The sequence below is a fragment of the Elephas maximus genome, chromosome 11 (assembly GCF_024166365.1).
Source record: "Elephas maximus indicus isolate mEleMax1 chromosome 11, mEleMax1 primary haplotype, whole genome shotgun sequence".
Lineage (NCBI taxonomy): Eukaryota > Metazoa > Chordata > Mammalia > Proboscidea > Elephantidae > Elephas > Elephas maximus.
The window spans coordinates 86,838,554-87,126,911 of record NC_064829.1 but is presented as its reverse complement, the minus strand read 5'-3'; the positions used below and the strand labels follow the sequence as shown (position 1 = coordinate 87,126,911).

At 43.6% G+C, this 288,358-nt stretch overlaps 6 protein-coding genes, 2 long non-coding RNA genes and 1 pseudogene across 12 annotated transcripts; 2 read left to right on the top strand and 7 right to left on the bottom strand.

Annotated features, from left to right (window-relative positions):
* Window positions 1-65,874: 65,874 nt before the first annotated feature.
* Window positions 65,875-141,065, top strand: PARD6G (par-6 family cell polarity regulator gamma). Its single transcript, XM_049902137.1, has 3 exons — window positions 65,875-66,041; window positions 92,437-92,659; window positions 138,045-141,065. Exons 1-3 carry the CDS (start codon window positions 65,970-65,972, stop codon window positions 138,899-138,901), a joined length of 1,152 nt encoding a protein of 383 aa, XP_049758094.1. The 5' UTR covers window positions 65,875-65,969; the 3' UTR covers window positions 138,902-141,065.
* Window positions 112,304-136,484, bottom strand: LOC126086078 (uncharacterized). The gene is made up of 3 exons (XR_007519410.1): window positions 136,274-136,484; window positions 136,007-136,056; window positions 112,304-113,303 (listed from the first exon to the last, which is right to left on the bottom strand). It is a non-coding gene; the product is annotated as an uncharacterized LOC126086078 (long non-coding RNA).
* Window positions 141,066-144,141: 3,076 nt separating the features above from the next.
* ADNP2 (ADNP homeobox 2) lies at window positions 144,142-182,766 on the bottom strand. Its single transcript, XM_049902127.1, has 4 exons — window positions 182,658-182,766; window positions 165,623-165,744; window positions 154,048-154,137; window positions 144,142-149,333 (listed from the first exon to the last, which is right to left on the bottom strand). Exons 2-4 carry the CDS (start codon window positions 165,728-165,730, stop codon window positions 146,058-146,060), a joined length of 3,474 nt encoding a protein of 1,157 aa, XP_049758084.1. The 5' UTR covers window positions 165,731-165,744; window positions 182,658-182,766; the 3' UTR covers window positions 144,142-146,057.
* Window positions 182,767-199,883: 17,117 nt separating this feature from the next.
* Window positions 199,884-204,626, bottom strand: LOC126085505 (uncharacterized). Its single transcript, XR_007519290.1, has 3 exons — window positions 204,380-204,626; window positions 200,388-200,592; window positions 199,884-199,947 (listed from the first exon to the last, which is right to left on the bottom strand). It is a non-coding gene; the product is annotated as an uncharacterized LOC126085505 (long non-coding RNA).
* LOC126086382 (uncharacterized) lies at window positions 200,118-200,236 on the bottom strand (annotated as a pseudogene).
* Window positions 204,627-218,272: 13,646 nt separating the features above from the next.
* On the bottom strand, window positions 218,273-229,175 carry RBFA (ribosome binding factor A). Of its 3 annotated transcripts, none has more exons than XM_049901290.1 (7): window positions 228,946-229,175; window positions 225,985-226,027; window positions 225,167-225,346; window positions 224,277-224,323; window positions 223,542-223,626; window positions 220,416-220,489; window positions 218,273-218,920 (listed from the first exon to the last, which is right to left on the bottom strand). In XM_049901290.1, exons 1-7 carry the CDS (start codon window positions 229,113-229,115, stop codon window positions 218,539-218,541), a joined length of 981 nt encoding a protein of 326 aa, XP_049757247.1. In that variant the 5' UTR covers window positions 229,116-229,175; the 3' UTR covers window positions 218,273-218,538. The 3 variants fall into 3 exon arrangements, with proteins under 3 accessions (XP_049757247.1, XP_049757246.1, XP_049757245.1); XM_049901289.1 differs by having other exon boundaries at window positions 224,277-224,389; window positions 225,167-225,343; XM_049901288.1 differs by having other exon boundaries at window positions 224,277-224,389; window positions 228,946-229,174.
* Window positions 229,176-230,924: 1,749 nt separating this feature from the next.
* Window positions 230,925-252,074, bottom strand: LOC126085896 (probable 2-ketogluconate reductase). Its single transcript, XM_049901687.1, has 7 exons — window positions 252,040-252,074; window positions 249,475-249,815; window positions 247,085-247,469; window positions 245,860-246,031; window positions 242,133-242,311; window positions 241,151-241,247; window positions 230,925-232,352 (listed from the first exon to the last, which is right to left on the bottom strand). Exons 3-7 carry the CDS (start codon window positions 247,464-247,466, stop codon window positions 232,196-232,198), a joined length of 987 nt encoding a protein of 328 aa, XP_049757644.1. The 5' UTR covers window positions 247,467-247,469; window positions 249,475-249,815; window positions 252,040-252,074; the 3' UTR covers window positions 230,925-232,195.
* Window positions 252,075-252,146: 72 nt separating this feature from the next.
* Window positions 252,147-272,826, top strand: TXNL4A (thioredoxin like 4A). 3 transcript variants are annotated; one of them, XM_049901144.1, is made up of 5 exons: window positions 252,696-252,783; window positions 255,222-255,369; window positions 255,789-255,858; window positions 266,235-266,338; window positions 267,956-272,826. In XM_049901144.1, the coding sequence occupies exons 4-5, from the start codon at window positions 266,295-266,297 to the stop codon at window positions 268,125-268,127; spliced, it is 216 nt and encodes a 71-aa protein (XP_049757101.1). In that variant the 5' UTR covers window positions 252,696-252,783; window positions 255,222-255,369; window positions 255,789-255,858; window positions 266,235-266,294; the 3' UTR covers window positions 268,128-272,826. The 3 variants fall into 3 exon arrangements, with proteins under 3 accessions (XP_049757099.1, XP_049757100.1, XP_049757101.1); XM_049901142.1 differs by lacking the exons at window positions 255,222-255,369; window positions 255,789-255,858 and adding an exon at window positions 252,147-252,235 and having other exon boundaries at window positions 252,572-252,783; XM_049901143.1 differs by lacking the exons at window positions 255,222-255,369; window positions 255,789-255,858 and adding an exon at window positions 252,151-252,235 and having other exon boundaries at window positions 252,608-252,783.
* HSBP1L1 (heat shock factor binding protein 1 like 1) lies at window positions 272,474-277,178 on the bottom strand. Its single transcript, XM_049902337.1, has 3 exons — window positions 277,083-277,178; window positions 275,418-275,484; window positions 272,474-272,586 (listed from the first exon to the last, which is right to left on the bottom strand). The coding sequence occupies exons 1-3, from the start codon at window positions 277,128-277,130 to the stop codon at window positions 272,474-272,476; spliced, it is 228 nt and encodes a 75-aa protein (XP_049758294.1). The 5' UTR covers window positions 277,131-277,178.
* Window positions 277,179-288,358: the final 11,180 nt, after the last annotated feature.

Below are 288,358 nucleotides of genomic sequence, written 5' to 3'. Positions count from 1 at the left end.
CAAGAAAGGTGACCTAAATGAATGTGGAAATTATGGAACTATATCATTAATATCACATGCAAGGGGGGCCAAGATGGCTGACTAGGTAGACACTACCTCGGATCCCTCTTGCAACAAAGACTTGGAAAAACAAGTGAATCGATCACATACATGTCAGTCTACGAACCCTGAACAACAAACACAGATTTAAAGAGTTGATCTGAGTGACAGAGACGGAGAACGAACAACTACGGGGAAGCAGAGACCATTTTCGAAGCCTGGAGCCAACGTCCCAGTCAGGTAACCTTGGCGCTGGGCTTAGGACTGGGCGCAGGGGAGCTGAACACAACATCCTGTGACGGCACAAACACGGGGCGCAGCCCTAACCCCCTGAACTGACCTCAGGAGGGGGCCCAGCTGGTCAGCGCGGGCGGTGTGGCGACGTGGCTGGCAGGAGGAGAAGTTGCCGGGAGGCAGCGACTGGTTTTGGAGCCGGGAGTGCGGCGTCCCAGCCTGGGAACCTTGGCGCAGGGCTTTGGACTGGGCGCGGGGGAGCTGAGCAGGACGTCCTGTGAAGCTGCAAACACGGGGTGCGGCCCTACCCCCCTGAACTGATCCCGGGAGGGGGCCTAGCCGGTCCGCGCTGGTGGCGTGGCGATGAGGCTGGCGGGAGGAGAAGTCCCCGGGAGGCAGCGACTGGTTTTGGAGCCGGGAGTGCAGTGTTCCAGCCGGGGAGCCTTGACACTGGGCTTTGGACTGGCAGCGGAGGAACTGACTGCAGCTTCTGCGGGCCTGACCCTTGGGGGCAATCTCTGCCCAGCCAGCACACATGGGCAACACGCCCCTCAGGAATCTCAGATAAAATAATCATCCCAAGCAAGATAAGTAACTTTGTCTATATTTCGGGGTGCTACTCTCTCCTGTTTTTCTGAACCCTCCCCTCCCCTTCCCAGGCAGCTTCATTAACATTGGAATTTCCTGAGCCGGAGGGAGAACTGCTCCGTGGCTTTTCTTTTCCCTTTTTTTTTGGTCTTCTCCTAACCCATTCTTCCGGCCTGAGAGTAGCAACCACAAAAAAACCCAGGGACCAAAAATCCTTCCCTAATTGGACTAAAAACACAGAACCAGCTCCAGCCAAGCGTATGTGGTCCATATCTTGGGCTTTCATCCCTACAGGGAACGAGGTGGCTATTATAATGCAAAAGCATTTCTGATAGGGATCTGACTGCATTTTTTTTAGCGGGTTTACTGGAAAAACAAGTTTCCCAGGTCTGATATCTCTGCGTATTCAACAGAGCCCTCACTGACTCACAACAGGGAACTGAGGGCTGAAGCTCCCCCAAGACCACCTAGCCTCCTGCCTTAGGGGTCTAAGGAGGGTGACACCTACCAATCTGTAGAGGTACTTGCATTGGGGGCCTAAGGTACAGCTGCAGAGCCCTCCCACCAATGTGCTTTAGGAACAGAGACACACCTACCTCGCTGACACTTGGGGGAAGCCTGTCAGCATCCTGCCCCCCCCAGAATGTGAACACCAGCTGCTAATAGAATCTGGTGCACACAACTATCACCACTACTTCTCAAGGTGGATAGGTGATAGGGTGCATCACACACTTGATGACCCAAAATCAGATTCTACTCAAGAATAGTGAATGGACTCAGGCATATACATCTGGTAACAGCCCAAACCAGCTGGTAATAGGTCATAAGTAAGTCAAGGGCTACAACAATCAAGACAGCACAATCTAGTAGCCCATCCACGTATATTGAAAGAAAACAAAACAAGATAAGACTCAGTGAGCAAATATAAAATAAATCACTACAATATCTTAGTGATGGCTCGGAGACAGCAGTTGATATCAAACCACATAAAGAAGCAGACCATGACAGCTTCTACAACCCCCCAAACAAAAGAATCAAAATCTTTCCCAAATGAAGATACAATTCTGGAATTATCAGATAAATAAAAAACTAATTTACAGAATGCTTCAAGACATCAGGGATGACCTCAGAAACGAAATAAGGCAAACTGCAGAAAAAGCCAAGGAACACACTGATAAAACAGTTGAAGAACTCAAAAAGATTATTCAAGAACATAGTGGAAAAATTAATAAGTTGCAAGAATCCATAGAGAGACAGCATTCAGAAATCCAAAAGATTAACAATAAAATTACAGAATTAGACAACGCAATAGGAAGTCAGAGGAGCAGACTCGAGCAATCAGAATGCAGAGTGGGAAATCTGGAGGACCAGGCAATTAACACCAACATAGCTGAAAAAAAATCAGATAAAAGAATTAAAAAAAATGAAGAAACCCTAAGAATCATGTGGGACTCTACCAAGAAGGATAACTTGCGTGTGATTGGAGTCCCAGAACGGGGAGGGAGGACAGAAAACACAGAGAGAATAGTTGAAGATCTGCTGACAGAAAACTTCCCTGACATCATGAAAGACGAAAGGATATCTATCCAAGATGCTCATTGAACCCCATTTAAGATTGATCCAAAAAGAAAAACACCAAGACATATTATCATCAAACCTGCCAAAACCAAAGATAAAGAGAAAATTTTAAAAGCAGCCAGGGATAAAAGAAAGGTCTCCTTCAAGGGAGAATCAATAAGAATAAGTTCAGACTTTACTCAGCAGAAACCATGCAGGCAAGAAGGCAATGGGATGACATATACAGAGCACTGAAGGAGAAAAACTGCCAGCCAAGGATCATATATCCAGCAAAACTCTCTCTGTCTGAAATATGAAGGTGAAATTAAGATATTTACAGATAAACACAAGCTTAGAGAATTTGCAAAAACCAAACCAAAGCTACAAGAAATACTAAAGGAAATTGTTTGGTCAGAAAACCAATAATATCAGATACCAGCACAACACAAGGTCACAGAACAGAACATCCTGATATCAACTCAAATAGGGAAATTACAAAAACAAATTAAGATTAATTAAAAAAAAAATACTCAAAACAGGGAATCATTGAAGTCAATATGTAAAACATCACAATAATCAAAAAGAGGGACTAAATACAGGTGGCATAGAACTGCCATATGGAGAGGGATACAAGGCGATACAGGACAATACAAGTTAGGTTTTTACTTAGAAAAATAGGGGTAAATATTAAGGTAACCACAAAGAGGTATAACAACTCCATAACTCAAAATAAAAACCAAGAAAAACGTAATGACTCAGCAAACATAAAGTCAAATACTATGAAAATGAGGATCACACAGTTTACAAAGAAAAACGTCTCAGCACAAAAAAGTAAGTGGAAAAATGAAATTGTCAACAACACACATAAAAAGGCATCAAAATGACAACACTAAACACTTATCTATAATTACGCTGAATGTAAATGGACTAAACGCACCAATAAAGAGACAGAGTCTCAGACTGGATAAAGAAACACGATCCGTCTATATGCTGCCTACAAGAGACACACCTTAGACTTAGAGACACAAACACTGAAACTCAAAGGATGGGAAAAAATATATCAAGCAAACAATAAGCAAAAAAGAAGAGAAGTAGCAATATTAATTTCTGACAAAATAGACTTCAAAGTTAAATCCACCACAAAGGATAAAGAAAGACACTACATAATGATAAAAGGGACAATTGATCAGGAAGATATAACCATATTAAATATTTATGCACCCAATGACAGGGCTGCAAGATACATAAATCAAATTTTAACAACTGAAAAGTGAGATAGACACCTCCACAATTATAGTAGGAGACTTCAACACATCACTTTCAGAGAAGGACAGGACATCCAGTAAGAAGCTCAATAGAGACACGGAAGACCTAATTACAACAATCAACCAACTTGATCTCATTGACTTATACAGAACTCTCCACCCAACTGCTGCAAAGTATACTTTTTTTTCTAGCGCTCATGGAACATTCTCTAGAATAGACCACATATTAGGTCATAAAACAAACCTTTGCAGAATCCAGAACATCGAAACATTACAAAGCATCTTCTCAGACCACAAGGCCATAAAAGTGGAAATCAATAACAGAAAAATTAGGGAAAAGAAATCAAATATTTGGAAACTGAACAATACCCTGCTCAAAAAAGACTGGGTTATAGAAGACATTAAGGAGGGAATAAGGAAATTCATAGAATGCAACGAGAATGAAAATACTTCCTATCAAAACCTCTGGGACACAGCAAAAGCAGTGCTCAGAGGCCAATTTATATCGATAAATGCACACATACAAAAAGAAGAAAGAACCAAAATCAGAGAACTGTCCCTACAACTTGAACAAATAGAAAGTGAGCAACAAAAGAATCCATCAGGCACCAGAAGAAAACAAATAATAAAAATTAGAGCTGAACTAAATGAATTAGAGAACAGAAAAACAATTGAAAGAATTAACAAAGCCAAAAGCTGGTTCTTCGAAAAAATTAACAAAATTGATAAACCATTGGCCAGACTAACTAAAGAAATACAGGAAAGGAAACAAATAACCCGAATAAGAAACGAGAAGGGCCACATCACAACAGACCCAACTGAAATTAAAAACATCATATCAGATTGTTATGAAAAATTGTACTCTAACGAATTTGCAAACCTAGAAGAAATGGATGAATTCCTAGAAAAACACTACCTACCTAAACTAACACATTCAGAAGTAGAACAACTAAATAGACCCATAACAAAAAAAGAGACTGAAACGGTAATCAAAAAACTCCCAACAAAAAAAGCCCTGGCCCGGATGGCTTTACTGCAGAGTTCTACCAAACTTTCAGAGAAGAGTTAACACCACTACTACTAAAGGTATTTCAAAGCATAGAAAATGATGGAATACTACCTATCTCATTCTATGAAGCCACCATCTCCCTGATACCAAAACCAGGTAAAGACATCACAAAAAAAGAAAATTACACACCTATATCCCTCATGAACATAGATGCAAAAATCCTCAACAAAATTCTAGCCAATAGAATTCAACAACATATCAAAAAAGTAATCCACCATGACCAAGTGGGATTTATACCAGGCATGCAGGGCTGGTTTAATATTAGAAACACCATTAATGTAATCCACCATATAAATAAAACAAAAGACAAAACCCACATGATCTTATCAATTGATGCAGAAAAGGCATTTGACAAAGTCCAACACCCGTTTATGATAAAAACTCTCACCAAAATAGGAATTGAAGGAAAATTCCTCAACATAATAAAGGGCATCTATACAAAACCAACAGCCAACATCACTCTAAATGGAGAGAGCCTGAAAGCATTTCCCTTGAGAATGGGAACCAGACATGGATGCCCTTTATCACCGCTCTTATTCAACATTGTTCTAGAGGTCCTAGCCAGAGCAATTAGGCTAGACAAAGAAATAAAGGGCATCCGGATTGGCAAGGAGGAAGTAAAATTATCTCTATTTGCAGATGACATGATCTTATACACAGAAAACCCTAAGGAATCCTTCAGAAAACTACTGCAAGTAATAGAAGAGTTTGGCAGAGTCTCAGGTTATAAGATAAACATACAAAAATCACTTGGTTTCCTCTACATCAACAAAAAGAACACCGAAGAGGAAATAACCAAATCAATACCATTCACAGTAGCCCCCAAGAAGATAAGATACTTAGGAATAAATCTTACCAAGGATGTAAAAGACCTATACAAAGAAAACTACAAAGCTCTACTACAAGAAATTCAAAAGGACATGCTTAAGTGGAAAAACATACCCTGCTCATGGATAGGAAGACTTAACATAGTAAAAATGTCTATTCTACCAAAAGCCATCTATACATACAATGCACTTCCGATCCAAATTCCAATGTCATTTTTTAATGTGATAGAGAAACAAATCACCAACTTCATATGGAAGGGAAAGAAGCCTCGGATAAGCAAAGCATTACTGAAAGAGAAGAAGAAAGTGGGAGGCCTCACTCTACCTGATTTCAGAACCTATTATACAGCCACAGTAGTCAAAACAGCCTGGTACTGGTACAACAACAGACACATAGACCAATGTAACAAAATTGAGAACCCAGATACAAATCCATCCACGTATGAGCAGCTGATATTTGACAAAGGCCCAGTGTCAGTTAATTGGGGAAAACATAGTCTTTTTAACAAATGATGCTGGCATAACTGGATATCCATTTGCAAAAAAATGAAACAGGACCCATACCTCACACCATGCACAAAAACTAACTCCAACTGGATCAAAGACCTAAACATAAAGACTAAAATGATAAAGATCATGGAAGAAAAAATAGGGACAACCTTAGGAGCCCTAATAGAAGGCATAAACAGAATACAAAACATTACCAAAAATGACGAAGAGAAACCCGATAACTGGGAGCTCCTAAAAATCAAACACCTATGCTCATCTAAAGACTTCACCAAAAGAGTAAAAAGACCACCTACAGACTGGGAAAGAATTTTCAGCTATGACATCTCCAACCAGCTCCTGATCTCTAAAATCTATATGATTCTGTCAAAACTCAACCACAAAAAGACAAACAACCCAATCAAGAAGTGGGCAAAGGATATGAACACACACTTCACTAAAGAAGATATTCAGGCAGCTAACAGATACATGAGAAAATGCTCTTGATCATTAGCCATTAGAGAAATGCAAATTAAAACTACGATGAGATTCCATCTCACTCCAGCAAGGCTGGCATTAATCCAAAAAACACAAAATAATAAATGTTGGAGAGGCTGCGGAGAGATTGGAACTCTTATACACTGCTGGTGGGAATGTAAAATGGTACAACCACTTTGGAAATCTGTCTGGCGTTATCTTAAACAGTTAGAAATAGAACTACCATACAACCCAGAAATCCCACTCCTCGGAATATACCCTAGAGAAATAAGAGCCTTCACACAAACAGATATATGCACACCCATGTTTATTGCAGCTCTGTTTAAAAAAAAAAACCCAGAAATCCCACTCCTCGGAATATACCCTAGAGAAATAAGAGCCTTCGCACAAACAGATATATGCACACCCATGTTTATTGCAGCTCTGTTTACAATAGCAAAAATCTGGAAGCAACCAAGGTGTCCATCAACGGATGAATGGATAAATAAATTGTGGTATATTCACACAATGGAATACTACGCATCGATAAAGAACAGTGATGAATCTGTGAAACATTTCATAACATGGAGGAACCTGGAAGGCATTATGCTGAGCGAAATTAGAGGCAAAAGGACAAATATTGTATAAGACCACTATTATAAGATCTTGAGAAATAGTATAAACTGAGAAGAACACATACTTTTGTGTTTACGAGGTGGGGAGGGAGGGAGGGTGGGAGAGGGTTTTTTACTGATTAGTTAGTAGATAAGAACTGCTTTAGGTGAAGGGAAGGACAATACTCAATACATGGAAGGTCAGCTCAACTGGACTGGACCAAAAGCAAAGAAGTTTCCGGGATAAACTGAATGCTTCAAAGGTCAGCGGAGCAAGGGCAGGGGTTTGGGGACCATGGTTTAAGGGGACTTCTAAGTCAATTGGCAAAATAATTCTATTATGAAAACATTCTGCATCCCACTGTGAAATGTGGCGTCTGGGGTCTTAAATGCTAAGAAGCGGCCATCTAAGATGCATCAATTGGTCTCAACCCACCTGGATCAAAGGAGAATGAAGAACACCAAGGTCACATGATAACTAAGAGCCCAAGAGACAGAAAGAGCCACATGAACCAGAGACCTACATCATCCTGAGACCAGAAGAACTAGTTGGTGCCCGGCCACAACTGATGACTGCCCTGACAGGGAGCACAACAGAGAACCCCTGAGGGAGCAGGAGATCAGTGGGATGCAGACCCCCAATTCTCACAAAAAGACCATACTTAATGGTCTGACTGTGAATAGAGGAATCCCGGCGGTCATGGTCCCCAAACCTTCTGTTGGCCCAGGACAGGAACCATTCCTGAAGACAACTCATCAGACATGAAAGGGACTGGACAGTGGGTAGGAGAGAGATGCTGATGAAGAGTGAGCTATTTGTATCAGGTGGACACTTGAGACTGTGTTGGCATCTCCTGTCTGGAGGGGGGATGGGAGGGTAGAGAGAGTTGGAGGCTGCCAAAGTTTTCACGAAAGGAGAGACTGGAAGGGCTGACTCATTAGGGGGAGAGCAAGTGGGAGTACGCAGTAAGGTGTATATAAACTTATATGTGACAGTATGACTTGATTTGTAAACGTTCACTTGAAGCTCAATAAAAGTTAATAAAAAAAAATCACATGCAAGTAAAATTTTGCTGAAGATCATTCAAAAGCAGCTGCAGCAGTATATCAAAAGGGAATTGCCAGAAATTCAAGCCAGATTCAGAAGAGGACGTGAAACCGGGGATATCATTGCTGATGTCAGATGGATCCTGGCTGAAAGCAGAGAATACCAGAAAGATGTTTACCAGTGTCTTATTGACTATGCAAAGGCAGTCGACTGTGTGGTTCATAACTAATTATGGATAACATTGCAAAGAATGGGAATTCCAGAACACTTAATTGTGCTCATGAGAACCTGTACATTGACCAAGAAGCAGTTGTTCGGACAGAGCAAAGAGATACTGCATGGCTTAAAGTCAGGAAAGGTGTGCGTCAGGGTTGTATCCTTTCACTATACCTATTCAATCTGTATGCTGAGCAAATAATCTGAGAAGCTGGACTATATGAAGAAGAACGGGACATCAGGATTGGAGGTAGTCTAATTAACAACCTGCATTATGCAGATGACATAACCTTGCTTGCTGAAGGTGAAGAGGACTTAAAGCACTTTAATGAAGATCAAAGACCATACCCTTCAGGATGGATTACACCTTAATATAAAGAAAACAAAAATCCTCGCAACTGGACCAATAAGCAACATCATGATAAACAGGGAAAAGATTGAAGTTTTCAAGAATTTCACTTTACTTGGATCCACAATCAACACCCATGGAAGCAGCATGAAGAAATCAAAAGATGCGTTGCACTGGACAAATCTGTGGAAAAAGGTCTCTTTAAAGTGTTAAAAAGAAAAGACCTCATCTTGAAGGCTAAGGTGAACCTGACCCAAGCCATGGTATTTTCAGTCGCATCATATGCATGCAAAAGCTGGACAATGAATAAGGAAGACCGAAGAGAATTGACACCTTTGAATTGTGGTGCTGGTGACGAATATTGGACTGCCAAAAGGACGAACAAATCTGTCTTGGAAGATGTATAACCAGAATGCTCCTTAGAAGCAAGGATGGTGAAACTGTGTCTTACATACTTTGGACATGTTTTGCGGAACGATCAGTCCCTGGAGAAGGACGTCATGCTTGGTAAAGTAGAGGGTCAGTGAAAAAAAGGAAGACCCTCAAAGAGATGAATTGACACAGTGGGTGCAACAATGGGCTGAAGCATAATAAAGATTGTGAGCATGGCACAGGACAGGGTAGTGTTTTGTTCTGTTTACACAGGGTCGCTTTGAGTCAGAACCTAACAACAACAGTGGCTAATGACCTGTTGCCAAGGAGTAGATTCCAACTCATAGTGACCGTATAGCCCTGGTGATGAAGTGGTTAAGGGCTTGGCTGCTAACCAAAAGGTCAGCAGTTTGAGTCTCCAGCTGCTCCTTGAAACCCCTATGGGGCAGTTCTACTCTGTCCTGTACGGTCACTATGAGTAGGAATGGTCTCGACGGCAATGGGTTTGATTTTTTTTTTTAATGATAGGGAACATTTTCTCATGTGTCTGTTAGCTGCCTGAAATGACTTCTTTGGTGAAATGTCTGTTCATATTCTTTGTCCATTTTTAAATTGGATTATTTGTCTTTTTGTTGTTGAGGTGTGAAGTATTTTATAGATTTTAGAGATTAGATCCTTGTTGGATATGTCATAGTCAAAATTTTTTTCACTGGTCTGTAGTTTCTCTTTTTACTCCTTTGGTGAAGTTTTTTGATGAGCATAAGTGTTTAATTTTTAGGAGCTCCCAGTTATCTAGTTTATCTTCTGGTGTTTGTACATTGCTAGTTATTTTTTGTATTCTATTTATGCCATGTATTAGGGCCCCTAGTGTTGATCTTGGAAACCCTGGTGGCATAGTGGTTAAGAGCTATGGCTGCTAACTAAAAGATCGGCAGTTCAAACCCACCAAGCGCTCCTTGGAAACCCTATGGGGGCAGTTCTACTCTGTCCTATAGGGTCGCTATGAGTCGGAATTGACTTGAAGGCAACAGTTTTTTTTTTAGTGTTGATCTTTTTTTTCTCTCATGATCTTTATCATTTTTCGGTTTTATATTTAGGTCTTTGATCCATTTTGTATTAGTTTTTGTGTATGATGTGAGGTATGGGTCCTGTTTCATTTTTTTTTTAACAGATGGACATCCAGTTTTGCCAGCAGCATTTGTTAAAAAGACTGCTTTTTCTCCATTTAATGAATTTTGGTCCTTTGTCAAAGATCAGCTGATGGGTAGATTTATGTCTGGCTTCTGGATACTGTTCCATTGGTCAAAGTGTCTGTTGTGGTACCAGTACCAGGCTGTTTTGACTACTGTGGCTGCATAGTAGGTTCTGAGATCAGGTAGTGTGAGGCCTCCTACTTTGTTCTTTTTCTTCAATAATATTTTGCTTAGCTGGGGCCTCTTTCCTTTTCATATAAAGTCGGTGATTAGTGTTTCCATCTTGTTAAAGAATGCTGTTAGTGTTTGGATAGGAATTGCATTATATTTGTAGATCACTTTGGGTAGAATTGACATTTTCACAATGTTGAGTTTTCCTACCTGTGAGCATCGTATGTTTGTCCATTTATGTAGATCTCTCGGTTTTTTGTAGTTTTCTTTTCATAGGTTTTTTTGTGTCTCTGGTTAGGTTTATTCCTAAATTTTATCTTTTTAGGGGCTATTATAAATGGTATTGTTTTCCTGATTTCCTTGTCAAGTTCTCTTTGTTGATGTGTAGGAATACAACTGATTTTTCTGTGTTGACCTTGTGTCCTGCTACTATGCTGAACCATTCTATTAGTCCCAGTAGTTTTCCTGTGGAATGTTTTTGGGTTCTCTATCTCTATGTATAAGATCTTATAATCTGCAAATGGGGATAGTTTTACTTCTTCCTTTACAATTTGGATGCCCTTTATTTCTTTTTCTTGCCTTATCGCTCTAGCTAGGACTTCCAGAAAAACATTAAATAGGAATGATGATAAAGGGCATCCTTGTCTTGTTCCCATTCTCAGGGGAAACGCTTTCAGCCTCTCTCCATTGAGAATGATGTTGGCTCTTGTTTTTGTATAGATACCCTTTATTATGTTGAAGAATTTCCCTTCTATTCCTATTTTAACGAGAGTTTTTATCCAGAGTGGGTGTTGGACTTTATCAAGTACCTTTTCGGCATCAATTAAGATGATTATGGTGATTCATTTCTTTTTCTATTTATGTAGTGAATTATGTTAATTGACTTTCTACTGTTGGACCATCCTTGCATACCTGGTATGAATCCCCTTGGTCATGGTGTATTATTTTTTTGATATGATGCTGAATTCTATTGGCTAGAATTTTGTTGACAATTTTTCATGTATATTCAAGAGGAATATTGGACTGTTATTTTCCTTTTTTGTGATGTCTTTGCCTGGCTTTGTTATCAGGGTTATGTTGGCTTCATGAAATGAATTTGGGAGTATTCCTTCCTTTTCTATGCCCTGAAATAGTTTGAGTAGTACTGGTGTGAGCTGTCCTCTGAAAGCTTGGTAGAATTCTCCAGTGAAGCTGGCAAGACCAGGGCTTTTTTTGTTGTCGTTGGGAGGTTTTCTTTCTTTTTTTTTTTTTTTAACCTGTTTGATCTCTTCTCTTGTTATGGATCAGTTCACATTTTCTATCACAGTTTGTGTTATTTTAAGTAGGTAATGTGTTTCTAGATTTGTGTGTTTCCTCTAGGTTCTTAAATTTGTTGGGAGTACAATTTTTCATCGAATTACGTTATGATCCTTTTCACTTCGATTTGTTCTGTTGTAATATCCCCCATCTCATTTCTTATTTGGGTTATTTGCTTCCACTCCGGTTTTTCTTTTGTCAGTTTGGCCAATGGTTTGTCGATTTTGTTGATCTTTTCAAAAACCAGCTTTTGGTCTTGTTGATGCTTTCTATTGTTTTTTTTTTTTTTTCTGTATTTCATTTATTTCTGCTCTAATCTTTATTATTTCCTTTGGCTTCTTTTACTGTTCTCTTTTTATTTGTTTGAATTGTAGGACTAACGTTTTGATTTTAGCCTGTTCTTTTTTGATGTGTGTGTATTACTATAAATTGACCACTGAGCACTGCCTTTCTGTGTCCCAAAGGTTTTGGTATGATGCATTTTTGTTCTCATCTGATTCTAGAAATTTTTTTGATTCTCTTTTTTATTTCTTCTATTTCTCAGTTGTTTTTAAGCAAGGTGTTATTCAGTTTCCATGTATTTGATTTTTTTCCCTTGCTCTTCCTGTTATTGATTTCTACTTTTATGGTATTGTGATCAGAGAGAATGCCTTGTATTATTTTGATGTTTTGGATTTTATTGACGGTTGCTTTGTGGACCAAAATGTGGTCTATTCTGGAGAATGTTCATGTGCATTGGAAAAGAATGTATACTTTGCTACTGTTGGAGGGAGTGTTCTGTATATATCTATGAGGTCAAGTTGGTTGATTGTGGCCTTTAGATCTTCTGTATCTTTGTTGAGATTCTTTCTAGATGATCTGTGCTTTACCAAGAGTGGTATGTTGAAGTCTCCTGCTATTTCTCTGGGACTGTCTATTTCTCTTTTCAGTGCCGTTAGAATTTGTTTTATGTATTTTGGAGCCCTGTCATTGGGTGGGGAAACCCTGGTGGCCTAGTGGTTAAGAGTTACAGCTGCTAATCAAAAGGTCAGCAGTTCAAATCCACCAGGTGCTTCTTTGAAGCCCTATGGGGCAGTTCTACTCTGTCCTTTAGAGTTGCTATAAGTCAGAATTGACTGGACAGTAACAGGCTTTTTTTATCGTTGGGTGGGTAGATATTTATTAAGGTTATGTCTCCCGGTGGATTGTCCCTTTAATCATTATATAATACCTTCCTTATCGTTTATGGTGGATTGTGTCTTAAAGTCTGTTTTATCTGGGATTAGTATCACTACTGCTGGTCTTTTTTGTTACTGTTTGCTTGATATACTTTTTCCATCCTTTGGTTTTTTGATATATTTATGTCTGTGTCTAAGGTGTGTCTTTTGTAGACAATATATTGATGGGTTATTTATTTTTTTTAATCCATTCTGCTACTCTTAGTTTCTTTACGGGTGCATTTAAGCCATTTATATTCAGTGTGATTATCAATAGGTATGAGTTTATTACTGTCATATTGTTGTGCTTTTTTTGTGGTGCTGATGTTTTCTTTGTTTCTCTTATTTTCCTGTGCTGAGTTCCTTTTCTTTGTGGATTTTCTTTTCATTTCTTTCATTATTATAGATTTTGTGTTTACTGAGTCTTTATGATTTTCTTCTTTTTTATTTTGATGAGTAGGTTTGTTAACTTTCTTTGTGGTTACCTTGAAATTTACCCTTATCTTCCTACGTTCGAACCGGCCTTTATTACTAGATATTATCTAGACTTCCTCTCCATTTGAAAGCTCTATACCTACACCATTTATTCCCCCTTTTATCATTTTGACGTTTTCATCATTCACAGATTGACATCTCTGGTTCCCTGTTTTAAGTCTTTTAGTTTTTTTTTTTTTTTTACTACTGGGACTTCTTTCCCTAAGTTGGTATCAGGCTGATGCTGTCCTGTGTCCTAGATCTGGGTTGTTGTCTGATATTGTTGGTTCTCTAACAGAAGGACTCCCTTTAATGTTTCTTCTAAGTTTGGCTTAGTTGTACGATTTCCCTTAATTTCTGTTTATTGGAAATGTGCTAATTTTGCCATTGCATTTGAGAGAGAGTTTTGCAGGATATGTTTGTCTTGGTTGGCAGTTTTTCTCTTTCAAGGTTTTATGTATGTCATCCCATTGCCTTCTTTTCTGCATAGTTTCTGCTGAATAATCAGAGCTTACTCTTATTGTTTCTCTTTTTTAAGTGACTTTTTGCTTTTCTCAAGCTTCTTTCAGGGTTCTTACTTTGTCTTTGGTCTTGGCAAGTGTGATTATGATATGGCTTGATGACTTCCTTTTGGACTCTATCCTATATGGCGTTCAGTGAGCTTCTTGGATGGTTAGCTTTTCGTCTTTCATGATATTTGGGAAGTTTTCTGCCAGCAAATCTTCAACAATCTTCTCTGTGTTTTCCATTTTCTCCCATCATTCTGGAGCTCTGATCACACACAAATTTTTGCTCTTAGGTTTCTTCATTTTTCTTCTTTTCATTGATTTTTCTTTAAACAAAGTGGCGTCCATGGATTTGTCTTCAATGTTGATAATTCTGTCTTCTATTGTTTCGAATTTGGTCCTAACATCTTCTATTGAGTTGTCCGTTTCTGAAAGTTTGTTGTTTATCTTTTGGATTTCTAGTTGTTGTTATTGTATGATCTGTAATTGTTCATTTATTTTGACATTTTTCATTGTATTATTTTCCTAAATTCTTCTGCTGCTTTTTCTGTTTTCCTTGATTTTAGCTATTTTTTCCTTGTTTTTGTCAGTGTTTTCCTTCATCTCTTTCCTAATTTCTTGGAGAGCCCTAAATATTAGTCTTTTGAATTTCATATCAGCTTGTTCCATTGCCTTTTCTTCTACCAGAAGGTTACCTGATTATTTTGGTCACTTGCTGAAGTCATTTTGTTCTGCTTTTTTTTTTTTTTTTTCGTTGTTAGGTGTTGCCGAGTCGATTCCAACTCATAGCAACCCCATGTGACAGAGTAGAACTGCCTCATAGGGTTTTAAAAAAATATATTTTATTGCATTTTAGGTGAAAGTTTACAGAGCAAATTAGTTTCCCATTGAACAAATTGTACACCAAGTGTTCCATGACATTGGTTGAAATCCAATCTCCCTATTTCAGGCCTGAGTTCCCCATTTCCTTTCATCTAGTTTTCCTACGCCTTCCTGCCTTCTCATGTATCCGTTTGGGCAAATGTTGCCCTTTTGGTCTTGTATAATTGTTTGTTCTATGCAGCACGTTCTTTTGGGTGTTGTTGTTTATTTTATAGGCCTGTGTATTGCTAGATGATCTCCAGGAATGGCTGCAGTTCCAAGTCAGAGGGATGTCATAGGGACATAGTCTCGGGGGTTCCTTCAGTCTCTATCAGGCCAGTAAGCCTGGTCTTTTGTTATGAATTTGAGTTTTTGTTTTACATTTTTCTCCCACTCTATCTGGAATCCTCTATTGTGATCCTGGTCAGAGTGGTTGGGGTAGCTGGGTACCATCAGTTCTTCTGATCTCGGGGGCATGTAGGCTGTGGTGCATGTGGTCTTTTGGACTGATTGCACCCTTGAGTCTTTGGTTTTCTTCACTCGAATGGGAAAACACTATTAGTTGTATCTTAGATGGTTGCTTGCAAGCTGTTTTTTTTTTTTTTTTTGCATAAATGTTTTTAATCCTTTTATTTAAAAAAAATTTTTATTGTTCTTTAAGTGAAAGTTTACAAATCAAGTCAGTTTCTCATACAAAAACTTATACACACCTTCCTATACACTCCTAGTTGCCCTCCCCCTAATGGGACAGCACACTCCTTCCCTCCACTCTCTATTTTTGTGTCCATTCGGCCAGCTTCTGACCCCCTCTGCCCTCTCATCTCTTCTCCAGACAGGAGCTGCCCACATAGTCTCATGTGTCTATGTGATCCAAGAAGCTTACTCTTCACCAGTATCATTTTCTATCCCATAGAGTCCAGTGCAATCCCTGTCTGAAGAGCTGGCTTTGGGAATGGTTCCTGTCTTGGGCTAACAGGAGGTCTGGGGACCATGACCTCCAGGGTCCTTCTAGTCTCAGTCAGACCATTAGGTCTGGTCTTTTTATGAGAATTTGAGATCTGCATCCCACTGCTCTCCTGCTTCCTCAGGGGTTCTCTGTTGTGTTCCCTGTCAGGGCAGTCATCGGTTTTAGCCGGGCACCATCTAATTCTTCTGGTCTCAGGCTGATGTAGTCTCTGGTTTACGTGGCCCTTTTTGTTGTCCCGCTTTTTTATATTTGACATTGTCTGCTGTCTCTGTGACATTAAAGTATTATTTTCTTTATTTATTGATTGTATGCTCTTTTGTTTCATCCTGGTTTTTTCTTTCGTTTTGATATGTCAGGGTGGGCAGGCAGGCTGGGCATGCTTTGCTGCTTGCTCGTCTGTGGGCATGCTAGCTCTTGTCACATTAGCCAGGTGGGCAGGGCAGCAGCAGGCGGGGCAATCCCACTTCACTGTCCACTGGTTTGGTGAGATGGTTGGGGGTGGACTGGACAGGCACGATCTGCCTCCTGGTGTTGGTCCAGTGATGTGAGAGCATTCACAGCTCCTCATTAGATGTGTGGGATGCTGGATGGGTAGTGATTTGGGCTAGCTTCACACCATTCAGCAGTTAATCATTCTGGTGGTGGGGGCTGCCAGACTGTGGGGGGTCCTGCTGTTACTCACCAAAATGGTGCAGGGTAGGAGAGTGTTTTTCTCTGGTTACCAGGTGCTCTGTCTCCTGTTGGGAGCTCTGTGAAGTTTCCTTCCTGCACTCCCTGTCCAGGGTCTTTGCTGGCTGTGATTCAAGACGGCCTCACCTTGCTATTTGGTGGGGGACCTCTCTTCCCTATCTCTGCTCAGTCCCTGTTTTCTGTCAGTTTCTTTTTCCCTTCCATGTTTGATCTATTTCTTTATTCCTTCATTTGTTGCTCAGACCTCCAGGATTGACACCTGTTTTACTTAGTTTTTCAGGCCTTCCCTGCAGAGGGACAGTGTGGTGTGTTTGTCTAGGGCACCGTGTTGGCTCTGCCTCCTCTGTGAACTTTTTTAACCTGGGAGACACCCATTAGATTGTGTGTCCCCGACACCAGGCAGCAGCAGTGGACTGGGAGAAATTGGGCAGCAGGTTGAGCATCCTGACTCCAGGCCTTCATAATCACTCTTTATAAATAATTTATGGATGTTTTAAAAGAATTTCATTCTATTTTTGTTGGGAACAAACTCATTATATAGCTATTTCATCAAAATTTTTGTTGTATCATCCAAATTTTCTCTACTATTATTTTTTTGTTTATTTGTAGAATTCTGAGTTGAGTGTGCATTAAAATAAGGAAATGAACTGGGTATTCATCACTTGTAATATGACTTTTTCAGATTTATAATTTTTGTATTGATTTTTTTCCTCTTTTTGTGTGTGTGTGTTTTTGGTGAAAGTTTACCTAGTAAATTAGGTGCCCATTTGACAATTTCTGCACAAATTGTTCAGTGACATTAATTACATTTTTCACAGTGTGTCAACATTCTCTTTAATTGTGTTCTGGTTGTTCACTTTCCAGTACTCTACTTTCCCTGTCCCCTTACCTTCTGATTTGTGCTTGAGAGTAAATGTTGACTTTTTGGTCTCATGTAGATGGTTTTTTAGTAGAGCACCATACGTACAGACTTTATGTTTTATTGTGTGTGACACTGTTATTTTGCTAAAAGATGATCTCAGAAGATAGTTTCAGTTCAAGTTTAAAGAATGTCTCAGGGCGATAGTCTCACAAAGTCCTCTGGTCTCAACTGGTCCAGTTAGTCTGGAATTTTTTTAAGAATTTGAGTTTTGTTCTACATTTTTCCCCCCATTTTATCTGGGACCATCTAACATGACCCTGGTCAGAAAGGTCGATAGTAGTAACTGGACAGCATTTAGTTTTTCCGGTCTCACAGTAGATGAGGTCTTGGCTAGTGAAGGCTATTAGCCCTGTATACTTGTTTCTTTTCTGAGATTTTGGTTTTCTTCCTACACTTTTGCTCCCGACAAGTAGAGACCAATAGTTGTATTTTAGATGGCCATTTCATTTTTCTGCAGGTGGATATGCAGTGTTGCCAGCAGCATTTATTAAAGAGACCGTTTCTCCCTCATTGAATGAACTTTGACCCCCTGGGCTCTGATCTTCCGACTTCATACAACCCCCTCCTCACCACAGCTAGGTGAGTCATTGACTGAGCCTCCAGAAAATTTTCTAACTCCCCTTCAGGCTGCACAGACCAGCTGCAGCCTTCAAGTGCTGCCCTAGGGGGTAGGTTGTTGTTATAATTATTATTATTCGTTGTTGTGGTGGTGGTAGTGGTGATCATGACACTGAGTTTTGTGAGTCACAGAGATTTATTGTACATGATGACAGGTGTCCCCTACACACATACACACACCTGGGGCCCAGGTTCCTGCATTCCCACTAGGTGCCTGCTCCTTGGACAAGGCTCTCAAAATTTTTCCAAATTTCCACCTGGAGGTGGGGACAGGTCTGTGCCGACCTCAGTGTCTTGGGGAGGGTGTCCACAGTCTGCCTGAGCCACAGAGAACTTCTCTAAGTCTACTTGGGGGCCTGGCAACCACCTGAGCCTCTTGGAAACTTAGTGCACTGAGGTGCCTGGAGACCACTTGCGCTGGTAGGGCAGTGAGTCAGGAAATGAGACAGAAATGATGGTCTCATAACATGTTTACCAAATTGTTCCAGCCTCTATAAGTCTAGGTATTCACAGAGAAAATAAAGGGGCGGTTATTTTTTTCTTCAAGTACAATTCAAGAAGGGAAGATAATTTGTGCCTCAACCAAGTAAGTGGCTGCAATGAAGTGATATGTAGTGAACCTAGGGTACAGAGATGAGTAAGAGATCAGAAGCTCTGATTCTGGCTTTGCTCACTTAAGAATATATCTTGTAAATCATAGTATTCGTAAATATGGTTAAACTGTTTCCTAATTCTCTTTATACAGCTGGAATTTTTCCTATAGTGAACATAACATTCCATCCCTAGGAGATCGTAGCGAGCTTATTATAGTGGCTTTCAAATTCATTGGCTGATGATCTCCAAATTCTTGGTTAGAACCCAGAAAACTACTTCAGAGCTGCATCCTCAGCTGGGCACTGTCCTACACACTCGGATGTTGCCAAACATCCAAATCTAATGTGCCCAGAAGAAAACTTTTGGTCATTTTCCCAAGCTTGTTCTTCCGTGGTTTTCCACATGGTAGAGAATGGCTCTTGTGACCATGCTCTCACTATAGCATGAATTCTAGAAGTCACCTTTGATTCTCCATTCCCCTTCATCCCATTCATCTGATCTACCAGCAATTCTTGGGAGCTGAGACTCTAAAGCACTTAAGCCTGCCCACTTTTCCCACCTGCACTACCACCATCATTCCTCACTCTGACCACAGCAGAAGCGTCCTGACCAGTCCTCTGTATGTGGTGTGCTCAAGTTTTTCAGGCCTGTAGTCAATTCCTGGAATATATTCTTTCTTTTTCAAGACCACTGAACAATAAAAGGAGAAGGGCATTTACTTATATAGCTGCCTCCTTCCCTTGAGCTGCATGCCCCTCAGAAACCACTGCTTCTTTTCACTCTCCACTCTCTCAGGTCTCACTTCTGATTTGCTATCTTTGGCTGCACTGCTTTGATAGCGTGCATATGTGTGTGCTTCTGGGGTCATGCAGATAGATGCCTGGAGGAATTTTTCTTAGTACAATCATAGTTGTTGTGTGCTGTCAGGTCAATTCTGACTCAGCGACTGTATATGACAACTTAGAACTGCCCCATAAGCTTTCCTAGGTTGTAATCTTTATGGGAGCAGATCACCAGGTCTTTTCTATTCCCGTCCTCCCCAGTGGCTGGTGAGTTTGAACAGCCCACCTTTCGGTTATCAGCTGAACAGTTTAACCATTGCACCACCAATCCTTAACTCTGTGCACAAGAGGGCCTTCTCCTGACTCATTCCACCTCCTCACTCCAAACACCTGGGCGTTGTCCTTGCTCCTGGATTCCTCCCTCCTCTCTTGCCACCCCTTCAGTCCCCTCACCTGGGGCACTAGGTGAGGCTGGCAGCCAGATTCCTCCATGCAGGGCCAGTTAGCCAGGGAAGGGGGGAGGGAGGGTAGGGGGCAAGGACCAGATGGTGAGGCACAGAGAGAGGTTGGTGGGCCGAGAGCACATGCAGCAGAAAGCACAGGGGGTCAGTGGGATTTGCACCCCACGGACGGGGGAGTCCAGTCAGGGGGCCCAGCTGCCATTTCCTCTCATGTTTGGGGACTTGAAGTGCTTGGGGAGAAAGGACAAGCCCAGGGCTACATGTAAGACAGAGGTCCTCAGGCTGCAGAAAATTCCACTGCCTCAAGAAGCTTGCTTGGCTTCCAGGTAGCTTTACATTAACATCCTGGTTCCCCTTTCCTTAACTGCTGCCCAGAACTAGAGAAAATCCCTGGGAACCAATTTAGGTACCATGTTGACATTCTGGAGAATCTTTTAGCTCACTATTACCTCATACTTAGGAATTTCCCCGTCTGCAGGTGGAGTTTAACGGCTATTTTCTGAACATGCGCTGCATGAAATTATATGTAAACCCCATTGGTCCTGGGTAGTATGATTAAGAATGTTGCAGATGTAACTTGTATGAACTTCCTGCTTGTAAACCCCATAAAAGTAACCTCCCGTCTGGCCCTTGCTGAGCAGTCTTGGAGCAGCAGCCCCAACTGTTCCTTTCCTTGCCCAAGGCCGTAAATTACCTAATCACCCACCTTTGCCTTTTGTTTATTGGCTGTAGTGAGACTTGCTGAGCAAAACCTAGGGTTTCCACCCAGCAACATGCGCAAGGGGGGGTCTCCTGGAAGTCACAGCCTCTGCATGCTGGGTGGGTTTGTGGTCCAGGCTGAGGAAGGGGCGCCTGAGATCTGCCCATCCCCTCTTTGCTGAGGTCGGAACAAAGGCTGAGAGTTTGCCAGGGGGCGGTGGGATTCAGACCGTGGGGGAGGGGCCTCGCCCTCATTCGCCGTCACACCCCCACCGTAATCGGTAGGGTACCGACAGGGGAGGAAGGGGCACCCAGCCCGAGGCTCCGTGCCCCCTTATCGTTTGCGGCATTCTGCCTGGGAAGCCAGGGCACCCCACGCTCGCACCCTGCGGGTCTGCTCTCAGCGCTAGGAGGTCGGGGCGGCCCCGGCCCGGTCCGGAAAGGAGGTGGCCCAGGGAGTTGTCCAAGCAGCGCGCTATCCCAGACCTTGTAGAAGGAGAGATTCAGTGTTAACAGTGCGGACGTCTGGCCCCCACTCCTCCTGTGTGTGTGGGGGGGGGGGGGGGCAACAGGGAGGGGTCCTGAGCAGCCATGTTGTTTATTTAAACATCTGTGCGGCATTGTGTGCTGGCCACCGTGGACCGCGGTCTCTCGGGTTGAGGGGATTTGGGGGCCCCTCAAGCTGGGGAGATTTTGAGCCTTTGGGTTAAAGGAGATGTGGGATCTCCCAGGCTGACATTTGAAGATCTTGAGCTGACAGTTATAAAGGTTTTGAAGACTTAGGCGGCGGGCGCGGACCCGATCTTCCGCCCCTGTTGACGGTCACAAATGTGAGCGACGCGCTGCGGGCTCCAGTCGGCGGGCAGCTTTGCTGACGATGGTCTCAATATGGGCTGTCGGAGTCGTGCATGGGGGTGGTTTCCGAACGTTCCGTCGCATCCCCCTGTGCGGGGCGAGGACTGTCCCGGAGGCGGGGGCAGAGTGACCGTCTGCAGGACCTCGGGGCGCGGAGGGGCGGGCCCTACAGGTACCTGTAGGTGCCCAAGGCAGAGTTGGGGGAGGCAGTTCATGAAGGCTCGGCCCGGGGAGGGGGGGTGCCCACTCACTCTTGCAGAAGGACTGGGTTAGGATAATTAATAGTATTAAGAGAGCGCCCTAGGGCTGTGGGTCTCGCGGCAAGGAAAGCTCTTCGGCTCTGGAGCGGCACCTAGGTCCCTCGGGGCAGAGCAACAGGCAGTTCCCACGCTGCAGGGGCGGGTTGGCAGAACCGGCGGTTCTCGCGCCCTCTCGCGGCCATCCGTTAAATTGCTGAAATTCAGCGTCAGTTGATTCTAAGCCGTGGATCGGATCGGGAAATGGAAACTGAAGTGGGGCGCACCATCCCGTGTCTTGAAGGGAACGGAGGAGATAAAATATAAAGCACAGCTCAATATTAAAAAGTCTCCTGAGTGTTAGAACAATCTGGAGGGAGGAAACAGGCGAAGAGTCGAGGAGGCCAGAGATGGAGAAGGCTGGGTCTCCTCTGGCCTGGACTCTGATCTGTGGGTTCTATACACCTGCCTCCCGACCAGGTTGGGGTGGATGAGGAAATATTTAAGGAGTGCCAAGAAACTAAGTGATCAGAATTAATTAACCTGTAATCTAGTTTTTTTTTTTTTTTTTTTAAGTTTTGAAAAAAATCCACGTTGAACAAAATATTTAAGATCATCACCTGGTCAAGAAAAATTTTCGAACTTGGCATGTCTCTCAATTGGAAACACGTAAAGGAAAAATACATTAAAGCATATATAAAGGTGCACATTTTTCTTTGTAAATATTCTGATTGTGTTTGATTTTTAACTCAGCTGTCACCCTGAGCAGGAGAAGACAGCGATCTTCCACAGTCCAGATTATGTATATCATCCTGGATAGAAAGTCACACTTCAACCACAAGACAAAAATGGGAATAACTTCATTACTCACAGGTCCTGCGGGTACATGCCGCACCTGTAGGCCATGGCACAGGCAGGGAGGATGTGAATAGAGAGAGCACTAACCTGGGCTCACCCTTTGTTAGAGTCCGAGGATGGGTGAGATTTTCACAGGGTGAGTGACCACTGGTCCTTTTGAAACTAAAGAGTGGGGACTAAGGCAGAACAGCTGTGGAAACTATCTAAGCAGGGCAGCTGTAGGGAACTGAGATGTGGAAAACCTGGGTGTTTTTGGTAGCGTGGTTATCTGGGGTGACTAGCTGTAGCGGGGTGTGGTGCACCAGCTAACAGGGTGAGGAAGGCACCATCTAAGATGAAGGCTGGGCTAATATCATTACAGTGCATCAGGCTCCAAAGTGGCTCAGAAAGACACTGTTAGGATCCTGTCTTTGTTTTTTTTTTTTTTTTTTTCATGTTCCTTTCATCACTGATTTTTTTGCATTACTTTTCATTTTTAGAGCTATTCAAGTATTATTTCTCTCGATTGCTGATTTTTTGGTCTCTCCTGAAAGTTTGTGCTCCAGCCCCTTTCCCACTCCCAGATATTTTCAGGTTTCTTACTGCCTTAGGAGGCCTGTCCACAAAATTCCATTTCATTAGAAGATGGAAACTCGCCCACCCACTCCCCAGAAGGGAACTGCAACTACTTGGTTGCAGATGGGTATGGGAGGAGGAAAAGGGACAGGGTAAGGAACAGGCGGATCCAGATTAAGAGGCTTAAACTCCTTGTTCTGTTAGGAGGTGAAATTGTACCCAGAGAGGGGAGTGACTGATCTAAGGACACATTGCAAAGACTTTTCAGACCACAGGCTTCCTGTAGCCCATATCTAAGAGGCTGTTGCTTCCATGGCACCCAGGAATGTCATGCTGCTCCTGTCCCTCCATTTGTCCTAACCATAGTCTTCTATATTCCCCACTTAAACCAACCGTTACTCCAAGGAGGCCCGGTTCCTATTAGTGGGGAATGGATTTAACTTTAAAGTCTGTTTTGTCAGAAATTAATACTGCCATTCCTGCTCTTTTTTGATTGTTTGCTTGATATATTTTTTTCCATCCTTTGAGTTTTTGTTTGTGTCTGTAAGTCTGAGGTGTGTCTCTTGTAGGCAGCATATAGACAGATTCTGTTTTTTAATCCATTCTGCCACTCTTTATTGATGCATTTAGTCCATTTATATTCACCGTAATTATAGATAGGTATGAGTTTAGTGCTGTCATTTTGATGTCTTTTTTTGTGTGTTGTTGACAGTTTCTTTTTCCCACTTAATTTTTTGTGCTAAGTAGTTTATATATTGTCTTTTCCTCTCATTCGTTGTTGTTGATTTTGTTTCTGCTGAGTCTCTATTTTTTTCTTGTATTTTATTTTGATGAGTAGGATAGTTAGCCTCCTTTGTGGTTACCTTAATATTTACCCCTATTTTTCTAAGTTTAAACCCAAATTTTATTTCTTTGTATCATCTTATCTTCCTCTCCATATGAAAGATCTATGACTACATTTCTTAGTTCCTCTTTGTTGTTTTAATGTCGTCTTCTTTTACATAGTAACATAGCTGTTTCCCTGTTTTGGGTGTTTTTTTTTAATCTTGGTTTATTTTTGTGATTTCCTGTCTGGGTTGACATCTGATTGCTCTGTCCAGTGTTCTAATCTTGGGTTGATACCTGATATCATTGATCTTCTAACCAAAGAACTCCCTTTAGTATTTCTTGTAGTTTTGATTTGGTTTTTACAAACTCCCTAAACTTCTGTTTATCTGGAAGTGTCCTAATTTCACCTTCATATTTGAGAGACAGTTTGCTGGATATATGATTCTTGGCTGGCAATTTTTTTCCATCCATGCTTTATATAAGTCATCCCATTGCCTTCTTGGCTGCATGGTTTCTGCCGAGTAGTCTGAGTTTATTCTTACTGATTCTCCTTTGTAGGTGACTTTTCATTTATCCCTAGCTGCTCTTAAAATTTCTTATCTTTGGTTTTGGCAAGTTTAATTATAATATGTCTTGGTGACTTTCTTTTAAAATCTACCTTATGTGGAGTTCGATGAGCATCTTGGATAGATATCTTCTCATCTTTCATGATATCAGGGAAGTTTTCTGCCAACAAATCTTCAACAATTCTCTCTGAATTTTCTGTTATCCCTCCCTGTTCTGGTACTCCAATCACTTGTAGGTTATTTCTCTTGATAGAGTCCCACATGATTCTTAAGATTTCTTCATTTTTTTAAATTCTTTTATCTGATTTTCCTTCAAATATATTGGTGCCAAGTGCCTTATCTTCAAGCTCACCAATTCTGCCTTCCACTTGCTCATTCTGCTCCTCTGACTTTCTATTGAGTTGTCTAATTGTGTAATTTTATTGTTAGTCTTCTGAATTTCTGATTGCTGTCTCTCTATAGATTCTTGCAGCTCATTAAATTTTTCATTATCTTCTTGAATAACCATTTTAATTTCTTCAACTACTTTATCTGTGTGTTCCTTTCCTTGGCTTGTTCTGCGTATTGCTTGATCTCCTTCCTAATTTTGTTCCTGATGTCTTGAAGAGTTTTGTATATTAATCTTTTGAATTCTGCATCTGGTAATTCCAGGAAGACACCTGCATCTAGAAGATCCGTTGATTCTTTGTTTTGAGAGCTCGTTGAGGAAATCATGGTCTGTTTCTTTATGTGACGTGATATTGACTGTTGTCTCCAAGCCATCTATAAGTTATCGTATTAGTTTATTTTATGTTTGCTTACTGTATCCTAGCTTCTTGCTTTGTTTTGTTTTGATATGCCAAAATGGGTTGCTTGAGTGAGCTGGCTTGATTATTTTTGCCTTTGAAGCTCTGATGTCCTGTCACCAGATGGCTAGAGCTGTTATCAGGTATATCAGTCTAGGAGTCCACCCACTTTTCTTATATGAATTCAGCTCAGGTGTCCAGATAGCTGATCATCAAATGTGTGGTACAGGCTCTGTCCTGCAGTCTTAGAGGGGCAGGGGTGATTGGTGTAGGTACTGGTATCTGGTTGCAGTAGGGGGTCACACTCTGAACAAGGGCTGAGAACCATCCCCCAAGTGTCTGTGAGGAAAGCGCATCCCTGTTCTCTAGAGCGTACAGGTGGGTGGGTTCTGCAAATGGACCATGGGCACCCAAAGCTTTTGGTTGTAAGGACTGGGAGGTACCAGTTATCCTTGGACCCCTGTCGTGGGTGGCTGGGTGACTTGAGTGGAGCCACCAGTCCTTTTGCCCTGGTGTGGGTAGGTGAAGACCCTGTTTAATAGGCAAAGCGGTGTCAAATATCAAACACCCACCTCTCCACTGCACAGCTGAAATTGTTGCAGTCTGCCAACGAGGGCCTATTCTCCTGAAATAGGCCCACACAGGTCCATGCAGGGGGGAAAGGTATTCAAAGTTCACGGACCATTTATGCCTGGACAGGAGCCACTCCTGTCCCGAGCTCCCCAGGTTAGTGGAGCTGGCAAGTTATCTTTTCCCCCAACTGTGAATTTATTCCTACTCCAAGGCTGGGAAGATGGCTCAGGGCGCTCAGCAGGGCCTATCTCAGGCCCAGGGAAATCAACAGCCACTGAAGCCGGGGCCTGGTAAAATATACACAAGTACTTAGCTTTTGCCGAGAGCACTGTACTTCTCTGGTTCCGGATGTGTGAGTAGGCTGTGCAGCTGGCTGTTTCTCCCTGAGGAAACCGCAGCCGAACCCTACTACCAGCCTGCCACTGCCAATTCTGGGAATGGTGCCTGAGGGATCCCAGTGATTCAGGTCTGGTAACTACTCTGCTTCTGAACTGTCTCCTCCTTCCCTGCTGCTCGGTCTGTTTTCTTTGATGTTCAAGGCTCCTGGCTTGTCATAAATATAATTGTTTCACTTGTTTTTTCGGGTCTTTGGTGTAAGAGGGATTTGCAGGAAGTGTCTGGCTATTCCGCCATCTTGGCCCTGCATCCAGGAATGGAATTAAAAAATCACAATGTGGATGCTAGGTGATCTCACTGCTACTGACATGTTATTGCTTCTTGGCCATTTTAGTGGACAGAGCTAGAAAATAGACACACAGCACAAGACTATATGTTGTTGTTGATAGTTCCCATTGAGTAGTCTCTGACTCACAGCAACCTTATGTATAAGAGAATGAAATGTTGCCCAGTCTTGTGCCATCCTCTCAATTTTGGATATGTTTGAGCCTACTGTTGCATTCACTGTGTTAATCCATCTCATTGAGAGTCTCCCTTTTTTTTTGCTGATCCTTTTCTCTAGCAAGCATTATGTCCTTCTCCAGCAATTGGTCTCTCTTGATGACGTGTCCAAAGTAAGCAAGGTGAATTCCCCCATCCTCACTTCTGAAGAGCATTCAGGCAGTACTTCCTCCAAGACTGATTTGTTTATTCTTTTGTCAGTCCATGGTATATTCAATGTTCAACACCACAATTGGAGTGTGTCATTTTTTCTGTCTTCCTTTTTCATTGTCCAGCTTTTGCATGCATATGAGGTGATTGAAAATACCATGATTAGGTTCAGGTACACCATAGTCATTAAAGTGACATCTTGGCTTTTTAAAGAGTCTAAAGAGGTCTTTTGTAGCAGATTGCAGATTTTCCTCAATACAATACGTCATTTGATTTCTTGACTACTGCTTCCATGACGGATTGTTGATTCAGGTAGGATGAAATCCTCGATAATTTTCACCATTTATCATGATGGTGTATATGGCCTCAGGTATGAGAATTTTTGTTTCCTTCACATAAGTATATATGCTCATTATGAACTGATGCTAATCACTCTAATTCTAATCTAACATCGTGGGAACTGTCCTCTCTTCCCCAGTTCAGTATCTGTAGCTCCTTTCTCCAGTAGAAACTCTAGGTTTCGATAACATAAATAGATTTAATCACGTGCTCAGTTACATAATACATACAAAAATAATTTCAGAATTGCTCCACCCATACTACTGCAAAAAAAAAAAAAAAAAAAAACCAAAGTAACCTTAAGAATCTTTGCAGTTATTTTAATATGTAGTATATAATCAAGGTATCATACCTTAAATTACTTGGATTGGTTCTTTTTCGTTCATTCTCCTTTGTGATTATAAGACTCATTTGAAATACAGTTAAGTCCATGTCTTTATTTTTGTATTGAATGTTAAATTTTTTTATGAACCTTGTTTATTTTTATTATTAAATATTTTAAAAGCTCCTGAATCAAAATTCCCCAAAATGTGTACTCTGAAGTCAGTCTCTTACCATTCCACTGGATAGATTACATTTCACTGTATTCAGATTGTTGTTTCTGTTGTTAGGTTCAATCAAGTTGTTTCCTGGAGACCCGATCCTTAATTCTGCACACCTGGGCCTTCTCCCGACCCCTCCCATATCCTCACTTCTCACACAGGGCCCTCCCTAGTCCCTCCCACCTCCTCACTTCTCACCCTGGTCCTTCTCTTGCTTGGCTCATTAACCCTTCCTGCTTCCTACCAGCCCCCTCACCTGTGTTGATGGGCAGGGCAGTGGCCAGGTGACCCTGCCATTGGGCCCAGATGGTCACTGGAGCTGGTGGCCTGCACCAACCAGGCAGTGCTTCCTGAATTGGAGGTGGGTCTTCATGCTGCTCTACATTCTGTGCTTCCTGGAATACCTTCCAGAGACATAGGCAAGCTGGCTGGGTAACTCACTCCCAGGATCGACATGCCTGGCCCTCAAGAAGGTGTGTTGGGCAGGTGCAGGAAGGTGGCAGTGCCATCACCCCTGCAAGCTTGTGTGTTAGGGGTACTGGGAGGACTGTTCTGCACTCCCATCTGCTGCTCCAACCCCACCTGATGGCACCTTAGTCCCTGAGTGAGCCCTACAGGGCCTCAGTGTCCCAGTGTGTGTTCCAGGTACCCCAGAGGGGTAGTAAGTGATCTGGAGCATTGGGCCAGTATCCCTCACCCACGACAGCAGCATACTCTTCTCACGCCTCCCCCTCCTGCCCAGCTCTGCCCATGTGTGGGGGCGCTGCCGTATCCTGGGGTGTAGGTGGGGATCTGTTGCAAGGATACCCCCCCAGGAATTGGCATCCCTAATGGGCTCCAAGGGGGAACCCCTGGCCCTGGACACACAGTAGGTTGGTGGGATTCACAGGTAGGGGGAGGTCCGGCCGCTGACTCCTCTGGGTCCTGGGGGCTTAAATGGCTTGGGGAGAAAGGCCCAGCCTAGGACTTCCAGCATAGGGGGGTCTTGGGTAGCTGTGGTCCCAAATCTGTCAGGCTGGTTTGAGGGCCAGACTGGGGGAGGGGACAGCCTGAGGCCCCTCTCTGCCCCTCTGCCAGGATGAGGAATAAAGGCTGAGAGTTTGCCATGGGCATCATGAACCATGGCCCTGATTCTATTGCTTTGGGAGGGGCCCTAATCCCTAATTCACTGCCCCCATCCCCACCTGGATCTAGAGAGTCCGTTGGGACAAGGGGAGGTAGGGTCAGCCGTCCAATGGCAGAGGAGGCCCCTTGTTGGATGTGCCGTGTGGTAGCAGGATGATTTATCAGGGGACACCTGACAGCCTTGGGCACTGATGTTGTTTGTGTTATTTATTTAAAAATTTATGTGGTGCTTACTGTGTACCTGGCACCACAGATGAGATATAAACATTTAATAAGTTTCTCAAAGCAGCCTGAGTGTGTTGCCTTGTTGTATTTTGCATGCCAGGCCTGTGGCCATTCAGGTGACTCTGGGAGATGAGATAGTGCCAGATGCATACATAGCACCAGGAGGGTCTAAGTTAGGCTTAGGGTTAAGGGACACAGTTAGGGTTGGGGTTCAGTTTATGGGCTTAGGGGTGTAGTGTTTTAGGATTAGTGCCAGGGTCAGAGCCTAGGCTCACAGTCTAGGGTCTAGTATCAGTATTCAAGGTTTAAGGATTGGGGTTGAACACCAAGGTTAGGGGCTAAGGGTCAGGGGTTAGGAGTCAGGATCCAGGGCTTTATGTTATGTGGTTAGGGGTTAAGAGGTTAGTTTTGAGGTTGGTTTGGGGTTTAAGGGTTATAGTTTAATGACTAAAGGATACGGTTTAGGTTTTAAGAGTTTTGGCTTATTGAGTTTTTGAGTTTGGTTAGTGTTTAGGTATAAGAGTTTAGGGTATTTAAGGTTTAGGGTTATGGTTAAAGGACATGGTCAGACTTAGTGGTGAAGGACACTGTTAGGGTTTAGGGTTAAGGGTTTGGGGGATATGGGTTTACGTTTAGGTCTTTGAGGTTTTAGGGTTTAGGGCTTGGGGTTAGGGACTAGGGCTGGGCTTAGGAGTTAAGGGGTTAGGGCTTTAGGGCTAGGGCTTTAGGGTATTAAGGTGTTTGTTACAGGTTAGAGGATTACAGTTTGTTGGGGAAATGATCTGCCTATATGCCTCCCATTCAGCCATAAAGACCTTGGTCTCAGACCATTCTCTGATAGGGAGACTGGAAATTGGGTCATTTCCCTCTCAGTTCCTTTTCCTTATCAGAGAAGGATTCCTGCTATTCTGGGTGCACAGTAACTTTCTATGTCTCTTGCACCTGCACAGGCACCATACTGCACCTGGCCACTCCACTTCTATATTTGTTCCCAGCAGCTTAGAAGGTTAGAGTGCTAGGGTTAGGGTTAGAGGGCTGGGATTAGAGGGCTAGGGTTTGGGGTTACAGGTAACCCCTTAGCCTCTGGCCCTAACTCTAACAATAACCCTAACAACCCTAACTTTAACCTTAACCCTAACACACCTAACCCCTAGTCATAAGATCTTTCACTTAACCCTAAACTCCAGCTAACTCTAACCCTAACCCTCAACACCCTTGCCCCTAACCTCTAAACCCTCACCATCACCCCAACACCCTCACCCTCTGCTCACCCCTAACCCAAACCCCAACCCTTAATCTTTAGCTCTAACTCTTAAATCATAAACACCAAACCAACCACAATCATAACACCTTAGCCCCTTATGATCCAATGAGTTCCTTCATGTGGCCTTTTGTCTTGGTTCTTTGGAAAAGCAGCTTGGAGATAATTTTATTTTCTCTAGGCCCTGAGGAGTTTTTACCTTTACCCTAGTTCTTTGGAGGAGCAACTTGGGAGGGGGGCTCCCAGATTGTTTTCTACCCCCAGAAGGTTTGTGTCTTTCCCCAGGTGATTTCCAAGGTTGATTGACATTTCCTGGGTAAGCTGTAAAAAATTTGGTTTGATACTTTTGTCTGGTAACAAGACTTGAGTTGATTGATTCTTACGGGTTATAGAGGAGTGGTTGAACTCTGGTGTGGGGAGAGAGGCCCCACCTTACAACTGAGGAGGATCAGATATGTAAATGGCTATAATACAAAGGTTTTAGAGACCTCCTGATTGAGAGATGCTGACTAAGATCTGGGCTGGCAGAGAAGCAAAGCCACATAGGAGCTGAGTGGTCCTGAAGCTGTTACACTGGCTATATGCTGGTCCCGTTAGCATCTGGGAGACCAATGATGAAGATGCCTGATGGAAGAGAAGCCTGGCAACAGAGAGCAGCTAAGGAAGCCGAGCAAGCTTCTACACTGGCTGTGAACTGGGCCAATTAGCAGTGGAGAGGCCTGATGTCAGAGAGCAGCTAAGAGAGCTGAGCAAGCTGCTACATTGGCTGTGAGCTGCACCAGTTTGCAGTAGAGAGGCTGACAGCGGAGAGGCCCAGACAGCTGAAAACTGTCTGAGGTCCTGATGGAGAACTGCACCGACAAAAAGCATTTTTGATCCCAAAGTTATCCTTTGAGAAAGCTGTCCTGAGTGACCAGTTGCATCCTGAGTTGTATCCTGTTACTTCCAAATTGTGTCCTATTCTGAGTTTTCTCCTGAATTGTATCTCAATAAACCACTTAAAAAGTACAGTTCATGAGTTCTGTGAGATGTTGCAGCAAATTACTGAACCCAATGTAGGAAAGAGTGCTAAGGGAAGGAGGAGAGGGAATGGCTGGTGTCAGAAATGATGGACTGGCAAATCCCCAAACCTAAAACCCTGGATCCTGACCCCTAACCCTTGACCCTCAGCCCCTGCTCTGGCCTTTGACCTTGGTCCTTGAGCCCTCAACCTAGATTCTGACCCTGATTCTAACCCGAAATCCTACACTCCTAAACCAAACCCCAGCCCTAACCCATCTAGAACCTCCTGGTGCTGAGTGTGTGTGTGGAGCTTGTGTTTGTGGAGCTGTTTCCTCTCCCAGAACTTACCTGGATGCCACAGGCCTGGCCCATGGGAGACAAGGCAACACGCACACAGGCTGTTTTGAGTAAACTTTTAAATTACTTACATCTGGTCCATGGTACACAGTAAGCACCGCATGTTTAAATAACACAAACAACACAACGTCAGTGCCCAAAGCACAGTGCCTAGGGCTGTCAGGCATCACCTGGGGTCTCCTCCCTGCTGCCACCCAGTCCACCACACAAGGGACCTCCTCTACCATCGGACAGGCTGACACCTCCTCCCTCCCCTCATCACTGGTGGACCTTCCGGACCCTGGTTGGGGTGGGGGCCACAAATTAAGTGAAAGGTCTCCTCCCCAAGGGGCTGGAGTCAGTGCCGTTGTCCAAACTGCCCTAGGGCAAACTCTTAGCCTTTGTTACCAGCCCTGGCCCAGGGGTGTGGAGGGGACCTCCGGCTGCCCTCTCCCCCAGTCTGGCTCTCAAACCTGACAGGTGTGAGGCTGCAGCTCCCCAAGACCCTGTGCCCCTACAGCCCTGGGCCAGGCCTTTCTCCCCAAGCTCTTCAAGCTCCCAAGACTAAGCAGAGTCAGCTACTGGATCCCTTTACCTGCAGGGGTGTGAATCCCACCAAACTGCTGGGTGTCTTGGGCCAAGGGCTCCCTCTTGGAGCCCAGTGAGAATGCCAGTTCCTGGAGGGAGTCCTCACAGCAGGTTCCCCTGTACCCAGGCCATGGATGCTCTCCCACGGGGATTACCTGAGGCTAGGCAGGGCAGGAGTGGGAGATGCAAGCAGGGGATTTTGCTGCCACAGGCACAGGATGCTGACCTGGTGCCCCGAGTTCTTTACTACCCTCTTGGGTACTGGAACACATGAGGACACTGAGGCCTAGGGGCACACTCAGGGACCATGGCACCAGCAGGCAGGGTTGGAGCTGTGGATGGGTCCTTTCAGTGCTCCCACCCCACAGGCTTGCAGGGGCAGAGGTGTACCTCCCTGCCCCTGCCCAACATACCTTTGTGGGGCCAGGCGCTTCCTGCCTAGGAGCGGGTCTCCCCGTGTCCCTTACCTCCCAAGAAGCACAGCATATAGAGAAGTATGAATACCCACCCCTGCTCCACCCAGCACAGCCTGGTTGGTGCAGGCAGCTGGCACCAATGACCCTCGTTGCCTTCAGTGGTGTCAGGGCCCCACCATTGGCACAGGTGAAGGGGCAGGGCAGGGCATCATGAGGGGAGGGGAGGGAAAGAAGGGGCTAAGGAGCCAGGAGAAAGACCCAGTGTGGTGCGTGAGGAGGTAGGAAGGATCAGGAGGATGCCCAGGTGTAGGCAGTGAGGAGGCAGAAAGGACCAATGAGGGCCCCGTGTGGGGAGTGAGGAGGTGGAAGGAGCCAGAAGAAGGTGCAGGTGTATGGCATTAGGGATCTGGTTGCTATTGACTGAAAGCACCTAACAACAACAATCAGAATACAATGAAATGGAATCTCTACAGTGGAATAGTAAGAGAAAGGGCGAACACCAAAATAAAGCCGTGGACTTAATTTCAAATGAATCCCATAATCACAAAGGAGAATGAACAAACAAAAAGAACAATCCAAGTAAGTTAAAATACAATATCTCGATTATATATTCTGAGGCTACAGATTAAAACAGCTGCAAAGAATTCCTCAGGCTACTTAGGCATGGATGTAGCGGTTATGAAATTATTTTTGTGTTTTATATAACTGTACACATGATTAAGTCTATTGATATTATTGAGACCTAGGGTTTTCCCTATTGAAGAAAGGAGATAAAAATACTGAAGAAGGGAGGACAGTTGCCAGGGTGTTAGATTAGAATTAGAGTTATTAACATCGACTCCTAATGTGCATATATACTTATGTGAAGAAAACAAAAATCCTCGCAACTGAGCCCATAAACAGCATCATGATAAACAGTGAAGAAATTGAAGTTGTCATACTAGCATAATGGTGAACTTTTTGTTAAGACATTAATTAAAACAGTAATTAGCTTAAATAAGAGAGTATTTTCTACAGCAGGGTTTTGTGCACCCTGTTTACGCCACTGTGCCATAGCATATACTTTGCAAACATCTATATAAATGAACAAACCTGTTCTGGAAGAAGTACAGCCAGAATGCTCCTTAGAAGTGAGGTTGGTGAGACTTCATCTCACATACTTTGGACATGTTATCAGGAGGGAACAGTCCCTGGAGAAGGACATCATACTTGGTAGAGTAGAGAGTCATTGAAAAAGAGGAAGACCCTCAACGACATGGATTGACACAGTGGCTGCAACAATGGGCTGAAGCATAACAATGATTTGAGGATGGAACAGGACCGGGCAGTGTTTCATTCTGTTATATATTCAGTTGCAGTGAGTTGGAACCAACTTGATGGCACCTAACAACAATATAAACTTATGCTAACTACTTGATATTTACTAGCTTTGATGATATTTTATTCAAATTAATTTTTTGACACAAATATAATTTGGCATTCCATGAAGCCTCATACACCAGGCAGCCATCTGTATAAAAAAAAAAAAAATTTTTTTTTTCATCTGTATAGCCCACCCTTAATCCAGCGTTATGGACACTGGTTTTCCTCTCAGCCCTCAAGGGAGAAGACCCCACAAACACAGCAATGTCAGAGCACTGCCAACACACACAAAGAGAATTAGGCAGAGAAGTTTTACCTTGTACCTTCATACTGACCCTACAACCCTGACCCTCACTCTGATATGGCCTGACCCTAACCCTGATTCTAACTCAAACTTAACCCTCTGGATATCCTCTACCCTTCTGCTCTCAGAAGATCATGCTCTGCTGTGTCCAGCTTTAAACACTGCACTTTCCCTTTCTGGACCCTGCATCCTTTGCTGGCTTCATTCAACTGCAACTGGTAGTGTAAAGTTAGGTCTGAAATGAAATGAGCTTCTTCCAGTCCTGACACAGTTTTTACTAGGAACACAACTGACACCACACTTCCCACTAAAAGGCTTCAAGGAGATTCTGTGCTCTGAACCCATTAGTCACTTTCATCCTTGCCCGTGACCTTCCCACACACGTACAGAAACCACTGGTGTCCGGGTAGATATCCCCTGTGTAGTGAAATGAGTTCCTTTATGTGGCTTTTTGCCCTGGTTCTTTGGAAAAACAACTTTAGAGATTTTTCACCTAAACTTTGAGGAGTTACCTTTGCCCTAGTTTTCTATCCCAGATGGTTTGTTACTTTTACCCAGGTTGGTTGACATTTTCTGGGTAAGCTATAAACAACTTGATGGTCTTATACTCTTTGTCTGGCCCTGGGCTGCAGTCTACCCTGTGATTTGTCTATTTTACACACCTTGCAGGGATTGGTCAGTTTGCTTATATAAGCAGCCAACCACATAGAGGTTAGAGAGAGTCAAGAGGAGAGAAGCAGAGAGAGTCAAGAGGAGAGAAGCAGAGAGAGAGAAGGTATGGAACCTCCTAAAAGAGCTATAACACAGTTCAAGGGCTGTAACACTGAAGACAACAAGAGGCCTGGATGTGGCCCTGTCGCAGTCAGCAGCAACAAGGCTGGAAGGGGCCCTGTGGTAGAGTCAGTGGTGATAGCAGAAAAATGCTACTAGGAAAGCAGGTAAGAGACTAAGCAAGCTGCTACACTGACAATGAGCTGGGCCAGTGAGCCGTGGGGAGACTAAAGGCAGAGAGGCCTGCATGGCTGAGAGTGGGCACATGGCCAAGAGGTGACCTGTACAGCCAAGAGAGGTATATATGACGGAGAGTATGGCCTGCCTGCTTGCACAGCTGAGAGCTGTCCCACACTCCATGTTGAGAGAGACTTCCAGGCTTTGTCCACATGCTTCCTGATCCTGAGTTGTGACATGTTGTTCCTGATACTGAGTTGTTCCTTAATAAACCAGTTAACTGTGAGTATGGTCTATGAGTTCCGTGTGGCCATTGCAATAAATTACCTGACCCAGCAGAGAAGTAGAGAGTGCTGTGGGGAGGATGGCTGGTGTCAGAAATGGTCAAGAAATTAGAGAGTGGAGGTATGTCTGACCTCTGCCTCATAGGAACCAGCTTTGTGCTGGTCCTGATTCTAATCGTCCCTGGGAAATCTAGGTGATTTTTGATGTTACTACGACACACCCTCCAATGGGCTCCCTTGCCTCTAAACCAGTTGCTGTGAAGTCTACCATCTCATTGTGACCCCATGTATGTCAGAGTAGAACTGTGCTCCATAGGATTTTCATTGGGTGACTTTTCAAAAGTAGATCACCAGGTCTTTCTTCCAAGGTGCCTCTCAGTGGATTTTGGTTAGCAACTGTTTGCAACACCCAGGGACTCCCTACTTCCCTCCAGGAAGGTCCACACAAAGCTCTGTGCAGACTGTGTCTGTTTCTGTCCCTTCAGTTGAAACTGAATGTGTAAATCTTCCCCATTGGCTTTATTGATCCAGGCCGAAATCACTAGAATAAATTAGTGCAGTGGTGATGAGACATTGAAGAGGGGTAGGAGGTGGGCAACATTAATAATGCAGCAATGAGGGGTGATTGGGACTGATCAGAGGAAATGGGCTCTTGGGCTCTGGTGTCCCCAGAAATCTCCTGTCTACTCCCCCGCCCGCTGCCCTGCCAGGCCCTGCCTCACTCCTGCTCTTGTTCCTGCAAGAAGTACATATGCAGGCCCTGAATCTTTTTTTTTTAATGGAAATTAATGTCCGTACCTTAAAGGATAAAACTGTCTCTCTTCACATTTCCCCCCTTCACCTCTGTTGAAGCCAGCATCTCCACACAGGTGGTTATACTAGAGTTCAAGACTGAAATCTGGCGTAGGAAGAAAAGGAAAAAGAAAGCCTGAAAGTTCTCGGTGTCTGTTAGAGCAGGGATATCACCTTGCTGTATAATGTTGTAGGCTGCAGAGCTGACTGCTTAAGGTCCCACGCTGGGAGAGAGGCAGGGCAGGGAGGCAGCGCAGGCTGAGCAAGGTGTGGGGCTTCAGGGAAGCTTGTTCGTGCAGATGTTAAGCAAAGGGGCAAACAGGAGGACAGAGCAGGGGAGGAGCTGCCAGACGCAGAACCAGTGTACAGACTGAGGGGCTGGGCTGGGCTGCAACGGTGGGTGACGTTTTGGGGACACCCGGGGCAGGGCAGGTGTGGCAAGTGATCTCACGTTGCCCCTCAAAGGCACCAATGCACCAGTGGACGGGGAGGAACAGAGCAGGGCTGGACAAGAGACGCTGGCCGGATGCCGCAGGTGCCAACGCCTCCATCTCTCTGTCCTGAGCCCTTCCAGCAATGGGTGCTGACTCCCTAGGGACCACCCACTCACCTGGATGGGCAGCCTCCCCTCACCCCCCAGTCCCCCTCCACCCGTCCCATCTGCCTCCACCTGTGCGCCGCACCCAGCTAGAGTGATGGCCCAGGAGTCAGGTTCTCACTTCGTCGGGGGTGGAGAATTGCATTCACGTCCTGACACTTCGAAGTCTACCGCCAGCGGTGCGCACATTCGTGACACCTCAGTCCCTTCTGGCTCCTGTGCGAGGGGAGGGAGGTGGCCCGAGGGGCAGCCACGCGGGGTCTCCTGGGCCTGGCTTGGCATCGAGGGCTGGTGACACTAGGCGGCGTCCACTCGCCTGGGCACAATGGTGGTGGGGACCGGCTGTTCCAGCAGAGGTTCTAGCTGGCGCCTTGTTGCCCAGGTTCTCACTGAGCTGATGCGAACGGGGCCGCCCCTGCCCCTGTGGCACACTGCGGCACCAAGCGCGGCCTCAGAGAACTGCCTCCCGCAGCAGCTCCCCGGAGGAGGGCGGACATTCGCCCTCCCGCCCCGCGCCCAGGGGTCGAGCTTTGTCAGGCTGTTACCTGGGCGGCTCCGCAGCTCCGCATGCGTCTGCACAGGGAACCGGCGCAGCGGGGAGGGCGAGGACGGATCCTCTGGCCTATGTGGCTGGAGGTCGTGTGTCGGGGCGGGGTCCGCGGGGTCAGGGATCGTGCTAGGCACGGCGAGGGGGACGGGCGAGGTTGGAGGTCGTGCGTTGGTGCAGGGTTCCCAGGGCATCACGCATAGTAGCCAGAACTGGAAGCAATGATACACCGCCCACCAGGTGTGAGGATAAATGAATTGGGTACATTCATTCAACAAATGCCTCTCAGCCACAGAAAGAAGACACTACTGACACATGCTAGACACCGTCAATGAGAGTCACGTTGTATGATTCCATTTGTATTGAAAGTCCAGAAAAGTACAGTGTATATGTAGAAAGCACTCCGGTTGTCCCTTTTGGCAGCAGCAGGGGCAGGTACTAACAGCAAAGGGGCACAAGGGGCCTTCTGGGCAGATGAAAATGTTCCAAAACGAGGCTGTGGTAATAGTTGTACAATTCTATAAATGTACTAAAAATCATTAATTTGTATACTTACAATTGGTTAATTTTAAATTATATCTCAATGAAGGTTTAAAAAATATTAATGGAAGATGCTCAGTGTCATTAGCCATCAGAGAGATGCAAATCAAAATCATAATGAGATACCATTTCACTCCCACTAGGATGGTTAAGATAAAAAAAATAGAAAATGGCAAATGCTGGCAAGGATGTGAGGAAATTGGAACACTTATTTGTTGCTAATGGGAATGCAAAATGGTACAGCCATTGTGGAAAACCCGGTGGTGGTTACGCAAAAATCTAAAAATAGAATTACCATATGACTTCAGCAATTCCACTCCTAGGCATATACTCAAAAGACTTGAAAGCAGAGACTCAAAAAGAAACTTGTACACCAACGTTTATTGCAGCACCATTCACAATAGCCAAAAGGTAGAAACAACATAAATGCTCATCAACAGATGAATGGATAAACAAAATGTGGTACATACATACAATAGAATACTATTCAGCTACTAGGAGAAATGAACTCTTGATACATGCTACAGTATGAATGGAACTGGAAGACATACGCTGAGTGAAATAAGCCAATCACAAAAGGGCAAATACTGTATGACCTCACTTATATAAAAAGGCAAGAAAAGACAAATGTACAGAGACCAAATTTTTATTAGTGATTACCAATGGCAGAAGGAAGGGAAAAGGGAGGTTAACAGTGGCAGAAAAATCTTGTTGATTAAAGATAGGTTTGCATAGCCAATTATTGTAATTGCTATTAATAAGCTGTACACCTGTAAAAAGTTGAATTGACAAAAGTCATGTAGTAGATATATTCACGACAAAAACAGAAGAAAAAAAAAAAGAGTAGCTGCTGAGGTTGCTTATATACAATCAAACACCTCATGGGATTTGATTCCTTGGTTTGGAGGTTTAGGGTCATTGTTCATGGGACATCCCAGTTAATTGGCCTGACAACGTGTATAATGCTTCTTTTCTATCTCCTAGTTTGCTGGTGGAAACCCTGGTGGGGTAGTGAGTAAATGCTATGGCTGCTAACCAAAACGTTGGCAGTTCAAGTCCACCAGGTGCTCCTTGGAAACTCTATGGGGCAGTTCTGCTCTGTCCTGTAGGGTCACTATGAGTTGGAATTGACTCCATGGCAACAGGTTTGGTTTGGTTTTAGTTTATTGGTAGTGCCTGGGGTCTTAAAAGCCTCCAAGCACAACAATTGGTCTCTATTCACCTGGAGCAGCAGAGAAGAGTCTGGAATAGGAGGAAGATATGGAATGTGTGGCTTATTGCCTCCATGAACAACGGCTCCTTTGCCAGGAGACCAGAAGAACTAGATGGTGCCCGGCTACCATTACTGAACATTTTGATCAAAGATTCCATAGAAGAATCCTGATCGAAAGGGGGAAAATGGAGACCAGAATTTCAAATTCTCATGGAATCCAGACTTTCTGGAGCAATGGAAGGTGAATGAGCCCCTGAAACCATTGCCCTGAGTTAATCTTTAAACCTTTGTCTTTGTTATCTAGAGCTGCTGTAACAGAAATAACACAAGCGGATGGCTTTAACAAAGAGAAATTTATTCTCTCACAGTCTAGTAGTCTAGAAGTTCAAATTCAGGACACCAGCTCCAGAAGAAGGCTTTCTCTCTGTTGGCTCTGGAAGAATGTCCTTGTCATCAATCTTCCCCTGGTCTAGGAGCTTTTTGGTGTAGAGACCCTGGTCCAAAGGATGCACTCTTCTCCTGGCACTGTTTTCTTGGTGGTATGAGGTCCCCCTGTCTCTCTGCTTACTTCTTTTATATCTCAAAAGAGCTTGACTGAAGATACAATCTAATCTTGTAAATTGAGTCTTGCCTCCTTAACACAACTGCCTCTAATCCTGCCTCATTAACATCGTAGAGGTAGAATTTACAACACATCACATCAGATGACAAAATGGTGGACAATCACACAATACTGGGATTCATGGCCTAGCCAAGTTGACACACATTTTGGGGGGACACAATTCAATCCATAACAACCTTAAATCAGAAACATTCCCTGGAGTCTCCTTAAAACAGAACAAGTGTTAACTAGCAAAAAAAATCTGCCTTGACCATTATGCTCTTTTAAGAACTATATGGGATGAAATTGATAAGAACAACTCGAAAGAGTAGATAGGAATCTTAGGGGGCAGTGAGTTAATGTTAATGGGGGAGGAACAACTCAGAAAAAGAGGTAAGAATGGTTGCACAACTCAAAGAAGGTAATCAGTGTCACTAAATTGCACATGCAGAAACTGTTGCATTGGTGTTTGTTTTGCTGTGTATTCTCAACAACAGCAAAGTAAATAAAATTAAAAAAAAAATTAATGGAAGAGACACAGAGACAGAGCTCCCTTGAGTTACACACACCTCTGATTACAAGGTGCCATCGGCCCAAACTGCTCAGAGATTACACCTCACACCAAGGCCTAGTCATTTTAAAACTCCGTTCCATAGTTGGAGTACAGCAGCATGTCACAAAAGCGTACCAGAACCATTCTGCCTGGAACAGGAGCTGTCATCCTGGAAGGACAAGCCCCTGGAAGTTTAGAAGTGGTGGTCAGCACAGCCCCTGTTCGGAGGGGGTCTGGCAGGTAGGGCTCATAGCTCAGGCCACTCAGGATGAAGTGAGTTGGGAGTTGGGCAGAATGGTGGCTGGTGCCATCTGGTGGCAACCCAGGAGGTTTTGGGTAGTGAGTCTGCACTGGGGTTTGTATTTTGAGGCCATTCAGCTCCCAGCAGGTTGGGGTGCCTCCCTCTGTGGCTCTGGTTTGTTGTTTTGACTCCTAGTTTCCTTCACCTGAGCCCCTGTGTGCCCTGGTTTACCAGCAGTGCACACACAGGATGTACAAATGCTCTTCTGTGTGCATAGAGGCCAGCCCTTGCACACGTACAGCCCTGTGCATACACACACACTCACACACAAACTGGGGTGTACACACACTGCAACATGACATAGACGTGCATACCTGCACACACACGTACAGGTTTGCACACAGTGTCAAATGACACAGACATGCACATACTCACATGTACAGGCATATATACATACCGTGATATAATACAGACATACACACCTGTACCCACACGTACAGGTATGTACACACATTGGGACCATATCATGGCTACCTCGATGAGACCCCACTCTGGATGTCTAGATGAAAGCTCATTCTGCCTCTGCTCCTTGGAGAAATCCCAAGAAAAGCTACAATGAAAATACAAGTAGAATAGCTGTAGCATTGCTCCCTGGTTCAAGGGAATGTGGGTTACTTTGTACTCATTAAGTCATTGAATCAAATGTAATCAAGACTGAATTCAATATATATGAAATTTCTGTAAACACCCTTGTGTTTAAAAAGCCATACAGGAAAAATGATGCAAAGTTGTTATACTTTTCAACAGAACTTACAGAGCCCAGCCCAGTGCTTACAGAAGTGGTATAAAACTGCTGGTTTGCTTTGAGCTCATGGGAGGAGGGGGACCAGCCTGCTCCCTGGAGCCCTCTGAGGATCTCGCGTCCCATCTCATCTCCAACCAAGGCCCTGCCTCTGTGCTTACTTTGGGGTCTTGGGAAGAAGGACCTTCATGGGGAGGCTGCTCTGTGCTGCTGGGTGGGAGGGGGACCCCCGGAGGCATTGGTGAGAGGAGGGACCAGGCACTGACCACATGGCGTACACAGTTTTTGAACATCCTTCGACCCTTTCCTACAAGCACATTAAGCTTCAGTGAAACGTCTAGAGAGATTACATTTAGCAGAGACCAAACTTTGTCTCCACTAGGTTTTCACATTCATTGAAAGATCACCATGTCTTTCTCCCTACGAGCAGCTGGGTGGGTTCGAACCCCCAAACTTTTGGTTAGCAGCCAAATGCCTAACCATTGGGCCACCAGGGCTCCTTTGGCAAGGGGATAGGCCTTCTAATAAGTATGCAGCTTTATTTATTTTCAGGATTTTTCCTTGGATCACTTCATTAACTACTCCCACTTAGTTTAAAATAGCTTGCCTTGATTGCATTTAATCTGTCAGAGGAGAACAAAAGGGGAACTCCCTGCATATTATAACCACCAAGCACTTCTCCACCTGGTAATTCCCTGATCCTGTTCATGGCGCTGACCCTGATCCTAGCCCTAGACATGGCCTAGCCCTGGAACTCTACCTTACCCTGGCCCTGATTCTGGTCCTCATTGTGGTCCTGACCCTGTCTCTGGCCTTGGCCCTGGCCCAGACCCTGTTTGTGGTACAGGTCCCAGCCATGGCTTTTACCCTGACCCTGGATTGGCCCTGAGGTGATCCTGAACCTGACCTTCACCATGGCCCTGGACCTGACTGTAACTCTGGCCTTGATACTGACTCTGGCCCTGATTTTTGCCCTGATCCTGACTCCTACCCCAGATCTCCAAGCCCTAAACCTAGTCCTAACAACCCTAAAACCCATAAACCTGAAACCCTAAAGCCTAACCCTTAACCTTTAACTCTAAACCCTAAACCCTTAGCCATTCTTCCATCCAGCCTCCATCCATATTCCACCTATCCGTCATCCTCCATCCAGCCATCATATATTGAGCAATTGCCCTGCAGGAGGCTCAGATCTGGTGGAAAGTACGGAGAGATAAACAGGAAATGACAGCTCAGTGTAACAAGTCTGTAACTGGGGAAGTTCAGTATGCCATGGAAACACATAGAGGAACATCTAAGCCAAACAGGTGGATCAGGGAAGGCTTCCAAAAGTATCTGAAGGGTTAGCCAGATTGGGGGTAGGAGGCAGGAAATGTTCCAGGCAGAGTGAACTGCTCAGGAAGAGAGACACAAGTTGTTTCCTTGAGAGTTACAGGTTGCCAGTGTAGTCAGGAAGAGACACTGGGTGGGATGAGGTGGCATAAGGAAGATACAGCTGCCAGCTGAACTGGAACTCATTCGGGCCTGCTTCTGGCCCTACATACATCCCCTGTAACATAGCCCTCCAGGGCAAAACCAAGGGGACAAACTTTGTCTTCACCAACCTTTCATCTCCTTGATCAGTGTCCACATCCACTTCCTGCCTTGCCCAGTACCCAGAACACGAGGGATGCTATTGTCCTTCACCCAGTCCAGAGCCCTGAGGCTGCACAAGCTCCTCAAGTTGGCAAACATCCTGTAGGTCCTCTCCAGCCCACTGACTGCAGCGTGGAAACCAGTCACCTTGCCCTTGAGTAATAGAAGAAAGGAGCACTTTGTGTTTGTTCTTAGCCAGTTTTTTTCCTTTAATAAGTGTATTTTCTTAGGGACATTTACACCAAAGTGTCTTGGTGTAACAAAAGTTCAATAATGATATTTATTTCACTACAAATTCATTTTAGGTACATAAATGTGTGTTTACAGTGTGTTCTGTATAAAAAGGAGGTGCAGAGTTTGCCACTTCTTCGATGTGTGGAGGAAGCTGAGGAAAGAGCTAGCCTGGTATTTGTTGTTGCTTGGTATCATAAAAATTCCTATCCTTTGTCTCCAGACTCAGGAATCTACAAGATCAGGTTCTTTCAGGAGCTAAAGGTTAAGGACCTGGTAACTAAAATGTGTGTGCCTGATGGGGAGAGCAGCAAGTGTCTTAGTTACCTAGTGCTGTTACAGCAGAAATACCACAAGTGGATGGCTTTAACAAACAAATTTAGGAGACTAGAAGTTTGAATTCAGGATGCCATCTCTAGGGAAAGGCTTTCTCTCTCTATCCTCTCTGGGGAAAGATTCTTGTTTCTTTTCAGCTTCTCTTCCTTGGCTCCTTGGTGATCTTCATGTGTCATGACATCTATCTTCCCCTATCTCTGCTTGCTTACTTGCTTAATCTGTTCTTTTATATCTCAAAAGAGAATGACTTAAAACACACCCTACACTAATAATGCCTCATTAACACGAAAAAGAAAACCCATTCCCAAATGGGATTATAACCACAAGTATAGGAGTTAGAATTTATAACACATATTTTGAGGGGACACAATTCAATCCATAACTTTCCACCTTTTGGCCCCCCAAGATACATGTCCTTCCAACATGCAAAACACATTCACCCCATCACATTGTCTTAGGTATCTAGTGCTGCTGTAACAGAAATACCGCAAGTGGATGTCTTTAGCAAACAGAAGTTCATTCTCTCACAGCCTAGTAGGCTGGAAGTCCAAATTCAGGACGTCAGCTCCAGGGGAAGGCTTTCCCTGTTGGCTCTGGAGGAACGTCCTTGTCATCAATCTTCCCCTGGACTAGGAGCTTCTGTCAGGAATCCTGGGTCCAAAGGACGAACTCCGCTCCCAGCACTGCTTTCTTGGTGGTTTGAGGTCCCCTGTCTCTCTGCTCGCTTCTCTCTTTTATATCTCAAAAGAAATTGGCTCAAGACACAATCCAGGCTTGTAGATTGAGTCCTGCCTCATTAACATAACTGCCACTTATCCCACCTCATTAACATCGTAGAGGTAGGATTTACAACACATGGGAAAGTCACATCAGATGACAAAATGGTAGACAATCACACAATACTGGGAATCATGGCCTGGCCAAGTTCATACACATATTTTGGGGGGATACAATTCAATCCATGACACACATCATCACAAAAGTCTTTAATCAACTCCAAGTTCAAAATATCATCTTCTGAATTATCTAAAACACATACGGGTGACACTTTAGGTGTATTCTACCCTGGAGCAAAATTCCTCTTCATCTGTGATCCTGTGAAACCTACAATACAAGTTATCTGCTTCCAAGGTACAATGGTGGAACAGGCACAAGGCAGACATGTCCATTACAAATGTGAGAAATTGGAGGAAAAGAAGGACTACCAGGTAAAAAGCAAGTCCAAGGAGCCCTGGTAGTGCAGTGGTTAAGTGTTCAGTTGCTAACTGAAAAGTTGGTGGTTCAAACCACCAGCAGCTCTGCGTTCGAAAGGTGTGGCAATCTGCTTCCATAAAGACTTACAGCCTTGGAAACTGTATGGGAGCAGTTCTACTCTGTGCTATAGGGTCGCTATGTGTAAGGATCAACTCAACTACAACAGGTTTGGTTTTTTGGATTTGAAGCAAGTCAAAACCCAGCAGAACAAATTACATTAGCTCTCAAAACTTGAAAATAATCCTCTGCTCTTCAGGACCACCTGGGCGAGGGCCCTGCCCTCCAGGCTCTGGGTGTTGGCCACACTCTCTGGATTTGGGGTGGAGGTCCCTTGGCCCTGGGCTTCAGCCCCACCTTTTAGAACAACTGGGATGGCAACTCTGCTCTGTCATCTGAGTGGCGACCCCACACCCTCAACCTTGGCAGGCTCTATTTTCCTGCCACTCAGGCATGGCAGCCTCACCCCTTCACATTTGGGGGAAGAACCCACACCCTCAGTTTTGGACAGTGGCTCCATCCTCTTGGCTCACTTGAACAGCAGCCCCACACTCCAGAACCGAGTTGGTGGAGGTTCGACTCTTTGAAACCTACAAGGCTGTGGCTCCGCCTTTTGAAACCAAGGTAGCCCTGCTTCCTGTGCTTCCTTCAACAGTTCTGCTGATCTACGAGCTCCTCCAGGGATGATCTATTTCTTTATTTGGAAGACAATAGATGTAGCTCCTTTTGTCTGTTTCCTGCCTGTAGAATTCCCAGATGTAGACAGCTTTTCTTCGTTTTGTCCTGTTTCTGTCCCTTCAGTCTAAGCTGATGGGTTTTCTGCTATGGTAGTTGGTTAGACCCATCAGTCACAGGCTTAATATCTTTAACAAAAGATTGTGTAGCCACATCCTTGGTGAAAATTCTAGAATATGTGTCCTGAGTTTGTACAACAGAATTTTCCAAATTTTAAAGTTCTGTTTTCATTTTGCACAGTTTATTTCTTTCCTCTTGCATTTTACTGTAAGTGGCAAGTAGAAACCACACAACTCCTTTGTGGTTTTTCTTAGAAATCTCCTCAGCCAAATACCCAACTTTATCACTTACAAGTTCTACCTTCCAAGAAACAATTGAACATAATTCAGACAAGTTCTCTGCTACTGCGTTAAAAACATCGCCTTTCCTCCACTGTCCAATCATATGTTCAACATTTCCCTTTAAAGCCTCACCAGAAGCATATTTAACATCCACATGTTTAACATTCTAGCAACATTCTGTTGATGATGCCATATGTACTTTCTAATAGAGACTTTCTCCATGGTTCTCCTCTCTTCCTTCTGAGCCCTCACAAGAATTGCCCTTGACATCTATAATTCTACCAACAGTTTCTTCAAGGCAATCTAGACTTTTACTATTGTTGTTAGGTGCCATCGAGTCGGTTCTGACTCATAGTGACCCTATGTACAACAGAATGAAACACTGCCCGGTCCTGCGCCATCCTTACAATCATTGCTATGTTTGAGCCTATTGTTGCAGCCACCGTGTCAATCCATCTTCTTGAGAACCTTCCTCTTTTTTGCTGACCCTTTCCTTTACCAAGCATGGTGTCCATCTCCAGGGATCAGTCCCTCCTGATAACATGTCCAAAGTACATGAGATGAAGTCTTGCCATCCTTGCTTCTAAGGAGCATTCTGGCTCTACTTCTTCCAAGAAACTCTTCCAGGCTCCACAAATTACCCAATTCCAAAACCACTTTCACGTTTTTGTTATTTGTTAGAGCACCACTCCACTCTCTGTCTTAGTTATCTAGCGCTGCTATAACAGAAATACTCTGTCTTAGCTCTCTAGTGCTGTTATAACAGAAATACAAGTGGGTGGCCTTAATGAACAGAAATTTATTTTCTCACAGTTTAGGAGGCTAGAAGTCTGAACTCAGGGCACTGGCTCTAGGGGAAGGCTTTCTCTGTTGAGTCTGGGGGAAGGTTCTTGTCTCTTTTTTCAGTTTCTATCCCTTGGCTCCTTGGTGATCTTCATGTGACATGGCATCTATCTTCCCCCATCTCCGCTAGCTTGCTTGCTTAATCTGTCCTTTTATATCTCAAAAGAGAATTATTTAAAACACACTTTATACTAATACAGTCTCATTGACATAAGAAAGAAAATTCATTCCCAAATGGGATTATAACCACAGGTACAGGGGTCAGGATTTACAACCATATTTTGGGGGAACACAATTCAATGCATAACAGTGTGAAAGCTAAAAATAAAATATGGAAACTGAGAACAACATGGAGACTCTTATGCCAAGCCCAGGGAACATGACTGAAGCCTGGTCTCACAGGGCAAAATTTAAGATAATACATAACCTAAACTTTAGAGGTAAGGGAGCCCTGGTGGCATAGTGGCTAAGAGCTTGTATGCTAACAAAAGGTCGGCAGCTCGAATCCACCAGATGCTCCTTGGAAACCCTAGTGAGCAGTTCTACTCTGTTCTATAGGGTCGCTATGAGTTGGAATTGATGGCAACAGGTACAGGTAACACTCTTAGAATAGACCCTAAATTCTAGACAAACAGGAGTCTAGCATCTGGGAACCTGCTTTGGTAGGCACCGACCCCTAGAGACCTGCGTTGTTTTCTTCGTAGAAAAACACATTTCTGAGGTAGAAACCCGGTGCCATAGAGCCAATTCTGACTTATAGCGACCCTATAGGACAGAGTAGAACTGCCCCATAGAGTTTCCAAGGAGCGCCTGGTGGATTCGAACTGCCTACCCTTTGGTTAGCAGCCATAGCACTTAACCACTATGCCACCAGGGTTTCTGAGGTAGAAAAGGCTTAAAGGGACATTTTAATGAATATCTAAAAGGCTGATTGAAACCGCCTAGAATTCCCTGACTGTCTTTATTTCTCGGACTATAAAAACCCTGAAACTGCTCCATCTCTTTGGAACACTCAGTTTCATGCTGTGCGTTGCCCAATTCACAAATTGTATGATCAACTAATAAATCTCTAGCATTGTTTTAATTTTGTTTCCACTCTTAGAAATTATTGAACATTTCTGGTGTCAAAGAAGTGGGATCCCTAGAGTGCTGCCTTTGTAATCCCTGGGATTTCGCTGGACACGAGATTTGGCACCAGCTGAGCTAATTAGGCTCTTCATCTCCATACTGTCTGAGGGGTCACTCAGGTAAGTCCCTCTTGGATTCCGAGCTCTACACTTTGCAGAGTAGCTCTTCAAGATTTATTTTTCAATTTGTGTTTGAGTTGTCAACTTTGGAACTTCTGTCCTGATGGCCACGATGGATTACTCAATAAGTAAGTTAAGCATGTGCTTAAGACATCAACAAAACAGGGGCACCAGTTGTCCAAAGCAAAGACCCATAGATGCCAAGCAGACAGGACACAAGGAATAGTGAATGCCGAAGTGGAAGGGAACTGGCAGGGCATTAAGCAAAATTGATACCATTTTATAATTGTATATGACAACAATTATATTTTCCCTTTCATTTTGTACTAATCAGGTATAACCTCACTTTCAGTTCTCTCTCTCTGTGTCTGACTACATAAGAACACATTGGTGGCACTATAATCATGTGACTTGTGACATATCTGATCCTGTGCAAAGTGAACCAAAATTCATCTTCAGATTGGGCATATTATTTTATTTGTATCATGATTTTTGCAGTCGCTCTTGTCCCCATTGGGTATCAGCCGTAGTCCAATGAACTATGAAGATACAAGCATCAAAGGAAGGAATGTGAGTGTGCAAGTTTTTTAAGTATTATTTCAAGATGAAAAATACTCATGGAGATCTGTGAAGGGCCACCAACAAACACTGAAATTATTTCTATTTTTAATGATAACATGTTAGAGATGAAAGATCTACCTAAAAATAAAATATAGCAATTTGTTGTAATATTTTGTTTTCTGATCACTAAATTTTCTTTCATGACACCTTTTCATTTGTTCGTTTATAATTATAGCATTTACTATGAAACAAGCATAAAAACTGAAGTATGAGCCATTTAAAGCAAAATTGTTCAAAGTCAATTTTTCGTTGTGGAAGGTCAACAGAATTTTACATTGACTATTGAAACTAAGTTCACTGACTCATTCTCTTTCTTGTAGAATATGTGGAACATTATTTTTGTAGAATACATATATAGCAAAAATCTTAATACCCCACATCCACTAACATTTTATAATCCAGTTCATCTCATTCCACTAAAATGGCATACACCAATTTTACATTCAATCACTAATATTATAGTCACATTTAAAAGAAAAGTTACATCATGGATAGCTAAGACAAACACACACACACATATATACATATATATATATATATATATATATATATATATATACATATATATATATATATATATATATATATATATATATATATATATATATAACTCACGTATTCCATTTGAATGTAAGAGTAAGCAGAGGAGGGAGCACCACAGATTACCAGTGTTTAGGGCTCTCATGTGCTTTAATCCATCCTCTCTGATGGGTAGTGCAAACTCTAAGGGAGCTTCAGATGTGCCTTCAGGGCAGAACAGCTCACTGAATGATTAAGGCCTATGGGCCTAGATCATGCTTGTACACACTAACCAAAGATAGTTTAGAAAATCAATGGCAATTATGGGATCTTCTTTGTTTTGGGTTTCTCCTTGGACAAGTTTGTTTTCCAGCACAGTAAATTAGAATCTCAGGGATGTAAAATCAGACAAGCTCAATGGGATGCCTATTTTAAGTGGTACTTAGAAGTTTCTAAGAGACCACAAGAGTCTAAATTCCTCTCTAAAAGATTAAAAAAAAAAAAAAAAGATATGATATCCAAATTCACAATAGCTAATAAGAAGTTAAAGAAGACACATAAAGCCTTAGAGTGCTCTCTATCCTGAACTGAGACCAATGATTTTGCTGTTTCCCCTGCTGTTTCTTCTATGGCCCCTCTTCTCCCACCTCTGCCTTTGTATCCTGATCTTCCCTTTTCTGTTGCCAGTATTGTTCCTGAACCCCCTAATCCTTCTGCTCTCGTTTCTAACCCAGTAGAAATAACTTCAGTTAAACCCAAATATCAGATGTCTTTCAAAAATCAAACTACTGGAGGAAGCTAACCACCCCTCCACAGTTAACTTTCTCTCTTTGATCTAAAATGGAACTTTGTGCGATTGCAAAAGCGTTTCCCAAACCCTGTGAAGATCCCCAGAAATTCACAGAATTTAGAGTTCTCACTGAGATCTATGAGCTAGGTTTATCTGATTTATATCAATAAACATGTTAGTTGGGCCAGGAGAGGCTCAGTTATGGATGAAAGAGGCTGATTGGATTGACTCAGAAAAAATATTTAACTATAAAATTCACTGCATCTGCCTCTGAATTGTTAGATGAGGCAAGAGCCAAAGCTAAGCAGTTTCTGGATGCCATTCTGAAGGCATTTCCTTGGAAAACCAATTGAATGAAATTTCCAAAGTTGTAAACAGGGAAAGGATAAATGTTTATAATTGTAGGGACCATTTAGCCAAAGTTTTTGCAGAGCACTTGGGTCTTATGATTACCAAGGCAGGAGCTGGGATTGCTTTTAATTCAGTGTTTCTAAACGACCTGCACCCAGAACTGTCTGCATTAGTCAAATGCCACAGATTAGAGTGGGAAACATCCATTACTGTGTTGGCCAATCTAGAACAAGGGAAGAAAACTAAGCAAAACAAATTAATGGCATTACAATTACAGCAATTAGAAACTCCAGCCAAGCCTTGGCCCAATTCAAAACAAACTAAACTTGGTATTTGCCACTATTCTAAAAAGCCCAGTCATTGGAAAACTGAAAGTTTCAAATTAAAGGACAAGTGGCTGACTGCTGCTGATAATGAAAGTATCACTAAACATCTGCCTCATTGCAATCTGCAATGATGGAGCTCTGAGGAATCTCTGAGGCTGTTACTGGCTATTTCCCTTGATCAGCAGGCTGAAACAACTCTCTCAATTAATGGGGTACTTTTAAATTTTTAATAGATACCAGAACAGCTATTTTGGCTATAAACCGGAATTCATTATCTCAGCCTCTGCCCTGGAGTAATCAAACTGTGAATATTGTTGGGCTAACTAACCAAGATCAACTTTAATGAAAACTAAACCTGTTTAAATTAATTGCAGACCTATCAAGGATCTCCATTCTTTCTTACTCTTCTCTGATACTCCCACTGGCCTTTTAGGACAGGATTTTCTAATGAAATTGAATTGTTCCATCACCTTTGATGAAAAGGGGAAAACTCTTTTAAACTTTCCTGATGTTTTCTCCAAGGACACTTCTGAGGAATCCCTTTTGTGGTTGTGCTTGTTTCAAGATTTAGATCGTATTGATTCAAAGTCCAAAGAGATACTGCAAGCACTTTCCAGTCTATTAGCCTAAGTGCCCCCTCCCTATGGGACACTAATTCAACAGACATCAGCAGGATTAAATCTGCTGAGCTCATTTGAGTGCAAATGTGCCTGGATTCAGAATTGACTAACATTTCTCAATATCCCTTTAAACCTGAGGCAATTAAAGAGTTACAGCCCATTATTAAGGTTTTCTTACAGAAGGGATTGATAATTCCCTGCATCAGTCCATGTAACATTTCTGTGTTCTCAGTGCAAAAACCTAACAATCGAAGTTGGAGATTTGTCCAAGACTTAAGAGCAATAAACCAAATAGTGATACCCAGATTCCCAGTAGTCCCTAGCCTCCATTTATTATTAGCTAACATGCGTGTCGAGGCCATGTACTTTACAGTAGTGAGTCTCTGCAGTGCAATCTTCACCATCCCAGTGCATCAGGATAGTCAATATTTGTTTTCACCTGGAGCAATCAACAATATACCTGGACTGTCATGCCCCAAGGTTTCACCGAGTCCCCAGCTATTTTTCTCAAGCACTTCATGCAGGCTTACAATATCTACAATTCCCTAATAAACTAGTCCTTATACAATATATTGACAATCTTTTACTTTGCTCTACAACTCAAGCCAACTGTATCTCTGATAGCCTTTATTTACTTACCCAGTTAGTTCATAAGGGACATAAAGATTCCAAAGAAAAACTCTGACTGGCCTCTATTCAAGTTAAATATTTGGGTCACCTTCTTTCTGCCAAAGATGTCACATTAGACCCCAGTTGGAAAACAGTAATCCTTAACTTCCCACCTCCTTATACCAAGAGGCAATTGAGAGGATTTTTAGGGTTGAGTGGCTATTGTCTGACATGGATTTCAAACTTTTCATTAATGGCTCAACCCTTATACAAACTGTTAAAGGGAAATGCACCTGATTCTGAGTTCAGATGAAAATAAAGCTATTGACAATTTGAATTGTGCCCTGCACTCTGTCCTGGATTTAGGACATCACAATTATAATTTAGATTTCTCTCCATTAACTCATGAGGAAGAAAGGAATGCCCTCGGGGTGCTAACACAGAAACAAAATGGTCAGCAAAGACCTATAGAATATTATATTTGCAACTAGATCTGGTGGCTTGTGCCTACCCTCCTTGCTTGCAAGCTACCACAGCAATTACAAAATTAATAGAAAATATTGCTGATATAGTAATGGGGAATAATCTTTACTTTTTGTTACTCATGCAATTAATCTTTGTTAAATTCTGAGGCAACCCAGCACATATCTACCAGTTGAATGGCTACATATGAAGCTATCCTATTTTCCTCTCCTCACATTCGCATTCAGCATGTCAAAGCCCTAAATACAGCCACCTTATTGGCTGTCATGGACTCATCTGAGCCAATGCATGAATGCTTAAATCTTACTGAACAGTTACTAACTCCCAGGCCTGATTTATAAGGACCTCTTATAGAAAACCCTGACCTTGTTCTGTTTGTAGATGGGTCATATTTTAAACCTTTCCCAAACTCCTCCAGACTTCAGGCTGACTGTGCCGTAGTCTCCCCTACTGAAGTAATAGGAATAGAAACTCTCCCTGAAGCCACCTCAGCCCAGCAAGTAGAGATATATGCTTTGACCCAAGCTGGTTTATTAGCTACAGGCCTAGTAGCCAATATTTTTTTGGACGGTCGATATGCAATTGGAGTTGTACATGATTTTGGACTGTTCTGGAAACAAAGGGGATTTTTAACATCAGCTGGCACTCAAATGAAAAATAGTCAGCTCATTAAGGAACTATTGAATGGAGTCTTCTTACCGAAAGGCCTGGCCATTATTAAAGTAACAAGCCCGCCCCCCCCCAACCAAAAGAGCTTACTTCTCTAGAAATTAAAGGAAATCATTTCGGAGATCATGTAGCAAAAACGTCAGCTACTCAAGTTTGTGCAAATAAAGCCATGTTGTCAGAAATAACTGAGCCACAATTTAGTGAAATTTCTCTGTTTTCAAAGGATAATTTAATAACCAAACAAAAAATTGCAGAACCTTGTGAAAAAGCTTTATTGACTAAAGAAGAACTCACAATAGAACCATAATCTAGGTTATGGGTTGGATCAAATAAGAGAACTGTCCTTCTCTCATCTTTACACTACCCAATGCTTCATCTATTACATGAAGCTAGTCATTGTGCTGTAGATAAAATGAAACAAATTATGCAAGATTATTGGTGGGGTAAATTTCAGAATGCTGCTACAAATATTTATAAGGCTTGTCCCACATGTCCCTTGTTTAACCCTGGAAAATGCTTAAATCCTCCCCCTGGTAATTTTCCACAGCCATCAGGGCCTATGTCAGCATGACAAATGGATTTCATCCATAAAAGATTATCATTTTGTTTTAATAATGATCTGCATGTTCTCTCACTGGGTAGAAGCTTTTCATGGCAGAAAAGCAACTGCCACTTCTGTGGCAAAAAAGCTCTTAGAGAACATAATTCCATGTTGGAGTATTCCTTCAGAATTACATAGTGATGGAAGTACACATTTCAACGGGAAAATAATTCAAGAAAAATGCTGAATCTTTCTTGTTCATCAACAATTACATTGCCCTTACCATTCTCAATCTTCTGGGTTGGTAGAGAGAACAAACAAAATCATTAAGAATCAGGTAGCTAAACTTTGTAGTTCTTTAGAACTGCCTTGAAGTAAAGTCCTTCCTTTAATTTTACTGAACCTAAGCTTGACAGCAACGGGTTTGGTTTTTGTTTTTTTAAGTTCAACTCTCTTTGGAAAACAAACTCACCTCCTGTGAAATTTTTATTGGAAGACCCACGATTTTACCTTATGTTAAATTTATAGATCCAAATATAGCTCAGTTAGACATTCTTAAATATTGTACATCATTAATTCACTATGTTCAGGTTTATTCCTCACATGAGGCAACTTTGATAGACAAGAAGCCTGCCTTAGGCCCCCTAGAACCGTAAGGGCCTGCTGCCTGGAGATGAGTCTATCAGAAAAGACATCAACTGGAAAACAGCCTAGAACCTCACTGGAAGGAACCCTATCTTGTTCTTCTTACTAACCCTTGTGCAGCCATGCTAGAAGGGATAAAACCTTAGATTCATTTAACTCAGTTAAAAACAGCCTCACCTCCCTCTTGGGAAAGTAATCACACTGGGGTTTTAAAACTGACTATTCACTGAGTTAAAAATGACTAAGATGTATTCTTTCTATATGCCTATTCTCCTAATGCTACCACTAGGTTTCTTCATCTCAATTTTCTCCTTTACAAATGCCTTTTTAACCTGTACTGATACTTGTGCTCATCATTTTCAATGAACTGATTGTTGGATCTGTGCAGCTTGCCTATTTCTAGCCAGTTGTGACTTGCTTGGTGGATATCCCTCCAGCAAGGGGCAGATTGAATGACTCTTGATTTATCAATTCAGGAACTTAAGAAGGAACAAAGTTACCTGAATGACCTTACCATAACAAAATTTTCTATTGCTCAGTGGCCTAGTCCATGGTCACCATTGAACGCAGGACACAATTTGACCTTTTGTCTAAGTAGCACTCATGCTTTAGCCTTTAAGGTTGCTCAAGAAGGATTTAGTACATCCTCTCAAGAACAACTAAATATCACCTCCTGAACTAGAGGCCCCTACCAACTTCTCTCTGCTGGGAGCAAGCCAACCATAGCAAACAGCATGACACAAAGGCTACCACAGACATGGGATAGCTTCAAAGCTCTGATTATACAGCCACTATTTCTCTCCAAGCTATTGGTTATGACACCCAGTTATTGGATAGCCCCGAAGAGTGCACACTGGTTATGTGGCTCTAACCTTTGGCCTTGGCTATCACTTGGGTGGATTGGCAGATGTATTACAGGATTGAACTGGATCCAAGGTTGAGTATTAACTCACTTGCCTGTTCCATCTAATTTCCCCTTTGAAAGAGCTTGATAGTCCAGATCTATATTTCATTGGTATGATCATTTGGCTGTTATTTTTGTATACAAATTAGGTTTATGGGAAGTTATGAAACGTGTTGGAGTTCTGACTAAATATATTCATATTGCCTTAAATGATTCCACCAATGCGCTCCAAGAAATGAACACTGAAATGACTATGAGAGAGGTAGTTCTTCAAAACCAAACGGGTTGATATCCTCACAATTGCTCAAGGAGGCACTTGCGCCATTATTAAAAACTAATTGTTGTGTTTATAATCATGACAATGGTCCTAACATCACTCATTATGTTTCCCATTTGCAACACAGAGTGTCAAATCTCAATGATCCTGTTCCCTCTTTAGCTGAGATTTTAAGTAACTGGTTTGTTTCCTGGGGTGGATGGTGGAAAAATATATTTATTTACCTTGGTTTGTTTCTATTCATCTTTCTATCTTTATAGTTATAAAATGCTGTTTTTCACTAATCAACTCTTGTATTTCTATGGAATGTTGTATACCCAAATCTACTCATCTTACAGATAAACTAATGTTAATCACTCATGCTTTTCAACCAGAAACTAATGTGTAACTTTTGGTCTTTTGATATCCAGGTATTGGTTAATGTCCTTTGGGTTGGCAGAGCAGTTCCTCAAATTAGGCCTAAAACCTCCACTAATAAAATTCCGAAATAACTTATCTTAAAGGTGAGACCTAATAGCATGGCAAGGTGAAAAAAATATAAATGACACTGAAATAAGGTAAATGACAGAACTATCCACAACGAAAGTTAAAAATCCTTGTGGAAGAAAGGTTACCTCTTTATGGGTGATCACCAGTGCCTAGTGGAGGCTTGACCAAAAGAGGGAAGTGTGGAAGCTAAAAACAAAATGTGGGAAACTGAGAACAACATGGAGACTTTTACGCCAAGCCTGGAGAACATGGCTGAAGCCTGGTCTCACAGGGCAAAAGTTTAAGATAATAACAGAGCTAAACTTTAGAGCCAATAGCTAGCTTGTTTCTTTGGATTTATGTGTAACTAACACTCTTAGACCCCCACGCGTCTCAGTTTGTCATACTGTGGGGGCTCACGTGTAGCTGTGATGCTGGAAGCTATGCCACCGATATTCAAATACCAGCAGGGCCACCCATGGTGGACAGGTTTCAGCTGACCTTCCAGACTAAGGTAGACTAGGAAGAAGGACTTGGTGGTCTACTTCTGAAAAGAATTAGCCAGTGAAAACCTTATGAATAGCAGCAGAACATTGTCTGGTATAGTGCCAGAAGACAAGCCCCTCAGGTTGGAAGGCACTTAAAAGACGACTACAGAAGGGCTGCCTCCTTAAAGTAGAGTCAACCTTAATGATGTGGATGGAGTAAAACTTTCAAGACCTTCATTTGCTGATGTGGTACAACTCAAAATTGAGAAAAAACAGCTGCAAATATCCATTAGTAATTAGAATGTGGGGAACGAATGAAGTATGAATCTAGAAAAATTGGAAATCACCAAAAATGAAATGGAATGCATAAACATCGATATCCTAGGCATTAGTGAGCTGAAATGGACTGGTATTGGCCATTTTGAATCAGACAATCATAAAGTTTACTATGCTGGGAATGACAAATTGAAGAGGAATGACCTTGAATTCCTTGTCAAAAAGAACATTTCAAGATCTATCCTGAAGTGCAACACTGTCAGTGATAGGACAATATCCATACTCCTACAAGGAAGAGCAGTTATTACGACTATTATTCAAATTTACACACCAACCACGAACGCCACAGATGAAGAAATTGAAGATTTTTATCAACTTCTACAGCCTGAAATTGACCGAATATGCAATCAGGAATCATTGATAATTACTGGTGATTGGAATGCGAAAGTTGGAAACAAAGAAGACTCGGTAGTGGAAAATACAGCCGTGGTGATAGAAATGATGCTGGAGATCACATGATAGACTTTTGCAAGACCAACGACTTCTTCATTGCAAATACCTTTTTTCACCAACATAAACAGCGACTGTACACATGAACCTCACTAGATGGAATACACAGGAATCAAATCGACTACATCTGTGGAAAGAGACGATGGAAAAGCTCAATATCACCAGTCAGAACAAGGCCAGAGGCCAACTGTGGAACAGACCATCAATTGCTCATATGCAAATTGAAGTTGAAACTGAAGAAAATTAGAATAAGTCCACAAGAGCCAGAGTACGACCTTGAGTATATCCCACCTGAATTTACAAACCATCTCAAGAATAGATTTGATGCATTGAACACTGATGACCAAAGACCAGACGAGTTGTGCAATGACATCAAGTACATCATACATGAAGAAAACAAGAGGTCATTAAAAAGACAGGAAAGAAAGAAAATACCAAAATGGATGTCAGAAGAGACTCTGAAACTTGCTCTCGAACATCGAGCACTAAAGCAAAAGGAAGAAATGATGAAGTAAAAGAAGCAAACAGAAGATTTCAAAGGGCAGCTTGAGAAGACAAAGTATTATAATGACATGTGCAAAGAGCTGCAGATAGAAAACCAAAAGGGAAGAATGTGCTCTGCATTTCTCAAGCTGAAATAAATGAAGGGAGAATTTCAAGCTGTGAGTTGCAATATTGAAGCATTCTATAGGGAAAATATTAAATGATGAAGAAAGCATCAAAAGAAGATGGAAGGAATACAGAGTCACTATATCAAAAAGAATTGGTCGATGTTCAACCATTTCAGGAGGTAGCATATGATCAGGAATTGATGGTAATGAAGGAATAAGTCCAACCTGCACTGAAGGCATTGGCGAAAAACTAGGCTCCAGGAATTGACGGAATACCAATTGAGATGTTTCAACAAATGGATGCAGCACTGGAAGTGCTCACTCATCTATGCCAAGAAATTTGGAAGACAGAAGAGATCCATATTTATGCCTATTCCCAAGAAAGGTGATCCAACTGAATGTGGAAATTATCGAATGATCTCATTAGTATCACACTCAAGTAAAATTTTGGTGAAGATCATTCAAAAGTGGCTGTAGCAGTATATCGACAGGGAACTGCCAGAAATTCAAGCTGGATTCAGAAGAGGATGTGGAACCAGGGATATTATTGCTGATGTCAGATGGACACTGACTGAAATCAGAGAATACCAGAAAGATGTTTTTCTGTGGTTTATTGACTATGCAAAGACATTTGACGGTGTGGATCATAATAAATTATGGATAACATTGCGAAGAATGGGAATTCCAGAACACTTAATTGTGCTCATGAGAAACTTCTACATAGATCAAGACGCAGCTGTTTGAACAGAACAAGGGAATACTGTGTGGTTTAGTCAGGAAAGGTGTGTGTCAGGGTTGTATCCTTTCACTGTACCTATTCAATCTGTATGCTGAGCAAATAATCCGAGAAGCTGGACTATATGAAGGAGAACGGGGCATCAGGATTGGAGGAAGACTCATTAACAACCTGCATTATGCAGATGACACAACTTTGTTTTTGGAAACTGAAGAGGACCTGAAGCACTCACTGATGAAGATCAATGACCACAGCCTTCAGTATGGATTACTCTTCAAAATAAAGAAAACAAAAATCCTCATAACTAAACCAATAAGCAACATCATGATAAATGGAGAAAAGATTGAAGTTATAAGGATTTCATTTTATTTGGGTCCACAATCAACACACATAGAAGCAATAGTCAAGAAATAAAACGATGCATTGCATTGGGCAAATCTACTGCAAAAGACCTCTTTAAAGTGTTGAAGAGCAAGGATGTCGCCTTGAAGACTAAGGTGCGCCTGGCCGAAGACATGGTGTTGTCAGTCACCTCACATGCACGTGAAAGCTGGACGATGAATAAGGAAAAACGAAGAATTGACAGCTTTAAATTGTGGTGTTGACGAAGAATAGTGAATACACCGCGGACTGCCAAAAGAACAAACAAATTTGTGTTGGAAGAAGTACGACCAGAATGCTCTTTTGAAGCAAGGATGATGAGAGTACGTTTCACATACTTTGGACATGTTATCAGGAGGGATCAGTCCCTGGAGGAGGATATCGTGTTTGGTAAAGTAGAGGGCCAGCAAAAAAGAAGACCCTCGTCAAGATGGATTGACACAGTGGTAAAACAATGAGCTCAAGCATAACAACAATTGTGAGGATGGCACAGGACCGGCCATTGTTTTGTTCTGTTGTACATAGGGTCACTATGAGTCGGAACAAACTCCACGGCACCTAACAACAACACTCTTAGAATAGACCCTACATTCCAGACAAACAGGGGCCTAGCCATCTGGGAACCTGTGTCAGCAAGCGCTGACCCCTGAAGACCTGTGTCATTTGTCTTCTTAGCAAAACACACTTCTGAGGTAGAAAGGACTTCAAGGACCATTTTGACGAATATCTGGAAGACTGATCAAAAACACCTCCTGGGCTTCCCTGACTTTCTTTTTTCTGCGGACCTATAAAAACCCTGATACTGCCTCATCTCTTTGAACACTCAATCTCATGCTGTGTGTTGCCCAATTCACAAATTGTATGATTGATTAATAAATCTCTAACATTGTTTTAACTTTGCTTCCATTCTAAGAAATTATTCATCAACAGCAAATAACCAAAAAAGGTGCATGTTTACTTCCACGGGAAGGTACAAAAGCAGCTCAGGTCATCAAAGTACCTGTGAGCTGCACATACCTGGTCCTGCTCCTTGACTTGACCCAAGCAGTTGCCTCTGAGATGGTCAGGCAAAGAGAAGAAACACTTTTTTCTGCCCAAGAACTTACTATTCTTTGAGAGTTAAATATCTTACCTAACAGAAGCAGAGCCAAGCTGGAAGCAGAGGGCCATGGATACCCAAGTGCCAGAAACCTATAGGGCCAACTCCTGGTCCCAAGGCTCCAAGTGAAACATCATAAGCATCTATATTATTTTTACTGTGTGTTAGGCAATGTGACGAGTGCAATGTGACAAGTGCTCTTTGTAACCACATTTCTCTCCTAGAGTCCTCACAAAAAGCCTATTTTAGGGAGGAAGACATTGAGGGTGTAAATATTATCTAGATCGCAGCTGGGTAGGAGTAGAGCATTGATATCTTCCTGCGCTGTCCAGATCCACATGTTTTTAGCTGTCATACCACACTGCCTCCTAATTCTATCTGGTTCTGGCTGGGTCCTTTATTCATGCACCCCTGATATAAACCCTACATCACAGCCTCTCTGTTTGCTCCTAGTTGTGCACATGGATGGTGCCCACCAGGGTGCTAGAAGCCCCGCCCCATGTGTCTGGTGACGCTGGGGTTCTTTCTACTTTCTTTGCTCTAAGTTTCTTTGTTCCTTCCTCAAACAACCATCCTTTGCTCCCCACCGAAGGAGGAGCTGGTGGAGGGAAGGTGAAGCTCAAATATTATAATAGCAGCAAACACAGAGGTGCTTCCTGGTGTCAGGGGCTATTCTAAGCGCTCATACACTTGCACTCATTTAACCCTCATAACAGTCTTGTGAGGCTATTATTATTCTTATTACCTCCATTTTACAGATGAGGAAACCAAGGCAGAGAGGACGAGTAATGTGTCCAAACTCACACTCGAGTGATCAGAACCAGAGGGTCTGGTGCTCCTGACCAGCAAACTCCGACCATACCTGGCCCATTCCACCAAGACGTTTTGGTTCCAGCAGTCTCTGACATTTGGCTGTGTCCCTGGCCCAGGTTCTGTCGTTGTTGTTGTTAGGTGCTGTCAAGTCGATTCTGACTCATAGCGACCCTATGTACAAAAGAATGAAACACTGTCTGGTCCTGAGCCACCCTCACAATCGTTGCTATGTTTGAGTCCATTGTTGCAGCCACTGGGTCAATCCATCTCATTGAGGGTCTTCCTCTTTTTTGCTGACTCTATCCTTTACCAAGGATGATGTAGCAGAAAGTCTCACCATCCTCATTTCTAAGGAGGATTCTGGCTGTACTTCTTCCAAGATAGATTTGTTTATTCTTTTGGCAGTCCATGGTATATTCAGTATTCTTTGCCAACACCACAATTCAAAGGCATTGATTCTTCTTCTGTCTTCCTTACTCATTATCCAACTTTCCCATGCATATAAGGCAACTGAAAATACCATGGCTTCGGTCAGGTGCACTTTAGTCCTCAAGGTGACATCTTTGCTTTTTAAGACTTTAAAGAGGTCTTTTGCAGGAGATTTGCCCAATGCAATACATTCTAGGATCAGGTTCTAGGATTCCCATAATAAATCCCCTTACAACCCAAATGGCTCTAACTAACCTACTTGGGCAAGTGCAAAGTTAGAAAACAGTCCATGAGACAATCCTCACCTCTGACACCACCTGTACATTGAAGGTCCCCAAGCCCACAGCCATCTGTGGTCTCTGTCTCCCTTGCTGGGAGAAAGGACAGTACTTGTTGACATTTTGCGCCTCGGAGGGAGCAAAATGAACATGTTAACTTTATCTGAAAAATTATTTCTAAAGCCTCTTCTAATGTAACCGGCTATGAGCCTATGACAAACTGAAGATAAAATGGGAGCATGTCGGGGAGAGGAAGCAGTAGCGGCCAAGCTGGAGAATGGGGAGAGGGTACAACTTGAAAAAGGAGATGACAGCAAGTAGGCTGGAAAAAGGAAGAACATGTAGACCTCCCCTAAGCCCCCTCCTTCACTTCAAGCACAGACTTTGACCTAGCTCTGTTGATGACCAAGCTCAAAGAGATATCAGTACTCTGCTTTTAAAACATAAAAAGTCTTGTGCACCCTGGGCAAAGCCCAAGTGCCAACTAATATCTATAGAAGGGAAGAAAAAGGATAGATTATTTCTTCTATTTATCCTTTTACTCTGAATGTGCATCTGTTCATTTTTGTGTGTTGCTAGGTGTTAGCATTTGAAAATGTTGGCTAAGCTTGCTCTCTGATTTGAAAGTCAAGAAAGTGTCATTTATTTTTGACCCAAACTAGATTGTTTATTTGACGTTTAAACAGAAGACCATTCCTGTGATGGTTAAGATTCTGTGTCAACTTGGCTGGGCCATGATTCTCAGTGTTTTTATGTGATCACTTCCATGATGGGATGTGCTGTGAGTAGCCAATCAGTTGAAAGGGAGTTTCCTTGGGTGTGTGGTCTGCATTCAAATATAAGCAGATGTTCTGGCTCTTTTGCTTGCTCTGGATCCTACAGCTGGCTCCTGTTCATCAGACCTCCTGTTCTTGGGACTTGAGCTAGCAGCTTACCTGCTGAACTTGGGATTTCTCAATCTTCACAGCCTGTGAGCAAGAGCCCTGCTTTCTGACCTGCTGATCTTGGGTTCGCCATCCCCTGCAGCTGCGTGAATCAGGAGAAGCCTCTATCCTGATCCACAGGCTTGGGACATTCCAGCCTCTACAACCACAAGCAGTTTCTTTGATATAAATCTCTCTCTCTCTCCATATATATATTTATACACTTTACTGGTTTTGTTTCTCTAGAGAACCCAGCCTAAGACAATTCCCAACTGTACTTCTTCCCCATTGCTCAATATTAAAACTTGTTCATGTTTACAAATGAACATGTCTAGTACACAGTAAGAAGTAGTGGTCAAAAACAGGGGGTTCAGGATATAGAAAAGGCTATGTTTAAATCCTGGTTCTGTAGCTTGTTAGCTGTGTGACCTTAAGTGAATTATTTACTATCTCGAAGCTTCAAATTTTCCTTTGGTAAAATGGGGATGATAATTGTAGTATAATTGTAGTATTGTTGCAAAATATGTAGAACACTCATATGGATTAAGTTGTGTCACCCAAAAAGATGATATTAAAGTCCTAACCCCTGATACTTGCGAATGTGATTTTGTTTAGGAATAGGGTCTTTGAAGATGTTACCAGTTAAGTTAGCATGAGGTCATACTGAAATAGGGTGGACTCTAATGCAACCCGAATGGTGTCCTAGGAAAGAGAAGAGACACAGAGGCAGGATGGCCATGTGAACACACAGGCAGAGATGGAGTTATGCAGCAGCTGCAAGCCAAGGAATGCCTGGAGCTACTAGGAAGAAAGGATCTTTCCCTAGAGCCTTGAGAAAGAACATGGCCCTGTCGACACCCTGAATTTACCTTCTATTTTCTCTGCTTTGAGCTGCTGAGATTCAACTGTGTGTGGAAGACACTTGGCATCAGCCCCTTCCCAGCACATGCCCATGTGCAAAGGTGGATTGCTTAAAGGTCATTTTGGACATTTGGAGAATGTATTGACCCTATTGCTTGGCGATGTGGAATCTGTTGCTGACTGGGCTCTTTCTCCAAAGGTTTTCTCCCATTCCTAAACCCTTGAGCTTGCTGGTCCACCCCTCCCCAACCTAGAATGCTGCTCATCCCTCCTCTCAATCCCTTGTCCCTCTCTCTTTAAAATATCTGACTCCTGACCATCTCCTCCTACTCATGACAAAACAATGTTGTTCACACTAACTGGTAGCTGGCAGCCAGCAATAAATCTATGATTTTCTTTAAGACCAAAGACCCACATTCAGTTTAGGAAATTTCCCTTTGAAAGACAAGTCAGTTTGTTCTGTTTCAGCTGCTAAGTGTGTATCTCTTGGCACTTGTTGTGTGCTTACTTACTTCTTCATGTGGGCCTTATTTCAGAACTCTGTCTGGTCCCCTGGCCAGTCTCTTATTTTCTTTTAAGGGCAGGGATTGTAACTCTGTGACTTTGTAATCATAGTCCCTGGCATGTAATAGGGTAATTATTAGTGAAATGAAACGAAAATTAAATTTTGGAGACTGCATTTTGGCAATCTGCATTAAAAGCTTTAGAACTGTGTGTACTCTATGGCCTAGAAATTCCATTTTTTGCAATCAAGTCTAAAGATACAATCACAAATAAGTGTATTCAAGAAAAAAAGTACTATATAAGAGAAAAACATTGGAAACATCTTAAATATCCCATAATAAGTCATAATTAAAAATTATGCTTATATTTATCTGTGTAACTTTTAAAAAATAATGTTTTCTAAGAATTTTTAATGAAATTTTCCTTAACATTAGGTGAAAAAAGCAAGTTGTAAAACTGGATAAACACAATGATCACAATTTTGTAAATTATATAAATATGCATGTAGGAAAATCAACTGAAATAAAATGTATCAAAAGGTTAGGTGTGTTACAGAGAACCCGTGAGGGAGCAGGAGAGCAGTGGGATGCAGACCTCAAATTTTCGTAAGAAGACCAGACTTAATGGTCTGACTGAGATTAGAAGCACCCCGGCGGTCATGGTCCCCAGACCTTCTGTTAACCCAAGACAGGAACCACTCCCAAAGCCAACTCTTCAGAAAGGGATTAGACTGGACAATGGGATAGCAAATGATACTGGTGAAGAATGAGCTTCTTGGACCAAGTAGACACATGAGACTATGTTGGTATCTCCTGTCTGGAGCAGAGATGAGAGGGCGGGGGGGGGGGGTGGTCAGAAGCTGGCCAAATGGACAGGAAAATAGAGAGTGGAGGGAAGGAGTGTGCTGTCTCATTAGGGAGAGAGCAGTTAGGAGTATTTAGCAAGGCGTATATAAATTTTTGTATGAGAGACTGACTTAATTTGTAAACTTTCACTTAAAGCACAATAAAAATAAGGTTAGGTGCATTGATTGTTGAATGGTGTGATTCTGAGTGATTTTAACAGTTTTCTTTCATTTCTTTATATTCTCCAGATTTCTTTTACAATGAACTTATACTAAATGTATAACTTATAATAGTATATATAACTTTAAAATTATAATTTATTTTATACATTATAATTAATAATAAAAAAAACTGTTACGTCTTCTTAGTTCATCATAAAGTCCTGAAGGACAGGGACTGTATCTTTGGTTTTGTAGACAGCCCCTTTTCCAGGGGCTTCTGATTAATAAGCACCCCAGCGAAGTTGCTAACAACCGGTGCCATCTTTCTCCTAAAATGTTCTTTTCTTCTAAGGGCTGCCTTTGGAAAAAAAAAAAAAAAAAAAAAACTTCTCATCAGGCCTAGAGTGCTCTGACTCTTCCTTATCTCGTTTAATTTGACCTGTGCTTGGCTGTTCCTTAGGAGTTTGCCTCCCTGCAGACCCCCCTCGAAGACTACCTACAATTGGGCAACTGGTATATACAGGTGAATACCAGTGTAATCAAGCCTCCTGTGGTTTTCATTAGCATTACTCTCTTAAATAATTACCGGAGACAATGCCAGAAACCAGTCCCCTTCCCAGGCTGTCTGTGGAGGCCAAACAGAACCTTGGCTGGGCGAGCCGGGGCACGAAGGAAGCGAGGCGGCCCGGGCGGGTCGGTGAGAGCACGGTTGGAGGATGACTAGGTTTCCTTTCCCGCCCGCGGAGAGCCCCTGACGAGGGCCGCCAAGCGGCATCTTCGGGGCGGGGCCGCGGAGGACGGGGCGTGGGGCGTGGCCTCTGGTGGGCGGGACAAGGGCGGGGCCTCGGGCGCGGGGAGGTGGGGCAGTGCGCGCCGGCGTCCCCGTTCCTCCCGCGCGCGTTCTCCGGTGTCCCGGAGGCGCGCGGCCAGCCCCGCTCGGCCCCGCCACACAGGGAGTCCGCGGGGCGCGAGGCAGTCGGACCCGGACAGCGGCCGGGGCGCACGGCAAGGAAGCGGAGTCGTGGGGTACAGGCGTGGCGGGTAGGGTCGCGGCTCCCAGAGCCCTTCTGCAGACCCTGCGGAGCGAGGGCGACGACGAGGCAGCCCGGGGCCGAAACCATGAACCGGAGTTTCCACAAGTCTCAGACCCTGCGCTTCTACGACTGCAGCGCCGTGGAAGTCAAAAGCAAGGTTAGCGCGGAGGGGTCTGCCCGGCCGGGGGCTTTGCACCCCCTTCAAATGAATGGGGAGGACGCGGAGGGGCCTGACAAAGTGGGAGGGAGAGGCGCCGGCAACAACTTTCCGAGCTCGTGCACTGCCCGCCCCTCGGCGCGGGGCCGCGCGGGGCCGCGGGATGCACAGGGGTCTGGCTGTTTGCGGGCCCCGCAGACAAAGCCGGCGCCCAGGATGGTCAGCTCGGAGCCGGCGCGGCCGGAGGGCCGAGGGCCAGCGGGAGCAGCTTGCGCGGGGCCGGAGCGCTCTGCCAAAACTGCTCTTTTGTTCAGCCAGCTGAGGGGCGACCCGGGCGCTCTGCACGTTCGTAGGGAGGGCGGCGTTTCCTGGGCGAACCGGGGCCGTGGGCTGCTCGGGGTCGGGCTTCTTAGAAAGGGCCCTGGCCGCGCCGCCTCCTTCGCGTTGCGGAGGAGACTCCTTACCAGCGATGAGGCCGGCCGCGAGCGTCCTGAGTGGGACCGCCGGACTAGACTCCAGTTCCAGCACCCAGTCCGGACTGAATACCCCCGCCCCACCCTCCAGTTCCCTGGTGTCCTGGACCCTCTGATTCCCAAGTCTCCCGGGCCCTCTGGTCCCCCTGGCGCGCCCCCTGGCTCCCGAGTTCGGCCCCTAACTCACCACCTGGCTCCCAAACCCTGGGTCTGGCTCCAGGCACCCCCTGGACTGGACCCCTCAGGCCCCCAGCCCAGCCCTCCAGTCCCGCGTTTACCCCGGCCGGTCCCCAGGCCCTGCACCTCCAGACGCCCGCGCCCGGCCCGAGCGTGCCCGAACCTGCGGGTGATCGGGTGTGTGTGGGGACGATTGTCTGATAGGATCAGGCGAATGTGCCCTTTGCGGGGGCGGCTCCCCTACCGCGCCTTCGCCGCAGAAGAAGGTCTCAGTCGTGGACCCGCAGGCCAAGGAGCAGCCTCAGCCTTTAGGGTCCGGAGGAGGGGGTGCTCGGCCTTGGAATGATTGCTGCCCAAGAGGAGCTCTCTTGCACCCTTTTCTGCACCACCTTCCTTCTCTGTAAAGGGGTGGGCCGCGGAAGGTGGGCTCGAGACCTCGCTCCGCGCCCACCTGGGGCCCAGCCTCTGGGGAGATGTCTGTGGAACCCGGGAGGCGAGTCCAGCGGTACCCCTCCCCTGGCTGCCCAGACCCACCGAGGGGTCTCTAGGGGCAGAACAGGCGGGGCTGTTTTTCGACCCCTTACTTTCTCATTAGGAGACCCTGCCCTTCCCCCACGCTAACTCTAACTCTGGCCACATTCCCTCTTCTGCCCAGGAGTGCCCACCGAAATCAAATGTCCTCTTTGGGTTATGTAAGGGGGAGGAAACTGCGAGCATGAGTGGGAGGCAAAAATAACCGTCCAGTTTCCTTAATTTGGTCAAATGTAACTTTCTAGAGATGCACCGTCCAGCACAATAGCCACGCGTGGTATCTACTTTTTTAAAAGTTTTTATTTTGATATAATTGTAGATTGACAAGAAGTTTTAAGAAATAATAAGGATCCCCTTTTTAATGGTAACACCGCGCACAGCTACCGCGCAGCATCGGACCCAAGAAGTTGGTGTGGATGCACTCCCCTGACCTCATTCTTCTCACCAGCTGGATGCACACATATGTGTGAGAGTGAATGTGTATGGTGTGTGTGACTGCGTGATAGTGTATATGTGTGAATGTGTGTGTGAGTATAAGCATGTGAGTGTGTATATGAGTATGTGTGACAGTGTGAGTGTGTGGTGTGTGTGAGTGTGTGCTTGTGTGTGTGCAAAGTGTGAATGCATGGAAATTGTGTGATTAAGTGCCTGTGGTATATGTGAGTATGTATATATGTAAGAATGTGTGTGAGAGCATGTGAGCGTATGTTCCACAGTGTGTGAGCGTGTGGTATGTGAGAGTGTGTATATGTGTAAGCATGGGTGAGTGTGTCGTGTGAGGGTATGTGTGTGAGAGCATGTGTGTGTATGAGTGGAACAGTGTGAGGGAGCATTGTGATTGTGTGTATAAGTGTATGTATGTGAGAGAATATGTATGTGGGAGTGTGTGTCCGTGTGTGTGGTGTGAGAGTGTGTGTGACTGTGGGGCTCTGAGTGTGTGTGTATTTAGTCCTATGCAGTTTTTTTTTATCATATGTGTAGTCTTGTGTGACTACCAGTGCGGTCTTTTTACAGTGGCTTCTTAATTTCATTAAAATTAAAAACTCAGTCCCTGTGTAGCACTGGCCACAGACAGCATGGCTGAAGAGGACCAGAGGCACAAATCAGGCCTGGATCCCCTGGGGGAAGTCCGCCTGGGAGAGGGTTAGGGCTGCTGCCTTTGCTCCAGGCAGCGAGGAGCCTGCCTCAGGCCACTGTGTCTCAGGGAGCAGCTGCCTGACTCCCTCTGCTCTGCCCAGGTGAGGGCACTCTGCAAGGCCCACATGGCCTGGGCCTGTGGCCAGCTGGCTCGCTGGACACTGCCCCCCGCCCCCCCAGCAGGCTTTCAGATGATGGCCGGAACTTATTGTTTGTTCAGAGAGGCCCAGGCTCTTCCCTCTGGACACCCTCCCACAGACCGACTTTGTAGTTGGTAGTCGTTAGCACAAGAGATGTTTGAACCTATTTTGAAGAATAATAAGAAAAATTGTTTGCACCAGGCTTGGGCATTGGCGCAGCTCGGCAGGAGCCTGTTTCTACTCCATGCATTTGTGTCAAAATAGAGCAAAACTTGATGGAAAACCTGTCTTTACTCAGCCTCCTGCAGCACCATACAACTTGGGCTTTTACATGGGGAGAATGGTGGTGAGGAGCTGGGCCCAGGCAAGGCCCGCCCTGCTCTCTTCTCGAACTTCCAGGCTCTTCCGAGTCTCAGTTGTTTAGTCTGTAAAACAGCGCTATACCTGTTCTGCGTGCCTCCCAGAGCCAAACAAGCTGATGAATGTGAAGACATTCCCCACGTTGTAAGAGAGTTAAGAGCTGTGGGTCAGGATCCTGTGGTGTTTCGGGGTGTTGGGTCTGCAGACCTCCTCCAACCCTCTCAGAATTCTTGACATTGGCCATACCCTACAACTGGTCAGCTCCCAATGGCCTGGGGACAGGGTCCAGGTGTGCAGCAGGGGTGGGGCATGAACTTGACTTGGTGACTCCCTCCCCTTCCCCAGAGACCTCAGCTTTTGCACCAGTAGTTCTCTGTGCCCCAGGCCAGCTGTTTGTACTTTTGGTTGTGGTAATTAGGCCGAATTTTGCCACTTACCTTTGGCTTGTGCCTCTCCTCACAGAAGACCTGAAGGTGGGGAGGGAGGCAGATACAAAGACATCTGGGTGGGGCGGGGGGGAGGGAGACACATTTCAGACCAGGGAGATAGAGAGCGACACGATGCCCTTAGGAATTGAGTAGTGCCTTTAACTGCATCTGTATTTGTCAGCCCCACTGGCATCTGCGCATCCTGCAAGACTGAAGGGAAGCATTCATCTCATCTGCGTGCGATGCTCTGTGCGAGGGTTGCTGTGTCTCCACCCCACCCACTCACCCTGGCTGGAGGCCCCTGTATTACCTGTCTGAGTTATATATTCCCAGGCTCCTTCCAACTCAGACATTGATTACCAGCTACTCATGTTCTCCATCCCTGAGCTAATGGCTGAAGCCCATGTTTTTTCTGACCTGCGTGCCTCTGGTTTTGTTGCTTCCCCGTCTGCTTTGTCTAAAAATCTACCCTACTTTGATGACCTCTTAAAGTGCTTTCTCTTCTACAGAGATTCCTGATTCCACCACCAGTGCCCCCCCTACTTCATCTGACCCTTTCTCATATTTCTGTATCTCTTGTGGCACGGGATAGAACTCTGGCTTAGACGTTATTTTTCCTAAGCAACTATTATATAACTATACACTGTAAGCCCTTTTTAAGGAAGGGATGGTGTTTACACCTCATAAGTCTACAGTAGCCACTGTATTTGGGAGAGAACAACTCCATTGAAGTTTTTAATCCAGTTTTTGCTTCTTTGTTTAAATAACATTGGGGGCTTTTTTGGATTATATAAAGCGCATTGTTGCTGTAGAAAATTTAGAACCTATAGCCAAGCACAGAGAGGAGTAAAAGCCATTGGTTAATGGTCCCATCCAAGGTGAACCACTGTTAGCATGTTGCTCAATGTCCTTCTGGTATTTTTTGTACCCATGTGTACATACATACATTTTCGTCTTCTAGCATTAACATTTCTAGCATTTCGTCTTCTACTCTGTCCTATAGGGTCGCTATGAGTCGGAATGGACTTGACGGGAGTGGGGTTTCTTTTTAGCATTAGGATAATATTTTATAGGCACAGTATTTTGTAGACTGCCTCCCCTCCAGTTTAAGAATGTTTTGCACATGTTTCTCATGTCATTAATATTTTTAGAAATGTTTTTTAAATGACTACATCTTACATCTACACCATAATTTAACTGATATCCTGTTTGAGTTATTTCCATTTTTTGCTGTAATAAACAATGCTGCGAATAACATCTTTATAGTTAAATCTTTATGTAAAAATGATATATACAACATATGTAATATAGACTACATGTATAAAGTATATGAAGTTTAAATCAGTACAGAACTCTGATTATTTCTTCAGAATATAATCCTTGAAGTGAAATTACTGGGTAAAAGGGTACGCACTTTTTTTTTTAAATAATTTTTGTTGTGCTTTAAGTGAAAGTTTACAAATCAAGTCAGTCTCTCACACAAAAACCCATATACACCTTGCTACACACTCCAGTTACTCTCCCCCTAATGAGACAGCCTGCTCTCTCCCTCCACTCTTTCTTTTCATGTCCATTTCGCCAGCTTCTAACCCCCTCCACCCTCTCATCTCCCCTCCAGGCAGGAGATGCCAACATAGTCTCAAGTGTCCACCTGATCCAAGAAGCTCACTCCTCACCAGAATCCCTCTCCAACCCACTGTCCAGTCCAATCCATGTCTGAAGTGTTGGCTTTGGGAATGGTTCCTGTCCTGGGCCAACAGAAGGTCTGGGGGCCATGACCACTGGAGTCCTTCTAGTCTCAGTCAGACCATTAAGTCTGGTCTTTTTACAAGAATTTGGGGTCTGCATCCCACTGCTCTCCTGCTCCCTCAGGGGTTCTCTGTTGTGTTCCCCGTCAGGGCAGTCATCGGTTGTAGCCGGGCACCATCTAGTTCTTCTAGTCTCAGGATGATGTAGTCTCTGGTTCACATGGCCCTTTCTGTCTCTTGGGCTCGTAATTGCCTTGTGTCCTCTGTGTTCTTCATTCTCCTTTGATCCAGGTGGGTTGAGACCAATTGATGCATCTTAGATGGCTGCTTGCTAGCGTTTAAGACCCCAGACACCACTCTTCAGAGAGGGAAGCAGAATGTTTTCTTAATAGATTTTATTATGCCAGTTGACTTAGATGTCCCCTGAAACCATGGTCCCCAGCACCCAGCCCCTGCTACGCTGGCCTTTGAAGCATTCAGTTTATTCAGGAAACTTCGTTGCTTTTGGTTTAGTCCAGTTGTGCTGACCTCCCCTGTATTGTGGGTATGCACATTTTTAAGGCTTCGAATACACATTGGTAAATTTTCTCAAGAAAGACTCTTGTACTATTTTACCTTCTCAGTTTCACATCTACCCATCCATCCATTGCTGTCTCTGTCCCCACCTTCCAGCCCGAGCACTGGGTATTCTCTCATTCCTTGCCAATTTAATAAGTGAATTGGTATCGCAGTCTTATAATTTGCATTTCTTGAATTGCTATTGAATGGAAAATTTTCATATTTGTTGGCTATTTATATATCTTTTTTAATTGTCTGTTTGTGTCTTGTATCCCCTTTCTGTATTAGCTAGTGTGTTCTTTATTGATTTATGGGAGCTGCTTGTCCACAAAGGTTTTGCCACTCAATCCAGATGGTGTCGAGGGGAGCTCTGGGCTCGGGAGTGGCCTTGTGTCCCAGGGAGCGGCCTGGCCCCCAGGCATTAAGCCAGGGCTCCCAGAGGTGGGTGTAGGAGGAGCCGTGCCACCAGCTGGGCTCTGTGCCTGCATGTAGCATCTATGTCAGCATGTTTCTTCTGGTCCCCGAGATCTTATCTTTGGCTGAGATGATTGGTGGCCAGACCTGGCACTGTAGATGCATACCCTTCCACCTGGGGTGACGTGAGATAGCTGGGGAAATGGAGCCTGAGCCGGGCAGGCTTCTCCTGTTGGGTGCTTGCCTCCCGTGGCCCGTTGGGAGCTGCCTAGACAGGTGTGACTCACCTGCGTGTGTCAGCTCCACCCTTTTCAGATCCGGTTTTGTTGTATCTGTGGATGGCTGTGTTTAAACAGGTCCGACGACTTGATTCAGGAGACTCTTATCAGGGACCCAAGTGGGGAGCATCAGTTTGGTGGGTGCTGATGGCATTGATGCCTCCCTAGACCACTGCCCAACTACTGGCTGGGCCTCAGCCTTTCCAGGAGGCACGCTGGCTAGGACCCCTGCATTCAGCTGGAGGGTCATCGTTCTCCCAAGTTCAGCTGAAGGGAAGGAGTGTCTGGGATTGGAGGATGCAGTCGTTCATGAAGTGCCAACATTTACAACTCCCGTCTTTTCCGGTAGAAGGGCCTGCTAGCCTTTGAGAGTTAAGTAGGGTGGAGCAACTGGAGAGGCAGAGCAGGAGCCTCCCAAGCAGCCACCTCATGGGCTCAAAGGCTGCTGACGTGTTACATCCACATGCTCACCAGTTCCCCACTTCCTCTCATGAACCTGGGGAGTGGCAGGTGTTACGTTTCCTTGAGCACGCTGGGGATGTGACCGCGGTTGGGGCCTGCTCTGGGCTATTAAGGTTTATTTAGCCACCCCCTGGGCCAGACACTGCTCTCAGTGCATCACAGCTGCAAATGGCAGCTCATGACTCTCTGTCAACCCTGAAGATGGGTTCTGCTGTCACCCCATTCTACAGAGGGAAAACTGAGTCACAGGGGCTAACTAGCCTGCCCAAGGTCATAAAGCTCACACGAGTCTCCAAAGTCAGAGGCTGCTGGAGGAGAAGGCTCCTGGCTCATCGTAGTAGCCTACAAACTTCAGACTCGAGGTTGGATGCAGATGAAGGCATGCCCACCTCACCTTCCGTAGAGTAACAGGTCTCCATGGTCTGTCTGGATCCAGACCTTGTATGAAACAGCTGGAATGGTGAGGTCATATGCTTTCTGAGGAAGAAATTCTATCTTCTTGTAGCACTATAGGATATTCTGGCTGCATGGCCTGAAGGGAAGTCCTCTATTCAGTGACTGTTGTTAAAAGTCTGGTTGCATCTATCCAGTTATTCATTTACTGAGCAACTACTTTATTCCAGGTGGTGCTTATGCTGGGCACACCAGGGTGACCAAGACAGGGAGCATCCTGGCCTTAGAATCTGTTGAAGGTTCAGTTGAATAAACAGCAATTTTGGGGGAAGTTTTTTGTGTGAAGGAGGGGGTTCTTCATCCTGAGATCAAAGGTGTCACAAAATCAACAACTTCACATCCCCTTGGGGCCAGAGGTTTACAAGTGTTAGCCTGCCCTGCCTTGGCCAGACCAGCTATCACACTCAGGCTCCCATAATTGCTCCTGTCTGCTCTCTGGCATCAGCGGCCTGCTTGGGCTGGTTGAAAACAAGTCAGAGGATCTTCCGTTCCAGCTGGGTCTCCACTGCTTTCAGAAGAGCTGGCCTCCTGTCTCCATCCTCCACGTGTGCTCAGAGGGCGTAGCCACTGGAAGACCAACTTAGAAAGCTGCTCGAAGGGAAAACTTAGCATCTGGGATGTGAAGGCCAGTGCTTTGCACGTAGGAGATGCCCAATAGATGTTGGCTTAGTTGAGCTCAGATGAGGATCAACTAGAATTCCCAGGCAATTGCTAGTTTAGAAATGGTCCGTTGGGTACTTTAGAAGGGGAACAGCTTTTCGAAGGTGACAGTTGGCTTGCTCCCCATGCAACTCTGAGAGAGGTCAGCAGTCTTGCCACTTCCCTGCCTGTGAAGGTCACCAAACACATTGATGTTAGTGCCTGCGGGGGGGAAGGGTGGGGAGGGAGAAATAAGCTAAACCAAACAGAGAAACTCTGAACATTAAAAGGAAATTGGTTTGACTCAGCAACAAAAAGACAAACAACCCAATTAAAAAATAGACAAAAGGACTTGAATAGACATTTCTCCAAAGAACATATACAAATGACCATTAAGCACATGAAAAGGTGCTCAGCATCATTAGTCAACAGATAGATAAATGCCGTCAAGTCGACCCCATCTCATGGTGACCTTTTGTACAACAGAATTAAACATTGTCCAGTCCTGCGTCATCCTCATAATCACCGGCATATTCAAGTCCATTGTTGCAGCTATTGTGCCGGTCCATCTCACTGAGGGTCTCCCTCGCCCTCAGTGGCTCTCTACTTCACCAAATATGATGTCCTCTTCTAGCAATTGATCCATCCTGATGATGGGTCCAAAGCAAGTGAGTTGGACAGTATCCTGTTATGATCCATAAGGTTTTCATTGGCTAACTTTTGGAAGTACATCACCAGGCCTTTCGTCCTAGTCTGTTTTAGTCTGGAAGTTCTGCTGAAAGCTGTTCACCATGAGTGAACCTGCTAGTATTTGAAATACTGGTGGCATAGCTTCCAGCATCACATCAATCCCATGGACAAACTTCCAGCATCACATAAAGCCACCACAGTATGACAAACTGATAGGTGGATCATGGCCCATGGCATTAGTCATTAAAAAAAAAAAAAAATTTTTTTTTTTTTTTTTGTCATTAGGAAGGTACAAATCAAAACCACTTTTTAAAAAGAATTTTTGTTGTACTTTAAGTGAAAGTTTACAAATCAAGTCAGTCTCTCACACAAAAACTCATATACACCTTGGCACATACTCCCAATTGCTCTCCTCCTAATGAGACAGCCTGCTCTCTCCCTCCATTCTCTCTTTTCATGTCCATTTCGCCAGCTTCTAGCCCCTCTACCCTCTCATCTCCCCTCCAGGCAGGAGATGCCAACATAGTCTCAAGTGTCCACCTGATCCAAGAAGCTCACTCCTCACCAGCATCCCTCTCCAACCCATTGTCCAGTCCAAGCCCTGCCTGAAGAGTTGACTATGGCAATGGTTCCTGTCCTGGGCCAACAGAGGGTCTGGGGGCCATGACCACCGGGGTCCTTCTGGTCTCAGTCAGACCATTAAGTCTGGTCTTTTTACAAGAATTTGGGGTCTGCATCCCACTGCTCTCCTGCTCCCTCAGGGGTTCTCTGTTGTGTTCCCTGTCAGGGCAGTCATCAGTTGTAGCCAGGCACCATCTAGTTCTTCTGGTCTCAGGCTGATCTAGTCTCTGGTTTATGTGGCCCTTTCTGTCTCTTGCGCTCGTAATCGCCTTGTGTCCTTTGTGTTCTTCATTCTCCTTTGATCCAGGTGGGTTGAGACCAATTGATGCATCTTAGGTGGCCACTTGATAGCATTCAAAACCACTTTGAACCATGTCTTACCCACTAGGATGACTGTTATCAGAAAACAGAAAATAACAAGTGCTGGTGAAGATGTGGAGAAATTGAAAGCCTTTTGCATTGCTGGTGAGAACATAAAATGGTGCAGCCTCTGTGGGAAACAGCATGGTAGTCCCTTAAAAACTTGAATATAGAATTACCATATGACCTGGCAATTCCACTTCTAGATGTACATCCAAAAGAATTGAAAGCAGATACTTGTGCACTAGTGTTCATTGCAGCACTGTTCACAGTAGACAGAAGATGGAAACAACCCAAGTGTCGGTCAACAGATGGATGGGTAAACAAAATGTGGTATATCCACACAATGGAATGTTACTCAACCATAAAGAGAAATGAAGTCCTGATACATGCTATGGCATGGATGAACCTTGAAAACATGCTGAGAAAAAGAAACCTGTTATGGATTGAATTGTGTCCCCCCAAAATATGTGTTGTAAATCCTAACATCTATGCCTGTGGTTATAATCCCATTTGGGAATGGGTTATCTTTGTTATGTTAATGAGGTAGGATTAGTATAGGGCGTATCTTGCATCAGTCTCTTTTGAGATATAAAAGGGATTAAATGCAAGCTAGAAGCAGAGATGGGGTAAGATAGGTGCCTAGACACATGGAGATCTCCAAGGAACCAGGGAACAGAAGTTAAAGGCATGAGGAACTTCCCCCAGAGCCAACAGAGAGAGCGAGCCTTCCCCTAGAGCTGGTGCCCTGAATTTTGAGCTCTAGCCTCCTAAATTGTGAGAAAATAAATTTCTGTTAAAGCCATCCACTCGTGGCATTTCTGTTATAGTAACACTAGAGAACTAAGACAAAGCCAGACACAAAAGGACAAATATTGTATGATCCCACTTATATGAGACATCTAGAGCAGACAAATGCTTAGAGACAAAGGTTCAGTAGTAGTTACCAGGGGCTGGGGGAGGGTGAAGGGAAGTTATTGCTTAAGGGGTACTGAGTTTCTATTTGGGGTGATGAAAAACATTTGGAAATGGATAGTGGTGATGGTTGTACAACTTGGTGAATTGCCAGACTGTTTTCTAAACTGGCTACGCTATTTAACATCTAGTATTTATACAGTTCATTCACTCAGTATTTTTTCAAGTGCCCACTATGCGTCAAGCTCAGTGAGGGATAAAATGGGGACCGTGTTTTATCTTTTACAACTGTGAAGCTCAGCACAGGAAAATAACTGGTTCAATGAATAAATTCCTAATTGATGGTTTGGTGGAGGGAGGTCCAATAAAGAGAATTATGTGGGTCATTGGACACATGCCACCCAAAATAACACATCTGTAAAAGCGTCGTAGTACTTTCTTAAAACGGTGGTGACTCGGTGGTTCTTGGGTTGCTCTGCTGTGACAGTGATGCGCTCCTCTTTTGGGAGTCAGTTTGGTGAAGGAAAGCGTGTGGGGTGGGGAACTAGTGGGTCGTGGCTTCCCAGGCCCTCAGGACTGCCCGCCTACCTGACATGTGGGATTGGCTGTGTGGTTATTGGTGGAGATCCCCATGTGCTTCCCCCATCAGTAAGAGTGGCTTATTGTGCCCCCTCTGGGGTGAGTAATTGTTTTTCTAGAGCTGGGACTGAATGTGTAATGGTGTGAACCGGGGCAGGCAAGGGTAGCTGCGGACACTGAGCATGCCGCAGATAGGAGCCTACTACAAGTGCTGAATGGGTGTTCGTCGTCTGTTCGTGCGTGATGTTTGAGTGCTGGCTGTATGTTGGGTTGGTTCTGTGTTCCCTAAGGCAATCCAGTTCCTGCTCGTGTGGGGCTTGTAGCCAGGTGAGCTGTGGGGTTGGGAGGTATCTTAGACATGATTTGCTGCTAAGCAGATTTGGACACATGAGGACTCTTTGCTAACACTTGAGTGGCCAGTGGGTCAATAGTGGGTAGGCTCCCGTGGCCTGTCCTGAGCCCTTATGCCCCAGGGGCAGCTTGGAAGCCCGGGTACCAAGAGTCAGAGCCTTCGACCCCACAGGAACTTCACACACTGTGAGCCACGGTTAGGGGTGTCTATGAGTCAGAGATGCCCTCCTAGAACTGTGAGCACCCAGCAAAATATAGCAATTGAGTGAAGAAAGTATGGGCACACCGGTGGGGGCAGAGGGAACATACATGCAGTTTCCACACAGTACCTTCGTGTGTGTAAAATGTCTTCTGAGGGTACGTAAGACTGGAGGTCACGGATTGTTGGTGCGGGGTCACTGGGATCTGGGAGGCAGGGATGAAAGAAGTCTTTTCACTGAACACTGTTTGAACTTTGAGCTCTGTGGTCACAATCCTGTTCAAACTATGAAGAAAAACACACCAAACAGTGATAGTGTGATCCAGTTTTTAAGAAAATCACATGTGTTAGAAAAACCTGGAGACAATGATTTTCCTCTGTATGTGTGATATGCAGAGTGATCCCTGGAGCTGGCTCCACATAGAGTCACACTGGTTGCCCTTGGAGCTGGCCTGCTTGCATACGACTCAGCCACACACAGGTCACAGCAGACACCCTTGGGGTCACACCAGACTCCAGGTCTCTGTTTTCCTTCTGATTTCTTTTCTGTTTTCTGTCCAGAGTGAGATTTGATGGTCTCTGCTGTTTTCCCTAAGGTGGACATGTCCCCAGCATATGTGGTCAGCTTCCCAGCACCCCATGCCCCATGTGCAGGAGTGGTAAGAACACCTTTTAAAGACAGCAGAGTGTTTTGAGGAAATGACGAAGGACTGTGGAGACTCAGAGTTAGAAAGCTTTACCCTTGGAGTTTGATTCCCCTTTTTGTGAGCAACTGGGACAGGGGTGGTCCTGAGTCAGACATGTTATGACAGAGACCATGCTCAAGTGATCTTCCCTCTCTGAGGGTTAACTTCCTTCTTCTATTGCTGTTGTTAGTTGCTGTCTTGTCAATTCCAACTCATGGTGACCCCATGTGTGTCAGAGTAGAGCTGTATAGGGTTTTCAAGGCTGTGACTTTTCAGAAGCAGATCTCCACGCCTTCTTCTGACGTGGCTCTGAGTGGGTTTGAACCACCAACCTTTTGGCTAGTAGTCAAGTGCCTAACCGTTTGTGCCACTCAGGGACTCCCTTTTTTTCCTCTATAAAGATTAAAAACAATGTGTTAAAAGTCAACGCCATGTGAGCCCTCAGTTCCCACCGCTTTTCTCTGGGTGGTGAGACAGTGAGGGCTGCCCCTTCCTTTCGGGTCAAAAGATGGCATTGTGGAGGCCCAAGGGGTGAAGAAAACACTTCCATTTTCATCCCGTCCCTCTGAGCCTTTATGAAAGGCGCAGACCGTGACTCTCATACCACAGAAGTCTGGTGGCTGTTTTCCCACATAGATGGTCCCTTTGTGGGGCACTAAGGTTGCACTTCCGTCAGCAGACGCAAGCTGTTTCAAGTTCTTAGGTAACTAGTAGCTGAGCGAGTTTAAGGTGAAACCTTGGGACCATCTTTTGAGTTGTAAGAAGAATGAACTTTCTAGGGACTTGGAGTGGCAGCCGCTCAGTGTAGTGGATGGAGGGCTTGACCAGCGTCAGGGAGGGGGTTTATTCCAGACTGGTGCAAAGTAGCTATGGTCGAGGCAAAGCCCTGAGCCTTTCTGTGCCTCATCAGACATGAGGTCCCAGAAAGGCATCCCTGAAATCAACGTGCGCTGAGGTGGTTGACCCAGACTAGAGGTGCCCATCAAACGTGGGCCCAATGTGTGGGTGAGGAGAGAGCCTCACGCATTGAGAGGTTTGGCCTGACCTTACTGAGTCAGGACTCGGATGTCTTAGGCAACTAGAAGGACTTCGGATTTCTTCTTTTACACAGACTCAGGGATGTAGACCTGCAGACCCATTCACGCCCTGAATTAAGTGTGTTTCTACATAGAATGGGTTTGTTTACATGTACAGGTAAGCTTAGATAAAACTCGTTGCCATCAAGTCGATTCCGACTCACAGTGACCCCATAGGACAGAGTAGAACAGCCGGGTAGTGTTTCCGAGGAGCAGCTGGTGGATTCGAACTGCTGACCTTTTGGTTAGCAGCCGAGCTCTTAACCACAGCACCACCAGGGCCCTGAGCTTAGATAGGCTTCCTTATGTATTGAGAAAATTAAAGTTTTACATTTCTATGATTTTTTTAACCTGGAAAATAAGAAATAATCATGGTAATGGTAAAGGTGAAGAATTGTCCTTGGGGCATGTTTTGGGGAGCGATGCTGAATGATGAAAATAGATTTATATTGCCAGAGCCCTGTTGACTCCTAAACTGCCATTCATACTTTTATTTTCTGGATTGGAGAAAAGGAACTGGGTGCTGCAGGTGTTGGATTTCTCCAGTGTGGGGCCAGGGTGGCGTAGGAGTGCAAGGGAATACATGTTCCACCCTGCTCAGAGGGCCTGCCCTCTGTCCACCTCATCAGTCAGCTCGCCAGACCCCTCGGAACTGGAAAAGCTTGCCCTGCCAGCTGGGCTGGTCCAAATCTCACATCCTGCGTTCTCGGCAAGGCCTAGCAATAATGGGACGCCAACCTCCCTGAGTCCTTAACTCTCATCTTCTAAATCGATTGTGGCTGATAGCAGGGGACTGGAGCCCTTTGGTCCCTTTGGATTTCCTGTTTGCAGCAAAAGCAGACCCTACACAGGTCTACCCAAGGCCAGCCTCCAGGACTTTCCACAGTTCCAAACTCAGCTTCTAATCAGCCTTCAGTTGACAGTTTAAACAAATTTCCTCTTTGAGGTTAGCTCTTTTTAAAATAACATCACTATTAAGCTAAAATTCACTCTTTTAAGGCACAAAAATTGACGGTTTTTAGTATATTAAAGAGTTGGGCAACCATCACCACTATCTAATTTTAGAACATCTTCTTCACCCTCAAAAGAAACCTTGTGCTTATTAGCTATCATTCTCGATTTCTTTCTCTCCTTAGTCCATGGCACCCACTAATTCACTTTCTGTCTCTATAGATTTGCCTATTCTGGACATTTTATGTAAATAGAATCAGAGAATATTTGGTCTTTTGTGTCTTCTTTTACGTAACGTTTTCAAGATTCATCCATGTTTTGGCATGTATCAGTACTTAATTCCTTTTTTGACCCAATAGTATTTCATTGAATGGTAGACCACAGTTTGTTTATCCGTTCGTCAGTTGATGAACATCTGGCTATTGTGAAAAATGCTGCTATGAACATTTGTATACAAGTTTTTTGTGGACAGATGTTTTCATTTCTCTTGGATATATACCTAGGAGTAAAATTGTCGGATCTTATGATATTTGAGGGTCGGCAGTTCGAATCCTCCAGGTGCTCCTTGGAAACTCTATGGGGCAGTTCCACTCTGTCCTATAGGGTCTCCATGAGTCGGAATCAACTCGACAGCACTGAGTTTGGTTTTTTGGGTTTATGATATATGATATTTGAAGGAACGGCCAAACTGTTTTCCAAAGTGGCTGTACCATTTTAAAATCCCACCAAAAATGTATGATGGTTCTGATTTCTCCATATTCTCACCGATACTTGTTAGTGTCTACCTTTTTCTTATAGTCATCCTAGTGGGTTTGAAGTGGTAACTCATTGTGGTTTTGATTTGCATTTCTCTAATGACTAATGAGGAAACGCTGGTAGTGTAGTTGTTAAGTGCTATGGCTGCTAACCAAAAGGTCAGCAGTTCGAATCCACCAGGCACTCCTTGGAAGCTCAATGGGGCAGGCCTACTGTGTCCTATAGGGTCGCTGTGAGTTGGAATTGACTCGATGGCACCAGGTTTGGTTTGGTTTTGGTAATGACTAATGATGTTGAGTATCTTTCCATGTGCTTGTTGGCCATTTGAATGTTGTCTTTGGAGAAATGTCTTTTCAAATCTTTGCTCATTTTTAACTGGGGTATTGTTTTTATTGATGAGTTTTAATAGTTCTTTATACATTCTGGATGCAAGTCCCTTATTAGATAAATACTTTGCAAATATTTTTCCCGTTCTATAGTTTGTCTTTCAACTTTTTTTTTTTTTTTTAAATTGCACTTTAGATAAAGGTTTACAGAGCAAATTAGTTTCTCATTAAATATTTAATACACATGTTGTTTTATGACATTGGTTGCCAACCCCATGACATTCAACACTCCCCCCTTCTTGACCTTGGGTTCCCCATTACCAGCTTTCCTGTCCCCTCCTGCCTTTTCATCGTTGCCCCTGAGCTGGTGTGCCCATTTAGTCTCGTTCTGTTTTATGGGCCTGTCTAATCTTTGGCTACAGGGTGTACAGGTGACTCCTGTACTGAGTTAAAAGGGTGTCCAGAGGCCATACTCTCAGGGTTTCTCCAGTCTCTGTCAGACCAGTAAGTCTGGTCTTTTTTTATGAGTTAGAATTTTGTTCTATATTTTTCTCCAACTGTGTCGGGAACCCTCTGTTATGATCCCTGTCAGAGCAGTCGGTGGTGGTAGCCAGGTACCATCTAGTTTTGCTGGTCTCAGTCTGGTGGAGGCTGTGGTAGTTGTGGTCCATTAGTCCTTTGGACTAATCTTTCCCCTGTGTCTTTGGTTTTCTTCATTCTCCCTTGCTCCAGATGGCGTAGGACCAGTGGAGTATCTTAGATTGCCGCTTACAAGCTTTTAAGATCCCAGACTCTACTTACTAAAGTAGGATGTAGACTATATTCTTTATAAACTATGTTATGCCAATTGAGCTAGACGTCTCCCAAGACCATGCTCCCAGTCCTCAGCCCAGTAACTTGGTCCCTCAGAGAGTCTGGATGTGTCTGTGAAACTTCCATGACCTTGCCTTGGTCAAGTTGTGCTGACTTCCCCAGTATTGTGTACTGTCTAACCCTTCACCAAAGTTACCATTTATCTATTGTGTCTTTCCACTTTTTTGATGCTGTCCTTTGTAGCACAAAAGTTTTTAATTTGATGAAGGCCAACTTATCTATTTTTTTTTTCTTTTATTGCTTATGCTTTTGACATCATCTAAGAAATCATTACCTAACCCCAGTAGTGAAAATTTAATTCTGTGTTTTCTTCTAAGAGTTCTAAATTTTATAATTTTACCTCTTACATTTAGGTCCAATTATGGTTCAATTTTAGCTCTTATATTTAGGTCTAATTATGATCTAAGTTAATTTTTGTTTAGGACTCTAAACTTCATAATTTTGCGTACGGATGTCCATTTATCCCAGACCATATGTTGAAAAAATCGCTTCTTCCTGTATTGAATTGTCTTGGCACTCTTGTCAAAAATCAATTGATCACAAGTGTAGGGATTTACTTCTTGACTCTCATTCTATCTAATTGATCTATGTGCCTATCTTTATGCTAGGACTACCATGTAAATTTTGAAATTGTAACGTGTGAGCCATCCAACTGTGTTCCTCTTTTCAAGTTTGTTTTGACTATTCTGGATCCCTTGAATTTCCATATAAATTTTAGGATCAGCTTGCCAATTACTACAAAAAAGGCCTCCAGGGTTTTGAAAGGCATTGTGTTGAACCAGTAGATCAATTGGGAGGAGCATTGCACTCTTAGCAACATTATGTCTTCCAATTCATGAATATGTGGTATCCATTTATTTAGATCTTTTTTTTTCAACGATGTTCTTTAGTTTTCAATGTAGTATTGTACTTTTTTTGAATTTAATTCTCAGTATTTTATTCTTTTCAACACTGTTGCAAATGGAGTAGTTTTCTTAATTTCCTTTTCCGGTTTTTCATTGCTAGCGTATAGAAGGAAACCCTGGTGGCGCAGTGGTTAAGTGCTACAGCTGCTAACCAAAGGATCGGCAGTTCAAATCCACCAGGTGCTCCTTAGAAACTCTATGGGGCAGTTCTACTCTGTCCTATAGGGTCGCTATGAGTCGGAATTGACTCGACGGCAACGGGTTTGGCTATTTTTAGTGTATAGAAATAAAATTTATCTTTGTATATTGACTTTGTATCTTGCAATCTTGCTGAACTCTTTTGTTAGTTCTAATAAGTATTTTGTGGATTCCTTAGGATTTTCTGTATACAAAACCATATATGCAAATGACCCCACCCATCTGTCAGTTTGTCATACTGTGGTGGCTCAAGTGTTGCTGGAAGCTATGCCACTGTTATTTCAAATACCAACAGAGTCACCCACTATGGACAGGTTTTATCACAGCTTCCAGACTAAGACAGGCTTAGAAGAAGGACCTGGTGGTCTTCTTCTGAAAAAATTAGCCAGTGAAAATTTCATGAACAAGCAGCGGGACATTGTCTGGTATAGTGCCAGATGATGAGCCCCTCAGGTTGGAAGGAACTTAAAATATGACTGGGGAAGATCTGCCTCCTCAAAGGAGAGTCGACCTTAATGATGTGGATGGAGTATAGTTTGAGGACCTTCTGAGGTGGCACGACTCAAAATGAAAAGAAACAACTGCAAACATCCATTAATAATTGGAACATGGAATGTATGGAATACGAATCTAGAAAAATTGGAAGTCATCAAAAATGAAATGGGCTGCATAAAGATCGATATCCTAGGCATTAGTGAGTTGAAATAAACTGGGATTGGCCATTTTGAATCAGACAACTGTATGGTCTACTATGCTGGGAATGGCAAGTTGAAGAGGAATAGCATTGCATTCATCATCAAAAAGAACATTTCAAGATCTATTCTGAAGTTCAGTGCTATCAGTGACAGGATAATATCCATATGCCTACAAGGAAGACCAGTTACTATGACTATTCAAATACGTACATTAACTTCTAATGCCAAAGATGAAGAAATTGAAGATTTTTCACCAACTTCTGCAGTCTCAAAACATGCAATCAAGATGGTGATTAGAATGCAAAAGTTGGAAATAAAGACGAAGAATCGGTAGTTGGAAAATATGGCCTTGATGATAGAAATGATGCTGGAGATTGCATGACAGAATTTTGCAAGACCAAGAACTTACTCATTGCAAAAAAGTTTTTTCAACAACATAAACAACAATTATACACATGGACCTTGCCAGATGGGATACACAGGAATCAAATTTTCTACATCTGTGGAAAGAGTTGATGGAAAAGCTCAATATCATCAGTCAGAACAAGGCCAGGGGCTGACTGCAGACAATCAATTGCTTAAATGCAAGTTCAAGTTGAATCTGAAGACAATTAGAACAAATCCATGAGAATCAAAATATCGCCTTGAGTATATCCCATCTGAACTTAGAGATCATGTCAAGAATAGATTTGGTGCACTGAACACTAACAACCAAAGACCAAACGAGTTGTAGAATGACATCAAGGACATCATATATGAAGAAAGCAAGAGGTCATTAAAAAGACAGGAAAGAAAGAAAAGACCAAAATGGATGTCAGAAGATACTCTGAAACTTGCCCTTGAACATCGAGTAGCTAAAGCAAAAGGAAGAAGTAATGAAGTAAAAGAGCTGACCAGATTTCAAAGGGTGGCTCAAGAAGACAAAGTATTATGATGACATGTGCAAAGACTCAGTTAGAAACCCAAAAGGGAAGAACACGCCTGGAGTTTCTCAAGCTGAAAGAACCGAAGAAAAAATTCAAGCCTCGAATTGCAGTCAGTATTCAAGGATTCTACAGGGAAAACATCGAACAACTCAGGAAGCATCAAAAGAAGGTGGAAGGAATACACAGAGTCACTATACCAAAAAGAACTGATTAACGTTCAGCCATTTCAGCAGGAAGCATATGATCAGGAACCGATGGTACAGAAGGAAAAAGTCCAAGCTGCAATGAAGGCATTGGCAAAAAACAAGGCTCCAGGAATTGACGGAATACCAACTGAGATGTTTCAGCCATAGGATGCAGCGCTGGAGCTGCTCACTCGTCTTTGTCAAGAAATTTGGAAGACAGCTTCCTTACCAACCGACTGGAAGAGATCCGTATTTGTGCCCGTTACAAAGAAAGGTGATGCAACAGAATGTGGAAATTATCAAACAATATCATTAATATCACACACAAGTAAAATTTTGCTAAAGGTCATTCAAAAGTGGTTGAAGCAACGTAGACAGAGAACTGCCAGAAATTCAAGCTGTATTCAGAAGAGGATGTAGAACAAGGGATATCATTGCTGATGTCAGATGGATCTTGGCTGAAAGCAGAGAATACCAGAACGATGTTTACCTGTGTTTTATTGACTGTGCAAAGGCATTCGACTCTGTGTATCTTCACAAATTATAGATAACACTACAAAGAATGAGAGTCCCAGAACACTAAATTATACTTATGAGGAACCTGTACATAGATCAACAGGCAGTCATTCATACAGAACAAGGGGATACTGTGTGGTTAAAGTCCGGAAAAGTGTGCATCAGGGTTGTATCCTTTCACTGTACTTACTTAATCTATGTGCTGAGTAAATAATCTGAGAAGCTGGACTGTATGAAGAAGAACACGGCATCAGAATTGGAGGGAGGCTTATTAACAACCTGCCATATGCAGATGACACAACCTTGCTTGCAGGAAATGAAGAGGACTTGAAGCACTTACTGATGAAGATCAAAGACTACAACCTTCAGTATGGATTGCACCTCAACATAAAACAAAAATGCTCACAACTGGATTAATAAGCAACATCATGATAAATGGAGTCACTCAATGGAGAAAAGATTGACGTTGTCAAGGATTTCACTTTACTTGGATCCACAGTCAACGCCCATGCGAGCAGTGGTCAGGAAATTAAATGACATGTTGCATCGGGCAAATCTGCTGCAAAAGACCTCTTTGAAGTGTTAAAAAGCAAAGGTGTCTCTTTTAGAACTAAGGTGTGCCTGACCCAAGCCATGGTATTTTCAGTTGCCTAATTTGCTTGCAAAAGCCGAACAATGAATAAGGAAGACCGAAGAAGAATTGATGCCTTTGAATTATGGTGTTGGTGAAGAATATTGAATATACTATGGACTACCAAGAAGAACGAACAAATCTGTCTTGGAAGAAGTACAGCCAGAATGCTCCTTAGAAACAAGGATGGTGAGACTTTGTCTTACATACTTTGGACATGTTCTCAGGAGGGACCAGGCCCTGGAGAAGGACCTTATGCTTGGTAAAGTAGAGGGTCAGTGAAAAAGAGGAAGACCCTCAATGAGATGGTTTGACACAGTGGGTGCAACAGTGGGCTCAAGAAAGCAACGATTGTGAGGATGGCAGCATTTCATTCTGTGGTACATTGGGTCACTATGAGTCAGCACCTACCATGAGGCACCTAACAACAACAACGTTGTATGCAAATGGACCTATTTTAACTTTCTTTTTTCTAATTTCGGTGTCTTTTATTTTCCTACCTAACTTCCCTGGCTAAAACCTCTAGTACAGGGTTAAACAGAAGATGTGAGAGTGGACATTCTTGTCTTGTTCTGATCTTAAAAAAAAAAATAGGGGGTCTTTAATCATTAAATGTGACATTAGTGTGTTTTTCATAGATGTCCTCTAAAAGTGTGTGTAAATTTCCTTCTATGCCTAGTTTGAATATTTTGTCATTAAAGGGTGTTGGATTTTGTCAAACGTTCTCTCTGTGTCTGTTGAGATGATCCTGTGGCTTTTGTCCTTTCTTCAGTTAACAGGTATATTATATTGATTGTAAAGTGGAGGGTCATCGAAAAGGAGGAAAGCCCTCAGTGAGATGGATTGATACCGTAGCTGCAACAATGGGCTCAAGAATAACAACGATTCTGAGGATGGTGCAGGATGGGGCTGTGTTTCCTTCCGTTGTACTTAGGGTTGCTAAGAGTCAGAATCAACTTGACAGCACCTAACAACATTATATTGGTTGATTTTTGGTGGTGAAAGCAACCTTGCATTCCTGCAATAAATCTCATTGGTCATGGTGTACCGTCCTTTTTATGTGTTGCTGCATATGGTTTGCTAGCATTCTTGACAGTGTCTGCATATCTATGAGGGATATTGGTCTGTAGTTTTCTTTTCCTTTGATGTCTTTTTCCGGTTATCAGGTACCCTTTTGATATCAGGGTAATACTATAATACTGGGCTCATAGAATGAACTGGAAAGTGTTTCCGCCTCTTCTATTTTTGGAAGAGTTTATGAAGGATTGGTAGACGTGAACATTTGGTAGAATTCAGTGAAACCATGTGGGCCTGGCCTTTTCTTTGGTGGAAAGTTTTTTTTTTAATTACTCAGTCAATGTCTTAATTTGTTATGGGTCTATTCAGATATTCCATTTCTTAATAATCTTACTTAGTTATCTAGTGCTGCTGTAATAGAAATATCACAAGTGAGTGGCTTTAACAAACAAATTTATTTTCTTATAGTTTAGAACTCTGGAAGTCTGAATTTAGGGTGCCGGCTCTAGGGGAAGGCCGTCTCTCTCTGTCTACTCTGGGAGAAAGTCCTTGTCTCTTTTCAGCTTCTATTCTTAGGTTCTTTGGTAATCATATATGGCTTGTATCTTCCCCTCCATTTGTGCTTGCTTGCTTATTTTTTTGCTTAATCTGCTCTTTTATATCTCAAAAGAGATTCATTTAAGACACACGCCACACTAATACTTCTTCATTAACGTAACAAAGAAAACCCATTCCCAAATGGGATTATAACTGCAGGTATAAGTGTCAGGATTTATAACACATGTTTCTGGGGGACACAATTCAATCCATAACACTTAATTAAAAAAAAAAAATACTTAATTCTTTCCCTGTATTTACCAGTTTTCAAAATAATGAGTTGGTTCCCTAGCATCCTCCAGAAGGTGACAAATTTTTTTTTTTAACAATATAAACAGATGACTTCATTAAAAATGGATGTGTTCCAATCCATAACAGTTATCATCCTCATTGATGGTCAAACACACAAATGATCCCATCTTAGGCTGGTGGGGCATTATTCAAGCTTGCTCCCAAGCCCTTCTGTTATAACCCCAGTAGCTTTTAATGATTCCTTGTTTTCTAGAAGGATAAAATTCACAGGCTCGTGCACATCTCTTGCCCCATACCTAGAATAAGCCTTTTTGCCAAGGAGCTCTGGATCCTTTTATGGGAAATGCTAGAGACCTCAAGTGAGTATGAAGAGTGGAAAGGTGAGCTTTTTGATGCAGCATTCTGTTGGCTTGTCTTTTTATGACCTAGACTCGATGGCACGGGGTGTAGTCACAGCAAAGTAAGCATTTCTTAAAACTTTTTTTTTTTTTTAGCAAGTATTGAGCTTCATTTGAGGCTGATAACAGGTTTGGAGTGAGGAGATGACTTCCCACAACAGGACAGCTCCCTCTTAGGTAGTTTGCCACATGAGTGTATGAATGAATGATATGCAGCAGATGTAAAAGCCGTCATTCCTGCCTTAAGCCCTGCTGTATGAACATATAGACACATGAAAGTATTAAGAGACAGTGAAAATATTAGGGGAATGGTGAGTCTGTTTGTTGACCTTTTGTGGTTATTTAGGTACTTTCATGGTGATCCCTATACCCTAATGCAGTGGTCTTCAAACATCACCTACCGCTAAAAGAATTTTGAAAAACTAACACTAGAGGGGATAATGTATTTTTAAGTTGGCATTTAAAATTTAAAAAATAAATATAAGTAGTTGCAAAGGATATAATTGCCAGCAGGTTGTAAATATTTCATTTAAAAATAAAACATCATATGATCTTTTAAATATAGCCAATGAAATCTAAATGCTCTAGTGATTTCATCCTACTAGTATCCATTTTAAAATAGGATGAGCAAGCTCTTTTTTAACTATCAGAATTTTACATGGTTCATTTTTCTCTTTGATCTCTTGTTTCCATTACTTCCCTGAGAGACTTTTATCCTAATAATTTATGTTTGATTACTGATTTATGCTTGATGTCCCTGTCTTTCTTCTCTGCAAAAAAAAAAAAAATGTATATAAATTGTAGTAAAATTTTTTTTCTTGTGGCCATATTTTTTAAAAATATTTTTAGATTGAGTCATTACATTATTAAATCACAGTTGATCAGAACGGTTACAAAATTTGATAATTATTAGCCATCCAAAGTAAACATTTAAAAAATCCTTAATAAGAATTGTGAATTGCTAAAATGAGACAAGGCTAAGGTCAGTTCTTTGGCTCCTTTTCATTGTTATGGCCTTCACCTCTGGGAAAGCTCGTTCACCTGGATGAGAAGGTGGGAACAGAAGAGCATGCCAACACTGGGTGCTTGATTCTTTGAACACTCGCCAATTCGTGTGCCAAAAAAAGTAGTCTTATTCTTAAGAATCTATTACCTCACAACTCAGTTATGACCTCTTTCAGTTTTGCAGAAAGCAAAGAATTGGAAATTACCTAACTTGCAAGTCATTTACTTTTTCCACTTTTGAAAAGTATGCCAAAACAAGGGCTTTACCAAAAATTATATGTCCATGAATTACACCTGCTAATTCTTTCGCCTTGTTTAATCTGGTATGCAAGGAGCTCTGGTGGCACAGTGGCTAAGTGCTCGGCTGCTGACTGAGGTTGGCAGTTCAAATCCACCAGCTGCTTCTGTAAAGATTACAGCCTAGGAAACCATATGGGGCAGTTTTACTTGTCAGATGGGGTCATTGTGAGTCAGAATTGACCTGACAGCAGTCAACAACAGTCTGGTATACTGGGAAAATAAAAATATTAATTTCGTACCCCATGCCAATACATTTTTTTAAATAAGACACTTTTGTCATATCACATTTTAAATCTCATTTTGCCTAAATGTTGAAGCTCGTTCAGTGCGTGAAGCATGTTTGTCATATAGCTGAATTAGCAAAGCCAGTCTCGTCGCCAAACACAAATCAGACTCTTCCTGTCAGGAAAAAAGTCTGAATTCATTTTCTAATTAACATATTAAAACATTCTAAGGTAAATTATTAAAAGTACCGAGAAATAAATTGAGACGCATCTTAGGTTAGTTACCAAATGCAGTTACAATTCGAATGCTATAGGGCTGACATGTGTATTACTGCACGCAGCTTCTCTTGAGTTAAGTTGTAGTTGTTGTAACAGTGCCAAGCAAGGAGAGTGAGGGAGGCCTGGAGGTCCTGGGGGGAATGTGAGCACATGTTCTGAACTTGTACCCAGATTGGGGGAATATTTAAGTAAGAATTCTGTACAAAAGTCCAAAATACTCTTGTCAGTTTCTTTAGAAATTATGATTAAATTCTTCTTGTGTATTCAGTGAGAAGAAAGGTATATACTGCTGAAGACAAATTGGCTTGGAAGCTAGCATATATTGGATAGAAGAGATGGAAATGACCGGGCTTGGCTGTTACTGAGTAAACACTTCATGATCTGAGTGTGTAGCCGAATGTGAAGGAATCATGGAGAACTCCTGCTGTGGTGTCTGAGAAGTTCAAGAGGCCCAGGCTGGCCCTGTGTTTTCAAGAATCTGACCTGTTCCCCAGCTGCATCCTGGGGATGAATATTGAGAAGAAAATGGCTCATCTTTAAACATGGGTGTGGCGGGGGGGGGGGGTGGGGGGCTGTCAGAGTCTGCTCTGCTGTGCTGGCCTAGGCCCTATCACAGGGGACGGGGGTTGAGAGTGGGGACAGACACCCTCCTATCCTCACCCAACACAACTGTGTAGGGAAAGTCAGTTCCTGGCAGGCCTTAGATGTTTTGATTAGTCATTAAAGGTGGCTTTCCCCAAGGCAGTATTTTGAATCGTCCCATTGTTTGTGCCTCGGAGATCTTTACTCCTTGGGGCCATGTGGGGTGGTGGAGATAGGTTTCCCGTGGTCTGTGGAGAATGTGTTTTCGAAAGGGAGGCAGAGAAGCAGAGCGGTGCTCAGACACATCTTTAGCAAGGAGGATCTCTGGAAGTTGATTCTCTTAAAACCAGTGTGGTCCTAGACTGATAGCCTCAGCTTCCTGGGACTTGTTCAAAATGCAAACACCTGATTTGCTTGCACTGGGTGACCTGGTGCAGCCCAGGTTCAAGACCCATGCAGAACCACATGCTTGAGTTGACGGGTCTAGATGCTATAAACATTAGACATTTAGTTTTGTGTGTTTTGGGGGCAGTACAGTTAGTGTCGGTTGTACAAAGCGTGAGTGCTGCCACAGCCACAGGCCCCTTTCACTGGGTGAGGAGAAGCCCGAGCCAGCAGCCTGCACGCAGGGGTGGCTCTTCAGACTCTCTTCTTCGGGTGGGGGAGGCACTCAGACCCCCTTCTTCAAATGGGAATGGTGTTCAGACCTCCTTCAGGTGGGGGCGGTGCTCAGACCCCCTTCTTCAGGTGGCCTGTAGTTCTGCAGGTGTCTGAGCAGCCAGTGCTGCGGGAGGTTTGGATCCAGCGTTTCCCGAAGACTGACCACCTGGCCACAGTTCCTAGGGTCATTTGCTTTTTCAGCGAGTGCCAATCCAGCACGCAATAATTGCGACCTCCCAGTGCCCGCCGGTCACATCTCGTCTATTCCTGAGGCTCGTTTTACCAGCTTCCTTGTCTTTCCATTTTGCTTCTACTTCTGATTCTTTCAAAATGAAAATCAAATCAAGACACCTCCTTGCTTTAGATGAAAACTCTTACAGGACTCCCCTTGGCCCCTAGGAAAAGCCCAGAAGTTTTATCTGCCTTGCTTCCTCTCTAGCCTTTGAGTCACCTGGGCCCTCCCTGGGCTTGTGTCTGGACCCTGGTCACCCCTTCCTCCTTCAGACTTGTCCCTGCTGGCTCCTTCAGGCTTCAGGGCTGCTGCCTCAAGGAGGGCGCCTGTGAAGCCCTGAGTTCCTGTCTCCTAGCGCTCGCCATATTTGCAATTAATTTTGAAATTTCTCTTTTCCCTCTTGACCTGGGCTCTAAACACCACCCCCCACCCCTTGCACCTATCAGCCCATTGAACTTCAGAGCCCTTCTATCTGCCTGAGGGTGAGCACGTCCCCTCCCCTTCCCTTGGTCACACACACACACACACACACACACACACACACGTGCCGTGTGGGCACTGCTGAAACGCCCCCCTCCCTGCTGTCTGTTCACCCCGTCTCTTCCATTGCAGTTTGGGGCCGAATTCCGGAGGTTCTCCCTGGACCGCCACAGGCCGGGCAGGTTCGAGGACTTCTACCAGCTGGTGGTGCACACCCACCGGCTCACCAGCACTGACGTGACCATCGGCTATGCGGACGTGCACGGAGATCTGCTGCCCATCAACAATGATGACAACTTCTGCAAGGCCGTGTCCAGCGCCTGCCCCCTGCTCCGTGTCTTCGTCCAGAAGCGAGGTACCCCGCGGCGGCGGACGCAGAGCCGAGGGCCTCTGCACTTTAGCGTGGTGGGAAATGCATACAGAAGTTAAAATTTGTTTGGCCAGCATTCATTTATGAGAAACGCTGAGTGTAAACTGCATTTTCCACCTTAAATAGTGTTGACTTCTGACTTTTAGATCCTGAGGAAAAAATAACGTTGATACTTTCAGCATTTTAACTGGAAGCAAACGCATTGAGTAAGGAAAAGGCATTAGTCAGTAATCTAAGAATGCAACTAACTTAAGGTTGGTAGTATGTCTTTCCACTGTCTTTTTAGGACTGGAAAAAAATGTTAGCTTTAAATTATAACGTTGGTCAATTTTTAGCTCCCAAGGCCTGGCTTTGCTGTCAGTAATAATGGTATCATTTTTTGTGAAAGTAAATGACTCACAGGTTGGTGGTTAAGAGGTGGGGAGGGGTCCTGGTGTTGGCTCACCTCACACAACTGCGTTTTAGAGGGTTTTTTTTCCTCCTCTCCAAGCTGGGGCGACCCTTAACATTTCAACATAATATACTGAAGGAAAGAACCATCTGCAGGTGAGGCCTTGATGTTTGGACCTGTGCCACAATTACAATTGACTTTGAAAGTCGTCTGCTTCTTCCCTGTGAAAGCTAGATCCCCATAGGGAGGAAGAGGAGGTACTCAGGGTCCCTGGAGGAGTTCAGGAGCCTTTGTGGAGGCTGAGACAAGTGGCTGCGGTGTGCTCTGGGAAGAGAGTCAGGGTGGGGCTTCAGGGATGGGACTGCCAGGCTGGGTGGGAGAGTCAGGCCCTCAGGCAAGTGACGTCACCTCTTGCACCTGGGCACTAGTGGTGGATGGCCATCAAGTTACTCTGAGGACCAAATGTCTTCATAAGTATGGAATGTGCAGAGTATGTCTGGCATGTGCCCTCTACAGTGCTGGGATGGTCACTGGGGGGCTGGTGGAGGTGATGGTCACGGTGGGGCTGGTGGAGGGGATGGTCACGGTGGGGCTGGTGGAGGTGATAGTCACTGGGGGGCTGGTGGAGGGGATGGTCACTGGGGGACTAGTAGAGGTGATTGTCACTGGGGTGCTGGAGGCGATGGTCACTGGGGTATACTGGTGTCAGTATGGTCACTAGGGGGCTAGCAGTGATGATCACTGGTGTGCTGGCAGAGGCAATGGTCACTGGGGTACTGGCATCAGGATAGTCACTAGGGGGATAGAGGCGATGGTCATTTGGAGGAGGTGGCCGAGTGCAGAGGGGCTGCTGGTGCCACCTGAGCCCCAACCCTGTCTGCCAGCATTGGGGTGGTCACTGGCGTGCTGGAGAGGAGGTGGGCACGCTCTGCCCTCACCCAGCTTCTCCCTGTGCATTGCCCTATGGACTCATCCAGGCCTCACTGATGTGCTGCCCATCCTATCCAGATCAAAGTTTCACAAAGGCCGGGGCAGTTCCTGGGCATATCCCAGCTCTGCTAAAGGGTAAGCTGGGACACAGGAGTAGGCTGTAAACCCCAAGTGCACTCAGGGGTTGTATCATTTTGTAGACAGCTAGTCTCCTACACCATGGGACCCGCAGAGGCCCTTTGCACCTTGAGGAGGCTGCTGAGCAGGCTTGGCTGAGGTGAGGACAGGAAACGACTGTGGGCTCACAGAAGGGACCACGCTGCCTTTCCATGCAGTGCCCGTGGCTTCGCCGGTTCCCGCTGTTGGGGTCCTGCATCCTGTTTCTTGTTGATGTTTCTCCTCCCCTGCCCTCAGGGTGACAGCTGGCTGGCTTACAGTCCTGGACCCCCTGTCCCCACAGCTCGCCGTCTTTCTCCTGTTGCTGAGGCTGGGAGCTCAGGGAAGCCAGAGCCATGTCAGGATTGAGCAGGACAGCGTCCTAAAGGCCACGAGCCCTTGCACATCACAAGTGCTCCACGTGGCCCCCCAGCCTTTCATGGGGGATTGGAGCTTCTTCCCCCATCCATGAAGGCCCTCTGGTTGTAAAGATGGCATCAGAGGGGGAAACAAGGGGATGCTTGTGTTTCTTTGATTGGTCCAAGAAAGCAATAGCCATCCTAGCACCCTTAGAACCCTGTGTTCTATCTTCAAGGCAGACGGACTTGCTAATCGGTGTGAGTGGTGCGTGTTGTTATGAAGCACATGGACGCTGTGTCATCTTCTTTGCCACAGGCGGCCAGGCAGAGCTGAGGGCCCCACACAGGAGTGACACTCACAACCCCACACTCCTCTTACCACACCAGGGGCTTTGAGATTCTAGTCAGGGTCAGGCCATTTCCATGATTTTTCCTACAACCACACCCACTGTGTCATTGACTTAAATAAATCAAACTCATCGCTGTCTAGTCAATTCCAACTCATGGCAGCCCCTTAATAGCTTTCTGTAAATTGATGTATCTCTTGTTTAACTTTATTTTAAAACTTGTTGTCACAAATGAAAAGTCAGTATTCTTCTAATACATGTTGAAATATACCCTTAGCTATGTTTTAAAAATTAATCTGTTTTCACAACAAAATAAATAAAAAATTTAAAGAATGAATCTATTTTCCACTTAAGATAATTTCTTCCCCCAAACCAAAGACATCACAATAAAATTGCAGACCAACACTGGTTGTGAATATAGATGTAAAAACCCCTCAACAAGGACACTAACATATGGAAAACATGTCCACACAAACACTTGTACACCAGTGTTTATAGCAGCACTAATCGCAATAGCCAAAAAGTGGAAATAACCTGAGAGTCCGTTACCGGCTGAATGTGTAAACACAACGTGATATATCCATACGACGGAGTATTATTCCGTGGTCAAGAGAAATGAAGCTCTGAGGTACGCTACAATATGGATGAATTTTGGAAACATGCTGAGCAAAATACGTCAGTCACAAAAGGACAAATATTGTAGGGTTTCAGTTCTATGAAATGTCCAGAACAGGCGGATCCACAGACACAGGAAGGAGATCAGAGGTTGTTAGGGGCTGGGGGAGGTGCAGGTTTCTTTTCAGGGTGGTGGAAACCTTCTGGAATTAGATAGTGGAGATGGTTGTGCAATGCTGCAAATGGATTAACAACCATTGAATTGTGCACATTAAATGGGTGAACTTTAGTATGTCAATTTTATCTCAATAAATATGTTAAAAAATCAAAAGTACTCAAGGCTGGCTCCTAGCCAGCGGCTGGGCAGAATTCAAATGGGACTCCTCCCATCGGCATCAGACCGTGATAAGGTTGCCAGGTTCGCCTCATCTGTACTTCATATTCAGCCATCCTTAACACATGTGAATACTTTGGCTTTTTAATTAATATATTTGTTCACAATTTTTAAAAATTGTCTCTTCCTCCAGTAATAGAAGCTTTCAGTACATCTCTGAGTGGTGCCTGGTATCCTGAGGGTCTTGGCATCAGGACTAGGCCTGTGGGTCATGAAGTAGGGGAGAAGCCTGGCATCTCATTACTGCCTCCTGAAGTGTGCCCTTCACATCCCCGGGAGGGTTGGCAGGCTCTTCTCCTTTGTTGCTAGACAAAAGCACAGACAGTACTGCTGTAGCTGGTATCTATGACCATCACCACTCAGCATTTGCTCCTGTGTTTCATGGCTACTGGGCCAGGCCTTGCCCGTCTTTGAAAAACCAGCAAATTGCAAAGCACCTGCCACTTCGCTGCAGTTGAGCGAGTGAGTAAGCTGCAAATGTTTCAGTGTGTCCCAACTTAGGTTTGTGTAAGAAGCTAAAATCCAGCTTTAATGCACTATTACACGCAATCAACAGTCTGCTGATGGGAGCCACTCCTCGGACTGTGGGGCAGGTGCTGTGGGGTAGGTGCTGTGGGGTTCCCCTGGCCCCCAGGGGCTGTAGTGCGTCTGGTGATGGGCCATTTGTTTAGTACAGAGATTTCGGGAAGCTGACCTGGTCCTGGTCCTTCCCGAAGTCAGGTTCCTGCTTCACTTCCCTTTGACTTGGGTGTTTGTGCTTGGGTTTGGGCTCTGAGTTTGCACCATAAAGTACCTACAGCTAAGAACTCAGCTTCTGAGCTGGTGTTAGTGATGATCACCACTTATTTACTTATTCACTTGACATAGTTTATTGGTTTCACTCAACCCGGCTACTCTCTAGAGGGTTCTTGTGTGGATAGTCAGCTATAGGGCTGCTTTATTGAGCATCTGCTGAGGGCTGGGGACACTGAGGCCAGTGATGGTGCTGCCTTTGGGGACCTACAGCCCTGGGTGCATCTTGACCAGGTAACAGGTGCTGTGTGAGGGCTGAGGGCTGGGAGGCCGGGCTGCTTTCAGAAGGGGCCTGAGGCTCTCTGTGGGAGTGATGCGGGGTGGGGTGTCAGGGACTAATTGGGGGCATGAGCAGATGGGAAAGTGGTGAGCTGTCATGGAGGAAGCAAAAGGTGGGGGCTCGTTAGCTTAGAAGCGCCAGGTTGAACTGCTCATTTGGAGCAAAAGTGGGAGGTGGGCCAAGGAGCCGAAAGCCCCTGAGAGCTGCCTTGCTGGGCCAACAATGGCGCTCACTGATGCTGGAGGGAGAGGCCGCAGGGCAGTGTGGAGGCTGAGATGGCCAAGCAGATGGGACATCCCAACACTGGGATAGAATCTGGCAAAGGGGTCATCTCCTGGAAACAGTCCTGGAATTGCTTTAAGTTGAGACGTTTATAGCATGTTTATGAAGTGACTGGCTAGCACATCATTTGAGCAGGTGAGAAACCATTAACGGGTATTGATCTTACATGTGTTCCCTAAAGCATTTTGCATTTGAGGCATCTTTGCTGGAAAAATCACCAGGTTATTTACAATCATTAAGTCTTTCCCTCTGAGCCATGGCTTCCTTAAATCTACCTCTCAGTCATGGTCTTGGGGCTACCAAGCTCAGGAAGCTGTTTACATTCATGTTACCAGCAATTTTGAATCCAATAAAATGTTCTTCTGTTTGAAGGAAACTTCAGGAGAGAAGGAAGCTGCACTGGGAGAGGGCAGTGGCTACCCTGTGATTAGTGGGGCCTTGGCTGTTGGAAGGATACTCCCCGCACCGCTTCCTGCGTGACTAGGTCTGTGGCCTTTCTGTTCTTAAAGGGACTGCTAGTCACAGAGGCCAGCTGCCTTCTTCCCAGGGCAGTCGGTGCCAGTGGAGCCCAGCGAGCTCATTGGATGCCCACCCTTCTGCCTGTGATCGGGGGAGAGCCATGGGGTCATTCCAGACATGCCTGAGAGTGGAGGAAAAGCTGTTTTAGAAAGGTCGTCCCTGAAGCCCTTAATAAAGTGACCTCACGCTAGTCACCCAGGCCCTCAGACGTGCAGCTCCGCAGATGTGTGCTTATCTGTCTGATTTCTGCTCTTTTCTCCTTTAGGGCCCAAGCTCTACCCCGCCTTCAAGCAATGCAGACTCCATATTCTGCCTCCCCCTCCCACTGGACGGCCTGAGGGCCCACGGCTGGGCCCAGCAGGCCTCCTGCCTTTTCCCTACTTTCTGCCTGTGTTTGCCTGCTGCCAACACTCTTATTTGAGAGCAGGATACAGACTGGCCAGCTCCTGCCAGATGGTCCAGCCCATCGAGGTTGTCGACCCTCAGTCCTGCTGATTCTTCTCATCACGTTTTCCTTAAAGGGCGGCGAGGCTCTGGCCTCCTCACCCCAGCATTTCTGATTTTACTGTCTGTTTCCCTGTGTGCACTGTGCCCCAGCTCAGCGACACCTTTCTCTTCTTCTTTTTCCTTTAGCCTCCATTACTTCCTAAAATTCACCTCTCTGGTACAATCTTTAGGAATCCCTGCTGGTGCCAATGGTTAATGTGCTCAGCTGCTAATAGAAAGGTTGGTAGTTCAAGTCTGCCCACAGGCACCTTGAAAGAAAGGCCTGGCAGTCTACTTCCAAAAAATCAGCCATCAAATACCCCATGGAGAGCAGTTCAACTCTGACACACATGGGGTCACCATGAGTAGGGGTTAACTAGACAGCAGCCGGTGGTTATCACCTTTACTTCAGGAACCCTCAGAAGTCATTCCTAGTGTGGTGCCTGAGGTGAGAGTCAGGGAAGACCTGCTAAATATGGGGAGTCTGGGTATCGCCCCAACCTGCAAAGCCAGTGTTTGGGGGTCCTATGGTCAAGGTGCAGCTTCTGCCATCACTCATACGCACCCTGGAGTTTGTGGAGTTTGCCCTGAAACACAGGAGTTCCTCTCTTCTCTCAAAAACAAGCACATATTTAGTATTTTACTGTTAACCAAGGATTTTTCAAATTTCCTTCTGATCTCACAGCAAAGCAAGTTGTGTAGTTGTTACTATTACTCTCATTTTGTACATGATGAAACCAAAGCTTGAAACCAAAGCTGTTTGAAATGGTTTGCAGCTCTCTGGGTTTGTTTGGCACCTTTAGATAGATGGCGCAGAGAAAGATGTCCAAGCATCTCCCTCCCAGACTTATCAGAGGTCAGAACCAAGCAACCAACTTGAGGATCGAGAATCCGTTAGTCTCCAGTATCCCCTTAGGACCTTGTCATTGTTCCCTGGGCAGGCAAATCCTTATTTAGAAATGCAGTCCGGTGAACTTTCATGGCACGTTAGTGTGAAACAGTGTAGTGTAGAAGTGATTTACCTGTACTGATCTGGTACTAATTCAGAGAGATAAAAATTTCCACAGTGAACGTTTTCTTTTCCAAAACAGATATGGGTTTCCTCTTGCAAGGCAGTTACTTTTCCTGTTTTTGCCCTGCATCTCTGTAATGTTCATCCTCTCCTGTGGGAAAATGACTCACGTGGAGTCATAACAAAATGCACGGGCATCACCCGGCATGTCCCATCCACACGGAGGCTCCGCACCCTGAACCATTTGTAGCTCTTAACAAACTCAGACAGAAAATTAAGTTTGAGAATTGCAGTTGGATTTGGAGTTCTTTGCTCCTAAGTTATTTTTGTGTGTTTCTGGTGAGTTGCAGTCAAACATTCCAAAAAGTAGCTCTGTCCCCTATATGTATAAATTCCTATAAAATAGCTATGGGCTATGTTTATGGCTGGTATGTCTACGGTCTTGTTAAAACTTTTGTATCAGAGGTGAGGAGTTACACTTTTTTCAAAAAGCAGACACCTAAGAAGTAACAGGAGCCCTGGTGGCGCAGCGGTTAAAAGCGGCTGCTAACTAAAAGGTCAGCAGTTCGAATCTACCAGCTGTTCCTTAGAAACCCTATTGGGCAGTTCTACCCTGTTCTATGGCATTGCTATGAATCAGAGTCGACTTGCCAGCAGCAGCGCCCTCCAGACATTCTCCTTCCACCTTTCAAACAGGCCTTAGGTCCTACTCCCACAGCTCCCTCCCCTCAGCTAAGTTTCCCACTGATGGGTGCTGGGGACACAGGGATGAGGTAGACATGGGAAGTGGGAATCTGGGATTGGTGGAGTGTAGTGGTCTATCTCTTCCTTCTTTCCTGCAAGCTTGTCTTTGGCTTTCCAAGACTAAGGAACATCTTAGGGACTTTGAAATGTGCAGTCTAAACACAACTCCATCTTCAGCATGTCTTGATGACCAGCCCCACGAAGGCTGGGGCCCCCAGGGACCTGCTCTCCCACCCTCGGCCTGGGCTTCCGCGGCGGGGGTGGGTACTCTGTGAGGGCTGACGGGTGGTTGAAGCCCACCTCGGGCCCCCAAACAGCAGCTAAAATTTAAGGCCCCTCAAGCTTGAGCCTGAGGCCATAGGTCCTTCCAGTCTACCCCACCCAGAACTTTAGGGGAAAGGCTGGATTCAAAGACTACTCCCTGCAAAAACCAGAGAGCAGGTAGAAGAGCCCCTGGGAGCTCAGGGAGGGAACCCCCTGCAGCTTGTCACCCTGGGCAGAAAACCCATGTTCACTTGAACGTCCCAAGAAGCAGGCAGGCCATCAGCAGTCATGCTGCTGTCACTAGGCATGTTTTGAGTAGTGATTGCTTTCCATCTTCCCACATCTCAGCCCGGGGAGGGAAAAAAAGAAAGATAAACTCCAGCAAGTTCCTGAAAGCATTGTAAAGTTTGCAGCAAATACAAGACCGTGGTGTTGGCCTTGGGAGGGCCTCTCGAAGGCCTGGGGTGCATGGGCCAGCAAAGAGGAGGGTGCTCTCATTTGAAAGCTTGTTTTGGAAAGATGTGTTGGAGGACGGGAAATGCTTTCCGCAGTGAGGCTAGGCCAAGACAACCACTTTGCTATCCAAGCCCAACGGTTTTATGGAAGGAGTTTCTGCCGTGCTCAGAAGTGAGCCCGCAGGTGCAGGGAGCCGCCTCTGCTGCTGAACGCTAGGAAGGCGTCCTTCCTTCTATCCCAACAGCCATGCCAGGCCAGGCGTTCTTAAGGTGGCTAGTTTGATGTGAAGAGATAGATTTATTTAATTCTGGGTCGGCCAAAGTGCCTGTCGTGGACTTATAACCCCCTACCAAGGGAAGTCCCTTCTGTGCAGCTGGTCTGGATAGGGAGGTGGACTGGGTCGCAGGAAGGGGCCTTGTGCGTGTGATGCCTGTGTTTTTCACTCCCCCCCTAAGTGCTGGTCTCTTTCTTTTCTTTTATGTTTTAAAAAATCATATTAAAATGAATAAAAAAGAAGCAGAATTTGAGCTGCCTTTAGAAAACCTTTACTCTAGAATATTTTTGCTTCCCATTTTAGTTCTAGCATGTTAATAAGGGACTTCAGTCGTATTCCCATGCGTCTGATAGACTTGTGCTCTGTAGAGTTTCTGTTTGTCAAATGGAAGAGGAAATTCTGTTTCTGTCTCTCACTCTCTCTCTGTCTCTACCTAGGGTCAGGGGAAGGAGTTATTGGGCCGTGCAGATGGTTAAAGCACTTGGCTACTGACCGAAAGGTTGGAGGTTTAAGTCCACCTAGAGGTTCCTTGGAAAAAAGGCCTGGAGATCTAATTCCGAAAAATCCGCCCTTGAAAACCCAATGGAACACAGTTCTATTCTGACACACACAGGGTCACCATGAGTCTGAGTCGACTTAATGGCAATTGTTTTTTTTTTTGAGGGTGGGGAAGGGGTAAAGGGGATGACAGCTGGTGGATACAGGGTTTCTTTTCGAGGTGATGGGAAAGTTCTGGAATTAGGTGGGGTGACTGATGGTTGCACCACTCTGTGACTACAGTAAAGACCACTGGATTATGCACTCGCTGGTACATGAATTGTACCTCAACCCAGCTGTTGAGAACGTCTTCTTTCAGCGGTGTTTCATTTGGCTTTGAGCTGCTGTTGGTCATTTTAAGCTGACTGTTCTCTTGGTGCTTCACCTCTTCCTCTTTGGAGGGGTCTCAGCGAATGGGAGGTGAGAGAAGAGCTCAGGGGCTGAGGGATCCGGGGGACTTGCAGGGGTGCGTCCTCTGGGGTCTGTGAGGGCTGAGGCCACCCCAGCTCTGTGAGCCCCCTCGTGCTGCTCGTGGGGTGCTACCGCAGCACCTGAAGACAACCAGGTTGGTGGCCTTCTCGGTAAATACAGAGGAGAGGGAACAACCCTATAGGACAGAGTAGAACTGCCCCATAGAGTTTCCAAGGAGCACCCGGTGGATTTGAACTGCCAACCTTTTGGTTAGCAGCCATAGCACTTAACCACAGCACCACCAGGGTTTCCTTTTTGTTTTTTTGTTTTGTTTTGTTTTTATCATACGCTGGTCTTATGGAACTTGCTTCTGTTGTTCTTGTTTGTGTTTGTTGCATTTGACCTAGCTCACAGAAGAGGGTCAGGCTGAGTGTCAGGGAGAGTCCAGAGCTCTGGGTCAGACCGGTGGCTGTCTGACAAGGCCCTGGCCCCTGTGGGGCTCCTGTGATCTGGTTTGGATGTGTTGGCAAAGCCGGGCTGCTAGGCGCCAGCCACAGGAGCCACTGGAGGAGGCTGCTCTGAATGCAGGCGTTTTCTGCCAACAGTTATTTTCGGTGGTTTCAATTACAGCTGTCCTGTCTGGAAACCACTGTCGTGTCCATAAGTACAGGTTGGGTTCAGCCCTGGCTGCAGCGTATCTTGAGAGGCTCGACACGTGGACAGCCCCTTGGCCCCTCGGCCCTCCCTTCGCCTATGAGTCAGGGAGGTGTCTGGTGGCTGGAAGATGCATACTGGTGACAGGAGCCAGGCACTAAGGATGCCTCAAGGGGATGGGGCCCACTGATGCTGGCGTTGCTTGTACCCACAGAGGTGATGGGCCTGAGCTTCGTTCATCCCATACCCTCCACTCAGCAACTGGTTGTGGTCAGCCCTCAGGTCCCGGCAAAGCCCCCTCACTGGCCTCCCTGTCTGTCGCCATGTCCTAGCCGCCTTGTAGGCACATGGCAGCAAGGATGCAAATGCCCCAACAGCCCCTTCCTTTCATAGCCAGAACCCAGATCCACCTGCCTCTCGTAGAGCTCTTGGGACTGAAGCTCAGGGTCCCGCCTTGCCCTGCATTTTAGCTGGAAACCAGGAGTTCCTACTTCCTTCCTCTGGCAAACCTTTGAGAAGCAGAGGAGGGCTGAGGGCTCTACTGTCCAGTATGTGGCCTGAGGTGGGCTCACAACCACCAGGGTTCACTGGGGCTTCAGGGAGAGGAGCACCCAGGACTGCTGCTGCCATTCATTATTGGCAGCAGTTTTGCTATAAGGTCCCATCATCCCAGAGTCACCGGGGGGTGGGGTGGGGAGAGCACAGACCAGGGCTGGATGGGTGTCGTCACCTGGGACAGGCAGTGTGGTTGGAACGGACAGCAGCAGATGAATTGCTCGTCCCCTGAGCCACTGGTCATATGGACAGTGTTCTTGCTGGAAGAAACACCAGGCCCAGAACCCACATCCGCCCCACCAGAATTTTAGGACCAGAATTTTAGGGTCAGCAGTTCAATTTCTGTGAAGAAGCCAGCTGAGATTTTGGTAGGAGTTGTGTATGTAGATCTTCTTTAATTTCTTTCAACAATGTTCCTTAGTTTTCTCTGCACAAGTCTTGTGTTTCTTAAGTCTTTTCTGAAGTATTCTTTTTGATGTTATTGTAAAAGGAATTGTTTTCTTTTTTGGCTTGTTCATTGCTAGTGTACAGAATACTTGATTTTTGTAGACTGGTCTTATATTCTGCCAACTTGCTGGACTTTTTTATTAATCTTAATCGTTTTTTGTGGATTCCTTAGGATATTTCATAAACAAGATCATGTCATCTGCAAACATAGTTTTACTTCTTCCTTTCCAACCTGGGTGCCTTTTATTTATTTTTCTTGCCTAATTGCCCTGGCTAGAACCTCTGGTACAATGTTGAGTAGAGGTGGTGAGAGCGGACATCCTTGTCTTATTCCTGGTCTTAGGAGGAAAGCATCCAGTCTTTCATCATTGAGTCTGATGTTAGCTGTGGATTTTCCACAGATGCCCTTTATATCAGGTTGAAGACCCGGTATTTCTTTTTCACATCAGGATTGTGAGTTGTTAATTTCATCTTGCTTGAGGAATTTAAAAGAACAAGTAAAATATAGCTACTTGACCAGTAACGCTGTTATAAAAGGAAAGTCGATGAGCACAAGAGTTAGAGCACTTTTCGCAGTGTCAACAGTCACTGCACACGTGACGTTGGAATTATAATTCTGGGTTGTGTCCGGACATGTGGTTTCATTGTGTGCCGTGAGCTCTAAACGCAGACGAGGGGATCTCAGTTGATTTCCTCATTTAGGGAATTTAAACTTCATACCACAGTTTACTTAGAGTATTTTATTTTATTGTATTTTCTGTTCTTTTTTGTTTACAAGTTGCATACAAAATCATTAAGGCTGGTTTTGATACAAAAAGATGATTATGACTGCTTCTGCCAAACTTTGCTTCCGTGGTCTGGAGAGCAGTGGGGTGTGAGAGCCCGAGGAATGTCTGTAGAAGCAAACGATGGTCTGTCCCCGCCCAGTGGCGAAGTGTTGTTATTCATACCACAGAGACCAGGACAGCTGATGGAAAGGACTCCTAACCAGAAGGCATTTGAAGAAGAAAAAGTCCATGTATGGCACTGGTGCCTGGGGCTTGCTGTACCGAAGCAGTGAACCCTGATTTATTCTAGGCAGTAGGGGGTAGCCAGGGTCCAGGTGACCTGCCCATCTCGACTGGTGTATACCGAACTGAGTTCGCCCTTATGAAGCCTTCTGCCTTGAACCTACAGGGTAGTGTGAGTTGTCTGGCTATAAAGGAAGAAGAATGATGCTGGTAGGTTTTTACTTTTTAGAAGAGCCTTTGGGAAGATGGGTGCATTTTCCCGGCCTGCCTGAATGTGGCTTTTTTCCCTTTGCTCATTCTTGGTTAGTCTCTTTCGTCTTTCTCTCTGCCATCCTTTCCACTTCTTCCACAGCATCCTTGCAGATGCCGGAATGCAGTCAGGTGGTCCTACAGCAGAAAGTACGAGAACACTGCTCACATCCTCCTGCTCACAAATGGCTTTGTTTTTAAATGTCTGGTTCTTCCCCTCCAAACTGGCATGTGGAGCAGACGCCATGGAAGGGAGAAGGCAGGTGGGGAGGAGGGATCTGCCTGCAGCTTTTTTGGCACAAGTAGCGTCACTCAGAGGCAAGAGGGTCTGGTTTTGCTGAAGCTGATACTTTGACTAACAGAGCTAAAAAAATAGAACTGTAAAATCAGATTAGAAACATCTCCAGAAACATTTGTGCTGCCCCAGATAATAAGCTGTCATTTTCTAAGGCATAATCCAAACCAGATAGCCCAGGGCATGTGCTGTGTGAGTGTGTGTGTGTCTGTGTGTCTCTGTGTGGACGCTGATACCATGCGGTTCTGCGTGATTGAAGCAGGCATCGTGTATACTGTTCTTTCATTCTGTGAAAGCTATTTTCACACACTTCTGTGTTTCTTCTCAGGACACAGTCAAAAATATTGCCTTAAAGTGTGAATTAATGTCTTGTGGGCATTTCTGATGTTATTGAAAATGAATTCAGAGCTGAGGTGTCAAAATTGGGGGAGATGGGCTCCTCAGCCCTTCACGAGGCCGGGTGGCGTGTTTGTGTCAGTCGGCGGAATCGCATCCTAGGATTGGTTCCGAGCCCCGGGTTAGAAATGGAGCCTCTCACTGTGAAGGGGAGAACCAGGCCCGGAGGGGACTGGTGTGGGGCCGTCTGCATCTGTACCTGCTGTGCGTTGAGCTTTTACCTCCTCCACTTGCCCGCCCAGCGGTCACTGAGAGAGCGGGAGAGAGGCTGCCTGGACCTCAGTGGCCTCCAGTGCAGCCCCAGAGCTGGGTTCCATGCCCACACAGACCTCCGAGCACAGCTTAGTGCCTCCCATGCCCCCTGCATTCAGTTCCATGCCCCCATGCCCCCCAGAACGCAGTTCAGTGCCCCTACATGGACCCTTTCACCCCTTTTACCCCTCACCTCTGTGTGTTGGTGTCCGAGTGTGTCTGTGTGAGTGTGTATACAAGAATATATGTGAATGTATGTGTGTGGCCAAATATATGTTTGTGTGTACATGAGTGTGTGTGTGAATGTTTCTGTGTGTGTGTCTGTGACTGAGGGTGTCTGAATGTATGTGTCAGAGTGTCTGTGTGTGTACACACTGTGTGTGAATGTGTGTCTGAGTGTATGTGTCCAAGTGTGAGTATGTGTGAGTGCATGTATGTGTCTGTGTGTGTGTATCTGTGTGTTTCCTGTTTGTTGCTCAGGACTAGCGGAAGGTTGTTTAGATAACTAGCACTTTGCCTGTGGCCTGTGCCCAGTGTCTGTCACACTGCACTGCTCCAGCACCCGAGGGCATCTCCCCATCAGTCACATGGACGGCTGGCCATGGCCATTCCTCACTGCCATGTGAGAATGTGGTGTGCAGAGACAGGCCAGCCAGGTCTGCTCTCTTGGAGGGGTGCAGGCAGCTTCGCACTTTCCCTGCCCATCCCACATGGAAACGCTTGTCCCCACTCCCTTGTCCCACCCCAACCCCATCACCCGCTGCCGAGGTCAAGAGTGGGTGTGAGACTCCAGATCAGGTGTCTGTTTTGCTCTGTGTTTGTTTTAATTTTGAGGGGAGTAGGAGGCATGCATCCTAAATTGTCACTTACTGAGGAGTAAGGCTGCAGTTGAAATAAGATAATGCTGATTTTGAAAAACGCTTGTATACTATCAGTTTAGAATTAAAACCTGGGCTGCACCACCCCTTTCTCAGAGGTTGGATGCTTCCAGGCAGACACTTAAGGGTAAGCGTGATTTAAACAACACAGATGCACAAGTGTTGAAACTAGTCATGTTTCTGCCCTCCTTTCTGTTTCTAACCTGCCCCTGTAGCCATTATTCCCTCCTCTTTAACACACTTTTCTATGTTGCTAAAACTTCCCTGGTAAAAGGTAATTTCCATCCATTTCAAGAAGGGTCACTTGCCCACCCACGCCTCTGTTGCCCCTTCCTCCTTGCCTCCCTATGGCCTCTTCAACCTCAGTACATGCAGCACCCCCTCACCCACCTCCCGCCCTTCCCCAGTGTGCTGCCTTCTGGCCTGAGGGATGGGGCGCAGGGGTGGGCCCAGAGGACATGTGGGGCGGTGGAGTTGAGACGCTGCTGCAGGGGCTTCCAGCCTCATAACATACGTGAACTTGTTATTATTGTATGCCGTCAAGTCAATTCCAACTCGTAGCGACCCCGTGTGACACAGTAGACCTGCCCTGTAGGGTTTCCTGGTCTATAATCTTTACGGAAGCTCAATGCCAAGTCTTTCTCCTGTGGAGCCGCTGGGTGGGTTTGAACCACCGGGCGTTTAATGGTTGTGCCGCCGGGCTTACAACACAGTAAGTAACTCTCCTTCTAGGAACAGACGGCACTGAATTCAGCAGTGCATCTCGGGGAGTGTTCGTTGCAGTGTTGTCTGTAATGGTGGACATAGCCACAGCCCGGTGCCCACCCGCCGGGGCTGAGTGAGCAAACAGAGGTAGGTCCCACGGCAGAGAAAGGTACGGCAAGTGCGCGTGGTGCACTGCGTGAAAGGAGCAGGTTGCAAAACAGTATGTGTGGTGTGTCCCCAAACAGACAGTTACTAAAGTGTCATTCTGTGTCTTATCTGTACTTAATATGCTTCCAGTTGCACCAGAGAGTCTGGGGAGTGTGCACTGAACTCTGAGGGGCAGGATCATGGGACATCTACCTTGTTTTGTTTCTTCCACCAGCCCCATCTGCCTACTGCCCCACCCCAGCACTGGTGCCCCTGGCCAGACGTCGGTCAAATGGATGAGCAAGCGACAAACGAGCACAGGAGTGAGATGCCAGTGAGGCACCCTCATCCGAAAATTCTTACTTTGGCAAAGGAGCCTTTTCAAGGGTCACCTGGAGCCAGTGGACAGTGGCGTGTGGCCTGTGGGCCTCAGTTTCCTCATCTGTCAGAGGAAGGGGATGCATGCCAGCTGCTGGCCTGTGTCAGTCAGCCTTAGTTCCCAGGCCTGGGAGGGATGGCAGCCTTGGAGGGTGGAACTGGAAAAGCCCTGAGAGCACCCTGGCCTGGGCTTGGAGAGGAGGGGTGAAAGGTGACAGGGCAGAGGGATGACGTGTCAGGTACCAGGCTGGTATTTTACGGTCACTGTTGCAGTTGATTCTCAGGAGCCCTGTGAGAAAGGTGGTACTGCCCCCATTTTATAGACAATGAATCTGAGGGCTCGGAGTATAAGTGACTCACCAGGGACAACAGCTTTGGAATTACTGAACCAGGACTCGAAACCTGGCTTTCCTGACTTGGGAGACTGTGTTTCCACCACACCGTGGAACCACAAGCAGAGTGTTTGGGCATCACTGGCCTACGTTTGAACCCAGGAGCTGAGCCTCTGAGAGAGCTTCTGGCCCAGCTCTCAGAGGGGGCACAGTGAAGTGCCCAGCTTTTTCACCATTTGAGGAGGTCCTGACCAACTCACCTCCAGACATAGGTACGGCTTCCTTTAGGCAATGAGAGGTATTTATTTTTACTTCGAGGTGTTTTCAGGAAAGATCCATGGTTCGAAGGAACTTTCTTTTAACAGAAAAATTGACATCGGTTTGTGCTTTGTCTGCCCTTTCCTGGTGCGTGCCCCAGTATCAGCCCATTTCCAAGCAGGCTCCTTGTTTCTGTGGGTTTGGAGTCTTACTGGCAGCCCCTGCCCCCACCCCCAGTCAGTTCTGTGTCTTTCCTTCTTCTCCATGACAGGCTCTCAGCTGCCCAGAGCAGCGCTTTCCTAGTGTGCATGGTACTCATGTGAAGTTGGGGAAACTGGGGGCTGAAATGTGATGGTACTTAATCTCTTCAATTAGGACTTTCTGCATGGGGTACCCAGTTTGCTCATTTTTACGTCACCCTGGTTCCAGGCAACCTCTCTTCACGCCTGGTGTTCAGGGCTGGCCCACTTCTCCAGGGCAGACAGAGAAGTGCTCATAACCTAGGCCCCCAGCACTGAGTAATGTTTTGTGTTGCTGTTGTTTTTTAGACTGGGGCAACAGCTACCGTTGTTTGCAACTTTACGTAGAAATACACAGGGACATGACCTTGGATTAGGCAGTGGTTTCTTAAATATGACACCAAACACACAAGCAACCAACAAAAAAATAGACAAATTGGACTTCATTAAAATTAACTTCTGTGCTTCCAAGAGCACCATCCAGAAAGTGAAAAGACGTACCATGGAATGGGAGATATTTGCAAATCATATCTCTGATAAGGGACTTGTATCTAGAATATATAAAGAACTCTTACAACTCAATAATAAAAAGACAACTCACTTAAAAAACAAGCAAATGATTTGAATACATAATTCTCCAAAGAAGATAAACAAATGGGCAATGAACACATGAAAATATGCCCAACATCATTATCCATCAGGGAAATGCAAATCAAAACCACTATGAGATACCACTTCCCATTCTCTAGGATGGCTGTTATAAGAAACTCAGAAAATAAGTGTTGGCAAGAATGTGTTGCAATTGGAACCCTCATCCGTTGCTGGTAGGAATATAAAATTGTGCAACCACTGTGGAAAACTGTTTGTCAGTTCCTCAGAAATTTAAGTATAGAACTACCATTAAAAAAAAAAACCCAGTGCCATCGAGTCAATGCCATATGATCCAGCAATTCCACTCCTAGATATGTACCCCAAAATAATTGAAAAGATATGTCCTCACAGAAACGTGTACATGAGTGTTTACAGCAGCGTTACTCACAATAGCCAAAAGATGGGAACAGCTCAAATGTCCAGCAACAGACGATGGAGAAACAAGATGTGATGTATCAATACAACGAACCATTATTTGGCGATAAAAAGGAATGACATTTTGATACATGCCAGGATACGGGTGGACCTTGAAAACATCATGCTGAGTAAAAGAAGCCAGACACAAATGACCACATACTGTCTGATTCAATTTATATGTAATGTCCAAACAGGCACATGCAAGGAGACAAACAGGGTTAGGGTTAGGAGTACAGGGTTTCTTTTTGGGGTGATGGAAATATTCTGGAATTAGGTGGTGGTCATGGTTGCGTGGAACCCTGGTGGAGCAATGGTTAAGAGCTTGGCTGCTAACCAAAAGGTCAGCAGTTTGAATCCACCAGCTGCACCTTGAAAACCCTATGAGGCAGTTCTGCTCTGTCCTGTAGGGTCATTATGAGTTGGAATTGACTCCATGGCAGTGGGTTTGGTTTTTGGTGATGGTTACACAACATTGTAAATATACTAAAAACTACTGAATTATGCACTTTAAAACGGTGAATTTTATGTTATTTGAATTGTATCAATAAAAATGGCAAAGACATGCACAGGGAGCGAGGGTCTCAGTGCTCTGACCTGCCCCGTTCGTCCCGTAGGTACAGGGCTGGACCATCTGTGTCTGCTTGTGTTCCCTGTGCCCTGGAGATTTTCTCTGGGAGGGTAGAGAGACCTACTAGAAAGGTGATGCTTTCAGGCCACGTCTACCTACTCCTCTCAAGTTCAGCACCCCGGGACAGCCCACCCACCAGAGGGCTCAGGAGGGGCAACAGCAAGAGGCGGCCAAGTTGGAGGAGGCTATGGGCCTTGCAATAGTTCTTGTTCCTGAGACTATTCTAGTCTGTTGGAAGAAGATAAACCAAAATGTTGACGGTGGTAGCTTAGGTTTGTTTGTTCAATTTTTTCCTCCATTTTTTTAATACAGTGAATATGATGACTTGGCCTATGTTGTTTTTAATAAAAAAAAAAAAAAATAGAGGGGGTATAATAGAGAACTGGACCCAAAACAAGATGTTTTTTAAATGCTTCCAGTGAAAATTAAAAGTCTCTTCTGCTAATTCCTTTCCAGTCCTCCCCACCCCCATCAGGATTGGGACTGTTTCCTTGCCCTTGACCTTCAGTGTGGGGGGGCGGGGACCGGAAGGGAATTAGGAGAGTTTAAATTCTGCTAATTCCTTTCCAGTCCCCCCCCAGCGCGCCCCCGACCCCCATCAGGATTGGGACTGTTTCCTTATCCTTGACCTTCTGTGGAGGTGGGGGTGGGGGTAAGGGGCTGGCTGGAGCACGTGTATGGTGAGCTTCGCTTCATTTGTCTCACTGTCGCCTTCTGGGTCCTAACTCAGGTTAGGAGTTACCCGCCCAAGGCTTCCTTTTTTTCCCCACATTAGTGGAAATAAAATGTTTTTTAAAAGTTACTCCTTACATGAAAACAAGTACTTTGTGTTTTTTCTTTTGTCAAAAGAAAACTCATGGTTAAGCACAACCTCAGTTCCCAGCCTCTCTGAAAGCTCACTTTAAAGAGAGTTTATTTTGAAGGAATGTGTTTTAAAGTGAAATGAGGAACGGGGTCAAGGACTAGTGATCTTACTAATGAGTTTGTCTCCAAAAATAAATTCTTGAGAAAGCACATGTGTTGTTGGCTCTTCCTTTCCATCCTGCCTTTCTTTAGACAGCTGAGTCAGAGCCACTTCTCTCTCCTTTCAACCTCTGCAGGTCGGGATGAGCACACTTGTGTCCTTCCTACTTTCACATTTGTGTATGTTACACATATATAATCTATATATTACATTAGAGTTTACATACATCTATATGTAATAATACAACTATAGTATGTACAGTCATATTTAGTATGGTATTTATAAACACCGAGCCCACAAATCCCCCCTGCAGCCTCCCGCACAGAGCCGTCCTTTACCTGAATTGTTGCCCCTTTCCATCTAGACCAGAAACCTGTGTTTCAGGAATGAGAGACACAGTTATATAAAATGCATACTGGACAGTGTTCAAAATCCAGTGTGAGATGGGTAGCAAGTAAATTATTACAACTCAATTAAAAAACGAGGCTTCAGGAATTGAGAGAATGCCAACTGAGATGTTTCAGCAAACAGAGGCAGCGCTGGAAATGCTCACTCATCTATGCCAAGAAAACTGGAAGACAGCTACCTGGCCAACCGACTGGAAGAGATCCATATTTGTGCCTATTCCATAGAAAGGTGATCTAACGGAATGCGGAAGTTATCGAACAACATCATTAATATCACACACAAGTAGAATTTTCTTGAGGACCATTCAAAAGCAGTTGCAGCAGTACATCGACAGGAAACTGCCAGAAATTCAAGCTGGATTCAGAAGAGGACTTGGAAGGAGGGAAATCACTGCTGATGTCAGATGGATCTTGGCTGAAAGCAGAGAATACCAAAAAGATGTTTACCTGTGTTTTAATGACTATGCAAAGACATTTGGCTGTGTGCATCATAACAAATTATGGATAACATTGTGAAGAATGGGAATTCCAGAACACTTAGTTGTGCTCATGAGGAACCTGTACATAGATCAAAAGACAATTGCTCAAACAGAACAAGGGGATACTTTGTTGTTTAAAGTCAGGAAAGGTGTGTGTCATGGTTGTATCCTTTCACCATACTTACTTAGTCTGTCTGCTGAGCAAATAATCCGAGAAGCTGGACTATATGAAGAAGAATGGGCATCAGGATTGGAGGAAGACTCATTAGCAACCTAAAGCATGCAGATGACATAACCTTGCTTGCAGAAAATGAAGAGGACTTGAAGCACTTACTGATGAAGATCGAAGACACAGCCTTCGGTATGGATTACGGAACAACATAAAGAAAACAAAAATGCTCACAACTGGACCAGTAAGCAACATCATGAAAAATGGAGAAAAGATTGAACTTGTCAAGGATTTCATTTTACTTGGATCCACAATCAACACCTGTGGAAGCAACAGTCAAGAAATCAAACGATGCATTGCATTGGGCAAATCTGCTGCAAAAGACCTCTTTGAAGTGTTAAGAAGTAAAGATGCCACCTTGAAGACTAAGGTGCACCTCACTCAAGCCATGGTGTTTTCAGTCACTTCATATGCATATGAAAGCTGGACAGTGAATAAGGAAGACCGAAGAAGAATTGATGCCTTTAAATTGTGGTGTTGGTGAAGAATATTGAATATACCATTGACTGCCAGAAGAATGAAGAAATCTGTCTGGGAAGAAATATAGCCAGAATGCTCTTTAGAAGCAACGATGATGAGACTTTGTCTCACATACTTTGGACATGTTATCAGGAGGCATCAGTCCCTGGAGAAGGACATCATGTAAAGGCTCAACAAAAAAAGAGGAAGAACCTTGATGAGATGGGTTGGTACAGTGGTTGCAGCAGTGGGCTCCAGCATAACAATGATCGTGAGGATGATGCAGGACCAGGCAGTGTTTCATTCAGTTGTACATAGTGTTGCTGTGAGTTGGAACCAACTTGATGGCACCTAACAATAAAGAACAAAAATTTTTAATATAAAATTTACAAAAAAGAAGAGTGGATTCAGGAATTCCATCATTTTCACTTGCTCTCAGGCAAGCCTTCTGCCACCCCCAGAGGGTGTCACCCTGAGCTGGAAGTGGGGCAGACACAGTGATCAACAGCGAGAGTCTGCTGCAGCTGTGAGACCCCATGGTTCCCCCCAAGAAGCAGATCCTGGTCCAGGCATGGCCTGGCCGGAAGGTGCGTGCCCCTCCCACGGCCTGCCCACCCACTAAGGTCAGGAGGAAGTCATAATGAAGACAAGTCGTTTTTGGCAACTGTCAGGACATCCAAGGGATGTTCTAAAGCGCGTTATGAGAGAACCGGCCTAGAGTCCTGGGCTCAGCCCAGAGTTTATGAATTGAAGTTTCCCCAAACAGTGGCCGTCCCAGGACCTGTCCTTACTGCCCCCACCCCCCTGAAGTGCGTGCCCTGCCCTGTTCTCTCTTGCTTGGTGTTCCTCTTTCCCTAGGTCTGAGTCTGGGATCTTTCCAACAGCTCCCTGGCAAGCCTATGAGCAGACTATGCAGGGACCCTACCCCTCCCCTCTGGAAGGTGGCCTCCAGAGGCCTGGGATCTGCCTCCTGATTCCTCTTTTTTGAAGATCAAGGGCCTGATGCCCCTCCCTGGCTAAGTCTGAAGGGTCCCTCCTTCCATCCTGCCCATTTCCAGCCTACTTGCTGTTTTCTGGCAGGGAATCAGTGCCCACATTACTTCTGTGTTCCTTCCATGAATTCAGCACATACAAGATGCTCAGGTAACTGTCCTTGGCACCCAAGAACTCGAGACAGTGGGAGGTGGGTGAGTTGGCACCAGGTGTATCTTGCTGGTCATAGCCGAGTTCCTCAGAAATATTCTGCTCAGGCCTGAGCTAGCAAGTTCACACTCACATGGACGGCCAGGCTGCCTTAAACTGAGCCGGAGGAGGAGAGCCGGTCTTGGAGGGGTCAGGAGCACAGGTGTCTCTTGTGCCCCCAGTGGGTTCTGCGATGCCTCCTAATCGGCAAAAGAACTTTAACTTTCCCAGGACACATGTTGAATGTCCCTCTCACAGGTGGTGGAGGGGCTGATGCCGGTGTTGGGAGTCGATGGAGCGCCCTGGCAAACACCCCACGTGTCCTGCCATGTCCGGTGCAACGCCGCACCCCACGCAGCCACAGTCCAGCCCCTTCCCAGAAAGTCAGCTGGAGAGGGCAAGGGGGATATGCCACGCAGGCCTGAGGTCGCGCCCTCCCAGTTCTGGGTGAAGCTCTGCCCTGTGGCGCTGTGTCCGCAGGTGCAGGACTGGGTTGCGACCGGTCAGAGCGGGCTGTGGGAGAGGTTTCATGTGGAGGGGGCCTGGCTGGTGCTACCAAACATGAATCCCTAATTGTCTGAGCTTGTCACAGCCAAGAGACCCCAACAGACTTGGCACTGCGGCTTATCCTGTGTTTTCTGCCACATTTGGTCAGTTCTGAAAAGTGCTCTTTACAACCTCCCTTTTGACCCTGAAGCCCTCCTGATGGGGCCTCGGGCCACGGGGCAGACACAAGGGCCCCGACCCTTCTCGGAGCACATGGTGCCCAACATCTCGAGGCTCCGGCTTTTTGTCCCAGTCATGGAGAAGGGCCTTGTCTTGGTCAGACCCCGAGAGCCCTGAGTGCGCCCGTTGTTACTGGTAGTGGAGAGGGGATTCACACACGTCCCCCGCTGCCACCCCTGAAGAAGTGGCCCCTAGTGGGATTAGGGCTGCTCTACTGTAACACGGGGGCACGGTGACGCAGGGTGGGGGGGCGATGATGTTGGGGAGGGGGGCACTGTGACACGTAGAGGGGCATTGTAACTTGGAGATGTTAGAACTTTCATTAATGTGGTTTGAGCTCTTACGGACTAGAGAGTCAGGGATAAAGCAAGGTCTTAAGCTTTCCACGCTGAGTTTGGCGGGAAAGATAAAACTGCCGGTGAGTCTTTGTATTTCTTCTTAAAATGTGACAAATTTTGTTTTCAACATGGGAGGGGGGTGACCTAAAAACACGTTCACGGTTCCGGTCTTTAAGAATAAAATTGTGTTCTGACTTGTTTTTTAATCAACTGGTGTAATTCTTCTGGAATATTTTTTGTCTGTGTCTGCATGTTTGTTTAATTATGGGAGGGAAGGTATTTGGTCTTAACTATTCTTGGACAAGCTGAGACTGGAAGAGGTGCTTTAACTTGACTGTGTTGATAGGGAGTTAAAGTCCCCTGTGTGGCTGTTTCTGGCCTTCCTGTATCTGTCATTCTGACTTCAGTGCAGGGAATGAGAGATATCTTCTCTCTTATCTTCCTTCCTTTTTTTTGGTTGGGGGGGGCGGCTATTAAGCCAATAGCCATTTTGCTTTGCTTGCAAGCTCTTAAGGCCAAATGCCCCACTGACCCCACTGTTTGGCCCTGGGATTTTCCCAGATGGTCAAAGTCATGGACCCATCTTCTGGTCCTAGAATCATTTGGCTGGTTAGTAAGTTCTCACTACTTCTCTTCAGAACACTTTGAAATTTGCTATTAAGTCCTCAGAAGCCCTGGCTGAACTGGTTAAGTGCTTGGAGACAGCTGCGAACTGAAAGTTCAGAGGTTTGAACCCATCAGTTGCACCTCGGGAGAAAGATGTGCCAGTCTGCTTCCGATGGGAAACCTATGTAAAGATTACAGCCTTAGAAACCCTCTGGGGCAGTTCTACGCTGTCCTTTAGGGTCACTATGAGTACGAACTGACTCCATGGCAATGGGTTTGGTTTTTGGACTTAGTCCTTCCCATGATCCTGGAAGGGAAAGAGGCCTTTTCTCTCACTTTACATAAAGAGGCTGGTTTAGAAAGAGGGACACGGTAAGCCAGAGTCAGAGAGCATGGATTTTGGAGGCAGGGTACAGGGGTCAAGGATGGGGTAGGCAGGAGAAGAAGGGGTAGGGCTTCTGAGGAGGGATTGATGAGGTATAGGCCCAACAGTTCATTCTCCCAGGAGAGCAGCTGATGAGGGGTCGGATGCTGCAGCCTGGTGCCCTCAAGTGGGAAGAGAAATTCTCGATCACAGAGAGGTTCCCGGACTGAGCCGTCTAGGGAACCTGGAGCGAGCGGGTGTGGGGCCCCAGCACAGTGCAGTACCCAGTCCCCCTTGGCACCTGTATCCCTGTGGCTGGCATCGTTGGAGCTGTTAGGCACAACAGGCGAGGAGGGACCCGGGTGCCCAGCGTCTGGGCAGGGGAAGGCAAGCGGGATCTCCCAGGCTGGCACTCCTCCTGCGCCCCCCACCTCAAGTAGGCTTTGAGCCACCTGGGCCATGACCAGACCCGAGACTGGCTGTGCTAGTCACAGGCACCGCATTCCTGGTTGAGACATGGCTCCTGAGGCCGCTAAGTAGGGGACAAATGGTGCGGCGGTACACTGAGCACTCGGTCTGGCGTGGGTGGGACTCCTGACACTTGCTGTGAGTTGGAGCGCCTGCTGGCATGTGTTGGGTGAGAGTGGGCTGTGGTCACGTCCCCAAGCTCAGTGCCATCGCTGGTCCAGGTGCCCCTCCCTCATTGAGCAATCGGTGTGACCCCGCCCAGCTAGACCACAGAGCTGAGGGAGTGAAGTACAGTGGGGCCTGCAGAGAGGGGAGAAGATAGGGGGCAGGGCATCTCAGGAGGGAAGGGGCATACAGCGTGGAGGCTGGGCTCAGTCCTCAAAAGTGGCCTAACCTTCGACCCTGGATTCCTCCTGTCTGTCCCCACCAAGATGTGTGAGCAAGCACCCCGGGTTGTCACCTCACAACTGGAGAGGGGAAGGATCTGTGTCCTCTGGGGTCCAGCTTTGCTCAGAATAATGTTTCTGGAATGTTCTGGGAGGCTTTGCTCAGGCTGAATGACAAGAGGGGGCGCCTATCCTCTGTCTCCCGTGTGGCCCAAGCCCTGTGCCTGGCACCTCCGGTCTCCCTGCCAGTCAAACCTGCTTCAGAGAGCTCGGGTAATACTGATGGCAGGTGGCACAGTCTGAGGGTGACTTTGCCAGCAGACTTTAAGTTGAAGGACTTTCTAGTAGGGAGAGAATTTAGGCTGGGTGGATGAGACAATTCAGTGTGGGAAATCTAGACTATCAGTAAAAAGGAAATAGGGTTTCAAGGAAGGGAAAGAAAGTAGGGGTCCAGGGGAGGACTTCGTGTTTCCAGAGGTGCTAAGCAGGGCGGGCTGTGGGCTCTGGAACAACGGTCCCCAGAGGAGATGCCTTAGCCAGGCTGGCAGTGTGTCGGGGGATGCATCTGTGGTTCTGCATACCCTCCTTTTGGGGCACGATGGGCCACCGAGTCTCAGAACAGGCCAGCATCTGAGCCCCTCCAGCGGGCCAGGACCACAGAGTGTTCTGGGGGCTCCTCTGAGTCTGAGCTGCTCTCTTGAAGTGTCTCAGCCTCTCGGAGCATCTAACCCAACGCCTGGAGCACTTAGACTAAGTCACTCTTATCTGCTGCTGACACAGAGGGCAGAGCGCTGGCATTCTGACCGCTCAGCACCTCTGCTGTTGAGGACCCCAGAAAGCCTTTCTTAAGTCAGAACCCACTCAGTTCCTGCCAGTCCAGTCACGTGTGAGCATCTGCTGTGTACCTGGTACCAAGCTCGGCCTGGGACTCAAAGGTGAGCCAAGATCTCGGGTAGTTTCTTGTCCAAGTCAAGATGGGTTCTGTGATCAGAGCCCAAAGCCCCAGCCCTTTCTGTGTGGGGGGGGCAGAAACAAGGGGGTGTCCAGGAAAGTCTGACAAAGAAAGGGCATCTCCTAAGATTGGGGGGTTGGTGCTCTGGGCAGAGAAGCAGCACACGAGGGCAGAGGCCAGAGGGCTGAGACCCGAGGAGGTCTTATTCAGACTGGATCTCTATCCTGAGGGCTGAGTGAAGGGTTCTAAGCGGGGTCTCCAGTGTGGGAGAAGGAGGCAGTGGATCTGGGGGCTGCAAGCTCTGTGGCTGGTGACTGATTCAGGCAGGATGAGAGGGCGGCGTCTGGCTCTCCAGAGCAGCATGCTGTTTTTATCTCCCCTCCCGTAGACCCCCTTCCTCCCTGATTTCCCACGACTGCCAGTTATTAAAAAGGGAAAATACTTTTCCGGTTGTACCAGCTGCATGTATTGAAACACTGATATTGGGATTTTCAGTTTCTTGGCACTGCCAAGACTGGCGGATTCTTCTCCAAAGACTGCACTGCCCGTCACCCGTGGGGGCTGGAATGCCACCCTTCGTAGCACCCCCACACACCCTGAGATCCCTGTGGCACTTCCACTGGAATTTCTGCCTCCCACGCCAGATGCAGGCTCCCTGAAGCAGAAGTTTTGTTTGTTTGGTCACTACTGTGGGCGGATCTGTGGAATGAGCGAGTGACTGGCCTGGGGTCACACCTCACATGCTTGCCAAGCCCACAGTGCGTGCTCTCCCCTTCCACCCCTCCATGCCCAAGACACTGAACGTGCTGACACCCACGCCTGCACCTAGGTCTCGAGCGCCTGGGTGAGCTGACTGGGCTGACCCCATCCGGGCTGAGAAGGGCGGCCCATGAGGGAACCTACAATTAGTTAGGAGCAATATTTCTTCTTGCTGGCTCTGTTATGTTTTAACCATTAAAGAACATGTTCCGACATCCTAAGGGAATAGTTCGTTCTGTGTATGCACCGTATCCACCACTCATCTGTCTGTTTGTCCTGCTGTGCTGGCTTGCATGTTACTGCGATGCTGGAAGCTATACCACCGGTATTTCAAATACCAGCAGGATCATTCATGGTGGACAGTGGAGCTTCCAGACTAGGACAGACTAGGAAGAAGGACCTGGCAATCTACTTCTAAAAAAATGGACCAGTGAAAACCTTATCAATAGCAGTGAAACGTTGTCTGATACAGTGTCAGATAAGCCACTCAGGTTGGAAGGCACTCAGAATGGGACAAAGTTACCTGCTCAAAGTAAAGTCAACCTTAATGACGTGGATGGGGTCACGCTCTTATGACCTTCATTTGCTGATGTGGCACAACTCCAAATGAGAAGAAACAGCTGCAAGCATCCATTAATAATTGGAATGTGGGATGTACAAAGTGTGTATGATACAGCCTTCACTATGGATTATACCTCAACAGAAAGAAAACAAAAATCCTCACAACTGGACCAATAAGCAACATCATGATATATGGGAAAAGATTAATGTTGTCAAGGATTTCATTTTACTTGGATCCACGATCCACACCCATGGAAGCAGCAGTTAGGAAATCAAACGGCACGTTGCGTTGGGCAAATCTGCTGCAAGAGACTTCTTTAAAGTGTTAAAAGCAAAGATGTCACTTTGAGGACCAAGATGTACCTGACCCAAGCCATAGTATTTTCAATCGGCTCATATGCATGCGAAAGCGGAGTAATGAATAAGGAAGATCAAAGAAAGAATTGATGCCTTTGAATTAAGGTGTTATAGAAAAATATTGAATATACTGTGAACTGCCAGAAGAACGAGCAAGTCTCTCTTGGAAGAAATACAGCCAGAGTGCTCCTTGGAAGCGAGGATGGAGAGACTTCGTCTCACATACTTTGGACGTGTTATTAGGAGGGACCAGTCCTTGGAGAAGAACATGATGCTTGGTAAAATAGAGGCTCAGTGAAAAAAAAAAAAAAGGAAGACCCTCGACGAGATGGATTGACACAGTGGCTGCAACAATGGGCTCAAGCGTAACAATGATTGTGAGGATGGCAAAAAGACCAGCGCTTTGTGTTGTTGTACATAGGGTCACTATGAGTCCGAATCGACTCAACGGCACCTAACAACAATATATACCTATTCTTACACCAGTACCACATGTTTTGATTACTGTAGCTCTGTGTTTTGAAATTGGGAAGTATGAGTCCTTCTCCTTTGTTCTTCTTTTTCAAGATTGTTTTGTCACTTTAGGGCCCCTTGCAGTTCCATGTAAATTTGAAGATCAACCTTTCCACTTTGGCCAAAAAAAAAAAAAAAGGCAGTTGGAATTTTGATAGGGATTGCACTGAATCTGTAGATGCTGTCTCTGCTCTAATCTTTATTGTTTCTTTCCTTCTGCTAGCTTTGGGTTTAGTTTACTCTCCTTTTTATAGTTCCTCAAAGTGTAAAGTTGGGCTGTTGTTTTGAGATCTTTCTTCTTTTTTAATATGGGTTTTACAGCTATAAATTTCCCTCCAAGTACTACTTTGCTATATCCAATAAATTTTGGTATGTTTTTGTTTTCATTCCTTTCAAAGCATTTTCTAATTTCCCTCGTGATTGCTTCTGTAACACATTGGTTATTTAGCAGTGTATTTCTACAGATTTGTGAATTTCCGAAATTTCCTTCTGTGATTGATTTCTAGTTTTATTTCATCGTATTTGTACAAGATGCTTTGTATGATTTCAACCTGTTTAAATGTATTACTACTTGTTTTGTGACTTATCATATTTTCTGTCCTGGAGGATGATCCATGTGCATTGGGGAAGAATGTGTATCCTGCTGTTGTTGGGTGTAGTGTTCTACATATATCTGTCAGGTCTAGTTCATTTACAGTATTGTTCAAATTCTCTGTTTCCTTCTTGATCCATTTAAATGTTCTGTCCATTACTGAAAGTGTTGTATTGAAGTCTCCAACAATTATTGTAGAGCTGTCTATTTCTCGTTACAATTCTGTCAATATTTGTTTCATGTATTTTGGGGCTCTGTTGTTAGGTCTATTTATAATTATTATATCTTCTTGATGAATCGATCCTTTTATCATTATATAATGTCCTTCTTTGTCTGCTCTAAGTTTTGACTTAAAGTATATTTTGTCTGATATTAATATAGCCACCGTTGCTCTTTTGACTACTGTTTGCATGGAATTTTTTTTTCTTTCCCATCCTTTCACCTTCAACCTACCAGTATCTTTGGATCCAAAGTGTCTTTTGTAAACGGGATACAGTTGGATCGTGTTTTCGTACCCATTCTGCCAATCTCCAACTTTTGATTGGCGAGTTCAATCTATTCACATTTAAAGCAATTACTGATAAGGAAGAACTTAAGTCTGCCATTTTGAAATTTGTTTTCTGTGTGCCCAGGCCTGCGCTGGTGTTTCAGAGGCTGCCTCCGTGGGACAGAAGGATGCATTAATTGGAGAGCACCTTTTCCATTTCTTGCCCCCTCCCTCCTCTATCTTGGGGCACTTGAGTACTCCTGATGATGGCAGTTTCCACCACAGACTGGGACGGTTAGGAGCTTGTTCTGGTTGGTTCTCGGGGACAAAGGATATGAGGAATGCAGTGTTAGGTGGCATGCTTCTAAGTCAGTACATGTTTGAGACACAGTGGTGAGTAGATTGGGTCACTGCCTTAAGCAGGTTTTATTTTTATCATAATGTTCTTGTCATCATCACCACCAGCTGCTGTCGAGTTAATTCCGATTCACGGCAACCCCATGTGTGCCAGAGTAGAATTGTACTCCACAGAGTTCTCAGTGGATGATCTTTTAGATCAATAGGCCTTTCTTCCAAGGTGCCTCTGGGTGGACTTGAACCTCCAACTTCTTGGTTAGCAGCCAAATGCATTAACTATTTGTACCACCCATATTTTTTTTGTATCAATGCCATATTAAATACATTTTAATTTATTTTTATTGTGCTTTAGATGAAGGTTTTACAGAGCAAATTAGTTTCTCATTAGACAATTAATACACATTTTTTTTGTGACGTTGGTTGCCACACCCACGACATGTCAACACTCTCCCTTTCATGACATTGAGTTCCCCATTATCAGCTTTCTTGTCCCCTCCTGCCTTCTCATCCTTGTCCCTGGATTGGTGTGCCTATTTAGTCTTGTTTTGTTTTATGGGCCTGTCTAATCTTTGACTGAACGGTGAACCACAAGAGTGATTTCAATACTGAGCTAAAAGGGTATCCAGGGCTCCTAAAAATCGAACACTTATGCTTATCCAAAGACTTCACCAAAAGAGTAAAAAGACTACCTACAGACTGGGAAAAAGTTTTTAGCCATGACATTTCTGATCAGCGCCTGATCTCTAAAATCTACATGATACTGCAAAAACTCAACTGCAAAAAGACAAATAACGCAATTAAAAAATGGGCAAAAGATATGAATAGACACTTCACTAAAGAAGACATTCAGGTAGCTAACAGATATATGAGGAAATGTTCACGATCATTAGCCATTAGAGAAATGCAGATCAAAACTACAATGAGATTTCATCTCACTCCAGCAAGGCTGGCATTAATCCAAAAAACACAAAATAATAAATGTTGGAGAGGCTGTGGAGAGATTGGAACACTTCTACACTGCTGTTGGGAATGTCAAATGGTACAGCCACTTTGGAGATCGATTTGGCGCTTCCTTAAAAAGTTAGAAATAGAGGCGGAGCCAAGCTGGCGGACTAGGCAGACGCTACCTCGGATCCCTCTTACAACAAAGACACGGAAAAACAAGTGAATCGATCACATACATAACAATCTACGAACCCTGAACAACAAACACAGATTTAGAGACGGAGAACGAACTAATACGGGGAAGCAGCGATTGTTTCCAGAGCCTGGAGCCAGCGTATCAGTCAGGTACGGCACAAGCACAGAGAGCTGCTCCACCCCTCTGAACTAACCCCGGGAGGGGGATCAGCCGGTTCCACGGGTGGCGTGGGACGCAGCCGGTAGGAGAAGTCCCCGGGAGGCAGTGACTGGTCTTGGAGCAGAAAGAGCAGCGTCCGAACCGGGCAACCGTCCCGCAGGGATTTGGACTGGACGCAGGTGGCTTCATTAACATCTGAATAGCCTGAGCCAGAGGGAGAACTCTGATAGGGATCTGACTGCATTTTTTTTTTTAGTGGATTTTCTGGAAAAACTAGTTTCCCAGTGATGGCTCGGAGACAACAATCCATATCAAACCACTTAAAGAAGCAGACCGTGACAGCTTCTCCAACCCCCCAAACAAAAGAATCAAAATCTTTCCCAAATGAAGATACAATCTTGGAATTATCAGATACAGAATATAAAAAACTAATTTACAGAATGCTTAATGATATCACAAATGAAATTAGGATAACTGCAGAAAAAGCCAAGGAACACACTGATAAAACTGTTGAACTCAAAAAGATTATTCAAGAACATACTGGAAAAATTAATAAGTTGCAAGAATCCATAGAGAGACAACATGTAGAAATCCAAAAGATTAACAATAAAATAACAGAATTAGACAACGCACTAGGAAGTCAGAGGGGCAGACTCGAGCAATTAGAATGCAGACTGGGACATCTGGAGGACCAGGGAATCAACACCAACATAGCTGAAAAAAAATCAGATAAAAGAATTTAAAAAAATGAAGAAACTCTAAGAATTATGTGGGACTCTATCAAGAAGGATAACCTGCGGGTGATTGGAGTCCCAGAACAGGGAGGGGGGACAGAAAACACAGAGAAAATAGTTGAAGAACTCCTGACAGAAAACTTCCCTGACGTCATGAAAGACGAAAGGATATCTATCCACGATGCTCATCGAACCCCATTTAAGATTGATACAAAAAGAAAAACACCAAGACATATTATCATCAAACTCACCAAAACCAAAGATAAACAGAAAATTTTAAAAGCAGCCAGGGAGAAAAGAAAGGTTTCCTTCAAGGGAGAATCAATAAGAATATGTTCTGACTACTCAGCAGAAACCATGCAGGCAAGAAGGGAATGGGACGACATATACAGAACACTGAAGGAGAAAAACTGCCAGCCAAGGATCATATATCCAGCAAAACTCTCTCTGAAATATGAAGGCGAAATTAAGATATTTACAGACAAAGACAAGTTTAGAGAATTTGCAAAAACCAAACCAAAGCTACAAGAAATACTAAAGGATATTGTTTGGTCAGAGAACCAATAATATCAGATATCAGCACAACACAAGGTCACAAAACAGAACATCCTGATATCAACTCAAATAGGGAAATCACAAAAACAAACAATTAAGATTAATTAAAAAAAAAAAATACACATAACAGAGAATCATGGAAGTCAATAGGTAAAAGATCACAATTATCAAAAAGAGGGACTAAATACAGGAGGCATTGAACTGCCAGATGGAGAGTGATACAAGGCGATATAGAACAATACAAGTTAGGTTTTTACTTAGAAAAATAGGGGTAAATAATAAGGTAACCACAAAAAGGTATAACAACTCTATAACTCAAGATAAAAACCAAGAAAAACGTAACGACTCAACTAACATAAAGTCAAGCACTATGAAAATGAGGATCTCACAATTTACTAAGAAAAACGCCTCAGCACAAAAAAGTATGTGGAAAAATGAAATTGTCAACAACACACATAAAAAGGCATCAAAATGACAGCACTAAAAACTTATTTATCTATAATTACCCTGAATGTGAATGGACTAAATGCACCAATAAAGAGACAGAGAGTCACAGACTGGATAAAGAAACACGATCCATCTATATGCTGCCTACAAGAGACACACCTTAGACTTAGAGACACAAACAAACTAAAACTCAAAGGATGGAAAAATGTATATCAACCAAACAATAAGCAAAAAAGGAGTAGCAATATTAATTTCTGACAAAATAGACTTTAGACTTAAATCCACCACAAAGGATAAAGAAGGACACTATATAATGATAAAAGGGACAATTGATCAGGAAGACATAACCATATTAAATATTTATGCACCCAATGACAGGGCTGCAAGATACATAAATCAAATTTTAACACAATTGAAAAGCGAGATAGATGCCTCCACAATTATAGTAGGAGACTTCAACACACCACTTTCGGAGAAGGACAGGACATCCAGTAAGAAGCTCAACAGAGACACGGAAGATCTAATTACAACAATCAACCAACTTGACCTCATTGACTTATACAGAACTCTCCACCCAACTGCTGCAAAATATACTTTTTTTTCTAGCGCACATGGAACATTCTCTAGAATAGACCACATATTAGGTCATAAAACAAACCTTTGCAGAGTCCAAAACATCGAAATATTACAAAGCATCTTCTCAGACCACAAGGCAATAAAACTAGAGATCAATAACAGAAGAACGAGGGAAAAGAAATCAAATACTTGGAAAATGAACAATACCCTCCTGAAAAAAGACTGGGTTATAGAAGACATCAAGGAGGGAATAAGCAAATTCATAGAAAGCAACGAGAATGAAAATACTTCCTATCAAAACCTCTGGGACACAGCAAAAGCAGTGCTCAGAGGCCAATTTATATCAATAAATGCACACATATGAAAAGAAGAAAGAGCCAAAATCAGAGAACTGTCCCTACAACTTGAACAAATAGAAACTGAGCAACAAAAGAATCCATCAGGCACCAGAAGAAAACAAATAATAAAAATTAGAGCTGAACTAAATGAATTAGAGAACAGAAAAACAATTGAAAGAATTAACAAAGCCAAAAGCTGGTTCTTTGAAAAAATTAACAAAATTGATAAACCATTGGCTAGACTGACTAAAGAAATACAGGAAAGGAAACAAATAACCCGAATAAGAAATGAGAAGGACCACATCACAACAGAACCAAATGAAATTAAAAGAATCATTTCAGATTATTATGAAAAATTGTACTCTAACAAATTTGAAAACCTAGAAGAAATGGATGAATTCCTGGAAAAACACTACCTACCTAAACTAACACATTCAGAAGTAGAACAACTAAATAGACCCATAACAAAAAAAGAGATTGAAACGGTAATCAAAAAACTTCCAACAAAAAAAAGCCCTGGCCCGGACGGCTTCACTGTAGAGTTCTACCAAACTTTCAGAGAAGAGTTAACACCACTACTACTAAAGGTATTCCAAAGCATAGAAAATGACGGAATACTACCCAACTCATTCTATGAAGCTACCATCTCCCTGATACCAAAACCAGGTAAAGACATTACAAAAAAAGAAAATTATAGACCTATATCCCTCATGAACATAGATGCAAAAATCCTCAACAAAATTCTAGCCAATAGAATCCAACAACACATCAAAAAAATAATTCACCCTGATCAACTGGGATTTATACCAGGTATGCAAGGCTGGTTTAATATCAGAAAAACCATTAATGTAATCCATCACATAAATAAAAGAAAAGACAAAAACCACATGATCTTATCAATTGATGCAGAAAAGGCATTTGACAAAGTCCAACACCCATTCATGATAAAAACTCTTACCAAAATAGGAATTGAAGGAAAATTCCTCAACATAATAAAGGGCATCTATGCAAAGCCAACAGCCAATATCACTCTAAATGGAGAGAACCTGAAAGCATTTCCCTTGAGAACGGGAACCAGACAAGGATGCCCTTTATCACCGCTCTTATTCAACATCGTGTTGGAAGTCTTCGCCAGAGCAATTAGGCTAGACAAAGAAATAAAAGGTATCCGGATTGGCAAGGAAGAAGTAAAGTTATCACTATTTGCAGATGACATGATTATATACACAGAAAACCCTAAGGAATCCTCCAGAAAACTACTGAAACTAATAGAAGAGTTTGGCAGAGTCTCAGGTTATAAAATAAACATACAAAAATCACTTGGATTCCTCTACATCAACAAAAAGAACACCGAAGAGGAAATAACCAAATCAATACCATTCACAGTAGCCCCCAAGAAGATAAGATACTTAGGAATAAATCTTACCAAGGATGTAAAAGACCTATACAAAGAAAACTACAAAGCTCTACTACAAGAAATTCAAAAGGACATGCTTAAGTGGAAAAACATACCCTGCTCATGGATAGGAAGACTTAACATAGTAAAAATGTCTATTCTACCAAAAGCCATCTATACATTTAATGCACTTCCGATCCAAATTCCAATGTCATATTTTAAGGGGATAGAGAAACAAATCACCAATTTCATATGGAAGGGAAAGAAGCCCCGGATAAGCAAAGCACTACTGAAAAAGAAGAAGAAAGTGGGAGGCCTCACCTTACCTGACTTCAGAACCTATTATACAGCCACAGTAGTCAAAACAGCCTGGTATTGGTACAACAACAGACACATAGACCAATGGAACAGAATTGAGAACCCAGACATAGATCCATCCACGTATGAGCAGCTGATATTTGACAAAGGACCAGTGTCAATTAACTGGGGAAAAGATAGCCTTTTTAACAAATGGTGCTGGCATAACTGGATATCCATTTGCAAAAAAATGAAACAGGACCCATACCTCACACCATGCACAAAAACTAACTCCAAGTGGATCAAAGACCTAAACATAAAGACTAAAACGATAAAGATCATGGAAGAAAAAATTGGGACAACCCTAGGAGCCCTAATACAAGGCATAAACAGAATACAAAACATTACCAAAAATGATGAAGAGAAACCCGATAACTGGGAGCTCCTAAAAATCAAACACCTATGCTCATCTAAAGACTTCTCCAAAAGAGTAAAAAGACCACCTACAGATTGGGAAAGAATTTTCAGCTATGACATCTCTGACCAGCGCCTGATCTCTAAAATCTACATGATTCTGTCAAAACTCAACCACAAAAAGACAAACAACCCAATCAAGAAGTAGGCAAAGGATATGAACACACATTTCACTAAAGAAGATATTCAGGCAGCCAACAGATACATGAGAAAATGCTCTCGATCATTAGCCATTAGAGAAATGCAAATTAAAACTACGATGAGATTCCATCTCACTCCAGCAAGGCTGGCATTAATCCAAAAAACACAAAATAATAAATGTTGGAGAGGCTGCGGAGAGATTGGAACTCTCATACACTGCTGGGGGGAATGTAAAATGGTACAACCACTTTGGAAATCTATCTGGCGTTATCTTAAACAGTTAGAAATAGAACTACCATACAACCCAGAAATCCCACTCCTAGGAATATACCCTAGAGATACAAGAGCCTTCATACAAACAGATATATGCACACCCATGTTTATTGCAGCTCTGTTTACAATAGCAAAAAGTTGGAAGCAACCAAGGTGTCCGTCAACGGATGAATGGGTAAATAAATTGTGGTATATTCACACAATGGAATACTACGCATCAATAAAGAACAGTGACGAATCTCTGAAACATTTCATAACATGGAGGAACCTGGAAGGCATTATGCTGAGTGAAATTAGTCAGAGGCAAAAGGACAAATATTGTATAAGACCACTATTATAAGATCTTGAGAAATAGTAAACCTGAGAAGAACACATACTTTTGTGGTTACGAGGGGGGGAGGGAGGGAGGGTGGGTGGGAGAGGGTTTTTTATTGATTAATCAGTAGATAAGAACTGCTTTAGGTGAAGGGAAAGACAACACTCAATACATGGAAGGTCAGCTCAATTGGACTGGACCAAAAGCAAAGAAGTTTCCGGGATAAAATGAATGCTTCAAAGGTCAGTGGAGCAAGCGCGGGGGTCTGGGGACCATGGTTTGTGGGGACTTCTAAGTCAATTGGCAAAATAATTCTATTATGAAATCATTCTGCATCCCACTTTGAAATGTGGCGTCTGGGGTCTTAAATGCTAACAAGCGGCCATCTAAGATGCAGCAATTGGTCTCAACCCACCTGGAGCAAAGGAAAATGAAGAACACCAAGGACACACGACAACTAAGAGCCCAAGAGACAGAAAGGGCCACATGAACCAGAGACCTACATCATCCTGAGACCAGAAGAACTAGTTGGTGCCCGGCCACAATCGATGACTGCCCTGACAGGGAGCACAGCAGAGGACCCCTGAGGGAGCAGGAGATCAGTGGGATACAGACCCGAAATTCTCATAAAAAGACCAAACTTAAGGGTCTGACTGAGACTGGAGGAATCCCGGTGGCCATGCTCCCCAGACCTTCTGTTGACACAGGACAGGAACCATCCCCGAAGACAACTCATCAGAAATGAAAGGGACTGGTCAGCGGGTGGGAGAGAGACGCTGATGAAGAGTGAGCTAATTATATCAGGTGGACACTTGAGATTGTGTTGGCAACTCTTGTCTGGAGGGGGGATGGGAGGATAGAGAGAGAGGGAAGCAGGCAAAATTGTCAAGAAAGGAGAGACTGAAAGGGCTGACTCAAGAGGGGGAGAGCAAGTGGGAGTAGGGAGTGAGATGTATGTAAACTTATATGTGACAGACTGATTGGATTTGTAAACGTTCACTTGAAGCTTAATAAAAGTTATTAAAAAAAAAAAAGAGTAAGAGGAAAGAAAAATTAGGCATCTAAGGCATCGCTTGAGATGCAGACCAAGGGAAAAAAAATGAAAAGTAATAACACCTAAAAAAAACTTAGAAATGGAACTACCATACGATCCAGCAATCGCACTCCTTGGAATACATTCTAGAGAAATAAGAGCCTTTACGCAAACAGATATATGGACACCCATGTTTACTGCAGCACTGTTTACAATACCAAAAACATGGAAGCAACCAAGGTGCCCATCAATGGATGAATGGATAAATAAATTATGGCATATTCACACAATGGAATACTATGCATCAATACAGAACGGTGAGGAATCTGTGAAACATTTCATAACATGGAGAAACCTGGAGGGCACTATGCTGAGTGAAATTAGTCAGTTGCAAAAGGACAAATATTGTATAAGACCACTATTATAAGAACTTGAGAAATAGTTTAAACTGAGAAGAAAACATTCTTTTGTGGTTATGAGGGGGGAAGGGAGGGGAGGTGGGCGAGGGGTATTCACTAATTAGATAGTAGATAAGAACTACTTTAGGTGAAGGGAAAGACAGCACACAATACAGGGAAGGTCAGCACAATTGGACTACACCAAAAGCAAAGAAGTTTCCTGAATAAACTGAATGCTTTGAAGGCCAGCGTAGCAGGGGTGGGGGCCTGGGGACCATGGTTTCAGGGGACATCTAAGTCAACTGGCATAATAAAATCTATTAACAAAACATTCTGCTTCCTACTTTGAAGAGTGGCGTCTGGGGTCTTAAACGCTAGCAAGCAGCCATCTAAGATGCATCAATTGGTCTCAACCTACCTGGATCAAAGGAGAATGAAGAACACCAAGGACACAAGGTGATTACAAGCCCAAGAGATAGAAAGGTCCACATGAACCAGTGACTACATCATCCTGAGACCAGAAGAACTAGATGGTGCCCGGCTACAACCGATGACTGCCCTGACAGGGAACACAACAGAGAACCCCTGTGGGAGCAGGAGAGCAGTGGGATGCAGACCCCAAATTCTCATAAGGCCAGACTTAATGGTCTGACTGAGACTGGAAGGACCCCGGTGGTCATGGCCACCAGACCTTCTGTTGGCCCAGGACAGGAACCATTCCCGAAGCCAACTCTTCAGATATGGAATGGAATGGACTGGACAATGGGTTGGAGAGGGATGCTGGGGAGGAGTGAGCTTCTTGGATCAGGTGGACACTTGAGACTATGTTGACATCTCCTGCCTGGAGGGGAGATGAGAGGGTGGAGGGGGTTAGAAGCTGGCGAAAAGGACACGAAAAGAGAGAGTGGAGGTAGAGAGCAGGCTGTCTCAGTAGGGGAAGTGTAATTGGGAGTGTGTAGCAAGGTGTATATGGGTTTTTGTGTGAGAGACTGACTTGATTTGTAAACTTTCACTTAAAGCACAATAAAAATTACTTAAAAAAAAAAAAAAGGGGTATCCAGGGACTCTACTCTCGGGGTTTCTGCAGACTCTCAGACCAGTAAGTCTGGTGTTTTTTTGTGAATTAGAATTTTGTTCTACACTTTTCTCCAGCTGTGTCCAGGACCCTCTATTATGATCTGTGTCAGAGCAGTCAGTGGTGGTAGTCGGGCACCATATAGTTGTGCTGGACTCAGTCTGATGGAGGCTGTAGTAGTTGTGGTCCATTAGTCCTTTGGATACCCATTGCCTGTGTCTTTGGTTTTCTTCATTCTCCCTTGCACCAGGATGGGACCAGTGGAGTATCTTAGATTGCCACTGAAAAGCTTTTAAGAACCCAGACACTACTCACCAAAGTAGGATGTAGAACATTTTCCTTATAAACTATGTTATGCCAATTGAGCTAGAGGTCCCCAAGACCATGGTCCCCAGCCCTCCGTCCAGTAATTCAGTTCCTCGGGGAGTTTGGATGTGTGTATGAAGCTTCCATGACCTTGCCTTGGTCAAGTCCCAAGTATTGTATACTGTCTTATCCTTCACCAAAGTTACCACTTACCTATTGTTTATTAGTGTTTTTCCCTCCCCACCCCTCCTCTCCCTCATAACCATCAAAGATTGATCCTTTTTGTGTGTAAACCTTTTCATGAGTTTTCATAACAGTGGTCTCATACAATATTTGTTCTTTTGTGATTGACTGATTTCACTCAGCATAATGCCCTCCAGATTCATCCATGCTGTGAGATGCTTCCCAGATTCATCATTGTTCTTTTTCATTGCATAGTATCCATTGTGTGTATGTACCGTAGTTTATCCATTCATCTGTTGATGGGCACGTAGGTTGTTTCCATCTTTTTGCTATTGTGAATAATGCTGCAACAAACATGGGTGTGCATACGTCTATTGTGTGATGGCTCTTAATTCTCTAGGATATAATCCTAGGAGTGGGATTGCTGGATCTTATGGTATTTCTGGCTTTTTAAGGAAGCACCATATCGTTTTCCAAAATGGCTGTACCATTTTGCAATCCCACCAGCAGTGCATAAGAGTTCCAATCTCCCCACAGCCTCTCCAACATGTGTTATTTTCTGTTTTTTTGATTCATGCCAGTAGTGTTGGGGTAAGATGGTATCTCATTGTAGTTTTGATTTGTATTTCTCTAATGGCTAGTGACTGAGAGCATTTCCTGGTGTGTCTGTTAGCTGCCTGAATGTCTTCTTTGGTGAAGTGTCCATATCCTTTGCCCATTTTTCAATTGGATTATTTGTCTTTTTGTTGTGGAGGTGTTAGATTTTCCTCTAGATTTTAGAGATTAGACTTTGGTTGGATTTATCATAGCCGAGTCTTTTTTCCCAGTCTGTGGGTTCTCTTTTTATTCTTTTGGTGAAGTCTTTTGATGAGCATAACTGTTTAATTTTTAGAAGATCCCAGTTATCTACCTTATCTTCTGGTATTTGTGTATTGTTAGTTATGGTTTGTATCCTGTTTATGCCATGTGTTAGGGCCTCTAGCATTGATCCTATTTTTTCTTCTGTGATTTTTATATTTTTTGGTTTTATATTTAGGTCTTTGATTCATTTTGAATTAGTTTTTGTATATAGTGTGAGGTATGGGTCCTGTTTCATTTTTTTGTAGATGGACATCCAGTTTTGCCAGCACCATTTGTTAAAAAGACAGCCTTTTCCCTATTTAATGGACTTTGGGCCTTTGTCAAAGATCAGGTGACCGTAAGTGAATGGATTTACATCTGGGTTCTCAATTCTGTTCCATTGGTCGATGCGTCTGTCACTGTACCAGTACCAGGCTGTTTTGACTACCATACCTGTATAGTAGGTTCTAATGTCAGGTAGTGTGAGTCCTCCTATTTTAATCTTCAATAGTGCTGTACTTATCTGGGGACTCTTCCCTTTCTATATAAAGTTAATGATTAGTTTTTCTACCTTGTTAAAGAATGCTACTGGTATTTGGACCAGGATTGCACTGTATTGGTAGATTGCTTTGGGAAGAATTGACATTTTCAAAATGTTTAGTTTACATGAGCATGGTACATCCATGAGCATGGTATGTTCTCCCATTTATGTAGGTCTCTTTTGGTTTCTTGCAGGAGTGTTTTGTAGTTTTCTTTTTATATGTTTTTTACATTCCTGATTAGATTTATTCCTAATTATTTTAATTTTTTTTTAGGGGATATTATAAATGGTATTGCTTTCCTGATTTCCTTTTTGTAGTTCTCTTTATTGGTGTATAGGAATCCAACTGATTTGTGTATGTTTATTTTGTATTCTTCTACTCTGCTGAATCTTTCTATTAATTCCAATAGTTTTCTTGTGGAGCCTTTTGGGTTCTCTTTGTATAGTATCATAAACCAAAACAAAACCCGTTGCTGTTGAGTCAATTCTGACTCAGTATAGTATCATATCATCTGCAAACAGGGACAGTTTCACTTTTTCCTTACCAATTTGGATGCCCTTTATTTCTTTTTCTTGCCTTATTGCTGTAGCTAGGATTTCCAGCACAATGTTAAATAGGAGTGGTGATAAAGGGCATCCTTGTCTTGTTCCTGTTCTCAAGGGGAATATTTTCATCCTTTTTCCATTAAGAATGATGTCGGCTGTTGGTTTTGTATAAAAAAAAAAAACCCAGATGTCCTTTATTATGTTGAAAAATTTCCCTTCTATTCCTATTTTATTGAGTTTTTATCAGGAATGGATGTTGGGCACCACTCATGTTTTTGACAGAACATTCCTGTCACAGCTGCCTGCAAAGAAAACAATAGTCTGCTTATCTGCAGTTAGAATCAAAATATTTTTAACCTTTTCATGAGGGATTCTTAGATGACTACATAATTTCTCACCATATTGATGACTGTGGTGAAATTCTTTCCCAGAGGATCAGTGTTAGCCAATATGAATTCATTAAATGCTTCCAGTTGTTTCCACAGTAGTGACCCTGGCCACAGGACACCCCACCCTCCCTGCAGGCCCATCACAGGCATCCTGAGCAGTAGAGCTCCCAGTTTGCTTAGAAATAGTTTGTCCCTGTGGGCAGGTGGAGCAGCAGGTCTCAGGATAATATGGTCTGAAATCGCTCCGGGTTTTCTCTGCCCGACGTAGTGGGTGCGGCCCTTTGATGACGAGGCCAAGGGTATCAAGCTGTTTCCCACAGCGACACAGCTTCAAATTCATGCCAGAGTCAGCCCGGCTTTCCTGCCAAGAGGAAGCACAGTCTCAGCCACTGGAAGGGTGGGCGCTGGCCTGGAGACCTCCATGATTTCATCAGTCACTCCAGATGGCCCCAGGGGAGCTGGCCTCTCTGGACTTTCCACTTGTGACACGCAGCTATGCTGGGAGATGGAGCCTTTTTGCATGTCTGGTCCTCATCTGGATGGCTGATGAAAAATGAAAAAGGACCTTTCCCCCAAAGTGGCAATCGTCACTTGGCCTCTTCCTGGACCACATTTGGTCTGTGTGTCCTCAGGGCTCCCCCCATCCTCATGGCCCTTGTCCTCACAGCTTCCCCCATCCTCCTGGCTCTCCCCATTCTTATAGCACCCCCACCGTCCTCACAGCCACTCGTCCTCATGCACCCATCCACATGGCCCCCTGTTCTCACATGCCACCCTGTCAACTTCACATCCCCCCCACATCGTTTCCTCCCTACACACTCATACCACCCCACCCCACCCACCCTCATGGCTCCCTTCCTCATGTGGCAGGCGATTGCCCTCGTCCTTCCACCTTCACGTCTTCCTCCCCAGGGCTTCGAATGGGTTCTTCCCGGTTCATTCACAGACAATGAAGCAAAACTGGAACAGATCTGAATTTTTAAAACATAGGTGAACCAGAATGATAACCAGAATGGGAAAAATTACAGGTCGAAGCCCTGCTAGAAAATCTCCCTTTTAGAAAACAAGGGCAGTGTGTGCGTTGCATAGCAACCAGATCTCTTGACTGGCAGAGTTGGAAACAACAGTGACCCACTCAAAGATGGTGACTGACACTTTGCAGCTTTGAACGTGTGTCACTCTCCACAGTCCTGCCAACAATTCAGTCTCTTCTATCAGGCTCCTGAAAGGGCTCGTCATGCCTCTTCTGAGTCTCCCATTCCAGGGCTTCAACTCGTAGTTTTTCTTGTTCTGGTTATCGTTCTCATTCACCCAAATTTTTTTTTTAATTTGGATCTGTTCCTATTTTGCTTTGTCAGCCATGACTGAACTGGTTTGAACCGGTTTGAAGCCTTCTTCCTCCCTTTGTTCAAGTCCTGTCAGAAAGTTCTTCTGTCAAGGACAACGGCACACAGGCCATGAGAGGCAGATTCTGTGAATTCACAGCCCTACTCTTGGGTAACAAGGCTTTGTGAGAGGGTGGAAGAGCTTTAACCCATTTCAGGCACAGATGTGCTAATATTCATGTAACATTAGGAGAGTATTTTGTAAGAAAATATTTCTTAGAATCATCGTTAGTATAGAAATTTTTAATTATCACAGTTTTATAGGGACAGACTTTTATTTCTCGCCCTGTTGAAAGACAAGTGGGAAAAAAAATTTTTATTTGAATTTAGCAAAAATATGAACCAGGATATAGAGAGAGGGTGGGCGGGTATTTGCCGTAACATGTAACTACCTTAACTGTTTTCTTTGTGGGAAATGTAAAATTTTAAATATTGCCTTACAAAGAAGCTGTGACAGTTTTTGTTATTATAAAAAGCTATCTTAGAAACCAGAGTTGGAATATTCGGAATGGGGCATTTGAACACTTTTTTTTAAGACACTTGGGAATTTTTGTCTGAAAAAGTCACATGCTGGGATTCATAGTTGAGAGGAGGTGCAGAGGCTTTCTCCATGTTATGCCCTGGTCTGCTACCTTACTGGGTTGCAACCTGTAAAGCATGATTGTAAAGGATTGTCTAAATTCATGAGGGATAAAAATCAGGATCAGCACAAAGCCAGCTCCTATGAGGCAGAGGTCAGATATATCGCTGCCTTCCCACGTCTCCATAATTTCTGACACCAGCTGCTCGCCCATGATACTCTCTACTTCTCTGCAGGGTTCCATAATTCATTGCAACAACCACAAAGAACAGACTATACTCACAGTTATGCAGTTTATTAAGGAACAAACTGTAACTTGAGATCAGGATCAACCTGGAAATGACAGGAAAAACTTGGGATGAATGTCAGAAGCACACAGCCCTCCAGTGATCAGCAGGCATGGCTTCTCTGCTAAGCAGCTGTTTTCTCTCCCAGATCGCTCCCTTCTCTGCTGTGCAGCCCTCTCCACCTTCGGCTTCTTGCCATTGGCCTCTCTGCCACTAACTGGCCCAGCTCATAGCCAATATAGCAGCTTACTCAGATCTCTTACCTGTGTTCTGCCATAAGGGTTCTATGCAGTCAGGCTTCTCCATCATCAGCCTCTCCACTGCTAACTGGCCCAGCTCACAGCCAGTGTAGCAGCTTCAGGACCATCCAGCTCCCACATGGCTCTGTTTCTCTGCAAGCCCTGCTCTCTGCCAGCATCTTTCTCTCAACCAGGAGGCCTCTGAAAATCTCTGCATTTCAGCCATTTATATAGCTCAGTCCTTATAAGGCAGGGTCTCCCTCACCAGACCAGAGTTCAACCAATCCTCAGTTACCTATGAGATGTCAATCAACTGCAGTCTTAATTACCAAGCAAAAGCATCAAACTATCAAGTTGTTTACATCTTACCCAGGAAATGTCAATCAACCTAGGAAATTCCCTTGGCAAAAGTAACAAACCCTCTGGGGTAGAAAACAACCTCGGAGCCTCCCCACCCAAGTTGTTTCTCCAAAGAACTGGGGCAAAGGTAACTCTTCAGGGGTTAGGGGAAAAAAACTTCCGAGCTGTTTTTCCAATGAGCCAAGGTAAAAGGACACATAAAGGAACTCATTTCACCACATGTCCTTAGCAAGCAGAGGGCATACTGGGGAGAGGAGGTACATGAGCCACTCCAAGCAGGCACCCTGGTTGGGAGGCAAGTTGTTTTTGTGTCCTCACACCTTCATTATGTTGCACTGGGGTGTGGGCCCTGGGTATCCCTTCCCCGTCCTGAGCATCTGGGCTTTCCTCACTGAACCCACCCAGTGCCTGGTTCAGATAACACACCTAAACCTGAAGGTTGGCGGTGGTACTACAGGAGAAAAAGCCTGGGCATCTGTTTTCATTAACATTACAGCCAGAAAAACCCTGTGGAGCAGCTCTATTCTGTGACACATGGGGTTGCCATGAGTTGGAATCAGCTCAACAGCAACCAACAACAACCAGACATCAGCAGGAATGACTCACATTTCCATATGGAGTACTGAGAAACATCTTACCCTTACACTGAGTTACTAGTTAGCAAACACTTTACAATTCATGGTGCTTGCAGATAGGAGGAAACGAAGAAATTAGGAAAGGACTCTTGTTATTTGTGATCAACCTAGAAGAGAACCATGTCTCTTATTTGGAAGAAATATCTAGGGAAATTGCTTTTAAGAAATCAATTGTGTAAAATCTTGAGACACCCTCTGATCCAGCCTTCTGCATTCTCTTTGGGTCTCTGAGTCTGTGCTCCAGCTCCTGAGTCACATGCCACCATCAGTCGGCTATTAATCTCTTTATTGCAGTCTCTTATTCCTGCTTCTTAAGCTTTAATTAAGGAACCCTGGTGGCATTAGTGGGTAAATGCTCAGCTGCTACCTGAAAGGTTGGCCCTTCAAACCCACCCAGCAGTTCTGTGGGAGAAGGACCTGGCGATCTGCTTCCATAAAGATTACAGCCTAGAAAACCCTATGCAGATACCGAGATAGCTCATTAAGTTACTCCTATGTGTTTACACAGAGTTCTGTCATACAATGTGGGTGAGAGGCTATTTGAGACTTTCCAGGAAAAGTGAGGCACAACGAAATGGGTCGATAGTTCCCCTTCTAAGTGTTTGTGTGTGACTGTGCAAGAGTCACTTGAAACACGATTTGGCTTTGGCTTCTAATTGCTGCAGCTTCCTGCTAGGGCTCCTGGTGGCTCAAGAGCTGGGGTAGGGGCTGGCAGTAGCTGGCCTTCCTTCCTGCCCCATCACTGCCTGCTTGTGACTGCAGCCACTGCGCCACTAACTGTTGTCTCTTTGCTCTTGCAGAGGAGGCGGACGGCTGCAACTTCGGGGCAGGCGCCCTGTCCAGAAAGAGGCGGGTGCTGGCGGCCCTGCGGGAGGAGGGCCTGCGCCGCCGCGCGCCCCCAGCCATTGGCCTGCCGCGAGACTTCCGGCCTGTGTCTTCCATTATCGATGTGGACATCCTGCCCGAGACACACCGCAGGGTGAGGCTGTACAGGCACGGCTGCGAGAAGCCACTGGGATTCTACATTCGGGACGGCACCAGCGTACGAGTGACCGCCCAGGGCCTGGAGAAGGTCCCGGGTATCTTCATCTCCCGTATGGTGCCCGGCGGCCTGGCAGAGAGCACTGGGCTGCTGGCTGTCAACGACGAGGTGCTCGAGGTGAACGGTATCGAGGTGGCGGGGAAGACGCTGGACCAGGCCACGGACATGATGATCGCCAACAGCCACAACCTCATCATCACGGTCAAGCCCGCCAACCAGAGGAACAACGTGGTGCGCAGCAGCCGCACATCCGGCAGCTCCGGCCAGTCCACGGACAGCACAGCCAGCCCTCACAGCCTGCCGCCCGCGCACGTGCTGCAGAACTTTCACCCGGACGAGATGGAGAGTGACGAGGAGGCCGACATAGTCATCGAGGGCGCTCTGGTGCCCCAGCCCGCGCCCCGGACGCAGCTGGCACCTCCGGGCAGCCTCACACGCATCAATGGCGCCAGCCTCGCGTACCGGCTGAACAGAGACCTCACTCTCAGTGGCTCAGGGCGTGAGGGCAATGGCAGCATCCACAGACTGCTCAGCTCCCTCAAAGCAGATCCCCGCCACAGTCTAGCCCTTCCCCCGGGAGGTGTCGAGGAGCACGGGCCAGCTGTCACCCTCTAGCAGCTCCTGGGTGTGCCTTGCGCATCCCCTGCAGGCCATCCGTGCAGAGCCTTGCTGAGACACCGGCTGGGGAAAGTGCTGTAACAGGAGGCGGCGAGAACTGACACACGGTGATGAGATGAGTACAATTTCCACAGGGAAATATTTTTTAAATTTTTATTCCAATTGTAAAATAAGAAAAATTGTATACTTCTACCTGCTCCTTTTTTGTTTCTGAGTTTGTTTATCCTCTTCTCCCACAAATGTATTCTCTATTTCAACTTGCTGGCTAGAAAATAAAAATACTCTATTTTTATAGGATTTCTCCACAGAACTTAAAAGGTGTTATATTGAGGTCTGCGTGCAGTTCCTGGCTCCTTTGTAAATTGATAGAAAGGATCTTGACCATGTGCAGAAAATATTTCCTTTAGTTCATTAAAAGTGAAGCTTTATAATTACTTCCTTCAAATGGCCAAATTATTATTTATTTTTTTGACTGCATCCTGTAAAAGTATCCTGGGATGCTGGCAGACTTCCTGGGGCTATGCTCCACAGAGGCGGCCTGGCAGGAAGGTGATGGGACTGACATGTAAAAGCGAACACACCAGAACTTGTGATAGATGTGGCCATTAAAGATGAAACAAGCCGTCGCATCATTTTAGTTGCTTTTCAAATGCTCCGATAGGTGCCGGGCTTTGCACATCACGGAAACGGTGGTTCCATGTCTCTGGGCCGTGTGGGGGCTTCCTCAGAGGGGGGCTGCCTTCAGCCTTCTAGGGATGCAAAGTTGGGAGCACCCAGCTTTCCTGGATTGGAGCTTGGTAAATTACATTTGTGGTCAAAACCAGCACTCACCAAGTGGTGATGAACCAATTCTCTGCATGTTCTTGCAGTGGCAGAGGCCTGAGGGCTGCGGTTCTGGGTGTGGGCTGTCCTGCATCTAACACAGCCACAGCTCTAATCATCATCAGTCCCATCAAGACATGCCATTTCCTTTGGAGCACAGAGGGTGAGGGTAGGTTTCTCTTGTTTCTAACAACAATCTCATGGACTTTCGTTGATTTTTAACACAGATTAAGTTTATTATTATCACTTTCCTTTGATCCTCTAGTCATTTACGTATTTAGTAACTTTCAAGGATTGTGGTGGTTATATGCCGTCAAGTTGATTCTGACTCAGCGACCCTATAAGACAGAGTAGAACCGCCCCAGAAGGTTTCCAAGACTCTTATCTTTATGGGAACCGATTGCCAGTTCTTTGTCCTGTGGAGCAGCTGGGTGGGTTTGAACTGGTAACCTTTCGATTAGCAGCCCAGTATCTTAACCATTGTGCCATGAGGCCTCCTTTTTAAAGGCTTACCTGTGTCTAATCCAGTGAAATTTTATATGAACTGTATTTTCTGTTTGGATACAATGTCAGGGAGAAAAATTTTACATTTGTACTTTGAGTACTAAACTTTGACCAAATAAAGGTTTTATACACACGGTGAAGGCACTCCCAGGTGGCCACACTGCCCTGTGGCCAAGTTGTCAAGAGCTCTCATAACAGACAGAAAACTGTCACAAAGTTTTTATTTTTCCTGAATTTATTAACAATTTTTTTCTCTCGAAAGCATCCATTGGGCAGAAATAGCTTTTATTGGGTAGTGGTGGTTCCTGCATCTTGGTTTGGTTGGTTGGTTGGTTGCTCCTCCAACATGCAGGGGGATTACGATGCTAAGGTGGGGGCCTCGGGTCTTCAGAGGATGAGGATCCAGAGTCCCCAAACTTTGGGGCGCTAGCGAGATGTAATAGCGTTGTCTGACAGCAACACATGCTTTTTACTAAGACGAGTATTATTAAAGCCCAACTAAATGCTGTTACTACCACAAATGAAATGTCCTTAGTTACTGCTGGTTATTGGACATCTTGTTGAATAACCACGTCTGCTGCCAAGAAGGAGTGTTATACTTACCATTTTAAGTTGTTACGTAAATGTGAGTAATTTTTTAAAGGAAAGAAAAGAGGCTTACTGATAACCTGTGCATTCCTGTTTGCGATTCTGGGAGTTACAAGCAGCTTGGGTATGTTTCTCTACCCTGATGTGTACTGTGCCGTTTTCTTAACAACAAAACAAAACATACTGTGTACTACAAAGTATTAAAGTTTTCCTGGCTTTATATATCAAAGAATAAAAACTTCTTGCTTCTGAGTTAACAAAGTACATTGCTACATTTTAGTGATAAACTCATCACTTCAACCATGTGCCATTTTTCACTTCATCCTCACAGGGTCCCTATGAGGCAAGGACTTGTGTCCACAGTTTACAAAGGAAAAAACAGGTGGGTGGCAGAATGGGAAATAGCTTACTTTTAGATAAATGGTAAATAATTTAACATTATAAATTTTCCATATTATGAATTGTAAACTGTAGGAAATTAACTCCAGAGAAAATGATTTATTCCAACTAATTCTGAAATTATATTTGAAAGTATGACCTCACGATCTTAAATTTGTACACAGCGAACATGTCTATATGGTTGCCCAAATTTGGTTCGCAATTTAAATACTAGCAAAATTTTTATTGGAAAAGCCTCCCTTCTGAAAAGGACTATAGATTTTCTTTTTAGTTTAAAAATAGACAGTCACTTTGCTCCTATCACTTCATGAGCGGGATAAAGGTGGCTTGGGGAGCACCTCCTTTAGAAGACTGGGAAAAACTAACCTTTGCTACAACTTACCAGCATTACGTATATTATGAGAATGGCTGCTGTTATTTCTGATCTCTCTTCTTTTTCCAGCCTGACAACACAGTGGGCATAAAGGCCGCTTTCAGATACAAAAGGCTTTGATTTTATTTTTATCTCTTACACGGTGGTCCTCCCAGACCGCAGGCCCGAATAAGCACACAACGTGCGTCATTACCATGGATATTTGAGGCTGATGATGTGGGTAAACTCGTTGTAGCTGTACAGTATGAAAAGTCTGATGTAACCTAGACCTCAACATTCATCGGCTTCTAAGTCACACATTCAGCTTTTTATTCAGGTGGTCACAAATCAAGAAACTCCCGAATTTAGAACCCAAGAGAACAGGCAACCGACTTTTAGTATCTGTCAAGTACTGGGTACTGCCATAAGTAATTGGTATGTTCTTATGGCACAGTCACTGAAATGAAAATAGCTTCTCTACATAGCATCTATATTGCCAAAATCATCTTTTTAACTTATAATGTTAAAGACCAAGTAGTAATTAGGGCAAATTATCAAAAACTAGAATAATCCTAAAGCTGAGATTTGATACCTGCATAATCAAAACCAAACCGGTTGCTGTCAATTCTGAGTCCTGGTGACCCCATGCTTGTCACAGTAGAGCTATGCTCCACAGGGTTCTCAATGGCTATTTTTGGGAAGTAGATTGCCAGGCCTTTCTTCCAAGGTGCCTCTGGGTGGGTGCCCACCTCCAACCTTTCAATTAGCAGCCGAGCAAGTTAACTGCTCATACCACTCAAGTCACTTTATCTGCATAACAGAGAATCTAAATTCTAGAAAGCACAAGTTAACAGGTGTGTGCTACAAACTAAAGCTTTTAAATTAGGAATGTATAGTGCTTATTTACTTTCATTGCAAATGAAAAAGAAATTGGTCGGAGAAAATTGAAATTATAATCAGATAAAAATGAAATTAGGCTTAACAGTTTTTAAAGCTAAGCAAATGAAACTTTCTGGCAGTAGCTCATGGATGGAATTTTTCTTAGTGATAAAAGTTAAGGACTTAGTAAAATGGGAGACATCGTTAAGTGCTGAACAAAACCCTGTGTGTTTCTTTAGTGGTTTTTTCTCACTAATGCAACCAGGAATTCCTCACTAGTAAAATGATAATGTGATTATCATTCAGTGAATTTATTACAAGCATTTAGAATGGTATCGGCACATGGTAAGTACTCTTCTAGCCAACGTTACCTTGTTATGGTTGATGTTCATCGAACCAAAACCAAACCAAACCCGCTGCCATCAATTCCAATTCATAGTGACACTATAGGAGAGAGAACGGCCCCATACAGTTTCCAAGGAGCAGCTGGTGGATTCTAACTGCCAATCTTTTGGTCAGCAGCCATAGGTCTTAACCACTGCGCCACCAGGGCTCCGATGTTCATCAGGATGCCCTATATATCTTGATACCTAGAGAGCACTGTACAAGTCTAGAGGTGGCATTAAGTGACACATCACCTTAAGCAAGTAAATTAACTGACCTCTGAGGGTGACCAGCTTGTCCGTTTCCTCAGGACTTTCCCAGTTTTAGCACTCAAAGTCCCGAACAGACCAGGATGGTTGGTCACAACTGGAGCCCGTTTCTTCATCCCATAAAATGTAGCTAAAATGATGCCTACAATGAGGTTTACACTGGATAATACATGTAGAGAGGCAATATCTCATATCACCCAGGAGCACAGAGCCAGGTCACCATATCCTTAGCGCAGCTGTTCCACTTTCCTACTCTAACTTAGGCGAGTTATTGACTTTCTATTCCTCAGTTTCCCTCTGTGTAAAATGGGATACTACCACTTGCTCTGCATAACTGTAGTGAGGATTAAATGTTAAAATGCATACCGTGCTTGAAACAGTGCACTGAACAACAGTAAGCACTAAGTATGATGGATTCTGATTATTATTAAAACAGCCCACTTCTGCTTTGGCAAGCAGCTGATACATGTTTATTATTTAATAGGAAGACCTGCTAAAAAGAAACTTTGTCCCCCAGTAAAAACTAGGTTAGAGTTTGAGAGCTGAGGTTGTTCTGGGTTTTTTTCCCTTTCTCAATTACTGAGAGTAAATGGTCACTAATTGTCGCCTTGCTTAGTGAACTCTAAGAAATACAGGACTGTACCATAATCCTCAGACTAAAAAGGATTTTAAAAAGGATAACAGAATTCAGAGACACTAGTGTGCCATATTTGTTTTTATAATAATTTTAAGTTGCTCCTACATAGGGAGATTAAAGAGATTTTTAAGTATACAGCTTTTTGTAACAATCATATAAGAACTGTCTCCTGGATTTCTATCCATCTTTTCAATGACAGTCCAAAGAAGTCTTCACCACTGAACTACCAATCAGTAGTTTTTCATTTTCAAGCAATAAATTTACTTACTTACAACAGCTCCCACGTGCTTTTTTTAAACTCAGCTGTTACCAAATTTTGATCTGTAAAGCCTAAAACCTTGTTTCGTAACCAGCATAGAAGACTCAGGATCAAAGTTGCCCTGCAGCTAAAAAGCACTAGAAATCAGAATCCTGTATTACAGTGGTTCCATCCGGGTGATTCTACCCCCTGGGAACACCATTAATGGCTGAAGACATTTCTGTTTGTCATAACTGGGGGTGCTACTGACATCTAGTGGGGAAAGCCAAGGGTGCTGCTCAACATCCTCCAATGCATAGGGGAGTCGTTGTCCCCCATAACAAAGCATCATCTGGCCCAAACTGTGAACAGTAGGAGGCAGGCACACAGTGAGGTGGCCTTGTTGGCGCTGCCCAGCCTGGCCCCTCCACATTGCACTGAGGACAGCCAAGAAGAAAGCGAATCTCACAGCACCAATATCCTCCTCCTCCCGTACTTCCGGGAGACCACTACAGAAACTTCATGGACCTCTCGCCACACTTATCTTGGTCCTTTCTTTGGGCTTATTTTCACAATGGCAAATAAAGTTTTTCAGAAAATGAAGGTGGTATCTCTTTCCATGTTCAGGTTACTCCTATATAGTCATAGTAATGTTTTAACCATTACAAGAATTTAAACAGTTCTATTTGTAGTGGTGTAACAAGTTTTAATTCAAAATAGACACTCTGAAAACAATAGGTTAAAAATAAAGTTCAACAAGCTCTCGTTTTGAATTTATAACAGGACGCCGACCGTCACAGAGGAGTTTCACAATCGCCTTAGAAATGCACAGTATAGCCGTACATGCAAATGTATATGTTTTACAATTCACACAGAACATTACTGTATTTCCCAGAGGCTCAGTCAATACTCAGACTATTTCTGCCTAGAGATCCGCTAGCAGGCTCCTCTGCTGATATTGCCATACTGAAGGCTGAGCTGGCTGGTCTCCATTACTGGCTCTGGTGCTTTAAGTAATTTTATATTTTGTGAAGGAAACTAGGTTTACCCATCCAAAGAATACAGTGGAGACCCCACCAGTTCATCGTCCCATTAACCTGGACAACCTGATACTGGAAAGCCCTAGTACTCCATTTACTTCTATGAAACTTCATCAAAAAATTGATATACCAACCATGGAATTATTACCTCTTGGCCTACTCACTTCAGGTTGTCCCCTGAAAACCTACGTTTAAATTTCAATTGGTAACCACACTCAGGGGTAAAAATTTTATTCCTGAGTAACATGGTCCTTCTCTTTTACTAGTTTACGAGCAGTTAGATTTTTTTTTTTAATGTTTATTCTAAAGGCACTAAAGATTTACTGTCTTACCTTTGAATAGAGAAATTATCACGATATCAAAAAGAGGAAAAATGTCTACACTGAAAAGTATTTCTGCATCTACAGAATTACTTTATTTGTAAAATAACTCTTTTGATATATGCACTATATACCAGACTCCAGGTTCAGGTATTTTAACAAATGAAAACATTTGGTTTTCTATGAGTTATAGTAAAACCAGCTGAAAGGGAAAATCAAAGTGATAATCTAATAAGCAGATACTTCACAGAGAAGAAAGCACACAGTTAGCATAGTGCGTCCTGAAGGAGCGGGCACCCATCTGAGCACCCACCACCACCTGCGGCATGGGGACCCCTCGGGGAGAACAATGCCTTAATTTGCAATTAACCAACGTTCTGAAATGGGCAAAATCTCCTTGAGCAAAGAAACAAATAGCATTTTGGATTTCAGTTTTTATCAGATACTGACACTACGGGGAAAATGAGGCGTGCATGAAATATCAAAGATTCAATTTACATGACAGGGAAAGAACTAAAAAACAAAGTTACAAAATCAAACCACAGGAAACAATAAATGTGAAAAACCTATTCTTTACCTAGTAGTCTTTCTGAGCACCTGAAACAAGCTAAAGAGCAGCATAAAGACCACTGAATTCATTAGTTCAACACACTAGTCTGGAAAATAACATTTTTAAATTTCAATTGAAAAAACTGCTAATTACCTAGTTTAGATTTATTTTTTACAAGTTCTGCGGTTGATACTCAAAGTTCAATTTGTGTTTTACATTTTTAAGTTCAGACATATCAAAGCCTAAAAGTACAGAAGGTTTGTGATTTTTTATTGCTTTCATGCAAATGTATCTTCTTTTTCCAAAAAATGAAGCCACATCAATTTTCCACACCCACAACAGTGACGACAGCAGTTCTATTTCCTTTTTACTGGGATATGGTCTCTTATGGAAATAATCCCTCAGAAACTGTTTCTGCGCCTCGTAAGAACGGTCCTCATACTTTCTGGGGTTCAATGCTAAGATCTGAAGCGCGTCGTCATTAATAAGCAGTCCATCTGTCCTGCCCTCATTCTTCTGTCTCTTGAAAGGCATAGCACTCGCTGCCTTCTCTGGCGCGGGCGCGGGGTCAGCATCAATGACGAGGGGCTGCTCTTCCCCGGCCCTCGGGTCATCTACCCCAGCGTGGCTGTCGGGCAGCTTCCTCTTCACAGAGAAGCTGGACTCGTGGATCACCTCCCCATTGACCAGGAGCAGCCCGCTGTTGTCGATGAAGCTGGGCTGCAGCTGCAAGTCTGAGCTGCTGTCTTTCGGAGCGCTCCGGCACCGCAGCAGGTGGATGGCGATGGCCGCCAGGGTCATGTTTCCGGTGTAGACCCCACAGCAGTGGATGCACTTGAATGCTGGCGACTTCAAGACCGTGTGCACAGTTGGTGTGATGTGGTGCCTCTCCTTCAGGTGCACCTCGTATGCCTCCGTGGTCACAAAGGTGCCAAAGCAGAAAGGGCAGGTTAGCACCTCCCGGCCAGGGTTGCTGGTGGTGCCCTCCGTCTGGGGCCGTACCTTAATGTACACGGGTACAAGCGCCTTGGAGTGTATCCCCGCCAGCACTGCCAAGTAGACTTCCCGCTCACCTAGCTCGTCCTTCGGCAAGAGGGTAATGAAGTCAATGTGAGGAAAGAGCAGGCTGCCGCTGGCGTCGACATCCAGCTGGAAGCCTCTGTTGCTGTAATCCACAGACAGCCTCTTCTTCTCCAGGTGTGTGGCCTTGCAGTGATCCGAGAGGCCCCTGAGGTCATGGAACGTGGAGGGGCAGAACAGGCACCCCAGGCCATGTGTCAGCAAGTGGCGGATGAGCTCATCCTCTGGGATGAGGCATTTGCAGGACAGACATCGGACAGTCTTCTCCTTCATCCACTTCAGGAATGGTGCGCAGGCCGCGAGTTTCTCTGGCTTGAGCCGCTTGACAGTGACGGGCTTGGCCTCACTATGCTTGTGTGCCACCTCCACATGCACCTGGTACACGTTGGAGGGAAAAAGCTCATTACAGACAGGGCAGGTCTTCCACTGCTTGGCCTGCTTGAGGGCCTGGCTCGCCTCAGACATGGACGGCGAGGCCTGAACAAACATGCTCTGAGGGGTGCTCACCACCATGGGTGGTGGTGGCAGGCCAGCTGCCCCAGGCTGCAACAGCTGGAGTGGCATCTGGGGTGGGGCAGCGGCTGCGACACCCCCTGGTGGCATCGGGAGTGTGACCGAGACTGGAGCCAGTGTGTATGTGGGGATGCCGTTCACCTCCTTCCCAGTGGGGATGAGCTGCCTGAGGATGGAGCCTGAGGTGAGGAAGGTGGTATTCGGTGCAGTACCAGGCCTGACAGGCTGGCTCATGGGCAGGAGGCTGGTACTAACAGACTGGCCGCCAAACTGCAGGACACCAGGCCTCACAGGCTGGCCCACCGGAAGAACGCCTGATACAACAGGCTGGCTGAGTTGCAGGACGCTGGGACCCACACTCTGGCCCACAGGCAGTACCCCTGATGAGACCCCCTGGGTCGGAGGAAGCAGCCCCGATGGGACCACCTGGCCTGCAGGGAGCGTCCCAGATGTGGCCTTATGGCCTGTGGGGAGGACCTTCAATGGAACAGTCTGGCCAGGGGGGAGCACCCGGGATGGGACCGTCAGCCCAGCAGGAAGCACCCCTGACGGGGCCGTCTGGCCAATGGGGAGCACACCCGATTGGACCATTTGGCCAGTAGGAAGGACTCCTGAAGAAGCCGTCTGTCCTGGAGGAACAACCCCTGCAGGAGCCACCTGGCCTGCAGAGAGTACAGCTGGAGGGACTGTCCGCCCCACAGAGAGCACCCCTGGTGAGACAGCCTGGAGAACCCCAGGGGCAACTGCGTGCCTTACAGGAAGGACTCCAGGCCCAGTGGGCCTGTTCCCCGAGAGAGCTCCAGGCCCAGGAGGTCTGTTCAGGGGCCTCACGGGCTGACTGAGGGGTAGAATCCCTGGGCGAATAGTCTGGTTCATGGGGAGAACACCGGTCCCAGCAGAGTTGGCTACGGGCCCAACAGGTGGGCTCAGGGGCAGGACAGCAGGACTCACGGGATGGCTGAGCCGGACGCCATGAGACATGAAGACGGGCTGCGGGACTGGTGTCTGCAGAGCCAGGCCATTCTGACCCACTGGCAGCGGGCTGGAGACGAGCGCCACCTGGGACTGGGCGATGGCAGGGGGGGACTGGGGGGTGAGTCCTCCAGACGTGCCCGAGGCCACGGAGACAGGCTGAACTAGGGTTTGACTTTGGCTACTCTGCGGCAAAGCAAGGTGGAAGCAAGGAGGGGTGGCTGGAACGCCGGCAGCGCTGTTGTTAGGCGGGACCGCCAAATTTGCAGCTGGTTTTGGAGCAATGTGCATTTGCTTCAAAAGTCCAGCTTTCTTAATGTGTTCTGAAATCACAGATCTAAGCTTATTCTCCAAGTCTCTGTGTATATCTGATGTCAAAATGTGATACATTAAAGCATCCTGGCTGCTGGCATTGGCACTGCATTTTTTACAGTAATACTTGTCTGGTGGTGGCGTCTTCTCAGCAGGAAGAGGGTTGCTGGCCTTCGACTGCTCGCCTACCTCCTCGGTCCGCAGGCCAAAGTAGCCGTTAATTAGGTGATGGAAATGGGCAACCAGCACATGCTTCTTCATGCTGTAGTACAGAGTGTTTGAAAAGTTACATTTCAAACACGTAAAACTTATAACATCATTCCTAGATGTTTTCGCCTCACCTAAAATATTCACTGTGTAGTTCTGGACTTTCCGAGCAGGTGTGTGAAACATCCTCAAGTGCTTCCCCACGACTTTGGGTTGAGACACAAATACACAGTTTGGGCAAGGGACCACCAGCTCTTGGTCAAGTTCATCTTCGTGGTAACGATGTAAATGGTTTCTGAATGAAGTAAGCACCTTTGTCGAGTATTTACAGAGGCTACAGCAGTATGGTTTTGTTCGGTATCTCTGTTAAAAGAAAGAAAGTCTTCAGCATAGTTTAATAAAACTATCAGAGGACACATCTTTTCTATTCCATGAGTATGATTCCCTTTTATTTTAATTTGCTAGATAATTTAACACTATCAGTCCTCAAGGAATAACGTTCTTTCTAAGCCAGAGGTCAGCAAGCTTCTTCTGTAAAGGGCCAAACAAGCAAACAACAAAAAAGGGCCAAAGAGTAAATATTTTAGGCTTGTGGGCCATACGATAGTCTTTGTTGCAAATACTGGCTGTGTTCAGTAAAACTTTGCTTTCCGAACACCAAAAGTTAAATTTCGTATAATTTTCACAGGTCACAAAATAGTTTTAATTTTTTTTCAAGCCTTTAAAAATGTAAAACCTACTTACTCTTAGCTCACGGGTCACACGATAACAGGAGGCAGGCTGGATTTGGCCCACGGGATGTAGTTTGCTGACCCCTGTTCTCAGCTGTCCACTAAAACCACAAGTCTCATTACTTAGTCAATTAAAATAAACTCAGTTAATTCTCTGCAAAAGACAAGTTACTTTCTTAGTTCCAATGCTGTTTCAACTCTAAATTCTAAACCTTTTTGCTATAGCCATCATTATCTTTCCATTCCCCCCACTTCCGGTGCTCAGCATGTGGGAGGTGCCCAGTAAATGATGTGATAAGTAGCAGAGAAAGAGCTAATGTGCTGAACCAAGCTTACACTGTGAATGATCCTAAGGTAAATGTAAAACCACAAAATATAGCACTAACATTTTTTAGTCAAATTTGGAGGAATTCCGTAATCCTGGGGCATAACAACAGACATTTGTAGCACAGCTAGCCAAATCTGGAGTGGAATTGTTCTAAAATACATTAAAACCTGGTGGTTTGTGAGGCAGCCAAACAGTCAAACATGGATATTTTAGAGAATATTGAAGTCTTTCATCTCATTGTACAGTCTGAAAATTTTAGAGCTGGTGAACCACAAAATCCCTGGCCCTGCCCTAGTTGTACGAACGAGGAAGCTAAGACCCGAACAGATTAACTGCGTCTTCCGAGGCCCCTCAGTCAGTGTGTATGGTGCCACAGGGGCGCAGATCTTTCTACTCTGCCACCCTGCTCCTCACTATCACGGTGACCAAGACCTCATCTCCATCCTTTCCCAGACCTGTTCTCTCTTGACGCTCGTACTGTTACATACACACACAGTCCCACTTTTCAAGATTCTGGAATCCTCTTTCTCCTTTCATGCAGTGCTTCCTCTTGGGTGACAGGTCACAAAAATTATTCATGTTCAGCATCATGTTACCATCTTCTTAGCAACTGGCAAAATCCCAGGTTCTGGTATTTCTACTATGATCTATAATAAACCAGGTATATCCATTGTATATCCAACCCTAGACTACAACCTCAGACAACAGACTTCAAAAGAAAAAAAAAAAACAAAACCACCATATTTTACTGATTCCAGGGTACACTTTTTTCATATTTTAACATTTCTGAAATCTGGATGCACTTTACAATTGATGGTGATATGGTGTATGTAACAAAGTTTAAAGGAAGCATTGTTTTAGTTTTTTGAGTGGTTCAGTAAATAGTGTGCATTTTATACTTAATGATATACAGTATTGTACTCAAATGTAAAGTTAGCTGCCGTCAAGTCGGCCCCAGATTCCTGGCAACCCATGCACATTGGACCAAAACACTTCCTGGTCCTGCACCATCCCTATGATCAGTTGTAGACTGGACTATTGTGATCCACAGGGTTTTCACTGGCTGATTTCCAGCGGTATGTTGCCAGGCCTTTCTTCCTAGTCTTAGTCTGGAAGCTCCACTGAAACCTGTTCAGCATCGAAGCAACATGCAAGCCTCCTGCACATAAGGTGTATTAGCTGGGAATCAAACCCAGGTCTCCTGTGTGGAAGGTGAGAATCCTACCACTGAACCACCAATGCCCTCTCAATGAAAACCGCATTCAGTGGAAGAGTAGACACAACTTCCTAACAACTGCACATTAACATCTGTTAGTGCTGAACAAATCTTCAGGTTAGGCCTTTGCCTAAGGCCCTATTTCTTAAACAGAACAACAAAAACATTATCTATAAATAAAAAATGATAAACTGGATTTTATTAGAGTAAAAAGACTTCTGCTTTTTAAAAAACATTTAAAAAAAATCAAAGAAGTCATGGGCTAAAAAAAAGAGTATTTACAAAGCACATATAAAGGGCATATATCTAGAATAGGTATATCCAGAATATGAAGGCCCCCACGTAGCACAAATGGTTTGCATGAACCCATCCAGCAGTGCTGTGCAAGAAAGGCCTGGTGATTTGCTTCTGTAAAGATTACAGCCAATAAAACCCTATGGAGCAGTTCTATTCTGTAACACATGCGGTCACTGAGTCCCAACTGACTTGAGAGCAATGGGTTTTTTTTTTTTTAATCCAGAACATCCATAGTGAGTATATTCAAATTTGAATTATAAGAAAACAAATGACCCAATTTAAAAAATGGAAAAAGATTTGAACTTTATCAAAAAAATACCTGATGCCAAATAAACACAACGAAAGACACTAAACATCATTAGTCACTAGGGAAATAAAAACTAAAACCACGTGAGATACCACCACACATCTATCAGAAAGGGAAACAAATACATACAACAAACCGACAATACCAAATGCTGGCAAGGATGTAGAGCAACTGGAACTCACACTGCTGCTGAGAAAGCCAAACTGCTCGAGAAAGCCAATCAGTGTGGCAGTTTCTAATAAGGATAAATATATTCTTACTTACCCTACAGCCCAGCGATCCCACTCCTAGGTATTTACCCAAGATAAGTGAAAACTTATATTCATACACATGCCTGTATGTAAAAGTTCTCAGATAGTGACCAACCAGAAATAATTTGTGTGTGAGACATTTAGGTCATTGGGAACAGAGGAAGAAAAGCAGTTAAAAAAAGCAGAGAAGCAGATTCACAAGTACTGTGTGCTGCTGGAAATACTGTATCCAAAATAGTTCATCTCTCCATGAAGCCTAAATGTTGCTTCCTCAAAATTCCCATAATAATAAAGCTCCATCACCTGAGGTAACATTAGCATGTCTCTCTCTGTCCTCAAAACCTGAGAAGCTCTAACATGTTACTTATTTCTCTAAGCCCTTAAGGACCTGATTACAGTGCCCACCATATAATACAGCATGATTATGCCCAGCTCTGCTTTGCTTCCCTAAAATGTTTTTCTTCATAAACTGTATTTCCCTAGAAAGATCAGCACACAGATTTAAATTCTCCAAAGAGAAAAGGGTCAAAATAGGAAGACTACCTTTGGAATGAAGAGAAATAAGACACTAAATTATGAACTCAAACAAGCTCTCACTGCAAACACACGTGCTCAAAACCACAGGAAAAACAAAACAAGTATAAGACGTGGGGTTTTATTGTTTGTTTTTAAATGGAACTTTTCTAAAAGCATGGAAAAGTAATTTGTATATATAAAGGAAAACTAGCAGACAACATAGTCTCTACCACTCCAGGCAAGTGTTCTTTCTTTTCTTTTTTCTGAATATGGTATCTGTTCGATACATTCGATTCTCTATTTCATATTAGTATTTAACATTTCATGCCTAGGCCCTATTTACCCAGATTAAAACACAGACTCCTTAAGGAAAAGAAGCCTAACTTTCACTTCTTTGTATCTGGCACTGAACTTTTACCTGTTTTGCAGCAGGAATTAAAAAAAAAAAGTTTCTTGATGAAAAGCACATAATTACATATTATACTGCATGTAACATTATAGGATCTTTTAATAATTTAGAAAACAAAAATCAGTGAGGCCTAAAAAATGACTCAGAAAGTAAAGGTCTTAAGAGCCAGGCGTGTTTCAACAGCCTTGAGCTGTCTGAGCAAGAGAATAACAAAATCAAAGTGATTTCATGAAAATGGTCTGATGGTCAAAGAGGGTACGAAACACGCCTCATTCCAAGTTTGAAGAGATGGACCCAAGACAGAGGCAGAGGAGTGGGAATCAAGAAAGAATGGGTTGATACTAGAAATACTTTTAAAGAAATATTTGACAAAACAATGATTGACTGGTTATAGCAAAATAAATAAAAATTCCAAATTCCCAAGCAGGCATGACTTGGAAAAGGGTGACACAACTGACAGAGGCAAGAAAGGAGCTGATTTGGACAAACAGAAATTTGGGGGAAACAGGTAAGTCAAGTTTGGGATATAATGAGTTTGATACTGACAAAGGTGCTAATGGTTGGCTGGTGGGAAAGGTTTCCTTAAAAGGAGAACTCAGCAGTACATCACATGTATTAGTTTGAACTTACTCAGGTTAAGGTCCCAAATCATTAAAAATTTTTTCAATTCAAAGATCCACATTTTTATTTTAGTTTCAGAAACCAGGATGTACCGTCAATCATTTTGTACATTTAATGTAGTGGAATTTCTTTTCACTCAAAACAGTTATTAAATCAAAGGTCCTTCTTACATCAGTGGCATCTTATAATCAAGGACATGTAATAGTGTCACGGTGTATCAGTTTATCAACTCTATATGCAGAGAACCCTCAAAGCAAAATACTGTTTTTCCACTTTCCTGAACATTACACTACAGCTCTTCCCTACCCATTCATCACCAACCCCATTACGTGTGATGTTCCTCAGAACTTAATTTCTATGTGTAACCCTAATTTTGAGAAACACGAAGGTCAAATACATACCACTTTCTTTCCAGAAGGTTCCCAGAGAGCAACATCTCCCCATGATGTGTTATAAAAGTACTTCTCTCCTGGATCAAAGGCTTTAAGGTCCTTTAAAAAAAGAGAGAGAGGGATCGTCATGCAAATCTAGAAGATAAGGAAAGGTTTAATTATAACCTGGTTACATCGCCTGGGAAACCCTGGTGGCGTAGTGGTTAAGAGCTACAGCTGCTAACCAAAAGGTTGGCAGTTCGAATCTGCCAGGTGCTCCTTGGAAACTCTGGGGCAGTTCTACTCTGTCCTATAAGGTTGTTAGGAATCGGAATCAACTCGAAAGCACTAGGTTTGGTTTTTACTGGGTTTACATCACTTGGAGACTCAAAAATCTACATGGGAAACGTGAAATGAAAAATTCAAGGCCGTCATCAAATTTTGAGAGTACCCGTTAAGTGAGTGCATTGGTAGCTGAGTGGCAGAATTCATGCCTTCCATGCAGGACACCAGGGTTTAATTCCTGGCCAATGCACCTTATACACAGCCACCACACGTCTGTCGCTGGAGGCTAGTGTGCTGCTATGATGCTGAACAGGTTTCAACAGAACTTCCAGACTAAGAAAGACTAGGAAGAAAGGCCTGGTGATCAACTTCTAAAAATCAGTCAATGAAAATCCTATGGACCACAATGGTTCAATCCACAACTGATCATGGGAATCACACAGGACCAGGCAGCATTTTGTTCCACTGTGCACAGGGTGGCCATGAGGTGAGGGACAACTTGAAGGCAGCTAACAAGAACCCATTAGTATAAGAACTAAGAAAAAGGTTGAAATAATCCGGGTTAAGTTATAAGAAATAAACAGATAAGACTTCCGAAAAAATGGTTTTTAGCACAACACAAATAATTATCTATACTTGCATGTCAGCAAAGCCTAGATGTAGATAAAGGTCCTAAAGTCATACAGTTTCATGAGTACATAATGAAACAAAACAGTACTTCAAAATAAGAGAATGTTTATTCTGAACATACTTTTTTAAAATTATACCTTGACACTTTTTAAAAATCCATGTCTTAGAGAATGAAAGAAAAGTATATTTTTGTATTACTCTTTAAATATCTTTCATGACAGTCATTTATACAAAGATACAGAACATGTAGAGGGCTTCTTCTCAGATGGATAAGTCATCCAGAATACATAAAACTCCTACAACTCAAGAACTAAAAAACAAACAACCCAATTTAAAAATCAGCAAAGGATGTAACAGACCTTCTCCAAAAATAAACAAATTACCAATAAACACCTGAAAAGATGCTCAACATCATTAGTCATTAGGGAAATGCTAATTAAAATCTCAATGAGTTACTACTTCAAACCCACTGTTGTTGTTACTAGGTGCCACTGAGTTGGTTCCAACTCATAACAACCCTATGTACAACAGAATGAAACACTGCCCAGTCCCGCGCCATCCTCATAGTCCTCATAATGGGTGCTATCCTTGAGCCCATCATTACAGCTGCTCTGTCAGTCCATCTCGTTGAGGGTCTTCCTCTTTTTTGCTGATCCTCTACTTCACCATGGACTGTTCCCTCCTGATAACATGTCCAAAGTATATGAGATGAAATTTCGCCATCCTTGCTTCCAGGAAGCATTCTGGCTGTACTTCCAAGGCAGGTTTTTTCATTTCTTCTGGCAGTCCGTGGTATAGTCAATGGAAGAGATCCGTATTTGTGCCTATTCTAAAGAAAGGTGATCTAACAGAGCGCAGAAATTATCAAACAATATCATTAATATCACACACAAGTAAAATTTTGCTGAAGATAAGTAAAAAATGATTGTAGCAGTACATCAACAGGTAACTGCCAGAAATTCAAGCTGGTATCAGAGGATGTTGAATAAGGGATGTCAGATGGGTCATGGCTGAAAGCAGAGAATACCAGAAAGAGGTTTACCTGTGTTTTATTGACTATGCAAAGGCATTCGACTGTGTGGATCATAACAAATTATGAATAACACTGTGAAAAATGGGAATCCAGAACACTTAATTGTGCTTATGTGGAACCTATACATACACCAAGACGCAGTTGTTCAAACCAAACAAGGGAATACTGCCTGGTTTAAAATCAGGAAAGGTGTGCATCAGGGTTGTATGCTTTCAACATATTTATTCAATCTATATGCTGAGCAAATAGTCTGAGAAGCTGGACTGTATGAAGAAGAAACTCAGCATCAGGAATGGAGGAAGACTCATTAACAACCTGTAATATGCAGACGACACAACCTTGCTTGCTGAAAGCAGAGGACTTGAAGCACTTACTGTTGAAGACAAAAGACTACGGCCTTCAGTATGGATTACACCTCAACATAAAGAAGACAAAACTCACAACTAGACTAATAAGCAACATCATGATAAACCAAGAAGAGACTGAAGTTGCCAAGGATTTCATTTTACTTGGATCCACAATTAACACCTATGGAAGCAGCAGTCAAGAAACCAAACAATGTATTGCACTGGGCAAACCTGCCACAAAAGACCTCTTTAAAGAGATGTCACTTTGAGGACTAAGATGTGCCTGACTCAAGTCAAGGTATTTTCAATTGCCTCATATGCATGTGAAAGCTGGACAATGAATAAGGAAGACCAGAGAAGAATTCATGCTTTCAAACCCACTAGGATGGCTATTATCAGAAAAATAGAAAATAGCAAGCGGTGGCCAAGATGTGAAGAAATTGGAACCTTCCTGCATTGCTGGTGGGTCCTGCGGAGGCGCACCGCCGGGGAATTTTTTTTCAAAGTCCTGCTCTGGGGGTCCCCGGCTGCCCCCGGCCCACCCCGGCCCGGCCACGGACCCGCGCGCGGTGCCTGGACTGTCGGAGGGGCCCCGCTGCCCAATTAAATGGTGCAGCCACTACACAGAACAGTTTGGTGTTTCTTCAAAAAAGTTAAACACAGAACCATATGATCCAGCAATTCCACTCCTAGGTATATACCCGAAATAACTGAAATCAATGAAAAGACATGTTCACAACAGCATTATTCACAACAGCCAAAAGGTAGAAACAACCCTGTGTCGTCAACACATAAATGGATAAATGCAATGTGGTATTATCCATACAATTAACTTATTATTCAGCTATAAAAAGAAATGAAGTTCTGATACATCCTATGATATGAATGAACCTTGAAAACATTATGCTGAGTGAATTAAGTCAGTCACAAAAGGAGGAATATTGGATGATACCACTTATATGAAATATCCAGAACAGGCAAATGCACAGAGACCAAATCTTATTAGTGGTTACCAGGGGCTGGGGGGGTTCTAGCTGAAAGGATGCAGAGCTTCTGTTTGGTATGATAAAAACTTTTGGAAACACATAGTGGTGATAGTTTTGCAACACAGCAAATGTAATTAATGTCACTGAATTGTACACTTAAAACTGGTTAAAATGGCAAACTTTTTATTTATTTTTTACCATAATAAAAAATTTTCGAAAAGTCCCCAAGAGATTCTAGTGCATAGCAGGGTTTAGATCCACTTTTAGAAAAGCAGATAAGGTTGGTGGAAGAGTCTATCTTCCCTAAGCTTTACTTTTCTACAGTAGGCTTCTGACAAGAGCTGTACAGCTACTCTCTGAGGCCCCAGCTTTTGCTACAAGAGTGGAGTTATATATGCTTTGGAAATCAGATGAGGAAACAGGAGCGACATGACATTCCATGCTGGCAACAGGGTAGTTAAGCCATCGGGCAGGTGTTCCCTTGGTTCTTGTTTCCAATGCTGGCTCCCCAGTTTGCTTGGCTTCTGCAAGTCCCTAATGTCCTTCCAGTAAGTTCTCTTTTGCTTAAGTTGGTCAGACTTGATTTCTGTTGCTTCAAACCAAGGTACTTTTACTATGGAGCATTAGGAAAAAACACACTTGACATGGTAAGACGGTTCTTAATATGCCATTCAGTGAATGGGGGGAAGAAAAGCTACTACAATAGCTTATATGGGGTTTGATCACATCTTTCTAAGAAAAAAAAATGGAAACATATCCCATTAAAAAATTCAGAAAGATACAGAACCATGTTAACAGCAGATATTTTGGTACAGTGGTTTAGAAGTCTTATCTTCTTCTTTAGGTTTCTATGTATATTTCCTAATTTTTCTACAATGAACTTTTATACTGCTTGGATTTTAAAAAATCACAAACTATTAGGCTCAACTGCAAATTATAAAAATTAGAATTTCCACCAAAAGAATTAATAACAACCCAATAGTTAATCTAACTAACTGAACAGTTTTAAGCCATTCAATCTCTTCTTTGTGAGGCAGGTACATATCTCCGTCAGCATAGCCTTGTAATGAAAAAGTAAACCATCCTGAACAAATTCAGATGAGTAAACACATTCTTACGCTAACTACAAAGCAAAAGGTCATAAAGGTCATGAGCAATGTTCAGATCTACTCAAGGTCACAGAAAAAGAACTAAAGGATGAGAAATTTTATTTTTGTTACTGATATTTTAACTAAAAACAAAACAAAACCAATTCCACAACTGCACGGAAGTCACATTAAAGGAGACTAAAGAGCTATGACGAATATGATACCTGATCCTACGCTGGATCTATTACCGACAGGAGAAAAAATGCTGTACATAAATGACATTATTGAATCAACTGACAAAAATGGAATATGATCAGTAAATTAGATAAAAAAATTTCTTACCAATGTTAAACTTACTTAATATGCCAACATACTGCTGTAATTTAAGAGATTATCCTTATTCTTAGAATTTTGTATACAGGTGCTAAGGGTCAGGAGGTATGCCACTAACTCTCAAATGGCTCAGGGGAAAAATTACACACACAGAGCAAGCACAAGCAAAAGAGTGAGCAAATGTTAAAGCAAATGAGACGGAACTATAAAAAATAATAAATATAGTTAAGGGTACTGAGGATTCTTGTATTATTCTTAATTCTTGTAACTTTTTATCAGTGTGATCATTAAGGTTGTGTGTCAACTTGGCTGGGCCATGATTCTCAGGGGTTAGCAGTTATGATTTAGTTCGGCAGTCGTATGATGATGTGATCACTTCAGTGATGAAATTTAATATAATGTGATCACCTCCATGATGGGATCTGCTGTGAGCAGCCAATCAGCTGAAAGGGAGTTTCCTTGGCCATGTGGCCAGCACTGAATATAAGTGGACCCTTTGGCAAGGCTCTCCAGCTTTTGCTCACTCTAGATCCTGCAGCTGGCTCCTGTTTGTCTGACCTCCGGTTCTTGGGACTTGGGCTAGCAGTTTACCTGCCATCTTGCCCGCCAATCCTGGCAACTGTTGATCTTAGAAGCCTGTAAGCAAGAGCCCTGTTGTCTGACCTGCCAATCATGAATTCACCAGCCCCCAAGACTATGTAAATCAAAAGAGAAGCTTCCAGGCTGAGCAACTGATTTGGGACATTCCAGCCTCTACAACTGCGTGAGCCATTTCCTTGATATAAAATCTCTTTTATAGATATTTATACGCTTTACTGATTTTGCTTCTCTAGAGAACCCAGCCTAAGACACTCATTTTAAATGATTATTTCCAAATAGAACTTTTAAAAAAAAAAATTGAATTTACTCAGTCTGGATTGATTGGGGTTAATCAACTGAGTCTTTGTTCTAAATTCTATGTTCCTGGAGTACCCTAACTCTTTCCACTGAAGGATCCTACCCTTTCTTAAAAAAACAAAAATAAAAAAACAGTTCCAATGTCATCTCCTCCGTAAAGACTACACTAGCCTCCCCAGCTAGAAGTGATCTTTCTGCTTATTTCACTATTACTGTTCCCAGTTTGTCGTCCAGCTCCAGCTAGATTGTCATCTCCATAATGGGGGTGAGTATCCTGACTTAATTCTCTATATCCCTTCATTGTAATGATGAGAACACCAAGGCCTAAAGGCTCACTGATCTGCCCATAGTCATTAGCTAACGGCCAGGATTAAAATAAAAAACTCCTGTTTTACCCTCTAACGATCAAAGAACATATCCAGTTTGTCTACTGAAGGATACCACTATGTCTCAACACTCATCTTTTGATCACCTACCATATGCAAGGCACCATTCCAGGAGCTTCCTGTGTATTATCATTTGACATTTCTCAGACTATACACGTACGCTTGTGTTCTTGGGTACTCATTTTTATATTCCCTGTAAATATTATTTAAATTAATATACTCATCTATTATTAATGAACAACATGTCTACCCTGAATATACTTGGCAAATATTCCATTCTCAATCTTCTCTCCAAATAATTATCCTGTTCTTTTCCCACGTGTAAAACATGACTTACAGGCAAAACTGCAAAGGTTCTCTTATTTCAAGACTGTTCTTGAGTAATGAGGACTACCCGAGAGCTGCCATCTCAGCATCTCTCCTTTCCTTATACTTCCAGGTGTAGCTACAGTCACACTCTGCTATTAAAGTATTTCTCCTGCTTATGTATAACCAAACACCTCAATGGATTTGGTTCCTTGGTTTGAAGGTTTAGGGTCATGGTTTCACAGGACATCCAACTTAATTGGGCATAATAACATGTTTAGTGCTTCTGTTCTAGCTCCTAGTTTGTTGCATAGTGCCTGGGGTCTTAAAAGCTTGCAAATGGCCATCTGAGCACAACAATTAGTCTTTATTCACCTGGAGCAACAGAGGAAGAAGGAGAGCTAGGAATAGGTGGATATGGAATGTGTGGCTAACTGCCTCCATGAACGACTGCATCCTTTGCCACGAGAAAAGAAGAACTGGATGGTGTCCAGCTACCATTACTGCACATTTGATCAAAGATTCCGCACAGGAATCCCGATCAAAAGGGGGGAAATGCAGAACAGAATTTCAAATTCTCATAGAATCCAGACTTTCTGGAGCCATGGAGACTGGATGAAACCCTCAAACTACTGCCCTGAGATAATCTTTTAAACCTTAAACCAAAAATATTCCCTGAAGTCTTCTTAAAACTAAACAACAGTTTAGTTTAACTAGTAAAAAAGGTCTGCCTTGGCATTACATCTTTTAAGAGCTATCTATATGGGATCAAACTGACAATAGCAACGCGAAAAATTAGAAACCTTTGGAGGCAGTGAGTTTAAGTTAACTTGGGAGGAACAACTAAGAAAAGAAGGGTGAGAGTGGCTGCACAACTCAAAAAATGTGATCAATATCACTAAATTGTACATGTAGAAACTGTTGAATTAGTGTATGTTTGCTGTGTATATACTCTCAACAACAAAATAAAATTTAGGAAAAAAAATTATTTCTTCACTTGGATTTTGCTTTCTTTTATTCATTCACTCACTTAAAAGTTATCTTTAAGCAACTATGTGCCTGACACTATTCTGATCTGTTATACCCATTACAATCGAGTTGATGCCAACTCATAGCAACCCTACAAGACAGAGTAGAACTACCTCATAGGGTTTCCAAGGAGCAGCTCGTGGATTTGAACTGCCCACCTTTTAGTTAGCAGCCAACCTCTTAACCACAGTGCCACAAGGGCTCCCTTCTGATCTGTTCATAAAAAAAGTAGTTAAAAAAAACAATGAGGTCCTTGCCTCATTGGAGTCTTACACTCAAGTGGAGTGATAAATAATAAAGAAATAATTAGGTAGCAGAAGTGCTTTGGAGAAAAATGGAGACGAGTAAGAGAATAAGGGGTGTAGTGGAGAGGGCATCATCTTAGAGTGAAAATTTCCTTGAGAAGGTCATGTCTGAGTAGAGACCTCTCTGGAGCCCTTTGGAAGTCCATAATATGTGTCTACTTGAGAAAAAGGGATATGTTAATGACCATCGTGCTAATTATTAGTCTTTCACTATCAGAATGTCTTTTCAATAAATGAAAATCTCACTGAAAGCCTGGGATTTTAAAATTAAGAAACTCAACTCTTCCTAGGCTAGTAATATTTTGAATCAAATTCTTTATAAGTTTAAAAAGTCCAAAGAACACATTTTCACTATTTCTGTAGTTGTAAGATATGCACAGAATTATTTCGGAATCGATTCAAAGGCAGCGGGTTTATAAGGATACACAGCAAACCTCATTTGACATTTTTATTTTTAGACTATATATGCGAACCATATATTTTCAATGTTATAAAAAAAAAGATAAAATTATACGAAAATACAACTTATCAATAAAGTGTATGGTTGTGATTTTAGTTTTTAAATTTTTCTAAGACTGCACACAAAGAAATTCAAAATCAGAATAAAACACCTGGCACAACTGTTCTCTATTCACCTGGAGCAACACAGGAAGAAGAGTCAGGAACAGGAGGAAGATATAGAATGTGTGGCTAATTAACTCCATGAACAACTACCTCCTTTGTCATAAGACCAGAAGAACTGGATGGTACCCAGCTACCATTACTGAACATTTTGATAATAGATTCCATAGCAGAATATTGATCAAAATGGGGAGAACAGAGAACAAAATTTCAAATTCTCATGGAATCCAGGCTTTCTGGAGCCACAGAGGCTAGATGAACCCCCAAAACTATTGACCTGCCATAATCTTTAAACCTTAAACCAAAAATATCCCCGAAGTCTTCTTAAAACCAAACAATACTTTAGCTTAACTAGTATATTAGTTATCTATTGCTGCTATAACAGATAAATCACAAGTGGGTGGTTTTAACAAACAAATTTAATCTCTCACAATTTAGGAGGCTCTAAGTCCAAATTCAGGGCATCGGCTCTAAGGGAGGCTTTCTTCCACTGCCAGCTCTGGGGGAAAGTTCTTGTCTCCTTTCGACATCTGCAGGCTCAGCGTTCCTTGGAGAACTCCATGTGTCCTGGCGTCAATCTTCTCCTGGGTCAAGGAGCTTCTCAGCACAGGGACCCCGGGTCCAAAGTACACACTCCACTCCCTGTCTCTTCTTCGTTGGTGGCAGGAGGTCTCTCTCCTCTCTGCTCACTTCTCTCTTTTGTATCTCAAAAAGAGACTGACCCAAGATACAACCTAATCCTACAGATTGTGTCCTCCCTCATTAACATAACTGCTTCTAAATCCTGCCTCATTAACATCAGAGAGGTTAGAATTTACACCACACAGGAAAATTACATCAGATCACAAAATGGAGGATAACCACACAATACTGGGAATCAGGGCCTAGCCAAGTTGACACACATTTTTGGGAGGACACAATTCAATCCGTAACAATTGGTAAACATTGTCTGCCTTGAGCATTGTGCTCTTTTAAGATCTGTAAAAGGTCATTAAAATGACAGAAAAGAAAGAAAAGACCAAAATGGACGTCAGAAGCAATTCTGAAACCTGCTCTTGAACATAGAGTAGCTAAAGCAAATGAAAGAAATGATCACGTAAAAGAGATGAACAGAAGATTTCAAAGCGCAGGTCAAGAGAACAAAGTAAAATGTACTAAAATGTGCAAAGACATGAAGTTAAAAAAATCAAAAGGGAAGAACATGCTCATCATATGCCAAGCTGATCTGAAAGAACTGAAGAAAAAATTCAAGCCTCAAGTTGCAATACTGAAAGAGTCTATGAGCAAAATATTGAACAATATAAGAAGCATCAAAAAAAGATGAAAAGAATACAGAATCACTGTACCAAAGAGAACTGGTGGGCGTTCAGGAAGTAGCATATGATCAGGAACCAATGGTACTGAAGAAAGAAGCCCAAGCTACAATGAAGACACTGGTGAAAAACAAGGCTCTAGGAATTGATGGAATACCAACTGAGATGGTCCAAAAAACGGATGCAGCGGTGGGGGTCCTCACTTATCTATGCCAAGAAATCTGGAAGACAGCTACCTGGCCAACCGACTGGAAGAGATCCATATTTATACCCATTCCAAAGAAAGGTGATCCAACAGAATGTGGAAATCATCAAACAGTATCATTAATATCACACACATGTAAAATTTTGATGATGATAATTCAAAAACGGTTGCAGCAGTACATCGACAGGGAACTGCCAGAAATTCAAGCCAGATTCAGAAGAGAACATGGAACGAAGGATATTATTCCTGATGTCAGATGGATCTTGGCTGAAAGCAGAGGATACCAGAAAGATGTTAACCTGTGTTTTACTGACTATGCAAAGGCACTCGACTGTGTGGATCATGACAAATTACTGATAACATTGCAAAGAATGGTAATTCCAGAACACTTAATTGTGCTCACGTAGAACCTACACGTAGACCGACAGGCAGTTGTTCAAACAGAACAAGGGGATGATGAGTGGTTTAAAATCAGAAAAAGTGTGCATGAGGGTTGTATCCTTTCAACATACTTAATCTGTATACCAAGCAAGTAATCTGAGAAGCCAGGCTATATGAAGAGCGCAGCAACAGGACTAGAGTAAGACTCGTTAACAACCTGCCATACACAGATGGTACAACCTTGCCTGCTGAAAGCAAAGAGGACTTGAAGCACTTACTGATGAAGATCAAAGACTACAGCCTTCAGTATGGATTACACCTCAACCTAAAGAAAACAAAAATCTTCACAACTGGGCCAGTAAGCAACATCATGATAAATGGAGAAAAGAATGAAGCTGTCAAGGATTTCATTGACTTGAATCCACAATCAACGCCCATGGAAGCAGAAGTCAAGAAATCAAATGTTGCATTGCATTGGGCAAATCTGCTGCAAAAGAACTCTTTAAAGTGTTAAAAAGCAAAGATGTCACTTGAGGACTTAAGGTATGACTGACCCAAGTCATGTTATTTTCAATTGCCTCATATGAATGCAAAAGCTGGACAACGAATAAGGAAGACCAAAGGATTGATGCCTTTAAATATGGTATTGGCGAAGAATAATGAATATACCACAGACTGCCAGAAGGATGAACAAATCTGTCTTGGAAGTACAGTCAGAAGGCTCATCAGAAGCAAGGATGGAGAGACTTTGTCTCACATACTTTGGACATGTTATCAGGAGGGACCAATCCCTGGAGAAGGACATCCTTCTGGGTAAATAAAGGGTCAGTAAAAAAGAGGAAGACCCTCAACGAGATGGACTGACACAGTGGCTGCAACAATGGGCTCAAACATAACAATGATTGTGAGGACAGTGCAAGACCGGGTATGTTTTGTTCTGTTGTACACAGGGTCGCTATGAGTCAGAATCAACTCAACGGCGCTTAACAACAGCAATAATATGGGATCAAACTGACAATAGCAACTCAAAAGATTAGGTGAGAAACCTATGGAGCAGTGAGTTTATGTTAACAGAGGATACCATGTATGCATTCCCATGTACGGATTACTCTAACAACACTGAAAAATTAAGTTAGGGTCTTGTTTTACTAAAACAGTAATTCTACATAGTCTCCTCAAACTTCAAAAACCAGTATTTTTTTTATAACAATGATCATGATCATAAATCCTCTCCCAAAAGTAATTTTAAACTCTTGAACAGCTTAAAACAGCTTACATCACAAAGACATAAATGAGAACAAATTATATTTTCACACGACCATTTGAAGTACTAGCGATTTCCATCTTAAGGAATCTTACTCATTCTTCTAAAACTTCCTGTTCAAATCTCATCTCCACAAGGTCTACCCTAGACTCTCCAGTTACTGTTTTCTTTTAATCTGTTACTTGTGTCCTCTTACCTTCAGTAACTCCTTGCAGCTGTCGAGCCCGATATCCAAAAGAATGCCTTTTACCTTTTTCCGCACCTTCCTGATGTTGTCAAGATTTTCCACAGGAATCTGAAACATTTTTGCAACTTTCCCTAAAAGGGAAGAAAACAAAACTGTAATAAGTATACACAAAAATATGTATTACTAACAGGGTTGGTAAAACATTGAAAATAGAGTATAATGTTTAACAAATGGTGCTGGGACAACTGGATATCCACATGCAAAGGAATGAAGTTGGACTCCTTCCTTATACTATACACAAACATTACCTCTAAATGAATCATGCATCTAACTGTAAGAGATTAAACTTCATAAATCTTAGATGAAAACAGGAGCAAATCTTTAAGGCCTTGGGTTAGGCAAAATCTTCTTAAATATGACACCAAAAGCATAAGAGAAAAAAGAAAAAATAGACAAACTGGACTTCATCAAAATTAAAAACTTTTGTAAACATACAACTACCTTATTACTCAATAATTCCACTCCTAGGTATATACTCAAGAAGACATGAAAGCAGGGACTCGAACTGATAGGTACACCAACGTTCACTGCAGCAGTATTTACAATAGCCAAAAGGTGAAAACAACTCAAGTGTTCATAAACAGATGAACAGATAAACGAAATGTGGTACATACATCCAATGTAGTACTACCCACTGCCAAATTGACTCATAGCGACCCCGTATGGTTTCCAAGGCTGTAAATCTCTACAGAAGCAGAATGCCACATCTTTCTTCTGTGGAGCCACTGGTGGTTTCGAACCGATGACCTTTCAGTTAGCAGTCAACTGCTTTAACCACTGTGCCACCAGGGCTCCTTAATGGAGTATTATTCAGCCATAAAGAGAAATGAAATTATGATACATGCTATGACATAATTGAACCTTGAAAACATTATGCTGAGTGAAATAAGTCAGACAGAAAAGGACAAATATTGTACAATTTCATTTACACGAAATATCCAAAATAGGCAAATCTATAGACAGAAAATAGATGAATAGTTGCATAGGACTGGGAAGGTTTGGAAGGGTATTGGGAGTGAATGCTAACAGATGCTGGCTTTCTTTTAGTGGTGATGAAAGTGTTCTGAAATTGACTGTGGTGACGACGGTACAACTCTGTGAATACACTAAAATTCAGTGAATTGTATACTTTAAAAGGGTGTATTATATGATATTTGAGTTATATCTCAATAAAACTTATTTTTAAAAAACAGAATAGAGTATAAGTGTGATCTACCTAACTAACGCATGTGATTGCTAAGGTTGTTTCAGTCAATTTGACTGACTAGGTAGGGACCACTCTCAGTTCCCAACACCAGATGTTTAAGGTATGAACAGACCAATGGCAGTACAGATAGCAAAGATAGATGTGGATATTTAATAGGCAAAATTGGCACATTTTGAATAAGGAAAAGGAAGATTCAAAGTTAACCCTAGTTTCTGGGGTGAGTAATTAGGTATGTTATTACAATATCAAGTAAGAAAGGAACACAGAAGGGAGAACAGATTTGGGAGTAGGTGGGGCAATAAATTCAGTACGGAACATAGTGAGTGTGAAGTATTTATGAGCATCCAGTAGGAGATATTCAGAAAACCACTGGATATAAAAGTCACACCCTCTTCTCTTTCCAAGAAACCCTTCTGGCCCACTCTACACATTCTCTTCATAACCATTTAGTTTAGGTCCTCTTCTCTGTGCTGCCAATAGCACCTATTACAGTTATTATATTCCAGGTACTTGCCTCCCAAAGGCCTATAAACTGCTTAAGAACAGGGGCCGTGACTTACTCAATCTTGTATTCCTCATCCCCAGCACCTAGTATGTGTACATTCAGTGTGAATACTGAATTACAGTAAAAGGGGTGGCAGAATATATTAAACGGAATTCAAATTTTCAAGGAACAAGTTCTGAGTAATAACAGAATAAAAACTGTAGACATGACAACAGTACTGAGATCACTCTAATAAACTGACAAGCAAACCATGAGGCTAGAAAGAATAACTCATCCTTCATTTGGCCATTGAAGTCACCCAAGATAATGGCAAGGGGTCCCTGGGTGGCACAAACAGTTAAGTGCTCGACTACTAGCCAAAAGATTGGTGGTTTGAACCCACCCAGAGGTGCCTCAGAAGACAGGCCTGGTGATCTGCTTCCAAAAGGTCACTGCCTGGAAAACGCTATGATGCAGTTCTACTCTGCACATGGGGTCACTATGAGTCAGAATTGACCTGATGTCAACTAATAAGATAATGGCAGGAGCTGATGAGAAGGAAAAGTGACCACTGAAAGGCTTTGCTCCTAAACCAGAAAGTTAGTTGAATCCAGATTACCCCTACCCTCTCCAGGGCACAGGTTCTCAAAAAAATTATAGCACCAGACTAGGAGCAGCACCGGCAGCACAGGAGAACTTGTGAGAAATGTAAATCATCAGGTTCCACCTCAGACTTAAAGAATCGGAAGCCCTAGGCATGGGGCCCAGCAATCAGTGTTTTCCCAGTGATCCTGATGCACACTGAAGTCTGCGAACCGTCGCTTCAGATGATTTATGTTCTAAATTCTTCTAAAGCAAACACCCACAATTTCCCTAGCTTTACCTCCTTTCCTCCATTCTTGTGGTTCTCAAACTTTAGGGCGTGTCGAATCACTCAGAGGACTTATTTAAACACAGATAGTGCCCCCACCCTTTCTGATTCAGGAAGTGTGGGCTTGGTCCTGGGGTTGGCCCCAGAATTTGCATTTCCAACAAATTCCCAGGTGATGCTGAGTATCTGTTCCAAAAGGACCCATTGTTATCTTCAGGGTTATCTCCTCCACATGTGTCCTCGACCCCTGGTCTGCACAGCTCCCCTAAATTCTGCTTCACCACATTCTGTGTCCCAAAGACAACTTCACACACTCCTCTCTACAGCTTCTTCGTGCACGCTGCCAAGAAGCTCAGATCTCACCTCGCCTTGCTCCTGTGTTCCCTTCCAGCTACCATTCTACTCTACTGCCTTTCTCATCCAAATCTTCTCCCTCCTAAGACTGCACTCCAAGGAGAGGGACTGCCACAACCTTAGGATTGAGCCCAGTGCCTGACATGCAGTAAAACCCACTGCCGTCAGTCAATTCCGACTCATATTGACTCTATAGTAAGTACTCAGTAAATACCAGATGAATTAACAATGAATGAGGTCATACCTGTCCTGAGTCTGAATAGCTTTCTGCTTTATTTCCCTCCACTCACTAAGAAACAGCAGTGCTCAGGCAATTATCTATCCTAGTGGAGATCAGCCTGCTGAGGGACAAACATACAAATAAAATGAATTATAAATTTGCATTTTCAAAGGGGGAAAGCGAAACATGCAATGGGAGACTATAACAGAGGCAGCTTCTTTGGACTTGGGATCAAGGGAAGTCTTTTCAGAGAAAGTGATATTTAAATTGAATTTCCCTGTAGGGTTACAATCAGTACATCACCTAAATAAAAAATTACTATGGTAAATAGCTTTTCTATATACAATTAGAAATCATAATGAAAAAAGTTTTTTCCATTTTTAATTGTTTTCATTGAATTGTTTGGGTGTGACATGGGCAGAACCAACCACGAAACAAATTTCCGTGTTACCGTGTTCCAGAGTTGCAGTTCATACTTTGGCTCCAGTATATAATAGGAGCCCTGGGGGTTCAGTGGTTAAGAACTTGGCTGCTAACCAAAAGGTTGGCAGTTCAAATCCACCAGCTGCTCCTTGGAAACCTATGAGGCAGTTCTACTCTGTCCTATAGGGTTGCTATGAGTCAGAATCAACTTGACGGCAACAGGTTTGGTTTTGGGGCTGCAGGCAAGAAAGGATAACAACTGTGAAAGGACAGGTTTTTGGGGGGGTGCAGGTGATGGAAATATTCTGAGATTGTGGTGATGGATGCACAACTCTGTAAATTTATTTAAAACCTTTGAATTGTGGACTTGTAAAAAAAAGATTATGGAAGGAAAACCTAAGTACCTCTTGAAAGAGACGGGCTGAAGGTGACTAAAGAGATCTAAATGCAATGTGCAATTCTAAACTAGATCCTCTTACTATAAATGCCATTACTGGAACAACTTGTGAAACTATAATATGATGGGTGGATTAGATGGTAATAACGTATTTATTCATTTTCTGATTGTGATGGCTGTGTTGTGCATATGTAGAAGGTTCCTGTTTGTAGGAAATACACAACATTTGGGGTAACATGGCATTTTGGCAATTTATTCTCAAGTAGGAAAAAAGCCTTCTTTGCAAGGCACTAGCAACTTTTTTTAAAGCCCGTAACAGTTTCAAGATTCAAAAAAAAAATTTTTAAGCTAAAAAAGAAAAATCTAGTCAAATTAAAACGGCCAAAGATTTTGGTTACTTAACTCCATTACTAATTAAAGCTGCAGGTAAAATAATGTCACTTTTTTAGTATCAAAACGAAACTTTTAAAGACTGATAGCGTCCAGTGGTAGTGAGGGAAAGGAGCAAAAACGTAATTTCTACACATTTGGAGGGCAATTTGGCAGCATCTCCCAAGATTTTAAATGGCAATTTCTGTGATTCGGCAATTCCACTTTACACCCCTCCTTTGCATCCCCCCGCTTGCCCCACTTCCCAATTCCACCTCCCACATGGGCAGGCGGCTTAGTGACCCTCCTAAGACTTCCCATAGTAACCAGTTCATATTTCTTTTATTGCACTCACCTAACTATGTTGCAATTATCTGTTTATACATCTATTTCCCCATTAGACTGAACTTCTTCAGGACAAGAATCATGTTATCTTTGTATCTCTGGGGCCTATCAGAGAGCATCTGTAAAAAAAAAATCAAACCTGTTGCCGATGACTCAATTCCAACTCATAGCAACCCTACAGGACAGAGCAAAATGGCCCTATAGGGTTTCCAAGGAGTGGCTGGTGGATTTGAACTGTCGACCTTTTGGTTAGCAGTCTGAGCTCTTAACCACTGTGCCACTAGGGTTCCATCAAAGAGCACAGTACATACCAAATGCTCATTAAATGAATAAATGGTACAATATTAAATAAAACAAGTATCATAAGACATACAGAAAGTCCTATGGAGTTCAAAAGAGGGGACAGCTATGAAGGATTGGAGTTGGAGCCCGAGACATTCCAGGTGAGTAGATGACATCAAAAAACGTGGTATGTTGCTGGGACACTGGTTCTCCACAAGCAAAAGAATGAAATTAGATTCATACCTCACAACATATACCAAAATTAACTCAAAGACCTAAATGTAACAAAACTCTTGGAAGAAAACCTAGGGGTAAAGCTTCAGAACTTAAGTTTTGACAATGGATTCTTAGATATGCCACTAAAAACATGAGCAACAAAAGACAAAATAGATAAATTTGACTTCATTAAAACTGAAATCATCTGTGCAAAAGATTTTATCAAGAAAGTGAAGAGACAACTTATGAAATGAAAATATTCGGTAACTATATATCTGATAATGATTTAATATCTAAAATATATAAAGAACCCCTACAGCTCAACAACTAAATGACAAACAATCCAATCAAAAACTAGGCAAAGAACTTGGACAGACATTTCTCTCAAAAGATATACAAATGACTGACAAGCACATGAAAAGACAGAAGCTCAACATCAATGGGAAAATGCAAATCAAAACCACAATGAGTTACCTCTTCATCCCCACTAGGATGGCTATGATAAAAAAAGGTACAGCTGCTGTGGAAAAGTTCGGCAAGTCCTCAAAAAGTTAAACATAGAACTACCATATGACCCAGTAATCCCAATACTAGGTATCCAATGCCCAAAAGAACTGAAAGCAGGAATGCAAACTAAAACTCATATACCAGTGTTCAGGGCAGCACTACAGCATAACTCAGAGATATCCTGAGTTCAGATCCAGACCACCGCAATAAAGCAAATACTGCAATAAAGTGAGTCACACAAATTTTTTGGTTTGCCAGTGCACATAAAAGTTATGTTTACACTGTACTGTAGTCTATTAGGAGCCCTGGTGGAGCAGTGGTTAAGAGCTCAGGCGGCTAACCAAAAGGCTGGCAGTTAGAATTCACCAGCTGCTCCTTGGAAACACTATGGGGTAGTTCTACTGTGCCACACAGGATCGTTATGAGCTTGGTTTGGTAGTCTATTAAGTATGCAATAGCATTATGTCTATAAAAAAAAAGGTACATACTTTAATTAAAAAACACTTTATTGCTAAAAAAATGCTAAGTGTCATCTGAGCCTTCAGTGAGTCATAATCTTTTTGTTGATGGAGATTCTTGCCTTGATGTTGGTAGCTGCTGATCAGGGTGGTGGTGCTGAACGTTGGGGTAGCCATGGCAATTTCTTAAAAAAGACAGCAATGAGGAGCCCTAATACATGGCATGAACAATATACAAAACATTACTAACAATGCAGAAGAGAAACCAGGTAACTGGGAGCTCTTAAAAATCAAACACCTATGCTCATCCAAAGACCTCACCAAAAGAGTAAAAAGATTACCTACAGTCTGGGAAAAAGTTTTTAGCTAGGACATTTCCAATCAGCGTCTGATCTTTAAAATCTACATGATACTGCAAAAACTCAACTACAAAAAGACAAGTAACCCAATTAAAAAATGGGCAAAGGATATGAACAAACACTTCACTAAAGACATTCAGGTGGCTAACAGACACATGAGGAGATGCTCACAATCATTAGCCGTTAGAGAAATGCAAATCAAAACTACAATGAGATTCCATCTCACTCCAACGAGGCTGGCATTAATCCAAAAAACCCAAAATAATAAATGTTGGAGAGACTGTGGAGAGATTGGAACTCTTATACACTGCTGGTGGGAATTTCCAAAGTGGCTGTACCATTTTACATTCCCACCAGTACCAATAAAATGGTACTAGTAGGAATGTAAAATGGTACAACCACTTTGGAAATCAATTTGGTGCTTCCTTAAAAAACTAGAAATAGAACTACCAATCAATCCAGCAATCCCACTCCTTGGAATATATCCTAGAGAAATAAGAGCCTTTACACGAACAGATATATGCACACCCATGTTTACTGCAGCACTGTTTACAACAGCAAAAAGTTGGAAGCAACCAAGGTGCCCATCAACTGATGAATGGATAAATAAATTACGGTATATTCACACAATGGAATACTACGCATCCATAAAAAACAATGATGAATCTGTGAAATATTTCATAACATGGAGGAATCTGGAAAGCATTATGCTGAGTGAAATTATTCAGCTGCAGAAGGACAAATATCGTATAAGACCACCATTATAAGAACTCGAGAAATAGTTTAAACAGAGAAGAAAATATTCTTTGATGGTTACGAGAGGTGGGAGGGATGGAGGGAGGGAGGGAGAGAGGTTTTCACTAATTAGATAGTAGATAAGAACTATTTTAGGTGAAGGGAAAGACAACACACAATACAGGAGAGGTCATCAGCACAACTGGGCTAAACCAAAAGCAAAGAAGTTTCCTGAATAAACCGAATGCATTGAAGACCAGCATAGCAGGGGAGGGGGTTTGGGGACCACAGTTTCAGGGGACATCTAAGTCAACTGGTATAATAAAATCTATTAACAAAACATTCTGCATCCCACTTTGGAGAGTGGCGTCCGGGGTCTTAAATGCCAGCAAGCAGCCATCTAAAATGCATCAATTGGTCTCAACCCATCAGGAGCAAAAGAGAATGAAGAACTCCAAAGACACAGGGTAATTATGAGCCCAAGAGACAGAAAGGGACACATAAACCAGAGACTACATCAGCCTGAGAACAGAAGAACTAGATGGTGTCCGGTTACAACTAATGACTGCCCTGACAGGGAACACAACAAGGAACCCCTGAGGGAGCAAGGGAGCAGTGGGATGCAGACCCCAAGTTCTCGTAAAAAGACCAGACTTAATGGTCTGAGACTAGAATGACCCCCAGAGGTCATGGTCCCCAGGCCTTCTGTTAGCCCAAGACAGGAAACATTTCTAAAGCTAACTCTTCAGACAGGGATTGGACTAGACTATGGCACAGACAATGATATTGGTGAAGAATGAGCTTCTCAGATCAAGTAGACATATGAGACTATGTTGGCAACTCCTGTCTGAAGGGGAGATGAGAGGGTAGAGGGTCAGAAGCTGGCCGAATGGACACAAAAAGAAATAGAGGAGGGAAGGAGTGTGCTGTCTCATTAGGCGCAGAGAATTAGGAGTATATAGCAAGGTGTTTATAAATTTTTGTATGAGTCCAACTTGATTTGTAAACTTTCACTTAAAGCACAAAAAAATTAAAAAAAAAAAAGACAGCAATGTAGTTTGCTGCATCAATTGATTCTTCCTTTCACAATAGAATTCTCTGCAGCACACAATGATAATTAATAGCATTTTTCCCACAGTACAACTTTCAAAATTGGAGTCGACCCTCTCTAGCCCTGCTGCTGCTTTATCAACTAAGTTTATGTAATATTCTAAATCCTTTGTTGTCATTTCAACAGTGTTCACAGCATCTTCACCAGGAGTAGATTCTATCTCAAGAAACTACTTTCTTTGCTCATCCATTAGAAGCAACTCCTCATCTGTTAAAGTTTTATCATGAGATTTTAGCAATTCAGTCACACCTTCAGGCTCCACTTCTAATTCTAGTTCTCTTGCTACTTCCACCACATCTGCAGTTACTTCCTCCACTGAAGTCTTGAACCCCTCAAAGTCATCCATGAGGATTGAAAGCAGCTTCTTCCAAACTCACGTTAATGTTGCTATTTTGATCTCCTCCCATTAATCACAAATGTTCTTAAGGGCATCCAGAACGGTGAAACCTTTCCTGAAGGTTTTCAATTTATTTTGCCCAGGTCCACCACAGGAATCACTATATATGGCAACTATAGCCTTACGAAATATATTTCTCAAATAATAAGACTTGAAAGTTGAAATTACTCCTTTAACTGTGGATTGCCATAGATGTGTTAAAAAAAAAACAAAACCAAACCTATTGCAGTTGAGTCAATTCCGACTCATAGTGACCCTACAGGACAGAGTAGAACTGCCTCATAGGGTTTCCAAGGAGAGGCTGGTAAGTTTGAACTGCTGACCTTTTGGTTAGCAACCAAGCTCTTAACCACTGTGCCACTGGCATGAAAATAACATTAATCTCCTTGTACATCTCCATCAGAGCTCCTGGGTGACAAGGTGCATTGCCAGTGAGCAGTACTATTTTAAAAGGAATCTTCTTTTTCTGAGCAGTAGGTCTCAACAGTGGGCTTAAAATATTCAGTAAACCATGTTATAAACAGATGTACTGCCATCCAGGCTTTGTTGTTCCATTTATAGAGCACAAGCAGAGTAGATTTACCGTAATTCTCCAAGACCCCAGGATTTTCAGAGTGGGAAATGAACACTGGTTTCAACTTAAAGTCACCAGCTGCCACTAGTCCCTAACGAGAGAGTCAGCCTGCCCTCTGAAGCTCTGAACCCAGGCATTGACTTCCCCTCTCTAGCGATGGAAGTCCTACATGGCATCTCCCTCCAATATAAGGCTGTTCTGCCCACACCCAAAATTGTTAAGTGTAGCTATCTACCAGTTACCTTAGCCAGACCTTCTGGGTAACTTGCTGCAGCGTCTCCATCAGCACCTGCTACTTCACCTTGCAGTTTTTCTTTAAACCTCGTGAACCAAACCCTGGAAGCTTCAAACTTTTCTTCTTCAGCTTCCTCACCTCTCTCAGCTTTTACAGAATTGACGAGAGTTTGGGCCTTGCTTTGGATTAGGCTTTGCATTAGGCTTTGGATTAAGGGAATGTTGCGGCTGCTATGATCTTCTATCCAGACACTAAAACTTTCTCCGTATCAGCAATAAGGCTGTTCTGCTTTCTTATCATTTGTTGTTCACTGGAGTAGCACTTCTAATTTCCTTCAAGAACTTTTCCTTTGCATTCACAATTTGGCTAACTGTTTGGCACAAGAGGCCTACCTTTTTGGCCCATCTCAGCTTTCGACACGCCTTCCTCACTAAACTTAATCATTTCTAGCTTTTGATTTAAAGTGAGAGACAAGCGACTCTTCCATTAAAAGGTTATTAACTGGCCTAATTTCAATAATGTCATGTCTCAGGGAATAGGAGGCCCAAGGAGAGGGAGAGAGACGAGGGAAGGGCTGGGTCAGTGGAGCAGTTAGAACAGACACAACATTTACCGACTCCGTTTGCCGTGTTCTATGGGTGCAGTTCGTGGCAACCCAAAACAATTACAATAGTAACATCAAAGATCACTGATCACAGATGACCATAACAGATATAATAATAACGAAACAGTTTGAAATATTGAGTGAATTACCAAAATGTGACACAGAGACACGAAGTGAGCATGTACTGTTGGAAAAACGGTGCCGACAGACTTTCTCAATGCAGGGTTGCCACAAACCTTCAATTTGTTAAAAAAAAAAAAAAAACAATACCTGTGAAGAGCAGTAGTAAAGCAGAGCACAATAAAATGAGGCATGCAAAAAAAAAAACAACCTAAATGTCTGTCAACAGATGAATGGATGAACAAAGTGTGGTATATCCATACAATGAAATATTACATAGCCAAAAAAGAAAGTTCTGATACATGCTACAACATGGATGAACCTTGAAAACATCAGACTGGGTGAAATAAGTCAGTCACAAAAGAATATTGTATGATCCCACTTGCATGAAATTTATAGAATAGGGAGATGTATAGAGATCAAAGTTTCCAGTGGTTACCAGGGGTGATAGGGAAAGGAAAACGGGGAGTCACTCCCTAGGGGGCACTAAGTTTTTGTTAATAATGGCAAAAATTAAAAACAGATAGTTATGATTGCACAACATGATGAATGTAATCAATGTCACTGACTTGTACATAGTACGGTCTGTTGAGTTGGCAAATATTTTGTTATATATGTTTTTACCACAATTTTTTTTTTCTTTTTGGTTTTTTAAATGGTTGAGGTACAGAAAAGTCTGGTAACGTGTTTGTAAAAGGTAAGTTGCCTAGATATGGAAATAGTAAGAGATAAAACCAAAAAGATAAAGTGGAAGGAGGGAGAGGTGGGGACAGAAAGGGTTAACATGCAAGCGGGAGCAATCTGTCAGTGGGTAATAATAAAAAGAGAAGCCCTGGTAGCGCAGTGGTCAGCTGCTAACCAAAAGATCAGTGGTTGGAACCCACCCGCTGGTCTGCAATAGAAAGATGTGGCATTCTGCTTCCGTAAAGACTTACAGCCTTGGAAACCCTATGGGGACAGTTCTACTGTGTCCTATAGGGTTGCTATGGGTCGGAATCGACTCGTCAGCAATGGACAAAACTTTTGAGAAGCTGATTTGGAGTGGGTCAGTTTCCTTTCAAACAAGTTGCTGCCATTTGATTATCTGTGTGAAGAGTGTATCTCCGGCTCATCAAAGGGAGATTTAAGGATCATCAGCATTGAAGAACAAGGGATATAAAAACCGTAAGAAATAAAATAAATTAAAAAAAAAAAACAAAATGCACTGAAGTGGATTCTAAAACAAAACTTTACAGTCTAATGGAAGTGCTGTCAAGAATCTCATGGTGGCTTTCTAAAAACTAAGCACAAGGTCACTTGCAAGCCCAGACTGGTTCCTTTGGCTAGAACAAGGCTTAACCAAAATTTCTGTTAGATGCTTTTCACTCACTTGATCAGACTTGCTTTCATTAAGGAGGAACATCTCCTCCTTAATGTTCCACTATCCTCTCTATGCTTTGAGGTTCTTCTTTCCTCAAAGCTACCTACTGAATAGGATTGTCCAAGGAAAAGACCATCATTCACGTGTATCTTAAACAAGGAATCTAAATTTATTGCTTGCAAAGAATAGTCTCACCATACAGAGCAAGAGCTGGTATTATTATAGCATGAAAATACAGGGACTGGTGGGACTTTCAGAAGCAGGAGCATTTAAGGATTGGCTGACCTTCATCAACATGGTTACTGGAGGCTGTTGCGGACTGGCTGACTCTCAAAAAGGGGGTACTGAAATGAGGCTGTCAGTGACTAGAAAGTTTCAGTGGGTTCTGTGGTACTCCAGGCTGAGGACTAAGGCCAAGGAACTGTCAGTCTTTTTTCTCTTTCTTGAATGGGAGGACCTTTTTATTCTCAAATGTGAGCACACCCGTTCCCTCATTACTATGATTGTGATCCCCCCAAAAATGTACACAGATCCCTTAAAAAAGCCCCCCCCCTTTTTTTTTTTTTTAGCAATCTGCTTATGGCTTTAGAGAAACAAGATGAGGATAACAAAAAATAAAACACAGGTAAATTACAGAAATCCCATAACCTTAAAACAGTTCTCTCAAGATCCCCAGTCTACTGTTGCCAATCACTTTGGGGAAGAGAAGTAGGAAGGCTTTTACCATAATTTACCCATTCTAAAAGACACAGTATTTCCATACAAAATGCCCAGTGGACTAATCCGACTCATAGCTACTCTATAGCACAGAGCAGAACTGTCCCCAGAGTTTCCAAGGCTGTAATCTTTACAGAAGCAGACTGCCACCTTTCTCCCACAGAGTGGCTGGTGGGTTTGAACCACTGACCTTTTGGTTAGCAGCTGAGCACTTAACCACTGGACTACCAGGGATCTTCACTGGGAAATAAGTGGTCCTCCAATATTTTCATATTTATAGATCTTCTACAAATACTGTTCTCCATATATTCTTGTTATTGTTGTTAGGTGCTGTCAAGTCGGTTGCAACTCATAGATTGATTCAATCCACTGTCATGGATTGAACTGTGTCCCCAAAAACATATGTCAACTTGATTAGGCCATCATTCCCAGTACTGTGTGGTTGTCCTCCATTATGTGATTTTCCTATGTGTTGTAAATCATAATCTCTGCCTGTGGTTAAAGAGGATTAGGGTGGGATGTAACACCCTTGCTCAGATCACATCTCTGATCCAATGTAAAGGGAGTTTCCCTGGGGTGTGGCCTGCACCACCTTTTATCTTACAAGATGTAAAAGGAAAAGGAAGTAAGCGGCAGGGACCCCATACCACCAAGAAAGCAGCATCAAGAGCAGAACGCTCATCCTTTGGACCTAGGGTTCCTGAGTGGAGAAGCACCTAGCCCTGGGGAAGATTGGTGACAAGAACCTTCCCGCAGCGTCAACAGAGAAAGCCTTCCCCTGGAGCTGATGTCCTAAATTTGGACTTCTAGCCTACTAGACTGTGAGAAAATAAATTTCTCTGTTAAAGCCATCCACTATATTTCTGTTATAGCAGCACTAGATGACTAAGACAGTGACCCTATGACCCTATGTACAAGAGAACAAAACATTCCCCAGTCCTGTGCCATCCTTATAATCATTGTTATGTTTGAGCCCATCGTTGCAGCCACAGTGTCACACCATCTCGTTGAGGGTCTTCCTCTTTTCTGCTGAGCCTCTATTTTAACAAGCATGATGTCTTTCTCCAGGGACTGATCCCTCCTGATAGCGTGTCCAAAGTATGTGAGATGTAGTATGTCTCACATACTTCTTCCAAGACAGATTTGTTCGTTCCGGTTGGTCTTCTCCCAAGGCAGATTTGTTCATTCTTTTGGCAGTCCATGGTATATTCAATATCATTCACCAACACAATTCAAAGGTGTCAATTCTCCTTTTGTCTTCCTTATTCATCGTCCAGCTTTCGCATGCAGGTAAGCGACTGAAAACCCCATGGCTTAGGTCAGGCGCACTTTAGTCCTTAAAGTGACATCTTTGCTTTTCAACACTTTAAAGAGGTCTTTTGTAGGAGATGTGCCCAATGCAACGCATCTTTTGATGTATTCTTAGTGCCCAGTGAAATCTGTATTTTTCCCATTAGGAAAAGCAAGCTAATGCACCCAACACTGCTTTCATACCACACACTAACCCATCAACCTCAGTCCAAGATTAAACCTTTAATCTTAAGGTTTGTTGTAAACACAGGACTACTACAAAATTCCACTGATGTCCATGAGAAAATATTCTTTTTCAGAGGATTACTTAAAGGGTTGTGTCATGGACTGAATTATGTCCCCCCAAAATTGTGCATATCAATTCGGCTGGGCCATGATTCCCAGTATTGTATGGCTGTTCTCCATTTTGTGATTGTAATTTTATGTTAAAGAGGATTAGGGTGGGATTAGAACACCCTTACTAAGGTCACATCCCTGATCCAATGTAGAGGGAGTTTCCCTGAGGTGTGGTCTGCACCGCCTTTTACCTTCTAAGAGACAAAAGGAAAGAGAAGCAAGCAAAGAGTGAGGGACCTCATACCACCAAGAAAGCAGCACCAGGAGCAGAATGCATCCTTTGGACCCGGGGTCCCCACACCTGAGAAGCTCCTCAACCTACGGAAGATTGAGGACAAGGACCTTCCTCCAGAGCCAACAGAGAGAAAGCCTTCCACTGCAGCTCATGCCCTGAATCTGGACTTCTAGCCTACTTTACTGTGACGAAATAAACTTCTCTTTGTTAAAGCCATCCACTTGTGGTATTTCTATTACAGCAGCACTAGATGACTAAAGCAGGTTGCTTTTGTTGTTTTTGAGTATCGTGACCATTTCAAAATATTCTATTATGGAAAAAGTAAACTCCAAAAAATAAAGTCATTCGGGTAGTAAAAATATTTTTTAAGCCACAGAACTTTCTTTTTGAGTCCTGTGAAACCTAAATTCTAAAAGGATTTCACCCGAGAAGCAGCACAGCAAAATGGTTATCAGCAAGGATTCTGGTGTTATACTGCCTGGGTTCAAATGAGTTCCACCATGTGTTAGCTGTGTAATCTTGGGCAAGTTACTTAGTCTGGGCCTCAGGAAGAGTACCTGTCACCATCAAGTTGATTCTGACTCACAGCAACCCTACAGGGCTGAGTAGAACTGCCCCATAGGGTTTCCAAGGAGCAGCTGGTGAATTTGAACTGCTGACCTTCTGGTCTGCAGCCTGAGCTTTTAACCACTGTGCCACCAGGGATCCTTATGATCTACCTTATAAGACAGTTATAAGGATGAATGAGTTAATACACATTAAGCATGCAGAACATAGACACTATGAGTTTGCTATTAACTGCAAAAATCTAAATGAAATGTCCCAACTATTAGAATACAAGAGTTTTTCTTTTTTCTTTAAGTTACTTAAAGAACACATAACACGTGCTATACATGAAAGCAGGAATCAGCTTTGGGTTCAAATCACAAGTAGATCTCTCCCTAGTCACGTGACCTTCAACAGGTCAATATTTCAGTTTCCTCACACAACACCGTGCCTTGACTAAGAGGTCTGTGATAGTCAGAGGGTGGAAAACAGGGCAGGATGCTAGGATGCTAGGGATTTAGTCCTCAAAGTGACTGCAATCTTAAATTCACCAGCAGCACACTGCAAATGAGTTCAAATTAAAAAGGTATCTCAAACATCCCAGAATCTCTTCAGCTAAAAATCTTGCCATAATATTTAATTCCACCCTCATCCCCCATAACCAATCAATTCCTATCAGACACGGCCTAAATCGAGACCGCAAACTCTTAACATTTCTCAACTATATAAATGCAATGACGACCTCTTGTCATTCTTGTCCATCCTCCAAAATGGCACTGGTTCTCTTTCCCTTTCTAAGACCATTGGCTCGATGCTGTCTTCAGAACAGGGTCAACTATTCCCAAAATATAAAAGTGGATTCATAATATGGCCAGCTCTCCAGTAATATCTCTAAGTAGGTTACACACACACTGCTTGACCTCCAACCAAAGATGAACACGCACTTTTCACAAATCCCGTTTTTATTCCTCTCTCCCACAAATGCTCCCCACACCTTCAACTCCTACCCAGGCTCCAAGCTGTAATTACTTGATAAAACCTGTGTGTACCCTCTAACATTCTTAATTGTTCAATCTTCAGTGATACCCATATAGCACTTCAAAAATATTTGCTACAAAAACAAACAAACAAAAAAACTCGTTGAGGTCAGATGGATTCCGACTCATAGCGACCCTACAGGACAGACTAGAATTGCCCCATAGGGTTTCCAAGGAGCACCTGGTGGACTCGAACTGCTGACCTTCTGGTTAGCAGCCAAGCACTTAGCCACTGTGCCACCAGGGCTCCAAATATTTGCTATACCCGTAGCCATCGAATCGACTTCGACCCATAGCGACACTATAAGACAGAGTAGAACTGCCCCATTCGGTTTCCAAGGAGTGCCTGGTGGACTCGAACTGCCAACCTTTTGGTTAGCAGCCCTAGCTATTACCACTCCGCCACTAGGGTTTCCACAGCACTTGTTAACGTGCATCGCAATTTATCTGCTTTACCAGTCAGCTTCCGTCCCCAGACGCCCCCACCCCCAAGACAGACTATCCATTCCTCCAGGCTTCAGGGCCAGTGATTATCCATTCTATTCAGTTATGAGTTCTAATAGCGTTCAGGCAAGCCTCCTGCTCAAATAAAAAGAAAATACTTAAAACATCTAATGATTTATCATTCTGAAACTATGCAATATCTGAACTGACAGTTACTGTTTCTGACGTTCCAAAGCCAACAAACTGTTCATAGAAACTTTGTAAACAGAACCTATCTCAAGTCGACCAGCAATAGTAGATGAGAAGTAAAATGGTAACGTCAACACCTGCATCTCAATCACCTATCCACGTCAGAAGCTGGATGGCGAGGACAGGAATGTGCTATCGGCTGTTCCTGACGCAGAACTCTCCTTCTGGGGGCAGACTGCTGGGGGACCCGACTCCGGCCCACCTCTGCCGCCCCCGGCCCCCTGAGCGGTTCCCCCCCGAGCGGCTCCGGGACACCGGCCACCCGGCCGCAGGTGCTGCCCCGGAGCCCCGAACGCGTCGCCGCCCCGCAGCGCGCACGCCGGGGGCCGGGGGCAAGTGACGCGGCGGGGGGACCGGGCGCGAGCCGCGGAGAACGCCCCAGGACCCGGGCGGGGAACGGGCCGGGCGTGGCCGCGCGCGGGAAGACGCCTCAGAAACTTTCCGCGTGAGAGCCTGGCCTCAGACGCTGCAACTGCCTTACCTCGCTGGCGCGAGCCTCCTTGTCCCGCCGCTCCACCGGTGCCGCCCGCGCCGCCCGATCCGCGACCCCCACCTCAGCGCGAGCCCCTCCCCGGCGGCGACCCCATCCCTCCTCCCAGCAGCCAGAAAGAGAAAATGGCGCTCGATCTGCCTCCGGAAGTGACGTGAGCCCTCATTTGCATGCCGGAGCAGCCAGCCAATGGGAGTAGAGTTTGCATTGGGACCCCTGGGCACATGCACACATAAACCTTGGGCCCCTGGTCAAAACTGGCCTGGAGGGCCTTAAGAGGGAATGGGAGGAGCCCTTCTGGGCCCCGCCCCTGGACCACCCCCAACGCAAGGGCACTTTCCTGCAGCATCTGTTCCAACTCTCGTGAGAGTTTGAGTTGATGATGACATCATTGAGGGGGTGGGTAGATGGTGTCTTCAATCATGTGACCCATCACGTGGACTAGCCAGAGCTTTGACTTATTTGCATGGAATGGGGTGGAGCCAGTGGTAGCAGCAGGCATGGTAGCCCCGCCCACTTTTGAGAGCCAATAGGAGAAAGGCTGTGGAGCGAGCCTTCCTGCCATTGGAAGGCAGACCTTCTGATGTCAGAACTTTGACAACGTGCCCAGGACTGACTTTAGGGTGAGCTGGCCAGGTGGGTATCCTGACCTCATAATTCTCATGTCACACCTTTTCTTGAAAATTCTGTTTTTTTAAGCTAGGTGTTTTGTAGGGAGAGGGTTAACGGCATACATTCCTACAAACTCTTAAGTGACCCAAAAGTTCGGTTCTGCCAGATTTTTTTTTAATGCCAAGCAATAATAATGTATTTCTCAAAATGAGTGAAAAGATGGAGTAGGAGCTCTCAGAATGGTTTGGCCCTTCATCGTCGCGTGCTTGGACGTGAAGCTATGCAGACAGAAGCAAGGCGTGAAGACAGCACCCGCCCTCAGGTGGCTTACAGTTCCTGGGAGGTGAGGGTGCGCACAACGCCTGTCTTCAAAATGCTCTGCAGTCAGCCTTTCATTGGGTCCTCATTCCATTCATGGTCCTTGATGACTATCCCAGGCCGTTCCCACTTTATTGACGCTCCTAGGCAATGCATACCCTGCCTAATTTTCCTTTTCAGCAGAAGACCGTTGTCTTCATCAAGAAAAGCCAAGATCTTCTCCCCACATGCATGAGGTCCTCTCCATGCCTCATCCCACTTATCACATTTCTTAAACAGTCACTGTATCCTCTCCATCTCCCTTCCACTCCTCACCCCACCTCCAATTCTGCAGAAACTCTGTGGTCTCAGGTGACCCAAGAACAGATTTTAGTCCTTATCTTTCATTTGTAACCAGTGACCACCCTTTCCTGAATCTCTGCACTCCTTGAACCCCCCCCAACACACACATGTTCTTTAATCTCCTTCAACCTCCGTACTTGTTCCCTCTCCTACATCATCAGTTTCTCTTCCTCAGTCCACTCCCTAAATGCTGATGCTCTCCGGGAATTCTGTCCACTTTCACTCATTTATCCAACAAATGTCTATTACCCACCTCCCGTTGACCAGGCACTGTACTAGCTACAGGAAGTCCAGTGTTTTTTACTATTATATATTTTCTCTGTTGTTAATCTCTACAGCATATTCTAATCCCATTATTTCAATAGCTGATGGATTCCAAATCAATCTCTCACCTCTTTCCTAAATTTTGGTCTTGTTTTTCTGGTTGCCAGTTGGACAGCTCCACCTGAGTGTCCCACAAATAGCTTATATTCAAAACATTCAAAACTGAGCTCATCGACTCCCCCGCCATAGTTTCTCCTATAATGAGCTATACACTTTCCTATCCTCCGTTTTTCCCATCTCTAATTCTCTAATTTTACAAGCTAAATATTTCTCAAATCTGTTCCCTAATCTTCAGCCCTACTACCAGTGTTCACATTCAGGTCCTCTTCATCTCTTGCCAGTAATATTGCCCCAGCCTCCTAACTTCTCTTCACTCTGGAGCATTCTCCAATCAGCCATTTTAGTGTTGCATCTAAAAGCAAATCTGACCATGTCATCCTCTTCTTAAGACCCTTCAACCGTCTGAAACTCCCTCTAGTATCAAGCCCAATCTGTCAGCATGGCACACAAGGCTCTCCAATATTGCAAAGCCCCCAGCCCCATCTCCTGCTTCCTACAAACACCATACAGGGTATGTTCATGGAATTTTTTCCCTCCTCACTACCTGAACTCATTTCTGCTCTACCACCATTTAACGTTGAGCTCTGCTGGCCTCTCTCCCAGGAAGAGCTCCCTGACCAACACACACACACACAAACATGACAAGGTATGGAATGTACTTCTCCTGGGTATTCCCAGAACATTCTATGTGTGTCTCTATCACTGCACTCACCATATTGTTTTATCTTTATCTGCTAATATGTTAGAAGCCCTGGTGGTGCAGTGGTTAAGAATTCAACTGCTAACCAAAAGGTCAGCAGTTCAAATCCACAGTATACCAGCTGCTCCCTGGAAACCCTATGGGGCAGTTCTACTCTGTCCTATAGGGTCACTATGAGTCATAATCAACTCAATGGCAACAAGTTTGTTTTGGTTTGCTAATATGTCTCTCTCAGTGAATGCCTTACCAACAGAGACCCTTTCTGATTCATTGTTGTCTTCCTGATGCGTAGGGTTTCTAAAAATAAATTCTTATTTTGAATAAATAGAAATAATAAAATATAAATGTAATAAAATTTTAATAAATGTTGAATGAATGGGTTTTTTATCCAATAGCTCATGAAAAATTTTGAACATACAGAAAAGTTGAAAAATTGTACAGTGAATACCATCAAGTAGATCTTATGATTAACATTTAGTTTTATTTGGTTTATCACATACCATTCCCATTACTCGTCTCTCAATACATCTTTATTTTTTTTATGCATTCAAAGAAAATTGCAGACATCAGTACACTTTATTCCTAACTATACTTCAGCATGGTTATCTAATGAATGGAGTTTAGAACTACCATTAACAGCTTTAATATTGAAAGAACAATCCCTCCCCCAAAGAAGGAATGAGCGAGATGACCTAGTGGGGATCATCAAGACTATTTTCAAAGACTCAGAAAGTATGGCAGGATTGTCATCAAATCATTCAGAAACAAGTTAGACCTAGGGGTCATCTAACATGCATGTCACAATAAGTTTATTCTGCCTGTTCCCAAGTATAGAGCAAAAGTGTGCCACTGCTTGGTGGCAGTAAGAGTGCAGATGCTTTGATTTTAATTGTTCAGTTGGTTTTTAAAGTGGAGATGTCTTATGCTGAACCTTCCCTACTGGCTCATCTGGTTCCCCATAACGAGGGGCACCATCTGGAAGGTGATTGCCCAGAAGGAAGAACAAAATCCAGGTGACTATAGAACCACAGATGCCCTATAGTGGCCCCAGAGGGGACACTGTCAGCCTGCAGAGAAAACAGGGGAGGCCCTCTGGGCACTTGTTGAGATAAAAGTTCCTCTATATGTTTAAAAATAAAAAGTTTTTTTTAAAGCAGAACCCAGCATCAGGGCTCAGACAGAGGCAGGCAGGGTGGGCTGGATTTCAGTGCCCATTTCCCACCTCAGCTGGTTCCCAGAAAAGTGAGCACACTATACAACTATAACTCCACAGCCCAGACTGGCCGACACACAGAGAAATGGTACACGTGGTCCCTATAATAAAGTAAGTTATTAAGTTTAATCTAAAACATGAAATTTCTCTAGAAAAGGGAGATCATTATTGTTTGTGCACAAGTTGTAATCTTGGCTTTCTTTCCTTTGTTCTACATATATTTTGTGTGTGTCCACTAGGTGCCAGGGATACAGTGATGAACAGAAAGCAAAAGCAGACTCAATCCCTGCTTTTGCAGAGTTTAGAGTCTAGTAAGGGAGAAAGTCATTGGTGAAATAACTATACCAATAAAAGTATAATTATAAGCTGAGGTAACTGCTCCTGAGCAAGGTAAGTCTATATACACCTATGACATGGGAACCTGATCTAGGCTAGCAGTCCAAAAGAAGTGACCCCAACGTGGGATCAGAAGAATAAGCAAGCATTATGGACCAAAGCAGTGAGCAATGGAGAGGCAGGATCATTCCAGTCGGAGAGAATAGCACCTACAAAGTCCTGGACCTGGAAAGAGGACAGTATAGTCAGATGCTAAAAGAAACCCATATGACTGAAATGCAAATAAGAAGAAAAGTGTTCAGGGGTGGGGAGGTCTGAGGACCAGATCAGGAAACCATTTGGGTCTTCTCAAGATCAATGAGGAGCCACTGAGATCTTGTCAGAGGGTTGATAGGATCAGACTTGCATTTGAAAAGCACAGCCCAGGCTGTTGTTTGAAGGAAGGAATGGTGACTAGGGAAGGGGGGGGGGGGGGGAAAACAAGCCTGTTGCCTTCCAGTCTATTCCGACTCATCATGACCCTACAGAACAGGGTAGAACTGCCCCATAGAGTTTCCAAGGAGCGCCTGGTGGATTTAAACTGCAGACCTTTTGGTTAGCAGCCAAAGGACTAAGAGCTAGGAGAAGGCTCAAGCAGTCCAGGTGGAAGATGATAGTAGTTCGGAACTGAGATTAGGGTAGCAGCAGTGAAGAAAAGAAGTGGATCACTTAAAGACACATTTAGAAGGTGAAATGGACAAGACTTGGTTTGGACATGGCTGACTGAGGTGTCAAGGTCAATAGTGTAAATGATGGAGGGGGGAAACACTGGAAAGAGGATGACTCTCATGCCTGGAGATCACCAGCTTGGTCTTGACCATACTGAGTATGGCCATTGAGACTTCTGGGTATTAATGTTGAAAAGATCCTTAGAAATACAGGTCTCGATCAAAGAAGACAGTCTGGGACAGAAAGATAAACTTCAAAGTCACCATAACGTGGATAAGTGCAGTCATGAATGTGGATGAGAATGCACATGGAGAGAGAATACAGGTAGACTGAACACAAAGGGTTGCACTAGATGGAGGTTGCTTCTTAAGGTTGCTCCCACTATGTGATTATATTACTTTTATATCACAGTAAAGTTAAAATACAAATCATTTTGTAGACAACCACCTTCCAAGTCTTTGCCCATACTTGCAAAATTATGACAAATAAGATAAAGGAAACTTGTAAATGATACATTTAAATGCTGCTGTTATATAATTGCCAAAACATTAGATCCCATACTGATAGAAAATAATTCTAGAAATAATTTCTTCAGAAGAAAATTTTCAGATATGTTGATTAAAATAATCTAGATTAAGGTTTGCAAAACTACTGCAAGGAGTGTCGGGATTAAGCTTGGTGTTGTATATGACCACAGTACAATTTATTTTACAGTTTAATGGCAAACAAACCAAATAATAAGTGGACTAATAATTAGTGGAACCATAATCAGTGGAACACTGGTATACTATGGGAACAATAAACCAAAATACTAAACCTGTTGCCATTGAGTCGATGAACAATCGGAGGAACAATTTACTCAGGCAGACACCGGAGAAGGGCTTCCCAGGGGAAGTGATATCTAGAGGATATCTAGGGATAGCAAAATGTATCCAGGCAAAGAAAGGGAGAGAAAAGTACTCCAGGAAAAGAGATGGTCTGTCCCGAGGCCAGAAGGAAAAAGGGAACAAGGCATATTGTAGAAACTAAAGGAAAGTCAATACAGTTACCAGTGAGAGGGAGAGGAGATTGTAAAACCAGTCAGTGACAGATCTTGCCCAGTTTCACAGAGTAAATTTATTCCAAGGGCAATGAGGAGCCGCTGAGGGGCTTAAAGCAAGGGGGTGATCTAAGTAAGTATATGCTTTGGAAAGGTCACTCCTGCTTCCATTTTTAGTAACTGTTTAAGATAATTTCACAACCCATACAAATCCCAGTCTGTCATGTGGAAATAAATGAAGATCACCAAAATGAGAACAAAGTTGTTGTTGTTGTTAGGTGCCATCGAGTTAGTTCATAGCAACCCTATGTACAACAGAATGAAACACTGCCCGGTCCTGCACCATTCTCACAATTGTTCTTATGCTTGAGCCCGTTGTTGCAGCCACTATATCAATCCAAGTCATTGAAGGTTGTTATGGATTGAATTGTGTCCCCCCAAAATTTATGTCAACCTTGCTAGACCATGACTCCCAGTATTGTGTCATCTGATGTGATTTTCCTATGTGTTGTAAATCCTATGTTAATGAGACAGGGTTGGAGGCAGTTATATTAGTGAAGCAGGACTCAATCTACAAGATCAGGTTGTGTCTTAAGTCAATCTCTTTTAGATATGAGAGAGAAACAAGCAGAGAGACAGGGAGACCTCATACCACCAAGAGATAGTGCCCAGAGCGGAGTGTGTCCTTTGGACCCAGATTCCCTGCACTAAGAAGCTCCAGCCAGGGGAAGATTGATAAAGAAAAAGATCTTCCTCCAGAACCGATAGAGACAGAAAGCCTGCCCCTGGAGCTGACGCCCTGAATTCGGACTTTTAGCAGACTAGACCACGAGAGAATAAACTTCTGTTTGTTGAAGCATTCCACTTGTGGTATTTATTGTAGCAGTACAGGATAACTAAGACAAGGGACTTCCTCTCTTTCCGATGACCCTCTACCAAACGTAATGTCCTTCTCCAGGAACCTGTCCCTCCTGATAACATGTCCAAAGTATGTGAGATGACGTCTTCCCATCCTTGCTTCTAAGGAGCATTCTGGCTGTACTTCTTCCAAGACAGATTGGTTCCTGCTTCTGGTAGTCCATGGTATATTCAGTATTCTTTGCCAACACCGTAATTCAAAGGCATCAATTCTTCTTCAGTCTTCTTTATTCATTGTCCAACTTTCACATGCATATGAGGCAACTGGAAAACACCATGACTTGGGTCAGGCGCATCTTAGTCCTTAAAGTGACATCTTTGCTTTTTTAACACTTTAAAGAGGTCTTTTGCAGCAGATTTGCCCAGTGCAATGTATCCTTTGCTTTCTTGACTGCTCTTTCCATGGGCATTGATTGTTGATGCAAGTAATATGAAATCCTTGACAACGTCAATATTTTCTCCATTTATCATGATGTTGCTTATTGGTCTAGTTGTGAGGATTTTTGTTTTATGTTGAGGTGTAATCCATACTGAAGGCTATAGTCTTTGATCTTCATCAGTAAGTGCTTCAAAAGTCCTCTTCACTTTCAGCAAGCAAGGTTGTTTCATCTGCATATCGCAGGTTGTTAATGAGTCTTCCCCCAATCCTGATGCCACATTCAGCAATATTTTACTTGAATGTGATATTAATAATATTGTTCAATAATTTTCATATTCAGTTGGATCACCTTTCTTTGGAATGTGTACAAATAAGGATCTTTTCTAGTTAGTTGGCCAGGTAGCGGTTTCCAAATTTCTTGGCATAGATGAGTGAGCCCTTCCAGCATTGCATCTGTCTCTTGAAACATCTCAATGGGTATTCCATCAGTTCCTGGAACCTTGTTTTTTGCCATTGCCTTTCAGTGCAGCCTGGATTTCTTCCTGCAGTACTGCCAGTTCTTGATCATATGCTACCTCCTGAAATGGCGGAATGTCAACCACTTCTTTTCGGTAAATGTGACTCTGTGTATTCCTTCTATCTTCTTTTGATGCATCCTGCATTGTTCAAAATTTTTCCCATAGAATCCTGCAATATTGCAACTCAAGGTTTGAATTTTTTCTTCAGCTCCTTCAGCTTGAAAAATACCAAGTGTATTTCGGTTTTCTAACTCCACATCTTTGCACGTTTCATTATAATACTTTACTTTGTATTCTTGAGCCACCCTTTGAAATCATCTGTTTAGCTCTTTTATTTCATCGTTTCTTCCTTTCGCTTCAGTTACTCTACGTTCAAGAGCAAGTCTCAGTCTCTTCTGACATCCATTTTGGTCTTCTCTTTCTTTTCTATCTTTTTAATGACCTTTTGCTTGGAGTCCTGGTGGCGAACTGGTTAAGGGCTCAGCTGCTAACCAAGAAGTCAGCAGTTCGAACCCACCAGCCACTGCTTGGAAACCCTATGGGGCAGTTCTACTCTGCTTATAGAGTCTCTATGAGTCAGAATCGGCTCGACGGCAATAGGTTTTGCTCTCTTTTTTTTTGAAGTCCTTGATGTCATCCCACAACTCATCCGGAGCTTTGGTCATTAGCGTTCAATGCATCAAATCTATTCTGGTTTTCCTTCCCTGGTGTTAGGGGGCTCCTCTCTTTCCTGCCTCTGGGATGGCTCATTTCTGACCAGTCCTCTTGGTATGCCACAATTACCTTATTTGCACAGTCCCACCCAATCACTTGGGTAGGAGCTACAAGACTATGGCAAGAAAGTCCACACGAAAATGATCAATCATACCACAGGCCACCCCCTGGCTTTTCTAGCCATGGTTCTTTCATACTTGGAGGATGACTTCACCCTCCCAATCATTTCACCAGTCCAAAATAGTCATTAACAATTAGCCCTGCAGTAGGACAAGAGTTCTCAGGGCAAGGTTACTCAGGTACCAGCCACTTCAGTCTGCTGCAGATGTCCATCTGATCTAGTCAGGTTCTCCAAGTCATCTTGGCTTCACTCTTTCTGGTGTCTGATAAAATTTAACTGAGAGAAAATTATTCCCTTGCTCTGAGCCTCACCAGGTATCAGCATAGCAAAACCTTTAAGGGACTTTAGGTTCAGCCCCTGTACTTTAGTCCAGCAGTGCCTCCCCCTTAGTCCATTCATTACAGCTTCTACAGTTTTTAGAATTACAATTAACCCTGTTAACAATCAACACTCACAACTGAGTCACATAATCCCATCAGCATCCCCCCACCCTCTCTTCCCCAGATGCACCAGGAAAAGAGGAATATATTTGGTGGGGATTCCCCTTATCCTCCTCGTTTAATGTAAGCACACTCATGAAAGTGTGTAAGCCAGCCACTTGATGCCTTCATCTCCCACCCATTTTAGATAGCCAATGTTTAAATTGCCCGTCTCTGTCAAACCAGTATACTGAGGAGACAAGCATGTTCCTTGGTCTTGAAGAATCTTCTGTTCCAGTTGGAATTTTGAGCATCTGCATCCATTAGCAAAGTTCAGTTCACAGCAAGCCATCAAATCTGTAGCAATCTACACAAGTTCACGGTGTCAAACATCTTTCTTTCTCTTCATTCTGGTTCTGGTCAGCTCATCCCTAGCCATCCAAGCTGGGTCACAATGGGCCTTAGACTTGAGAGTTCACACACACCTCCTAGCACTTCAGACAGCCCCTTCACACTCCCTCATCCCTAGCCCCCTCAGGGTTCCACCCATAAACACACGAGTCCACACAATTTCCTTTGCTTCTGACCAGCCAGCCCTTCCTCTTACTCTCTCATCCCTAGCACTTATGGGCTAGATCAATGGGTGCCAATGGAACGTGACCAAACTCTGCCAGTCTCTTCATTGATGCACTTTCTCCACTTCCGCTCATTGAGTGGTCCCAGGTGGTCACTACAAGGGAGCATACCAAGCTGCCCACTCAATGGTTACCTTTAACTTCCAGCCCAGGGGGCTTCTGCATAGATGGACACTGACTTTTCCTGCCTGGATGCATCCAAGAGGAAACTGCTTAATCAAAATTCAAAAAGCAAAATGGTCACTGTGATGGTTAAGATTTTGTGTCAGCTTGGCTGGGCCATGATTCTCAGTGTTTTGGCAGTCACATAATGTTGTTATCATTTCCCTGTTGAGATTTGATAAGTGATCATTCCCATGATGGGATCTGCTCATTGGTACCTGTGGGGGTGGGGCCCATGGCAGCTCACTGACCCCTCAGTCTTCATCTCTCTGCCTTCTGCCACCTGGCTTTTTCTGCTCGTCTTGCTGGGGCTTGTGCTTGTTCTAGATACTGCAGCTGGCTTCTGTTCATCTGACCTCCAGTTCTTGGGACTTGAGCTAACAGCTTGCCTGCCAATCTTGTGATTTGTCAATCTTCACAGCCTGCTACAGCCCTGCTCTCCCGCCTGCCGATCTTGGGTTTGCCAGCCCCTGTGGCTACGTGAATCAGGAGAATCCGCTTTCCTGTCCTACAGACTTGGGATGTTACAGCCTCCAAAGCCGGTGTGAGCCATTTCCTTGATATAAAACTCTTTTTCTCTATCTATATACAAAAAAAAAAAAAAATTTTTTTTTTTTTTTTATATACATACATATGCTTTACTGGTTTTGCTTCTCTAGAGAACTCAGCCTAAGACAGTCATTTCTTTTTCTCTGCAAGTCCTTCCTTCAAATGCAAATCTTCTGTTCTCTCAGCAGATCTAAGTAGTTCTGCATGTCTTTTCAAATGCAAACTTGAAGTTCTTTTTTACCTAAGCCCTCTGTCTATACACAGGCTACTACTGGCTTGAAACAAAAAGCCTGTGTTTTTCCTGGGCAAATCCTAGTTCTCCTTTTAGTGTATCTAATTAAGTATTGGCTGAAGGCAGAGTTACATGTTCTCTGTAATCTGTAATACCCAATATTGATTTCTACCATACAGGGAACTGCCAGAAATTCAAGCTGGATTCAGAAGAGAATGTGGAACGAGGGATATCATTGCTGATGTCGGATGGATTGTGGACTACCAGAAGGTGTTTACCTGTGTTTTATTGACTACACAAAGGCATTCAACTGTGTGGATCATAACAAATTATGGATAACACTGTGAAGAATGGAAATTCCAGAACATTTAATTGTGCTCATGAGGAACATGTACATAGGCCAAGAGGCATTTGTTCAAATATGATAAGGGGATACTGCATGGCTTAAAATCAGGAAAGGTGTGCATCTGGGTTGTGGCCTTTCACTATACTTATTCAATCTGTCTACTGAGCAAATACTCTGAGAAGCTAGACTGTATGAAGAAGAATGTGGCATCAGGATTGCAGGAAGACTCACTAACAACCTGCGCTATGCAGGTGATGCATTTTTGCTTTCTGAAAGTGAAGTGGACTCGAAGGACTTACTGATGAAGATTAAATGCTACAGCCTTCAGTATGGGTTACAACTCAACATAAAAAAAAAAAAAGAAAACAAAAATCATTACAAATGGACCAATAAGTAATATCATGATAAATGAAGAAAACATTGAAGTTGTCAAGAATTTCATTTCACTTGGATCAACAATTAATGCCCATGCAAGCAGCAATCAAAAAATCAAATGAAATATTATATGAGACCACTATGATAAGAACTCAAGAAAAGGTTTAAACACAGAAGAAAACATTCTTTGATGGTTATGAGGGTGGGGAGGGAAGGAGGGGGTATTCACTAATTAGATAGTAGACAAGAATTATTTTAGGTGAAGGGAAGGACAACACACAATACAGAGGAAGTCAACAAAACTGGACTAAACCAAAAGCTAAGAAGTTTCCTGAATATAACCAAACACTTTGAGGGACAGAGTAGCAGGGGTTGGGGTCTGGGGATCATGGTTTCAGGGGACATCTAGGTCAATTGGCATAACAAAGTGTATTAAGAAAATGTTCTGCATCTCACTTTGGTGAGTGGCATTCTGGGGTCTTAAAAGCTAGTGAGCAACCATCTAAGATGCATCAAATGGTCTCAACCCACCTGGAGCAAAGGAGAATGAAAAACACCAAAGACACAGGAAAATAGGACCCCAAGAGACGGAAGGGTCACATAAGCCAGAGATTCCATCAGCCTGAGATTGGAAGAACTAGATGGTACCTGGCTACCACCAACGACTGCCCTGACAGGGAACACAACAGAGAATCCCCGACAGAGTAGGAGAAAAGTGGGATGTAGACCTCAAATTCTAGTAAAAAGACCAGACTCAATGGTCTGACTGAGACTGGAGGGACCTCAGAGGTCATGGTTCCTTGACTCTCTGTTAGCCCAAAACTAAAATCACTCCTGAAGCCAACTCTTCGGACAAAGATTAGACTGGACTATAAGACATAAAATGGTACTGGTGAGAAATGTGCTTCTTAGCTCAAGTAGACACACGAGATCATGTGGGGAGCTCCTGTCTGGAGGTGAGATGAGAAGGCAGAGGGTGACAGGAGCTGGTTGAATGAACACGGGAAATACAAGATGAAGAGTAGGAGTGTGCTGTCATATTGTAGGGAGAGCAACTAGGGTCACATAATAACGTATGTATACATTTTTGTATGAGAAACTGACTTGAATTGTAAACTTTCATTTAAAGCACAATAAAAATAAAATAAAATGGCGTATTGCATTGGACAAATCTGCTGCAAAAGACCTCTTTAAAGTGTTAAGAAGCAAAGATGTTACTTTTGAGAACAAATGTGTGCCTGACCCAAGCCATGGTGTTTTCCAATCACTTCATATATATGCAAAAGCTGGACAGTAAATTAGGAAGTCCAAAGAAGAATTGATGCCTTTGAATTATGGTGTTGTTAAAGAATATTGAATATACCATGGACTACCAAAAGAATGAACAAATCTGTCTTGGAAGAAGTACAGCGAGAATGCTCCTTAGAAGCAAGGATGGCAGGACTTCATCTTACATACTTTGGACATGTTATCAGGAGGAACCAGTCCGTGGAGAAGGACGTCATCCTTAGTAAAGTAGAGGGTCAGTGAAAAAGAGGAAGATCCTCAACGAGATGGATTGACACAGTGGCTGCAACAATGGGCATAAGTATAACAATGATTGTGAGGATCAGGAAGAACCAAGCAGTGTTTTGTTCTATTGTACATAGGGTTGCTATGAGTCAGAACCAACTCAACTTGACAGCACCTCACAAAAATCACACACTTGGATCCGTTTTACAACACTAGGTAGAAGAAACATTCAATATCCATAGTACATTCAAATAAACACATAACCCTTTTTAAAACTTTCCAGCTTCATCTTCTCCACCCCTTGACTATCTTCCCATTCATATGCACGTGGCCTTGGGCCTCTGGTTGAGTGGAACCAGTAGAAGCTGGCCCCTACCAATCGTTCTGCTTATCTGGACCGGATTTTGCCCCAGGTTTTTTTTTACTCTAGATGCAGCATAAAGTTCTTTTCAGCCATTACAGGTAACAACAACCAAAGTAACCATCTAAGAATCAAAAGGTTCACTTCCTACTCCTTCATTCTTTCCCTTGCAAAGTCCTATGCTTTCATGAGTCTGAAGCCATTGCGAAGAATCCCGCTTCTGACATCAACTGTAAAAATGGTGTGGGGATGGTGTCTGAACTCCTCTAACTCCACAAGAGGGAAGGAGAATCAAGATCAACAACCCAAGGCTGATTCCTATGAGGCAGAGGTCAAACATGCCTCCTCTTTCGGCCATCTTTACCAATTCTGACACCAACATCCCTCCCACGGCACTATTTCTGTGCTGTTTGATAATTCACTGCAATGGCCATACAGAACTCACAGACAATACTCACAATTATGGGGTTTATTAGGGAAGTAACAGGTTACAATTCAGGCTCAGGAACACTCAGAATACAATTCTTCCATCAGGACAGCTTCTTTCCAGCCATGCCGCAGGCACACCTCTCCCTGGCCCTTGGCCTTTCCCAACCTCACTTAAGTGTTACAAAGCTCTTTTAGCTCTGCTGATAAGTGCCCAGAGACACCCCACTCCTCCAGTTAAGCCTTGGCCCAAAGGCATTCAGCTTTCTCACTCCGTGGGTTGGGAAGCCCAAGGCACCATCTCCTGCCCATCTCCACTGCTGGTCTCTCCTGCCACTGTTTCTGTGCCACCGCTTCAGTGTTATAGCTCTCTTTCTCTCTCAGTCTCCTGGTTCCAGAAGCTTCTCAGCACAGGGGTCTCAGGCCCAAAGGACACACTCTGCTCTTGGGTCTTCCTCCCTGGTTGTAGTGGAATCCTTTCTTTCCTGCCTCTGGGATGGCTCATTTCAAGCTCAAAGAGATGGCAAAACTGACAAATTCCCAAGGTTACAATTACCTTATCTTCACAGTTCTACCCAATCACTTGGCTGGAAGTTACGAGACCATGGTAAGGAAAAAGGCCACACAAAAGCGATCCATCCCACCGCACGTACTTAAGGATGCAGTTGTTGGGAGCAGGCTGTTGATCCTAGGATGTGATTAAATGCTGGATCTTTTGGGATGGAATATTCTGGCAAGAGGAAGAAAACATTTTAAATATTTGAGTTTTAATTAAGTGAATGTGTATTTAACTTAAGAATATACCTAAAGCTGAACACAAATGTCACGATCTACTTTTTATCCCTAAAATGGAACTTTTTTACATTATAAAAGCAACGCATTTGTTGAAATAGTCTATATTTAAGAACGTTAGGTAACACTTGGAAACCCCTCTACCCCACAAACCCAAACCCAACCCACTACCGTTGAGTCCATTCCAACTCATAGCAATCCCATAGTGTTTCCAAGGCTGTAAATCTCTACAGAAGAGGTTGCCACATCTTTCTTCCATGGAGCAGCTGGTGGTTTCGAACCGCCGACCTTTCAATTAACCGTTGACCCTCAATAATTTTGTCCTCCAGAGGTAGCCCAATGGTAATTTTCTAGATCTCCTTCCAGACTTCTAATGCATGTCTAGTAAGTAGGTGGTGACACTTGGGCTTGTGTGAGCAGGTCTCTGCTAGCCCTGAACAGGAATTAACTCCTTTGGTCTTCATAACAACCCTATGGAGATAGCTCTGCCATCATCCCCAATTCACAGAGGATATGCCTCTAAACATCCATATTTTATTTGTAAGTAGATCCTGATCTGCTTTAGATGAAAGGCTATTTAAATTGTGCAATACAAGGGAATAAACAAGCTGTTCTATTTCTATTACAGGAAATCTAGGCTTTTAATTCCCAGATCTTAGACTACATAAATGCAAAATAGACTTAAAAAAAAATCATAAGATTAACATAAAAAGAAAAATATTTCCTATCATAAGATGATTGTGTAAAAAATTATTTTTCAAAAGTCTTGACCTTCAGAATTTCAGCCAGAGCAAAGCCAAAGGCACCCTGTGTTTCCACTAACCACCAAGCCTGCGGACAGTACCTGCAGGAAAGGCCCACAGACACTGCTCGCATGGGGTGACTGGGCCCCTCGAGGTACACAGACAGGCCCTGGACACAACCTTCACCACCACCACTCCCCCTGTCCTTCCAAGCTGTCCTTGTGCCCTGGCCCCATCCTCCGCCCACTCTGCACCTGCCATCTATGCCCTGTATTGGAAGCCTCCCTTGTCTGTGCCTGCTCTCCTTGGAAGAGAAACACCCTTGCACCTCCCTGGAGTGGTGGTGGTGGTTATGTGCTATTGAGTCAATTCTGACTCATAGTAACACCATGTGACAAAGCAAAACTGCCCCATAGGGTTTCCTAGGCACAGGGCTGTTATAAGGATCAAGTGGGAGGTGCTTAGAGGGATGCACGAATCACACACACCCAGCACACGCCATCCCCCTCCGGCTGTGCACCCAAGTACCATCAGCTTCCCCATGATGGCCTCCTTCCCCTGGAGCTATTCTTCCCAGGGGAGGTGTAACACATCCTTCTTGGGCAGGAAAGGACACGAGGAAAAAACTACTTAGTTTCCAGCAAGCTCCACAGCTACAGAAGAGCTGAGGGGGAGGACAGGGACTCTGAATGGGGCTCAGGGCACGAGTACAACCTCACAAGAAAGAAGGGCTGTGGGGTGACAGTCCCAACAACAGCTGAGTCGTGAGCCCCAGATGGAATCAGGGTGAAATCACTGCCCTTCAAAGCACAGGCATAGAGAATCCGAGCATCTGTGCCTTTCCAGCCCCCACAGGGCCTTCCTGGTGCCTCTGTGTTCTGCCTCCTCAGGTCTCTCTCTCTCTCTCTCACACACACACACACACCCCTCCCTCAGGGAAATGGATCTACCTTGCTTTTTCCCAGAGGTTCTTGCAGGGGGTGCTTTGGAGTCTGGAACCCTGACTATGTGCCTGTGCACATAGGCGTGTGTGCAGTGTGCACACATGTATGTGTGTGTGCACGCGTGTTTGCACTCATGGAGTGTGCATACGTGAGTTGTCTTTGGAGAAGCAACCTGGGGCCTTGCAGAATCTTTCAGACTGTCAGAGGGGTTTGTGGCCACAGAAAGGGTCAGAATGGCTATTGAACAGAAGCTGGCACTTGGCCATCACATTCTAGAACCCTGTCCAGTGGCAACTCCACCCCTTGCATGTCCATGAATCACACACGCCCAGCAAGTCAAGGGAAGGGGTCTAATCTCTTCCAGGATCAGAATTTCTAACCCTCTGCTTCCTCCTCCTGCTGCCTTCAGCACCACAGTTACTTCCCCACAAGGCTGATGTCACCTCTCCAATCATTAGCTATGTGCTCCCTCTGGCTGCGGTGCTCCCCTCTTGCCTCCTCTATCAAGGCCCCAGGGGATCTGTGTACACATTAGTGTGTGAGAAGCTGCCATGGGCAGCCGGTGCCATCTTGGCCTCTACCTGCACAACCCCACGATATCACTAACAGCACTGCCCACTTCTAAAGCCTTGGTGTCAAAGGTCACCCTCTCCAACCACCTCGCTCCCTCCAGAACCCAGGCTGCCACTTTCCTCCCACTGGGACCTCCAGGGCCTTCCCCTGCCCACCCTGCCCCTCACTGCTATTTCCTGAGTCGGTGTCCTCGTGCCCACCCATCTCTCCTGTGACCACCTCCTGAGTTTGTTCTTGGAGATGAAGAGAGGCCTAACTTAGGGACAGGATTAGGAAGCTCTGCCCATGAAGCCAGGATTGACTTTCCAAGTATCCCTGCTTAAAATCCACAACAACATCCAGTGACTTTGAGGAAAAATCCAAACCGAGTCCTCAGTGTGGGGTGCAACGCCCACCCCACCTTGTGGTTTCCTCTCCCCTGTTCTTCCTTCACCTCAACACAATTCCTACTCTGCCACACAGCCTTTCTTACACTGACAGCTCCTATGAGATCACCCTTTGCTTGGCTGATTCCATTTTGGTACACCATAATGGTGGCATTTCATTGGGGAAAGGAGGAGTTATTCAATAAATGGAGTTGAGACAACTGAGCAGCCCTGGGGGAAGGGAGTTGGCCTAACTCACGGTTGGCGCCAAAATAAATTCCAGAGCAGATGAAACGTTTAAACATGAAAATTGAAACTAGAAAAATACTAGGAAGTAAATACGAGAGTCAACCCCAACTCACGGCGATCCCATGTGTGTCGGAGGAGGCTGTGCTCCACAGGGTTTTCAGTGGCTGAGTTTTTGGAAGTAGATCTCCAGGCCTTTCTTTCCTCTGAGGTGCCTCTGGGTGGATTTGAATATCCAACCTTTCTGTTAGCAGCTGAGCACATAACCATTTGCACCTCCCAGGGCCTCCTTTTCCTCTCTAACCAAAAGAAAAAACCTATTGCCATCAAGTTGATTCTGACTCATAGCAACCCTATAGGAAAAATAGAACTGCCCTCACAGGGTTCCCAAGGAGCTACTGGTGGATTCGAACTGCTGACATTTTGGTTAGCAGCCAAGCTCTTAATCACTGTGCTACCAAGGCTCCAAAGCCTACAGCACCTGGTATTCCCAGGCAGTCTCCCATCCAAGTAGTAACCAGAATCGACCCCGCTTTGCTTCCAAGATCAGATGAAATTGGGTGTGTTCGGGGTGGTATGGACATACATTTTCCTCTCTAGGATGCACAGACTATTTTCATTACACAATTAAGCCTATCTAGGGTTGTTAACACACCTGAGTGCCAACCCGCCCTCCCCAGTTATGACCTCAGAGACAGCAGATGAAGTTGCACCCAGCTGTTCCATCTGATTCACTCACATCTTCGATAATGGGAACTAGTGCATTGAGGGAAGAGGGTCTTTGAAGGCACTTTAGGAGCTGGCCGTAGTCCTGCAGCTGCATTATTGAGGTGGAGGGCAGTTTCGACATCCTCTCTATGGGGAAGAGGGTCCTGGGCTAAGGCAAAGTCTTCAATTGAAGGGAAAGGTAGTTCTTCCAGTTGATTAAAAATTCTCGAGGAACCCTGCAAAGTGTAAGATGAAAAAATACTATTTGGCACTTTCTGCCCACCATGTCTGACCTTGTGTTTCCTACACTTGCTGTAGATAAACCCAAGACCAGGAAGACTTCAGAGCTGTGGAGAAGAAAAGCTTCATTTGGGGGATGCTCAGAAAAACCTACACGCAGGTGTCTCTGCAAAACATTAGATGCTGTTATGGACCCTGCAGAAGAAGATGGAGAAAGGAGAGAGAAACTAGTGGAGAATAATAAAGTTGCTAAATCTAAGGTCATGGTTCTCAAACTTCAGAGCACACCAGAGTCACCTGCAGGGCTGGGCCCACAGAGAACGTCCAGCTCAGCAGGTGTGAACATTTCTCACACTTCCCCAGGTGATGCTGGTTTTGCCGTTTGGAGACCACACTTTGAGAACCTCTGGTTGGATGGGATCTTTTTTTAAAAAAAAGAATAAAGAAATATGATAAGGAAAGCAAAGTAGAACTCTTAAGAGGGAGGTGATACCATAGTATTACCCAGACCTGGCTAGATTAGGGAGTTTTTAGAAGAACAGATTTGGGAGAAACAATTCAAGTTGGGAACTGTTTCCCTTCCTGTTTTTCATTTAACCAGGACACAGTTTCTTAAGTTCTAAGGACCAGTAAATGTTAATAATAAACTTCCTGAACAAAGTAACAGGGGTCGCAAAACTCTAGCTAATGCCACGTCAGGGTTCTGGGACGACTAAGAATCCCATCAAAAGGAATAGATTGCTGGGGTGTGGGCGGGGCACAAATTTGCTTTCCTTAATCTTGTTTTCAGTACACAGGAGGCGTTTATCCAATGCATTTACCACCATGTCTGGGTACAGGACACTGACATGTTAGAATTTTAAAAATCAAGTTTACCAGCATTATCCTTTAAAGGAAGTTGTTAATTAGCATACCCTTGCATCATACTTATTTCATTAGACATCTCAAATTCTGTGTTCATGAGACATGAATGCCCAGTATAGACAAGGGAATCCTATTCCCTCATCCCCTCAGAAGAATACAAAATTCAAACATACACAGATAGACAACCAATACTTATAATTTGCCCAAACTAAAAAATAAAGGGCAGGTGCCATTTAGAAAGTGTGAAGTTATCCCGCTTATAAGTATCCATCCAGTGACGTGATCAAGTTCATCACATCTACAAAAACCCAAATCAAATTTGTGATTTTTGCTGATCAATAGTGACAGAGAGCACGTGAAGCACATTGTAGTTGGTACCCACATAGAGCACGCTCAACTATGCCCTGTCAGCGTTAAAGTGACAATAATAAAGATGAAAAAACTTGTCCCAATTTGCTCCCATATTGGGCTCTCAGCCATGTTTCGTTCAAGGTGTCTCAAGAAAGCAAAGACTGTTTTAAAGACTCTATGCCAATGACACAATAGGTACAGTGGCCAAGACTTCTAGAAGATGCAGGCAGATTTTAAAGCAAAAAGAGAGGGAGAATTTCCCTTTTCTGCAGCACGTTAGGGAGGTGCTGCACAGTGGGTGATTGATTTTCCATGAGACCAGTTGTATATCGATTCACTTCCTGCTCTCCAAGGCCCTCAAAGCCAGAATAGCCATCCTCTACAGATGAAGACACACATACCAAGCCTATACGTAATCAACAGGAAGGTGACGTGAGCAAGAGAGGGCTGCAGAGAACAGATTCTTTAACTCTCTACTAATATTAAGCATTCAGCAGATAGATGGGAAATTAATATGAAAAGAATGGAAGTAAAAGTTCTGGAACACAGTTGACACTCTGATCTTTTTAAAGAATCAGAAATAGTGACATGAATAAAGCTCAGGCTCTGAAGCTGCTTCTTCGAAGCCAGTCTGGAAACCAGGAATGATAAGCTCAAATACCTGTGGCTCACCTGGCTTAAGGTAAAACCCACATAGCTCAGGATCCCTTAACTCTAAGTTGCGAACAGCCTAGGAAACCCGAAGCTCCTACTCAGTTGATGGCAGGACCTCACTTATGGAGAGCCCTGTGTCATCACTGTGTCCACGTATGTGGTCCTGCAGGGACAGAAGCCTGTCTGGTTACAGGTGGGCCCAGGTCTTGTGGGGGCATTATATAACATCCACATCTATACACATCACTTTTCTAAAGTTCAAACATTCTGAATGCCAAAACGCCCTGGTTCCCACGGCTTCAGATAAGGAAGTGTGGACCTATGTCCACATCTATAGGAGCACAGTCAGCCAGTAGAAGTCTACGGAAATAGCAGTGAGATCCATATAATCAATATTTCCTTCTTGTCCTAACAATCTCTATGAGTCAGAATTAGCTGAAGGGCAACGGGTTTGGTTTTTTGGTTGTAACAATCACACCAACGTGAAAGAAATCTCAGAGGTGCCTCATAATACGTTCCTGAGCACTCATGAGGAACCCAAGATCCAGGTGCTGGCTCATACATAATAATAAACTGCTCTTGCTATTTAAACGATAATGCCATTTACTGCAAGGGTAGAGTTGGGCAAATGTTGTGTAAAAGGTCAAGACACTTCCTATAAAACAAATGTGGGTGATATGTGAGCCTGTCTCTTAATGCTGAGTCAAGCAAAAAAGCCAAATCCATTGCTTATCAACCCAGTCCGCTCACAGCGACCCTACAGGACAGAGTAGAACTGCCCCAAAGGGTTTCCAAGGCTGTAAACATTATAAAGCAGACAGCCACATCTTTCTCCCTCAGAGTGGTTGGTGGGTTGGAAACAACAACCTTTCAGTTTGCAGCCAATGCTTTAACCACTGAACCACCAGGCTCCTTTAATGTCAAGTACCCAACTGCAAATTCTCCTGGTGCCTCTTAAACAGTGTGGGAGGGCTTAGAAGATGGAAAAGGTTTTGTTTTCAAAGTTACTACCATTCTAGTGGACCTTTGCCTCCCCTGCAGCCCCACAGGAGAAGTGCACACATAGGGCAGTGTAGGGGTTGGAGAGAGGGTAGTGGTGGGAAGAACAGACAGGTCAGTGGCAAGAACAGGCACAGAGAGCGTCCCGCCACAGACAGATCACTTCTGCAACGTGATGAAGCCTGCCAAGCCCCCCACCCATGTAGCCCGGGCAGTGAGAACGTTGGACGCCCGGACACCCAGCCAGGGCGTACATCTGCACAAAGAAGTGAGCAGGGAGCTCTCGGGAGGGAAGCACAGCTCACCTCTCTCTCTCCCACCTGGAAGTACTCCCCACGGGGAGAGAACCGCACGGGCTCGGAGCTGCACACCGAGGACCTGCGACCGAGCCCACCGCTGTCTGGCCTGGGCGGCACAGATTTGGACGGAAATACACCTGCGGCCCTGGGGACCGACACATCTGCGTTCTGTCCAAGGCTCAGGTGCGTGCTGATCCCGCGAGGTCCCCACCCTCTTGAGGAGATCGCTCCTGCCACACTCGGGCCGAAGGCCCTGGAGGGGGACTTTCGGCAGCTCGCCGCCGGGGCTCACTTTGAGACCTTGGGGCTGCGCGGGGGTGCCGGACTCGGGTCTCCGCAGCGGGCGCAGCTCCAAGGACCAAAGGGCCGGGGCGGGGGGGTCAGGCCCGCTGTGCGCAAGAGGGCTGTCACCTGCGCACTGCCCCTCCCCCCACACTCCATGTGCACACTCCGGATGCCCCCCAGAGCAGCCAGTTTATGTGCCTCGGTCTCCCCTCTCGGCCCATCCCGGAGCTCTGCTCAGGCCCCAGCTTCGAGAGCCCGGTTCGGGAGTGGTCCCCCCTCCCTCCTGGGTTCCACAGGGGGACTGGAAGGCTCCGCCTCCCAAGAGCCGTACCTGTCCGAGCCCAAAGCCAGGGTGGCCTCTGCAACTTGGGAACGAGTGGCACGCAATCCAGAAATCTCGTCCAGGCCGCTGTCTGCAGAGGAAACGTCTTGAGCTGTTGCCGCTCCTGGGTCAAGTTGGCTACCCTCGCCCAGGGCCCTTCACCTGCGGCCCGAGATGGATCTGGGGCTTGTGGCCCGGAGAGGGCAATGAGGCCGGCGGCAGGTGCGCAGCCCTGTTGCAGGTGCGCAGCCCAAGGCTCTGTGCGGGGCCAGAAGACGTGGGACTCGGGGCGGGGCCCTGGGCGGGGCTCACAGGCCGTGCAGTACCGGAGGCGACCCACCCTCCCCGGACTGTCCCCTTCCCCTTCTGGTAACCTGCCGGCTGTGGCATCTTCAAGCCTTGCTCTCCTGCTTGAGCCCCGGGCTTCACATTTAGCGTGATGAGGTTGGAGAGGAAGGTTTGCCGGGTCTAGTGATGAGAGAAGGGATGTGTGCTGGCCTGGGTGGCCTGGGGTTAAGTGAACATGTCCAGTTAATTCATTTGCAAGTATCTCCCAGTTGCTTTGAGCCAGTGAAGAAACTTTCTGTTTAGCCGTAGATGATGGGTCGAGAACAACAGTCTTCCCAGATAAGAGTGGAGAGTGGGACAACCACAGGGATACCGCCATTCCAGAATTCCAGGCCCCTCCGCCTACTGTGCAGAATGGCCTCTAGGCTGTGAGTGTCCTCTGACCTGGTATGTAGTCCCCGGTCACTGCTCAAGATGGAGAGGAAAAACCACTACATGTTCTCCCATAGGCTTTCAAAATAGGATCTCAAGTAAGGTTGATGGAAATAACACAGCAAGTAGTCTTCTCCTGGCTTGTGAATGCCAACAGTTAAAAGGGGAGAGGAGGGAATAGAAGCTACCACAATCGCCTGCTTACAAACATCTGTCATGCCTGACACTGCTTGTCCTTAGTACTCTGATCAGATTACAGAGTGACTAAAAGGGGACCTACACTGCACTGGGTGGGAGGAGTGCCTGACCAGGCACATCTGTAATCATTAAAGTTGTGTCAGCTTTGCTGGGCCATGACTTTCAGTGGTTTGACAGTTATGATGTTGGCAGTCATATGATGATGTGATCACTTCCATGATGAGATTTGGTATAATGTGATCACCTCCATGATGGGATCTACAGTCAGTAGCTAGTCAGTTGAAAGGGCATTTCCCTGGGGGTGTGGCCTGCATCCAATATAGGTGGACTTTCTGGCAAGGCTCACTGACTTTTTGCTCACTCTGAATCCTCCAGCTGGTTCCTGTTTGTCTGACCTCCTGTTCTTGGGACTAGAGCCAGAAGCTTATCTGCCATCTTGTCTGCCGATCTTGGGATTTGTCAGTCTTTGCAGCCTGCGAGCAAGAACCCTGCTGTCTAACCTGCCAATCTTGGGTTTACAAGCCCCTGAGACTACATGAATCAAGAGAAACCTCCAGCCTGACCCATGGACTTGGGATGTAGCAGCCTCTACAATCACATGAGTCATTTCCTTGATATAAATCTCTCTTATACACGCTTTACTTGTTTTGCTTCTCTGGAGAAACCAGCCTAAGACAATACCCAAAACACCCACTGGTCCCAAGTCTTCAAAGCAAGGAGCCTTCTCTCAGCTTTCCCCCCAAATCCCCACAAATGATCAATCCCAGTATTCAGTTAAAAGTGTAAATTGTGCTTGTGAGGAAATGCCTGGCATTCATCTTTGCTGAAGCTGAGTAATATCGGTATCCCATGGGTGTCAAGGAGGTCCTCAGGAACCAAAGGGCACCTCCTCTTCTTTGATTGCAGCATCTCATCACCTGCTGGGAAGAGGCCTCATGGGGGAGGGTCTGGTCACCTTTCACCTTTGAGTGGAGTCTGAAGGGGGAGGGAGCTGTGTGAGCCCCACCCACAAACATAAAATGAAGTCTGCAATGCAATGCATTGCTTTTGTGTGGCCTTTCTTGCTATGGTTTGTAACTGTGAAAATAGGGTAATTGTGGCCCACCAAGGGTCAGTTTTGCTATCCCACTGGGCTTGAAATGAGCCATCCCAGAGGCAGGAGAAGATTCCACCATCACTAAGGAAGGAGAGTCAAAAATGTAGCGTGTCCTTTGGATCCCTGCACTGAGAAGCTCATGGAACCGGGAGACCAAGAAAGAGAAAGAGAGAGAGAGCTGTAACATGGAAGACGGCTAGAAGTGGTGGTAGAGAAACAGCAGCAAGAAAGGCTAGCAGCAGGAGACAATGTGGTGGGATCCCCCATCTACGGAGCTAGAAAGCTGAGTGTCTTCAGGCAGGAGGCTTGCGGGAGGAGTAGGGTGTCTCTGGGCACTTGGTGGGGCTAGGTTTGCTGACCCACTGAGCTAGAGCTGAGTGCCCTTGGGCCAAGGATTATTGGCGGAGTGGGTGCCTCAGGGCACTTATGGGCAAAGCTAAAATAGCTTTGTAACATTTGCCAAGCAGGGCAGAGGCCAAGGGGCCAGAGAAACCCTAGTGGCACAGTGGTTAAATGCTATGGCTGCTAACCAAAGGGTTGGCAGTTCAAATCTGCCAGGTGCTTCTTGGAAACTATGGGGTAGTTCTACTCTGCCCTATAGGGTCACTAAGAGTTGGAATTGACTGAATGGCACTAGGTTTGGTTTTTTGGTTTGGGCACTTGGTGGGGCTAGGTTTGCTGACCCACTGAGCTAGAGCTGAGTGCCCTCGGGCCAAGGATTACTGGTGGAGTGGGGTGCCTCGGGGCACTTATTGGCAAAGCTAAAATAGCTTTGTAACATTTGCCGAGCAGGGCAGAGGCCAAGGGGCCAGAGAAAGGCATGCCTGTGGGCACAGCTGGAAAGAGGCTGTCCTGATGGAAGAACCATACCCTGAGTGTTCCTGAAACTGAATTAACCTGTTACTTCCCTAATAAACTTCATAATCTTAATTATTGTCTGTGAGTTCTACATGGCCATTGTAATGAATTATCAAACCCAGCAGAGAAATACAGAGTGTAGGGAGAGATGGTTGGTGTCAGAAATGGTAAAGATGGCGGAGAGAGGAGGCATACCTGACCTCCCTCTCATAGGAATCAGCCTTGGGCTGTTGATCTTGATTCTCCTTCCGCTTTGTGAAGTTAGAGGTCAGACGCTGCCCCTAAGTCATTTTTACAAATGAAATGAAATATGAAGATGAAATGGGCTTTCATCACCACGTCTGTAAGGAAAGTGGAAACTAAATCAGCTCCCAAGACTGTTACCGATGTATACTTTTCCTTAATTCCTTGCAAGTAAAAGTATTGCTTTTCCTTCCGTACCGATGAGTGGTAAAACTCTTAAAATGAAAGGTCTGTGGGGAGAACTAGGGATGCACTACTCCCTACAATAGTCTGGACAGTACTGGGCCATGGAGGTTGGGGAAAGGCTCATGGAGAAATCACACTTATGGTCTTAAAAGGAAGATGCCACTTTCATAGGCTGTGAGGAAGTGTGTTTGAGGTACAGAGAAAGGAGGAACAAAGTCACGGAAGTGAGAACGAGCAGTTTCTGTTTAAAGAGCAGTTGGGTTCTCCTGGGCCATATGGCGTGAGTGGGAAGTATTGGCAGCTGAGACTGAAATGGATCTCAGAGGCACTATGGCCACCATATTTTAGGCTTAGTTGGGTCATAGCTATGTCTTATCAACAAATTACAAAGCAACTATGGAACCCAGAAGTTTGGGCAAACATTCTCCCTCTGGAGGCCTAGAGCTCAGGAGTTCATTGTGTGGCTGGAGCAGGCAGGGATTGAGCCCCTGAAACTTGTTGAGAAGAGAGCAAAAGTCCACCTCCATACATGGACACATCCTTCATCTGCTCTGACGTGTCACTGGAGAGACTTGGTCTCTTAAGTTTTTGAAGTCTTAATCAGCTTCTGTGGAGTTGATTCCAATGGGCTTTCCGTCTGGGAGGACCGGCGTATGCAAAGACAACCACCTCAGGGACAGGACAGGAGGGAGTTCTGGGGGGGATGGGCAATGGAGGAGCCCGCCCCCAGCCAAATTGTCAGGCACAAGTGACACCATTCATCAGGTGGAAGCCCAGGAAGCAGGGCTCCTGGTGGAGAAGGAGGGAAGCTGACTGGGCACAGGTAGTAGGTGTGCAGGCCAGCTCCTCTCCAGAAGGGGAAATGCAGGTAAACGTCAAAGTCAAGGAACCATCGAACAGGCAGCTGCTGATTCCACAGAAGACACACCTGAAGGCAAACACAGATGCAGGCCTGCCTCCCAGCCTCTGCCCTCCGGTGTCTAGGGCTGGGGGCTCTATTTGGTCATCCCTCCGTAGTCAGGGGTCCTGAGTCCGTCTTCTCCTGGTTCCTTCCCCACCCCTCCACCCTGGGCCTCACGCCTTCTAGTAGAACAGCCACATGGGTCCCTGACTCCTTCAGGGTGAAACCCATCTGCTCAACTAAGACAGGGCCACCAGACCCTCCCAGGAATAAGCCTTCTGCTGCCAAAGTCTAGTTTAAAACATGGGTCCACAAAGTGAATGTCACATTCCAGGTACAGAGGGACCATGACTTTGTGACTGGCCACCACCATCACTGCACCCAAGACAACGTTAGCATTTCAGAGGCCATCCTACCACTGGCTTGCGTTACAATCACACACAGTTAAAATCTTTAGGCCTTTTTTTTTTTTTACTTTCAAAAATTTATACACAAATTGTTTTGTGACATTGGTTGCAATCCTGCAATATGTCAGCCCTCTCCCCCTTTCCCTTTCCACCTTGGGTTCTCCACATCCATTTGATCTGTTTTCCTGTCCTTCCTGCCTTCTCATCTTTGCTTTTGGGCAGGTGTTGCCCATTTGGTTTTATATACTTGATTGAATTAAGAAGCATGTTCCTCACATGTGTTGTTGTTTGTTTTATAGGCCTGTTTAATCTTTGACTGAAAAGTGGACTTCAGGAGGGCTTCAGTTCTGAGTTAGCAGGGTGTCTGGAGGCCATGGTATCAGGGGTTCCACCAGGCCTTTTTTACAGGAGCCTCTACCAAGCCAGCCCTCCTCAACCCTTTGTTTTTTTTATCAGTATTTAAAATTCCAAACCCAGGAATCTAATGGTATACTGTTAAACTCCACCTGGCTGACTTGAATTCTTCATTTCAACCTGCTAGGAGGCGATTTTGATTTTTGACCTTGTCATCTACTATGCATCATTCTTTCCAATGTTACATTTTATATAATTTTGATTTGCTTCAATGAAGTATAGGGCAAATTCTTGAATAGTACATTTTCCGGAACAGATGGGTCCTACACTCCTCAACAGGCTAGCAATCAATATAGGCAAGTGAGGTAGGCTTTACTCCACCCTACAAAATAGATGCATTCTTCGTGTTTCATCCAGTGTTTTTTCTCTGTTCCTTTTCATGTCGAAGGTATAATTGAGCCTTAAAACGTGCAGAGCACCACATTCCAGTTGCTAATTAGAATACTACTAATGTTATTTCACCCACATAAAATTGGTCCAGGAAGTAAGTGTTGTAATACCTTCTTTCACCACTTGTCTTAAAGTGCTTGGCAGGAAACAGAAACCAATCAGTATGACCAAATTTTCTGCTCCTGTCAGACAGAATTCCATGTCAGCAGAGTTTGAGTGTTTATCCATGAAACACGCTATTGAGGATACATTTCAGGATCCCTCTTTTGACACTTAAATTAATATTCTTCCTTCTACTGCTAGTCCAAATATCAACTCCGTTGCCACTACTCAAATTTGCTATTGTAGCACAAAAGCAGCCATAGCCAATATGTAAATGAATTTACATAACAACGTTCTAATAGGAGCCCCTGGGTGCTGCAAATGGTTAATGTACTTGGCTTCTAACAGAAAGTTTGGATGGTTGAGTCCACCCAGAGGCATCTCAGAAGAAATGCTTGGTGATCTACCTCCAAAAAATCAGCTACTGAAAACCCTGTGCAGCATAGTTCTACTCTGACACACGTGGGATCGCCATGAGTTGGAATCAATGGCAACTGGTTTTGGTTTTTGTGTTCCAATAAAACTTTACACAAACAGGTGGCCAGCCCAAGAGCTGTAGCTTGCTTGACTCTAGGCTAGATCCCTGAGGGATAAGAAGAACAAAACTACGAACCTGTGTTGTTTTAAGTCAGTGAGATTTGGGTGTTGATTGTTATTGCATCATCACTTAGTCTATCCTGACTGACATAGTAATAACCTATATCCCTCCTGTCATGGATCGAATTGTGTCCCCCAAAAATATGTGTCAACTTGGTTAGGCCATGATTCCCAGTATTGTGTGGTTGTCCTTCATGTTGTGATTTTCCTATATGTTATAAATCATAATCTCTGCCTATGGTTATAGAGGATTAGGGTGGGATGTAACACCCTTGGTCAGGTCACATCCCTGATCCAATGTAAAGTGAGTTTCCCTGGGGTGTGGCCTGCACCACCTTTTATCTTACAAGAGATAAAACGAAAGAAAAGCAAGCAGGGGTGGGGGTGGGGTACACCGCATACCACCAAAAAAGCATTACTGGGAGCAGAGCACGTCCTTTGGACTCAGGGTCTCTGTGCAGAGAAGCTCCAAGTTTAGGGAAAGATTGATGAGAAGGCCAACTGAGAAAGGCTTCCCCTGAAGCTGACACCCTGAACTTGGACTTGTAGCCTACTTTACCGTGAAGAAATAAACTTCTTTTTGTTAAAGCCACCCATTTGTGGTATTTCAGTTATGGCAGCACTAGATGACTAAGACACCCCCCTTTTTATTACCCACCTAAATATTTCACTCATAGTATAATAAAGGTATATCCATACCTCTATGCATGTTATACATTTCTGGGCCTAATTCCTGGCCCCTTTTCTTCACCCCCCTATTTATGCTAGCATTTGGGGTTTTATCTACCTTACAAATTACTGTAAATCCTTCCTGGAACGATATGGAGTATGATAAAATTTCCTGGGTCTTGGGGAAAAAAAATCTTGTTTTTGCCATGTGACAAGTTACACAGAGCTTACTTGAGTACGAATGAAAGGGAAGCAGCCCACAGCCCCACATCTTGACAAAATGGGAGGCGGATTGGCCCGTCTGCACTGCTCTGTTTATCGGCATAGCAACCCCAGAGCCTAATCACCACTCTCCCATTCCTCTATGCTTTACATCTGAATGCTTTCAGCAGTGTGTGAACCCTGGAGTGAATGATGAGTACCCATGTTGCTTAGTGCTGCCAGCTCCTCAGCTCCTCTGCTCCTCCTTGTTCTGGGTAGTTCATTTTTGGAAGGGAGAGGAGCCATGTCGCCCTGGCAGTGTTAAGTAACCTGTATTTCTACAAGAAATGCATCATGCCACAAGGCTATGGCAGGCAGGATCCCAGGGACACTCCAAGGATTATCATGCAGAGTGGCACCTGCAGAGCCTGGGGGCCCATAACACACCCCTTCACTCGGAGGCCACAGCAGAGCTCTCTGGCTGCCTGTGTCACATCCTTTCGGACTATACCAGTTCTACAGGGGCCCACCAGCACTACAGAGGGTAGAGCTTTCTCCCGTTTAGGGACTCCAGATCTGTCATCAGAAGTAATTCCTTTCTTCCCTGATTCAGCCCACACAGCCCCAGGGTTCATTCCACATAGATCCCACAAAATTTGGCTTGACTCCCAACGGCACAAGCTGGGCCCTCTGGGCCACAGTTGTAGACATGCAGCAGTGCTGGGATTGGCCAGGTGGAGTCAGGGGCTGTTGGGCTTTGGAGGGGCATGTTAGCCTCAGGCGTAGTGGGGAGATGGTTCTCCATGGGAAGGATGAACAGGGTTGGGCAGGCAGAGAGTGTGCTCCCTACTGTATGAGTTCTGCGTCTAGGAAACAGCCTCCCTCAGCCTCGTCTCTAAATATAGCACAGAGATTTTTAGTAAGTCGATGATTCTCTAACATTTGTAAGATGTGGAAATCACTCCTCAAAAATGCTTATGTGGGAATCAGGAAAACAGAAAATAACGGATGTTGGAGAGGCTGTGGGGAGATTGGAACTCTTATGCACTGCTACTGGGAATGCAAAATGGTACAACCATTTTGGAAAACAATATGGTGCTTCCTTAAAAGGCTAGAAATAGAAATACCATATGATCCAGCAATCCTGCTCCTAGGAATATATCCTAGAGAAATAACAGCTGTCACATGAATAGACACATGCACACCCATGTTCACTGCAGCATTGTTCATGATAGCAAAAGTTTGGAAACAACCTAAGTGTCCATCAACAGATGAATATATACACAAATTATGGTACATACACACCATGGAATACTATACAACGATAAAGAACAATGATGAATCTGTGAAGCTACTCACAATATGGATGAATCTGGAGGGTATTATGCTGAGTGAAATAAGCCAATCACAACAGGACAAATATTGTATGAGACCACTACTATAAAAACTCATGATAAGGTTTACACACAAAAAGAAACAATCTTTGATGGTTACAAGGGAGGGATGAGGTGGGAGGGAAAAACATTAAATAGACAATAGATAGGTGGTAACTTTGGTGAAGGGTAAGACAGTACACAATACTGGGGAACCCAGCACAACTTGTCCAAGGCAAGGTCATGGAAGCTCCATAGACACCTCCAAATTCCATGAGGGACCACATTACTTGGCTGAGGAATCTGGCGGCCATGGTCTCAGGGGAACATCTAGCTCAATTGGCATAACATAGTTTATAAAGAAATTGTTCTACGTTCTACTTTGGTGAGTAGCATCTGGGGTCTTAAAAGCTTGTGAGTGGCCATCTAACATACTCCGCTGGTCTCACCCCATCTGGAGCAAGCAAGAATGAAGAAAACCAAAGACACAAGGGAAAGATTAATCAAAAGGACTAATGGAACACAGCTATTGCGGCCTCGACCAGACAGAGTCCAACACATCCAAATGGTGCCTGGCTACCACCACCAACTGCTTTGACACGGATCACAATTGAGGGTCCTGGACAGAGCTGGGGAAAAACGTAGGACAAAAGTCAAACTTACAGAAAAAAAAAAAAAACAGATTTACTGGTCTGAGACTGGAGAAACCCCAAAAGTAGGGCCCCTCAACACTCATACAGCTCAGTAGTGAAGTCACTCCTGAGGTTCACCCTTCAGCCAAAGATTAGACAGGCGCATAAAACAAAACAAGACTGAATGGGCACACCAGCCCTGAAGAAAGGATGAGAAGGCAGGAGAGGACAGGAAAGATGGTAACGGAGAATGCAAGGTAGAAAAGGGGAGAGTGTTGACATGTGGGGCTGGTAACCAATGACACAAAACAGTATATGTATTGTTTAATGAGAAATTAATTTGCTCTGTAAACCTTCATCTGAAGTACAATAATGATTAAAAAAAAAAAAAAGACAAAAAAATTGCTTATGTGGGTGCCTAGCATAAGGGCAGGAGGAAATCTGTTCTGTGTTGGGAGGGTCTGTAGCCTGAGCACCAGGTTGCTCTGAGGAACCTGCTCCCGCCAACTGACCAATCAGCATCCTGTGGTCAGCACACACCTCGCCACTGACAGAGAGGTCAGCGCCAGTTTAGGTTGATCTCCCAGCCTATCATTTCATGTTCTGGGTAATAACTATGGCCATGGGGCGGCCATGTAGAGATGTGGCCGTGAGGCAGTGGTCCCTTCATTTCCAGGTCTCTCCCTCCTGCACCTGTAACAGATACAATAACTTCTGACATTCACAGAGCACTCACTACACACTTGGCACAACAGTAAACGCCAAATGCATGCTAAGCACTGCAGCTACCAGAGCAGCAGCGCACTGTGAAACGTTTACAGCCAGAGAAGGAAGACACCTAAAACTTGTCATTGAACGGACTAGCACTTAAAAATAAGTTTAAAGTCCTCTCCAGGAATAAGAACAAACAGCATTCTATAAAAGAAAAGCTTATTTCGGGAATACTGTTTGCAGGAAATACAGGGGATGGAAGAACACATTATACAACACTAAAAAACAAAAAAACAAACCTGTTGCCATCAAATTGATTCTGATGCATAGCAACCCAATAAGACAGAGTAGAAATGCCGCATAGGATTTTCAAAGAGCAGCTGGTGGATTCGAACTGCTGACCTGTTAGTTAACAGCCATTGCTCTTAACCACTGTGCCACCAGGACTTTATACAATACTAAGGGGATGCAAAACTCAGACTGTGGGAAACTCTACAGGGCTTCATTTCAACAATAAAAATTATTTAAAAAAATAAAATAAAGGGGAGAACTCAAAGACTAAACGGATTTGAGAGAGTCACCAACGAATTGTGATGTGGGCCTTATTGGATTCAGATTGAGACTGGTCAGTTGGGGGATGCAACACTCTCTGGATATAATAGTGGTGCTGTGGTCCTGCTTTAAAACTAACCGTCCCTGTCTTCTACTAGAGATACCACATACATACTGAAATACATAGTCAAAATGATACAACACCTGGGACTTGTTTGAAAATAACGGGTGTAAGGAGCAGTTACGGATTAAACCAGATTAGCCATAAATTGTCCTCTGTTGAAAGTAGGTGATGGGTATGCAGGGAATCATTGTTATTCTCCATACTTTTGTATGTTTACCTGTTTGGAGGAAGACTCATTAGCAACCTGCATTATGCAGATGACACAACCTTCCTTGCTGAAAGTGAAGAGGACTTGAAGAACTTACTGATGAAAATCAGGCTATAGCCTTCAGTATGGATTACACTTCAATATAAAGAAAACAAAAATCGTTACAACTGGACCAATAAGCAACTTTATGATAAACAGAGGAAAAATTGAAGTTGTCAAGGATTTCATCTTACTTGGATCCACAATCAATGCCCATGGAAGCAGCAGTCAAGAAATCAAAAGATGCATTGCATTGGGCAAATCTGCTGCAAGACCTCTTTAGAGTGTTGAAGAGCAAAGATGTCACTTTGAGGACTAAGGTGTGCCTGACCCAAGCCATGGTGTTTTAAATAGCCTCATATGCATGCAAAAGCTGGACAATAAATATGGAAGATCAAAGAATTGATGTTTTTGAACTACGGTGTTGGTGAAGAATATTGAATATACCACGGACTCCCAAAAGAACGAACAAATCTGTCTTGGAAGAAGTACAGCCAGAATGCTCCTTAAAAGCAAGGATAGTGAGATTATGTCTCACATACTTTGGACATGTTATCAGGAGGCATCAGTTCCTGGAGATGGACATCATGCTTGGAAAAGAAGAGGGCCAGTGAAAAAGAGGAAGACCCTCAATGAAATGCACTGACACAGGAGCTGCAACAACAGCCTCAAGCGTAATGACGATTATGAGGATGGCACAGGGCCAGGCTGTGTTTTGTTCTGTTGTACATAAGGTCACTATGAGTCAGAGCCAACTCAATGGCACCTGTCTTAGCCATCTAGTGCTGCTATAACAGAAATATCACAAATGGATGGCTTTAACAAACAGAAGTTTATTCTCTCACAGTCTAGTAGGCTGGAAGTCCAAATTCAGGGTGTCAGGCTATAGTGGAAGGCTTTCTCCATCTGCTCTGGAGGAAGGTCTTTGTCTTCAATCTTCCCCTGGACTAGGAGCATCTCTGTGCAAGAACCCCAGGTCCAAAGGATGCACTCTGCTACCAGCACTGCTTTCTTGGTGGTATGAGGTCTCCGTCTCTCTGCTTGCTTCTGTCTTTTATGTATCAAAAGACACAATCCAATCCTGTAGATTGAGTCCTGTCTCATTAACATAACTGCCTCATATTCCACTCCATTAACATCATAGAGGTAGGATTTACAACACACAGGAAAATTACATTAGATGATAAAATGGTGAACAATCACACAATACTGGGAATCATGGCCTCGCTGAAGAAACACTAATTTTGGGGCACACTATTCAATCTACGACAGCACCTAACAAGCTATACATTGTCAACTGTTGAAGGTGGGTGATGGGTATGCTGGGGATCACTGTTTTCTCCAGATTGGAAGAGATCTGTATTTACGCCTATTCCCAAGAAAGGTGATCCAACTGAATGAGGAAATCATCAAACAATATCACATACAAGTAAAATTCTACTGAAGATCACTCAAAAGTGGCCGCAGCAGTGTATCAACAGGGAACTGCGATTGAAAATATGGCTTTTGTCAGGCGCGTCTTAGTCTCCAAGGTGGTATCTTTGCTTTTAACACTTTTAAGAGGTCTTTTGCAGCAGATTGGCCCAAATGCAAGAGGTTGTTTGATTTCTTGACTGCTGCTTCCACAGATGCTGGTTGTGGACCCAAGTAAAATGAAATCCTTGATAATGTCAATCTTTTCTCAGATTATCATGACATTGCTTATTGGTCCAGTTGTGAGGATTTTTGTTGTATTTATGTTGAGGTGCAATTCATACCGAAGACTATAGTCTTTGATCTTCATCAGTAAGTGCTTCAAGTCCTCTTGGTTTCACTAAGCAAGGTTGTGTGTCATTTGCCTATCACAGGTTGTTAGTCTAGTAGTCAGGTGCTTAACTGTTCCCACCACTGAGGGACTCCATACCAGTCCAAAACCCAAACCCACTGCCATGGAGTCGACTCCGACTCATAGCGACCCTGTAAGACAGAGCAGAACTGCCCCATAGTTTCCAAGGATCGCCTGGCGGATTTGAACTGCCGACCTCTTCATTAGCAGCTGTAGCACTTAATCACTATGCCACCAGGGTTTCCACAATACCAGTAAAAAAAAAAACCAACCAAACCCAGTGCCATCGAGTTGATTCCGACTCATAGAGACCCTATAGGACAGAGTAGATCTGCCCCATAGAGTTTCCAAGGAGCGCCTGGCGGATTCGAACTGCCGACCTTTTGGTCAGCAACCATAGCACTTAACCACTACGCCACCAGAGTTTCTACAATACTAGTAGCTGACACTAATTGAGCCATTAGTGTCTCAAACGCTCTTGTAAGAGCTTTAAAAATTATGTGTTCTTTCAACACCCCTGTGAGGTAAGGGCTGTTGCTGTTCCCATTTTACTGATGAAGATACCAAGTCCAGTGAGTTGGTAATTTGTCATAGTGACAGCCAAAGCCAGGACCTGAAACCACTGCAATCATCTGCTCTGGAATGGATGACTGCAGGTCCTGTCCAAAGTAAGGGAGCCCAGCCTGCTGTGGTCTCAGACCCCTGTTGATCTACCGCCACAGGGCCTGCTAGTTATGTGAAATTTCTTTAGAGCTTCCACCTGCCTGTGCTACCTATCGGTAATGACACCTCAGGCTGGACATGAGTTGCAGGGGGTACAAGGGTACAGCAGTTTGGTCTGCTCCTCAGATGACCTGTGGGGGTGGCCTACTCCTGGGACTAGAGGGGTCTGCTTCTCAGACAGGTGACCTGTGGCGGGGGGGGGGTCTGTTCCTCAGATGACCTGGACTGGGGGGGTCTGCACCTCAGACAGGCATCCTGTTGTGGAGGATCTGCTCATCAAACAGATGACCTATGTGTGTGCCTCAGGGAGGCAACTTGTGTGTAGGGGGATCTGTTCCTTGGACAGATGACCAGATGGGGTAGTCTGCTTTTTGGACAGACAAATGGCTGGAGGGTCTATTCCACACAGGTGACTTGCCTGGAGGGGGGAGTCTGCTTCTTGGATGACCTGTGCGGAGGGGATCTGCTCCTCACAGACAACCTGCTGGGGTTGGTGGGGTCTGCTCCCAGGACAGATGACTTGCTGGCAGCTTGGCCCCAAGCCCAGACCCACATGTATCCCAGGTCCTGCCCCATGGCCCCCTCTGTGGGGATCCAGGTAAGTGACCTTTATTAGTTTGAATCTTTGTAATAAGATGGCTGTTTCTAAAAAAAAAAATGTTTCAATTGAGTCTGAGTATTGGAGAAGAAACAGTAACTCTAAGTCTTCTGTCTCTAGGACATGACACTTAAATACAGGGAAAAGCTACAGCACGTTTAATTAGCAGAACGGCAGACAACACCCCGAGAGCACTGCTTTTATAAAGTGCCTCACTTGTGCTTCACCTCCGTTGAAGAGGTGGTACAGTGCTTTCTACCTGCAACATCAACATCTGCTTTTTCATTTGTTGTCAAAGCTGAGGTCGTATGCCATAAACACAGCGTGTGCATGGACCCCAGGGGCTGCTGGCGTGCATCAGGCTGACGTGGGAGCCTGAGAGCAGGGCCGACCTCACAGACTCACTCCCCTGACCCCTGCTTGCAATTGCCTGTCTCCACCTCCAGTCCTCCACACTCTGGGGTGCCCTCCTCGAGCCACACATGATCTTCATCATCGTCCAAACTGTCCTCACTCTCTCCACCCAACAGGAAACTCTTGGGGGAGATGTCGTGGACAGGGGGCTTTGCTTTCTTCTTCCTCCTCTTTGTCTGCCTCACCAGCTCGGCCAGCTGCTCCCGCACTTGTTCCGACCGCCCCAGGCTCGCACATCCAAGCCCCTTCTCCTTCCTTCTCTTGTACTCCATGATTTGTTTGTTGAGTGCTTCGTGATCAATCCCAAACAGATGTGGGTACGCAGCCAGCCCTGCAGCACCAGACAGGGGTGGCTGGTCCGGGGGCTCCCTGTGAGGGAGAGAGGAGACATCACACACCACACAGAACAAAGACACCCACGTCCCCAGACAAGTCTATCTGGGGTAAACGGAGGACAGGAACAAAGGAGAAAGTAGGTTGTTTCCACTTTTTGGCTATTATGAATAATGCTGCTATGAACATTTGTGTGTATGTTTTTGTGGACATGTATTTTCAATTCTCTTGGGTATACACCTAAGAGTGAAATTGCTGGGTCATATGGAAACTCTGTGTTTTACTTTTTGAGGAACTGCAGACTGTTTTCCATAGCCGTGGCACCATTTTACATTTCCACCAGCATGAATGAGGGTGGGATGCTGTGTTTTGTCCCCTTTGCACTTGGCCCAGGGCCAGCACCTGTGGATGTTGCAGCCTGACGTTATTTACACAGGGACTCAGGGAGGCTGGCTAGTGAGCTCCACAGCCAGGGTGCCCAGGTGGTCTGAACATGAACCCACCTGTACCCCTGTTTCCTGGAGCCCTACTCAGGGCTGTGCTCTTCAAAGCAGGGCTTCGAACTGGCTCAAACTGTTCAGTCATGGCCTACAAAGGGAAACCAGAATGACCTGAATTTTTAAAAATTTGGGTGATCCAGAACCATAACTGGAATGGGTTGGAGTCCTAGAATGGAAGTCTCAGAAGAACTGTAGCGAGCCCTTTGAGGAGCTTGTTGCATGAGATTGTTGCCAGAACTAAGAGTGACACACATTCAAAGTTGTGAAGTTGGCTGCCATTTTTGAATGGGTGCACCACTGTTTCTGATTCTGCACAAAATCCTATGGGCAAGAGATTTGGTTGCTATGCAACATGTATTCTAAGAGGGAGATTAAATTTCTAGAAGGGCTTCAACCTTTAAATTTTCCCATTCTGGTTATGGTTCTGGTTAACCCAAATTTTAAAATTCATGTCTATTCTGATGTTGCTTCCTCAGCCATGACTGAACCGGGAAGAACTGGTTTCAAGTGCTGCTTCAAAGTGTTGCTTAACATGGGGCTACTTACGATTCAAGAACCTTGATATAACCCAAACATCAAAGTATAGGAATGGTTCAGTAGACTAGGACAGGCTATACTATTTTACAACCAGTAAAAAACCAGTAAAATGACGTTTATTAAGAATATCTAAGAATATGGAAAAGCACTCACCAGTTTAACTAGTTTGTTGTTTAAATAAAAACCCAATTAAACTCTTTCCAAAAAATTAAAAAGACCAAAGAAAATGCACTGAAATGTAAGAATGGTCACATTTGGAGGTAGAACTGCATCTTTTCCCATGTCTTAGATTTTATAATTTTTTAATAATTGTTCAGTAAGCATTTTATTATAATAATAATAAAGACGTTGACACGTCACAGACTGCAACGATGAAATTGTCTAGTTTTCCCTCTCTAATATGGTTCTTTTGGATTGCATCTTTAAATGTATAAATAAAACCAACATATTAAAAATATATTTTGAAAGTAAGAGAAAAGCACAAGGCAAATCACCTGACGTCATTTTGTATCAAGTCTTCTTTTCCATCTGGGGGTCCAAAATCAGCAACTGCCAGTAACTGATCAACCTGAAAAGGAGTAAGTTAAGACTGAAATAGAAGCCAGATTTCTCCACAGCCCTCACTTACAGTGGGGTTCCAGGTCAATCCCGCATTGTCCTCTCTGAATTGGCTCAACTGCAGATCTTCCCTCTACCTGCCCCTTCCCAGATACCGGGACGGGCTCAACCAGCCTATGCCTTCAAACACCTTACTGTTATTTGAGTACGTTACGTTTTCTCTGATGATAAACTGAAGCTTTTTAAAAACTGCATTTAAAACTTGTAAATGTAACCAAATTTATGAAGAAAGCAGTGGAATGTTAGCTGAATTGAACAGCATTTACTGGCTGGGTCTTTGGTTGAATATTAAGCTGTGCCTGTGGGGTGTGAGACCCACGAGGCAAAGAACCACTGGGGAGAAGTTGGCGCAAGAGTTCCCAGAGCACTCACAAGAAGGGACACATTCCAGCTCCAACCAGCCAGAGGGGCAACATCTGAGTAGGAAGGCTAGACCAGCCCTAGAAGAAAGGGTATTCTTGATGCATTCTAAACAAACTTAAAAACAAGACTCAAAAGGATCAAGCTGTGCTGCAAGTCACTTAACAGCCCACCAAAACAAAGCTCAACTCTCTAAAGGAAGACCACAAAATACCATCATGCAGCAATGTAAATTCACCATGTCCAGCAGCCAATAAAAAAATACAAACATAAAAAGGAGCAGGACCAAGAGAAAAATAAGTCAACAGAAGCAGACTCAGAGACTGAACTGACAATATTACCAAACAAGGATAAACTGAACTTCTCCAAAACTAAAAATGTGGAGAAAATACTTACAATACATGTATCTAACTTGTATCCAGAATATACAATGAATGTTTACAATAAAACCTAATAAAAAGTGGGCAAAAGTTTTGAACAGACCATTCACAAAAGGGGCAGTAGGCAACAGGAACATGAAAAGCTATCATTAGTCATAAAAAAAAAAAAATATGTAAATTTAAACCACGAGAATGGCTTACATTAAAAGAACTGTAATACCAAGTGTTGCCGAACGTATGGAGCAACAGGAACTCCCATACATTACTGGTGGGAATGTAAAATGGTAAAACCACTGTGGACAACAATTTGGCAGTTTCTTAAAAGTTAAACATATACTTACCTTTTTTTTAATTGACTTAAAAGAAATATAAGCACACTACACAGCACTACCACATACAAGGATAACTAAGTAACAATCTTGACCTCAAAGGATCATCTGCCAAAATTAATGATTTTTCCCTCTCTGGTCAAGACTTTATTCATTTCTTACAATTAGTGAGACAAATTTCTGGACAGTAAGACAGAGACCACCCAAACGGACCTGACCTTCCCTCTTCTCTCCCTTTGCCTCCAATCAACAGCCAAACTTTGGGGCACACATGGGGAACCACTGCAGAGTGGGAAACGACCCGCCCCCTTGATTGCCCAGCAGAAATTAGGCAGACCGGAGGCAACATCCAGTCACTACTCCCGCCTGTCATCCACGACATCAAAGTCCCCAACATAAATATTAAGCAGCACCATCTCTGAACAAAGGGCCTCATACAAAAAACTTTTAAGCACTGCACCTATCTTCCCTTGTTCTAATATCTTTTTCTGAAAAATCACTGCAAAGCCTTCTAGTGCCTGGCCATTTACTATTCTCCCTCTCCGAGAGAAGGGGAGAAGTCATGACCAGGTGAGGTCAAGAGCTCCAGAGGTTTTCCAGAGCAGGTCGGGGGAGGGGGTCCCCCACTCAACCAAGTATGCAGAGGTAAACTCCTTGCTAAGTATCCTCAGAGCACTCTTTCATGACCTATAGTCAACTTGATTCTTTAAAGTGGAGACTGTAACTTCACCCTTTTGTTTCTTTTCCTAGCTAGGGCAATCACTTACTATCAAGGTCACTTATATGTTTTCAGTGTTATTGAATAACGAATAACAAAAGACAAAAATGTCATATTAGATTTTTTTCTTTGGTGGATCCAAATACTAAGGCCAATATTAGTTACCTAACTGTAATATTGTAAATGCTATTTACTGTTTTTTCGTAAACTTTTTTAAGCTATGTTGCTGTTAGCTGCTATCGAGTCAACCCTGACTCTGGTGATCTCACGTACAAAGAAATTGGACCATTGTGATCCATAGGGTTTTCATTGGCTCATTTTTGGAAGTCGATTACCAGGCCTTTCTTCCTAGTGTGTCTTAGTCTGTAAGTTAGTCTGTAAGTTATGCTGAAACCTGTTCAGCACCATAGCAACACACAAGCCTCCACTGATAGACAGGTGGTGGCTATGCCTGTGGTGCATCGGCCAGGACTAGAACTTGGGTCTCCCACATGGAAGGTGAGAATTCTACCACTGAGCCAACACTGCGCCCCTTTTTAAGTGCTTTGTTGTTGTTGTTAGGTACCCTCAAGTAGGCTCCGACTCACAGTGACCTTGTGTATAACAGAATGAAACACTGCCTGGTCCTGTGCCATCCTCACAATGTTTGAGCCCATTGTTGCAGCCACTGTGTCAATCCATCTCATTGAAAGTCTCCCTCTTTTTTGCTTTCAAAGTGTAACATACCTTAATAAATACCACATAACCACCACCTAGATCAAAAAAAGTATATACTTACAGGTTTTTAATTTTTATAATTAACCTATATCTAAAGCAAGGAAACAATTACAAGTACAGAGCCAAAGATCTTATAAGCCTTAGCCTTATAAAGTAACGGCATACTGCCCAGAGCCAAAGGCAGGGGATGAGGGTGGAAGTAGGAAGGAGAGACCTCGGCCACCTCATGCTTATAAGCCAAGAAATACAGACTGCGTTTACTAGTCGGAGGATAGTGAGATGCGTAAAAAAATAAAAACCAGAAAAAGTGGCTACCTCTGGAGAACAAGACCGGGTACGGGGCAGGGAGCACAGAAGAGCTTCACTTTTCAGCTATACGCTTTTTTTTTTTTTTTTTAAACTATGGGCGTTATTTTTTGAGTATTTAGAAATTAGCTTTTTTGTTTTACTCATGTGAGAGTTTGGATTATAAAAAAAGTAACTATTTACAAGCCTCACCTCGGCCAGAGCCGCATCCTGTCTGTCCTGAACAAACACGATGGGTGGCACATTCCGCAGGGTCTGGTGGGACATCAGAAGATGCCTGAGGAGAGAGCGCAGACTCACTCAGATGCAACACGGCACCCAGTGGAGTGAGGGAACGGTGTTAAAAATAAAAATACATGAGGATCTCACTAAGAACCAAGGTTTGCATGGCACATTGTTCCAAGATGAAAATGTCAGCCCAGAAAAGTCTTTGTTAGCCGTTTTCCTCACCGTGCAAATGTCAGCACAAAGAAGAAGAGCAAATAAAGTCTCCACATTACTATGAAAATAGTTTTTAACCTCATGAACTCCCCAAAAGGACCTTGAGGAAGCTTAGGGGTCCAGGACCAACAGCTTGAGAACCAATGACCTAGATTACGGCTTATAGGAAAATGTAAATTATACTCTGAAATTCCAGAAAAAAACCAAAAACCCACCACTGTCGAGTCGATTCTGACTCATAGTGGCCCTTTAGGACAGAGTAGAACTGCCCCATAGAGTTTCCAAGGAGTGCCTGGAGGATTCGAACTGCCAGCCTCTTGATCACTATGCCACCAGGGTTTCCGAAATTTCAGAAAAGCATTTCAAGTTTTTCCTTAGGAGCAAAAATAAAGAGAAATTAAGAACGACTACCTACGAGGGAAACATAGCTGGGAGCCTAAAGGGGCAATCAAAAGCAAATACATTTAGGAAGTAAAATGCTCTCACCTCATATAGCCAGCGCTCTTCTGTAGGATGGCATGGGTGTGCTCATTCTGTTCAGCAGAGAGAGATGCCCTCCAATATACACGGCAGGCAGAGAAGTCTGAAGTCAAAGACACCTGAGTCCCACCCACCCCAGCAGCAAGTGACTGTTTTGTTCATACAGGTTTTCCAGATGGATAATTACCAGGAGGCAGAGGATAGCCCCTCAGCTTTGGGCACATCCATCACCACTGGAGCCAGTAGCTACCACCTCCTCCTGCAGTGACATCACCACAGGCATTGGAACTTTGTCTTCCCTCCTCTCTGGGTCCTGCCAGCCAGCTGATTAAGCCCAGCTTCAAGCCCCAGGGTACTCTGTTCAGGGCCATATGCCCTGAGATGCTCACCAAAAATGCCTGGCCTGCCATTTATTGTCCTTACATGATACCAAGATACAGACAAACAGGTGGAACTACTCCTCTTATCCTTAGATTGCCTTCTAATGTCGCACGTCATCATACTCACTGAGTGTGTGACAGTGCTGTCTGGTCTGTGTGCAGTGAATCCTCTACTTTGGCACCAGAACATGTGGAGCCTCCACCTGCCTTTAGTACTCAAATGGCCAGACTTCTTATCACTGCTGTCCCAAAACTAAAGGCCTGGTGGTGTAGTGGTTAAGTGCCACAGCTGCTAACCAAAAGATTGGCAGTTTGAATTCACCAGGCGCTCCTTGAAAACTCTATGGGGCAGTTCTACTCTGTCCTATAGGGTTGCTATGAATCGGAATCAACTCGATGGCAATGGTTTTGGTTTTGGTTTTGAGAATGACATGGTGTCTGTTTTTAAACTGTGAGGTAAGTGCCACCCCTTCTGTCACCAATACACCTCTCATGGGCTTTGGATCCTCAACCTACCTTGGAGAGCTCCACGTTCAGGTCGTAGACCTCCTGGCTCACTTCAGAAGTGCTTAGCAAATCCCTCAGGGCTTTGTAGAGAAGGCCATTCAGGGCCCTTAGGCGCACGTGGTCTTCCTTCCTGGTTTTCTTTGAGATATTCTTCGTTAGTAACTCCAACTTGGATGGTTTGTAAGTCTTCTTTAAGAAAAAGAACACGCAAAGGTAACATGACAAGTGTACATTAATCCTCTACTAGTTTTTAAAAAAAGGGGGGCTTAGGAAGGACTTGAACAACTGGATAAATATAATAAACAAAAATTACTCTCAGCCATCTCAGCTTTCACTAAGAAAGTCTATTTTATACACCAGCATCCTTCTAGATCTTATCTAGTATCCTTCCAATATTAAAAGTAATGCCATAATATTTCTTTATATTGAGATATAACTTACATACCAAAAAATTCATCTTTTTAAAGTGTACAATTCAGTGGTTTTTCATATACATATGTAATTATTTTTTAAGGTAGTAACTGCAAAACTTCTAACAAGAGCTACTTATTGTATAAAAATTTACAGGAGTTTCATATATGTATTAACTAAAAACTGAATGCCCATGACTGTATTAGAATGTGATACCAGATATGATATTTGGGAAAACTTTAGGGTCAGTAAATTTTTTTTTTAAGTCAAAATTCCACGTTACCAATGGCAACCAGTCCCATCCATACCGATAGTTTCCTTCTCTAAATACAGAAACAGAAAAAACTTTGCCAACTTTTAAAACCTAACTCTCGTCAAGATTATGAAGTGGTTTGTCACTGCTACTTTATACTTACCAGGTGAGATCCCAAGGAAGGGCCTTCGTACCAAAACTTTTTTCTACAGAGCAAAAATAAAAATTATGTTGCATATGGACTACAAATTTAAAAAAAGTTATATAAGCTAACTCAAGAGGTTATAATACCACAACTTTGTTTCTAAAGAGCTAAACTTGGACATAGAAATTATGTTGCTGGGGATCTACAAGATTTAGATATCTAACAACATGGGTCGTAGGCAGAAAATGGTTTTAATCTAACCTAAGTTCTACCTAAAGTCTACTTCTAGGCCCAAACGTAGAGATAGAGGATCTTAAAAATATACCTAGTGAACTGCACATAAGCACTATATTCTGGTTGATAAAGTGGTTTCCCACAGATGTACAGATTAACAACCCTGACACTGCTACACATGGATACTGCAATGGGACGAGTAAGCATATGGTTGACTGGAGCCAGGTTTCTCTCTGGTGTACCGAACACCGACTCATAGCGACCCTGCAGGACAGAGTACAACTGCCCCATAGAGTTTCCAAGGAGTGCCTGGAGGATTCAAACTGCCGATCCTTTGGTTAGCAGCCATAGCACTTAAACACTAAGCCACCAGGGTTTCCCTCTCTGGCGTAGCAGGAGTTTATAGACAAGCAAGGGTAGGTGGCTAGAATGATCCATGTAGCAACAGATTAGAGTTGGAGACATCAGTACAAACTCACTTAGCTTAATACAGATACAGATGATTACACATAGAAGTATTTATAGACATACGTACATACAGTGTTAGTATGAACAAATTTTTTTCTGTCAGCTGAGAGGGCCTAAAAGAAAGACACCCCAGTAGCCATGGCACACACGTAGCACACCGAACTTTGTTCCTAATACCATTCTCCAATACGAGAGGAGAAGCATTCGGTGGAGAAATGGCTGATTCCATGGCTGAGAAAGGAGGATCTCATAGTGCAAAAAAGTTTTATTTTAAAGAAAACAAAACCAACAAAAACAAAAAAAACATTGATGGGGTTATGTTGAAGGAGCACAGAAGCCAGCTGAAAGAGCTCCCAATGGCCAAAGCTGGTACAATTTGGGCAACGAAATAAAGTAGTATTGGACTACAACCCATGTGTCTACAGTGATATAAATGGTTGAATAAATTAATAAGTGAGGGAAAGGAAACAGAACTCCCATGCAGAAGAATTCCAAATAATTTACATGGATGTTCCACCCTCAAGGAGGGGGAGCATTACACCCTACTCCTTAAGCGTGGGCCAGGCATAGTGATTTCCTTCCAAAGAGTACAATATGGAAAAGGGGAAAGAAACAGAAGAGAAACCTGACAAACCCTACTTCAGCCACATGGCCAAGGCTAACATCAACAGTGATAAAAGTCATGTTGGTAACATGTACCCTTAATACGATGCGGTGAAAGTGTCACTTTACCTCATTGGTCTTCCTTCCAAAACCCATATCCCCTTGTTTCATCGTGAGAAAAACAACAAATTCTAGTAGAGAAACTCCTACTATAGACTTGGCCAGTATTCCTTAAAACTGTCCAAACCCGAAAACCCATTGCCAATTGAGACAGTTTTGACTCATGGTGACCCCACGGGACAGAGTAGAACTGCTCCACAGGGTTTTCTTGGCTATCTTTATGAAAGCAGATTGCCAGGCCTTTCTTCTGCAGACTGTGTCACCCAGGGACCTTCCAAAACTGTCAAGGTCGTCAAAAATAAGGAAAGTCTGAGAAACCGTCACAGCCAAGAGCAGTCTAGAGAGACATGACGACTAAATAATGTGGTATCCTGAATGGAATCCTAGACCCAGGAAATGGTCAGTAGATAAAAAATTATGGAAATCTAAATAAACCATGAACTTTAGTTAATAACGTATGGATACTGGTTCATTAATTGTAATGAATATATCATACTAATATACGAAGTTAATAGGAGGAACTGGGTGTGGGGTATACGGGAACACTGTACTATCACTGCAATTTTTCTGTAAATCTATAACTATTTTAAAAAATACGAATCCTATTAAAAAAACAACAAAACAAAAAACATATATCTACCATTGTAAAATTACAACTGCTGTGGAAATAAATTGTGATGGTTAATATTATGTGTCAACCTGGCTAGGCTATGACTCTCAGTAGTTTGGCACAAACTATGCAATCAGGTTCCATGATGTGATCTGCCAATCAGTTGAAAGGGAAGTTTCCTTGGGGGGTGTGGCCTGCCTCCAGGATATAAACAGATGTTCTGGCAAAGCTCAAAATGGACTCCAGAAAATGGGTTTTTGATTTGGCAAAGCTCAGGCTCTATTTCTCCACCCTGCACTCTTCTCCCTGCCTAACCTCTGGTTCTTGGCAACATAAGGCTGCAAAAGTCTCTGGCCTCCAGCCTCCTGACCTGCAGATTTTGGATTCAGCAACCTCCTGCACCAGCAGAGGCCTCCAGCCTGCCACCTGACCTCCATATTTTGAGTTCCTCAGCTCCTGCAACCACATGAGCCAGCAGAGGTCTTTAGCCTGCTACCTGACCAAAGGATTTGGGACTTGCCAGCTGCCACAACTGCGCCTACCATTCCCTCTAAGTAAATTTTTTTCTATAGCTGCTTCACTGGTTTTGCTCCTCCAGAGAGGCCAGACATTTGGTACCGAGTGGTTCTTAAGGAACAAAATGTTAAGGGTGACTTTTCTGAATTGCTTCTCAGCTCTGGTTTGACTTAAAAGGCACTAACGACCCTATTTCCAGTAGTAAAGAGGGCACTGTTAATCCATGGGGTGATGCAGCCATAGAAATACATCCCAAGCCCATGGGGAGGACACCTGCCCTTGGGCACCATATTTCCACCCCCTCCCCCGCGCCGTGAATCTCCCACCATGTGGATACCGCCCCCCCCATATCCCTCCTCCGCCCCCTACGTACCCTCCCCCCTGCACGCATCCCTCCCCCTCCTTGATTTCAGATCCCTGGCCATTACTTGGTTTTCGAGGCGAATTTCTTGAGCAGGTTCTTGCTGCCACAGGAGACCGGGGAGCCCTGCAGGCCTCGGGGGCGGCCCGGAAGGAGGCTGCACCCCGCGCCCCGGCCACCCAGCAGCACGCCGAGCCCCGCGCGGGGGCCCCACAGGCCGCGGGCCGGGGCCCACATCACAGGCGGGCGAGGTCGAGCGCCAAGCGGTGACGCCGGGCTTCCGCGGAAATGCGCGTCAGGACTCGGGGGGTGGGGCTACCGGCGAGCGGGTCTTCCGGTGGGTGGGACGACGGGGAGCGGGCGGGACGTGAGCGAGGGACTGAGGGCTAGAGGCGGGGCTACAGGTGGGCGGGACGCGTGGGTGAAACTATGGCGACTGCAAGACGTGTGTGGGCAGAGCGCCGCATGGGCGGGGCTGGAGCGTAAGGCGGTGCAGGGCCAGAGGTCGTGTGGGAGGGCCAACGAATGAGCGAGTCAGGGGGCGGGGAGAGTCGCCGCGTGGAGAGGGCGAGTAAACGGTACGGGGGCAGAGCCTGGCGTTGCTAGACGGGGCGGGGCAGGACGATGTGTGGGCGGGGCGCCGCGTGCGCGGGACGAGGGAGGGGCGGGGCCAGGCGCCAGGTTTCTCCGACGACGGACGGGGCGGGACGGGGCGGGGCCGGGCGGGGCCGGGCGCCCGGCAGCATTTCTCCGACTGGCCCAGGAGGCTCGGTTGGGGTCGGCTCACCGCGTGGGAAACGCAGGAACCACCAGGTTTCTGTGGGAAGTACAGAGCTAGGGAATACCGTTGATTTAAAGCCGTAAAACTAATACGGAGGAGTGTATTGTAATTCTTCCTGTCACAAAGTAGCAAAGCCGGGAATTAAGACTTTTGTGGGGCCTCGTTCTTCACTGGGGGGAGGGGGTAAATGTAATGATGGGGTATCCTGGAATAGAGCCTCGTCCTGCATTCTACAAAGCGTTGTGTCTTTCCTCCTGTTTCCACTACCAGTTCCTCTACTTATGCCAGGATATTTTTTTCCTGTAAAATTTCCTCACCCAGTGTATCTGGAGAAAGAGATGCCGAGTTCAAAACCTGTCCAGAAAGGAGGTATTCTAATCATCACCACACCTAACAATTCCTGCAGACAGACTGCCAGGAACTCTCTTCCCTTCTTTATTTTCCCTGCACTTAGCACCAGATGACAGTGATACTGTTACATTTTGTCTGGCTCTCGTGCACTAGAGTGTAAGGACCCTGAGAACACGGACTGGACTTTGTTTCCTAAGGTAGCTCTTGCAGGTCTTGACACACAGAAGGTTCTCAATTGTTTGTTGAATGATTGAAATGAGTGAATAATGAATAGAGTATCGGGGAAACGATTGTCCTCCTGAAGTCACTGAGCCAACACTCTAATTTGATATTTAAACAAGTAAAATTTATTGAAGGAATGAATCATAGGAGAGCATGGGTTCAGTTTGGCTCTAACGGTATGCTCTGCCTTATAGGCAAAATAGATACTTAACGAGTCAGTACAGATAACAATTTCACATCAAAGCCATGACAGGAAAGGAGGTGAGATTTACAAGGATGGCAATTAACTGTGAAACTTTCTTTACATTAGTTTCTAGACTAACACAAGTCTCTCATACTTGATACAGTTTACCTAAAGCAATATATCTAAAATGAAAACTATAAACAATTTCGACGTGGAAGTTTACTGATACATTTGCAGCTGAGCCAACTTAATTGGAATCTTTGGATCAGAACTATTAAACCAAGAAGAACCAAAGCCATTGCCATAGAGTCGATTCCAACTCATAGCAACCCTATAGGTTAAGAAAAAAAAGTTAGGAAAGTGTAAATAAACTCTGCTTATTTAGCTGAGAGAAAAGAGATAATGCCTAGGCGCTTGCTGGAGAACTTAAAGGTAGTTAAGACAACATATATATATATATATATATATATATATATATATATATATATATATATATATATATATATATATATATAAAACCCAGTGCCCTCTAATAATTTAACAACTCAATGCAGTGTTTTCTAAGGCCAGTTGTGGGAACACTCCTAAGATGCACAACTGAGCTTTGTTTTTCAAACAGCAAACTTTAACAGAAGCCTAATGGTTATCAGGGTTGTAGAAGTAAAATCCTCAGTTTAATTTCTAAATGGAGTGCTTAATTTTAGTTCTGAAATCTCCCCAGACCTACTGGCACCTCAAAATTCAAAGTTCCTCACACGCTATGTAACTCAAGAAGCTATCAGAATTTAACAGGATGGAAGGCAAAACAGTTCAATGGGAAATCCGCAGACCTTGGGGCACAAAGCCCTGGGTTTTAATCTAAATTCAGCTATTTGTAGGCTGTGAGACTTCAGACAAGTAGTAACTTCTCTGGGTTCTGTTTCCTCATCTGTGAGATAGGGGATGGTAATAACAGAACTTCCCTCATAAAGCTGCCGTGTGAATGAAGTGAGATAGAGTTTGAAGCACTTAGCAAACCCTCAGTAAATGTTAACTATTGTCACTATTCTTAAAGCTTTGTAGCCAAAAATATCAAACCAGCATATAAAATGGCCACCATCCATCAGTTTGTCCTACTGTGGTGGCTTTCATGTTGCTAAGATGTTGGAAGCTATGCCACCAGTGTTTCAAATACCAGCAGAGTCACCCAAGGTGAGCAGGTTTCAGCTAAGCTTCTAGATTAAGATGGACAAAAGAAAGCCCTGCGATCTACTCCTGAAGATTGGCCAATGAAAACCCTATGGATCATAATATTGTCTGTTAATAGTGCTGGAAGATGAGCCCCATAGGTTGAAAGACACCAAAAATACATTGGCTGCAACAGTGAACTCATGCATACCAACAGCCATGAAGATGGTACAGGACCAGATAATGTTTCATTCTGTTGTACGTGGAGTCATAATGAGTCAGAACCAACTCAACAGCAGCTAAGAACAACTATAAAATGAGCTCTAGCATGTATAAGAGGAGCTCTGGTGCTGCAGTGGTTAAGTGCTTGGCTGCCAACTGCAAAGTTGGTAGTTCAAACTTACCCAGTGGCTCTGAAGGAGAAAGATCTGGTGATCTGATTACTGCCTAGGAAATCCTATGGGGCAGTTCTAGTCTGTCACATGGGGTCACATGACTTGAATCGACTCGACAGCATTTAACAGCAACAGCGTGTATAAAGACACAAAATAGTGACATTTTCACATTTAACCTGCCATGTTTTAATCCCACTGAATTCTTGGCCCACATAAATCATTTAAGAAGCACTTCATTAGGAATGGGAAGGCCATTGAGAGAAGCCAGGATGCTTTTAACCAAATTTTCCATCATTTGTCGTCTGGCTTGATGAGTTGCACTTCCAGCGTGTGGTGTCAGAGTGACGTTCTTCAACTTCAACAAAGGATGATCTCTGAAATACAAATTAATTGAAGAAAACTGTTCAGACTTGTCTGGTCTCTTTATCTCATATTCTGGTTTCACTTTCCCCTGGGGACAGCCTTGCGCTGAGCTAAGGAAGGCTATGAGAGGCCTTAAAGCATACTCATACATCTAGGTGGGACTACCACTCATCTGATCCTAGTATGGGGAACCAACATTTTTGGGTGCAAAACATGAATCCTAACTTCACATGAGCCATAATACACAATGGCAACAAGATGTGTAGTGGATTAAGAAACGCTGGCCCACAGGACAGAAAAGGGCTTTAGGAGAGATAAGTGGTGCTAGTCTAGGTATCACAGGACAAGCTGAATTAGCTTTTAATGAGCAGCAGCATTCAGAGGAAAAAAGACTTGTTAACTAGAAAAACAGATTAGAGGAAGTTCTCTTCCAGGAAGGAGCCAAGGGAGTCAGCCTGGAGAGATAATGAGGCTTTAATGAAGTGGGTCAGAAAGACTTAACAAATAATGCTGGATAGTGCTAGAACCCAGCATCAGGAAAGAGCTTGTACCCTGACCCAACAGGACCTCTTGACTATTTTAATACAGATGAAGGCTGAAGTAGTCATGGGGCAATCGCTCTCCATCCTAGTGGCTGAGGCTCAAGGTGCATATCCATGGAAATCTTGTATATTTCCAAACCTATGAAACTTCTCTGGAGGCACCTGTAATTTACACTGGTGCACTATGACTGCCCTCACCCCAAAAATAGTTCAGAATAAGACATGTACAATTAGCAGGGGTAGGAACTATTCTGAATACCCTCATGTCCTCCCTGTAGGAGGGAGACAGACCTTGCTACACAACAGCACACACCATAAACCAGTCTCAGTACAAGCTTGTGAGCTGAGACAGGGTGACTGACTGTCTCTAGTTAATTTGGAACCCAGAAATAACCGAATCATAGCCAGTTGTAATCCGTATCCATAATACCAAACCAAACTCACTGCCATCAAGTCGATTTCAACTCACAACGACCCATTGGGTTTCCTAGGCTGTAAATTTTTATGGAAACATTGCCACATCTTTCTCCTGAAGAACAGCTGATGGATTTGGATTCAAACCACTGACCTTTTAGTTAGCAGCTGAGCACATATAACCAGTACACTACCAGGGCTCCAAAATAGTATCTAGTATATGGGAAAGGGCAAATACCTCTATAATTTTTACTGATGTGTTCTGTAAGGAAACAACTGAGCCATGACCACACTACGATATGGTGTAACACTGGCATTGCTGGTAAGATTCAACTACCAACGTAAGTCATGTGATAACACTGATACTGATGATCAAATGTATCGGGAGACAGTGTTAAGGCCTCCCAAGGATGTAATACCAATGGAAAATGACTGACCTGAGGAAGAACTGGATTTAGCTAACCATCAGCTAATTTTTATGCTAAATAGTTCTGTACACATTTATCATAAGGTACAGATAGCAGTAGATCGAGGGGGGAAATGAGTAATCAAATAAGTACAAAAATATGAAAATGCCTTTAATGGCCTTGTAGAACAAATTAGTTCTTTTAAATCTTTCCCTACCCCACACTGACTCCTCCAAATGTTAGGAATATTCATACTGATGTTGTCACTATATCTGTTATACAAATGCTATAGTAAACGTACATACTCAGACAAATATGATGGCTTTGCTACAAGAAAGCATAGGCCAAGGGCCGGGGGTAGCCTGTATTCACAAAAAAAGGGTTAATGCAGCGGCTTTGGCGTGCTAAAGCTCTGTACATTCCAAAGGAAAAACTGGTCCTTGACTGGCTCTGGGGAGATAATCTCTGAGTCCTTGGGGTTTCCTGCCTGATAAGTGTCATTGGAAGCTTAAGGCCTTGATCCATGCAGACAGTTTACGCTGACAACGTGATTTATGGTGAATGCCTGTTTTTGTTTGCCTAGGGCCCTGCTCCATGCTCTATCAGTTTGACTTCTGGTGGAGGCTGGAGACAGAATAGCTAAGATCAGTCACATGGGCGCTCCACACCTCTGTGACTGTGAAAATGGCAGTGGCATGGTGGAGGCCTCTGACTTCCTCTAACTTCACAATGGAAAAGGGGAATCACGATCAACAGCCCATGATTGCTTTGAGGCAGAGGTCAGACTGGCTCCACTCTCCAACCTTTTTACCAGTTCTGACAGCCACCATCCCTCCCATGGCACTCTCTATTTCTCTGCTGAGTTTGGTAACTCGTTGCAATGGCCACACAGAACTCACAGACAGTACTCAAGATTACGGGTTTTATTAGAGAAGCTGTTGTTGGTGTTAAACCAAAAAACCAAACCCACTGCCGTCGAGTCGATTCCAACTCGAAGCGACCCTATAGGACAGAGTAGAACTGCCCCATAGAGTTAAGGAGCGTCTGGTGGATTAGAACTGCCAACCTTTTGGTTAGCAGCCATAACTCTTAACCACTATGCCACCAGGGTTTCCTTGTTAGTGTTAGGTGCCATCAAGTAGATGCCGGCTCATAGCAATCCTGTGTGCAGCAGAAGGAAACCCCGGTGGAGCAGTGGTTAACAGCTAGGGCTGCTAACCAAAAGGTCGGCAATTCAAATCCGCCAGGTGCTCCTTGGAAACTGTATGGGGCAGTTCTACTCTGTCCTATAGGGTCACTATGAGTCGGAATCAACTTGATGATGATGGGTTTGGTTTTTTTTGGTTATGTGCAACAGAACAAAACACTGACCGGTCCTGCGCCATCCTCATGATCGTTGCTATGTTTGAGCCCATTGTTGCAGCTACTTTGTCAATCCATCTCTTCAAGGGTCTTCCTCTTTTTCACTGACTCTCTGCATTACCGAGCATGATGTCGTTCTCCAGGGACTAGTCCCTCACATTAACATGTCCAAAATACGTGAGATGAAGTCTAGCCATCCTCGCTCCCAAGGAGTACTCTGGCTGTACTTCCAAGACAGACTTGTTCGTTCTTCTGGCTGTTCATGGTATATTGAATACTCTTTGCCAACACCAAACTTCAAAGGCGTCAATTCTTGGGTCTTCCTTATTCATTGTCCAGCTTTCCCATGCATATAAGGCGATTGAAAACTTTGTGGCTTGGGTCAGGCACACCTTAGTCCTTAAAGTGACATCTTTGCTTTTTAACACTTAAAGAGGTCTTTTGCAGCAGATTTGCCCAATGCAATACATTGTTTGATTTCTTTTTTTTTTTTTAATTGTGCTTTAGGTGAAAGTTTACAGAGCAAATTAGTTTCTCATTAAATAATTAATACACAAATTGTTTTGTGTCATTGTTTGCCAACCCTGTGATGTGTCAATACTCCCCCCTTCTCCACCCCAGATTCCCCATTTCCATTTGTCCAGTCTTCCTGTCCCTTCCTGCCTTCTTGTCTTTGCTTCTGGGCTGGTGTGCCCATTTAGTCTCATATACGTGATTGAACTATGAAGCACGTTCCTCACGTTGTGTTATTCTTTGCCCTGTAGACCTATCTAATTGTTGGCTGAAGAGTGAACCTTGGGAGTGACTTCAGCACTGAGTTAAAAGGGTGTCCGGGGGCTGTCTGATTTTGTGACTGCTGCTTCCATGGGCATTGATTGTGAATCCAAGGAAAATTAAATTTGTTACAACTTCAATATTTTCTCCATTTATCATGATGTTGCTTATTGGTCCAGTTGTGAGACTTTTGTTTTATGTTGAATAATCCATGTGGAAGCCTGTAGTCTTTGATTTTCACCAATAAATGCTTCAAGTTCTCTTTGCTTTCAGCAAGCAATATTGTGTCATCTGCATATAGGAGGTTGATAATGAGTCTTTCACCAATCCTAATGCCAGATCCTTCTTCATGTAGTGCAGCTTCTCAGAGTATTTGCTCAGCATACAGATTGAATAAGTATGCACACCCTTCCTGATTTTAAACCATGCAGCATCCCCTTGTCTGTTTGAACGACTGCTTCTTGCTCTATGTACATGTTCCTCATGAGCACAATCAGGCATTCTGGAATTCTCATAATTTGTTATGATATACAGTTGAATGCCTTTGCATAGTCCATAAAATACAGGTAAACATCTTTCTGGTATTTTCTGCTTTCAGCCAGGATCCATCTGACATCAGCAATTATATCCCTCATTCCACATCCTCTTCTGAATCCAGCTTGAATTTCTGGCAGTTCCCTGTCGATGTACTGCTGCAACCACTTTTGAATTATCTTCAGTAAAACTTTACTTGCATGTGATGTTAATGATATTGTTTGATAATTTCTGCATTCTGTTGGATTAGCTTTCTTTGGAATGGGCACAAATATGGATCTCTCCCAGTCGGTTGGCCAGGTAGCTGTCTTCCAAATTTCTTGGCATAGATGAGTGAGTGCTTCCAGCATTGCATCTGTTTCTTGAATTATCTCAGTTGGTATTCCATCAGTTCCTGGAGCTTTGTTTTTCACCAATGCCTTCAGTGCAGCTCAGACTTCTTCCTTCAGTCCCATCACTCCCTGATCATATGTTACCTCCTGAAATGGTTGAACGTCGACCAGTTCTTTTTGGTATAGTGACTCTGCGTACTCCTTCCATCTGCTTTTGCTGATCCCTGTGCCGTTCAGTATTGTGCCCATAGAATCTTTCAATATTGCAACTTGAGGCTTGAATTTTTTCTTCTGTTCCTTCAGCTGGAGAAATGCTGAATATGTTTTCTTCTGGTTTTCTAACTCCGAGTCTTTGCACACATCATTATAATATTTTACTTTGTCTTTTTAAGGTGTCCTTCGAAATCTTCTGTTCAGCTCTTTTACTTCATCATTCCTTCCATTTGCTTTAGCTACTCTATGTTCAAGACCAAATTTCAGAGGGAAATAACAGGTTACCATTCAGGTTCAGGAATGCTCAGGATATAGTTCTTTGATCAGAACAGCCTCTTCTCAGCTGTGCCCACATGCACACCTCTCTCTGAGCCCTCGGCCTCTGCCCTGCTCGGGCAAGCATTAGAAAGCTCTTTTAGCTCTGCTGATAAATGCCCCGAGGCACCTCACTCCACCAGTAAGCCTTGGCCCAGAAGGTACTCAGCTCTAGCTCCATGGGTTGGCAAACCTAGCTCCACTAAGTACCCAGGGGCACCCTACTCTACCAGCAAGCCTCCTGCCCAAAGGCACTCAGTTTTCTCATTCTGTGGGCCAGAAAGCCCACCTAACCGTATCTCACCAGTCTCTAGGCTCTGCTGCTGCCATTTCTCTGCAAGTGCTTCTCACCATCTCTCGTGTTACAGCTCTCTCTCTCAGTCTCCTGTCTAAGCATGGGGATCCTGGGTCTAAAGTAAAGGATGCGCTCCACTCCAGGCTCTTCTTTCTTGGTGGTGCTGAGATCTTCCCTTCCTATCTCTGGGATGGCTCATTTTAAGCCTAGCCAGATGGCAAACCTGACCAATTCCCTTGTTAGGGTTCCAGAAGCCTTATTTGCATGCTCCCACCCCCACAAGGGTGCCAGGTACCTTATTTACATTACTGGCAACCTATCCAATCCCTTTGGTGGGCCATAAGAACCTTATTTGCATAGTTCCACCCAGTCATTGATGGGAGTTACAAAGATTATGGCTAGAAGGGTCATATTAAGTAATTCATAGCATTTCAGTGACTGACTGGCCCCCAGTAAAAACCCTAGTAACCAAGGCTTGGGGGAGTTCTCCTAGCTGGCAACACTTTGCACATATTGTCACACATTGTTGTGGGGAGAAATAAGCTCCATCCTCACAACTCCAACCGGAGAGGACAAATGGAAGCTTGTGCCTGGTTTCTCCTGAGCTCCACCTTATACACTCTTTGCCATTTCTGATTTTCATCCGTATCCTTTCACTATAAAAAACTGTAAATCTGACTCTAACTGCTTTTCTGAGTTCTGTGAGTCCTTCTAAAGAATCATCGAATCTGAGAGTAATCTTGCGGACTCCCAACGCCATTGGTAAGTGAGTTTTTTCCTTTTGCTATACTCTTATAGTAAATCTTTTTGTAAAACAAACAATACTTATATAGTATGACTAAATAACCCTTGTGGTGAAATGAATTCCTTTATGTGGGCTTTTACCTTGGTTCTTCAAAAATAACTTGAGAAATTTTTCCCCTAAGCTCTGAGGAGTTACCTTTGCCCTAGTTTTCTACCCCAGAGGGTTTGTTACTTTTGTCCAGGTTGATTGTCATTTCCTGGTTAAGCTGTAAACAACTCCTAGTTTGATACTTTTTGTCTGGTCCTGTGATTGGTACGCACCTTGCAGGGATTGGTCAGTATACTATGCAAATGAAGTGTCTGTAGCTTACCAAGCAAATGAAGTGTCTGTGGCCTACCAAGAAGGCATTGATCAGTTTGTGGCCATGGTGGAAGGGCCATGCCTTGAAACTGATGGGGAGTTTGTATATCTATGCAGCCAACTCCACAGAGGTTTTTGAGACAGGAAGAAGACAGAAGCAGAAGGAAGAGAGATGAAGCAGAGAGAGAAGAGGCAAGGAACCTCCTAAAAGAGCTGTAACATGGGTCAAGGGCTGTAACACTGAAGATGACAACAGGCCTAAAAGGGGCCCTGCAGCAGAGTCAGTGGGGATGGCAGGAAAGCTGAAGGCAGAAAGGCCTATCTGGAAGGTACCAAGAGGAGGCCTGTCCTCGGGGGGGCTTGACCTTGGGCTGAGAAGAGCCTGTCCTTAGCGGGCCAAGAGGAGGCCTGCAGGCCAAGAGGCAGAGAGAAGAGCCTGCTTGCTCGCATGGCCGAGAGGAACTGACAGACTGTCCTGCACTGAAGAAGGGGTAGACATACTCTCCTCTTTGGGGAAGCCTTCCGGACTTTGCCTACATGCTTCCTGATCTTGATTCTGAGTTGTAGTTTATTAATCCTGATCCTGAGTTGTACCCTGTTGCTTCCTTAATAAATCACTTACTTTAAGTATGGTCTGTGAGTTCTGTGTAGCCATTGCAGCAGATTAACGAACCCAGAAGAGAAGTAGAGAGTGCCTTAGGAGGGACAGCTGGTGTCAGAATTGGTAAAAAGACTGGAGAGTAGAGGTATGTCTCACCTCCACTTCACAGGAATCAGCTTTGGGCTGATGGGGATGCTGATTATCCCCAGAAGCTAGACAGGTTCTGATCCTGCTACTACCTGAATTTTATAACCTCAAATTTCCCACTTTTTAAATTATTTTTTTCACAGTACAGTACGCTGTGGTAAGCAGCAATAAAATTTTCCTCCAAAAAATAAAGATGAAAACTCAAAAACTACCTGATAGGGATAAGATAGAAATTAGAAACGAACATGGTTATTTACAGATTAGGCATAATTGTTAAATCTCTTGGCCACAAGAATTATTTCACATGGGACGCTGAGTGTGCACCACTTATTAAGTTAAACTAAACATTAGGATATAGCCCTGATATATCCTGTGACTAGATAGTGAATCTAAGAAAAAGCTAATTTTAGCAGAATAGGCAACAGGGATGACCATGTGGCTTCTAGGTTTTAGAGTAAGTTGACAGCTAACTGCCTAAAATCCTCATGCTTTCTAATTTATATTAAAATTAATTTTTGTTCTATATCAGTGGTTCTCAAACTTTTGATCACAGAACCTCTTTACACTCTTAAAAATTGAGAACTCCAGAGAACTTTTGTTTATGTGGGTTGTATCTATTGACATTTACCGTATTAGGAATTAAAATTGAAAAAAAAAATACAATAACACAGAAGCACACATTACATTAGCCGTCAGAGTGATGGCATCATTACATCATCAGCCTCTGGAAAACTCCACTGACCACTCGTGAGAAAACATTAGTGGAAAGATGAATAAATAACATCTTAGTGTATTATAAAAATAGCTTTGGAAAAAAATAGCTTTGACCTCACAGAACCTCAGAACTTCTAGATAAATTATTGTTTTTCTCGGAAATGTCTTAAGTTCTGTGGTCAATCTTGATACACTTAGTTATAAAATTTGGTTTTAATGTAAAACATTCAGCAGACAGTAACAATCAAAGTTAAGAGCTCATTTACTGAATGACAGAATTAAGCCTCCAGTCTTAACAGGCTGGATCATTAGGCCAAAACACAAACAAATGAAATTAAATAGAAATAAATGTAAAATTCCACATATATATCTTAAAAATCAGTTGAGGAGATAACAATTTCAGTTTTCACTGACTGAAAACTTGGTGAGTAAGGGTGTGATGTGACTGCTAGAAAACATGTACTACCAATATAACTTTTCTTTTATTTTCCTGCAATGGTGAGGCCACAACACAATTATTGTGCTCATATCTTAACAGCACATTTTCAAAGGAACTTAACAACTAAAAACTCTAGGGGGAAGACAATAATAATAGCAATTTGTCTGGAACTCCATCACTTAGGCTACAACTGAAGGGCATGAGGATATTTAGCCTCACAAAAGAAAACAAAGACGAAGCATACTAGGTGTCTTCAAATATATGAAGAGCTATAAGAGAGAATGATCAAACTTACCCTTGGATGCTCCAGGGCAAGCCAGGATGAATGGGTGAAGAGGAGGGCTATTTTGGCTCAATCTAAGAAGGAACAGTTTATGGAGAGTGTCTATAAGGGGGTGAAGGGGTGAAGCAGAGGCCAGGTGCGGTCTGTAGGAGCTGCGCCTCTTACCTTGAGGGAGATGTGCCACCAGAGGACTCCTCGGGGCCTTCTAACTCCAGGATTCTCTAGTTCTATTACTCAGTAAGACTACAAAAGGCCAAGAGAAGCCATTATCTGAGGACTTTGCCTCTACTTTTTTTCAAGAAGAATTTATAGACTTTGTTTTATTTAGTCACCTTGGCAGGGGTTCAGGGTACGTCACGTCCAATGCTGCGGCTTTAATTATCCCGGTCTGAAGAGCATCCACCAGGGCATCATGATCAACTAATAGGCCTGAATCAACAAAACAATATTCTATAGTCACCACGTTTAGACAACATACGGAAGAGAAGTATTGGTCACACCAGCTACTCATTCAAATACATCTTAATTTTTTTTCCAACAACATGTTTAAAGCTATGTCAAAGGTCTGATGAAGAGCATGTGAATATCACTCTACCTAAATTGTTACTATAAACTGCCTGAATTATTATCAACCAGTAATGAGAGCCCACCAGGTACCAGGCATGGTGCCCTTCATATACATTATTACTTCACCACTGAATTCTCAAATAAACCAGCAAGGTCAATACTCATTTTATAGATGAGCCAACTGAGGCTCGTAAGTTCTGCTGCACTACTGACCCTTGCACAGGCTTCACTTGTCAGTGTCAAGAGAACCTTGTCTCCCTCCTTAGTGAATGCCATATTCAACTCACCATCACATTTGGTTCTAGCACAGGCCCAACTACTTCCTGTACTTAAACGTATAAAGCACTGTGTAAACATCAAGCTGTCAGAGTAACACTCATTAGTTTTGGAAAGCGATAGCTCAGAAAATTCATCCCCACACGTTTTGTTTAATTTCTCCCAGAGAATGAAACTGTGGCATCCCCATACCAGATAAAAACCTAAACTTGGGTTTGAAAATCCCCACGTTGTTGCTTTTGTTACTAATTTGAGGTCCAAAACAATGTGAAGACAAAAATCAGAAGTATTTCTAAACAGAAAGTAAAGTTCATTTTAGATCACCCGTTCACAATCTTGCTGGATCTGTTGAACCAGGACGCCATTCAGAAAAGGGCGATGGGAACTGCTAAAAGTATAGCTGTGTGATTTTCTGACTGAAGAGAGCAGTACCCCATTTCGCCTAAAGCCAGACAAATGGGGTGTTGCTACCTCTGCCGACATTGATGAGAATCCCCGTGCGTTTCATCAGTCTCAGCTCCCTCTTCCCAATCATGTTATGGGTCCGGGGGGTCAGGCTGGTCGCCAACATCACGAAGTCCGACTGCCGCAGCAGGTCATCCAGGTGCTCACAGTAAGTGGCTCCAACTGCCTCCTCCTCTGCCAATATCCTACAAAGGTAATAAGGGGACAAATCACCTTCTCTAGTTGGAAATTTTGTATAACTGCCCCACAGGAGGGCAAGCCCATCCAAGAAGGAGTCTCTGAGAGTGAGTCTTGCCAGCTGGATGGAACTGGAGCTTCCCTCAGTGCTGCCATATGGCCCTTAGCACCTAGACTCTGCTGAGAGTCAAGGCATCAGGGCCTTCCAGCCACTTGGAATCTCCAACTGACCCTTGGAAACTTTCCAAGGCACCTTTGGGTTCTCCGACAGTTTGCCTCCTTAACGCACAGGCAATGGCTGTTCCACATCAGACCTGTGCTCCTTGAGGCAGGAGCTAGGTCTCACTACCTTGGGCCCCCAGAGCCGAGAGCAGTCCAGAACCCAGTCACGTGGCATATATATTTTAAATAGTGTCCGAGGCTGTGCAAACACATCTGAGATTCCCATAACACCAAACAGGGAAGAGCCTGGGAGTGCTGTTTGTTGAGTAGGAAGCAAAGGGTCTGATGCAGTCAAAATTTTGTGTGTTTTCTTTTTGTTTTTGGCCCAATTTCAACTCCTGCTCTGGCCGTCCCAGTTGATTACTCACAGAAATTCTATGGCCCAGGAGTTCACAGCATTCCTGGGTAACCACCGCTAACTTACAAACATGGAATAACAAAGCTGTACACATTCTCTTCTAACATGTGTGTCTGTGGCAAGGCATGGCACAGAGGAAAACAAATGCCTGGAAAGCCGTGGTCCCTCCCGAGTGTCCCACACAGCATACGTGTTCCATGGAAAAGCCCTGCGCACCTCAGCATTTGTACCCTCATAGCACACAATTTTTTTTAATTTAAAAACTATATTTCAATATCATTGGTAATATATGAAATATATGACTTTTTTTTATGACGTATTTTATTTTGTGCCTTTGAAAATATTATTCTGAGAAAGGGTCTGTCTTAGTTATCTAGTACTGCTATAACAGAAAAACCACGAATGGGTGGCTTTAACAAACAGAAATTTATGTTCCCATAGTATAGGAAGCTAGAAGTCCGAATTCAGGACACTGGCTCTAGGGGAAGGCTCTCTTTCTCTGTCCACTCCGAGGGAAGGTCCTTGTGTCTGAAAAGCTTCTATTCCTTGGTTCCTTGGTGATTATCATGGGATAACAGCATCTATCTTCCTCCATCTCTACTTGCTGCTTCTGTGCCTGATCTGTTCTTTTTATATCTCAAAAAGTGATTCGCTTAAGACATACTGTACCCTACACTAATACTGCCTCATTAACATAACAAAGAAACCCCATTCCCAAATTATAACCACAAGTATAGGGGTTAGGATTAACAACACATATTTCACAGGGACACAATTCAATCCATAAAAGGTCAATAGACATCATAAGACCAACAAAGCGTTTATGACCCAAAAAAGATGAAAAACCTCTGGGAGATAGAGATAGAGACAGGATTATACAAGGCCTTGCAGATGTTGGTAAGGAATTAGGTTTTGTTATATATGGAATGGGAAGCCACTGATGGGTTTTAAGCAATGGCTGCTTTATAGAGGATGGATTATGTCTCAGGCTGGGTTCTCTAGAGGAGCAAAACCAGTGAAGCGTGTGTGTGTATATATGTGTGTGTATATATATATGTATATATACACACACATAGAGAGAGAGAGAGAGATTTATTTCAAAGAAACGGCTCATGCAGTTGCGGAGGCTGACAGGTCCCAAATCTGTGGACCAGGCATCAGGTGGATGCTGGCGAACCCAAAATCAGCAGGTCAGATGGCAGGCTGCTGGCTCATGTACCAAGAACGGGAGGTCAGAGGATGATGAATTGGATGCAAGATTGAGAAAGAGAGAGAGAGCTTTGCCAGAACATCCATATATGTTTGATGCAGGCCACATCCCCAAGGAAACCCCTTTCAACTGATGGGCTGTTCACATGAGATCACAAAATGGAAGATGACTACACAGTATCTGCCAAGCCACTGAGAATCATGGCATAGGCAAGTTGACACATAACTGTAACCATCACAGACTGGATGGTTCAAGAGTGGGTATGAGGTCAGCCCTGAGAAAGACGTTGCTGTAGAATAGGTGAGAAATGATCGACTAAGGTAGAATCCACGAAGTTTGAGGGAAACAGGCAGGTTCAAGGTCTACTTTGGGGAAAGAATCAACAGGACTTGGTGTTGGACAGAGGAATTGGATCATGAAAGGAGAAATCAAGAATGACCCCTAGAATTTTAGGTTGAGTAACTGAGTGGGGCGTGGTGCCATTTACCAAGAAGATGAAGACTTAATTTAGAAGCACTAACACAACCATGAACCTCAAAAGTTCAGTTTTGAACATGGAAACTTAAGCTGTCTGTAAGACACTGAGTTTCAAAAGAACAGTGGGATACATGTGCAGAAAGCCCAGAGAAAAGGTCTGGGGTACAAGTGGAAGGCCAGCTAGAGAAAAATTTCAGAACTATCACAAAATAACGTACTTACCTTTTGGCAGAGTGAGACTCTCCCCTGAAACCAACTCACATCGAGTGGGGACAGCTTTTGCTGCCACTTAGCATGAGCAAATGAGGAGCAAATAAGGACACTTTGGTGGGCTCCCGGATGGGCAGCTCTTCCTGCTTGGTATGGGAAGCTGTAAAAGTTTCAAAAGCTTTGGAAAAGATGCATGAGTATATATTCCTCAGTATTAAAGGAACCAATCAAATTGTTCAATAGAGGTAGAAGACAGTATATCCTATGGTCAAAAAATAATTTTAGATATAAAGAAGAACACACAGTGTAGGAGAGTTAAAATTCTCTTTTCTTCCTGGTGAAATTTTTTCAGTGAAAAGGAGTTACAGCCACATTTCTAGGTAATCATCAAAAATACCACAGTCTCTTTCTTGATCATTGTTATGGATTGAATTGTGTCCCCCCAAAATATGTGTAAACTTGGCTAGGCCATGATTCCTGGTATTACATGGTTGTCACCATTTTGTAACCTGATGGGATTATCCTACGTGTTATAAATCCTAACCTCTATGATGTAATGTTAAGAAGCAGGATTAGAGGCAGTTATGTTAATAAGGTAGGACTCAATCTACAGAACTACATCCTTGTATCTTGAGTCAATCTCTTTTGCAATATAAAAGAGAAATGAGCAGACAGGAAAGGGGTCTCATGCCACCAAGGAAGAAGTGCCGGGAGTGAAGCCTGTCCTATGAACCCCAGAGTCCCTGCTCTGAGAAGCTCCCAGACCAGGGGACGATTGATGACAAGGACCTTCCCCCAGAACCAGCAAAGAAAGAAAGCCTTCCCCTAGAGCTGGTGCCCTGAATTTGGACTTCTAGCCTCCTAAAATGTGAGAGAATTCTGTTTGTTAAAGCCATCCACTTGTGGTATTTCTGTTATGGCACCATTAGATAACTAAGACAATCATCAATCCTACTTCTTAGAGAGATGAGTAGAGAGGCTTATAAAAAATGGAAGAACAATATATTCAAGCAATATTTAAGGTAGTAATGGTACAAATTCTGCTTAGTTGATACAGAAGTCCATTTTCTGAATTTTACCTGCGGGTCCTGTTATGATATAGAATCTTCATTTCGAAGGCTTTGGCCCTCTGAGCAATCTTATAGCCAATGGAGCCCATGCCAATGATTCCCAGGGTGGCCCCTGTCACTTCTTGACCCATCCAATTTATAAAAAAGTTCTTTGTATCTGGAGAAATAGTCAACTGATGACCTGAAATGTACAAGTACAGAGTGAGCAATGGAAATGGCACCAACAAAAACTCCCATAATCTTCACCTGGATCAGTTAGAGAAGGCCGGCTTGGACCACAGACCCTAATGCATTTCTACATAGCAGTCAACATGTTTCTGCAAGACATGAATAATAGGAATAAATGATAGTTTCCTCATAATGAGACCAGAGCCTCATGGTAGAATGTTTTAAAATAACTTCTTTCACATTAAGGAAGGCTTTCTGGTTGAAAGAGTTGTTGTTGTTATGTGTGTATGTTAACCAGTAGCCAGAAATAGAACCTGGTTCTTGCTTCATCTCTCAAAATTCTTCACATCAAGTCTCCATTTGGGGAGGATGGGAGAAGTTTTGAATTGCTATGTTATCTTTCCCAGGCCCACTCCCAGAGATGTTGTGTATGAATAGGTGCAATTCCACCTACTCATTTGTAGGTCATGATCCCAGGGTATTAAGCCTGACCTGCTAATGAATGACCTCCAAGGTATTTCCATACTGGTTCTGAAATTCCTTCACACACATACATATACATACATACATTTTTCTATCTGGTATGTAAGTGAGTGAAATTTGGGAATGGGTTGGGAAACAACCGTGAGCAAATAGAGATTGTTAGAATATATTTGCTTGGGGTTGTGAGCCTTGGATACTAATGCAGGCTGTAAACTACCAAGAGAGGCTCAAATTCCCAAGTGAAACAAAGTCACAGATATGCTATGGAGAAATCAGGACAACCAGAAAAATTTGTACTTTGAAGATACCTATTTAAAACCAAAACCAAACCCAGCGCTGTCGAGTCGATTCTGACTCATAGCGACCCTATAGGACAGAGTAGAACTGCCCCATAGAGTTTCCAAGGAGCTCCTGGTGGATTCGAACTGCTGACCCTTTGGTTAGCAGCCGTAGCACTTAACCACTGAGCCACCAGGGTTTCCGACACCTATTTATGTACTTCTGAATTATCTTAACAGGTATGTTAGTAAATATTCATCGGTAAATTTCTTTGGAAAACCAACAGCTTAAATGGGCATTTTACCTTCTACCAGTCTCCGGGCTGAAGCCAGCAATAAGGCCATTCCCATATCTGCTGTGGGGTTTGAGACAGCCTGTGGTGTGTTAGCCACCTTCACACCAAAGCTAGCAATGAGCTTCAGGTCTAGGTGATCTAAGCCTACTCCTCCATTGGCAATAATCTTCAAGGAGGGCAAGCTTTCTAGGAGCTCCTTGTCAATAACTGGCCAGCCTGCCCATATGTAGACAGCTTGGATCTTTTGACTGAATTGTGTTTTATTTTTCAAAAATTCCTGCATGGTAATGAGATTAAAGTGTTTCTGCAGATCTCTGACATGGTCTTCACATATACCACGTGGCCCTTCAAATCCAGATACCAAAACTCCAGGTAGTTCTTGATCTCCCATGACCTGCAAAAAGACAGAACATGATTTCTGCAAAGAGTCTTTAAGAGAACAGCCCACATGACCTTCTCCTACTCCTCAGATTTTCTAAATTAAAAGACTGCAATTAATTTTACTTCCTGGATAAATTCCTGTAAAACCTGAAACGCAAGAGACCCAGAGCTCTGACTCTACCAAGTCCTTTTCTATCTCTCTCACTTACATCTATTTTTATTTCTACCCTTTCGCTGCTTGTGCATGACCCCAGTGACTTGGACGCTGGTATTCATGTCTTTCTGTAATCTCCCCCAGAGAGTGGGATGAGTTGTTTGACTAGCTTCTAATGAATAGAATGTGGCAGAAGGACTGGGAAATCATTCTGAGATTCAGTCATTAAAAGGCTGGCTTCTTTCTTGGTTGCTCCCTCTCAGATCATCTGCTCTGGGGGCAGCCAGCTGCCATGCCCGGGAGGCAGCTCTGTGCAAAGGCCCGTGCGTGAGCTAGGAGGTGGATCCTCTCCCACTGGAGTCTTGAGGGGACTACGGCCCTGGCTGAAGCCCTGATTGCTGCTTTTTGAGAGACCCAGAGCCTGAAGAAAGCCTAAACCACTCTCAGATTCCTGGCCCACATAAATTGAAATAATAAACATCTGTTGTTTCAGGCCACTAAGTTTTAAGGTAATTTGTTATGTTTGCAGGAATGGTGCATACGTTATTCACTGACCATACTGTGAAGCTAAAAAGTATTTGTAGTTGTTTGTCAAATGAATTAAATACAGTTTTATGCTCCTTGTCCCTAATTAAAAATGAGATATTTTTAGCATTGTATATCTTTCCTCTAAAAGGAAAACCTGTTGCTTTTCAGGTGTTGAGGCTAGTGAATGCATTTTATCTTTGGGAATAGCAAAGCTAAAAAATTTTTTTTTCATTGTCCAAAGGTCAGAGCATAATTGGTAAAAAAAAAAAAAACCAAAAACATAATTACTCTTCAGACTTTGAGTAAAAGATTAAGATAGTGTTATTTGAGGTGTAAATGTTTTCGTTTATTTTCACAGAGAGGAGGGTTGATTCCTGACCTCTTTTAACTATTAATTGGGTTAAAAGCAATCATCATCATAATAACACAATATTATTGTTAGTGTTGTATACGGAGAGGAGCCAAGATTCTCCCTTGATTCAAGGTTGCTCCAAAGCTAAGAGAGAGTGAGATTCCCAGTCAGGGGAAAGGGGAGTTTCAGCAATCAAGAGCACAGGTAGATTCAAGGAGCTTACTCCTTTTTCAGTCCCTTTCTCTTGCTTTCTGATTCCTTTCAACAAGTAACCAGACTGTGATCCACCTCCAGTCACAGTCCAGGACCCTAAAACAGAAAGTTAGTTCCACTATCAACATCATCGGCCTTGAGAATAATTATTCAGCACTATGTACTCTGATGCCCCATGCTCACAGGGGAGTGTGCAGACTTTGGAATCACTGTGTCTGCTGCTTATCAACAGTCTGACTCTCGACAGTTATGTAACCTTTCTGCGGGTATCTCCTCAGTAACAACGGAGTAGTAATAACCAAAAACCCACTGCTATCGAGTTGGATCCCAACAGGTAGTGCTTAATAGTGACTGGCATGGGGCTGGCACACTAGCCTTGCACTTCGTTCTCTTCCCCTAACTCCTGCATAAATAGAGCTAAACAGGCAAGAAGCATGGTCTCTGTAGGTGCCCTGTGCTAGACAATAGGAATGTGAATCGACAGGTAGAGAACATTCTGACAAAGAAGGGACCCAGTACCAAATAGGTGCATTGTTAAGCACCTGAATTTTGTACAATTCAAAGGATAAACCATGTGTAAAATTTGGAAGAATCAAAATTTTATAGCTGTTTTCAACGAACAGAATAATAGTTAAGACATTTACATCTTCTGGTTGCTACGTGCATTCTCCTTATGCTGTTCAACTTGAGCTGCTGTCAATTCAAAATGAGTTATTTTTCTTCTACTTGTAAAATTATTGCTTAAAGTAAAAAAAGGAGAGAGAATATTACCTTTGTTGAAATTGTCTTCAACAGACTCCAGGCTCTAAATTCAGGTTTTTCTTCTACTCCAACGTTGTAAAATTGAGATCCAGAAAGAAAAACAAGCAGAATGAACTTCCAACTGCTTCTTTAAATGGAAATTAAGACTGATGTTTACCCAGAATTCTGGGCAGAGATTTTCTAGTTACAGTGCCTGTGGGAGGGGGGAGGTCCCAGAGGGGAGGAGCCTGATCCAGTCATTCCTGAACAACCAGGTGCTTTGTTGGGAGGAGACTCTAGGAACCAGAGGAGGAGCTTCTTCCTATTAGGAATCACCTAAACCACCTGTACCAGGCAGGGAGGTGGAGCATCTGTAATACAAGGACAGACAAAACTAATTTAATTCAAAGGAGAGGAGGAAGAGGCCAGGTGAGGGGGAGGGGGAAGCAAAGAACAAACTTTAATTTAAAAATTAAAAGCAAGAAATATAAAAACCAAATGCAACCAATAGAAATATTTTTTAGGTTTTGGAACAGAGAGAAATAGGGACAAGGAGGATGGGAAGGAAAGGAAAGCAGGGTTTGGGACTGATTCGGTCTGGTTCCACCACCTGCTGAGAATTTACATTTCCAACCCAGATATGCTGAATCTACAGTTTAACAAGATCCCCCAAATGAATCTCATGTACACGGTCCCATGTATACAGGTGATTCTTGTGTATATACAAGAACGTGTCCTTGGGGGCTGTGCTATTCTGTCCTATAGAGTCACTATGAGTCGGAATTGACTCCAGGGCAATGGGTTTGGATGGGTGGAGGATGGCGAGATTTTAAAAAGATAGACAATTACGAGTGTTGGCAAGGATATAGAGAAATTAAAAAAAAAAAATCCCCGTTGCCGACAAGTCAATTCCGACTTATAGTGACCCTACAGGACAGAGTAGAGCTGACCCATAGAGTTTCCAAGGAGCACCTGGTGGATTCAAACTGCCAACCTTTTGGTTAGCAGCTGTAGTACTTGACCACTATGCCACCAAGGTTTCCATAGAGAAATTAGAACTCTTATATCCCATACCCACTGCTGTCAAGTCGATTCCAATATATATTGCTGGCAGAATTGTAAAATGGTACAGCCACTGTGGAAAACAGTATGCTAGTTCCTCAAAAAGTAAAACGCACAGTTACCATAAACCAAACCAAACCCGTTGCCATCGAGTAATATTCTGACTCAAAGCGACCCCATAGGACAGAGTAGAACTGCTCCATAGGGTTTCCAAGGAGTGGCTGGTGGATTTGAACTGTTGACCTTTTGATTACCAGCTGAGCTGTTAACCACTTTGCCACCAGGGCTCACAGAGTTACCACATGACTTAGCAATTCCACTCCTAGATGTATCTACCCAAGATAATTGAAAATATGTGTGCATATGAAAACTTGTACACAAATATTCATGGCAGTATTATTCATTATAGCCAAAAAGTAGAAACAATCTAAATGTTCATCAGCTGGTGAACAGATAAATAAAATGTGGTATATACATAAAATGGAATATTATGTGCCATAAAATGGAATGAAATACTAATACACACTATGCCGTGGGTGAAGCTTGAAATCATCATGCTAAGTGAAAGTAGTCACAAAGGACCACATATTGTGTGATTCCATGTATATGACATATCCAGAATAGGCAAATCCATAAATACAAAAATTAGTGGTGGCCTAGGACTTGGTGGGTTGGGGAGAAATGGGAAGAGACAGTTAATGGACAGCAAATTTATTTTTGGGGTGGTGGAAATGCTCTAAAATTGACCGTGGTGATGTTTGCACAACTCTGTAAATACACTTAAAAACCATTAAATCATACCCGTTGAATTATACTCTATGGATTCTCTCTACCAAGTGTAATTGTAATATTTAACTTGTCAGTCAATAATATCATTTTATAATGTCATATTCTTCTCATTTCATTCTTCTGGCCAGTGGTTTCCTCACTTTGTGATATTACAACACATCAGCAGACAAATTTTGAGCAAGCAGTCCAATATATGTATAATTATTTATTTTTAAATTTAAATACATACACAAACTACTAACACATGTGCACATAAAACACAAAAATATTAATAACGAAGAAAAGATGAAAATAGCATTTTAAGTAGATTTATGTATTAGTCATACACAAATATTTCAGCTGTCATTAAAAATATTCATATATTTTTTGAAAACAACAAAATTGATTATAATGCATCATTCTTTTGACGAATTCTGGTTTAGCACTGTGATACAGCTATTGGAAGGTCTGGTTCTATGGTGGATCCACTGTGACCCTTGGCTGTCAGCGCCGTCACAGGTTTAACAATTGTCTCCCACTGATACGGAGAGTGAAACAGAACAAGTCCTCCATTAGCTCAGCAGTATTCATAATTCAATAAGATTCACCAAGATTTTTGTTGAAAAACAGCTGGGAAACTTCAGTCTTCTCCGGTATTATTTGCGCCAGTGAATTGGAAATGACAACGAAGTGCAATAAAACCCTGATTTTTCTCATAATGACCACCTTGATGCTTTTTAAACATACCATACTCTAAATACCTACTTGAGGATTCTACTGCCGAGCGGGCGGCGTTCCCCTGACAGAGGTATGACAGCGCCGCCGCAGACGCGCGCACGCACGTGACGCACGCACGCACGCATTACGTCGATGAGCGACCGCGTTAGGAGATATTAGAAGGGCCGCGGGGCCTGGCGCTGAATTAGGCGTCCTGCCGGGGAGAGCGTAGGGCGGACAGGAGGTGCGTGCGAGCCCGGGGGGCGGGCACGGGCGGTGTGGAGGCCGGGGGATCGGGGGCAGGTTCCGGGTGGCGGCCGTGGGGGACATGGGCGGGAGGCCGGGAAGAGGGGGCGCGTTCGGGATGGTGGGCCCTCCGCACCCCGGGGTCCCCATTAGCGGGGCGGTCTGGGCACAGGGCGGTGGAGGCCGCGTTCCTGGCGCCAGGTCCATTGTGGCGGCCGGGGCTCTGCTGATTGGGGAGCTACCACAGCTGAGGGTCGGATTCTGTGTCAGCCACTCCATCGAGAAGGTGGTTGCAGCTTCCTGATGAAATCAAAATGATTTGTCCTGTCGTCAGGCGACAATGAAGACTCATGCCTACGGCTCTCTGTAGCAGATATCGGTCACGTTTTCAAGATGTCGTACATGCTTCCACATCTACACAACGGCTGGCAGGTGGACCAGGCCATCCTTTCCGAGGAGGACCGAGTTGTCGTCATTAGGTTTGGACATGATTGGGATCCTACCTGTATGAAAATGGATGAAGTTCTATATAGCATAGCTGAAAAGGTAAATTTTCTTCATATGGGTTGCAATAATCAGTTTAATAATTTCATTGTGCTTGAATTCCTTTTGCTTTGCCAGTTGGCAGTAAAATCTAAAAGTGAGGTTCAAAACTGCATTTTATACTCTGTTCTGTGTAAAGACATTTTCCACATAAAGAAAGGATTAACGTACAGACTGGTTCTTACTTTGTGATTGAGGATGGGCTCCCTGAAATTGTACAGAGTTCAGGTCTTTTTTTGGGAGACGTATCCGTAGTTTTCTTAAAATGTAAAGCGGTTCATGAGCCCCTCCATAAATAAGTAATTTCTGTTAACGTTGTTTTTCAAAATTCACATCTGCGTTGCAGTGAGAAAGCAGATTTGCAGACTTTGGCAAGAGCACTGGAACTTTAGCTGAGTTAGAAAAGTTGGTCTTTTTTGGAACCTTGTTTGTTTTATTTATAAAACAGAATATCGATGTAGTAAACCCTGTTCTTGGTGGTTTTTTTTTTTTTCTTTACCCAACCATGCTCTTTATAAGTCACTTGACAGAGTTTTGAGTGAGTCAAATTCATGTCACATTAGGAGAAAAGTAGAATTGTGGTTTGTTAGAACTAATTTTCCGAATTTTTAACATTAGCGCACTGGGTAACCTGTGGCATTTGTTTGCTGAGGATAAAAGTGCAGTTATAGGACCCTATTACATAACCAGAGGCTTAATTCTTTTTCTGTAATTTCCTGATGGATGACTTTGATTCTTGCGGTTGTAGCAATAGGGCAAAAGACAAAAATATGAAGATATTAATAAAATATTAGTACTCTATAAATAATTTGAGAGGCCATTCATTTGAATCGAGAGTAGAAGTAATAGAAACATTGGAACAATCTTTTCTTTCTTGCTAATATAGGCTGAGTTAAAATAACCTCCTTTGAGTAAATAGTAGTATGTATGTAATATCAGGAAAAGGAGAGATGATTGTTAATTTTTACTATCCCCTATGTTTTTATGTAGTATGAAGGGCAGCGTGAGGTTATGGTGGTTGCTTTATGAACTTCTGGGACTATTCTTATGTTTTACTAGTGCTTATTAAAATGCTTCTCAGAGATTCCGATTCCATAGGTCTGGGGTGGGATCCAAGAAATTGTTTTTAAAGAAGTTCCCCAGGGAATTCTGAGTGGCTAGACCATAGGCCTCACTTTCAGAAACACTTCAGTTGAGGTGAGATTGAGAGTAGTGAGGGCTTTGACTATCAGCCATTTTCTAGTCTCATCCTCTTGGACAGCAGGATAACGAGGAGCTTAGTAGACACTTGGAGAATTCAGGCGAACAGTAGTTTCTCTCACCCGCTGGGAACCCTCCCAACCACCTGACCTCCTCTAACCGCACAAGCAGGGCAGAGAATTGTTATCAGCATCAAGAACCCAAGGCTGATTCCTGTGAGGCGGAGGGCAGACGTACCTCCTGTCCAACCTTTTTACCAATTTTGACGCTAACTGTCCCTCCCATGGAACTCTCTGCTTCTCTGCTGGGTTCGATAATTCATTGCAGTGGCCACACAGGACTCACAGACAATACTCATGATTCTGAGGTTTATTAGGGAAGTACCAGGTTACAATTCAGGATTAGAAATGACTCAGGATACACTTCTTAGGTCAGGATAGTTTCTCAGCCCTGCTGGTAGGCAGCCTTCTATCTGGCCCTTGGCCTGGCCTCTGTCCTGCTTAGGCAAGTGTTTCAAAGCTCTTTACCTCTGCCAGTACGTACCTGGAGGCACCCCACTCTGCCAGCAAGCCTCCTGCCTGAAGGTGCTCCGCTTTTTCAATCTGTGGGCCAGGAATCTCATCACGCCGTTTTCTGGTTCTGCTGTCTCTGCTTGCCATAGTTCCTCTGCCGCTGCTTCTCGCCATCTCTTGCTGTCTCTGGTATTATAGCGTGCTCTCTCTCTCCTGGGTCCAGGAGGTTGCCAGCACATGGATCTCTGATCGAAAGGACGTGCCCCTCTCCTAACTTTTCTTTTTGGTGGTAGTGTGGTCCCTCTTTCCACCTCTGGGATATGGCTCGTTTTAAACTTAGCAGGATGGCAAAACTTACCAATCCCCTCATTAGGGTTCTGTGTACTTTATTTGCATGGTCCCACCCCCACGAGCGTGCCATGTGTCTTATTTGCATTATTAGCAATCCCCCTTGGTGGGCCACAAGCACCTTATTTGCATAGTCCCACCCAATCATTTGGTGAATGTTAAAAGACCTTGGTGATCCATTGTACAGGGTCAGAGGTAATGAGTGAGATGGTGGCAGGGAACCATTTAAACATTGCTTAATCTGGGATGGGTATGGGCAAATACATTGTAATTCAGTGAAAAATTGACTAAAAGCAATTTTTGGATCAGCAAATCATTGCTGTATTGACTGAAATCATTTGAGATATGTATTCTGGAACTTTTCACTGTTCTACCTTGCAGGTGGTGGCATAAACATCGAGTGATGCCCAGATCCCCCTGCCATCAGTGCGAGGCTAGGATGGCTAGAGATGAGGGTCGTGGCTCTCCAGATCTAAGCAGAGCTCAGCAAGATGCTGTTAGCTAGGAAACAGACTTTATGTGTATTAATGTAAGTTTTAGGGACTTTTACCAGGCTTGTTCTTTGCTTCTCTAATTCCTTTACGTCATTCTTTAGCCTGAATCAGTGTATTCCTAGTGGACACACTTTATGTGATGTTGAACCTAATGAAAAGGACGGTTTGATTCGGCTCACTTACAGCAATTTTCTCTGGTCTTTTAAATTACTTTTTTGCTTGTCCAAAATTTGGATTTATTTTTAATTGGTTTTTGCCGTTATAGTTATTCAAATTGCAAACTTGAAATACACTCAAGAACTATTAATGTTTTATTTTCTCTTTAGTGTAAGGGCAGAATATGAATTTATAGTTCTAGAAGCCCTTTATGGGGAAGCTCAATGGGAATTTTTGAAATTTAAGGTTATAGTATAAAGAACAATATAACTCTCTATTTAAAAATCTCCCTCTGCAGAAATGGCATATAGTGGGGGATCGCCCTCATCATGTAACGAGTCCTGTTTGGATATCACAGCTGTTCTAAAGTGAGTAAAAGTTCCAAATGTTGAGGCTGGACTTGATGATGCTATTTCTCCTACATGTGGTGTATTGACTTGCTGTTTATACAAGGCCCACCCCCATGTCATACCAGATTAGTTTTGAGCTGTATATGGAATAAAGGAAGTTAATCTGAAGACATAGGAGGGTTGTTAAAAGACTTTACAGATGTTTGGGGGCTTGCTGTTAATAATTATGGACAAGTTATTTGGTAGAATGATAAAAAATAAATTGTTGAGCAGCTAGTATTACACACAGCTTTGAAGAGAGACTATTTAATGTACGTTTGAGCATTCTTTCCTTTTTGAAGGGACATAGTTTGTAATAAGCAATGTTTCAGGGTTCACTGTTACCTAAATCCCATGATAAATAAGAATAAATGGGACATTTAATTTTCGTAAGTTAAAAAGTCCATACAAACCTGGGGTCCCTGTGCCCAGAAGCTTCTAGTCTGGGGAAACATTGATGAGAAGGCCGACAGAGAGAATAATTTGCCCTGGAGCTGAGGCCCTGATTTAGACTTTTAGCCTACTTTACCGTGAAGAAATAAATTTCTCTTTGTTAAAGCTAAAAAAAAAAAAAAAAAGTCCATACAAGTGAATATAAAAACATGTAAAATCTTAGTGATCTCGTTGACTCACGATCATACATTCTAATAAAAATATATATAAGGCAAATATGTGTAGAGCTTTTTGAGACTGATATTATGGGATTAGTCTGAAGCATTACATTAAGAATTACAGAGAATCAGTTATCAGTTGAAGTTGATGTCCAGATAAAGAGTCTCATTGGGAACAAATAGTGTGCATATTTTTTGGCTTTGCCATGGATTTGCACCTCTGGGTGTAAGTAGCCTTGTAGTTAGATAGAGACTCGAGTTAGGCTCTGCCACTAGCTGTCTAATCTTAAATAAGTTGCCTCTGTGACTCATTTTACTTATCTATAAAAAGGAATAATAGTACCTAACTCAGGGTTGTCGTGAGGATTCAGTGAGTTAATATAAAGCTTCCAAAACGGTTCCTTGTCACATTGCAGTATATTCAGTAACTGTTAGCCACTACTATTATCATTACCAGTACCAGTTGCTGTCAGGTTGACTCTTGACTTATGGGGCCCCCATGTATGTCAGAGTAGAACTGTGCTCTGTAGGGTTTTCAAAGGCTGATTTTTCAGAAGTAGACTGCCAGGCCTCTCTTCCAAGGCTCCTCTGGGTGGATTCCAATCTCCAAACTTTTGGTTAGCAGCCCAGCATTTAACAGTTTGCACCAATCAAGGACTCCATTATTATCGTTACCTCTCTCAAATTACAAAATTTACAAGAGTTATTGTGAGTAGTGTTAATTAGGGCAAGTATTGTTATGTGCCATTAAGTTGGTTCTAACTCATAGTGACCCTGTGTTCAAGAGAATGAAACTGGCTGGTCCTGCACCATCTCAAAATCGTTGCTATGCTTAAGCCTATTGTTGCAGCCACTCTGTCAGTCCATCTCATTGAGGGTCTTCCTCTTTTTTGCTGACCCTCTACTCTACTAAACAGGCTATCCTTCTCCAGGAACTGGTCCCTACAGATAACATGTACAAAGTATGTAAGACAAAGTCTCACCATTCTTCTAAGGAGCATTCTGGCTGTACTTTTTCTAAAACAGGTTTGTTCATTCTTCTGGCAGTCCGTGGTATATTCTTCTCCAACACCGTAATTCATAGGTGTCAGTTCCTCTTCCATCTTATTTACTGTCCAGATGCCACTCACCAAAGCGGGATGCAGAACATTTTCTTAATAAACTTTGTTATGCCGATTGGCCTAGATGTCCCCTGAAACCATGGTCCCCAGGCCCCAGCACCTGCTACTCTGTCCCTGGAAGTGTTTGGTTGTGTAACTTCTTAGCTTTTGGTTTAGTCCAGTTGTGCCTACTTCCCTTGTCTTGTGTGTTGTCCTTGCCTTCACCTAAGATGATTTTTTTTTTTAAGTTTTCATTATTATTGGCTTATATTATCAGTATCTTTATAAATTTGATCTTTGAACATCTGGGTATGATAACATCTGCAAATTACATGCTGCAACACTGTGTGTACAACAAATTACTAATGAGAAGATGTGGAAAAAAAAACGGTCGTAACTGTGGTTATTTGTAACTTGGATACATTGTAAGTCAGGGAGTACCTATAAAGTTATCACTCAGTTTTATAATGGCTTTGAGATGAATTATCTAAAAGTGTAAAAATACAAAAATACAGAGTGGAATTGACTGTCCAGAACTTTTTTTTTTTTTTTTAAGAAATTTTATGTGGATTGTTAGCTAGTTGAGGAGTTCTACACAAAAGGATGACATGGTCAGTTGGCATCATGTGCGGGCCTTCAGATTTGTGTTATTGTTTTGTGTGTTTTATCTCAAATCAGATTTAGTGGAATGCAGGACTGTTGGATTTAATCACTGACTTGCCTGAAGAAAAAGAAAGCATGCGTCTAAAATGTGTAGGTGGCACGACTGCCAAGGATATTTAATAGATGATCAAAAGAGCATATGTAAAGACAACTCTATAGGTTGAAATTATAGAATGCAAAGAGTGAAAAACTTATACATGTTACTGGGTTTAAAAAAAACAAAACTATACTATTTAACAACCAGTTAAGATTACTGCAAATACAGTAGGCAAAAAGTTATTTTAGATATAATAAAAACCAAAAAACAAAAAAAACAAACCCAAACCCAGTGCCGTTGAGTCGATTCTGACTCATAACAACCCTATAGAACAGAGTAGAACTGCCCTATAGAGTTTCCAAGGAGCGCCTGGTGGATTCGAACTGCCGACCCTTTGGTTAGCAGCTGTAGCACTTAACCACTACGCCACCAGGGTTTCCTTTGGGTATAATAGGCTTATGCAAATAAATAAATTTAAAACACCATTTAAAAAGATAAGATTCCATAGGTAAATGGGCAAAGAACTTGAAAGAGAAAATTCAGATGGCTCAGTAAACTTCAAAGAAACACACATTAAAACAGTATACTGTACTATCACTTTTTAGATGTATCAATGTATTTTATGGTTGTGTTACTGAACCTGGAAAGGCGGGTCCTTGTCCAGTGCGCCCAGACTTGCCAGTTGTCTGGACACCAGTCTTTGAGAAAGAGAAAGTAACTTTACTACAATGCACAGAGTGAGGAGCCTGGAGGAAGTTCCTTGAGCTATGGGTAGGCAGGGCTTATATGTGATTTGGGTAGCAAGATGGCGGCTGCACAGGTGTTCTGGGGAGGAAAAACTCTAGAAGGCGGCCAGGAAACAGAAGGTGACATGGTTCTTGTCTGACCTCTTGCTTTGAAACAGAGTCTGGGTGATGATTTTCCTTTTGATTCGTTCCTCCTGTTGCTGCCTCCTCTGTTGAGGTCAATCAGTGGTCACAGCTGGCCCTTTTGTGGGTTGGGCCAAATCTGATTTGGGCTAGTTTAAGGACTAATAGAAATTTACTGGCATTAGTGCAGTCAGGTTGCAGTTGGGATGTGGTAAAAGTAAATAGGATGTTCAGGTAGGAGTAGAATTGATATAATCCTTTTGGAAAGCAGTTCGGCGTGGTATTAAGGCCTTGAAAATACTCATATTTTATGACAGTAATTTTCCTGATAGCACCTCTTCAGCAGGGAAAAAGAAAACTTTGGTATGCAAATTTTACGCTCAATGAGAATTTTGCAGTAGTTTATAGTAAAATTGGAAACAACCAAAATGTTTTATGACCAGAAAATATGGCAGTACAAATAACCTCCATTCACTGAGCACTAGTTGCCAGTCATGATGCTGGGAAGTGAATCTGATACATGTTTAGTTCTTGGGGCAACTCCCTGAGGCATTTGATGTCAGTTAATTTGTCCAAGCCAGGAAATGGCAGAACTGGGATTTAAACTGAGAGTGCCCACTGGATGGAATATTATTTGAGCATTAAAAATGATTCTCTAAGAGCTTTGTGTCAAAACATTCAGAAAACGTTTGTTATATTGTTAGCTGGACAAAAAGCAGAATGTATATGATTTTCCCATGAGTGTGCATGTGAGTCTGGGGAAAGGAAAGCATTTACTTTTCCCTTTTAAACACTCGTATACAACTAATGTTGTTTGAATGTCATTTTTTTTTTTAAGACTTCATTCTTTAGAGCAATTATAAGTTTACAGAAAAATTGAGCAAGAAAGTACAATGTTCCCATATTACCTGGCCCTGTCCCCTCCCTCCAGCTCACAGTTCTCTTTATTAACATCTTGCAGTCGTGTGGTCCCTAGTTTCGGGTTCATTCTTTGTTGTACAGCCCTATGGTTTTGACAAATATACAGTATCATGTGTTCTCCATTACGGTATCATGCAGAACAGTTTCCCTGCCCTAAAAATGCCTTGGGCTCCACCTGTTCATCTCTATTCCCTTCCCTGAACCCCTGGTAACCACTGATCTTTTTACTGTCTCTGTAGTTTGCCTTTTCTGGAATGTCATGTTTTTGAAATCATGCAGTGTAATTCATACAGATACAGATTCAGACTGGCTTCTTTTCGCCTAACAATATGCATGTAAGATTCTGTATGGTTTTGTGTGTGTGTAGCTTGGTAGCTCATTCTTTTTTTATCGTTGAATAATACTCCACTGTGTGTATGTGTGTTCATTCATGTATTGAAGGACATCTTGGTTGCTTTCAGTGTTTGATAATTATGAATAAAGCTGCTGTAAATATTCTCGTGCATACTTTTGTGTGGCTATAAGTTTCCAACTCATTTTGGTAAATACCTAGGTGTGTAATTGCTGGAACATATGGTAAGCCTATGTTTTAGCTTTGTAAGAAACTGCCAAACTGTCTTCAAAATAACTGCCATTTTGCATTCCCTCCAGCCATGAATGAGAGTTTCTGTTGTTCAGCAGCCTTACCAGCATTTGGTGTGGTCAGTGTTTTGGGTTTTAGCCATTCTAATGGGTGTGTATTGGAATCTCATTGTTTTAATTTGCAATTCCCTGAAGACAGATGATGTTGAGCATCTTTGTATATGCTGTTTGCCTGCTGTATATCTTCTTTGATGAGGAGTCTGTTCAGATCTTTTGTCCATTTTTTATTTGGGCTGTTTGTTTTCTTATTGCTGAGTTTTCAGAATTTTTTGCATATTTTAGATATAAAATCTAAAACTGAAGATCACCAAACCCAAGGTTACCTAAGTATTCTCTCCTTTATTATCTTTTAGAAATTTTATAGTTTTGCATTTCACTTTTAGATGTGATTCTTTTTGAGTTGATTTTTGCGAAAGACATAAGGCCTGTGTCTAAATTTTATTTTTTTGCGTGCGGGCGTCCATCGTTTACACCATTTGTTGAAAATACTAGCATTTCTCTTTTGAATTGTCTTTGCCCTTTGGTCAAAGATCAGGTGACTGTATTTGTGTGGGTATACTTCTAGGCTCTCTATTCTGTTTTCTGACCTATTTGTGCATTTTTTTTTGCCAGTACCATACTGTCTTGATCATTGTAGCTTTATAGTAAGGCTTGAAGTCAGATGGTGTCAGTCTTCCAACTATGTTGTTCTTCAGTATTGTGTTGGCTATTCTCTGTCTTTTGCTTTTCCATACATATAAACTTTAGGATCAACTTGTTGATGTCTACAAAATAACTTCCTGGAATTTTGGTTTGGATTGTGTTGAATGTATATATCAAATTCCATCAACAGGGAATAGCTCTCCATTTATTTAGGTCTTCTTTGATTTCTTTCATCAGAGTTTTGTAGTTTTCTCATATAGATTTTGTATATGTTTCATTAGATTTATACCTTTTTTGGTGTGTTTCTCATTTCAGATTCCAGTGGGGCATTGCTGGTATATAGAATAGCAATTGTCTTTTGTATGTTAGCCTTGTGTCTTGCAACCTTGCTATAATCACTTATTAGTTCCAGGAATTTTTTTGTTTCTTCTTTGGGATTTTCTGCATGGGCAGTCATATTATCATCTGCTAACAGAGACAGTTTTATCTCTTTCTTCCCAATCTGTGTATCTATGAACTCCTTTTTTTGTTTTACTTCATTGCATAGGATTTCTTGTCATATGTTTTTAAGTTATATAATTTGTTTAAAATAAAAAATACTGGGCTGGATAAAAGCAATGATTTTTCCAACCCATTTCTATATTTCCAAAATGAACATCTTTAAAATGGAGAAAAGATAGTAGACACCTAGCTTAATCAGAACTCATTAATAGATGGGAAACGTTCAAGAGAAATAGTTCTGCAATATCCCGTACTTCAGACCATGAGGAAAGTATTATGACAAATGCAACCTATCTTTTGAGAAGCTTTGGCAAACTGCAGCCCTTCCAGAGGAGAGAACTGGGGAAGGGCTCAAAGAGAGTCAGTGGAGTTAAAGTCATAGGAAGGCAGGTTTAGTGCAATATTAGCACTTTCTCACAAAACTGCCCCAAACTGGAATAAATAACATTTAAGGTAGTGATCCCCCCTCATTACTGGCAATATTTGAGCAGTAGCTTGATAACCTCCTATCAGGATATTGCCGTTAAGTCAGACATTGAACTAGATGATCCCTTGAGGCAGGTCTGATTGAACTCAAGATTATGTAATTAAGTCCATACTGTCCAAAACCATTTTTTAATGACAATGATATGTTTTTTGAGTTTTGAACTTTGTCATTCACTAAATATTTTCCTATTGCCTTGTGTATGTTGAGTCCTGTGGCTCTGAGGACATGTCAGAAAAGTAGACACTAATCCTCCCTTTGTGAGGCTTCAAATTAATTTGAAGCGCCATATGTAATTTTTATAGAACAGAAAGAAATTAAGTAATGTGATGTCACTTGATTGTGGTTGATTTTGCCTCTGGATGAGCTGCAGGTTTTCTACTTATTGACGAGAAAGGGAATTAAGGCCTTTTTTAAAGTCTCACTGTATAAACCAGCACTTGCAATGTGAAAATGATATGAAACCATTGAGTTGGAATAGTTGAATGACCTCATTTACAATGTACATGAGATATATTTTGGTTACTTTTAAGTGGATGTTGCTTTTGATGACAGTTTCTACCTTAGCTTGGGAGATGTGAAGGCTGGATGAGTCAGTCCCTACATAATTCACATTGCATCTGAAAAGCATTTGGGGCTTTCATTGGATTGGCAGTTATGCTTGAGGAGGCAGAATTTTTTTTCTTGTGTTTGGTTACCCTAGAATGTTGTTGTCTTTCATTTTTTATTATAATATGTTAGAGTTTTCTATTAGCCATTTGTTGCATTTATGTATAAAGAAAGTGTCTTTGCTTAGTGAAATTCGGATGTAGGCAGAACCTTAAACACTGACAGGAAATCCTGGAAAGTTCTGTGTGGGAGCACTTGGCTCCTTTTACCCACTCCTACCACTGTCTGAAGGCCTTGGTGACCTCATTGCCTAGCTCAAGTTCCTTTAGCTTACCTCTTCTTTCCACCCCACAGGCATTGTCTGTTATTCATCAAGAAAATGGGTGGGGGATGCTGGGAGACACCACCCCCACCCTTCTGGACCTCAGCTCTTGAGTCCTCCAGCGTCTTTCTTCTCTCTTTTCATGGCCACACCTCCTGGAAGAGTTGTCCGTACTTAATGCTTCTGTTCTTCAAGCCACCCTGTTTGGTCTTAGTTCTGGTGGGCCTCGGAATTGCTGTTGCACTGTTGGCCTTCCAGTGGCCAAACTCACAGGCCCATCAGCCCTCATCTGACATGACCTTCCTGTGGCATTTGACACAGCTCACCCTTGAGGAGTCTCTTCTTGATTTGAGTTTGCTTTTTCCTGGTGGCCCTACACAGGCCATACTTTTCCTGCCCTGGGCTCTGCACTGGCCACTCTGCTCCAACTCTGTAGACCTTTGCAGAAGACAGGAAATGGCTGTCTGCCCCCCCCCCCAGACTCCTTTCTTAGCCCCCAAGCTGCGCCCTTCATCACCAATAGGAACTTTTCCCTCGATGCTCCTTAGTTGTCCCAAGCTTGGTGTGTACAAACCTGAGCTCTTCAACCCTTGCCTACTTAAAAATGAGACTCATTAGTGTGAGGGTCTTTCCTGATCTGGCCCTTGCCTACATAGCTGCCTCGTCTTCTCCCACCTGTGCTGCCTTTGTTTAGGTACATGAAGCCATCTCCAGGTGTTAGGTCTGGACTTACCGAGCTCACAATATTTTTTATCTGCACCCACGTCACTCTCAGCCTCTGGGTGGACAAATTTCTTCAAGACTCCATGTAGGAAATACCCAGGGTTTGGGCTATGGGGCCAGACTGGGGCTGAGCTTCAGCCACTTACTTCCCTGAAGGGGGCTCCTGGTCACCTGACCTTCCTGAGCCTCACTTTCATCATATGCAACACAGTAATAACATCTCTGTTTTGGGGTGCTGAAATGATTAGAATTAATGAGTCAGATGGGCCTTGTACCTGATGGGTTCTTATGTGCTTGTGAAACCAGTCTAATGAAATAAGAGTATGTTCAAGTTCTCATAGCGTTTCTGTTAGAATTCAGGTTGGGGTTAGGTACAAGGAAGGCAAAAGGAGATAGATGTTTGCATCTTTAAACAAGTTAGCATTTCTTCAGTTGCCTTCTGATTATTAAATATTTTAATATTTACATAATGAATCCATAGTTAATATTTAGTATATTCATTGTTGATACTGTATATATCACTAAGCAAACATTGAAGGGACATAAATAAGTTGAGACTTGATCTCTGCTCTCATACTGCCTATGACCATTTTATGGTCTCATCTGTGGTGGGTTTTTTTGTTCTGTTTTTAAATAAAACCAGAGTAGTAGCTTATTAGTCTACCACACTCTCACTGAGGACATCACAGGAAACTAGGGTTTCAGAATGCATTCAGCGAGAATGGCATCAGACCAAGAAGAGCTACATAACTTAAATGTATAAAGATGCTGCATTAAGGCTTTCAAACATGACTCGTATTTAAGACCATGAGGCTGGTGGTGCATGCACGGGATTATCACATCCAGGGCATGTGCAGTGCTGGGGCTTCACGGAGGCCCCCTCTGACCAAGCCAGGGGCAGGCGGAGTCCTCACTGAGTGTAAACTTTCTTCTTTGTGGGGATGGAAGAAGAGGTAGTGGTTTAAATTTACATATTAATTTTTAAAATATTCCCAAAAGAGAGTTATAGTGAGCCCCCAAATGCCTGTCACTCAACTTCAACAATTATCAGTATTTTGCTGGTTTTGTATCATCTCACTGCCTCAGATATTTTTTATGCTGCAGTATTAAAGCAAATCCTAGATATGCTATTTTATCCATAAATTACAGTCAAGTTTCTAAAATTAATTTTGTATGAAGTAATGTTATGCATATAAATTGGTATGAACTTTCTAGAGACTATGGAGACAGTATTTATAAGGAGTCTTTAAAATGTTCATATCCTTTGTTCCAGAGATCCTATTTTAGGAAATCTATCCTTAGGAAAATAGTGGCGTACACAGATTTAAGAGTAAGTCTTAAGCTATAGCTGAATAATCGATAGGAATAAAAAAAATTTGGTTTACTAATATTCGTGAAAAATCAGAAAATAACAAAAGAATAATAGATTAGTGGCATAACCATTTGATGAAATATTATGCAGCCATAAAACTGTTTTTGGAAAATATGGGATTTACATACTTAGAAGTAGGGTTTAAAATATTATAGTATGAACTATATTTTACTTAACATTTTGTTAAAACAGTATAAACAGGTTTTTATAGATATACTTAGGAAAAAAAGAAGGAATATATATACAAATACTAACAACAGTTACCTCTGGGTGTTGGGATTGAAGATGATAGTATTTCCTTTATGTTTTTCTAAATCTTCGAAGAACTTGCAGCTAATGAAAAGAATTAAAGAAAATTATTACGTAGACAATATTATTTTGGGGCACTATCAGTATTTCCAAGCATTCAAACCCAAATAATTGGGAGGATTGTTTGGTGTTCTAGAGGCATGTTTTTAGAGCAGTTGTTTAATGCATGCAACTATCGAGTATTTGCAAAAGTACAAATTTGTAACCCTATATATAGATTGTTATGAGATCAGAATAACATATTTGTAGACATATTCTGCAGTAGTTCATAACTTGCTGCTTGAGTAGAGCTTAGCTAGTCCTATACTATTCTGAGGAATGGAAAGTGAGGTGTGAATCCAGATTGGTCAGGAGGTCCTGACGGGGCTGCATTATTTTCCTGGCTGTCACCTCTACTGGGGGAAAAGGTTGGAGAGCTAGTTTGAAAATTGTCCTGTTTTACCCAAATTTTTTGTTGTTTTTTTAAAGTGCACTATTGCAGAATGAAAGCCAGATCGATTTGTTTTTTTAGTTTTTTTTGTTTTTTTACTTTTATCTCCTTTATTTTCAGGTTAAAAATTTTGCAGTTATTTATCTTGTGGACATTACAGAAGTACCTGACTTCAACAAAATGTATGAGTTATATGATCCTTGCACTGTCATGTTTTTCTTCAGGTATGTTGCATTATCTTCAAGTTGTTACTTAGATTCAATATTGTCTGGAACTTGAATGTAATCAAGATATCTTTAGATTCTTTTATTTAGAAGCAATTATATCACAATATCAACAGACAATGTGAATCTTTAAAAGTTTTTTTAAAGTGACAATTCCAGTTTTAGCATTTTACTCAGGAATGAATTATCCTTTTGTAGTCACTTTGCCTAGAAATTTAGGTGAGGTCTAGTTGAGTGGAAGATACTCCTACTGAAATTTAAGATACTGCAGTGGGATAGATTGCTTTTGTGTGGCCTTTCTCACCATGGTCTTGTAACTCCCACCCTAGCAATTGAGTGGGACTGTGCAAATAAGGTAATTGTGGCCCACTGAGAGAATTGGTAAGTTTTGCCATCCTGCTAGGCTTAAAAGAGAGCCAATTCCAGATCAGAGAGATCTCACTACTACCAAGAAAGAAGAGAAGAGCAGAGTGTGTCCTTTGGAGCCAGAATTCCTGTGCTGAGAAGCTCCTGGAAGCAAAAGTACGAGAGAGAGAGAGAGCAGTAACACTAAAGACTGTGAGAATTTGTGGCAGATTGGTGGAGCTAGGTTCACTGACCCACGGAGAGGGAGCTGAGCACCTTCAGGCTGAGACATACTGGGGGAGTGGCAAAGATCAAAGAGCTTTGTAACACTTGCCCGAGCAAGGCAGGGCACAGAGAGAGCTCTGCCTGTGGGCATGGCTGAGAAGAGGCTGTCCTGATGGAGGAACTACATTCTCAGGGTTCCTGAATCTGTTCCTGAAACTGTTACTTTTCCTAATAGACCCCATAACTGTGAGTATGGACTGTGAGTTCTGTATGGCCATTGCAATGAATTACTGAACTCAGCAGAGAAGTAGAGAGTGCCATGGGAGGGATGGTTGGTGTCAGAATTGGTAAAGATGGTGGAGAGAGAGGCATGTCTGACCTCCACCTCATAGAAATCAGCCTTGGACTGCTGATCTTGATTTTCCTTTGCCTTGTGAAGTTAGAGGAGATGAGACCCCCACCTCCATGCCATTTTTACAGATACCTTTAAATATATTTTTTTAAATATAATCTGTTGATAAAAAGATCAGTTTTAAAATAACTCAACAATAAAATATGGTATCAATGACTTTTTTGTGGTTCAAACTCACTAAGCCACTCCTCGGAAGAAACGCCTAGGTATCTGCTCCCTTAAAGGTTACAGCCAATACCCTATGGACTATTTCTACTCTGTAACACATGGGGTTGCCATGAGTCAGAATCTATTCAATACAACATGTTTAGTCTGCCCTCTGGCTCCCATGTACAAAGTCTGTGCCCTCCCCGCAAGGTTCCTGAGGGTCTTAACCTCATTACTATATCAGTTAAAAGTCCCAGCTCTCCTATATATTGACTAAATTGGGTATGAATGAGGCTACTTAGGATAAGCGAACCAGGTACAGCTCCTGGGCTCTACCTGTGGGCCTGTGAGACTGAAGAGAGCTTATAGCAACTTAGGAAGGGAAAAATAGAACAGCAGGCTTTTTTTTTTTTTCCATGAATTCTATGTTTAAAAGATATTTATGAGAACTGAGTTCTCCCTCCTTTTGTTTTTTTTTCACTTTGAAGAAACAAGCACATCATGATTGATTTGGGGACTGGCAACAACAATAAGATTAACTGGGCCATGGAGGACAAACAGGAGATGATTGACATCATAGAGACCGTCTACCGAGGAGCACGCAAGGGCCGGGGGCTGGTCGTGTCTCCAAAGGACTACTCTACCAAGTATAGATACTGAGTTCTCCTGGATGTCTTGTGTCCGGTGCTCTCACTGTTCTCTGTGTACGTGAGTGTTGTGGAATCACTTAAACTATTTAAAGCCTTGGAGAAATTGTTGGAAAAGTACATGCAGCTCAAGGAACTGGAGTGTTTTTTTGAAGTAAGGATTGCATAGCCTTAAATTTTCAGTCTGCCTGTCCGTTGTATTTTTATATTGGCAAATATCTGTAAATACCTAACTGAAATAAATAAAATACAAGGTTATGAACAGTTATAATTATTTGTTTTTAAGAAACTTGATGTGCGGATTACTGATTTTGGTAACTAAAATTAATTCTTGTCTTTACCATTGGGGCGAAATTATGAGGCTGACAGGTTTTGCATACTTGGCAATGGGAATCCAGAGCCTTGAATTCAGAAAGAATACACAATTAGGATAAAAATATCTTTTAATCTTATTCTCCTGACTATTAAAACAGTGAAATAAAATAATGAATCTTTGGAGCCTTCCCTTCAGATTTGAGAAAGAGAGTTGTCTTTTATTCCCGCGGAGATTGTGTCTAATGTACTTAAACATACTGCATTTTCTGTGAAGTCTATAGAAACCATGACCTTTCAGTCCCTATAGCTAAAAAGTTTCCTTAATACAATTTCAAGTTCCTCTTGCTAGATCCCCTTTATCCTGGCATATGTAGAAGGGTTGGTTGGGACCCTTTGTCCTGGAATATGAGGAATGGTTGGTTGGGATCCCCCATGGCATGGCTCAGCACACACTTAGAATGGTTGGTTGGGATCACCCATGGTGCACCTCAGCACACACTTAATACTTTGTCTGAATGCCCAGTGCAAGTGGGAGCATAGCCAGGAGCCTCTGTCTGGTTTCAGATCCTGGCTCTGTTGCCCAGCTGCTCAGTGGCTTTGGACAAGGTACTTTCCTTCTCTGTGCCCCATCCCAGCTGTGAAAGGGGAATGACAGTGTCTGCCCATAAACAGATGTGTTGCTACATGTAAACCACTTCGGACAGTGCCTGGGAGGTGTGTAGGTGGTGGAAAGTGTTTGCTGCAATTGTTCAGTCTGGTTATTGTTATTGTTAAAGCATGGGGAGCACTTACACAATAGGAAGCAGATTTTTAAACATGTCTAAATCTTGCTTTAAAGTTCAAATGCAAATCTACAATTTAATCTCTCTAGCCTTAATTTTCCCGTTTATAAAATTGGGAGTATAATACCATGTTACAATATTATGAGGTGGTACTGAAAAAAATCTGTGTGAACTCAAGTACCCAGCATATAATAGACATTCAGTACTATACTCCTGCCATTTCTCCAAAGAAGATAAATGGCCAATAAGCACATGAAGAGATGCCCAATAGGGAGATATTTAGCAAAACCACCTCACACCCACTGGGATGTCTATTACCAAATAAATGGAAGATATAACAAGTGTTGATGAGGGTGTGCAGAAATTGGAAGCCTCATGGATTGCTGGTGAGTGTATAAATTGGTGGAGCCACTGGAAAAGTTTGGTGGTTCCTCAAAAAATTAAACGTATAATTACCATGTGACCCAGCAATTCCAATCCTAGGTATATACTCACAAGAATTGAAAGCAAGAGTGCAAACAAATTTGTACTCCCGTGTTCACTGCCGCAGTATTCACAGTAGCCAAAAGGTAGAGACAAACTAAATGTCCATCAACAGATGATGGATAAGCAAAATATCGTATATCCATACAATAGGATATCACTCAGCCACAAAGAAACATGAAGTCTTGATAATGCATGCTACAACATGGATGAACCTTGAAAACATGCTGAGTAAACTAAGTCAGTCACGAAAGGACAAGTATTATATGATCCCACTTACGTGAAATATCTAGATTAGGCTAAAGTATAGAGACCAAAGTTTCTAGTGGTTACCAGGGATGGTGGGGGGGGTGGGGGGAAGTGGCCATTGGGAAACATTCTGTCTTTGTTCACAGAAATCTTTAAGTGGTTAGAAAAATAATGAGTCACCTGAATTCTTATTACATTGCCTTTGTTCTTTTAATCTTTTATTTTACTAATATGAATTTTAAGGTTACCGAAAATCAGAAGTCATGTAGATTATTACTCAAAAGAACAGTTTTCATTTGATCACATTTTCAAGTGGCAGGTCTAATATCTTCAGGCCTGTAAGAAAAAATTTTGAAAGAGGTAAAGGCTGATTTATGTACCAGTTAATGCACAGTTAAATACACTGAAAGCCAAAATTGTTAATAAAAGTACCTTAATTTCGTGTGATTTTTTAAAACATTTTTGTATAGGAAAATACAGAAAAATATAATGTTAAATGATTTTCATTTTAGTTAGATGGGAGTCAATGTAGATTTGAAGCTCCAAGTGGATAAATAGTATGTATTCTTCAAACAAAGCCTCACCACTGTATCAATATTCCATCTCTGTGATTAACCATTAACAATGTCCAGGAAAGCGTACCTTTTCAACATTATGCTGCCTGTCTGGATTTTAATTAAATGCAGAAAAGGTATGACGGATGTTGTTGTTTGATGAGGAGACTGATAAAATGTCAAATCCATTAGGATATACAACAGTCATTGCCAGCATTTTGTGGTCACAAATCTCTTCCGCCATTCATACCCCTCAACAGGAACACAATTGTGGGAGATTCACAGAACTTTTGAAATCTAAGCCATAAGCCGTTTTTGTTAAGAACCCTGATGTAGCGCAACAATAAGCACAAACTTATCCAAACAGATTTAACCTCACTTAGGTCTTTCTTTTCATTTAAAGGACGTCAAATCCAAACCCGTTGCTGTTGAGTCAATTCTGACTCATAGCGACGCTATAGGACAGAGTAGAACTGCCCCATAGGGCTTCCACAGGAGCACCTGGTAGATTGAAACTGCCAACCTTTTGGTTAGCAGCCATAACTTTTAACCACTACACCACCAGGGTTTCCTTAAACAACTTCTAAATTTTTAGATAGTTCACCTTCTTTCATGCTATTTTAAATTGTTGCTTTATGTGCATCTAAAAAAGAGAAGTTTTGATACCTACTTAACCATTTAATTTGATGCCCAGTATTTGGTGGATTTCTGACCAAATGTGAGCCGCCCACTGAAGCATTGGGGGAGTGGGAAGGGACACTTCATCCTTGCGTGACCTACCCCATACCTGGCATTGCTCTCAGCTGGGGTAGGGGTGTGCCGCAGAGACAGCATAGACAAGGCACTTGCTCTCGGCGTTTTCTGCCTTGTGCTTAATCACCCTTAAGCGATTTTGGAATTTTATAGTGGGAGAGTGGAGAAGGCTAAAAGGCTTCAGGACCAGTGGGAACTGCATGATGTAACCTTAATAGGTAAAGCAATATTTTTCATCCTACAGACAGAATTTTCGAGTGCCCCCTCCCCTCATTTTGCAGCTCTTGTGTAGCAGTAAGACACAGGCTGTGGTTATCTTATTTTACCAGAATGCTGGATTTAGGTATTTATAAATCACTTATCCATGAACTATCTTTGCTATAGCAGGATAAGTATGGGTAATTTGCCAGCTGATTTAACAGTTGTCAGCAAACAGTTATTTACATTGTTCAGTTAAAATATGCTTATGTATTCAGCATATTAGAGAAATGTGCATAAGCATTTTAATAAAATTGTGTATCTCCGTATGTGTCACATGGACATACATCCAGTCTGGGCCTTGAGACAGCATTTATTTTATCCTTAAGACAAAGTCTGAAATTCCATTAGAAAAGATGTTTCAGTTTTATGGGGGCTGGGGGCAGGGTCCTTGGGGCCACTCATGGAATGTATTAAGGACTTAATGGACGTAGGATTTCTTTAAATGGTTACATGAATATATTATGTCAAACTACAAGTTATAATCCCAAATCTCCAATTCACTGTGATCTGTGTTTTGATGGAAGATTGACTTGAGGGGTGGGGGTAAAACATACTTTAATAAAATCCAATTTCTAAATAAATGTGTTTTTCATTTAAAATGTGTGATTTTTGAGAAATTATGATGAATTTTGATTTAGTCTATTTAGAAAATAAAACCCATTGCTGTTGAGTCAGTTCCAACTCATAGTGACTATACAGGACAGAGTAGAACTAACTACCTCATGGAATTTCCAGGGAAAGCCTGGTGGATTCAAACTGCCGACCTTATGGTTAGCAGCTGTAGCACTTAACCATTACGCCACCAGCGTTTCCATTTAGAAAAGAGTATTTGTAAACATCTTTTATTATTCCTGAAAATTTTTCATGTACAGAAGAGGTAATTTAATAGCAAACAAATAGGGGATTGTATTTTTCAAGATGAACGCAATCAAAAGACGGGCAAAAGATAAACAGATTTGGTTTCATAATAAGGATCTTACCATTTGTTCTTTAATAGGACTTTCAATCCCAGCTTGCACCATTAAGTCATTTACATTCTTCTGTAAGTCGTCAATACGATTTCCCATTTCTTCCAGTACAATGTTAAGGAGAATGCAAATTAGTTGCTTCCACTGAGGTTTTTTTTTTTTTTTTTTTTTTAAATGTACATATTTAAGCTTTAAACTTGAGAGCTCAATGTGAGAACCTGGCTCACTTTGTGGACCTGTTGGTGTTGTAACACTGGACATGATGTCAGGGACATGAGATTGGTATGTTTAGCCAAATTATAATGCGTATGTAACTGTAATAAAAATAAATTATTTTTTTAAACTGCCTTTGCTTTGGTTTAAATTTATTGCATTTCAGAATCTTTCCCCCCATGGGAGCCCATCTCTAATATCAAAAGTTGCAAATAAATGGTCCAAATGCAAATACTTTACACAGTTTTGCTTTTTAATAATGATTTTTTTTTCATTTTTATCAGTGGCCCCTTTGTCGTATAACACCATTATTTCTTGATTCTCAGCTGCACATTTTTTTCTGCAATTGGATGTTTTGAACATAGCATGCGTCTTACAATTGATATACATTTTTAATGCCATGAGTTTCCTTGTTTTGTGGTAAGTATGTAGGTAACAAAACATTTGTCATTTCAACAGTCTTTACACGTACAGCTCAGTGACATTATGTTCTTCATGATTCTAAAAATGGTGTGGCAGGGGCGGCATCTGACCTTCTCCTACTTCACAAGGGGGAAGGAGGATCAAGATCAACAGCCCAAGGCTGATTCCTATGAGGTGAGGGCCAGACATGCCTCCTCCGTCTCCCCTTTTTACCAATTCTAATTCCAACTGTCCCTCCCACGGCACTCTCTGCTTCTCTGCTGAGTTCAATAATTCATTGCAATGGCCACACAGAACTCATAGACTGTACAGTTATAGGGTTTATTAGGAAAGTAACAGGTTCGGGAACGTTCAGGATACAGTTCTTTGATCAGAACAGCCACTTCTCAGCTGTGCCTGCAGGCATATCTCTCTTTGACCCCCTTGCCCGGCCTCTTCCCTGCTCAGGTAAGTGTTACAAAGCTCTTTTAGCTCTGCTGATAAGTACACAGAGGCACCCCACTCCACTAGTAAGCCTCCACACGAAGGCGCTTACCTTTCTTGCTCTGTGGCTGAGAAGCACCGCCACAACTATCTGGCTCTTGTCTCCTGATTCCTGCTCTCTTGTGCAACCATTTCTTACTGTCTTCTGTGTTACAGCTCCTCTCTCTGTCTCCTGGATCTAGGAAGTTTCAGTGCAGGGATTCCAGGTCCAAAGAATGTGTTCCACTCCTAGCTCTTTCTTGGTGGTGTTGAGATCCTCCCTCCCCACCTCTGGGTTGGCTCATTTTAAGCCTCGCAAAACTGACCAATCCCCTCATTAGGGTTCCATACACCTTATTTGCATGGTCCCACCCCACAAAGATGCCATGCACCTTTTTATTAGCAAGCTATCCAATCCCCTTGGTGGGCCACAAGCAATTCATTTGCATAGTCCCACCCAGTCATTTGGTGGGAGTTACAAAGACTATGGCTAGAAGGAGCATATTAAGTAATTCATTGTTCAACCATAATGTTCAACTGTCACAATTAATTGTTCCTGAATTTTTCCATTACCCTTAAAAGCTAAGTGTCCCCTAAGCATTGTGTCACACACAGTTTTTAAGGAATACATTTAGTTGTGTAAAGTGAACTCAAACTGGACATTTGTGTTACAGTTGGATTTGCTCAAACCAGAAGCAAATATTCTATCTTAATTCTGTTTGATTTCGTGTTTCTAAGACAAAACAGTGAGCTGCTGAAGTTAAAACAAAGGTGAAGGAGAACCATAGCTAGTATTCTGTGTTGGAGACCTTCACTGTTACGTTTGTAGATGTATGATTGTTGGAGAATGACAAGCAGAGTGTTATAGGGCAGATCAACCAGATTTAGGGCTTTTGGAAAAGCCCCATTTGGTGGTGGTATTGATTGAATTGTGTCTCTCAGAAATATGTCAACTTGGCTAAGCTATGATTCCCAGTATTGTGTGGTTGTCCACCATTTTGTGATCTGATGTGATTATCCTATGTGCTGTAAATCCTAACCTGTGTGATGTTAATGGGAGCCCTGGTGGTGCAATGGTTAAGAGCTATGACTGCAAACCAAAAGGTCAGCAGTTCAAACTCACCAGATGCACCTTGGAAACCCTATGGGGCAGTTCTACTCTCTCCTACAGGGCTGCATCGCTAGATAGCAACTTTTTCCTTTTAATGATCTTAATGAGGCAGGATTAGAGGCAGTTATGCTAATGAGGCAGGATTCAATCTATAGGATTAGGTTGTATCTTGAGTCAATCTCTTTTGAGACATAAAAGAGAGAATTGAGCAGAGAGGAGAGGGATCTCATATCACCAAGAAAGTAGTGCCAGAAGGGGAGCCCATCCTTTGGAGATGGGGCCCCTGTGCTGAGAAGCTCCTAGACCAGGGGAAGGTTGATGACAAGGACCTTCTCTCAGAGCCAACAGAGAATGTCTTCCCCAGGAGCTAGCACCCTGAATTTGGACTTCTACTAGACTGTGATAGAATACATTTCTGTTTGTTAAAGCCATCCACTTGTGGTATTTTTGTCATAGCAGTGCTAGATAAGTAAGAGAGGTGGTATCATATGTTGTGTTCCTTGCGCTTTATACTTGCCATACAGATGTATTGTCTGCCAAACAGGAAGTTAAGCCTGCTCAAGGTGAATGGTGAGTAATACATCAGGATTCCACGTTGAAATGGCAGGCGTGAGTACTGGGAAGTTCTAAGTAAACAATTGTCCACTAATAGCAGACAATGAAAAGATATTTCATTGATCATTTGAACAGTCTAAAAGCATTATGATATTTGTTATAAGAAAAGGATATTTCTGAGGTTTAATGTTGCAGTCAAAGCTTGAAAATGTTCTTGAAGTTCTTGAAATAGATTCTCTGCCTGAAAAAAATGAACCATAAGTCTGCTGAATATAAAATTTCCTGTTGGTATAAGGCTTTTACAAAGTCATGGAATAGACACATATCATAAGGTCAACTAAATTTTGACAGAGGTGCCAAGGCCCTTTGATTCAAAGGGCAAAAGAAAATCTTTTCAACACATGGTGCTGGGACAATGGAATAGCCATGTGCATGAATAAACAAATAAGCAAGCCTGACCGTTACCTCACACCATACACTAAAAATGGTCATTCACCTAAACATAAGAGATAAAACTATAAAACTTCTGGGAGATAACATAGGAGAAAGTCTTAGTAACCTTGGGTTTCTCAAGGAATTCTTAAACAGAACACAAAAAAATCACCCACGACCATATCCCTAAGTGTCTCCTTTTCTACGCTTGTGGATATTTATTAGATGATATAGGAATTGCAGAAATCGTTTACCAGGTCACATAGAAATGGCACTACTATTACTGACATTTCATATTTACATATTCCTTTGTAGTTTGCACATTGAAATCTCATACATGAATTACATCATTCAATCCTCACAACCTTGTACTATCCCCACGTTAGAGATGAGAACAGGCAGCTTAGAAGTGCCTGCCTGGGCCCCTGAGCAGGTTGGTTTCCAGTCACAGGAGGCTTCTGGGCCATGTTCTCCTGTGTGCCTCTAGAATTTGCCTATTTTCCCTGCCTCTATAAAAGCTTCTCAGTAGGGTTCTTTACCTTTGTGGGGCAGAAGGATGTCCTCGAAAATGCAGCAGACATCTAACAAATGACTTTCACCCACGGATTAATCAGCCTTTTAAGCTCTACGGAACTCTTGGAAGGAGCTTTGGTGGCACAGTGGTTAAGGGCTCGTCTACTAACCAAAAACTCTGTTGTTCCAGGGAGAAGGATGTGGCAGTCTGCTTCAGTAAAAATTTACAGCCTTGGAAACCCTATGGGGCAGTTCTACTCTGTCCTACAGAGTCACCATAAGTTGGAATGCACTCCACCACAACGGGTTTGGTTTGGGACCTCTGATACTGGGGGAGGAGCCAGAAAACTAGAAAGGGTGGGGACAGAAGGGGCGCTCACACCAGCACCGAGTGCAGCCACCCGCAGGGGGTTTCAGAGAATCGGTCAAGTGCCTGATGCAGCCGAGAGGAGCTTGCTGAGTCACCCCAAAATGTATGGACTGTTCTCTTGGTGTTGTTTCCTTTAATTCTAACACTGTCCAGTCTCCCCGGGGCAGGACGCCCCGCGCATCCCCCACCGCTCTGAGCGTCAGCCAGGAGGGAGGTTGATGGGTGGGGGGGGGTGAGCCCCTGTCCCCTCCTGAGGGCGGGAGCCCAAAACTATCCCCTCCCAGGGCGGGAGCCCTCCTATGTCCCCTAGGGTGGGACCCCCTCCGTCCCGCACCCCGCCGAGGGGCGCCTGGGCGGGACCTGGGTCTGTCCCAGGAAGGGACGAAGGGGACATGAGCGTGCCCGAGCCAGGTGACCCTCAGGCCCGCAGGACCCCCGGGGCCGCGCCCCCAGGACCGGTTCCGGGAAGCTGACGCACTGCAGGGAGGGCGAGGACAAGGATAGGGTGAGGTGTCCCCACTCACAGCGTCCCGGAGCGGCCCCGCCGCGGGTTCTGGCGCCCGCGAGTCCATCGCGTCCCAGGGTCACCACAGGCGCCAGGGAGACAGGCGGTGCGAATTTACGAGAGGCGGATGTCTACCGAATGGAATATTCATGAGGAGTTGATGCCTCTCCGCAATGACGTTGGAAACGTACCCAGTAATTAAAAATTTAAAGAAATGAATTCCTGGGCTTGAGGTGGTAGGTGGGCAAGGCCATTCACGCTCAGGAGACACCCCGAGGCATTCTGTGTGAGATCCCCTTTCCGGGTCCCGGACCACCAAGGAGGGTGACAGAGTGACAGGCGCATGAGGGGGACCGGCGCACATGTGGCACTGAAGGGGCAGGTGTACCTATGGGACACTGTGTGGGGGAGGGGGACAGGTGTGCCTGCAGCGGTGGGCGGGGGAGACAGTGTACAGATGGCACCAAGGTGGGGGGGTGGATGTATCTGTGGCACCTGGGGCCGGGGGGATAAGTGTACCTGCTGTATGGGGTGGGGCAGAGGGACAGGTGTGCTGATGGCCAACACCTTCTGCCTCTGTCTCGCACATCTTGGCCTTGGGAGGGGCTGGGATCCTGCACCAGGGACTGATGCCGGCAGTGGCAAACTGGCAGCCAGTCCAGTTTTGCAGCTCATCACAGATTCCTTAATTACCTTGTGGAACATCAGCTGGTTTGCTTTGCTTTTGGTTATGTCAGAGATGGTGCCGGCATCTTACACCAACAAGGGTTAATTGGGATTGGCTTCATGTAATGAAGAGATGGAAGCATCCATTACTGTTTGTCTACTCACCCCAGCAAACCACACATGCGCAGGTGCCTGTCTATTCTCAGAACTGCAATCACCAGGCAATCCTGGAGTCTGTCCTCCTTTGAATCTCTGCCATTGGTTCAAGTGTCACTTTAAAATGCAGAATAGTCATGTTTTGTGGCCAATGCTCAACACACTTCCAACACTCCTTCCATTCTGATCTCCTTGAAGATTTTGAAGAGCTTCTCACTCTGAAGTTTCTCTTTCTGGACCACCCTGTGGGTTATGGTTGATCCTTCCTGGGTAACCTCCCAGGGCCTTGCTGTATCCCCTCTGGACTGGAAACTGCAAGTGAATTTCTCCGGGCCACCCCAGGATACCCAGAGCCCAGCCCAGGACAACATGGAGGCTGGCTGGCTGAATGTGTGGATAAACAAAACACTGTGTAGGGGAAGGAAAATGCTCATGAGGAAATACAAATCAAAACCTCCACCAGATATCACCTCACACCCACTAGGATGGCTATAATCAAAAAAGACAGACAATAACAAGTGTTCTGGAAGATGTGGAGAAACTGGGACCCTCATACTCTACTGGTGCAGTTGCTTTGAAAACCAGTTTGGGAGTTCATTTGACCCAGCAGTTACACTCTTAGGTATATACCCAAGAGAATTGAAAACATGCCCACACAAAACTTGTACACAAATGTTCATAACAGTATTTTTCACAATAACCAAAAAGTGAGAAAAGTCTCACTGATGAGTGGATAAACACAATGTGGTACATCCATACAATGGAATATTACTGGGTCAGAAAAAGGATTGAAGTTCTGATACATGCTACTACCTGGATGGATCTTGAAAACACTACACCAAGTTAAACAAGCCAGAAGAGTCAAATCTATAAAGACAGACAGTGGATCAATAGATGTCTAGGGCTGGGGTAGGAGATGGGAAGTGACTGCTAATGGGTACAGTTTTCTAGGGAGGGGGGAATTGTTCTAAATTAGATGGTGGTAAGGATTACACAACCCTGTGAATATACTCAAAACCACTGAACTGAATATTTAAGTGGATGAGTTTTCTGATTATGTTTTAATAAAGTTGTTAATAATAATAATAATAAAAGTATTGCCACTTTTTGCATATTTTGACATCTGCCTCCCCGCCCACCTCACCCCCCCCAAAAGGGGCAGAGTTGGGAAGGCGACCACCTGTGAACACCATGGTGGTGAATCACAGTGACAAGAAAGTTTCAGACTTGACAGAGTGGGCCAACCGTGCTCTTTAGGGAAGATGAGCACTGGCACTGGCTGGCGCTCAGCCTGGGGTCTGCCAGTTCCTCCCTAAAAGATGGCTCCACATGATGGCCGTGAAGGTGGCTTCCCTCTGCTTTCTGGGGAGGCGGCAGGGTGGTCTCCTGAGAAGGTCGGGAGGAGAGGGCAGGGCGTGAGGAGGCGGGGTCAGAAGTGAGCCCAGCCGCTTTGCTCCCTAGCCAGGCTCCTGACGACACTCGACACTTCGGCCTGAGTCAGGGACAGGGTCGCGCCAGCATGTGCAGAAAGGGCCTTGAAGGTCCCCCAGCTCTCCTGGTCCCCTGAATGGCAGAGGAGAGGCCGGCCTCGTTCCAGTACAAAGCCATGCCTGTGCCCTCCTCTTGTCCAGTGTTGGTCGCCTGTGAGGATGACCAGGATGCCCAATCCTGAAACTCGGAGGGAGCCCCAGGCCACACATCCAGGTGTCTGTGCGAGGCCCAAGGAATCTAGGCGGGGCGACGAGTTCATGAGTGAGGAATGGTTTGTCTTACAAAACAAGACTTGAGTTTCTTTGGCATAAAGTACATCTTCCCAGGCTGAAACCCCACGAACCTAGGACAGCCATGAGTCTCTTCCCCTCTCCTTTGTGTTTTTTAATGTTTTATCTTTCTCAACTGAAATCTCTCTGGCACAATAGAAACTACTTAAACTCACTAACCCTTCGCACCCAACCCCCACTGGAGAGCCAGGGCCTGTTGCTCTATCATTGCCATCTGGGGTGGTTTTCATCTGCATGGAGTCAGGGGCCAAGCTCTTGTCCTGTCTGCCCCGGAGACGAACCGCTGCTGTGGAGGTGAGAGTCCCTCAGCATAAACTTCTGCGTTAAACATGTTAAATCCCAGGAATGAACTTCAGGGAATAAAAATCCTTTACTGCAGCTGACCGAGTTCAGTTTTGAAAGGCAACTGTTATTTTCATTGTATAGGACACAAGCTTAATAAAAACTAAAGTAAACCCTGTAAGGTTTTGTCAATATTTAGGCAGTTGTCTTATATCTAACTTTAGGGAAAATTTCTATTTCAAAAGACTTTTTTGGAGTTTCTTCTTCTCACACCCATGATGATCATTAACAGATAATAATAAAACTACATAGCATCAGATTCAATCTATAGCTGTTTCTCTATTTCTCTAAACCCTACAATTCTATTGATGGGATAATCTCAACTCTTACATTTAAAAATCAATCTTTACTACACATTTATTAGTAGACAGAGACCAACTCTAACAATCAAATGGTTCCAGGGTTGCAGGAGGAACAGAGCGAGAGGGTGGGGGTATGGGTGGGGTGGGGATGGGGCGGGTCCATGGCTGCCTTGATGGTAGCAACACCCCAGGAGCTTCCAAAGTGGCTTCCTTTTCCTTTAATAATAATTGCTGGTGGCAGGAGTTCAGCCAGGAGACAGTCACTACCATTCTTGAGTTTACAGATAGTGGAGACTAAAATTGGCAGACAAACCTAAAAGCTGTCTCTTTTTGGCTTGATATAATAATTTGTAAAATAGCTCTGCTTTCCCATTTAGGATGCATGTTTGGCTGACATTGGGGGTGGAATACAGCCTTTCCTCACTTGATCCCACTAGGTAGTGTTGAAGCCCCTGCACAGAGGGAACCACCCAGGGTGAGCCTACTCTTGGAGAATGTCAGAGTGTGCTAGAAAGCTATAGAAATTAGACGATGCTTTTTTTTAACCAGTGCAAGGATAGACAGGCTAGGGGAAGAAAACCGGGTCTAAGTAAGACTCTAGAAGCATATTTATAAAACCAAGGACTCAACACACAAAAAAGAAGCTAAGTAAGAAACAAAACTTTAACTAATAAAGTAAAGGGAAACTTTGTTTTAGACAGGTGAGAGCATCTTGACGTAGCCAAGGGTAAGGTCAAGTTCTACTCTGTGAAGCACAAGTGCCAGTGGGAGCCCCAGCACTCAGTTCGGTGTAAGGCTCACTGTCAGGGGCTCCTTATCACGAGGAAAGGGACACATGCTGACCACAACCTGCTGCCTCCAGGTGTCACCTCTGCTTGTAAACAAACACTCCCATATAGTTATTGGAGCTGGAGACAGACACACAGGGTTTCATTGTACTAGCCTCTCCACTTTTATATGTTTCAAAATTCTCTTTAAAAAATTCTGTAAGAAAAAAGAGCTCTTTTGGGGGGGGATATATAGATTTGGGCAGAGATTTTTCTCCTGCTTTTTTATTATTCCAAAATAGTCGCAATATTTTCATAATTTTAACTTCTACTTTTTAATGAAATCTTAGAAAATTATTTTTTAATCCCACTATTTACTATGAAAATCTGGTCCCTTCATTGTAAGTGGCCTCTTCTGACACAATTAGCTTGGAGTAATGAGGACCTCCTGTGAATGTTAAAACAGTGGCTGCCAAGCCCCCAGGGAATGATGAAAAGGCTGCATCCAGACTGATTACAGCAGCACCTCCCGGCTGGGCCCAGGCATTTGTAGCTTTTAAAGCTCCCAGGGGTTTCAATGTCGACCAACCAGTTTAGAACCTGGGAAATGACAGTAACACTGTTACAGGACTGGTTTAAATCTCCCTATAAGCAGAACCATCACCTGTCTGTCAGTTTGTCATACTATGGTAGCTTGCGTGTTGTTGTGCTGCTAGGAGCTACACCATTGGTATTTCAAATACCAGCAGGGCCACCCATGGTGGACAGGTGTCAGTAGAGCTTCTAGACTAAGACAGACGAGGAAGAAAGGCCTGGTGACCTACTTCCAAAAATGAGCTGAAGAAGACACTATGAATCACAACAGAATATTTCCGATGTAGTGCTGGAAGATGAATTCACTAGGTTGGAAGGCACTACGCAATGGCCACAACAAGGGACTCAAACATACCAGCAATCATGAAGCTGGCACAGGACCAGGTAACGTTTTTGTTATGTTATAAGGTCACCATGAGTCAGAGCTGAGTCAATGGCAACTAACAATAACAGCAACAATTTTGTCTACTATTCTATTGCCCAGTGAGTACAGTTTATATATAAGTAAAGCTTGAATTGTTTCCCTTTCTTCCTCCAAAGATGGCCAATTAAGCATTAAAAAATATATTATTATGAACTCATGGATTTAAACACATTTGATCCGTTGGAATTCTTATCCTTATTGAAGCTCAAATTGCTCTCTTTGGCTGGTAGGAACATCGGAAGTTGATACCAGATTTAAGGGTATAAACTTTTTAAAAAGCTTTTGTGGTTAAATGGATTGTTTTTGTGTGGCCTTTCTCACCGTGGTCTTGTAAATCCCACCCAAGTGACTGGGTGGGACTGTGAAAATAAGGTAACTGTGGCCCACCAAGGGGATTGTTCGGTTTTGCCACCCTGCTAGGTTTAAAAAAGAGTCAACTCCAGAACAAAGAGGGGATCTCACCACCACCAAGGAACGGAGCATGTCCTTTGGACCTGGGATCCCTATGCTGAGAAGCTCTTGGAACCAGGAGACAGAGAGAGAGAGAGAAAGAGCTATAACACTGAAGACAGAGAGAAGTGGTGGCAGATAAATGGCAGTGGCAGGAGAGACCAGCAGGAGATGGTATGGTGGGCTTCCCAGGCCATGGAGTGAGAAAGCTGAGTGTTTTGGGCAGGAGGCTTGCTGAAGGAGTAAGGTGAATCTGGACACTTGGTGGAGCTAGGTTTGCCGACCCATGAAGCTAGAGCTGAGCACCTTCGGACTGAGGCTTACTGGAGGAGTGGGGTGCCTTTGGGTACTTATTGACAGAGCTAAAAGAGCTTTGTAACACTTGCCCAAGCAGAGCAGAGCAGAGGCTGAGGGCCAGAGAGGTGTGCCTGCAGGCACATCTGAAAAGAAGCTGTCCTGATGAAAGAATTGTACCCTGAGCATTCCTGAACCTGTTATTTCCCTAATAAGCACCATAATCATGAGTATTGTCTGTGAGTTCTGTGTGGCCATTGCAATGAATTATTGAACACAGCAGAGAAGTAGAGAGAGCCATGGGAGGGGTGGTTAGTGTCAGAATTGGTAAAGATGATGGAGAGAGGAGACATGTCTGACCTCCACCTCATAGGAATCAGCCTTGGGCTGTTGATCTTGATTCTCCTTCCCCCTTGTGAAGTTAGAGGAGGGCAGACGCTGCCCCCCGACCATTTTTTTACAGCTTTTTAAAATTTTTATTATGCCTTAAATGAAAGTTTACAAATCAAGTTAGTCCCTCATACAAAGATTTATATACACCTTGTTACATACTCTGGTGGCATAGTGGTTAAGTGCTACAGCTGCTAATCAAAGAGTCAGCAGTTCGAATCCGCCAGGTGCTCCTTGGAAACTTTATGGGGCAGTTCTACTTTGTCCTATAGGGTCGCTATGAGTCAGAATTAACTCGACGGCACTGGGTTTGGTTTTTTTGGTTTACCCGTTGCCGTCGAGTGGAATGCGACTCCTAATTGCTCTCCCCCTAATGAGACAGCCTGCTCCTTCCCTCCACTCTCTCTTTTTGTGTGCATTCTGCCAGCCTCTAACCCCCTGTGCTCTCTCATCTCCCCTCCAAATAGGAGATGCCAACATAGTCTCAAGTGTCTACTTGATCCAAGAAGCTCATTCTTCACCAGCATCTTTTTCTATCCCATTGTCCAGTCCAATTCCTGTCTGAAGAGTTGGTTTTGGGAATAGTTTCTGTCCTGGGCTAACAGAAGGTCTGGGGGCCATGATCAACAGGGTCCTCCTAGTCTCAGTCAGACCATTAAGTCTGGTCTTTTTATGAGAATTTGGAGTCTGCATCCCACTGCTCTCCTGCTCCCTCAGGGGTTCTTTGTTGTGTTCCCTGTCAGGGCAGTCATCAGTTGTAGCCGGGCACCATCTAGTTCTTCTGGTGTCAGGCTGATGTAGTCTCTGGTTTATGAGGCCCTTTCTGTCTCTTGGGCTCATAATTACCCTTGTCTTTGGTGTTCTTCATTCTACTTTGATCCAGGTGGGTTGAAACCAATTGATGCATCTTAAATGGTTGCTTGCTAGTGTTTAAGACCCCAGACACCGCTCTCCAAAGTGGGATGCAGAAGGTTTTCTTAATAGATTTTATTATGCCAATTGACTTAGATGTCCCCTGAAACCAGGGACCCCAAACCCCCACCCCTGCTATGCTGGCCTTCGAAGCATTCGGTTTATTCAGGAAACTTCTTTGCTTTTGGATTAGTCCAGTTGTGCTGACCTTGACTGCATTTTCATAGCTTTTTAATACATACTTTTAAATGGCTGTAGATAGAGGTTGTCCCAATTCAGTTCCATGAAGATATTCCCATCATCTCCTTCAACTCTCCCTCAAAAGACATTCCAAATAAAAAATAAACACTTTATAGCAGCCCTGGTGGTACAGTGTTTAAGAGTTCAGCTATTAACCAAGAGGTCATCAGTTCAAATCCACCAGCCTTCTTGGAAACCCAATGGGGCAGTTATATTCTGTCCTATAGGATCGCTATGAGTCAATGGAAATGGATTCATTCAACAGTGTACTGGAAGTTCTGGCCAGAGCAATTAGTTACGAAAAAGGAATAAAAGGCCTTCAAGAAGAAGTAAAACTAAAACTATTCACAGATGACATGATTCTATATAGAGAAAACCCCAAAGAATCCACAAAAAATCTACTAGAGCTAGTAGGTGAGTTCAGCTAAGTTGCAAGGTACAAGATCAACACACAAAAATCAGTTATATTTCTATATACCAGTAATGAACAATAAAAAAGAAATTAAGAAAACTTCCATTTACAATAGCATTTGAAAGAATAAAATACCTAAGAATAAATTTAACCAAGGAGGTGAAAGACTTGTACACTGAAACTACAACATTGTTGAAAGAAATTAAAGACACCCTAAATAAATGTAAAGACATCCCTTGTTCATGGATTGGAACACTTAATATTAAGATGGCAAAATTCCCAAAAGCAATCTATAGATTCAATGCAAGCCCTATCAAAATTCCAACTGCCTTTTTTGTACAAATGGAAAAGCTGATCCATAAATTCACATGGAATTGCAAGGGGCCTCAAATAAACAAAACAATCTTGAAAAAGAACAAAGCTGAAAAACTCACACTTCCTGATTTCAAAACTTACTACAAAGCAACAGTAATCAAGATAGTCTGGTACTGGTGTAAGAATAGACATACAGACCAATGGAATAGAATTGAAAGTCCAGAAATAAATCTAAGATTGTGACAGTGTCCACATCAGGTCCTTCCTGTGTATCATCTGAGTCACACATCTGGCTACACGGACAGTACTGCCCTGAAAAGGCTGAGTTAGCATTCAAGGTGTTTAAAGGCCAACGTAGGTGTGTTCAAAGGAGCTGGGCAGTAAAGGAGGTAACGTTCTTGACCCTCAAAGACATAGCATGGCTCTGCCTTAGTCTGGTAGGAGTTGGAGGAGAGAACCTAGGAGAATTTTCTTACTTCTACTGAACAGCCATCTCAAGGCTGGGCTGGAAAAGGATCTCTTCCAAGCTCATTCACATAGCTGTTGGCCATTGAACTGAGGCCTCGGTTCCTTGATGGTCACTTGCCAGAGCCACCCTCAGTTCCTACCGTTCCTACCCAGGGGGCTCTGCATAGGGCAGCTTACAGCTTCTTTCTGTGAGTGAGCAAGCAGAGCTTGCAAGTTACACAGCAGTCAGAGCATTTTGTGACCAAATCTCAGAGGTGGCATCCCATCACTTTTGCCATACTCTGTTCAAGGCCGTTAGTTAGGTTCAGCTCAGGAACCCTGGTGGTGCAGTGGTTAAGCACTCAGCTGTTAACTGAAAGGTTGGACATTCAAACACGCCAGTTACTCCTCAGGAGAAAGATGTGGCTTCTTCTATAACGATTGTTGTTGTTACGGGTCTTCGAGTCGGTTCCAACTTGTAGTGACCCTACATGCAACAGAATGAAACACTGCCCAGTCCTGCGCCATCCTCACAATTGTTGCTATGCTTGAACCCATTGTCGCAGCCACTGTGTCAATTCATCTTGTTCAGGGTCTTCCTCTTTTTCGCTGACCCCTACTTCACCAAGCATGATGTCCTTCTCCAGGAACTGATCCCTCCTGATAACATGTTCAAAGTATGTGAGATGCAGTCTCACATTCCTTGCTTCTAAGGAGCATTCAGGTTGTACTTCTTTCAGGACAGATTTGTTCAATCTTTTGGCAGTCGATGGTACATTCAATATTCTTTGTCAACACCACAATTCAAAGGCACAAACTCTTCTTTGGTTTTCTTATTCCTTGTCCAGCTTTCACATGCATATGAGGTGATTGAAAACACCATGGCTTAGGTCAGGCACACCTTAGTCCTCAAGGTGACATCTTTGCCTTCCAACACTTTAATGACATCTTTTGCAGCCGATTTGTCAATGAAATGCATCTTTTGATTTCTTGACTGCTGCTTCCATGGGTGTTGATTGTGGATCCAAGTAAAATGAAGTCCTTGACAACCTCAATCTTTTCTCCGTTTATCATGATGCTGCTTATTGGTCCAGTTGTGAGGATTTTTGTTGTATTTATGTTGAGGTGTAAACCATACTGAAGGCTGTGGCTTTTGATCTTCATCAGTAAGTGCTTCAAGTCCTCTTCAGTTTCAGGAAGCAAGGCGGTATTGTCTGCATAATGCAGGTTGTTGATGAGTCTTCCTCCAATCCCGATGCCCTGTTCTTCTTTAGGTAGTCCAGTTTCTCAGACTATTTGCTCAGCATACAGATTGAATAGGTATGGTGAGAGGATACAACCCTGACACACACCTTTCCTGACTTTAGACCATGCAGTATCCCCTTGTTCTGTTTGAATAACTGCCTCTTAATCCATGTACAGATTCCTCATGAGCACAATTAAGCGTCCCAGAATTCCCATTCTCTGCAGTGTTATCCATAATTTGTTATGATCCACACAATCAAATGCCTTAACATAGCCAATAAAGCACGAGTAAACATCTTTCTGGTATTCTCCACTTTCAGCCAGGATCCATCTGACATCAGCAATGATATCTCTGGTCCACGTCCTCTTCTAAACTCAGCTTGAATTTCTGGCAGTTCCCTGCCAATGTACTGCTGCAACTGCTTTTGAATGATCTTTGCAAAATTCTACTGGCATGTGATATTAATGATATGGTTTGATAATTTCTGCATTCTATTGGATCACCTTTCTTGGGGATAGGCATAAACGTGGATCTCTTCCAGTTGGTTGGCCAGGTAGCTGCCTTCCAAATTTCTTGGCATAGATGAGTGAGCACTTCCAGTGCTGCATCCATTGGTTGAAACATCTCTGTTGGTATTCCATCAATTATCAGAGCCTTGCTTTTCACCAACGCCTTCAGTGCAGCTTGGACTTCTTCCTTAATTACCATTGGTTCCTGATCATATGTTACCTCCTGAAATGGTTGAATGTCGACCAATTCTTTTTGGTACAACGACTCTGTGTTTTCCTTCCATCTTCTTTTGATGCTTTCTGTGTTGTTTAATATTTTCCCAGTACAATCCTTTAGGATTGCAACTCGAGGCTTGAATTTTTTCTTCAGTTCTTTCAGCCTGAGAAATGCTGAGCATGTTCTTCCGTTTTGGTTTTCTATCTCTAGCTCTTAGCACATGTCATCATAATACTTCATCTTCTCGAGTGGCCCTTTGAAATCTTCTTTTCAGCTATTTTACTTCATCATTTCTTTTGCTTTAGCTACTTGGCTTTCAAGAGCAAGTTTCAGAGTCTCTTCTGACACCCATTTAAGTCTTTTCTTTCTCTCCTGTCTTTTTAAAGACCTCTTGCTTTCTTCATGTATGATGTCCTTGATGTCATTCCACAACTTGTCTGGCTTCAGTCATTAGGGTTCAATGTGTCAAATCTTTTCTTAAGATGGTCTCTAAATTCAGGTGCAATATACTCAAGGTCCTACTTTGGCTCTCGTGAACTTGTTCTAATTTTCTTCAGTTTCAACCTAAACTTGCATATGAGCAATTGATGGTCTATTCCGCAGTCAACCCCAGCCTTGTTCTGACTGATGACATCGAGCTTTTCCGTCGTCTCTTCCCATATAGATGTAGTCAATTTGATTCCTGTATATTCCATCTGGTGAGGTCCACGTGCACAGTTGCTGCCTATGTTTGTGAAAAAAGGTATTTTCAATGAATAAGTCATTGATCTTGCGATCTCCAGCATTGTTTTCATCACCAAGGCCATATTTTCCAACTACTGATCCTTCTTC

Coding starts and splice junctions, on each gene's coding strand:
- PARD6G (XM_049902137.1), top strand. CDS start 65,970: ATGAACCGGAGTTTCCACAAGTCTCAGACCCTGCGCTTCTACGACTGC. Junction 66,042..92,436: donor CCGTGGAAGTCAAAAGCAAG/GTTAGCGCGGAG, acceptor CTTCCATTGCAG/TTTGGGGCCGAATTCCGGAG. Junction 92,660..138,044: donor TGTCTTCGTCCAGAAGCGAG/GTACCCCGCGGC, acceptor TTGCTCTTGCAG/AGGAGGCGGACGGCTGCAAC.
- ADNP2 (XM_049902127.1), bottom strand. CDS start 165,730: ATGTTTCAGATTCCTGTGGAAAATCTTGACAACATCAGGAAGGTGCGG. Junction 154,138..165,622: donor GCTGCAAGGAGTTACTGAAG/GTAAGAGGACAC, acceptor CTTTTTTTAAAG/GACCTTAAAGCCTTTGATCC. Junction 149,334..154,047: donor AACCTTCTGGAAAGAAAGTG/GTATGTATTTGA, acceptor TTCTTTTAACAG/AGATACCGAACAAAACCATA.
- RBFA (XM_049901288.1), bottom strand. CDS start 229,115: ATGTGGGCCCCGGCCCGCGGCCTGTGGGGCCCCCGCGCGGGGCTCGGC. Junction 225,347..225,984: donor CTTCCTTGGGATCTCACCTG/GTAAGTATAAAG, acceptor TTTTTCTTAAAG/AAGACTTACAAACCATCCAA. Junction 220,490..223,541: donor AGGATGCGGCTCTGGCCGAG/GTGAGGCTTGTA, acceptor ACTCCTTTTCAG/GTTGATCAGTTACTGGCAGT.
- LOC126085896 (XM_049901687.1), bottom strand. CDS start 247,466: ATGGGAGATCAAGAACTACCTGGAGTTTTGGTATCTGGATTTGAAGGG. Junction 246,032..247,084: donor AGCCCGGAGACTGGTAGAAG/GTAAAATGCCCA, acceptor TGTACATTTCAG/GTCATCAGTTGACTATTTCT. Junction 242,312..245,859: donor TATCATAACAGGACCCGCAG/GTAAAATTCAGA, acceptor TTACCTTTGTAG/GATATTGGCAGAGGAGGAGG.
- TXNL4A (XM_049901142.1), top strand. CDS start 252,631: ATGTCGTACATGCTTCCACATCTACACAACGGCTGGCAGGTGGACCAG. Junction 252,784..266,234: donor TATATAGCATAGCTGAAAAG/GTAAATTTTCTT, acceptor CTTTATTTTCAG/GTTAAAAATTTTGCAGTTAT. Junction 266,339..267,955: donor ACTGTCATGTTTTTCTTCAG/GTATGTTGCATT, acceptor TTCACTTTGAAG/AAACAAGCACATCATGATTG.
- HSBP1L1 (XM_049902337.1), bottom strand. CDS start 277,130: ATGGACTCGCGGGCGCCAGAACCCGCGGCGGGGCCGCTCCGGGACGCT. Junction 275,485..277,082: donor CGGGGCCGCTCCGGGACGCT/GTGAGTGGGGAC, acceptor CATTTTTTTCAG/GCAGAGAATCTATTTCAAGA. Junction 272,587..275,417: donor TGCAACATTAAACCTCAGAA/ATATCCTTTTCT, acceptor TTAACATTGTAC/TGGAAGAAATGGGAAATCGT.